This window comes from Peromyscus maniculatus, chromosome 18, assembly GCF_049852395.1.
Source record: "Peromyscus maniculatus bairdii isolate BWxNUB_F1_BW_parent chromosome 18, HU_Pman_BW_mat_3.1, whole genome shotgun sequence".
Lineage (NCBI taxonomy): Eukaryota > Metazoa > Chordata > Mammalia > Rodentia > Cricetidae > Peromyscus > Peromyscus maniculatus.
The window spans coordinates 49,168,049-49,456,406 of record NC_134869.1 but is presented as its reverse complement, the minus strand read 5'-3'; the positions used below and the strand labels follow the sequence as shown (position 1 = coordinate 49,456,406).

Below are 288,358 nucleotides of genomic sequence, written 5' to 3'. Positions count from 1 at the left end.
TTACCTTTGAGCTCTTGCCTAGTCCTGCTAGTGCAGATCTTCTTTTTTGTGTCCATAAACTATATTTAGATTTTTTTTTTTCACTTTCCCCTCACTGGTTTAGTTTTCCAGGATGGAAGAAATTTCATCCCAGGCTCTCATTAAAACTCCAGCTCGACCTGTCATTTGTTTCCAAGATGTCTGAAGAGGTGTCTGTCTCAGTTTCTACCCTCCCCCCCAAAACCAGCCCCTTGGAACATAAGTGGAGATTTCTAGAAGCTTCTACAGTGGGCCGTGTCTCACTCTGGAGCCTGGATATATGCTCCTGAGCTGTCAGGCAGAACCAGAGTAGGGAGGACGAGGGGTTAGGAAGGTGACGACGTGTCCAGTGAGGACAGCAGGACGATGACATCCTTCCCAAAGCGACCACAGTGGAGGCTGGGGAAGGGGCTCCCTCAGTAACGTGCTTTCTGGGCAAGCATGGGGACCTGAGTCCAGTGCCCAGAATTTGGATAACAAGCTGGGAGTGGCGGTGACTGTTTGTATTCCCAGCACCAGAGAAGGACTCCCGGGGCCCACTAGGCAGACAACCTATAGCCCAGAAAGTTCCGGATAATCTGAGAGCTTGACTTACAGTGAGGTAGTGGCTGGCGAGAATGGCCCGACGGGCGACAGTGCCTGCTGTCAGGCCGGAGGAACGGAGTTTGATCCCTGGAACCCATGTAAAGGCGGAAAGAGAAGACCAGCTCCAGAACATTGGACTTTGACTTCCACAGGCACGCTGCGGCGCGTGAACCCGTGTGATACACACACACACACACACACACACACACACACACACACATAAATAAAACATAATTTTAAAAATAAAAATCCTAACATGAAGCAAGATGGACAGTTCCTGAGGAGGGGCACACCCCATTTTGACATCTCTCTCTCTCTCTCTCTCTCTCTCTCTCTCTCTCTCTCTCTCTCTCTCTCTCTTTCTTCCCGGCATTGGCTCTTGGAAGCATCTTGCCTTTGGCACTAAAATGGCAGCTGCTTAAGCACCGCTCTAAGTTGTTTTAAAGAAAGAAGTGGCCGGCCGACTGTTGTTCTTCCACGATCCTCCTTGTTCAGCCGGTCCTGTGTGGAGGAGCCAGGGAATCCTGGCCGGAGAGACAGAGTTTTGTCTGGCTCTTCTAATAGCTTGCCCAGTTACCAGAGCCTCCCGGCACACGCCAAGAGCCACGCCACCAAAGACGCAGCCAGGAAAGGCCGTGAAGAGGGAAAGAGAGTGGTAGGCACTTGAAAGCAGTTCTGCTCCAGTAAACCGCTTCATGGCATTCAAGGAGGTGGAAAGGCAAACGACTCCAAACACAACCTTAAAAGTGCTCAGCAAGACACAAACAAGCTGCCCAGTGGGAGGGAGCCTTTGGGACTGTGTGCTGATGTACAGTGCGGTTATACAAGGAGCCCAGGCGGTGCTGGTGTGGGGTAAACGCTTGTCCTGCGGAATGCAGCTTGATGTAGATCTATTGTGCATGCCATGGGCTTGACAGACGCCAAGAGAGGCTTACTTTGATTTCAGAACGCCTTTCCCTTACACACACACACACACAGACACACGCACACGAGAGTGTGGAACTGTGGAGATGGGGAAGTGTCTGTGACAATTTTAACACATGTGAGATTGCCCCAAGAGGTGTATCATGTTTAGAAGGCTTCACGATTTCATTAATCCACCTTCCGAGTGGATTGCACTACACAGAACACGCTCTCGCACAAAGCCGGTCTCTAACAAACACAGAAGGGCAAACTCCTCACTGTTCAACATGCTCTGTGAGATGCTGGAGTTGCGCAGACAGGAGGTAACTGCTCAGGCGGTCAGCTGGCTTCTTACCCAGAGCTTAGGAAAACAAGCTCGACATGAATAACGTTCTAAGATGTGGCCCAGGGGGCAAACATGACAGTAACTGGGCAAGTGGTCTCCGCTCAGTTTCTCCTCATCAGATGTGCTAGGAAGAGAAGCCAGCTGCAAAGACGTAAAGTATTTGTCTACTGGTGTGGCTCAGTTGGTGAAATCCCTTCCTTGTAAGAACAGAGACCTGAGTCTGACCCCCAGAACTCAGGTTAGCCCTGCATGGTGATATGCATTTGTAATCTCTGCACTGCTGAGGCAGAGACAGGTGGATTCCCCAGGGTTTGCTGGTCACCCATAACACTCTGCCTTTAAAAAAAAAAAAAAAGGCAGTGCCTGAGGAAATGACCGCAAAAGATGGCCTCTGGCTTCCACATGCAAAAGAACACATGTGCGTGAATATCCACATACATATGTACCCACAAATATGGACGTGCATGTACACACACACACACACACACACACACACACACACACACACTAGAAAGTATCTACCAGTGAGTTTATGCAGCATTGGTGGGGGGGTAGTTCAGATAAGCTCCTGGAATGAGTTTCCAGAGTGACCATTAATTACTGTTACATACTTAACCTTAATGTTAAATAAGAATGGCATTCATTCGTTTAGACAATAGCACTTGTTACCCAGAAGCCCCTGCACTTTGGGGCTGAGTTCGGTGGTCAACCCTGCAGAGATTTGTTTTTTTTTTTTCATGGCATCTTTGATTTTTTTTTTATTCATTTTACATACCAGCCACAGATTCCCCTCTCATGCCTCCTCCTGCTCCTCCCCACCTCCCCCCATCCCACTCCTTATTCCCTCCTCCAATAGGGTAAGTTCTCCCATGGGGGGACAACTAGGCCTAGTACATTCAGTTGAGGCAGGACCAAGCCCCTCCCCACTTTATCAGGGGTGAGCAAGGTGTTTGACCATAGGTAATGGGATCCAGAAAGCCTGCTCACGTACCAGGGATGGACCCTGCGAGATTTTTCTCTCCCGGAACACGAGCTTCAAGTCAACCTCCCCAACCTAACTGACTGATACTCTGCCAACAGACTACGCATAGACCCAAACGCAAACTAGCAACGCCACAATCGAGGATGAAGATCGACTTCAGGAAGTCAGAGTGGCAAAGGGAGTTTTTCTGGTCCCACCTTATCACTTGGTAGACTCATGCTTAAAAAATAAACCCCCAAGTGGCTTTTGTCTGTTTGCTTCAGCTTTTGTTTCTTGCTTGTTTTGTGTGCACTGGCTGAGGTACCGGGGGAGGTCAGAGGACAATTTGTGGGGATTAGTCTTCTTTTATCAAGTGGGTCCCCAGGCACCTTTCCTCACTGTGACATCTCGCCAGACCCTAATACTTTTAAGTTTTTTTCAGAAATGAATCAGACAAGATTGGGTACATTCAGAGAGATTGGAGAATAAGTGGTGTGGGATCCTTAATTAGGGAGGGGGGGAATAAAGATGAACTGATACGGAAGGAGAATAAGATAACATGAGGATGTCTAAAACAGTCATAAAGACTCATACTATTACCTACCTAAAATACTTATAAAATATGCAAGTCTGTATATATATATATATATATATATATATATATATATATATATATATATAATTTAAGTGAAATTTTCCAACATGGGCTGACATTGTCTCCCTGCAAGAGCTAAAAAAAATCCCAACACCAGGCATGAGAAGCCCTCTATTGAGTTGTTGGTCAGGGTTATCCAAGCAACTCCCAAAACATTAGAGGCTGTTTATGCTGCCTCCTTGATTGCCTCCCAGAGGTGGAAGGTGGGACCCTTTTGTCTCTCATGCTCCTGCAGAGAAAAATCTCTGCAGGGTTGACCACCGAACTCAGCCCCAAAGCGCAGGGGCTCCTGGGTAACAGATGCTATTGTCTAAACAAATGAATGGCATTCTTATTTAACATTAAGGTTAAGTATGTAACAGTAACTAATGGTCACTCTGGAAACTCATTCCAGGTACTTGTCTGAAGTACTCCCCAATGCTGCATAAACTCACTGGTAGATATGTTATAATGTGTGTTTGTGTGTGTGTGTGTGTGTGTGTGTGTGTGTGTGTGTGTGCATGCACATCCATATTTGTGGGTACACATGTATGCGGATATACATGCACATGTGTTCTCTTGCACTGTGTACTTCAGACACAGGACCTGAAGGACCTGAGCTGGATCTGACCGGAACGCTTCCTGCCTGAGGTCTAGCTTTCATGGTACTAGAAGGTATACAAGCTTCCAAATGAGGGGACTAAACAGTAGTCCTACCTAGCTTCAATGCCTATGAACCACAATGACTAGCATGATAACTTGAGGAATGCAATAGAGGCACACACCTGGATGGTAACCAACAGCTCTCTAATTGGATGTAAGGCCTGCTCAACGAGGAAACCATACCTAGTACTGGAAACCCAGCCAGCTGAGGTCTAGTCAAGCCACAGATCTTAGAGCTATTTACTAAACCCAGCATAACCCCTAACTACATTCTAAATATTTTTTCTTATACCCATAGATAAGTCTAGTCCTCACCCCTTATCAAGGAACTTCTCTTTCCAACAGATACAGACCGTTACAGAAGCCAGAACTGATCAAAACGCAGAATTGTGGAATCTTGTCCCAAGGAATACATTTACAACACAACTCCTGCAGCTAAGGCTCCAGGATCATGGCAGAATAAAGAGTGGAAAGATGGTTAAGAACCAGAGGAACAGGAAGTTTGCTGTGAGACTGTCTCCTAGAATTGTCAAAGAAGCTACACCCATGAGTCTCACCAACACGGCTGCCTAAACAGGATATGAATAAGGATAACACCTATAGACACGCTAATGTGGAAGAGGCAAGCTCATGAAGCTTCAACCCTAGACAGAGAACTACAGGCAGCTGAGGAACGCCTAGAGCAGCAGAAATGCTTTTCCCCAGGGAAGAGAGTACCCATTGGTTATCTAATGCCAAACCCAATAGTCAGACCTGAAAACATATATACAAAACACAGTCAAACAGTATAGTACAAACTGTGCATATGTGTGTGTGTGTGTGTGGTGTATGTGTGTGTAAGTGTGTGTGTGTGGTGTGTGTGTAAGTGTGTGTGTGTGTGTGGTGTGTGTGTGTGTATGTGTGTGTGTGTGTGTGTGTGTGTGTGGTGTGTGTGTATGTGTGTGTGTGTGTGTGTATAAATGCCCAAATGTGTACATATGTAACAATGAAAGAAAAAGGGCTATGAATTTGAGGGAGGACAAGGGTGGTATGTGGAGGGTTTAGAGGGAGGAAAGGGAAAGGAGAAAATGATGTTATTATAATCTAAAAAAAATCAACAAAAAAATTAAATCAGTTGAATGTCTTCAATACCAGGGGTAAAAGGCATCATTGAATACACCTTGATCAAAATAGCTAAAGCTCTGATGGGAAAACATCTCTGAAATATCTTTACAGGGCTGAGGCATCATCTTAGTTAGGGTTTTTATTGCTGTGAAGAGACACCATGATCTTGGCAACTCTTATAAAGAAAATGTTTAATTGGGTTGGCTCAGTTACAGTTTCAGAGCTTCAGTCCATTATCATAGCAGAGAGCAGGGCGGCATGCAGGCAGACATGGTGCTGGAGAGGTAGCTGAGAGTCCTACATCTTGCAGGCAACAGGAAGTCAACTGACACACTGGGCTGCTTCCTGAGCACAGAAAACCTCAAAGCCCGCCCCTACAATGACACACTTCCTCTGACAAGGCCACACCCACTCCAACAAAGCCACACCTCCTAATAATGCCATTCCCTGTGAGATGATGGGGGTCAATTACATTTAAACTACCACAGGCATAGTTCAGTGTTTAACTAGTTTATGCAAGGCTCTAGGTTCAATCCTCAAGCCTAGGGAAAAAATAGAGACCATGATCCCCACTACAGCTTCCCATGCTCACTTCCTATAGCTCTCCTATTCTCTATCTCCTCCATCTATGCTGACCTTAACCATTGCTAGTGCCTGCACCTGGAACACACATTCCCACATGTTCAAATGACCAGCTTGGGTACCTCTTCAATCCTTTTCATAATCTCATCTCCTAAATGACTCCTACCCTGACCTGCAACTTGGGCTGGAGAGAAGGCTCAGAGGTTAAGAGCACTGGCTGCTCTTCCAGAGATCCTAAGTTCAATTCCCAGCACCCACATGGTGGCTCACACCATCTGTAATGGGATCTGGTGCATTCTTCTGTGTACATAATAAATAAATAAATCTTAAAAAAAAAAAAAACCTGCAACCTGCCCTCCAGCCCCATATTTCCTCTGCAATACCTTTCTCTGCACTAACATTTGTGATATTGTAATATTTTAGGTAGATGGATAGATACATAGATAGATGATAGATAGGTAGATAGATGATAGAAAGATAGATGGATGAATAGACAGATGATAGAAAAATAGATGGATAGATAGGTGATAGGTAGGTAGGTAGATAGATAGATAGATAGATAGATAGATAGATAGATAGATAGATAGATAATAGATAGATAGATAGATAGATAGATAGATAGATAGATAGATAGATAGATAGATAGATAGATAGATGATAGAAGGATAGATGGGCCGGGTGGTGGTGGCGCACGCCTTTAATCCCAGCACTTGAGAGGCAGAGGCAGGCGGATCTCTGTGAGTTTGAGGCCAGCCTGGGCTACCAAGTGAGTTCCAGGAAAGGCGCAAAGCTACACAGAGAAACCCTGTCTCGAAAAGCAAGAGAAAAAAAAAAAGAAAGAAAGATAGATAGATGGATAGATAGACAGGTAGGGACAGAAAGAGAGAGAGAGAGAGAGAGAGAGAGAGAGAGAGAGAGAGAGAGAGAGAGAGAGAGAGAGAGAGAGAGAGATAGAGATATTAGGTAGAAAGATGGATAGATGACAGCCTTGAGTCCGAAGTCGCAGATGGCCCCCTCTGGAGGCACCTATCTGCCACTAGGTTCACTGACTCTGGGAGAACTCTGACGCGCCAATCAAAGGCACTTGGTTCCTCAGCCTCACCCAGCCTCAAAGCGGTTCATGCTGAGCAGGTTTCCAAGGCGCAGAGACTGGTCCTCCTGCACGGCTCTCAGCACGATGTCTCCCAACACACATGGATGCTGCTGCCTAGATTAATCAATAGCTACTCCAGGGTGTGTAGACTCAGGAGCGGGGAAGAATCCTTCCGGGCCAGGGAACCCGGAGCCCCTAAAGTGAAGGCTGCCAGAGCAGGCCAGGTTCCACACCGCTCTAACCCGTAGGAAGAACAAGAGGTTTTAGCTGCAGCTGACCCACCCTGTCCACTTTTAGAAGCTGATCCAGTCACGGGTTTCTTGTTGTTCTTACCCTAGTACTTCCCCTTTTTTCTTTTTTATACATTTCCAGTAATAGTTCGATTTTACTGCACTTAAAAAAATGCATGTGTGTTCTTTCATTCTTATTCTGATACTTCACTTCCTATTTTTGTCTACATACTTATTCTTTTTTAAAAAAAATTATGTTAGTATTTTGCCTACACATTTGAATGTGCACTGCCTGTGTGGCTGGTACCCACAGAGGGCAGAAGAAGGTGTCAGGTCCCCTGGAACTGGAGTTACGGACTGTTGTGAGCCATTATGTGGGTACCAGGAACTGAACTGTGTGGTCCTCTATGGGAACAGCTAGCGATCTTAACCGCTGATCCATCTCTGCAGGCCCCCTACACTCATTACTCATAATGCATACTTCCCTCTTGATCCATTCCTCTCTCCTCATAAGAGTCTTCTCCGTTCTTCTATTTCCTTTCTTTGACTTACCCTTGCTTCATCTCTGTTTTCTTTCTTCCTCTAGTCTCTCATTGATGATTTCTAACTTGCTGTAAATAATGTTTAACAGCATCCCAAAAACTCTACGATATTTTTGTGGTTTTTCATTCTATGATCATTTGTGGCTTGTTAGTTAGATTTCATCATTTGCATCTTATTAAGCTTGGTAGTGTCAGGTTCAGAGGAAACTCCATTTCCCCAAAATCTGATGGTTAGACAAAAGCCAACATTCCTCAGGAACTCGTGAAGCTGGTTCCCATCTGCCAAAAGGAGCCATTTCCCTTATCACTGATAGAAGGAGCTAAGGCCTCTCTGTGGAGTCTGTTAGAATACCAAAGCACGTACTGGCACCCAGGATCCCACAGTATCACAAGTACCTATTACACATCTCAGAGTTCATGTTAACATCCTAGCCCTTCCCACCTTCTCCCCTACCTTAAGCTTCTCCAACTCATGGGCTTCCCTCCCTGCACCTGCTCCTTCTCCTTATAACCCTGCTATTTTGTCTATGTGCCTGCTCTTTGCCTTCCTCTCTCTCTCTCTGCTTTGCTCCTGCCCAGGTCCAGTCTGTACACCAAGTTCAGTCTACTACTTTCTCTCTCAGCTCTGGACTCTTCCAGATGTCTCTGGCTATTCTCTTTCTCTTATCTACAATAAAAACCCTTCCTGTTAACCACACCACGCAGAGGTCCTGTGATCAGTTTATACGGTTACAATTGCTACTAAAGTAGTTTCTTTTCTCTTCTCTGAACAGCACAAAGATTGAACACTTAAGAGTAAGTTCCACTCTAAGAAGACCCCAAATAAACCAGGAGAGACATAAATCAGCATATGAACAAACTGTAATACAGAAACATGAAAACACAAAGACCGCTATCGATCAGAACTCCTCAATGACCAAATCCAAAGACACTGAGATCTTTGAAATGCTGAATGAGAAAGTCTACTTCTCAAAATGACTAGTGACTTCGCAGAGACCAGGGAGGTGCTCATGGGGACCTTCCCCTTACTGATGAACTATGGCTGCTGGTATGGACTCTGGGGGTGGGGAAGCCATTGTTTCCAATTGCTTCCAGATACTGCTGGTGAACTCACCAAGCTCCAGCAGATAGTTCCAATCCTACCACCACATAGACAGCCCAGGAAAATTCACAGAGGCACAAATCAAACAAGAAGAAATGAATGAACGAGACTAATAGGGAGGGAGTTAAGAGAAGCGGGGGGGGGGGGGGGGAGAAGGGGGGTTAAGAGCAATCATAACACATTATACACACGAGTGAAATTATCAAAGAGCAAATTTAATTAATAAAAAAATGATTGATGATTTCAAAAAGGAAAGGGGTACATGAAAAAAATAAGGAAATTAATTCAAAATGCTACTGAGAAAGTCGGCAACATAGAAGAGGCAGTCTACAGCATCAATGACAAAGTCAGAGAAAACCAAAGTGAGATTGGGGGTAAAAAAGGACAAAAATGTTGGAAATAAAAAACTCCACTCAAACAAACATATAAACAAAAGTAATGGAAATCCTCACCAACAGACTAGACCAAACATAAGAAAGAGTATCAGGCATGGAAATCTGAAGAACTACTATATTCCGGCATTAGTAAAGAAAAAAGAAAAGCAATAACCACAGTTTCTAAGAACTCTGAGACGTGACCGTGAGAAAAAACAAAAACAAACAAACAAAAAATAGCAAGAAACCGTGGGTGTTGAAGGCTCTTATAATAAAAAAGAAAGGAAGCTGAGGGCATGGAGAAATCTATTCAATGAAATTAAAGGAGTAATCTTCTCTAATCTGGAAATTCTCTATCCAAGAATAGGAAGAAGCGGTTAGGACCCCACACATACATGACAAGAATCTCTTCATAGCACATTATAATGCTGAGGCCATGAAACAAAGAAACAATATTAAAAGATGTGAGCAAAAAACAACAACAAAAACCCTAACTCACATAGAAAGGCAACCCCATGATAACAACTTGGATTCTCAGCAGAAACCTTAAAAGACAAGGGAAGGTCTAACGATGTGTTTCCAGCTCTGAAAGTGAATAAATACCAACCAAGAAACTCCATCCAGAAACATTGGCTTCTTAAATGGATGGATAAGTCAAAGCATTCGAGACGAGCACAAATGCAATCCGTAATTATCAAGGCAGCATTGCAGGAGATACTTATGGGAATCTACCCACGGAGGAAGAGGGCAGAGTGGGGGACAGAGGCACAAGGATGAACTGAGAAGGAACTAATCACGGCCAACTCAATAAACCGGCAAGTCCCTAAAACAAAGTGGGGTCCAAAGAAATGTGAAAACACTATAGCTGATTGGGAACATGAGACAGCAAATGATGGGAAGTAGTCACCACCTCTCAAAAATGATCATAAATGTTGATGGTCTAGTTTCTCCAATCAAATAATACTAGCTGACCAGATTGAAAAATGAGATCCCACTATTTCTTGTCCACAATAAATGCACTCATTTGTACAGACACTAACAGACTGAAAACACCAAAATGCAAACGATACACCTAGCAATGTTAGGCAAAACTCAGCTGAATCAGGCTGAAGAGGGGTTGGAGAAAGGACTCATAAATAGCACTTGCTGCTCTTCCAGATGACCTGAGTTCAGTTCCTAGAATCCATATCAGGTTGCTCATAACTGCCTGTGACTCCAGCTCCAGGGAGTCTGACACCCTCTTCTGACCTTCTCCAGGGGCAATGCACTCACATGCACGTACCCACACACAGACACACATATGCACAAAATTAAAGAAATAAAAAGAAAAAAATTTAATTGGGAGAAAGAGATAAAGAAGGTAATTGTTCCCAAGGAGAACACTCCTTTAAGAATATGGAACAATTGTAAACATATATGCACCAAATGTTAATGCACCAATTTTCCTGAGATAAACACTGCTGGGCAGATTAGTCCAGACTGGGTAGTAATGGGTGATGTCAATACTTAATCTCACCAACAGATAGATCATTTAGACAAAGACAGAAAAAAAAATTGACAAAGAGACTTCTGAGTTAAAAACTGCACTCTAGGTCAACAGAACTTTATAGTATCCATAGACTTCTCCATTATAGAGCTATAGAGGACACATTCTTCTAAGCTCTGAACTTCTGCTAAGTAGATAATAAGCACATCGATTAAGTTTTAAAATATAAGAATAATGTCTTTTTTAAAAAAACCTGATTATAGTGGAATAAAACTAGAAGCCAGCAGCAGAGAGACAGCGTAAACTGAACACATCCATAGAGATGAAAGGATGCGCTCTTAAATGCTAAACATGTTACTGGAGAACTTGAAAATGTAAATCCCCAGAGTCAAATAGAAATGAAAGGACAACTTAGAACTTTGGGGAAACATCCAAGACACTTCTACAAAGGAGGCCATAGCCTTGAGTGTTGATATTAAAATATCAACGAGCACACAGATAAATGAAAACAACAGAATAAAAATAAATGAAAACAACAGAATAAAAATAAGGGAGAAAGAAAGGGAGGAAGACACCCACAACCCCAATTTATCTCTGTCCATAAATTCACACAAGGAGCACATACACTACATACACAGACATACATGCACACACACACACTCACACACACACACACACTCTACACATCTGTGTGCACACACAGACACGCTAGAAGTAAGGCTTTATCTAGTTAAAACATCAACAAAAGCAATAGTAACAAAAAACATGGACAACTGGAGAAAATGCTTATAGGTCACAGAGCTTAAATGTCCTTAATAACCACAAAAGACATTGTTTGATAAAATATAGATAACAAACTTTCATTTAAAATCAAATTATGAACAACTCAATTTTAATACATACAAAAGGGAATCAACTAATGGTTGTTGGTATTCTTCTCGGGTTATCAAAGTTGCAGACACTTAGAAAGGAAATAGCACAAATTGCTGTCATTGTATTGGTAAGATAGCATTCCCCTACACTGTTAGCTTTTAAATGGTCTTAAACTTCCCAGTTTTGTGGTGTTGTTTAAAAGGAGATATTTGTACTGCAAAGAATCTATACAAGAGAAATAGAAAATCTCAGAATATATTTACATATCATTGTGCTGGGTAGTTTTATGTCAACTTGACACAAGCTAAAGTCATCTGAGAAGAAGGAACATCAATTTAGGAAATGCCTCAGTAAAATCAGGCTGTAGGCAAGCCTGTAAGGCATTTTCTTAATTAGTGATTGATGGAGGAGGGCCTAGCCCATGGTGGGTGGGGCCATCCCTGGGCTGTGGTCCTGGGTTCTATAAGAAAGCAGGCTGAGCAAGCCATGGGAAGCAAGCCAGTAAGCAGCACTCCTCCATGGCCTCTGCAGCCGCTCCTGCCTCCAGGTTCCTGCCCTGCTTGAGTTCCTGTCCTGACTTCCTTCAAAGATGAACAGTGATATGGAAGTGTGAGCCAAATAAACCCTTTCTTCCCCAGTTTGCTTTTTGTCATAGTATCTCATCACAGCAATAGTAACCCTGACTAAGACAATCATTATATTCAATGTATCATAATCTATAGCTATAAAATAATTAAAAAAAACAACTCTTAAAAATTAGAGTAATTCGCTGGGCGGTGGTGGCGCACGCCTTTAATCCCAGCACTCGGGAGGCAGAGCCAGGCGGATCTCTGTGAGTTTGAGGCCAGCCTGGGCTACCAAGTGAGTCCCAGGAAAGGTGCAAAGCTACACAGAGAAACCCTGTCTCGAAAAACAAAAACAAAACAAAACAAAAAAAAATTAGAGTAATTAACTTCTATGTCTATACAATGGCATCTTATTTTGGATCAATAAAGTTTTGAAGATTATGTCTTATAAGAAAAAACTTGTAATCTCTAGAATTTCTATTAGAAACAAGCCAATGACACAGAAAAATTAAAAACTATTATAAAATATGTTAATGGGGAATTTCAACTTTAACTTCAGTTAATTTTTATCTTCTTAGTCCTCATTTCAACTGTCCAAATAAAGTTATGGATTCTTGTTATGAAAGGCAATCAAAGAGATATCAAATAAATGATGTAATGGTGAACCTTCAAGTCTTAGAATGAAAAGAACAAGTCAAACCAAAAATCAGGAGCTAGAAAGAAAGAATAAAGAACAAGGTAGAGAATGATGACATGAAGACTAAAATATAATAATACCAAGAATTAATGAAAAAAGTTGATTCTTCAAAAAATTAAAAAGCGGCAGGCCAACTAACCAAAAGAAAGGGAAGGATCAAAGTAATGAAATAAAATATTTTAAAAAAGATATTACAAGAGATACAAAAAAGTTCCAGGGGGTCGTGAGGAAACACACTGGAAACATAAATATGGAAAATATAGAAGAAATGGATAAATTCCTCAACACATATGACCTATCACAATTAAGTCGGGGGAATACAAACAGTTCCGGCAGATCAATAATGATCAATGAGACTGACCAGACTATTAAGGAGTCTGGTATGGAGGCTCCCTCCAGCAGCTGATGGGAGCAGATGCAGAGACCCACAGACAAACATTAGGTGGAGCTTGAGGAACCCTGAAGAAGAGGGGAAGGAAAGATTGTAGGAGCCAGAGGGGTCAAAGACATCACAAGAACTCAGCCCACAGATTCAACTAACCAGGCCCCATGGGGGTTCACCAGAGCTGAAGTGACATCACAGAGCCTGTATGGGGCTGAGCGAGATCTTCTGCATATTTTATGGCTGTGTGGCCTGAGGTTTTTGTGGGGCTCCTAACAGTGGGAGTGGGGGTGTCTCTGACTCTTTTGACTGTGCTCAGGACACTTCACCCCCCCCCCATTAGATTGCCTCACCCAGCCTTGGTATGAGAGTTTGTGCCAAGTCTTTTTGCAACTTGCTATACTGTTGATATCCCTGGAAGACCTGCTCTTTTCTCAAGGGAAACGGAGGAGCAGTGGATCTGGGGGAGGTGGGGGCGGACTGGGAAGCGTGAAGGGAGGGGAGGCTGCAGTCAGGATGCATCATATGAAGAGAAGAATAAATAAAAATAAAGAAGAATCTTATGGAGACCAGCAAGATGGCTCAGCAGGCAAAGGTGCTTGCTGCCAAGCCTGAGGACCTGAGTTCAAGCCCCAGAGTCTGCACAATGAACAGGGAAAGCCAACTTCTACAAACTGTCCTCTGATTTCCACATGCGTGTCTTGGCATGCATTTGCCCCATCTCCTTAAATGAATAGATAGATAGATAGATAGATAGATAGATAGATAGATAGATAGATAGATAGATAGATGAAGAAGATAGATAGATACATAGATGATATGTAGATGATAGATAGACCATGATCAAGCAGTTTCATTCCAGAAACAGGATATGGTTCAACACACACATATCAATAAAGGCAATGCAGCCCCGAAACAGACTTGGGGGGAGGGGCGTGGCTCTGTAAGTAAGAACACTGGCTGTGCAAACATTCAAAATCTCAGATCAAATTTCCAGGACTCATGTAAAAGGGTGGGTGTAGTAGGGTGTGCCTGTACCCCAGCACTTGGGGCTGGGGACTCAGGATCCCGGGGACTCAGTTAGAGCTGGTCACCAACCTAGTTCTAAGTGTGTCTCGAAGGAATTCAATGCAGACAGAGCAGGACCCCAAACAGCCTCCTTTGGTCTCTATGCATGCATCAGAACACATGTGTATGTATACCACACCAATGCAACATCCCTTCAAAACAGAAGTCTCCACAAAACTAGGAACAGAAGTAACATGTATCAATATAATCAAAGTTATACTTGACACACCTATTGCCAACATTATAGGAATGGGGAGAAGTTAAAACTTTTCCTTTCAAGTCAGGAATGAAACAAGGTTCCCATTGTCTACTCTGTTATCCAGCATAGGACTTGGAAGCCTTAGCTAGAGCAATAAGGCAAGAGGAAAAAAATAAAGGTGACAAAAATTGCAAAGAAAAATGTGAAATCATCCCTAATTGCAGATGATATGATTGTATACTTAAATTGAGGAATATTTTTCATAATAAACAGTGAGAAACACTGCCCTCCAAATAAAAGGTGTTTATTTTCTTATCACAGAAAGACAGAATAATGCACATGCCCATGGCAGAAGCCACGGGTCGCTCCATTATTCTCCCCAGTGTGGCTCAGTAGATAGAAAGCTGCCGTATAGAAAAGACTGTGAACTCGGACTTGATGTCATGATTTCTATCCACAGTGGCTCTAGAATAACCGTACAGTCTGGGCTCCTAGCTCACCCTCTTTGGAATCACTAGATTCTGGAGCCAGTTTCTGTTGAATGAGCAGTTGGCAATCCTGGAGTTTCTTCCCCTTCTGCCATCCCTGATACTGATTTTCTTTCGTGCTGAACTTGTCCTTGGATGGCTCGACTCCTACATCATGGTACCTCCCGCTCACAATCTCCGGAAACTTCAGAAAAGTCTAGAAGTTGTCCCTGCCAGAAAGTTTGTGTCTCTGGGATTCTGTTGCTCACAGAGTGACATGTTTTATCTTGGGGGTAGCTGGTGGGAAGTCCACGAGCCATAAAAATCTCCCATCTTCCAAATTCATTTACTTCACAGGCTCTCGGGGCTGTCACCGCAAGGAAAATACCAAGCGGGGTCTTCCATCCTTTTAATCCACCTTGAACTTGAAAGGAGTTTTAGTCACAAGCCAGAAGGTGGCTTCACACAGTTCCCAGACTGATGAGTCTTGCGTGGTGCTCCACACATGGCATTGATGAATCCTGAGTCTGGCATTTCCTGCAAGTCGCTTACAATTGATTACTGGATTTTACAGGCCGGACTTGGCTGCTCACCGAGGCAGCATCCACGGCTCTGGAGAGCTTTGCCACATGTCTGTCCAACTTCCCCTTTACTATTTATTTTTATGCCGTAGTCCAGACCCTTCCCTTTTGTATTTGATGGTTTTCCAGACTTTGTGTTCAGCCAAAGGAATTAACAGATAACCCAAGTCAACAACTTCAGTGGCTACAGCCCGACCTGAAGTCCTGCCATGACACTGGCGAACACAGCATTGTATGGCTTCTCCTTTCTAGATCCCATCCAACCAAATGTGAAATCCAGCGGCTGTTGACCGTCAGGAAGCTGTCTGGGCCAGGGCTTTCGACAGACAGCGTAACTGCTTCTTGGCAAAGTTTTGCTACCTAGAGAAAGGGGAGCCCTACACTCTCCTGCTAAAGTTACTGCAATAAAGGAAGTTTTATTAACCGCTTTGACACGAGGTTTGGCTTCGCCCCTCAATCAGTCCAATATGTGCAGGTCAGACAACATTTCCTTTCTTCTGCTTTACATAACTTGTTTAAGATTTGTAAATTTCCTGGACCAAAATGTTGCGGCCTGTCTAAACTACTTTTCTACCCTGCCGCTAAACTTCCATCTTCTCTCTCTTCAACGCGAGAGCCAGCAGAGCGAGGACGGGGGCTCGTCGGTGGTCCATGTCCCTCTCATGTCCTCAGGAGATGGCTTCAAACTGAAGGAATCGATCCATGAGTTACTGAGCTCTCACTGCCTCCTTTTGGCTTAGGATAGATTAAGCATCCGAAGCATTTAGGGCAGTGGTTCTCAGCCACGCTAGTGCTGCGCCCCTTTAACACCGTTTCTACTTCCTAACTGTGATTGTGCTGCTGTTACGAATTGTAACATAAATATCTGTGTTTTCTGACTATCTTAGGCAACCCTTGTGAAGGGGTCACGCGACCCACAGACTGAGGACCCCTGCCTTAGGCCCGGCAGCACACCTTCCTTCTGCGTGATACAGCCAGAGAAAATGGGAAAGGAGCACCCAGTTTTCCACATCTTTCCCAACCACAGTTCCAGAAGTGGGATTGCCACCGTGGAGCATGCAATTTCCATCTGAAGTAAAGAGAAGAGCCCTGGGAAGGAGTGGCGAGGAAGACAGAGAAGGGAAGAAAGAGATGAGAAAGAAAAAAATGGAAAAAAGGAAGAAATATTTTCTGAGTACTTACCATGAGTCATACATATAGTATGATGGATTGACATTTAGCATCTTGAGCGATTCCATCTGGACTTGGAAGTTGGACTTTCTAAGTCAGATCCTCTCTCTCTCTCTCTCTCTCTCTCTCTGTGTGTGTGTGTGTGTGTGTGTGTGTCCCTCCCTCTGTGTGTATATGTACACATTTGTGTGTGTGTGTGTGTGTGTGTGTGTGTGTGTGTGTGTGTGTATGTGTGTGTGTCTGCACATGTGTGGTGGCCAGGAGGACAACCTTAGCCAAGAGGCCATCCTCAGAAACATCATCCACTTCCTTCAAGACAGGGTCTAGGCCTGGAGTTCGCCGCTTGAGCTGAACTGTCCAGCCAATGAGCCCCAGGGATCCTCTGTCTCTGCCTCCCTGGTGCTGCATTAGAAGCCCAGAATTTTTACATGGTCCTGCAGACTGTAGGCAGAGTCTTAGGCTTGTCTATCGATAATGTTAGAGGAATGAGCTATGGCCCAAGATCTCTAAATCAAATCTTGACTCCGTCTCTTCCTAGCAGTGATGAATTGGACAAGCTAACAAATCACTTTCTGCCTCGGGTTCCTTACCTTACATGGTTTATGTGAGGAATAAATGAGGTAATTCTGGTGAAGAGCATAGAACAGTGCCTGATGTAATAACAGCATACTACCTACTTTTACTAATTATTACATTTAACCAACTAACACAGAATTGGGAAAGGAAGTTTTTCTAAATATGGCATGGACTAATGATTAACTTCCTCAATATTTATTGAATACCCTTTAAATGTGATACTTTTATTAATTCCTTGGGAATTTCACACACACATAGAATGTATTTTGATCACATTTGCTACCTACTCCTCCAAGGTGCATCCACCACCTCCCAACTTTGTATCTTCCAGATACATACATCCCACCAAGTCCACATCATACTGTCCATGCACTGATGGGCATGGAGCCATCCCCCTGGAGTGTGGTTGACGCACAAGGAGACACATCCTGAAAGAAATCTGACTCTCCCTCTTCCCAGAAGTCATCAACTGTCCATAGCTCCTCAGTTAGGGGTGGGGGTCCATGAACCCCTCTCTCCTCCATTCTGGAATGTCGATGGTCTTGACCTTGTGTAGGTCTGGTTGAGGCAAACACAGCTGATGTGAGACCCGAGTGCAGGCAGGCATCAGGTCATGTCTGGAAGACACTTTCATTCCAGTCCTCTCCAACCTCCGGCTCTTAATTTTCCATCTCCTCTTCATCAGTGGTCCTTGAGTCTTGGGGAGGAAGTAATATAGATGTCCCATATGTGACTGAACACTGCACAGACAATATTTTCTGCGAATGCAGACGCTTTATAAAGTACACATCCCATTTCGGTGCTCGATTATTCCAAAGGCATCAATCCTTTCCCACACGTTCAGTTTCAGGGACTCAGCAGAACTTTCCCAACCGCAGCCTACACCAGCCAGCTGGTGTAATCCCTAAACTGGAGCAATGTGGTAGGGGCATATATTCATTTGAATTGTTCTTTTCTTCACAATAGACCTAATGAACTTTAAATTCTACAGCAGAGGAGCTGGTAAGGTGGCTCCGTGGGGAAAAGGCACTTGCCACCAAATCTGATGACTTGAGTGCATTTCCTGGCAGAAGACGGGAACTGACTCCCAAAGGTTGTTCTCTCACCTCCATGGTGCCCTGGGGCATGGGTATGCCCACACACATACACACATAAGTGAGTAAATAAGTGTAATAAAGCCGCTGTGGCCTGAGCACTTCCCCCAGAGTATCTGATTTAATTTAATTGGAGTGTGGGCTAGACACCAGAATTTTTAAAGTTCCCACATGAGTCTTAAAGGGAGCCATGTTTCTGCGCATTGAAAAGAGCGAGCTGCAAATTCAATATGGCATGGTGCAAGGAAAGAGCTGCAAATTCATTATAGCATGGTGCGACCCTAGGGTGAGATGGAGTGTGCAAATTCAATATGGCGTGGAGTGACCCTAGGGTGAGATGGAGTGTGCAAATTCAATATGGCGTCGAGTGACCCTAGGGTGAGATGGAGTGTGCAAATTCAATATGGCGTCGAGTGACCCTAGGGTGAGATGGAGTGTGCAAAGTCAGCATTTCTTGGCCATTTATATTTCTTCCTGTGAGAACTGCCTATTCAGTTCCCAAACCCATTTATCAACTGGATGATTTGGGTGGGTTGGGTATTTAATTCTTGTCATCATTTGTGTGTTCTAGATACCAATCCTATCTGATGAGCAGTAGGCAAGGATTCCCTCCGTTCTGTGGCTGTCTCTTCAGCCTACTGACCATTTCCTTTGCTTTGCAGAAAGCTTTTTAACTGACAAATGTAATCCCATTGGTCAATTCTTGGGGTTAATTCCTGGACTACTGGAGTCCATTTCAGGTGAGAGGCCCTTGCCTTTGCCTGTATCATGGATGTTCTACCTATGTCTTCCTCTCGTATGTTCAAAGGCGAGAAAGAAGACCATGATAAAGAAAGAAATAAAAGATGTCACAGGGACAGGCCGAGCAATGATTCAAGTACATGTGGCATGAGAGCAGAGGGGTGAGCGTGCATGCAGAAGAGAGGGGGACAGCAAAGAGCGGGCAGGGTAGAGGGGGGCCAGTGGGGAGGGAAGTAAACAACAAAGCATGGTGACATAGGCCTATGAGAAATGAAGCCCATTGTTTTGTATGCTAATTAAAATAATAAAAAGTGGTGAGTCGAAACTTCTCAAGCAAAAACATAAACAAAGAAGCCCCATTTCAATCTAGCCCTGTCATGGCCTGTCCTCAGAGGACCCAACTAACAAACATAATCCGATTGTCATTTGGGAAAGATCGCTCTGTATGTGTGAGAATGGCCAGAGGCATGTCAGGGAGGATCTGGGAGGGCCAGACAAGCAGCCGCGCCAAGAAACCAGACAAGCGTTCGTGTGTCGTGTAGCAGGCAGTGGGAGCCCCTGGCCCGCATCAGGAACAACAGACAGCAGATTGTGTGGCCGATTCCACCTTGAGGTAGGGATCCTTATAGATCCTCCCAGAGTATCTCAGGATCAGAAAGTGCCCAAAGTGTATTTGGAGAGCTTCCCTCTCTGCAGCAAAACCAGGTCAGAGAAACGATCCGGACAGCTTCCTTCAGCTCGTTTGGAAACACTGTACACTTCAGATCGCATGCAAGATTGTAGCAGCCCGAGATTGTTTTCAAAGACAGAGATTATACAATGTTGCTGTTTGTATGGCTACAGTCACAGGGCTGCGAGCACAGTTTTCTCTGCTAACATCACATGCCAAGGGCTTTGATGCTTGCTTGCAGAAACGTGGCATGCACAGTGAGCTGAAAACGTCTTCTAAGTTTCCTGCTTAGACTGTCACCCCGTTCTTAAAAAGCAAACCCAGAATTGTAAGTAAAGGTTTGCTTAGAATCCATTTAACTTAAAAGTCACGACTCCTCTCAAATCCATTTAACTTAACTAAGGCACAGCCCTTCTCGTACGGTCAAACTTGGGAGTGAAATCTTCAGGTGTCAAAAAGTGGATTTTCAACTGGAGTTTGTTCCATCAGTAAGACTGCCGAAAAACGTATTCATTGAACTGTTGAAAACCCCAATTTCTGCTTAACTTCGGGTTTTCCAGGCAAGGATTTTCACTCTCTCTTTTTTTAGGAAAAAAAAAAACCCATCTACCATCATTTTTGATTCTTAAAGATAATAGCAACACTTGATTTAATTTTTGTTTTGTTTTATTTTTTGTTTTTTGTTTTTCGAGACAGGGTTTCTTTGTGTAGCTTTGCGCCTTTCCTGGAACTCACTTGGTAGTCCAAGCTCGCCTCGAACTCACAAAGAGCCTCCTGGCTCTGCCTCCCGAGTGCTGGGATTAAAGGTGTGCACCACCACTGCCCGGTTTGATTTAATTTTTTAATTTTTTTCCTTTTATTGAAATTTTTCCCCTCACATAATATCCTGATTATGATTTCCACTCCCTCTACTCTTCCCATCCAGATGCACCCCCTTTTTGTCTCTCATTAGAAAAAAAAAACAGACTTCTATGGGATAACAGTAAAATAAAATAAGGTAAGACAAAAACTAACACATCAGAATTGGATGAAACAATCAGAAGGAAAAGAGACCAAGAGAAGGCACAAGAGACTGAGACCCACTCATTCACACACTCGGAAATCCCATAAAACACTCAACTGGAAGCCCTAACAAACACACAAAGGACATATATGTGGTGATATTTTGTTTGTGCTCTAACAAATAAAGCTTGCCTGAAGATCAGAGGACAGAGCCAGTCACTAGTTAACCATAGAGGCCAGGCAGTGGGGGCGCACACCTTTAATCCCAGCACTCGGGAGCAGAGGCAGACGGATCTCTGTGAGTTCAAGGCCACCCTGGGCTACACAAGATTGATCGGTCTAAACGAGAAATAGAGCCAGGCTATGGTGGCACACTCCTTTGATCCCAGCTCTTGGGATCTCACGCCTTTAATCCCAGCACTTGGGAGGTTGAGGCAGGGAGTGATATGGCTGGGTGGAGAGAGGAATATAAGGTGGGAGGAGACTGAAGCTCAGAGCCCTTTCAGGCTGGGAATTCTTAAGAGGTAAGAAGTCTTTCTAGTGGCTGGGTGCTCTGCTTCTCTGATCTTTCAGCATTTATACCAATATCTGACTCCGGGTTTTTATTATTAAGACCAATTAAAATTCATTCAACACCTATAGGATAAAAAGAGAGAAGAAAAGAAATATATACATATATTAATTATATGTATAGCTACATATAATTAAAAAAAAATAAGATAATTTTTAAAAGGAGGAGCTATGATATGACATTATGAGACAAGGAACCTCCAAAGATGCCTCTGAGTTCATTTTCTGTTGCCCATCTACTGCTGGACATTTGGCCTCTCCTTAAGAGTAGTTTGTGCCGGGCGGTGGTGGCGCACGCCTTTAATCCCAGCACTCGGGAGGCAGAGACAGGCGGATCGCTGTGAGTTCGAGGCCAGCCTGGGCTACCAAGTGAGCTCCAGGAAAGGCGCAAAACTACGCAGAGAAACCCTGTCTCGAAAAACCAAAAAAAAAAAAAAAAAAAAAGAGTAGTTTGTTTGCCCAGTGAGACTCCCATGGAGAAAACTAATTTTTCATTTGCAAGGGGTTATCAATTGGAGAGAGCTTCTGAGTTAGACATAGGACATGTGTTCACTTCTTCTTCCACTTCTAGGACCCCCTCTGGTGCAGGCCCTGTGCATGCTGCCTCAGTCTCCAGGAGTTTCCGTGTGTCCATCCTGTTCATTGAGAGGATCTTGTTCTCCAGGTGCCCTCCAGCCCTGCTGGCTCTTTCTCTCCTCAGTCTCCTTTTCTTTCTTTCTTTCTTTCTTTCTTTCTTTCTTTCTTTCTTTCTTTCTTTCTTTCTTTCTTTCTCTCTCTCTCTCTCTCTCTCTCTCTCTCTCTCTCTCTCTCTCTCTTCTTCCTTCCTTTCTTTTTCTATTTTTTTTATTTTTCGAGACAGGGTTTCTCTGTGTAGCTTTCTGCCTTTCCTGGATCTCGCTCTGTAGACCAGGCTGGCCTTGAACTCACAAAGATCCGCCTGCCTCTGCCTCCCGAGTGCTGGGATTAAAGGCATGCGCCACCACTGCCCGGCTCTCAGTCTCCTTTTCTAAAGGGTCCCTGAGTCCTGAGGGGAGGGACTTAATGAAGACATCCCATTTAGGATTGAGTGGTTCCAAAGTCTCTCTCTCTGTCTCTGTCTCTGTCTCTGTCTTTGTCTCTCTCTCTCTCCATAACGTCTGGCTGTGAGTCTCTGTATTTGTTCCCATCTGCTGCGGGAGGAAGCTTCTCTGACGATGGCTGAGGGAGGCACTGATCTATGAGTATAGTGGATGTTATCAGGAGTCGTTTTACTGATACCTTTTTTATTTTATTTTATTTTACTCTACATCCCTGGCTGTGCAGTCTCAGTCCCAGGTTCTTAGTCACCCACTCAGCGCCTGTGATAGGTTCCATCTCACGGAGTGGGTCTTCAAAGAGAAGGGAACACAGGGGAAAATCTTCACCCCTGATGCCTCACGGGAATCTGACTAGTTTCTTGTTCTTCTCAGAGTGGACCTGAGAATGGAAAGTGAGTTTGCTCTTTCATTCTTTGGCATTTACAGGACAGTCTCTTACGTCACATTTCTACAGTTAAGCAAGAAGCAAATACAACGTGTGTATGGGCACCAGAGGCTTGGGAGTCATTCCTCATCTTGGGTTTTTGTTATTGTTTTTTTTTTTTTTTTTTTGGTTTTTCGAGACAGGGTTTCTCTGTGTAGCTTTGCGCCTTTCCTGGAGCTCACTTGGTAGCCCAGGCTGGCCTCGAACTTGTTATTGTTTTTTATGTTGCCTTTTTTGTTTGTTTGTTTGTTGTTTGTTTGTTTGTTTGTTTGTTTTTCGAGACAGGGTTTCTCTGTGTAGCTTTGTGCCTTTCCTGGAACTCACTTTGGATACCAGGCTGGCCTCGAACTCACAGAGATCCTCCTGCCTCTGCCTCCCCAAGTGCTGGGATTAAAGGCGTGTGCCACCATGACCCAGCTTATGTTGCTTTTTTATTCAGGGTCATGGGGTCTCTTTTTTTGTTTGTTTTTTTTGTTTTTTGTTTTTTTCCAGACAGGGTTTCTCTGTGTAGTTTTGGTGCCTGTCCTGGATCTTGCTCTGTAGACCAGGCCGGCCTTGAACTCACTGAGATCCACCTGGCTCTGCCTCCTGAGTGCTGGGATTAAAGGCAGGTACCACCTCCGCCCAGTTGGGGGTCTCTTACTAGCCTACAGCTCCAGAATTAGGCTAAGCCACTGAGCCCCAGGGATTCACCTTCCTCTGCCTCTCCAGCCCTGAGATTATAAACAGGTGCCCTTATAGCTCACCTGGCTTTAAAAAACAAACAAACAAAAAAACCCCAAGGATTCTGGAGATCAAACTTAGGATTTCATGCTTGTGTGGCATGGTAGTTAGTCTGGGTTGTCCACTTGACTGGATCTGGAATCAACTAAGCACCAAGCTTCTAGACGTAGCTGTGAAGAATTATCTCCATCTGGTTAACTGAAGGGAGATGACCCACCCTAGAAGATGGCATTACCTGATGGTGACATGTCAGCTCTACGGAGGTCTGAAGGAAAAGCCTTTGCATTTCGCCTGCTTGGCTTTGCATCTTGCTGGCAAGTTCATCTCTCCAGGAATCCCACAGGCCTTCAGTGCCAGGCTGGGACGGTTAAAGCAGCCGCCAGTCAAAGGCAGTTGTTATTGGTTGAACTACCCAGACCACACAGTGCAAGCCAGACTAATAAATCCCATTTGTAATATACACTTATTACATCCATCCTATGGATGCAGCAGGTACACACACACACACACACACACACACACACACACACACACACACACACGTGAAAATACACACCAAACACTCAAGGAATTAGAAAAAGCTTTTTGACAGTCCCCAGCCAGTGCTGGCTGATGCCAGCCCACACAGAAATTCTTGGCAGCTTACATAGACTTTTATATATAGCATTTTGAGTGACATATAACATTTTGCACACACTGTCACCTGTCAATTTCTTTTAGGTCCCAGCCCCAAGTTACACTTTGAACAATTAAGCATGTCCTATGGAGACACAAACTGCAAGGTTGGCTACTTTGGACAAATGGGAGATGTACAAAACAGAGATGCCACCTCAGTTACCTCTAAAACAGATGCAAGTGGCAAGGGTCACACGCACAAGATGCTGTCCTGTCTTTAAGTAGACCAGTGTGGCTCTTTTGGGGTAGCTGCTATCCAGAGTCATCCTGCCCACCTGGCAGAATTATGTCCCTCCCCCTAAGAGAGGCAGCACTTAGTGGTGACATTACCCGGTGCACCCCCTTTGAACATCCTATTGAGGCACGCTCTCTGACTTTGGAATAGGACCTAACTGGCCCAACCTTAGTGGATGAATCTTGACAGAAGCATATTGTCAGTGACCCTAAACTTCAACTGTGTTGATTGAAAGCACATATTTTTCTTCCCTACCAGTCTGGGAATGTATGACACCCATTCTTGAGTTCTATTAGAGGCAGGGAGTGTTCCTTTAGCTAAATTTTAGTTCGTGAACGTGATATTTCCTAAGCAAGTTTAATAGATCCTTTTTAATTTTTCCCTTTGTTTTATTTCATTGCAAATAGATTTTTTCATATAATATATCCTGATTATAGTTTCTCCCCCTCTACTCCTCTCAGTTCCTCCCCCCTCCCCTTCCATCCCCTCCCCTCCAGATCCACTCCCTCTCTCTCTCTCATTAGAAAAGAACAGGCTTCTAAGAGATAACAACCAAACATGACAAAATAAAATATAGTATGATGAAGCATAAACCATCCTATCAAAGTTGGACATGGCAACCTAACAGGAGGAAAAGAGCCACAAGAGCAGGCACAAGAGTCAGAGACCCACTCTTTCTCACAGTCAGGAGTCCCATAAAAATCCTAAGCTAACAGCTATAATACACACACACAGAGGACCTGGTGCAGACCCACATAGGTAGGTCTTGTGCTTACTGCTTCGATCTCTGTGAGTTCATAAGTGCCTTGCTTAACTGATTAAGAGGGCTTTGTTCTCCTGGTGTTCTTCCTTCCTTCTGGCTCTTACACTCTCTCCACCTCTTCCGCAGAGATGCCTGAGCTCCGAGCAGAGGGATTTGATGGAGCCCTCCAATTTAGACCCTCTTTCCCATGATGCCTAGCTGTGGGTCTCTGCACCTGCTCCCACCTGCTGCCAGAGGAAACCTCTCTGATGGTGACCAGATAAGGCACTGATCCATGAGTATAACAGACTAGCTGGCTCTAGGAGTAATCTTACTGGTTTTTGTTTTGATTTGATTTTTAGTTTTTGATTTTTGGTTTGGTTTGGTTTTTGACCAGTAGTGTTTGGTTTTACCCTATAGGTCTCTGGGCTATCCAGTCTTTGGTTCTTGGTTATCCAAGCAGTGTCAGGTGTGTGTGTGTGTGTGTGTGTGTGTGTGTGTGTGTGTGTGGCAGGGGGTTGGCCCTTCTCATGGAGTGGGCCTTAGATCAGACATTGGTTGGCTACTCCCACATGTTCTTGCCACCATTACCCTAGCATATTTTGCAGGCAGGAAGTAGATCCTTTGTAACATCCCTTAAGCATTCCCAGTTTCTCCGATATCACAGTTCCTGTGGAGAACCCTGACTCATATACATAGCAACCCTTGACTGAGTGGCTGATATCTCCCGGGGTCCAGCAAACACGGTTAAGCTCACATTCCCTATCTGACTAACAGATTTCAGTCCTGCCTTGGCAACCCAGACAGTGAGAGCCCCTCAGATCCTGAACACTAGAGCTGCAGACGCTGGACCAGACGGTGGGGTTGGGGTAGCGTGGGCTTCCATCTTCAGATGAGGGGGGGGGTTGTTATTTCTTTGAATTCTTTTAGACCACCCACAGGCATGAAGGGTGCAGAGCAAAGCAGGCAGGCTGGAGGTCCTCTTCAAAAGGTGCTTCCGGAGAGGTTTAAGAGACAATAAGAAAATAATTTGTTAGTTTGCAAGTCAGCTGACATGGCTTTTGATCAGTCAAACAAGACAGTTCTGCCCGCAGGGGATCCAACTTTTTTTTTTTTTGTTGTTCCAAAGAATAACACCAGTAGATAGAAATCAAAGGAGGTGTTCTTTCAATAAAGGAAATTCCAGGAAAGATGCTGGGGCGTAATTAAAATATAAGCCTTTGTTTCGGGGCCTTTTCTCTCTTTTGCAAGAGGAAGTGTAGCGGAGGAGGGCGTGTCCCGGCTGGTGAGCTCCAGGTCTCCAGCAAGTGAGGATCTGTCTACACTGTGGCACATCTCAGGGAAGGCTCGGAGGGCATCCTGCCTGGAGCCCCTCCTGACTTAACTCTCATCACAACATAATGAGTGTTATTACTTCCTCGTGTGGCCTGTGGGCTCTGTTAATTAAAGAATGGAAAGGTACAGAGTTCCAACCTTTTGCTTTTAATTAATCAAAAGATGTGTTTTCCATCTTCCTGTTGCCAGGCAGCAAAGTGTTTAGTGCGCCTTCCAAGACCCAGAGGAGTCTGGTGAAAACGTTCAGCTGTCGCTTTGAGGTTACGTAGCCGGCACAGCAGAGGTCCGGCTGTCCTCTTCCTTTGATATTTCCCATCGGTGGTAACGGCCAGACAGATGCCTACAATACGATAGTATTTGTAGGGGATAAAAAAAAAAAAATCCAAAGTTGCCCCATATCATCGTGCCAGCGTAAGTCTGCGTCTTAACGTTCCTTGGCTACTCACCCAAGGCATTCGATCCCAGGACTGGAGCAGCTTGTCATGCCAGAGTCTCTGTTCTTTGTCACATTCGACTGTCTTCCTGTTTGTCTGACTTAGGAAAATGTCTAACATTGGGTCACGTCTCCATGTCCAAATAGTCCCCGCGCTTTCAATGGAAATAGTCTGCGGGGGGGGGCAGGGATACAACAGCCTGTTGATAAGGCAGCTTCTCAGGGAGTCAGGAGGATGCTGACACTCCCTTCTGGAGGGAAGGTGGAAACAGCCTGGGTTGAGAATTGGCAAATGGTATGGAGCTGATGTGCCAGGCCTGGGCCATCCGTGTTGGCTGGAGCCTAGACCTCTGCCTCAAGGAGGTGCCTGGGGGCTCTGTCAGTTCTACCGGAGAGAGGACTGTCACCACTTAGTGACGTTACCCCCGTGGACTTGAGAGTGGACAAAATTCCCACCGGGAAAACTGACCACTCAGCGATTGAAAGAGATGCAGTGGTCCAAAGCCAACACGGTCCCCTCCCTTCATAAAAGCCCAAGTCTTTGCAGAATGATGTCTCTAAGATGACCTAGGAGGAGAGGTGGAGGACAGAGGGTCAGGGCTCTCCATCATCCCTTCTTCCAGCCTCCCATCAAAGTGGATAGAGAGGAGGAGCCAGCCATGTTCCTGTCCTCTGAATAAATACTCTGGCTCCCGTGGGAGCAGAGACTGAAGCATCTGGGTGTGTTTACAGAGAGCCTCTGGGAGGAACTAGATAGAAATAGGTACAGAGAGAAGTTCCTTAAATGGGCCCTGTTGGGAGCCTGTGGCCCTTGGGGCCCTTGGCTAGGACGATGGCTTAAAACATGAAATATAAAGGATATCACAGGAAATCTGTATCAGAGTATAGTTGGCAACGTATTAAAATAAAACAAATGTGTTCTGCTAGCCCATGGGATTCTTCATTAGTACATTGAGTAAGGAGACACTGATCAGGGAATGCTGGAAAGCAACACAGATATTTGGTATATTTGGTTCAAACTCGGTGTTGGTGTTTGGCTCACCAAAGCGGAAAGCTGTTTGCTTTCTGGAGAGCTACACCACTGAACACCCCACAGCTAGGCGGCCTTTGATCCCTGCAGTTGATCTGTGGGTTTGGTTGTTATTGGAACTTATTGTTATCCTGAGTTCCAGGTAATGAGAAGCCACGGCTGGAGCTTGAGATGTCTGGAACAACTGTAATTTGACATCAAAGTACACGTAGTTTCCTTTAGTGACGAAGCGGCTTATCCCACTCACATGTCGGCAGCAGGCGTCTGTGGTCTGTGGTCAATGGCCCCAAGTTTCACCTCCCCTGTGCTTCAGCTTTTGTTTTTGTTCATTTGTTTGTTTTCAGAATTTTATTCTTTTAGAACCGTTTTAGGTTCATAGCACTCTTGAGAGGTAAATATCACATATTCCCTGACACCCTCACACAGCCACATATATATACAGCCTTTCACTAGGAGGATACATTTGGTGCATCTGATGAGCCCACATCACATCAACACATCATTGTTCCCCATCTATTCCTCAGTCCATCATTTACATTCGGATTCATTCTTGGTGCTCTATAGCAGATGGATTTGGACCAATGCATGCATCCCTCATTATAGGATCCTACAGAGCCATTTCCTATCCTGAACGTCCTCTGTGCTATACCTCCCTCTTCTGTCTGCTGGCAACTACTAACCTTTTTCTTTTCTCTGGATTGTAACTGTTGCCCTTGCCATGATGGATTTTACTTTATGACTTTGCGGTTCCCCTCACAAAACACAAAATGTCCTCTCCCACCCCCAGAGTCCATAGTCCGCCATGTGACTTGCCCTGGACAGAAGAATATGGGCATTAGTGGCCATGGGACAGTACTGAACCCGGACCTTTTGACACCTCGAGGGCCTTCACACTCTTAGTATGCTTCCCTTTCCTTGAGGAAAATGTATCCATACTAGTCCACTGGTCTAAGGAAGAGGAGAAACACTTGGCAGAAAACTGCCCAGTGGATCCTCAAAACCATAGCAAAAGGCAAAGCCAGCCCACTGAGCTCATTGTGCAAGAGACAAGCCACCAATGTTGGATGGAGATCGGCCACAGCATTCCAGCTGGCCCACAGGAAGAAATGTGGCCGCCGTGTGCATTGAGACTTTTGTGGGTCTTTAAATGTAGCATCAGCTAACGGATGCACTGAATTTTGTAAGTTAAACGAATGTTCAATTTCAGTTAGATCCTGTGCAGTCTGGTTAGAAGTTCATAATTATCAGTGTTTTCCCATCCAAATTTATGATCCTCACTATAGCAGAGTCGGGACATTCACAGCTTGAACATTCAGGCTCTGGGCCAATTTATCTAAAATGTTTTCAATTTTATTCATTCCATGGACCCAAACATCCATAAACTAAATTATCCATACATAAATGCAAAATCTAGAGATACTCTGGTGTCATGGTAGTCATCTTTTCCTCTTGGTAGGTCACTCAGGCAATTCTTGTGTAGGCAGAAGTCAACATAAGGTCTCACCCTTATTTTGGCAAGCAAGAAAAAGGAACAGAGAGGATCCTATTTGCAGAAGCCAAAAAGATGGGTAGTGGGAGTTCTCAGTTTTCCCAAAATCCTGAGTAGCTGCTCAGATGTGTGACATCAAGTAAGTAACATGGAATAGGTAGGGCCTCAGACATGAGCAATATGATAAGTATAACTTCATTCATATTCTGCAAGCATTTCCTCTGATCATTATTCCCTTTACAATGCTTGTTGCCTGCCTGCCTTCCTGCCTGCCTGCCTTCCTTCCTTCCTTCCTCCCTTCCTTCCTTCCTTCTTCCCCTCCCTCCTTCTCTCCCTCCCTCCCTCTCCCCATCTCCCTCTCTTTTTCTTTCTTCCTGTCTGTCTGTCTGTCTGCCTGGTGGCTCCAAGATTGTTCACACATTTTGGCTCTTTTCTTTCCAAACTCCCCTAAGTTGTGGCACGATTTGTCCACCACCACCCAGCCACACACAACCCACACATGTATGTTGAACAGTGTGAAATCCTAAAACAGTAGCTGCGGGGGTGGGGTGGGGTGGCTTGTCTTTTTTCCTCTTTTCTCCTTTCTCTCGTGTCCTCCCGTGTTGGGGATTCAATCCAGGGCCTCTCTCACATGCTGGTCAAGCACTCCAAAAGCGAGCCCTCAGCCCTGCTGCCGAATTTCTGACGGAGATGAACCTAGGAGCAACAACTGGCTTGAAGGAGGCGCGTCTCCTGAAGGAGTGTGGACAAAGTGGATAGAGTTTTTGTCTTAGAATTCTGTCTTAGTAGGAGGAGCTAGGGGGACGGAGGGACCTATGGGGCACTGCAGTCATTCTTTGGCATCATCTCTTCCGCACGGGAAAGGATAAGATCCGACCATATGGGACCCCTAGAGAATGAAGAAATTAACGACAGAACAAATGAATACCTAGGAGAAGGGGCATCTGGGCACAAAATCAGGAACAAAAATGGAGAAACACCCAGCATACCACAGCCCATGAGTTAATCGAGAGAATAGAAGCATTTATCTGTGTACAACTACACATTAAACCTGCCCTTCATACTGTCTCCTCTTACATGTCTCTCAACCAAGTGCCTTCATTTCGGGATAGAAGGGATGATCCCAGCAGTTAATGAGCATGGAGATCTATGCAGAACCACCAAGCTGAAAGAAGCATTCACCCTTGTGTTTCAAGATGATAAACTGTAAAAAATCATCTCTAACTCCAGGATCTGGAACTTCTAAATGTTTCTGTGAGTCAGAATACCGCTAGGCGGCAGTGGCACACGCCTTTAATCCCAGCACTCGGGAGGCAGAGCCAGGTGGATCTCTATGGTTTTGAGGCCAGCCTGGTCTACAGAGTGAGATCCAGGACAGGCTCCAAAACTACACAGAGAAACAATGTCTTGAAAAATCAAGAGAGAGAGAGAATATCAATAGAAAAAACATATTAATAATCACCACATACTAAGTCGTTCATAGGATGGAGCAGCAGATTGTGTGCAGTTAGCCAAGCAAATTTAAAAAGTGCCTTTCAGGAAGGAGAGAACTGATTTCTAAAAGTATTCTCTCTCTCTCTCTTCTCTCTCTCTCTCTCTCTCTCTCTCTCTCTCTCTCTCTCTCTCTCTCACACACACACACACACACACACACACACACACCAAGTACCTTTTAAAAAATAAAATCTGGCCCTCCAGAACAAACACTTAAACCACAAGAAATGTATATGGTAAACACAAACAATTTCCAGGCATACAGCACTTTAAACCAAGTTTGAGGGCGGGGTACATACCTCATCAAGATCCCACTACAAGCGCCGGGCGGTGGTGGCGCACGCCTTTAATCCCAGCACTCGGGAGGCAGAGCCAGGTGGATCTCTGTGAGTTCGAGGCCAGCCTGGGCTACCAAGTGAGTTCCAGGAAAGGCGCAAAGCTACACAGAGAAACCCTGTCTCGAAAAACCAAAAAAAAAAAAAAAAAAAAAAAGATCCCACTACAAATACAATCAAATAAAATGACCCAGCGAAGTTAAAACACCTGCCTCAGACTTCCACTGCAGCCACTCAGATAAAACTTTGAGACAAGCAAAAAAAAAAAACACTTCAAATGCACCTGCACACTGTGTGTGTGTGTGTGTGTATGTGTGTGTGTGTGTTACTCTGAGGCAAACAATTGCTTCCAAACACTGGTGCTAAGTAGAGAGAACCAGATGGAGATCTCGGGGTTCAGGGAACCCTGCAGAAGAGAGGAAAGATTGTCGGAGCTAGAAAGGTCAAGAACACCAAGAGAATACGACCGTCAGAAACAACTAAGCAGGGCTCATTGAGACTCCAGTGGCAATCACAGAGCCCACATGGGTCTGCACCAGGTCCTCTGCATACATGTTATGGTTGTTAGCTTGTGTTTTTGTGAGACTCCTAACAGTGGGAGTGGGGGCGCTCTTTTGCCTGCTCTTGGGACCCCTTTCCTCCCACTGGGTTGCCTTGTCCAGGCTTGATATGAGGATGTGTGCCTAGTCTCACTGTACTTTCTCACGCCATGTTAGGTGGATACCCCTGGGAGGCCTGCTCTTTCCTGAAGGGAAACAAAGGGGGTGTGGATCTGGAGAGAAGGGGAAGTGGCAGGGAGGGTGGGAGGAGAAATGTGGCTTGGATGTATTGTGTGAGAGAATAATACGTTTTTTAAAAAGTAGAAGGGGCAGAGAAAAACATTCCCTTGGGAAATCACTCATATAAGCCAGTCAGTCATATAAAAATGAGCACAAATTCATCCCAACTGGGTGCTCTAAGAACCTCAAAGTAAAAATTTAGTTTATGGGGGACCAGGCTTTTAGTGCCTTCAGTTAGGAGATAGCAAGCATAAACTCACGTTGGAAGAACCTCAGAGATGTTCATCCTATAAAACCCAGGCAGCTTCCAGTAAGAACAAGACAAAACAAACAAACAAATAAATAACCCACAAGACTACGTAAGAAACCACAGACCACAGACCAAGACCTCAGTGACCCCAGATACCACAGTCACAAGAATCACAACATCAAATAAACATACTCAACAGTTTTTAGTAAATAGAACGCTCTGGAAAGTATGATTCTAAGAGAAGTAAACCAGAGCTTCTACCGACGGAAATCTCAGTAGTTGAAATTAATTCAATAAATGGATTCAGTGTCTACAATACACAACTACAGGAAAGGAGTAATGACTTGGGAACAAGAACTGAAGAAATTATCTAAAATTCAATCTGAAGATGAGAATTTAAAAAAAAAAAAAAAGGGCAATTAAGAGAACCTTCCAGCCTTAGGGGGAAGATTCTAGACCTGGCTGTTATTCAGATATGGGAACGAAAACAAATTCTCGGGCATGGGAGGTCTTGAAGGATGGTCACACTGTGACTCACCCTAGGACCGGCTTTTAAAGAGGTGTCACAGGGAAGAGCTGAGGCAGAGGTATTTAAAGACTCTGGTTGTGTACAGAAAGGTATTTCACTGAGGAGTTCAACCCTTTGATTCTGATTTCACTGAAAATTTTAAAGGGGATTTAAAATTGGAAAGGAAGCTGCCACCACACACACGGTGACGTGGTATTTTAACATCTCCCCAGCTCTCATCTCTTTATCCCCCTCCCACTGAGCCCTGCCGAATTAGTCCTCCCATCTTCTTGTCTTTGTTTTGAAGTGGACACACACCCAGGCTGACTCAGAACTCAGTATGTAGTCCAGGCTGACCCTCCTACCTCAGCCTCCTAAATGCTGGGTTTACAGGCATGTGGCCACACCCAGCTTCATAATTAAATTTCTGGATATTGTTGACTATATGTAGGGTTGAGGTAGGGGAAAGCAGGGAGACGATTTAAAGAGTTTTAGAGTGTATAGACTTCTCATCTTGTTGGGTGAAGATGGATAAAAAGGAAGAAGGATTAAAGAGTGAGAATTCAAAATGAATGTGGAAAAATAGCTGGTTGAAACAACAATGCAATGGGAAAACTGCAATAAATTCTGTGTAAGTAGACTAGCTCACCGGCTCAAAGGCAGAAACTGATGTGTGTGTGTCTCTCTGTGTGTGTATGTGTGTTAGTGTCTGTGTATATGTGTTTGTGTGTCTATGTGTGTGTATATGTCTATGTGTGTATATGTGTTAGTGTGTGTGTATGTGTCTCTGTGTGTGGGTCTTTGTGAGTCTATGTGCCTATGTGTGTGTCTGTGTGTGTGTGTGAGTAAATGTATGTATGTCTGTGTGTCTATGTGTGTGTGTGTGTCTGTCTGTCTGTCTGTGTGTACAGATATGTTACTGTGTATATATGTATTGTGTTATTGTGTGTGTATATGTGTGTGTGTGTGTGTGTGTGTGTGTGTGTGTGTTGTTTGGAAGAGATACATCTTTTCTTCATCCTAGAAGACAGTCTGCTCTCTCTGCCCCTCACCCTGCATGCAGGTGTGGAAAGGTTTCCTAATCTCTCAGCACAACACTTTCCTCTGACTCGTACAATGGTCCGAGGTGAGTATGCATGCTGTATCTCACAGCTGCCCCTCCTGGGCTCACAGAATCCACACGGCCCAGCCATCCTGCAGACACAGCCCGGCAGAGTGGCCTGACTTCACAGAGAGGAGGAATTCTTTCTCAGATGCTCCCAGTAGCCTTCCCAACAGCTTCCACTGGGGAGAAGTTTCCCTTGTTCGTGTCTGGACACTCCGTGGTACAGACGGACTCGAGATGGTGACCTGTCAGCAAGGTCCCTCTAACAGATAGATCTGTGAAGACACAGTGTTTGGTAACTAAATACTCACAGAGAAGGAGGACCGGGGGGGGGGGGGAAGAGAGGAGGGAGAGGGACCTCTGAACATTTAAAAAAAAAAAAAAAAACAGTAACGAAATGTCTGTGATGTGGACATGCAGCAATGCCGGCTACAAATGAGAAGGGCGCTGTTTCCCACAGTGCCTGTAGAGACAGTAATCCATGGTTCCTAGAAAGGGTCCAGCCTGCAGAACACATTTCCTGAAGCTTTCTTCCTCCCTTTTTCTGGGGCACATGAACTTTTCCTCTGATTTCAGTCTTTTGTCTGCTCGTTTATTAGTTTAAAGGAGTGAAAACAGTGTTAGCTAGCTGCTGAGAAAGTCTACCCAGAGCTGACAAACCACAGTGACCCCCTAAAAGCCACCAGCCCTATGTCTCAACTCCACATAGAGCGTTCCAGCCTGCAGAGTCGCTGAACAGGGCAGGAGGTCCACCCAGCAGTTACATTCTCCACATCCCTGCCCGTCATTTATCCTCAACAGTCAATGTGGTGCCTCATCAGAATTTACACTTAATTTTTTTTTTTAATTTTAGGTTCGTTATGTAGTTAAAGTGGTTGCAAAGAGATATTTTGGAATGACAGATGAGAGTCCTGTAATTCATACGCACACACATCATTTTCAGGAGAGACTAGCATGCTTAACCCCGAGCATACGGTGCACAGTGCGTCAAACAATAGTGATGTAAAGAATCTTCCTATTCCCCTTTGGGAGGTTGGTTTCCTTACAAGAATACTAGCAAATAGCACTTAAAGCTCACTGACGCTCACCAGAAGCCAAACACTCCGCTTTGCGCTGTCCATTGATTAAATTAGTCTAATTTAATTTAAGTGAATTTAATTGGAATGAAGACACTGAGATACCAAGATTAAGCAACTTGTTCACAGTCCCAAACATTGCAAACCCAAGCAGCCTCGCACCGAGGCCCATTCTCTCAAGCACGTAATAATGGGAGTTCTGCTGCAGGACGCTCCTGAACTGGGTGGTGGGGTCTCCAAATGCAGTGCTCAGTGCTGCATCCCACTTTGGCCCCACACACCTGGGAAATATTTACGATCCAGCATTTCTACTTACTCTCCACTCCTTCCTTCCCTACTGACTCCAGCTCGATGTGCCTTTAAAAAGCAAAACACACTCACGTGCACACACGTGCCACACACTGTCCCCCTTTGGGTCAACAGCTCTTGTTCACTGAGGGGACTTTCTCTCCTGACCAACCTTCTTAGCATGTGTTGGATGAAGTCTTTGAAGCGATTATGAAGTAACTCAGCTCCCAAGAGATGACAGAAATCCATATTCGTCCTCTCCTTTGATGACACCAGAAATGAGCATGACACTTACTTTCCTTCGAGTGTGTTGTGGGTTGATGTGGTCCCACCTCCGCCACCACTTCAGGGTCCCACATCACTTCTGTCATAGTCTCCCAAAGTGGCCGTGTCCCTCTTGTTCTTTCTGATCACACTACAACCTCGGAATTTGCCAGGCAAGTTGAAGAGCTGGATGTAAGCACTGTACTTCTTGAGGCGCAGAGAAGGAAGAGAGGATCTCAAGAGCCCCTTTGGAGACCCGACCCATCATTCTCAGGTACTGATAACAACACAGACATTAGAATAACCCCTACCATCACCCGAATTCTACCACCCATTCTTGGGTTACTGAATCTGAGCAGTTTCCAGACATGACAACAAATTTTTTTTTTTAAAAAAATGAAGCATTCCAATACAGTGTGTTAAAAATGGTCCTTTTCCTGTTTAAACCTACATGACTCCATAGATGGCTAATGGAGAGGTTTGGACAGGAAAGAAGTGTTGATCTCAGTACAGGTCACTAGAGCAGAAGATGTAGACAGTGCATGCATGGTGCAGAGCACAGAGGTACTACTCTTCACTTCCGGGATGAGACTGAGAAGTAGAAAGGACTTCTGGGCTTCTGGGGTAGAAAAAAACTGGAGTGAGACAATTTCCAGTGGGACAATATTGAACCACATGATGCTCGTCACTCTCATGGCTCACTGAACGCTCAGCTCAATAAATAAATACCTCTGATCATTGGCTCAATATGAGAAGGTCCATTAAGATGACCACAAAGGAATAGTGATGCCTGCTTCCAAAAGATACAAGGGTAGGACCAGAAGTGCTTTCCAGGAACAGGTCATTCATGGGTAACATGAACAAAAATAAAAATAATAATTTTCAACTCTTTGAAATTTTATTTTCCATTTCTCACTTTACAGGTATTCCCTCCTTTCTGTCTCCTCTACATCCTTATTCTCTTTTTATATTTTAAAACATTTGATTGACAAGTAAAGGTTATGGCCATATTTAAGGTGCACAGTGTGATGTGATGCACCGTATTCTGATTATTACAGTCAGAATGTGAGACTCATTAAGATCCACTGTCACCATTTGTGTGTGTGTGTGTGTGTGTGTGTGTGTGTGTGTGTGTGTGTGTGTGTTGTGATGAAACACTTAAAATCTGCTCTCAACAAATTTAAAATTGACGGTGTGGTATTATTGTCACATGTAAAGACAAACAATACTTACACATCCACTTACCATCCACACTCATGCGTGGACTCCATACTCAAATGTGGTTCTGTGTAGCAGGAATCTTAGAAGGTCTTATTAATAAAAACAAACCTGAGGCCAGTTATTGGGGTGAATGCTGGCAGATCAGAGAAGCAGAACAAGCCACAGTTACCTCACCTTGCCAATTCCTCAAATGATCCTGTTTCCTCAGACTGGATGCTTCTGAGTCCTCATCCAGATTAGGTCTCAGCTGAACTGTGCTGCTCAAAGCCAAATGCTTCTAGTTCCTAGTCTTCATGCCTTATATACCTTTCTGCTTTCTGCCATCACTTCTTGGGATTAAAGGCGTGTGTCACCATGCCTGGCTGTTTCCAATGTGGCCTTGAACTCACAGAGATCCAGGGGGATTTCTGCTCTGGAATGCAGATTAAAGGCATGTGTGTCACCATTTTCTGGCCTCTGTATCTAGTGGCTGTTCTGTTCTTTGACCCCAGATAAGTTTATTAGGGTGCACAATATTTTGGGGAACACAACACCACCACAGTTCTGGGGTCCTGAGGGCAAGAACTCTGTCTTTTAGACATTATTTCGATTGCTCTTTTTTTTTTTTCTTTTGCACCGGGGACAAGACCCAGAACCTCACACAGGCTAGGCACTATGTTATTGAGCTACATCCCTGATCCACAAATACTATCTTCTTCATTTTGGTGTGCCCAGTCCCCACACCCTGCTCAAAACAGAGTAACAGTCCATTTATGATTCTTCAAGTACACAGAAGGGGAAAAAAGAGAACAAAGCAAACATCATAAGGACTTGAATACAGCATTCAAGTCTGTGCAAAGGACAGCCGCAAACAGCTGGATGGGGTGGGGGTTGGAGGGCGGGACCATGTTCTTAAAGGTGCTGGCTGAGTCCTGAGGCACCTCAATTACAGCAATGTATTCTATAAACCAGGTAGTGGAATGCCAGCAGCACATTGGAAAACTGACCTTGACTGAGAAACCAGGTGTCTGGGGGTCTAATAAACTCAGCTTTCTGCAGCTGAGAGGAAAGAGTGGAGGAAGAAAGCCCACCGCGACAGGTCCCTCACCACGAGGCAGGTGGCAAAGACCTTAGATGTTGAGATAGTCTTCCTGTGACTCTTTTTCAGTCCCTGAACAGCGTCACCTCGGTCATAGCAACGCAAGGGGCTTTGGATGCTTCCTGTGTTTGATGTAAGCTGGAACTACATCAAATAGCCGTGATAAAGAATGTATCTACAGGGTTTCATCTAACCGGGACTCTTTGTATTTCCGAGGCAGGGCCGAATGAAAAGCAGGCTTCCTCCGCTGTCATTGCGGTTACTTACTCAGACGGTTCTCATTTGCTACATGAATTTTAATCTGAGTCTATCATATGAAACCACACTCAGGTTGGGGACACGTGGTCTGACCAGTGTTTTCTGTTCCAGAAAGGCCTGATTCCAAAGCACTGAAGAAAGGAGGAAATAAAACGTTGGTTGTCACTAAGAGAAACTCAGGCATGAGAGGCCCTGAAAGTTTTGCTCATACATTGACCAAGGCGAACAATGGGTTTTGAATGAAAACGTTAGAAAAGATTGAGTTCGAGATGGCGGGGACCGCGGAGTGTGATGTGGTAATGGCGGGGACCGAACCTGAACTGCTGGAGAACAAAGAAGCAAAGGGGAGCAGAATCCTTCAAGGAACAAGAGAATGTGTACAATGCTAAGAAGGACCACAAAAAAGCTTATAACTATTACACAAAATCCCTAGATATCTGCCCTAAAAATGCAAGCTATTATGGTAATCGGGCAGCCACATTGATGATGCTTGGAAGGTTCTGGGAAGCTCTCGGAGATGCACAGCAGTCAGTGAGACTGGATGACAGTTTTGTCAGGGACACCTCCGAGAGAAAGCAAATGCCACCTCTCACTTGGGAATGCAAGGGCAGCATGTCGCAGTTTCCAAAGAGCCCTAGAACTGGATCATAAAAGTGCCCAGGCACAATAGGAGTTCAAGAATGCCAATGCAGTCATGGAGTATGAGAAAATAGCAGAAGTGGATTTCGAAAAAACGAGATTTCCGAAAGGTTGTTTTCTGCATGGACCGTGCCCTAGAATTCGCCCCTGCCTGTCATCGCTTCAAAATCCTCAAAGCAGAATGTTTAGCAATGCTGGGTCGATACCCAGAAGCACAGTTTGTGGCCAGTGACAATTTACGCATGGATTCCACCAATGCCGATGCTCTGTATGTCCCTGGTCTTTGCCTTTATTATGAAGATTGTATTGAGAAGGCCATTCAGGTTTTTTGTGCAGGCTCTCGGGATGGCTCCTGACCACGAGAAGGCTTGTGTTGCTTGCAGAAATGCCAAAGCCCTGAAAGCCAAGAAAGAAGACGGGTATAACGCATTTAAGGAAGGAAATTACAAGCTAGCATATGAACTGTACACAGAAGCCTTGGGAATAGACCCCAACAACGTAAAAACAAATGCTAAACTCCAATGTAATCGGGGTGCAGTTAACTCCAAGCTTAGGAAACTAGGTGATGCCATAGACAACTGTACAAATGCAATGAAGCTCAATGGCGCCTACATAAAAGCCTATTTGAAAAGAGCTCCGAGTTACATCATCGACACAGAGCAGTATGAAGAAGCTGTACAGGACCAGGAAAAAGTGTATCAGACGGAGAAAACAAAAGAACACGAACAGCTCCTTAAGAACGCACAGCTGGAACTGAAGAAGAGCAAGAGGAAAGATCAAAACAAGATCCTGGGAGTTGACAAGAATGCCTCTGAGGACGAGATCAAGAAAGCTTACCGGAAACAGACCCTGATGCACCATCCTGATCGGCACAGTGGGGCCAGTGCCGAGGTTCAGAAGGAGGAAGAAAAGAAGTTCAAGGACGTAGGAGAGGCTTTTACCATCTCTGATGCCAAGAAAAAGACTCGTTACGACAGTGGGCAGGACCTGGATGAGGAGGGCATGAACATGGGCGATTTTGATGCAAACAGCATCTTCAAGGCATTCTTCGGTGGCCCTGGGGGCTTCAGCTTTGAAGCATCTGGCCCAGGGAATTTCTTCTTTCAGTTTGGCTAATGAAGGGCAACTACTCCAAACCCCGAAAATGCAGACTTGCTCAGTTTAACCATGAATGTGGACGGTTCACCTCCTCCATCATGTCCCTGTGTACTTGGAGCAGTTTCTTTTTCTCAGTTGGGTGCCCCGTGTCTGTATGAGTGGGGTGAAGGAAAGGGAGCCAGCGCTGAGGACTGGGGAGGGGAGGGAAGCCAGGGGTAGACAGGGAGGCAGCTTGTGAATTTTGGTTGTATTGTTTAACTTTATTTAAAAAAGAAAATTAAAAAAAGAAAAGAAAATATTGAGTTCAGAAGTTTTGAAAGTGCTGAGTATTTTGCAAACACCGATGAGTAAGATTTACATAGTCATTGTCTAAGGAACTCAGACTTTTTCTGGAAGGGTATAAAAATTCTGTTTCTTTTGCCTTCAGATAGAGGCTGAGAACCAAAGGAAAAGTGGGTAGGCACATAGCAATACTAAGAGCTTTGCTATTGTTTGTCAGTTTCTATGGAGTTGGTGTTATTTCTTAACTATTTGGGAAATTTTATTAGGTAAACTATCTGGGCGTAGATATTTTAAATTATAATTTAATTTCAAATTATAAATATAATGTCTGTACCACATACAGAACCATATAATGCCCTATCTACCAAAAACAAACTGTGGTTTTAGTGGAACTATTTCAATTTCATCTAAGTTGTTGGCCAGTATAACATTAACTGTGAGAGCTACTTGGTATTGCTTTAAACCGTAGGGTCTCTAATAATGCTTTGTTTTCACTCTTGCTATTGGTGATTTACATTTTATTTCTTTTTTTAAAAATCACAGTTTTAAATACATTTACTTTTTAACTTATTTAGACTATGATTTTGTTTTTGTTGTTGTTTGTTTTTTTCCCACTGAATCAATGTTTTGGTAACTTTATTTTTTTTAATTGTAGTCCTTTCCACTGTTCATTACATCTTGTCTTCTACTTTTTACCTAATTTACCTTCCCCTTCATAGCTCCTTAAGAATACTTGATTCATTATCATTTATCAAAAATATGTTTTTACTAGGCATGGGGAGGCATACCTTTAACCCCAGGACTCGAGAGACAGAGGCCAGTTTGCAGCCAGCCTGGCTTATAAAGTGATTTGCAGGCCAGCCAAGGTTGCATAAATGGACTTTGTCTCAAAAGCATTTTTTCCTCCTCTTCCTGTGACTCCTTTTTTGAAATGAATTGTTTAATTTCCAAATACTTGATAACTTTTCTAGATGTCCTTTTGATTGTTTTCTATCATGTCCCAAGAACACAGTCTGGACAAATTCTGTCTCTTTTAAATATTGCTTTTCCATGACTTAGTACCTGTTCTATCTTAACACTTAGTACATGGCAAACAGTCTAGGTATGCTTGAAAATAACAAGCACTCAAAACAACAATAAACACAATAGAAAGTATCATATAGTTGTTGTGCATAGTGCTATATAAAACCTATTAATATTATTGATAATAGTGCAATTCATATTTCCTATGCACTTTCTAACTTTTTGTCTGTTCATCTCTTACAAAGAGTATTTGATGCAGGAGGCTGGCTGGAAAGATGGCTCAGAGGTTAAGAGCATTGGCTGCTCTATTCACTTTCCAGCAACCACATGGTGGCTCACAACCATCTATAATGAGATCTGGTGCTCTCTTCTGCCACATAGGCATACATGCAGGCAAAACACTGTATATATCTTAAATACATGATTCAGGAGGCAGAGGCAGGTGGATCCCGGTGAGTTTGAGGCAAGCCTGGTCTATAGAGCAAGTCCCAGGTCTACTTAGAGAGACCCTGTGTCCAAAAAAAGCCAACAAAAAGAATATATTATAATCCAACCACAAATGTGAGCTTGTATATCTATCCATTTTGTTTACGTATTTTAAAGCAGAATACACATTTAGAATTATTGTCTCTTTTATGTTTCCCTTCCTTTCATTATGAGATGTCCTTGTTCACTTGACAATATTTCTTGCTCAGAACTTCCTGGTCCAAACAATCTGCTTTTAATTATAGATACACCACTTGTCTGTCTTCGAGTTCACTGATTTTTGCTTCTGTAACATTTGATCTAATGCTAAGCCAATAAGTTGACTTTCAATTCAAACACTTTATTTTTCAATTAAACATTTTCTATTTTGGTGGGGGTTTTGTTTTTCATTTGGTTTGTGTTTTTTGTTCTTGGTAGTAAGGGGCATTGCTTGGTTTTGTTTATTGTTTTTTATGTTTTGTTTCTATTTTCTTTTTTTCTCTAAAGTAATCTATCTTTAAAAAAAATCTATTGTGCTTTCTGGCACCATTTTTTTAAAAACTTCTCAATCATCATCTGGAAAGGAGGCATTTAAAGTAACAATGTTAAAAATGCCTGATGGAGCGGAGTCTCTACTCTGTATCACAAAGCAGGTACACGCTGTTCTCACAGTTCTGACACTCACAGAGGTCTGATACAACACTGCTCTCACAGGGCTGCCCTCCATCTCTAGTACTCAAGGGACAGCCTATAGTGCACTGAGACCTTTTTCTGCTCTCCCAGCAGGATGCTCAGGGCTGATATGACGCAACTCTGTAAAGAAACCTCCTCTCACATAGGATTTCCCTTCGGCAGTGGCCCATTTCTAAGTGTTCACTGTAGATGTAACCAACCGTCTTATTAAATAAGAAACACAGAACCAATGCAAAGAAGAAAGCCAAGAGGTCAGAGCTCAGAGCTAAAACCTTACCCTTCCTCCTGCAGTGGTCCTACCTCTCCGAACCAGAGCTAATTCCTGTGTGTCTGTCATTTTATAGTGTTTCTGTTCTGCCTTCTCATTGGTTGTAAACCCAACCACATGACCGCCTCATCACGGCCTGTCTGTATAGACCTCCAGGTTTTCTATGATTGGTATTGAGATTAAAGGCATGTGTATCCAATACTGGCTGTATCCCTGAACACACAGAGACTTACCTAGCTCTGCCTACCAAGTGCTGGGATTACAAGCGTACGCCACCACTGCCCTGCTTTCCTATGGCTTGCTAATAGCTCTGACCCCCGGGCAACTTTATTTATTAACATACAAATAACATTTGAATACAAATAAAATATCACCATAGTTCACTCTCTTCGTGAAAGCCATTTATCTTCTCGCTCACTCTGTCTGTTTTCCCAGCAAAAGCTAAAATCATGTATTTTATAGTTGCTTCGACATCCTGTCTGCTGGTTCCAACAGCAGTATAGTCTGTGGGTCTGTTTCCAGTGACTTCTTTTTCTTCAGATTCTAGATTCCATTTCTCCATCTCTTACTGGCTTCCTAACACTTCTCATATCTCAACACCAAAGAGCAGCGGCAGCTGAAGTCTGACATTTACGAGTTTAGTTGTTAGTTTTACCAGAGGGTACATGCAATCCTTTGCTCCCTCTAGCAATCACTGAAGTATGCTGATCATTCATATTTCTCTTAAAGTCCAGTGAGCTGGACCTGGGTTATAACATTAAATCATGTTTAGTTAGTCTGGTTCTCAACTGTCCAGTCATGGCCTTTGAATGATGCCAGTCGCTGAAGTTGGAGGAGGTTGGCTTCCATCTCCTTTGTCGTTGGTTTATCTTTGGATCTGTCTCCATGAAGGGTCCTGAACCACCGTCACAGGAAGGCAGAGGATGGAGCAGTTTCTCTCCGCTCACTGTTCTTTCCTCCACTGTTTCTTAGCTGAACTTACAGTGCAGGACAAGACTTGCTGAGCCTGGGCATTGGCCATACCATCTATGGCTTTTTCAGCTCTGTTCATCCTGATGATGCCCCTTGGCACAAAGTATGGCTCATTTACCCTGTAAATTTTTCTGTCATCCCTCCCCTTAGCTAGACCAGGAAGCTGCCCCAGGTGCAGAGGGACCCCTTGGTCCTGTTCCTTTATACAAAGTTATTTCTGTCCTACTAACAACAGCTAGTGTCCCAGCTGCTTTTATATTGCTGACACAAGCTAGAGTCATCAGAGAGGAAGGAGCCTCAGCTGAGGAAATGCCTCCATGTGATCTAGCTATAATGCATTGTTTTTAAATTAGTGATGGGGGGGCAGACGGGGGAGGGCCCAGCACATGGTGGGTGGGGCCATCCCTGGGCTGATGGTCCTGGGTTCTATAAGAAAGCAGGCTGAGCAAGCCATGGGAAGCAAGCCAGTAAGCAGCATCCCTCCATGGCCTCTGCATCAGCTCCTGCCTCCAGGTTCCTGCCCTGCTTGAGTTCCTGTCTTGACTTCATTTGGTGATGAACAGCAATGTAGAAGTGTAAGCTAAATAAACCCTTTCCTCCCCAACTTGCTTTTTGGTCATGGAGTTTTGTTTCAGCAATAGAAACCCTAGCTAAGACATCTAGGAAATAGAAACAACCTATTTGTTCAACCAACAAATGGATAATGGCAATGTGGTACATATACATCATGGGCTACTGTTTGGCTGTAAAGAAAAATGAAATCAGAAACTTTGCAGGTAGAGTGAGATAGCCTGCATCCACAAAGACAAACATCTCTTCCATCTCAGGCTCCTGGCTTCAGGCTATAGATGTGAGTACATAGCCTGGAGTAACTGCAGAAACCAGGAAAGTTAAAAGGGATGCCTGCCCCGGTGGGATGAGGGTAGGGGCACACTAGAGAGGGCACTAGCATGGTGCATATGATCTGATCTGGGAAATGGGAAAAATGGGTTGGCTCTGATGGGGGAAGGGAAGGGAAATAAATATATAAGACAAATGAAAAAGGTAAAAATCACAGTAAGGATGACAGAAAAAGCCATGAGGAATCATACTATTAATAATCTACCCTTTAAAAAACTAAAATACGGGGCTGGAGAGATGGCTCAGAGGTTAAGAGCACTGCTTGTTCTTCCAAAGGTCCTGAGTTCAATTCTCAGAAACCACATGGTGGCTCACAACCATCTGTAATGAGATCTGGTGCCCTCTTCTGGCCTGCATGGGTGTGTGCAGACAGAACACTGTATACATAATAAATAAATATTTTAAAAAAACTAAAATACATATAAATCTGTGTATAAATATACATATAGAGTTTAAATAAAATTTTCTCATCTGGGCTGACATGCTCCCCCTAAGAGTCAAAGGCCACATAACAAAACCCCAACATCAGACATGAGAAGCCCTGTTGGTCAGGGCTGTCCCAGAGACTCCCAAAACATTATAGACTTCTGCCCTTAGTTGTCCCCGCAGAGACAGAAGGTAAGTCACTGTTGCTGAAGACGTGCACTTTAAAAAAAAAAAAAACCAAGACTCACAAGCTGACCTAAAATTCTCCTCACTGAGGAGTAGTTTTCATGGTGCCATGTAAGCTGCCAAAGGAGAAATCAGCGTTCCTAGCCACACTATGACACCTACAAATTACCACAGTGACCAGCCTGGCACAAGACTCTAAGGATGCAGTAGTGGTGCACACACCTTGGCAGCAACCAACAATTTTCTAATTGGACTTAAAGTCTGTTCAACAAGAGGGAAATTACGTTTGGTAGCAGAAACCCAGCCAGCCGCCCAGGGCTTGTGAAGTCATGGACCTTGGAGAACATACAGCCCCCACCTCACTAAACCAGCATAAGCCCTGACTCTACTCCAAAGATTTGTCCTTTTATCCACAGATAAGTGGGTTCCTCGTCCCCTCATTAAGTAAGCTTTGTGGTTATATATTGTGTACCCTAATAAACTTGCCTAAAGATCAGAGAAGCAGAACAGCCAGCCACTAGTTCTCACCTCTACGAAATCCTCAGTCTAAAGAGAGTGAGTTCCTGTTTCCTCATGTCTTATATACCTTTCTCTACCCAGACATCACTTCCTGGGATTAAAGGTGTGTGTGCTTCCCAGTACTGGGTGGCAGTGTGCCACCACTGCCTGGCTCTGTTTCCAGTATAGAGATCCAGACAGATCTCTGCCTCCTGAGTGATAGGATTAAGGCCCTCTATGTCTAATCGAGTGGCTGGCTCTGTCCTCTGATCCTCAACTGAGTTTATTAGGGTACACAATATATCACCACAAAAATTCTCTTTGCAGCAGAAGGAAGCCATTGAGAAAACCCACAACCAATCAAAACGCAGAGTTGTGGAGCCCCATCCCAATGGCTACATCTACAAAACAACTCCCACACCTAAGGCTCAGGGAACATTGCAGAGGAAGAGATGGAAAGATTGTAAGAGCTGGAGGATTAGGGAACTGGCTCTGAGACTGTGCCTCCCAGTAATGTCGGGAGCTACATGCATAAAACCTCCCTAACATGACTGCCTAAGGATGAGCCGACCAAGAATGACAACTCTGGACGAGCTGAAGTGGAGGGGAAGAGCCCACGAGAGCTCGACCCTACACGAAGAACTGTAGGCAGCTATGCTGAGGACAGCACACTAATCGATTTCCATACCAAATGGTAAGCACTGAAAACATACATGCAAATAACATTACGTAGGTTGAGAAGGTGGTATTTATGTATGTAGGAATATACATGTATATACAAATATGTATGTAACAGTAATTATTTAAAAAGAGGCCATGGATTTGAAAAAGAACAAGGAGGAGCATATAGGAGTTTTGAGGGGCGGAAGGGGAATAAGATGCAATTATAATCTCAAAAACTGAAAGAAATATTTAAAATAAATAAATAAAAAAGAACTCTCCTCTCTGGACTCCTGTCAATCAAGCCTCCTTGTACAGACAATAGCTTTCCTTAGCCCCCACAGAAAATTTTCTTTTCAAACTTTTCTTGCTTTTTTCCCTTGGGAGAAACAGTCCTTTGTTCTCCTCAGATCTCCCCAAAGCAGGAACGCCCACAAAGACCGAGTTCCTCACTATTGTTTTAAACTGATTCCCAGCCATGAAAACAAATCACTAGCAACTCATATGTGGGCAAGACAGTAAGGAAATACAATATAGTCACAAAAGAAGGTTGAAGGACTAGGAAATTCATATTAAAACATGTTAAGGAGTTTTGATAGACAGCCCTTTAAGCTTGAACAAAAAGCTCTACGATAATTATTTTAAACTAATTATCCAGAGGATCCTCTTGACCTCCCAAATATTCATTTGTTCATGGGAGCAATCCCACCCATGCTTTCCATGAGCCTACTGAGTCATTATCTTTCCGTAATCTTCTAATTAATCCTATTCAAATAAGTTAACTGGCAGAGGGCACAACTATGCTTTTTATCTAGGAAAAAAAAATGATTTATAGAAATTTTAAACTGGTTTCTAAATTTTTTTTCCAGTTAAGATTCTGGTAACCCACCAACAGAATCCTCTAACATAGTATGAGAAATTTTAGGAATTTTAGCACAAATATCACATGTTTAAACCTTTAAAAATTGCATTTATTATTTACTTATTTTTGTGCCTGTGGGCAGAGTGGGGCATGTGTGGGCTACAGGCATGTGGAGGTCAGGAGCTAACTTGCAGGGCAAGGCTCTCTAATTCCATTGTGTGGGTCCTGGGGACCCAACTCAGGTTGTCAGGCGTAGTAGTAGGTTCCATCCTACTATTCCTGTTCATGTCTTTATTGCTAACTAACCTCTTCCAAAGGTGTATCGATCTGCTAAGGGCCAGCATCCTGCATACTAACAGGATTTACTCCTCTTCTTCCAGTTATGAAGGCTAGAAGTACAAGATCCAAGTTCTGTCCACTTGGTTTCAGATGAGGGCTCTCAATCATGTCCTGTAGACTGCCATCTTCTCCTCACGGGACCTTTCCTAAGCACGTGTCCATGGAGAAAGAGAACAAAATATAGACCATCTCTTTAGACTCTGGCCTGACCCTGTGAAACTCAATGGACCTTAGATCCTTGACTGAATTTCCCCACTGTCAAATTCATCCACGCTGGAGGTACGTGCTTCAGCATGAAAATTTGAGGGAGCACCAAAAGAATCCAGTCTTTAGCCAAAAGTATTCAAGCATAGCGCTCCGCTCTGTGGTCCTTGATGTTGTCTTTGATGCCATTCCCTTTTCCCATTTCCTGATAGCTTCTTTCTCTGTGTCTCTCTCACAGACCCACACACCCCCATCCACATGCATGGTTTTACAGAAAATATCTAGTATTAAGATAAAAAGTTTCAAAGCATGAGCTAACCACAGCCTAATATGTGAAATGTCAGCCTGTGGTCTGTGGTTTCTGCTTTCATCTCCGAAACATAGATTTATGCTGTTTTAGAGTAGCAGTGGTTCAATAACTATAAAACACAATTTCAACAGAAAGTTTTTGGTTTGGCCTTAAAATATAATATGTGTCAGCTATGTCCAGGGGAAGCTAAATTACTAACCATCTTCAACTTCATCACCCTACTCCTAAAAGATCCATGGAACACCTTCAGTATCAATGCAAACACATTTTTTATTTTGTCAAAAACCTCAGAAGTAGCAATATTTTAAAAGATGTCTTCAGTGGCACCAACTCCATCTTGCTCTGGCCCTTCTCATCTTCTCCAGTCAAGGGTTGGGCAAGAGAGTATAATGGCTACGAGTACTGAAGACGGATGAGGGGTTAGAATTCTTGTCACTTACTAGTGACATGATCTTCAGCAAGCTGCATGGGCTGGTCCATTTCTGTCAACTTAACACATACGAGAATCCTCTAGCAAGAGAGATCTTAACTGATGACTCCATTAGAGGGCTGGTAGGCAAGCAAGTCTACGGGACATTTTCTTGATTGATGCTTGATGTGGGAGGGCTTGGGCCCAGCCCACTGTGGGAATTGGTCCTGGGTTGTTTAGAAAGTGAGTTGATCTACAGCCAGTCAGTCAACAGCATCCTCTGTGATGTCTTTTTCAGTTGTCTCCAGGTTCCTGCCTTGAGTTCCTGCTCTGACTTCCCTTCATGATGGCCTCTAAGATAGATGCTGATAGAAACCCTCTTCTCCCCAAGTTGCTTTTGGTCATGGTTTTTAATCACAGCAATGAGAAGCAAAAGTAGGACACTGCATAAGCCTTTAGTGCCTCAGTTTCCTCATTCATGAGCCAAGAATGTATCGAGCAGTAATCTTCACCAACCACTCAGCTAAACACCCATGTGAAGGACATGTGAAGTCTCCCCCAGAGCCCAAAGCAGGTTTCCCAATACATATTTCAGAATATTATTTTATAGGCCTTAACTACAGGATTCCCAGTCCTGACTGAATAGTAGAATCCCCTGTAAATCTCTCTTTAAAAGAACAAAAAAACAACGTATGCCCAAGCTGAAATACAGCATTTATATGTCAATTGCACTTAAAGAAAGTAGTCTGATATATTGTTAAGAATCTAGCGAGAGAGCTCTGCTGGTAGAGCGATAGCTAGTGTACATGAAGACCTGGTTTGGATCCCAGCTCCCCAGAAAACAGCTTATTGGTTCGTGACAGAATCACAGCCCTCAGGAGACAGATACCCGATACAGTGAGTTTGAAGCCTGGGCTACAGGAGAGCCTGACAAAAAAAATAAATAAATTCTTTTTTTTAAAGATTTATTTATTTATTATGTACACAGAAGAGGGTGCCAGATCTCATTACAGATGGTTGTGAGCCACCATGTGGGTGCTGAGAATTGAACTCAGAACCTCTGGAAGAGCAGTCAGTGCTCTTAAACTCTGAGCCATCTCTCCAGCCCCATAAATAAATTCTTAAGAAGGTAAGATTCATGTCAAGTGTTCAAAAAAAATCCACAGAGTTCTGAGAAAACATTTGGAGGTAACGGGCTTTGCCGTCCTGGTTGCCTGGGTGTTCATATGGCCAAACTCATCAAGTTACATCCATTACCTGGGCTAGCTTTTGTATACTGACCACACCACACTAGTGAAATTTTAAAAGTATAAATGATGCCAAATAGCCCCCTACAATCCAGTGCACAGTTTTCAGAGTTGAAATCTAGGCCCAGGGTGTCTCTTTATCTCTCATCCCGAGAGTTCTTACATGCAGAATTGACAAGCAACTGATTAGATGAAGCTATGACACAAAAGAAGGATTATGTTTCTAAAGCTCTCGACAAATTCAGCCTGTGTCTTAGCCAGGGTGTCTATTGCTGCAATGAAACACCATGACCAAAAAGCAAGTTGGGGAGGAAAGGGTTTATCTGGCCTACACTTCAGCATTGTTCTTTATCACCAAAGGAAGTCAGGACAGGAAATCATAACAAGGCAGGATCCTGGAGGCAGGAGCTGATGCAGAAGCCATGAAAGGGTTCTGCTTACTGGCTTTCTCAGGCTGCTTTCTTACAGAACCCAGGACCACCAGCCTAGGGATGGTACCACCCACCCACAGGCTGGGTCCTCTCCCATTGATCACTAATTGAGAAAATGCCTTACAGCTGGATCTCATGGAGGCATTTCCTCGGCTGAGGCTCCTTCCTCTCTGATGACTTCAGCTTGTGTCAAGTTGACACACAAAACCAGCCAGGACAACATGTAACGGGAAAACAGAACTGAAGTCTAATGAGGAAAAAAAATCAAAGAAAGGTGAGGTGTAGTGGGAGATGAGAGCAGGGGTCCCAGGATAGGAGCAGGGGGGCTGGAGAGATGGCTCAGAGGTTAAGAGCACTGACTGTTCTTCCAGAGGTCCTGAGTTCAATTCCCAGCAACCACATGGTGGCTCACTACCATCTATAACAAGATCTGGTGCCCTCTTCTGGCCTGCAGTCATACATGCTGTATACACAATAAATAAATAAATAAATCTTTTAAGGATAGGAGCAGGGAAGGAGGCCCAGGTGGAGCAGGACTCATGTGAGCTGAGTTGTGTTCTATCGTAGAGTCCTAAGGCAGGTCGGGAAGCAATGACTACAACCCAGGCACTGTGGCCTGCACCAGGGTGGAGGCAAGGGGGTGGGGAGAATTGGTCAGATCACAGTGCTGTGAGAAACAACAGCACTGGATGGCACTGGAGAACACTGGATGGCACTGGATTACACTGGATGGCACTGGATTATACTGGATAGCATTTGATGACACTGGGTGGCACTGGAGGACACTGGGTGGCATTGGATGGCACTGGTCAGCACTGGATGGCATTGGATAGCACTGGATAACACTTGATGGCACTGGAGGACACTGGATGGCACTGGATGGCATTGGATGGCACTGGACAACACTGGGTGGCACTGAAGAACACTGGATGGCACTGGATAGCACTGGGCAGCACTGAACAACACTGAATGGCACTGGACTACACTGGATGGCACTGGATGATACTGGATGGCACTGAATTACACTGGATGGCACTGGATGGCATATTGGGGATAAGGTACAGAAGAGGAAGGCAGTAAAGATTTCAGAAAGTCTGGATGAGTAAATGGCAAACTATAGTGGCTTTTAATTGAGATGAGAAGTCTGTTAAATGTTAATTGGTGAATGTACTGTCCTCATAAAATGGGGTATAATCATCAGGCACATGCTTATTCACATGAAGTGTTGATGAGTAATTAAGCTTTTGTACTTTTGGGTAATAATAAGCATTTATTGAGTGTATGATGTGCTAGGCTGTGCGGTAGGTATTCTGAATCCAAACATGAAATAATTTGACCCAAAAGATTTACAAGAACAGAATGAAACCCAGGTGGACACTTGTAAGGTTTCAGAACAAAACTGCCTTTTGGGGAGACTGGCTTGGTGACAGAGAATCCTGCTCTCATTTTTAAAATAATTAAGTAACTATTCTCTTACAGGCTGTGTGGTCTTGGGGACATCAAACTTTCTGGATCACAGTATTGTAATTAATCTATCAAAGAAAATGGCTATTCTGTAATTATTAATTTCTTCTTACAACTTACAAAATTATGAACTGCCCAAGTATAAAATCCAGGCCTTGTTTGTCTATAAAGAAAGAGATGGAAATTAATCTTGGTTCCCCTGATGCTCTGTGTGCAGATGGCTTCGGAAACGCATAACGCTTCTGAGAACGGAGGCAACTTCCTGCTTTCACAACTTGGTCCCCTTGTGTGGATATGAGTTACTTTTCCTGTTGTTGTGACAAGCTCTGAACAAAGGAGCTCGAAAAAGAAAGGGTTTATTTTCACTCATAGCTGGAGCAGATACAGTCGTCCATCATGGTGAGGAAGGCTTGAGGTACCCAATCGCATGGCATCCATGGTCACAAAGCTTAGAGAGGTGAATGCTCAGCTCGCTCTCTCCTTTTTATCCAGTCAAGGACCCCACCCCGTGGGATAGCACCGCCATTTCTAAGGTGGGTTTTCCCATCTCAACTAACTCAATCTAGAAACTCTCCCACCTAGATGCACCCAGAGGTTTGACTCTTGGGTGATTCTTGGTCCTGTCAACTTGACAGTCAATAACAACCATCGCAGTCAGGCTCCTACTCAAGGGTCATGTATTAAGCTCCGCCTCAAGCAAAGGCTCCTGACATTTCTGGAATTAAAGACTATGCATCTCTGGCTTCATACATTTGCTGTCAGGTAAATATCTCTTGCCCGGTCCCTAGTCTATTAAGACTCAGCTATGAGTTGAAGATGTGGAGTTTATTATGTAAGGCAGCAAGCATGAACTCAGGGACCTCACAAAGGCCCAAAGGTAATCTAAACATAGGAGAGAGTCACCTGATTTCTCCTTTCTTGCCATGATATGTTAGATTTTAGTTGCTGGGACAACACAACAACAAACAACAAACAACAACAACAAAAAAAACCTGAGATAAATCAACTCAAGGAGGAAGGGTTTGTGTAGGCTTACGGTTTTAGAGTAGCAGTCCGTGGTCAATTCTCTCTGGCAGTTTTGAGTCAGTGTCAAGATGAAAGATCATGGCAGAGTGCATGTCATGAAACCAACCTTTTCACCTCATGATGGCTAAGAGGCAGAAAGGGGGCTGGGTTCCTGTACCCCCTTCAAGGGCTCTCCCCCAGTGAACTAACTTTCTTTTCAGGAGGTCTCACTTCCCATTAGCACTATGGGCTAGAGCCTAAGTCTTCAACATAGGGACACTGGAAGACACTTCTAAACCATGGCACTTGATCAAGATGGACAACTGTCAGGTCCCACCTGACCTGTCCAACAGTCCTGAATAGGGGAGCGAGGACTGAGAAAAAAACAGCTAGGAAAAATAGACATACAAGAAAAGACAGACACACAGGATAGGTTTGGGAGGGCTCTGAGTCAATACCGCAGCAGCCCCAAGTTTATTTCTCACAGCCTTTTTATACTCAAATCAAGGGGGTCAAAAGACCTCCCCCTCTCAAGACACCATGGTTCAAGGAACAAACAAGCATAAAAACCTCCTTAATTCTCAAGACATCTGGTAAGCACACCTTTGGCCAAACATCTTGTTATTTGGCCTTGGAGAGTAAGACATCTGGTAAGCACACCTTTGGCCAAATATCCTGTTATCCAGCCTTAAAGGGTAAAGACAAGCCTGAACTCTCTGACCTGAGTCGAGATGGAATCAAACCACAAACTGGAGTCACTGTAGGTTCCCACAGAAAACAAGGCCCTGACCTACGCCTTGGGGGGTCAGAGTAGGTCAAAGCCAACATGATGCTTGGGACTGTCCAGGATGTCCAGTAACATCTACAATAGCCAAATGCACATGTTCAGGGGAGAACCAAGGAATGTTGTCAAGTGAGAACCCACCTGTGTGTGTGTGGTGACTACGTGGGGAGAGTCACAGAACAGCTACATGATAATGAGCAGCACACATGGGCTGGGGTTGGGAATCTGACCACAAGCAAAGTATGAGAACCAGCTGCTCTGACTCCCGTAAGAAGGGAGGAGTCACAGAGCTGTGGTGGAAAACACACACACACACACACACACACACACACACACACACACACACACTCATATACACACACACAAACACACATACACACATACACACACATACATACATACACACACAAACACACATATACACACATACACACACATACACATACACACACACACAAACACACACACACACACATACACACACACACACATACACACATACACACATACACACACACACATACACATACACACACACACAAACACACACACACACACACACACACACACACCCTTTGGATTCCTTTGCTTTCAGCACAAGGCTTAAAGAGCAAAGAGAGGGTGCGGTGAAGAGCAGAGCACACAGACATAAGGTTTGTTTTGCGATAAGACCGGATGGAGCTGATCAGTCGCAGGCCCCGAGGAAACAGGCCACTTGAGTGCAGATGCCTTCTGCTTTGGCCTCATATGTACAGACTTCTACACTCATCTTTGCCAGCCACTGGCCTCTTCCTGGCCTGCTCCTCGGGGTCACTGGAGTTCTCGCAGAACTTGGGCTAGAGGCTCACTCTGCATGGCACAGCCCTCCCAAAACTTGTGACAGGAGATACTCTTAATTTCTTTTTGGACATTTAAAGAAAATGACATAGGGTCATTTGTATGTCTTCCCAAAATACATGGAGTTTTTTTTTTAATCACTTATAATCTGCCACCCAGGCATACTATTTTTAAACAACACTTTTGTGTATTTCCTTCAAGCCTTTAGTTTTAGACAAGTTAAGGCTTTATTTAATATGGAATTTACAATTCTGTTCTTCCCATTGAATGGTCCTTTATAAAGTTTCCCCAATATCATACATTTTCAGATTTTCCCTTGTAGCTGCTTTAGAAGTGTCTGTCTTTTACTCATTTTATGATTCCACAGTGACTTCCCAGGAGGTTTTGAGTGGCCTTGGGTTCTACACTGACTGAGACAAGATCTTGAATGGAACAGAACATGCCAAACCCAATAGCAGCAACCTTCATCCTGAGTGTCCAGGTGACCATGAGAGGGGGCAGATGGGGAAATGTAGGTAAATCATCTTGGAATCTTACCAAGTAGCCCCCCCCCCACAGCCTGCTAGTTCATCTTCGTCTATGGTTGGGGGATCCTGTCTAGATGGTTCTAACACTGAACCAGGTACAAACAACTGTAAGCAAATCGGAGACAACGGATCAAGAGTTAAGAGAGAAAAACAGTAACACAATCAGACCCTGAGTTCCTCCAACTCAGGCTGTAGAACAGCAACACTCAACCTTTCCAATGCTGGACACATTTAATACAATTCCTCATGTGGTGGTGACTCCCAGCCAGAAAATTATTTTTGTTGTTACTTCTTGACAGTAATTTTGCTACTGTTATGAATCATAATGAAAATGTCCAGTATTTCCGATAGTCTGAGGTGACACCTCAGTGAAAGAGTCACTCAACTCCCAAGGGGGTCGCGACCCACAGATTGAGAACCACTGTCATAGAGTCTAAGTTTCCAACACTGCCTCTGCTTCTAGTTTTGAGCCATTCTGACCCTCGAAAGAATCAGTCAAGACAGTGTCAGTATTAGGGGGACTTCAGAACGCACAGTACAAGCACCACAGTGCCGCTCTGTCCATGGTGGGATGGTTGCCCAGGGAGACTGGATACTTTCTCCCTAGACCGACCCCAAAGAGGGCTGGTTCATAGTAGAGACAGTTCATGAATCATTTGTATGGCTTTTGCTGTGTGAGTATTGTGTTGCTATTTTTGTCGCTCTCTATTAAAAGTTTGTGTGGCCGGGCGGTGGTGGCGCACGCCTTTAATCCCAGCACTCAGGAGGCAGAGCCAGGTGGATCTCTGTGAGTTCAAGGCCAGCCTGGGCTACCAAGTGAGTTCCAGGAAAGGCGCAAAGCTACACAGAGAAACCCTGTCTCGAAAAACCAAAAAAAAAAAAAAAGTTTGTGTGAGTTAAGGCTGTGTCTTAGTTGATATATGCAATGGTTGTCATGCTTTTAAAATGTCATAGGAATGGAGAGGAGCAGGGAACAGGGGGAGGAGGGGGAGTGCTCTATGATACCTGCAAAGCCTGAAATACTTCTTATCTGGGGGGCTTGGGGGGAGGCACATGTTCATGGACACACGAAGGACAGATGACGATGCTGGGTATCACTCCCCAGGATCTGTCACTGGCTTGAAACCAGCCAGGAAGTCCCAGGTACCCACCTGTCTCTGCCCTCCACAGCACCTGGATTGCAAGCCTACGCCAGCGTGCCCAGCTTTTACCGTGTGATAACACTGGGGTGAAAACTCTTGCTTGTTTGCCGCCTGAGCATTTCCACAGCCTTCCTTATCTGTCCTGTTTTCAAAAGATCTTTTCTGCCCCTCTACTTAGAGTGAGCCCCAAATCTTAGTGGGTTTGCACAATTCAGATTTGGGGGGTATTTCTTACCATGTGGCAATTCCGTGTAGGTAGCAGCCCTGGTCGACTCGAGGTTTTCCTCCACACAGTGACGCAGGGACGCAGGCTACTTTGCTCTTGAGGTCCCCCCCTCCCCTGGAGTGCCGAAGTGTCCTCTGCATCTATTGGAATCCCAGAGGGGATACCAGCCAGAGAAAGCACACATCTGCTTCTCAGAACTCCAGCCCGCAAGTGGGACATGTTGACTCACTTCCGTCACTAAGAGGCAGTCACATGGCCACACCCGGCGCAGAGGAGCCAAGAAATGTAGCCTCTGTCTCAGTGGCTTCTCTGTGATGAATTGCCTCTCAGTGCTGCAAGTCATCATGGGCCTCCTCCACAGAAAGGACAGAATATCTTTTTTGGTTGGTACACAGATCCCTTTGCTAAGGCTCATGCATATGTATATGTATATGTATATGTATATGTATGTATATATGGCCCATGCATATGTATATGAATATAAGGTTCATGCATACATATATGTGTGCACACATGGGGAGTATATATGGAGACGCTTATTTTTTAAGTGGCTGTGCTGTTAATTTCAATTTTTTTAAAAAAAAAAGGTTAATTTACAAAGAGTCAGTCTATAAGGAGTTTTTTCCCAGAAGAAAATTATTACTGTGGTGCTGGGAAGTGGGCTGTAACATCACCAGTAAGGGGAAGAAGTCAGAATCAGACAAAAATCTGTCGAAAACCATGGAGCCAGAAGATGCCTGCACCGTCTCTGTGGTCGCCCAAGCCTTCAAATCAAGTCACCTCTGTAGTCTGCCCAAATGAGAGTCTACCCGTCCTAAATTATGGGAGAAGATGAAAAGGGTCCCCCGTCAAACGCCTTGACATCACTGTCACATCACCGCAGCCCTGCACACTTCTCTTACACAAGCTGCAATTATGAGAAGCATTTGACTGGGGCTTAGGAGAAGCCACAGTGCCTCGCCCACTCCGTGTCTCCAAGACTACATAGGATGTGCTGGTGAAGAAGCAGAGGAGAGCTGAGACCCAGGCTCTCCTGAAGCGCTACAGATCTTAACACCATCATGCCTGTGCTGGGCACCCCTCTTCATTATTGAGCCGGGTGCAACGGAAGGGTCCCTCAACTACAGATGGACTGGGGTGGGGACTAGGAAACTGAAAATCCATTCAGTGTGCTACCAAGGAAGGGAATTAGCGTGGGGAGTTTTAAGTTGGATTTGTGAAAACACACTTATTTTATTCAGTGTGTGTATACATACCATGACATGTGTGTGGAGGTCAGAGAACTATTTGCAGGAATCTATTCTCTCTCTTTCTACCACGTGGGTCTTGAGGATCAAACTCAGGTCATCAGTTATGGTGGCAAATTCCTTTGACTGCCGAGCCATCTTGCCGGCCTAGCGCTGGGATTCCTTATAATGCAGAAAGTATATGTTAAATATGTTCAGGGTAATCACACACAGTGCCTTATCACATGCCCACAGGTGCGCAAATGTCAGCTGCATTTGATGACAAAGATATCAGGACGCAGAAACCCAAGTACTTACACTTACTGGAAATATTGTGTGGTGGCAAATTCGGTATTCTCTTGAGAGGTCTGAATTCGAAACACCAAGGAGATGGCAGTGTAAAAGACAGAGAAGGGAAACTGAGTCACAAAGAGATCAAAACTAATAATCGAGAGCCCTGGATCTCAGCGAAGCTTATGAGGAAGTTTTGTTCTATAACTGTTGATGGATCTGCTTCTGTGGTATATTAAGTCTTAAGGAGGCTAAGCAACATTCTACAGGGAAGACCAAACTACATTCGCGAGTACTGGTGTTTTACAAATGCAAAGTGATCTTCTACTTACCATTTTAACCTCATCGTGACATCCTCCTGCTCTTTGAATAATTGCTTAGATATCAAGTTTTCACACCTATCACTTCCCCGTTTCCATTCCCTATAGGTAACCCCTACTCTTAGACTCCTGGGGGGTCCATAATTTTTTATTTATGGATATTGATTCTCGTTTTGTTTTAATTTCCCCATGATAACACTATGGTGGTGTTTGTCCTGGATAATATGGCAACCTCTTGCCTTCACTGGACATCATCAGAAGGCACCATAATCTCAGGAGCAGCATCAGCACCATGCTGACCTTGAACAAAGTTGTAGTATCAATCAGTTGTGTTGGAGACCCTTCACCGTTCCTCTGTCCCCTTCTAATATTGTATTGCTTCTCAGAACATCACGCACCTTGTATTCCCATACCTTACCCAGACACGTCCTAGCCAAGTACCCTGTACACCCAGCCTCATCAAACTTGTCAGTGAGATAAGTCCGTTGACACTAGATTGAAAATAAATGTTCTTTTATGGTGAATTGTCTTTTCTAGAAGGTTTCCATGTTAGGGGGAGGGCCCTTGGGAGTCTGATGTTGACTGAGGGAAGAACAGTCCCTCTCCCTTGGGGATGTGGCTGATGGTAAGTTACCGTGTCCCAATGGATAACCTCACATCTATGTGCATATGGGCAGCACTAACTGGACTCAGGGAGTTATTAACAAGTTAAGCAAGAAGTGGAAGACATGACGTTGGGAAGGAGATGGGGTGGGGGTGCTAGGGTGAGTGGGAGGGAGGTAACAGTATATGGTATAATCAAAATTCATTTTAAAAATGTACAGCATCTCAAAGAATAAAAAAATGTTCAAGGCTTCCATTGTATAAAAAAATCACTAAGTCAAAAAGAATCCATCTGGATTAGTAGTATTTACAGCCAGCAGTTCATCAATGTGGTGGGTGGTTTCTGTCTGCCAAGCCCAGAACAATGGGACAGACACTTGTAACCGAAAAGGACAAATTCGGCTAGGAATAGATCCCGAGGCTTGCATCAGGAAGGCCTCATGTGACTGAAATGGTTGCTGTAGAGTAGAGGAAGGAACCGTCCAAAAATCGCGGCAGCGGGCTCCCCACAAGCTGAACCTTCTCGTGTCTTGTCACTGTTTGGGGTTTCTGTCTTGTGGGGGAAAAAATGTGTTATCCTTGCTGCCGCAGAACAGATGGGAGTCTCATTCAGGAATCAGTTTATGGAGCTAATTGAATAATTCTATCAGGCTCTATCATGTTTCCCTCAATATTTTTCCTCTGAGGACATTTGTCAGAAAACATTACAGTGCTGAGGTAGAAGGGGGTTAGGGACCGTAAAGTTCAGGGAAGTTCTTCATGCACTCCAGAACACTGTCTGTGCTCCTTTACTGGCCCGGACACACTTCTCTGGGGACTGAGGATCCTGTCGACAAGTCAGAAATGTCTTTGGTCTGGGACAGAGGAAAAGAAAAGCACACAGAGAAATAAGTAAGCAGAGGGGGAAGCTCGCTCAGAGAAGCCCTTTGAAGAAGATGAGGTTCATAAGATGGTTGGATTAGCCATGCCTTACTCCTCCAGAGGGGCCTTTTAATTGAGATGGAACTGGTTTATCAAGGGTTCGAAGGAAATGTATCCCCGAGAAGAAAAACAGATGTCCTGAGCTGGGAACAAGATGGAGATTCACTCCATTGTAGATGTAACCGTCTTATGAAATAAGAAACACAGAGCCAATGCAAAGATAAAAGCCAAAGAGGTCAGAGCAATAGCTAAGAGATATAATCCTTACCCTTCACTGCCGCTTCTGTCCTTCTCAGCAAGAGACCTACCAGGTGGTCTTGTTTCCTCAGACTGGAAGCCTCTGTGTCCTCATATCCGAATGGCTCTCAGCTGAACTGTGCTGCTCAAAACCTAAAAGCTTAACCAGCCAAATGCTTAACCAGCCAAATGCTTCTAGTTTCTGGTCCTCACGCCTTATATATCTTTCTGCTTTCTACCACCACTCCCTGGGATTAAAGGCTGGCTTTCTGGGATTAAAGGCATGTGTCACCATGCCTGGCCATTTCCAATGTGGCCTTGAACTCACAGAGATCCAGAGGGATTTCTATCTCTGGAGTGCTAGGATTAAAGGTGTGAGGGCCACCATTTTCTTGCCTTTGTATCTAGTGGCTGTTCTGTTCTCTGACCCCAGATAAGTTTATTAGGGTATACAATATTTTGGGGAACACAATACCACCACACTCCATGTGAGAAGGAGGCATGTGTGCTGATCTTTACAACCCTCTGCACATCCCTCCGGCCCCGCTTTCCATCCAGCTGCTGATGCTGACATTGATGCCTCCAGGGCCAAGGGCCAGCACGTTGGCATCGTGTTGTTTAGTGCGCCAAATAAAACCCCATCTGGCTCCAGTTCAGACGTTTTAGTGGGGACTCTGGTCCATCCTGGTCCTTCGTTCATGTGACAACTCTTTTTTTTTTATTTGTTTTTTTTTTTTTTTTTTAATTTTTGTTTTTTTGAGACAGGGTTTCTCTGTGTAGCTTTGCGCCTTTTCTGGAACTCGCTTTGGAGACCAGGCTGGCCTCGAACTCACAGAGATCCGCCTGCCTCTGCCTCCCAAGTGCTGGGATTAAAGGCTTACGACGCCGACGCCGACGCCGACGCCGCCCGGCCTCATGTGACAACTCTTAGGAAATGAACCAGTGGAGTGATTCCAAGAGGACACCAGCCTTGAAGCTGGGGGTGGGGTGGCGGTAGAGGAGTGGAGGGGTGGGGGGTGGGAGTGGAGGAATGGAGGGGGTGGGGTGGAGGGGGTAATGGAGGGTGGAAGGGTGGGGGATAGGAGGAAGATGGCAAATTTTTTTTTTTTTTTTTTTTAAAATATTTTTTTAAGGTTTATTTATTTATTATGCATACAGAAGAGGGTGCCAGATCTCATTAGATGGTTATGAGCCACCATGTGGGTGCTGGGAACTGAACTCAGGACCTCTGGAAGAACAGTCGGTGCTCCTAACCTCTGAGCCATCTCTCCAGCCCAAGGAAGATGGCAAATTTAAGAGCAGAGATCATGGGAGGTGGTTTCAGGTTTTCTGCAGAGGTCAGGGTGGCTTTGAGCTAAACTTGACAATACAGCCACAGTGAAGGCACACGGCTTTGTGAACTTTCATCCCCAAGTCTAGACGAAGCAATAAGTTAACTGGGTCATAGTCAATCATCTTCAGCCATGCTCTGAGTCTGTCATTTCTTACCTCTAATCCTGATAATTTTTTTAAGTCTTTGAAAATCAAATTATTTTCATAGTTCATTTGGTCACGGTGCAAGGCCACTTGTGCCTGTCACAGGGTCTGTCCATATTTGTATTGATCCGGTTGTAGAGATACAAATGAGCTTAATGAGAGGATACTAATACCCGACAAAGGCATTCCAAAATCTATAATGCCCCCTCCATTTTAGCTGTATAAAATCAGGCAGTACGAATTCTAAAAAAAATCTGACACAAAGTCTGCCAGAGCAGATCGTCTCCTACAGATAAACACCTCCGGATCTCTGGCCATTCAGCCTGGCCTACTGTGTAGTGAGCTCCAGGCCTGAGAGAGACCCTGGCTTAAAAAACAAAAGGTGGACGGCTTCTGAGGAACCACACACACACACACACACACACACACACACACACACACACACATACACACGTACACACACCCTGCTGTCTCTCAAACATAATAACTAAAATGAATCTCCTTTGTTTTCCATCACAACAATATTTTTGAGGCTGGCTTAGGAAAAAAATCATATGCATCTCTTTGAAAATGCAAATGCCCCTGGTGGGAGTGTGGGCACTGACGGAATCCAGGGGGACCAAAAAGGAAAGGTTCTATTATGTGAGGGCTCTGGGCATCCTGAGAGAAGAAAAGTATACTTTGGGATGGGTGACTGCAACTCCAGGCCTCCGACCGTCTTGCCTCCTATCCCGAACCTGGATCTACGTTGTCACTGGGGAACGGCTCCAGAACTTGGGCAACAAGTCTTAAAAACAGAGTCGTCACGGTGCTATTTCAGCCCTAAGGTTGGCCGAAAGTCATCCTTAGCTAAGCCTAGTGAGGTGGTCTTCACGCTGTCCGGAACCATGGCAGCATCACAGGAACCCCTGAGGGTCAGCGATCCCTGGAGAGAGGGAAAGGATTCGAGCCGGGAGAAACGGGGTGGAGGCACTAGCAGCAGCAGCCATGATGCAGAAGCTTTATGAAGGAAAAAATAAGGTAGAAGCCTTCTTCTTCCGGGCCATACCCCTGCACAGTGAGGTCATGGAGAAGTGGACTGGTGGAGTAAACTGGATCACAACCCCAGTCACAATGACAAAATCCAGTGAGGGGATAGATCCCATGCGTGACTGTGGCTAATACGACCTGAGGAAATAAGAGTTCCTTGGGAGAAAAGGATGTTAAAGCGCTTCGCCATTAATAAAAGAGCAGGAAACGCACTTTAAAAAGGAAAAATAAAAATACCAGTTCCTCCCACACCTCCGATACAAATCCCATCAAACCGCCTGGTGCTTCTGTAATTCCCAATGTCCAGTCATCTGGCTTCCAGCCCAAACTTGGTTCTAAGTGCATTACTACGAAGTTGGCACCAGCCCCGGCTCAATGGAGTCTACGTATCCAATACCAGCTCTGGGGAGAAATGTCAAGATGAAAACAGAGAGATCCTTCAAACTGGGACCACTTTCTTCGTGTCCTGGGATGTTGTTTCTCGAACTAATTGTTATTGATCTAAAGACAGCTCATTCTCCTCTCAGGATACTCAATTTCCATACCTTCAGGTGGAAGATGAAGTAAAGATAGGGCTTAGGAGTAAGTGTGTGTGTGCGCGCGCGCAAGCCTGCTTGTGTGCACTGTGTGTGGTATACTATGTACATCTGTGTGTGCAGACAGATATAAAGCCAAACAGTGGGTCACATAGGAGAGCATCAAGCCTAAAATTTAGTATTAGAGAAAGCATTGCCAACCCAATTTGTCTAAGAAATGTAGAAAGACTTTTGGAAGATTTCTAACTTCTTCCAAATTCGCAGTGATAAGACCAAGTCCAGAATCTTATTTCCTAACTTTTTCTTACTTTTCTGTGTTATGTGTATGGGTGTTTTGCCTGCATGTACGTCTGTGGGCCATGTCCCTGGCTGGTGCTTGCTGAAGCCAGAGAAGGGCATCAGATCCCTTGGAACTGGCGTTATAGACAGGTGTGAGCCACCACGTGGGTGCTGGGAATTGAACCCGGGTCCGCTGGAAGAACAACCAGTGCTCCTAACCACTGAGCCATCTCTCCAGCCCCATCATTTCCTAAGGTTTTTAAACATCACCTATCAGCCTGCCAGCAGAGCTGGGAAAGGCCACCGACATCGGTGTGTCGCCCTGTGAGAAGAACTGATAGGATGGAATGCCTGAGGACCGTAGGGTGAGAAGCATGAGGCACTGGGTGTCAGGCTGGGTGTGGGGTCGGATGCATATAAGAAAGAGGCCACCAAGAAGAATATCAAGTGATACCTTTGGTCCCCGACTTCTCTCTAAAATCCCAGGCCCATTTGTGGGAGTGCTTCTGGCCAAGACAAATAAATTAAAAGTCCAAGATCCTGGGGCAGAGTCTCTCATAGCCCAGAATGCAAAAGCTAACGTAACAAAAATTTTTATTACCCTCAAGAAAGATATACTATACACACACACACACACACACACACACACACACACACACACACACACACAGTTATAACATAAGCACCTCATTACTTTCAGCATGCATCAGCATCCAAACACCACGGACAATACCAATTAGGGTCGTCCTTGGAACGCTTTCAATTTTTCAACAACAGTCCTACAATTTGAACCATTTAAAATCAACTATCTGGACAGGTATGGTGGCACATGCCTGTAATCCCAGCACTTGGAAGGTAGAAAGGAGCAGAGAGGTCAGGAAGCCAAGGCTAGCCTCATCTCCACAGTGAGTTGGAAGCCAGCCAGAGCTATAGGAGACCCTGTCTCAAAAGGAAAATGATTACCAGCACCCGACCTCAACATGCTAATGCCACTAAGGTAGTTACAGCCCCAAGCCCAAGCAGAGAAAAGAGGTCAGGTCCAAAAGGAACTCGGGACAAATGTCTACCTGGTGCCCATTAGCCTATCGAAGTGACTGTTGGCCTCCAGGCTCACTCCGTACCTCTGGCTCCTCTCAGCTCTTCTCACTCCACCCCCTGCCCTAAACCTCTCCAGCTCATGGGCTTCCCTTCCCCCAGCTTCAAATTTCTATTTAGCCCTGACATTTCAGTCATGCGTCCTCTTGGCCTCCTCTGTCTTGGTCATCCCTTTTGTCTTCCTCCTTGGTCCTCCGCTCTTGCCCCTCCCCGCTTATGGCCCGGTTCAGTCTACCAGCAATGTTCAGTCTACTACTTTCTCTCCCTGCTCTGGACTCTTCCAGACACCTCAGGCTGTGCTTTCCCTCATATCTACAATAAAAACCTCCCCCTCAACCACACCTCGGAGCGGTCATGTCCTTACGTTACACATGTGTCTCCTCATGAAGGGACTTCATAGACGGGGCAAAGACTGATGGCCGAGGCTCCCTCTCATCAGAAAGTTCAGACTTTAGAGAAAAGCCATGCTCTAGCCTAGAGCTGGCTGTGTCCAGGCCCAATTCCTTTCTTCAAAGTAAGTGTGTCCATTCATTTCTTTGAGCCTCAGCCAGTTCTGCTTGGAATTATGAAGACCACTACCTGGAACTCGAGGGCATCCAGAGCCAGCAATGTCCAGGGAGATGGAGAGCAGAACTGCTCTGCAGAGATTGTGTCAGAGATACCTAGGGAAGACCAGGATCTGCTTCCACTACTTCACGCTGCTCCAAGACAGCCTGGGTTAGATAATTTCAGTGAGGCTTCCTTGGCCAGAATTCCAGAAAAATCCAGACAAAAGCAGGACTTGCCTCTAATCAGTCCACTGCCTTTAGGCCTAAGCCTGCCCCAAGACCCAGCTACGGCCAGGGCTGCTCATTCCTGTCCTGAGTCATGGGGGATGAAATCAGGACCGTGAGGGGTAAATGATACAATATAATTTCCCTCCTGGGAAAACATGAGCAATGTCGGGAAGTCAGCAGAGAACAGAATCTGAGCTGAACTTTTCAGACAAAAAAAAAAAAAAAATTATTCAGTATCACTCAGCGATTCGGTGGCCCTTATTTCTGGCCCCGAGATGGCAAAAACAAAACCCCCAAAACGAAATCACTCCCTCCACCCGTTTTTCCTTTAGACACATGCCAGGCTGTCTGGAGATAAGTGTGCCAAACTTGGCAGGTGCTCGACATCACCTGGCTTATTCATCAGCTCAGGTCTGCGGATCCTGACACAACTTCAGATGCTGTGGCCTCTCGTCACCAAGCCTCCTGAGGAAGGAGGCTGATGAAATTACGCTGCTCTCAAGGAGGATGCGTGGGGTAAGGGATGGGAGGCCTTTAACCCGCTGCCTTCCTCTGAGTGAGCTGTCCTGAGTCAATATTGATTAAGTCATGGGGCACAGAGTGATCTACAGAGGACAACAGAATGGCCTTATTTGTACCCACGGGCAGGTCTTCTGCAGTCTTAAGGACTGAATTTCTACCTCCATCCAACACACCCTAGAGCTATGGCCTCCCACTCACCACACACACACAAAGCCAAGACAAACCCAATCACCGTCACCCCCTCTCTTGGCAGCCAGGGCTCCAGGCAGCAAGAAAGGCTCCCAGAGGCCTTTTGCCAATTGTCCCCTGAAGAGAATATAAACATCTCCACGCTGCCATTCAGCGGACATCCTGTTTACATGGGGAATGAGGATCTTGCTTGCTTTTCCTCTTCTCTTTTTCAAGCCTGTAATTATGTTTACCCAAGTCCAGCGGGTAGGTGCCAGGAGGGCTAGGAGCTGATTTCCCTGGCTAACACTGCCGTGGCGGCAGCCCCACTGACCCTTGAGTCCAGGCAGAGAGCCAGGCCTGCACACACCAACACTCCCCACACAAAGAAACCATTCTCGCCGGGCTATTTTCTCTGCGGGCATGCTGGGATGCTCTGGGTAATTGTCTAGCAAATGTCCAAATATGTCGGCGCTATATACTTTCTGGTCAACTAGATGACAGAGGAAAAGGACAGAGAAAGGCGCTAGGGTCTATGGTAGGCCTCCCACATGCAATGCGGTGTACTGGAGCCATTTTACACATAGGCCATTTGAGTCAATGCCAGCACCACCCAGAGAGGTATGTGTCATTGCCTGATTTCCTTGGGCAAGGGAGCTAGGCATAGGAGCATTCTGCTGGTGTCTGGAAGATCCAGAATCTAAGCTTGATCCATCAAGCTTTATTGTCTGTGTCCTTTTAGCTTGGGGAGTAGGTATGGGAAAGGGTGAACTTTAGAATCCTTACATTTCTTTATAGAAGCACAATTAAGTTGCTCTGAATCAACGAATCATGAGTGTTTTCATCCACTTCTCACCTACTCTAATGGATTTTCAAACAACACACTTAGCATAAACAGTTCTGCTTCTTAGGTGCCAAATCTGCCTATGGTTATCAAAGTTGGAGGTGAGAACCTGGGCTAGGTCAGTTCCAGCTGCGCATCCCCAGTAAGCCAATTAAAAGAGCTAAGTTAAAAGAGGAAAGCAGAAATGGGAGATTTATTCAATGAGGTCACGTTGGGAAGAGGGATCCAGAGAACCCCCACACAAAGTCCCCATTCAGGGGTCCTGAAGTGATGTCCAAAATTAAATAGAGGGTCAGGTGTAGTGGGTAGCTGTTCCAGCTTTGACCTAGAAGTAATACCCTCATTGAGGCTTTGGTAACTGTCATGCCTACAAGGTGGGGCCGAGACAGGAGCCCTTAAGATCCGGATGTGCCGGCTTTCTTGGTTCCTGGATCCTTGATGCTGGAGGTAGATTGAACAGAGTTTTCCAGAGAGCACCACTGGTCTGTGCTACACCTTTCCCAGACCCTGTAAACTATCCCTCTACTTCTAAGTTACCCCACAAAATAAACCTCCCTTTAAACTAGATGGAGTTGCCTTAATACTACAACCAATAGTCAGAAACATGCACATCTAAGCAGTTCTGGTCAAAGTGTGGTCTTACCCACCCACCACTGACCCATCTTCTGGGCTTCAGTCCCATCCCATAAGGTGGTCTGACAAGTTGTTAGAGCTATGTGGAATCTCAAGTGGTCCCTCTGCTTGGTACCTCTTTCTTCTCCAGCATGAGGTACATAGGGAAATGCCCATTTCTTTGTTGCTCAAGCTATTGAAGCAATGAACCCCCAAAGTGTGTCTTTCAAATACCTTTATTTCTGCCCAGCCAGTTACATACTGACAATGCCTGAAAAGTCTAGACAAAATACTCTTTTAAAAAATTATGAGGAAATTAGAATAGACAGCAGATAAGTTGTTCAGAAAGATGAAATTTGGAATCTGGAAAAGTGTTAGCATGGAGACAAGTTCTCCTTGGCTCGGTTGGAAGGTTGAACCAACTTGGTTGGTTTACGGTGCTTTTTGTTGTTGTTGTTGGAATAATTTGGTGATTGGTTGATTTGGTTTAGTTTATTGGTTGGTTAATTGGTTTGGTAGGTGGTTGGTTGGCTGGATTGGTTTAGTTGGTTGAGCTGGTGTAGTTGGTTAGTTGGTTGTTTGAAGTGGCTTAGATTGGTTGGTTGGTCTAGTTGATTTGGTTGGTTGCTTGCATTGGTTGGCTGGATTGGCTTAATTGGTTGATTGATTGGTTGGTTGGTCCCATTGGTTGGTTTGATCTGGGTGATTGGTTAATTTTAGTTGGTTGGTTGGTTAGTTGGTTTGGTTAAATTCTTGATTAGACCAGTTTGGTAGGTTGGCTCATTGGATTGGTTGGATTGGGTTGATAATGAATTGGTTTGTTTGGTTGTATGTTTGTGCTGATTTGGTTGCTAACTTCTTCTCAAGGTCATCCAGGCAGCTTTGAAAATTGTCTCCAATGATTCCTCCACTAGTATTTATTCCCCATGTAAGCCACCCTCACCAGCTCTTGAGTCTGGGCTGAATTTAGTGTCTAGATTCTAACAGATGGAATAGACAGGGTGATGGATGTCATTTCCAAGACTGGGTTATAAAAATATTATATTCCCTCTGTGTCTTTGTTAGGGCTTCCATTGCTGTGATAAAACACAATGACCAAAAGCCACCTGGGGAGGAAAGGGTTTATTTCACTTACAACTCTCAGGTCATGCCCCCTCCCCCATTACTGAAGGAAGTCAGGGAAGGAACTCAAGACAGGACCCTGGAGGCAGGAACTGAAGCAGAAGCCGCGGGTGAAGCCTGCATGCTGGCTTGCTCCTCATGGTTTGCTCAGATTATTTTCTTACACGGCTCATGACCACCTGCCCAGGGATAGCACCGATCACTGTGGGCTGGGCCCTTCCACATCCATCAGTAATCAAGAAAATTCCCTACAGGCTTGCCTATGGAGGGATTTTCTCAATTGAAAATTCCCTCCTCTCAGATGACTCCTGATTATGTCATTTATTTAAAAAAAAAAAAAAAGGAAGAATGAAAACAAAACAAAAACTAACTCTCTCTCTCTCTGTCTCTCTCTCTCTCTGTCTCTCTCTCTCTGTCTCTCTCTCTCTGTCGGTGTGGGTCTCCCTCCATTCTCCCCCCCCCCCACTCTGGAGAAAACAGGCTGCTGTTATATTGTGAAGAGTCCTATGCAGAAGCTCACAGGTCATAGCCCGTGAGGGTGTCTCCTAACAGAACTGTGGGTGAGCCTGGAGCAGCCCCCCCCTCTGGCTGAGCAGTGAGATGATCCCCACCCTGGGTAACACCTTGATTACGGGTTTGTAAAAGGTGACAAATCGGGGACATTGGGCTAAACCACTGCACACACGTAGATTCCTCATCCACAGGGTCAATGAAACAAAGTTTTCTATTTTAAGCTATTAGAGTTATGGCAAATTTATTCCCTGGCAATAAATAACTGATATAGAGTAGGGACAGACCCTAAAAGAGAAGCTATGTGAGAATACCAAGATAGACTATTACTGTCTCTAATTTCTGTAGACCCCAGGGGGGGGGCTGACTTTAACCTTCAAAAAAAATCTACAAAATTTAAAAAAAAAAAAAAAAAAAAAAAAAAAGTTAAACTTGTTTAAAGATATTGCCTCTTAGCCGGGCGTTGGTGGCGCACGCCTTTAATCCCAGCACTTGGGAGGCAGAGTCAGGCGGATCTCTGTGAGTTCGAGGCCAGCCTGGGCTACCAAGTGAGCTCCAGGAAAGGCGCAAAGCTACACAGAGAAACCCTGTCTCGAAAAACCAAAAAAAAAAAAAAAAAAAAAAAAAAAAAAAAAAAAAAAAAAAAAAAAGATATTGCCTAACAGGGCATTCACAATTTGATTGTAAGTTGTCAGAATCTGGTCTTCCGGAAAAGGTGGGGCTTGAAGAGAATAACCTAAGAGGAGGCTGACACACAGCAGAATAGTCAGCTACGGCCACTATCCTCAAGGGAGAGTAACCCCAACCATCAATAATACTATAATTATAATGTGTCCAGCAGTGTGTGGGAAGAACTTGGGCTGGATGACAGGTTGTGCCTACACCCAGGGATGTGTTACCCATAATGCATCATTGGGACTCTGAGAGTCAGTCCACAGGAAATACACTTCCCCCTTCGGCTGTTAATAGGAAGACCCCACCTCCACCCCTTGTAATCTGCTAGGGCTGGAGACTGTCAAGGCTAATCAATTGTGGACTTTATGGGGGAGGGGGAAAAAAAAAGAACCCAAGAAAGGACTCTGTGGGCCAGCATGAGAAGTCCTTAAGAAAGACTGTCGTTTGCTGGGCATAGCAAGAGAATACTTATTGGAAAAAAAAAAAAAAAGCAAACCTAGGCCTCATCAAAATGTATTCCTTTCTGTGGTTAGGAACTGTGGCGAGCTGAATAATGGGCCCCCAAATCCACCCACATCCGCCTTCCCGGAATTTGCAGTGTTCCCCTGTACAGCAAAAGGGACTTTGCAAATAGGATCAAGAGAAGAAGGTAAGCTCTGGACTGTCTGGAGGAGCCTGGTGTCACCGCAAGGTTACGAAGGGGGACCAGAAGTTGCAGTCCCTGGAGGAGTCGAGGTAAGGGAGGCAGACACTGGAGTGATGCACTTTGAGGATAGAAAAGCAAAGTCCCAAGACAAGGTAAGGAGCAGTTGCCAGCAGCCGAAAAAGGGGCAAGGGGACAGATTGTCCTCTTGGAATCTCCAGGAAGAACCAGCCCTGAGGAAATGTTAACATTCACCCTGTAAAACCCACCCATCACGTCAGTGCTGACCTCCAGAAGACTAACAGGATTGATTAGCGTTCTTTCCGCCGCTAATGTGGCAAGAACTGGAAGCTAATTCGGTTAGTTGTTGCGGCAGCCCCTGGAAGCTAATTCAGAAACCATCAGGAAGTTGTCAGCGGAGAGCACGGAGGCCACGCAGAAATGGCAGGAAACAAGGGCAAACCGAGGAAGGTCTCTGTCCTAGGGAACCCACACTCGAATCCTGTCCAAAGCTGGGGCCGAAGACTGCGAACCACAGCTCTCCTTTCCCTGGGGTTCTCTTCCAACCTCAGGAGCATTTCTCAAGAGCATTTCCTGACGAAAGCATGAGAAGGGAATGAAATGCAACTCAGGGTGTCTGTACCAATGATGCCAGCACCTCCTCGGGGCCAATGCTTGTCGCAGAAATATTGCTCGGGAAGGTTTCCATTCAAAGAGAACCTCATCTTCCCCCACAGCACCACTCGCTGTGACTGACAGATGGTGTCTACGCAAATACGTAAATGTACGTAGAAAGCCGGCCTTTGCCTGCACGTTGCTTTGTAGCACAAGCAAACAAATAAGAATATTCTGTGGCAAACTCAACCACGCAAATACCCCAGACTTACATAGATTTAAAAAAAACCCTTCAACTAAAAAGTTAAGCAAGAGTTAAAAGTATACATTTTAGCTAACATTAACTATATAATATATAATTGCAGTTTATTATTAATGTTTGCTAATATACATTATGTAATATGAATAGTTCAACCAATTACAAAATTGTGATAATAAAACAATGATCAGGAAAAAAGTTAAACTTCGTAGACAGATAATTCTTTAAAAGTGCAACCTCAGCTGGTAAAGATGGAGACTCCATTATCCTCCCAGAACTCAAAGGGGGTAGGAAGTTGAACCAGGAAGGTCCATTTCTTTCAGATCTCAACTGCATGTGTCAGTCATATACCTCAGGCACGGCAGATGGGTCTGTGTGAGACTCGCATTTGTCTTGCTACGTTCAATGTGTGCCTGTGCTCATCTGGACCACTTCTGTAACCTGCCTTCGCCACAGTCACCCACACTAACATGTGCCAATCTATTCGCTTAGACAGATTTTGCTCTGGAGGGCAAAAGCCCCAAACTAAGATGCCAGTGTGGGTGACAAGGAACGCAGAGGGAAATGGAGAGAAAAACACAATGACACGGTTGTATGAAGACGTGATAATGAAGCCCATTATCTTGTGTGCTCTTGTGGTGCAAATGGATCATGAGTTTGAACGATACTGGGGTACTATTTTTGGAAGCCGCTGCACCTTTAGGAGGTGGGGCCCCCTCAAAGGCAGTGGGTGTCTGGGATGGGTTACAGCCCTAATGCCTCTGCTTCCCGGCAATTGACAGGTTTAAAAGCTGCCCACACTCCCACAAGCCCCCCTCTGCTCTACCTCCCCTACCATGATGGCCTATGGTCTCTTGAACCAAAAAACAAAACAAGTTGCTTCTTTCAGGGATGTTTCACAACAATAAAAAAGTTAATAATACATATGCTATAATAATAATAATAACTGTGGTGGTTTGAATAGATATGGCCCTTGTAGACTGGTGTGTCTGAATGCTTGGCCCATAGGGAGTGGTACTATTAGGAGGTGTGGCCTTGTTGTGGGGAGTATGTCCCTGTGGGGGCAGGCTTTGAGGTCTCCTATGATCAAGCTACGCCAAGTGTGGCACACAGCCTCTTCCTGCTGCCTGCGGATCGGGATGTAGAACTCTCAGCTCCTTGTCCAGCACTGTATCTGTCTGCACACTGCCAGGTCCTGCCATGATGATAATGGACTGAACCTGTGAACTGTAAGCCAGTCCCAGTGAAATGTTTTCCTTTATAAGAGTTGCTGTGGTCATAACATCTCTTCACAGCAATAGAAACTCTAAGATGATGATGATGAAGATGATGATGATGATGATGATGATGATAATAATAAATAGTAGTCAAAATAGTGACACTTCCTTTAAAGGCCCTACAGGAGATTCTGTCCCTCACCTCTTTCACCTTCTGGTGGCTCCAGGTCTCCCTCACACAGGTGCTATATCACTCCTACCTCTGCCTGTAGTTCATGTGGCCATCCTCTCTGTCATGGGCCTCTTACAAGAAAACTCCTAGGCCACCCAGAATGATATTACCTGTGGTCTTTACTTAATTACACCTGCAAAGATCTTTTAAAAAAAGATGCACTCACTGTTATGGAATATTGCTTTAACTATGTAAAGGTGTGTTACATTTGTCTATGCTACATGTGTTTAACTATGTAAGGATGTGTTACATTTGTTGGTGTTGTATTTGTTTAATTATGTAACGACGTATTGCATTTGTTTCACCTTGCCTGCCTAAGGTATCTGATTGGTCTGATAAAAAGATGAACAGCCAATAGCTAGGCAGGAGAGGGATAGGCAGGGCTGGTGGGCAGAGGGAATAAGTAGGAGGAGAAAAATAGGCTTGAGAGAGAAGGAGGAGGAGAGAACGCAGGAGAAAGAAAGGGACACACCCAGGGTCAGAAGCCACACAGCCACCAGACAGACAGACAGACATGAGAAGCAGGAAAGCAAGACGTACAGAAAGAAAGAAAGCTAAAAAGCCCAAGGCAAAATGTAGATAAAAAGAAATAAGTTATGTTAGAAGAGCTAGCAAGAAACAAGCCTAAGCTAAGGCTGAGCATGCAAAACTAATAACAAGTCTCCATGTCATGATTTGGGAACTGGTTGTTGCCCCCCGCCCCAAAAAAAAGAAAGCCTATGACAATTTACAAACTTTGGGTTTTAGACATATCTGTTGGGAAGCCACCCATTTAAGCTATTATCTTTAAAAGCTAAAATTTGGTAGCACTGACGAGGTGGCTCATTTGATGAAGAGCCTTCTGTGTGAGCTTGAGGATTTGAATTCAAGCCCCTTGATCCCACAGCTGGGTACACTGTGTGTCTGTAAACAATGCACTGGAGTGGGGGAGTGAGAAAGAAACAGGACGCATGCAGCTTATTAGTGAGCCAGCCTCGCATAATTCGTGAGATGCGGGTTCACTGAGAGACCCTTCAATACAAACAAGGTAAAGATCTGCAAAACCAAAAACGGCTCGGTGGGTAAAGGTGCTGGCCACCTAGCCTGACAACCTGAGTTCAGTCCCCACGACCCACATTGCAGGGGAGCACCAATGCCCACAATTTGTCCTCTGACTTCCACATGTGCAGTTGAAAATAAATAGATAGATAAATAAATAATATTTAGTTTGGAGGTGGAGAACCATGGAGAAAGGCATACAGCATTGACTTCTGGCCTCCACACGCACATCCATGTACACACAACTCTATGTGCATACACCACATTCATACCTCTTTGTTCTAGCTTGCAAGAGATATGCCTTGACGCCCCCTTCCTCTTTTCCGTTATTGAGGCAGGACTTCACTTTGCTAGTCTGTTGGAATCACCTTACTTTCTGAGACCAGATCTTCATTTTGCAACGTATCTGTAAAAGGGCATGGTAGCCCCGCCCTCTCTTTACCTGCCCGTCAGGGACAGGTTCCCCTTAGGAGCAGAACTTTATTAGAATGTAGGTGCCAGCGCCTAAGTCACAGCCACACCAGTGGCCCCTGCTTATGGAGCAGCCCCACTGTTCTGAGGGCACGGATGACAGGAGCCATAGGGTCCCGGCATCCTAAGCTTGATGTCATTCATCAGCAGTGACTGCAGCAAAGATGCATAGGATCCCAGCTTGATGTCATTCATCAGCAGTGACTGCAGCAAAGATGCATAGGATCCCAGCTTGATGTCATTCATCAGCAGTGACTGCAGTAAAGACGCACAGGACCCAGACATCTGTCCTAGCAGCTCCCTACGTCTGGGTGGACCACTTTCACTTCTGCTGCTCCAAACATCTTTACAATCATCTCCCTGTATCAAGTCTCTTAAGGCTGAATGACCAAAAATGGTTTCTGTTCTCCAAGGTGGACACTGACTAGTACACATCTCATGTTGCTACGGTTCTCCTGGAATGCTGTTTGCCCTCCAATAGCATTTTAAGCATATTTTTATATAACCATTCTTCAGCTCTGTACACAAAAAGACGATCCTCTTTTTGCCCCTTGTGTTTCAGTGGTAATTGATCTGGGTATAAAACCCCAGGAGCCTTGTCCTTGCGCTGTGGGCGTCTGACTGCCCTGAATCCTAGCACTGGCTGTCGTTTCTGAGTAGTGTGATAATTAGTTAGCCTTGTTCCACTCATCATCATTTGTCCTCTCAGGAATCATTTTTCTTTTGAGGTTTTAATTTTTTTTTTTTTTTTGAGCTGAGAACCGAACCCAGGGCCTTGTGCTTGCTAGGCAAGCGCTCTACCACTGATCTAAATCCCAACCTGAGGTTTTAAATTTGCCTGTATGGTTTCTATTTGTTTATTTCTTATCTCCACTGAAATGGCATTCTAGAAACCCTTGGAGTCTAATTATCTATATTTCTTGATTGTTTGCCACAAAAATCTTGAATCTTCTTCACTATCAATTCTTTCTTATTCTGAGAATCCCATCATATCAAGGTTCTATTTATATATCCCATATCTCAACTTTTTTTTTTTACCTAGTTCTTCCCCTTATCAACCCTCAGTTATGTCTAAGGACTTGAGACATCCAGCTTACTGACTAGTTCATCCAAGATCTACAACCTGCTGTTCAAACTTTCCATTGAATTCTTCAATTCACAATTTGACTCATTACCTAATATCTCTACTGGATTTTTTTTTAATGAGTATTATTTCTTTTTGCTATTTCTGATTTTTCCCACTTTTCCTTCTAGGAAGATATTTTTTAAGTTTATTTTTTATTCTTCTGCTTGCCCCCACTCAGTCCACAGGGCAAGTAGTAACCAGCTTCCCACTTATTCACCTTTCAGTTTATCCCCATATTTGGGGATATATTTAACTTTCATCACCTTCCTGCTAGGACCTGTTCAATGGGTGTCCACATCATTAAATAAAGACTCTCAAATGCAACACTTTCTTAGGTCTTCCCATTTCTCTCAATGCTTTCCTCTATGTGGAATCCTCTAACTTCCTTTACTGTTCTTTAGTTTACTATCTGTAGTCCCAGGTAGTCCTCATAATGTAACAATTTGTTCTTAGTGGAAGCAAGTGTGTGTGTGTGTGTGTGTGTGTGTGTGTGTGTGAATGTGTACATACCTGCTAATTAACTGTACAAAGCCTATAAGCTAATGATGACCTACCTAAGCATGATTGCTCTTAGCTAAGAAAAAATAAAAAGCCTATTTCACGTACAAAAAGGGGACATGATTCACTATCAGTAGGGCATGTGTTCACCGGTGTCAAAGAATGGTCTGCAAAGCCGAGGGAGCCAGCCCAGCCCTATGACCTCACAGCTGATCAAGACTTCAGATTTCCGATATGTCTTACTAGTGTGAAGCTGCGTGGAGGAAGTGAAACCTTGTGATGTCGATCTCCTCCGACAAGCGAGAGCCATCCTGTGTGAAAAGGGGCATGGGAAGAGGACATAACCTACCTAAGCATTCAAATCTACTGGCTTAGGTTGTGGAGCTCAGGACCCATGTAACAGTTGGCAATTATGATCTGAGTTGGTTAATCACAAAAACGGAGGAGTTCAGTTCAAAGTAGAATGGGGGTCTACGGGCTTCAAGATAAACTCAATCCGTACAATCAGAGCGCATGTTGACTTCGAGGAGAAGTCACCAAAAGGCAACCGGACACATGGCTTTCGATGCTTTCAACCATTTGGCTCTGGAACCTGGGTCCCCTTGTCAGCTTGGCCAGACACTTGGGGAAGGGGCGAGCTGCCAAGCAGGACTCTGACTCCAGAAACGTCTGTTTCTGTCTGCATGACAAACAGTGCTTTTGTGTCCTGAGGAGGAAATGCCAGCCTAACAAGGGGGGGACCACGAACCCACAACATTTTAATTTCTACTGTGGGGAGAAGCTAACCCTCCCATTCATGCTGTGGTATGACAGATTTTCATGACGACTTTCAAGTTGGCCATGGTACTTACGGTAATTTCATTACAGACCACATCTTCGTCTTTTAATTTCTTTCCTATTTATAATTATACAACGGTAATTAAAAAGTATTACAACTACATGCTATCCTAGCTGAAACTTCAGCCTGCCAGGCTTATAATATTCAAGACTTTGCTCTGTCTTTATTTCTTTTCTCCATTTTTGGAGGCAGAAGGGAGGAGGGCCGGGAGGCTGTGGGGACTCTGGTCATTACAACCTCGAATCCTTTCATCAACTTCTCTTTGTTCCTTAAAAAAAAAAAAAAAAAAAATAGGATTTTTCCAAATAGTCCCCCCACCAAATGAACTGTTTTGATGTAAGAGTTTCCACTTCAGTTTCTCACCACATCTGAAGCGGAGTCAGTTCAGACTCACTGAGAGCATGCAAGAACTTCAAGTGTTGTTGCAACTTGGATGAAATTCCATCTTCCGGAGCCGATGCCAGCAGCCTGGGCCTCCATTGCTCCAGAGATCTCGGGGCTGACACCACAGCCAAGGCACCTCTTAGCTTTCTCTCTCGGCACACGGAAGGTACTTGGGTGTCAAGACTTGCCTACTTTTCAGTGAACTGTTGCTCAGAATGACGTGGAACCTAAGACACAGGCAGCGCAGACTGAGCCTCGGCCGCAGAGAGGGTTGTGAGCCGACAATTGACCCCATTTTTTAATATCGCCACAGAAGGTTGAACAATGGAGCCAAGGAGAGCTGTTGCCCCGCAGGAGTTCGCTCACGAGCCGGAAGAAGGATGTGCATGCGTCCGTGTCCTGCCCTCTCCCACCTTCTGTCCACTAAAGAATGGGCGGTGGTGGCGCACGCCTTTAATCCCAGCACTCGGGAGGCAGAGCCAGTCCAAACGCTGTGAGTTCGAGGCCAGCCTGGGCTACCAAATGAGTTCCAGGAAAGGCGCAAAGCTACACAGAGAAACTTTGTCTCGAAAAACCAGAAAAGAACGGATGTTCTTGCTCTCCAAGTCCGAACACACCTGATGTTAATCATCTACTCGCGGGCCAAACACACTGAAGCAGGCCGACAGAATCACAGTGAGCGGAAGAGGCCTGGGGGGAGGCGGACGCTATTTTTATAATCGCCGCTCTACCACGCTCTCGATTTTCCAAACTCTCCCTTGTCTCCTCAAGATGCTTTTTTATGACCTTTTCCTATTGGTGACCTTTACCAGCACCAACCCAGCCCACTTTGGAATCTCAAAAGGCAAGGGCTCAAATCTTGATCCCAGATCTCTTATAAGGGTACTCAGCCGCCCTCCACGCTTGCCCTCTGTGAAATCTCAGGAAAGCACTTTCTCAGTGACAGGGAATAAAGACTGGTATTGGATTCTGAGAAATTACTCACAAAATAACAAAAATCCTTTGCTTTCTGTTCCTAGACCAGTGCTCTGCAACCTCAGCTCTACTTTGGAATAACCTGATGAAAAAAAAAAAAAAAAATGAGTTCTATCCTCCCCAGATTCCAGTGCTGAAGCCCTAAGTCCCAAATTGATTTCTTAGGAGACGGGGCTTTGGAGAGGTAATTCAAGTCAGAAACCCAGGGCCCTAACCCAACAGGCCTTGTGTCTTTGTAAGAGATTCCAGAGATCTCTCCCTGAAGACATGGAAAAGCCCTCGAGAGGCAGCCATCTGCAAGACAGAGGGAACCTCATGAGGAACCAGATCTGCCGGTACTTTGGTTTTAGAATTCCTAGCTAGAGGTAGGAGAAAAATAATTTCTACTATTTAAACAACCTGGTGGTTTGTTTATTTTTTTTAATAGTAGCCTGTCCAAACTAATATGCCTGCAGGGCTCCAGAAAACTCAATGCCCAAGCCACACCCCTTACCAGTTATCAGAATCTCTATGTGAAGGAACCGGTGTACCCCAAGATGCTCCCCTCTGGACCCCGGATGAGGCACAGACCATACCCAAACACCATTTTCCAGACACAAAGAGATCCTTTATTAAGCAAGGAAAAGAGACAAGACGGCTGAATCTGAATCGGGCAGAAACAGCAGCAAATGGTTTCACAGCTGTTGATTTTAAGAGAGGGAAAGGGGGCAGGTCTGTGTTAGAATGAGCGAGGACTTGTTGGTAAGTTCTGATTGGGTGTTTCAATTAGGTTAGTCAAAACAATGAATTCTGATTACTGGACCTTGATGTTTTGACAGTTGGATCTTGATGACCAGCCTCAAGCAATGAGTCGGTGGCCAAATAAGGGAATAGACCTTGGTGGCTAGCTTTGAATTTTCATCAGCTTCTCAACAACGAGTCACGTGATTCCCAAGTGGCTACAGCAATGAGTCACGTGATCCTCCACTGGATACGGCAATGTGATCCAAAGCCACGACTGTCACTTTCATTCCAGCCCACGGGAAGTAGAAAACTAGGAAATAATCCCAGGTCCCACTTCCTCGAGCCTTCCTCATGGGATAGGACCAACACTCCAATGGAAGAAGCTCTAAATGGATGTGACAAAGGCTAGTGTCACCCCCCCAACCCCCCACCATGACACTTCATCTTGGGCAACACGCTACATTGAACAAGCATTTGCTATGTGCCAGATACTGGAACAAACCAGCCAAGATTCCTTCCCAGAGGCACATGGTCTGATTTCTCCAGGAACAGACATTGTTGGTCTCCCTGAAAATCACCAGACTGAGTTCTTTCCTCCTTCATCCTCCCCTCACTCCCAAAACTGCTGTGGGACAATCTTTGTACACTGTAAATATGTATTGTTCTCACTGTTAATAAAAAAAATTGGATGATGGCTAGGCAGGATTTTCAGGACAGAGAGAATGCTGGGAAGTAGGGCGGAGTCAGAGGACCTGAGAGTCATGGAGAGGAAAGAGGGGGTGCAAGATGAAAGAGAGGTAACACCACATGGCAGAATGTAGATTAATAGAAATGGGTTAAAGTTGTAAGAACTAGTTAGTAATAAGCCTGAGCTATCGGCCGAGAATTTATAATTAATATTAAGTCCCTGTGAGTTTATTGTGGACCCAGGGGGTGTGTCCCAATGAAAAACTCTACCGACACAAACCCATCTGCATCTAGAATGGAAACATACCTACCAACCAAAGACGTTATTAGAAAACAACAAAACAACCCACTCAGCCCTCCCCCTCCTCCACCCCCCTTGGTACACAGCCCATCCACACAAGGGCATCATATGTAGCAAGTGGATTGCTGCTGTGGACTGAGCGACTCTCCACCTCCAAAGTCCTGTGCTGAGAGCGTCCACCCTGAGGTGATACTTTTAGGGAGTGAGTCCTTTGAGCATTCCGTGTGAGGGAACAGCGCCATGGGTGCCCTATGTGAACCAGAGGGTGGGCTTCCCCCACCTTCTAATATTAACCAGAAGGTAGGCCCTTACCACCTAATGGGCATGGAAGTTTATTATTCTTAGCTAATGACAAGTAAAAAGATGCTAATGTTTGCCAGCATTGATCTTAGACGTCTCAGCCTGGGGAACTGTGGGAAATAAATTACTATTGCCTACAAGCCTCCCAGTTTACAGTTTCCTGGCGTGGCTGGCTGCACGGTTTTAGACACCAGCAAATGAGAATCAGAGAGAAGCCAGGCAGATTTGGAAAAGCGGTTTGATAAGCCGTCACTGCGCCAGGGAGCAGAATTACCCCAGGGGGCCCGGCCTTTAACCTGGGTGCCTGAATACACAGGCTACACCTGCAGAACCTGCTCTACCAAGGCAGGGTCCAGCCCCTCTGGCACTGGAAGTTAACATTCTCGGAGCTCTTTGGTAACAGTGTGATCAGCCACACCGGGTAAAGGGTGAGAACCCTGAATTTGCTTTCTGCTGACTACATAGGAGCCGAGGTGCTGTGTGAAACCGGAGAGTCCCTGATGTATATCCCACCTGCTGTTGGCCGGGCCTCTGGAAGCCCTTGCCTCCTCTGAATGATTCCAGCTGGGAGGCCCTTTGTGCTGGCTTTTATGAGCTGTGAGGACGGATACAAAAGGTGGAGTTCAGCCTTTCAGAGAAGGTAGAAGTCTTGCCCCTGCAACTCGGCACATGCTTCTTTCTCTTTCCCTTCTGGAATTAATAGGGATAGGAGCTGCTTAAATGCTGAATGAAATGTTCTTAGACAACCCTGGCCCATGCGCAGATGCTCAGAGGACTGCCAGGACTTCACTCTCTGGGGGAGGAGGGGAGACTGGTATTTATGTTTTCCTGTCTCTTGTCTGAACCCATAAGCGATTGTCAGAAAAAATCCTCATGTTTTTCCCATCAATTCCAGGATTTAAATGTGGACTGTAGACAGAGATTTTACCCTCTTTAACCCCCACCCTGCTCCTTACCTCGCCAGGTGCCCATGGCAGGTTGGCACCATAAATCCCAATATAAAATTCCCTCCTGCTTAACTTATTCATAAATGTGGGCACATAGTCATGCTGTACAATTCTTGACTGGAACATGAATTCCCTGTTGTCCAGTGTGGTGTTTCAAGGGGGGGCCTAATGCGTCCGCCTGTTTATTTTCTAATCTATGAACCCGGAGCAGGTGAAATAAAGAGGCAAGTTCCCTGTGATCTAAAGGTAGGTTCAAAAGAATGGACAGAACCTTCTGGAATGCTTTACAGCTACCAATCTCATACACAAGGCCCAGGAGAATTTAAGTTGGATTTTTCATTTTCCCATTTCAACCTTAACTCGTCTTTAGGGGGGGATTCATTGTTTTCAGACACTGGTTAGTAAATAAATAAATAAATAAAAATCATTCATTTCTTCTAAGTCCAGAGTCCAGAGCCTCCATCTCCTCGCCCTCCCCAGCCCGTATCCTTGTCCCTTCAACATAGGTATTGGCTGAGTTCTTAGTTTGTTTTTTCTTTCTTTTACTTTAGACTTCAATTAACTCAGCACATAACAGCCCTGAAGAAGGTGATGAGCAAGGCATGACTATTTCTGTGGGAGTGTAAACACGGCCTCCAGGACAGTTTGACAATATGTATAATCCTCACAGGAGTGAACCTATCTGGCCCACATTAGGAAATACTTGTGCTAACAAAGGAAGATGTGGGGGTCTCAAAGAAAATGGCCCCCCAAAGGGAGTGGCACTATTAGGAGGTGTGGCCTTGTTGGAGTAGGTGTGGTCTTGTTGGAGGAAGTGTGTCACTGTGGGGTGGGCTTTGAGGTCTTGTATATGCTCAAGCCATGCCCAGTGTCTCGGACCACTTCCTGTGGCCTGTGCAAGATATAGAACTTTCCACTACCTCCCCAGCACCATGTCTGCCTGCATGCCACCATGTCCCCCCACGATGACAATGGACTGAACCTCTGAAAATGTAAGCCACCCAATTAAATATTTTCCCTTTATAAGGGTTGCCATGCTCATGGTGTCTCTTCACAGCAACAGAAACTCTAAGACAGAAGGTATGTAAAAAGGACATTCATCATAACATAATATAAGAAACTTTGTCTAACATAAGAAACTTTAAAACAAGCCAGGCAATGGTGGCACATGCCTTTAATCCCAGTACTCGAGAGGCAGAGCCAGGCGGATCTCTGTGAGTTCGAGGCCAGCATGGAGTGAGGAACAGAGTGAGTTCCAGGAAAGGTGCAAAGCTACACAGAGAAACCCTGTCTCAAAAAAACAAAAAAAGAAAAAAGAAAGAAAGAAACTTTAAAAGAACCTATGTATCCAGAAAATAGGATCCTCGTTAAATAAATTCTGGCATGTCCACGATGAGAAACATTATTTAGACATAAAAATGAATATGTATATCATAGGTTTTGACAAGAATGAATGCTTGCCATACATTCATAACATGAAAACAGCAATCTACTACATAAATTGCATAGCTAACCTTCTGAAATGATATGTATGCATAGGATCTGTGACATTTCTCCTCTGAAATTCATCCAGCAGACCACACATGCTGGAGTTCAATAGCACACATTAGGCAATTTTCATGCTGAAATACCATTATGTTCTCCCCTCCAATTAGAGCCACATAAAATCAACAAGAATTTCCCATGAAAGCTTGAGCTTTTAAAAACTTCTCCTCATGTTGGGTTCATTATAGCATGCTATTTTGGGGTAAACATGACATACATCGCTCTTCCAGTCTGAAATATTTCTCATTGAAAAAAACAAAACAAAACAGGTCTTGTTTATGGAGGCTTTTAGGAACCCGGGCATAAATAAGGACACACACATCAAGGACAGCTATTTCCACAGAGTGTCAGAAAGTATTTCATTGTAGTGGCTTCTCTTGAATGGGAGCCAAAGCCAGAATTGGAATTGGGTAAAAAGAAAATGTCTCAGAAGATTCTTTGAAACAGATTTAGCATGCATTTCTGTGAAAGAACTCAATACACATTTCCATCCTAATTAAAAGCATAATTGGCAACACGTATCTCTCTGCTATGAATATTTTGGTAAAAGGAGTGCAAAGATTAGCCATGACATCCATCTTTTTAAAACCTAATTATTCACCTACGGCAAAACCTTAGGCGAATCTTCAGGCTACACCCAAAGAAATCTTCAATACTAACTTTCGACATCAGATTCTCCATTTTGGTGGTTCACTATAAACGAGGCTACAAGTGGAACCTGAAGCCAGAATGTCTACTGTTACCACTGCTGTGGCTTCAACTCTGAGGTTCCACAAGATGACCACTCCCTTGTGATTCTCAGTGTGTCTGGAACGAAACCCAGACATCGGGAGGTGTGGAAAGCCTCCTGGCATCTCTACTGTGTGACCAGAGTTTAGAGTTCTGTATCTTTTTTTTTTTTTTTTTTTTTTTTTTTGGTTTTTCGAGACAGGGTTTCTCTGTGTAGCTTTGCGCCTTTCCTGGGACTCACTTGGTAGTCCAGGCTGGCCTCGAACTCACAGAGATCCACCTGGCTCTGCCTCCCAAGTGCTGGGATTAAAGGCGTGCGCCACCACCGCCCGGCGAGTTCTGTATCTTTATCAAAAATAGTCAAAATATGGGGGAGGAATATTCTAGAAACTGAATGAAGGACTCAACTCATTACAGAATAAGGTTTTGGTTGGTTGGTTGGTTGGCTGGTTGGTTGGTTGTTGGTCAGTTCTGAGAGCTGAAGACCAAACCCCAAGACCTTGTGCATGCTAAACACACTCTCTAGCAGAGCTATAGCCACTCCAGAATCGTTAAAGACTAAATGGGATTCAAATTTTCAGTTCATCCAACCCTTACTCTGCAGTTGAAGACACCGAGACGAGCACCTCCCTTTATTATTTCTTACTTGGGTGAGAAAAAGAATACAACCAACCTTTCTTAGGCAGCGGTCATCGCTGCCTCACGTGTTTATTCAATTTCAACCATTTTTCCCCAGCTGGAAATACAGTTCTACAGTCACCATCTCCCTCCTCCGTGACTGAGCGATGTGTGACTCCTGCATCAGGTCAGGATAAAAGTCATCATCTCCTCCTTCATTGAGCACCCACCTTCCACCAAAGCGCTTCAAGATAGGTACTACACTAGATCCGTTTTAGACAGGCAAACTTAATTTCCAAGGGAGCGCATGTTTTGCCCAAGGTCAGGCAGCTGGTGGGCAACAGGCGTGTTAACTCAGATCTCACCTTCCCAACATCAGAAGAGAATGGTGAAGGCTTCTACTTTGAGTAAACACCACTCTAGCACCCGACGTTTACTAATTTAGAGATGAAATCTCAAAGGAGTCCATTCAAACTCCTTCCGCATTAGATACTGTCGTACTTTACTTTCTAGGGCTGTTATACAACACTAACCCAAACCAATTTGATTTACATTTCCTCATCAATACCCATCACTGAGGGAAGTCAGGGCAAGAACTCAAACAGGAACCCAGAGGCAAGAACGGACGCAGAAACCATAGAGGAGTGAGTGCTGCCTACTTACTGGCTTGCTCTTCACTTGCTAAATTGGACTTTCTTAGACACTCCGGGACCATGTGCCCAGGAGTCACACCACCTACAATAAATAGGCTGGGCACTCTCATATCAATTATTAATCCAGAAAACTCCCTACAGACTTGCTTGCAGGCAATTTGGTAGGGGCAGTCCCTCAGTGGAGTTCCCTCTTCCCAGATGACTCTAGCTTGTGTCAAGCTGACAAAATAAAAATAAATAAAAACGACCAATGCAGACATTGCCAAGATTGTGGGAAGGCGGGGCCAGCAATTCTGAGGGAAGGGGGGTACGAGGAGAGTCCTTGATACTACAGGTAAAATCTTTGTTGCAGAAGCACTTCAAGCAATCACATGATCTTCACCTACAGGGCAAAGCTCAGCTGACATGTCAGTTTCTATGGGAACAGGCACATCCATCATCCCTAAGTACAGCCTAGGGCTGCTTTTTCTTTCAGTGAGTTTCTGGTTTCGTTCTGCTGATTTGCACACGCTCCTAAGTCTAAATGGAGTTTCCTTCCTCTCTCTTCTCCACATGGCTGCTTCCAGATCCTGTCTACCAGGGCCTCCCTCATTTCTGAAGACTTACATCATCTCTTTTGTGCATCCATAGCATTCAACGGCACTGCTCTGTAAACATCTTGGGTTGAGGTAAATGTCCCCTCTTCCGCTTGCCACCAAAGTGAAGTTCCTTGAAGTGTGCCAGGCCTGCCTACCCCAGAGCTAAGCCCTTCCCTAGCACACAGCAGGTCCTCTATGGCTATGGAATGAATACACATATAGATGATAACAGGTACTCAATCTACAGAGATGGATAGAAGAAAGCATGTGCATGCTTCATAGAAATGAGAAAACATAGCCAAGTGCTGGTGGCGCACGCCTTTAATCCCACCACTCAGGAGGCAGAGGCAGGTGGATCCCTGTAAATTCAAGGATAGTCTGGTCCACAGAGTGAGTTCCAGGACAGCTAGTGGTATAGAGAGAAACCCTGTCTTGAAAACATCATTTTGAAATTGGCATGAGAACTTCCATTAAAGTTGTAAATATTTTATCCTGAAAAAAAATAATTGTAATGACTACTGAATGTAGAGTCCTTTGAGACAATCCACTTCCTCCTCTTCACCTCCCACCCTGAGCAGATCCTACATGCTAGAGCTAGAGTTGCAGAGATGGAAATCAAATATCTACATCAAAGAGGGATGCATTGTGTGTCTGAAGTTTCGTGGGCAATTCAGAAAAAAAGGGGTGAGATGAGAGCAAGCAGTCAGAAAGATGTCTAAAATACATTTGCATATTGCCATTGGAACTCCAAAAGTGTTTTTAAGATTAAACCTGCAAAGTCTTCTTGTTTGGTTTGTGGGGATTTTTCAGCTTTACTGAAGCATGTCTTAACTTGGGTTTCTATTCCATGGAGGGGGCTGCTCACTGACTTGCTCCCCATGGCTTGCTCAGTCTGCTTTCTTAAAGAACCCAGGACCACCAGCCCAGGGATGGCTCCACCCACCATGGTGTGAGCCCTCCCCCATCAATCACAAGAAAATGTTGTACAGGCTTGCCTACAGCCTCATCTTATGGAGGCGTCTCCTCAGCTGAGGCTCCCTCCTCTCAGAACTGTGTCAAGTCGACATCAAATTATCGAGCACAATTCACCCCTTGTCAATATGACACGCAACACATTTTAAGACATAAGCTTTCCTTCTTCCGGTTCACCCCCAAGATCTCAGATTAATAAATATCACAAATATAAAACATTACAGTTGGGCAGTGGTGGTGCACGCCTTTAACCCCAGCACTTGGGAGACAGAGGCAGGTGGATCTCTGTGGGTTTGAGGCCAACCTGGTCTACAGTGAGTTCCAAGACAGCCAGGGATACACAGAAAAACTCTGTCTTGAAAAACTAAAAAATAAGGATAAAAATAAAACATACTATAAACTTAGAAGTTCCACAGTCTCTACCAATTCAAACACTTTTAAAGTCCAGTGTCTGCAAAAATCCAAAGTCTCTTAGAATCCAAAATCTCTTTTAAAATCTCCAAGTCACTCAACCGTGAGCTCCTATAAAATCAAAAATAAGTTAGTTTCTTACTTCAAGAGAGAAGAACCAGGACACAGTCACAACAACAACAACAACCAAGGCAAAACCAAACCCCAACAGTGTAAATAACTCAATGTCCAATATCTGAGATTCACTCACGATTTTCGGGGCTCCTCCACAGGCTTGGGTCCCTTCTCCAGCTCTGCCCACACACAGCTTGTCTTCTAGGCTCCAGCTGGCTCCACTCGGCGGCAGCTGTTCTTGGTGGTCATCCCATGGTCCTGGCATCTCCAAAATGCTGGGGTCTTCTGCTGAAACTGGGCTGCACTTTCACTACTCACCTCTCTAGGGCACTCTTCATGATGCCAAGCCTCAACTTTCCTCCATGACCCCTTCAGTTCTGGGGGGGGGGTCCCACTGCCCCTGAGGCTGCATCTTCACCAATGACCTCTCCTGGCCTCTCACAGTGCCAAGCCTCAGCTGTTCTCCATGACCCCTTCATACCTTCAAAACCAGTACCACCTGGGTGACTCTCACACATGACCAAGTCCAGCTACCAACACGAGGTACAAGCTTGGCTGCCTCTGGAACGCAGCTTCTCTGTGCTCTCAGGAAGCGCTTCCCAGCAGCTTTCACCTCAATGATGCTGCTGGTCTCTTCTTAATCACAGCCGGTTCTTCAGCCCCCAGCTGATCAGCATCCATTGTCCCAGCAAAACAAAGGTTTTATTTTAGTGGTTCTGGTCTCTTGTTAATCACAGCCAATTCTTCAGCTCCAGCTGACCAGACACCACAGATTCTTCACAGAAATAGCCTGGTAGAGTCCTGGCTTCCCTCTGAAACTTGACAAGCCAGGCCTCCATGGTCTCCATTCCTTCCAACACTCTTATCTTCTAAGCTACTGCAGGACAAACCACTGAGCTCTCCACACTCAATGGCTTTTCCAGTCCAAAGTTCCACAGTCCTTCCAAAATCCTCTTCAAAGAACATGGTCAGGTCTTTCATGGCAATGCCCCATCATCCTGGTATCAATTATCAATTTGTCTTAGTTTGGTTTACTATTGCTCTGATGAAACACCATGACCAAAAGCAAGCTGGGGAGGAAAGCATTTCTTTGGCTTACACTTCCACGTCCATAGTCCATCACTGAAGGAAGTCAAGACAGGAACTCAAACAGGGCAGGATCCTGGAGGCAGGAGCTGCTACTGAGACCATGGAGGGGCGCTGCTTATTGGCTTGCTTTCCCCTGGCTTGCTCAGCCTGCTTTCTGTAGAACCCAGGACCACCAGCCCAGGGATGGCACCATCCCCAATGGCTGGGCCCTCCCCCCTCAATCACTAATTAAGAAAATGCCTTACAGGATTGCCTACAGCCCAGTCTTATGGAGGCATCTTCTCAAATGAGATTTCTTCCTCTCAGATAACTCTAGCCTGTGTCAAGTTGACATAAAAATTAGCCAGCCCAGGAGATAACTAAGAAATGAAAATTGTACACATTCAAGGTGGACAGAGTGGTATTTTAGATATTACCTACACATTATGTTATGATTCCCGCAGTCAAAGTAACATATCCACTACCTCATTTAATCACATTTCTGTGTGAGAACCCTTAGGAATGACTCCAGAAACAAATGTCAAGTCTGTGGGCGGTGGTGGTACACGCCTTTAATCCCAGCGCTTGGGAGGCAGAGCCAGGCGGATCTCTGAGAGTTTGAGGACAGCCTGGTCTACAGAGCAAGATCCAGGACAGGCACCAAAACTACACAGAGAAACCCTGTCTCGAAAAACCAAAAAAGCAAAAACAACAACAAATGTCCAGTCTGTGATACAGCACTACTAACTAGAGTCACTGACTACACAGCAAATCCCCCGAAACTATTCATCTTACAGTGACACTGTGCCCTTTAACCCCATCTTCCCATTTCATCCACACCTGGCAATCACTCATCTCCTGTCTGAGTTCGTATGATAAACTCAGGAATTCTTAGTGGACATAGTTTTAATACTTCATAAGTATATATTAAAAAAAAAAAAAGAGCTGCGTTTCATGCTGGAGTTGGAGAGTGAGGTGGAAACAGACCAGTAAGAGCAACAGAAGGACAACACACTGTGGTTCTTCTTTCGTCCTGCAAAAGCAGTTATTGTTGGAAGTTCTGGGTCCTGCCTAGACCAAGGTCAAGGAATCAGCGGATTCAGTGCCTGTTGAAGACGATGCCTGCCTCACTGTGTCCTGTGTTCTACCACGTGGTTAAGGAAAGGGCGGGGGAAGGGTCTCCCAAGGTCTCTGCTGTGAGAGCACTGATCCCATGGGTGAAGTCTCCACCCTGATGACCCAGTCACCTCCTCATACCCCTCACAATAGCAATCAGGTTTCAATATGTGAATTTAAAGGAATGGAGCAGGAAAAAACACTGTCCACCCCATCTCCAAATGAAAACCCTTCCCGAAATAATCTTCTAAAACAATGCCAATGCTCTCCTGGCCTCCTGTCCCTTGTTCTTGTTACAAACATGTGCATAGGTTATATTGCTATAACCTGCTGAGTCCATTCAGTGTTATATGTGCATGACTTCAGAGCGGGCTGCTTAGCGTTGGATAACCCATTGGGGGGCTCCCCAAGGGGGGAAGACTGTTTCCCCCCACTCTCAGCATTCCCTAGTTGCCCAGGTCTCAGGCAGGGGGCCCCGTGAATTTTCCCCTTCCTCATAGCAAGTCTGTTTGTTCAGGTCCTGTTTAGACAGCCACATCGTTGAGTTAGGATGGTTTGGCTTCAGCTGTCAGCTCGGCACAGGCTAGCATCACATGAGAAGGAAACTCAACCGAAAGATTTCCCGGGTCGGACTGGGCTGTAAGCACGTCCCTGGGGTAGCATCTTGATGGGTAATTGAGGCAGGAGAGCTCAGCCCACTGTGGGTGGCGCCATCCCCTCGGCAGGTGGTCCCATAAGAAAATTAGCTAAGCATGAGCCAGTGAGAGAGCCACCAAGAAGCATTCTTCCATGGTTTCTACTTCAAGTTTTTCAAGTTTCCCCTTGAGTTCCTAGCCTGATGTCCCCTTGATGACGGACTATGACCTGGAAAGGTAAGACAAATAAATCCTTTTCTCCCGTTGCATTTGGCCTGAGCATTTTATCAGCAACAGAAAGGAAACTAGGCCAGAGCTTTTTTCTTTCTACAAGTTAAACACAGCTAAAAAGTCACCATTTCCAATGTATCAGTGTACTTCCGTGTCAAAAGACAGCTCAGGACACAGAACACCGGCTTTCTGCCTACACCTTTGGAACATTAACGATGGCCACAGCTACGACATGAAACAAGTAACCCAGGTCATGCTGCTATTAATGCCTACCAGTTGAGATTGAGTAGAAGGACAGAGCAGCTCAGATATGTCAGGACTGTGTTGTGTGACAGCACTTTCCTGGGAAGGCTCTACACACATCCACTCACCCCAGACAGGGAGCCCACCACAGCGCACCAAAGTACGGATACCACCAAAGTCCAACTTGGTGAACCAATGAGTGTTACTGGGGTTACTTACAGGAATATGGGTAAGGGGTCACTTACAGGAGGAGAAATGACTCGAAGACAAGTGTATCACCAAAGCCCACCCCAGCTCACGAAAGCTGGGAAACCTGGAGCATAGTGCATAGCCTGCATGTAGCTCAGTTGGTTGGAGAGTGTCCCTTCCAAGAGACCAGTCTGGGCCCCTTCCAGGCACCTAGTCCAGTCTCAGTCTTCTTTATAGCTTATGCCTTCCTGTCTGAGAGAGACTCAGTATTCATTGCTTACTCCACAGGGAGGGGCCTAGTGAAACTGTTGAGTTTCAGGGACTTCCTGAAGCTGTTTTGAGTTGTTTACCTTCCTGTTGAAGGAGCTTCCCCGCAGGTTGGAATGTTTCCATCTGGAGGAAACTGCTACCCAACAGATGGACACAGACTAGTTCGGTTGAAATCTCTTAGACTTATAAAAATGAATCGATAGGCTCCAAAAGTAGATGGTTGCGGGGATGAATTATGTCGGGAAATGTCTGTCCAGAGAAGACAAGATCTGGGTATGAGAAGGATGTGAGGAGAGAGAGAAACTCCTCATACTTCTGAAATGCTGAGCCATAGAGGCAAAATGAAATGCTTCCCACATGGCCCTGGAGGGCAGAGCCATGATGAATGAGGACAAAGTTCAAGGAAGCAAAACTGGATTCAAGTGAGGAAACCGTGTGGCCCAGGGTCACGGTTTTCCATGGTGACAATCTTTCCCTGGAGGCAGCATTTTGAAAATCAATAGTAGATCTGGGGACTTCTTACAGAATCACAACCATCGTGTTCACACGTTAAAATGTACATTTTTATTATAGGTTCCTCTCCTGCTGCTTCTCCCTCTGTGTTATTAAGGCACACGATTTGCTATTTTTAAATCATGTGTTATATGAACCATAGATTACATTTTGCAACGGAAAAGGAGTTGTCACCTAATGTGATTACAATGGAGCATTGGTCTTGCTTGCAAGGAGAGCCATGTGCCCAACAGAAAGGTGACAAGCCGAAGAACCTTCAACTGCCCTGCCAGCACGGGTGTTGGGTTGGTCCAGTCTCCCACAGAATCCTGTAGCAGTTTCTGGCATGTAGATGCTGGGGGAATCAGACAGCTTCATCATTGATTTACAAAAACTGCCCCCTACGCAAGGAAACGCGGGCCTCTTTTGGAAAGGATGTGGGTATCGGGGACCCACATGCCACCCTCCAATCTCATTTCACCCACTTGCACCACCTGCTGGGACTTTAAGGAGTCCCTGAGTGTGGCTCCTACTCTCACGGCAGGCTGGCATCCCTCCCTGGCAGAAACCATGATGTGGGTGATGCTGTGGCTGGTCCATAGTACGGGGAAGACTGAGTCATCCACTAAGAAACAGCTTTCAGCTTTTGAGGTTTGTGGCTGAAGAATCTCATAGAGCCTAGGCACATTCTCCCCCACTCCTGCGGGGGTGGGGGGTGGGGGGGTACCGGATCACATTCTCACAAAATGTTGCCTCTTGTTTTCATAGCTTAAGACTCCCCAGATCTTATCATTCGACTCAAAATTAAGATTCCAATTCTAATACTCCATTGTGCCTAGTTGGTTTAAAAAAAAACATACTTCTCACCTGAAATAATGTTTTAAACATTCATTTATTTACTACTTTTCTGTGTATTTGTGTGCAGACCTGAGTTTATGTGTACCACGTGCATTCAGGAGCCTGAGGAGGCCAGAAGAGGGCATCAGTTCCCCCCTGAAACTGGAGTTACAGACAGTTGTGAATTGCCATATGAGTTCTGGGAACTGAACCCATGTCCCCTGAAAGAGCTACAAGCATTCTGAACTACTAAGAACCAGAACTGTACGCACCCCCCCCACACACATAATTTTTATAGACTCTCAGTAAGGAATAATGGCATTCAATGTCTATACTTGTGGACAGTTAGGCAGCTTCTGAAGTCTGACTAAATCAAGCAACTAAGTAACATCTAAAATCTGCTGTTCTTGGCAACTGCTTGCTTCCCAGAGGTCTCCCACACGACCACAACCAATAAATAAAATCCATTGTGAGACCAGACGCCCTCCCTCTTAAATGGTTCCCCAGGCTTACAGTTAAATAATGAAGACAGAGTTATCAACTATGTTAGACAGCAGACTTGAAGTGAAATACGGCAGTGTTTATTTTCAGGAGAACAAATGCCTTGGAACTCACACTCAATATTGTCAATATTTCATTTTTATGGTTCTCTCTCACCCCAGGCCTTCCTGCACTGCAGAATTCTCAGACATCTCCAGGACTCAGGCATAAAAGTATCTTAGGGCTGATGACATGGTTCAGAGGTAAAAGAGCATGCCACCAAGCCTGATAACCCGAGTTCAGTTCCTGGGACCTACATGGTAGAAGGAGAGAACTGACTTCTGGAAATTTCCTATAAACCTCATACATGCACTATGGCGTGCATGCTTGAGCACACACACGCAGAGAGAGAGAGAGAGAGAGAGAGAGAGAGAGAGAGAGAGAGAGGCAAAATAAATGTTTTTAAATGTGCCTTAAACTATTTATTCTTTTATATTTTAAAAATCTATTTTCTTCTAGGCAAGAGTAGAGTGTTTAAAATGTAGCATAAAAAATTACCAACAAGCCTTTAATTCGGCACATATTCTCCCTATGATTTAAGCCCATCAAACCACAGCAGTCCCTAGATAAAATTAGAATCAGACATAACAAAAACAAGATCTATGAAGGACTACTGGGAACAATCTTCAGAGACTACAAAAATTATTTAATAATAATAGAGGAGCTGTGCTTAAAAACCAGGCCGTGGTTATACACAGAGCAACATATTAGTGTGAATGCAGAGGAGAGATGGATATCATTTGGTGGATATTGTCCAAAAAACAAGACAAGTGTTCTCACAGAGCACCTTTCATGGAGCAATTTTATGACTTCAGAAAGCACTGGAGAAACAAAGTTTCCCCCAGTCCAATAAAGCTCTGCTGCACCATTTCAAATAACTGCCGAGAAGCCGGACATTCTGGGACAGAATCTTGGATCCAACTACCATGTTGTTCTATCACCAGTTAGAAGTGGAAAACCCAGTTATGTTCCTGAATAGCCTGCCTGTTTGTGAATGAGTACAGGACTTGGAAATAGTAGGTGCAAACTTTCCTGTCCACTCTCACTGAGATGTGGGCCACTTTCTCCACTTGGCACTCAAATTCAGGCGTATGATTCTGGCCTACGCCCGTGGGAAGGCACAAAATGACGGCTTTTACTTCAAGCCTGCACAACGGTGAACTTCTATAGAGTGAGAAGAGCTCTGAGAAATGGGTCTCGGGGCAACTCTGTGTTGTGGTTACCATTGTTGACTGAAATTATATAAGCTCTGTGTTGTTCAAATGCTGACTCTCTTTTCACCTGTAAATATACCACCAAGTGTAGCAACGTACATGTGGCATCATGCCCAATGTCCCAGATACTGCTAGCTAGAATACATGCCAAAAGAATACAGTGAAATGAAATCCTTGGCCTTAAGAAAACTAAATGAGGGAGCTGTGGGGGAGTGAGTAGTGGCCAAGTCCACCCAATTACAGTGAACTGTCCATAGGTCAAGTTTTGAAGGCATTAATGAAGATAACATTTTATTTCCCTTTTGGCAATAAAAAAAAATGGAAGCTCCTTCTCATCTTGTGGGTTTCTTTTGAACAGAAGTATGAACCTAAAATCAACATCAGGTCCTATTTGAGACTACAGTGTTATGGGCTGAGACCTAGGTCAGAAATGCAGCCTCATGTCCACAGCACAACTGCCCAGGAGAATTAGAAGGTACTGCTCACTAGAAACCCCATACCTTCTTGTGGGCTCCGTGCCTTGGATGGGACATGTCAGCTGGTGCCACTGACAGAGTATATCTAAGATGGAGTGGAGGAAGAATCCTTGGTGTCCAGCACCATGCCGTCCTTCCTGAATACCATAGACATTTCAAATTTTCCAGAAAGAAAGGTAAAGAGTACACCCCCAGGAAGTGAGATTTAAGGGGCAATCTATACAGCTTCCGTTACCCTACTCCCAGAACCCAACCCCCCCCCTCCAAGTTGTTGCCCTAATCAGGTCCATTCGGGTAGTGTTCATCCTCTCCTCAGTCCTGGGAACTCAGGTGGCTTCTGGGAACACCGGATGGAACAGGTCCACTTCCTCAGGTCGGGTCTAGCCAGGCCTTCAAAGTAGGGTAGTCACAGGATGTAGGTCATAATTTCTCTCTCTGATGAGGCAGTTTTCATATATCCCAGAGACACTGAGATATCCCAAGCATATTTTCTAATTCTAACACCCAACAAATCGATGCTCCATCTCACACCTATGGTTCGTGTCCTACTTGGTTCTATTGTGTTAAGGAGTTGCCAGCCTTTCAGTAAGATCTCACCACTATCAGCAGTGAGCAACCACCGGACCCAAATCCAGGAACGAGAGTGTCCAGAAAAATCTAGTCTGTGCCTTCCCCCCTCGTTAGCCCTGGGTGTATTGAAATTGTGTTTCCATAATACAGGACGCTGCCTAGGATTTTTCATTTAGATATTATGCAAATAAAAAAAAGTGACACTGAGGGCCAGCATAACTTCTCGGGAAGAACAAGAAAAGGATACAGAATCCCCGTGGAACCAGGACGACTCCAGGGAGCGTAACCTCTGGGTCAGGGCGGCCTAGGAGCTGAAAGAGATCATAATAAGACCGCGTTTCATCTTCAAAGCCCTCTGTAAACCCTAAATCATTCATCCCACCACACTGCTCTAATCACGCGATTTGGCAGAAGCAAGAGACCTTTCATCTTTGAATCACAAAGCACTCTATAAATGCCAATTAATCCTGCCGCTGCCCTGGGAGGTGACGGGCATCAGCTCACCTGCTCTGTACATGGAGCAGCTTCGTGATCGGGTCCAGTCCCACCCAGCAAACACTTGGTCTGGGGGCTCTCGTCCCTCAGCTGGGACACTTGAGACAAAAAGTCAGAACTGTCATTTAAGGCACTTCGATGGTGGCTGGCACATCAGGTGATGATCTGTAAGTGGGTGAATGCATGGGGTAGCTGCATTTCCAGCGGCCCGAAGAACACATCTGAGTTCTGCTAACATCCTCAGCTCGGGTTCAAGTTTATCCTTCAGACTGGCTTTGGCTCCTGGGTTTCATTCACCATCCTCCAATGAAAGAGCTCCCTGTGTTGTGGGACGGGACACGAGAACCAGTGCGGGCACCATAACAGTCACCACGGCAGGTGCAAAACAACACCCACCAGAACCCCCGGGCACTAGGAATTGCTTAATATCCTGGCAATTTAGAGCACAGAACCCTCATTTGCATCCCCCCCACCTATAATAGACAGCAAAATTCCTAAGGCTAGACAGGCCTGATCGCTTGTCTTCGGAGATGATAAAGGTGGTGGATAGCGCTCCGAGGTGTCCAGGAACAAGATGGGAGCATCTATGCATGGACCACAGAGGCCATCTGTGCCCCAGAATTGCCCTAGGCATGATATCAAAAATATCCATGAAAACCTTGCCTCCTTTGTTGCCTTAACTGTTCCTTCATTGTGTATCTCCTGAGTACCTTACTGTGCTCCAGGTGGATGCTACCAGCCCTCGGCAGCCCCGTCAGGAGCCGGAGCAACAGTGACCCATCCCTCTACTCTTCAAAACAAATAAACAAACAAAAACACATTGTCTTCCATATTGTGAAGTGATTATGGGCCTAGTATTCCCTCTAAAAGCGGGGAAGTGAAAACAACCAATAGAGCAGTTACCTGGTGGTGTGGGGGCTTCAGTTTGTTGTAGGTATCTGTTGTCATTGTTTTGAGTTCTAGGCTGGCCTGGAACTCACCACGCAGACCAGGCTGTCCTTGAATCTCAAGGGCTCCGGCCACAATCACCCTAGTGCCGGAATTACAAACGCACCCCAGCCCATCCACTCGGAGCGATAGTTTTAAAACGAACTACCCAGAATCAGTTGTGTTTTCACCTTTGAAAAGCCTTTTTAGGATTATGGGACAATTGATCGCAGAGTAGACGGTCCTCAGACACTGTTCGCCCCCTACAGCTCTGCTCCCAATCCCTCCTGAACGTGTCTGCTCCTGCAAGATGTCAGGAAGACACTAAGAGCATCACCGGGCTTCTCGGCCCCTGTAGAAGAACTCAGTCACAGAAACTCTAGTTGTATTTCTCCGGCCCAGACCTCAGAGCCATCTGTGTCCACCTACAAAGCTCTAGTCGCCAGGCAGTGGTGGCGCATGCCTTTAAAGCCAGAACTCAGGAGGCAGAGGCAGGCGGATCTCTGTGAGTTCGAGGCCAGCCTGGTCTACAGAGTGAGTTCTAGGACAGCCAGGGCTGTTACACAGAGAAACCCTGTCTCAAAAAAACAAAGATAGATAGATAGATAGATAGATAGATAGATAGATAGATAGATAGATAGATAGATAAAAAGCTCTAGTCATATTTTCTGGGCCAAACTGGCATTATTATTGAAGCAAGCTCTAACAGCCCTCTTGGGCTCGCTTCCTCTCTATGAAACTAATTTAATGAGGTGACAGAAGTGATGGAGAATTGCCCTTCCAAGGGAGCTCCCTGGCAAAGGTTCCAGGGATGCCTAGAGGTTTGCATTGCTGGTGGACTTCACCATGAAAACGTTATCATTTTTCTCAAACCACACCTCTCTCTCTCTCTCTCTCTCTCTCTCTCTCTCTCTCTCTCTCTCTCTCTCTCTCTCTCTCATGGGTATTGTGTCTGCATGTGTTTCTGTACATCGTTATCTACCTGGTACCCACAGAGGTCCACAGAAGGCAGTGGAATCCCTGGAACTGAAGTTAGAGAGTTGTGAACCACCATGTGGATGCTGGGAATCGAACCAGGGTCCTCTGGAAAAGCAGCAAGGGTTCTCAACCCCTGAGCCATCTTACCAGCCCCTAAAGATGAATTCTTTAATAAAGTTCTCTTTCTTCTCACTGCTTCTCCAGGTCATTATTATCTCCTTTGTGAAAGTATCTAAGTGGCTGAGACTCCACTAAATCCATCGCAGGTTGTATCACGGGCTGATTTTTGTTGCCATGACCAGAAGCTTAAAGCTGGGTCACATTATAAAGAAAAATTATTAACCTGCAGTTTCAGAGACTGAAAGCCCAAAATTGATTAACATCACTCGTTCAGCCTCAACCTCAGGACACCGTGCCCTAGATGGGATACATAAAAGGAATCATGGCAAAGTGTACAAGTGAGAAATCACTTCACAAAACCGGAAGCCAAAGATCTTGGCTTCTCTCACAAGAACTCTCACAAGAAACCCTACAAGCATTTCCTGACTCTGTTCCAAGGGTTCACCCCCAATCACCCAGACAAACACTCTCACATCCCAAGATGAAAACCAAGCCTCCAACACATGACTCCATTGGGGACAAGCCACTTCCACACCACAGCATCTTGTAAACGTCAGTAGCCGATGTGGGCAGAGAATGCTTACACCCTTCTACTTCCACGTTATCAGGGAAGGACCAAGGCAGAGTGAGCCTAGAAGGGCTGAGCTAATCTTCAACTCAAAGACTTGTTCTCTATGAGGGATGATTCACAGACCACTTTCTGCTGACCTTCCCTTTCCAAGGTCACAGTGATGGGCTCTGAGACCTTTAAAAACGTTAGAAATCACCCACACACCTCAAAATCTATTCATAAATCATCTGAAACTGCCAGAAGTACCCTTCCTTAGACCCTCCAATTCCATCTCCTGAGGAATCTGCCAATGGGGAAATTGAGGACCTGAACAATGAAGGGTCAGCCCTGAATAACATCATGAGCATGAGCTGGAAACTGAGTGTCCTGGCTCTTCCGATGTTTGTTATATACACCTGGGATGGGTGATGTTCCCTTTGCCCTCACCGCTGTCTCTACTTTCCCATGAGAACACTCGAATTCAATTAGGTTAGTCCATTAGTCTCCCTCCAAAACCTGCAGCGGCCCTCTGGCCCTGTTTCAGTCAGCCAAGACTTTGCCTTCTCTATATTCTCTCCAGCGGGAGAAGATGCTGCTAGGTCCCCGAAGAAGGGCAGGACCAGAGCTGGGCAAACACATCTGGTGTGGTTTCTGCTGTGGGGTTTTGGGTTGAGATATTACTAAGTCCATGGAGTCAAAACTACTCACTCAATAGCCCGGCGCAGCAGGAACTTCATGACCAGCTCTCTCAAATCTCCGAAGCCTGAGACCCAGGCTCAGCATCTTGCCGAGAGGTTCAGGAGTGGGATGAGGGCTGGGGATGGAGGGGGATGGGGGAAATATCCCTTTCTATGAGAACCTCATCCCAACACCCCTTATATAATCCCAAGTCAGTGCTCAGCCGCTGTTGATTCTGCAGGTATTTTATAAACGCTGTCCTCCTTACATCTTTGCTCCTTGGTGACATCATGACCAGAGTGACATCATCACGAGGCTAGCCATGTTAAACCAAGAGCACCATCACCACACCCAACTCTGCCTCAGTTTCTGCTTTGGCTAGGGTCTCTGGTGCGGTGTTAAAGCCTGCTGTGTTTTCTCAGAGCAGGGATGCTGGTGTCTAGTGTGGACGAGCCCATTTCTGTAGGTACACAAGTCAGGAAATTTTCTTCAGATCTCCTCCCCCAGCTGGGACGATCCTAGCTCCAAGATCTCAGGTGAGATGGCCTTTGAGGCCAACTTTGCCTGGTTTACAGCATCACTAGCTGAAGTTACATTTTTTTAACTTTATCCTTTCAGGTTTTTATCCTAGGTGCATGCCTTCCTACTCTCCCAATCCCTACCTGCTAGGCTGTTGACTGCATCTCACTCGTCTTTCTAATCGAGAAGCACACAGCTCAGTTCCAGGCAAAGTTGAAAGGAAGTCACTTTCTGGGACCGCGGTGTCCACACGGCTGTGAACACACAAGTGAGTTGTTTACGAAAGGTAGTCAGCCATAGGTGATCCCAACAGAGATTACCTTTAAGGGGCATTTGGTGTTGTTTGTTTGTCTTATTCCGTGCTGGGGATCAAACCCGGACCTCGCTTGTGCCAGATAAGCATGTCACCACTGAGTAACCTCCCCTCGTCCTAGGTGTTTGAAGAACAGTGAAGAATTCGGTATATTTGCTATCTTGTAGTGAGTGATATGATTGATAAAGTGTTGACACTGAAACTTCTCACTGAGTTTCCCCCTGGGACTCCACTGCTGTGGATGCCCCAAACATACGATGTCTCTTTCTCACAGGTGGGTCTAGGAGGCCCCAGGGGACTTTGAGACTGGAGTCCTTCATGCACATTCAAGCACCCACATACTCCCAGAAGAAAAGGAATGGGTTTTGTGTAGTTAACATTTGCGTTTATAGTTAACATTTATACAAGGCTAGTTAAGGCGCCGGACGTTTTATTTATTAACCCTCCAGCCATCTTACAAGCTGCGTACTGTTATTACCTGTGCTTTCACTGGGGGGAAAACCAAAACTGAGAGAAGTTGAATAATTTGGCAGGCTCACACAGCAAGCGGAGACTCTCTTGTCAATGACGAAAGCCCCGCCCATCCTAACGCAAGCACTTCAAAGGCTGTCTGTCACATGCATCTCATCCAGCACGAAATGTCAGCCTGGTCAGCCCTGGTTCTCCCCGCCTTCCTAGCATCACCTCTGGTTCTCCCCAGCACTGACTGTGGGCACCATACATTCCTCACAGTGCCAACTCAGCATGGAGCCAATGGGACTCCTAGTTAAACGTGTAGTATGAAGAAGGGGAAGGCCCGGAGTGTGGGGCAAGGATACGTGCGCATGCTTGCTTCAGCTGACCTTACTGACCTAGCCTCTACTCTATGGGTGATCAAATATTGTTTGGAATGAATTCAAACAAATTTACTTCCTATTCATATCAAAATCAGGACCACAGCCCCACACAGGGGCTCTCCATCCCTCCTGGGACCTGCTACCCTGATGAAATTTTGAGGAAATGAAGCTCCTGCATTCCATTATGGAGATAAGCTTTGGAGTGAAATGATGCTTTCTCACTGAGAGAGGGGTGTCTCTGACTTGGAGCAGATGGACTCCGTGCCTAACTGTTTCTTCCCTCTAATCTCTTTCATTTGTTCAACAGGCCCTGGAGGACACTGGGAATACCTCCATTGTCTACCAGAACAATGGCAGTGACATGCTGTACACATCACTGGGACAGAGTGTGGGGGACAGGATTGAGAAAGCACATGTTCCTACACGATTACAACCTCTCACGTGAAGAGGCATTAAATCCAGGAAATGAAAAAAGAGATGAGCCATATTACTTTACCTTTGGAACCCTGGACAGTCTGTTTATACGGTCACCAGGAGGCAAGAATGCAGAAGGGCTTTGGCATGACCTAACCTGTGAGTCTCTTTTCTTGTTTTCCAGTCTGGAATCTTCTCCCTGGTGGTGGTGTTGAGGGGGTGGGGGGCAGTGGTTCTGTCTGATGCTAAATATTTCCAGTCAGGGGACTCCTAACCTTTCTTCAGATGCTCTTGAGTAAATTCTCAGTCCGGCTCCACCCTGTCACTTTACGGCCACTGCTTGTTTCTGCTGGTTTACACCTTTCAAATATTTGCCGTCTGCTCTCATGTTCCCTGAAGTCATTTCTGGGTCCCGGCTCTGGGGTTTTTTTGGGTTTTTTTTTTTTTTTTTGGTTACTTTAATCTCTCCTCATAAATCAGTCCCTCCGTTCTCTTCATGATTTTTATGGCTTTTCTCTGAACTCTCTCCAGTTTGTCTACATATTTCTAGGACGAAGTATCTAAACAGAATTTGCCGAACCGAAAGCCATATTTGGAAGGCCCTCATCAATTCATCTCCTGCCCTGAATACTTTAGAGGGGCCTTTGGTGTGGCTTATAAATACCACCGACTTGTTTACCGCGTTAGTGCACAATAAACGTTCCTGGAGCAACCTGCTCGTGTCAGAAGGACGCGTACTGCAAGGCTATCTTACAAAGAGGCTGATTTGGGTTTTTGTTTTTTGCATGGTCTTTCGGTACACGGTAATTAAATCAGTTTGCAGAGCCCCACTGTGCATCTCAGTTCATTTTTATTGGATGGCATCAAAGGAACATTTCAAGGCATGTGTACTACTTTGGTTTCTGTGGCTGTAAATAAAACACTGACCCAAACCAACCTGCGGAGGGACACGTTTATTTGACTTACAGGTCCATCACTGAGGGAGGTCAGGGCAGGCACCAAAGCAGAGGAATACTGCTCACCAAAGCATCAGGCTGATCCACCCGGCTTGCTTGGTACCTTTTTTCTACAGCCCAGGACCACCTACCCAGGGATGAAGTAGTCTCCCTACATCAGTTAGCAATTAAGAAAAACGCCCCCAAAGGCATGGCTACAGCCCAGTCTGATGGAGACGGTGCCTCAGTTGAGATCCCCTCTTCCCAGGTATATCTGTGTCAAGTTGACGAGAACTACGCCAGTCTCAGAGGCCACCACACACACACACACACAGATGAAGGCTGTTTCTAAGTTGGCCAATGAGGTGCAACATACAGCCCTGGTGAAAGTTTGTGCCTACGGCTGGATACCACCAGTCCACAAAATGTATTCGGCAGGTTATAGTGAGTACTCACAAGTACTCACCAACCCCAGACTACCAAGACAGATTAAAAAGGAAATCCATATTACACTGGTATTACCTGTGCAAATTTGCACAACCTTTCGAAAAGGGAATTTGACAATTTGCATCCAAAAATGTTTACAAAGTACATTCTCCTTAACCAATATGGTTATTTCTTTTATATATACATGTATGTTATTTTATTTTAATTTTTTTCATTTTACATACTAACCACAGTTCCCCCTCCCTCCCTGCCTTCCACTCCCTCCCCGCCCCCAACTCCTCACCCACTCCTCAGAGAGGGGAGTCAACAAGGTCTGGCACATCAAGTTGAGGCAGGGTCAATGGAGTTATTTCTAGATATTATATGAAGGAAATAACTGAAAAAGGTATAAATGAGTGTGTGCAAGGGTGTTTATCCAGGTATTATTCATGATTGGAAAAAATACTTCCTTACTTTAAGGAGGGATTATAAATGGAACTGGAGGAAAGGGGCACAGGTTGTATATACAAAGGTATTCTATGCAGCATTATTTGTAGCAGTGGAGACAGACAGAAATAAAATCCACCACAGAGTGACCGGCTAAGGGACAATGGTTTGGCTCCGTGATTGTTCACACACAAACATGGCTGTGGTTTGTGGAGCAGCTGAGAAAGGATTTAGAATCACAGACTGAGCTTTTTTATTTAGAAAAATCTCTGCCTCCGTGTTCAGATGTACATAAAAAAAGATCTGGAGGTAAATACAGTGAACATGCATGGGACTTGTCTCTAGTTGGCCGATAGAGGTGGGTTTCCACTCTCGACTTCCTCATCAGCTCCCTGCCCAATAAACACGTTTCCTTGCAGAAATCAAAACAATAAAAACATCATTTTCTTTTACTCCAATTTAAATTATAAACAAATCAGAATTTACGGGGCTTCTGCCATGTACTAGAGCACAAAAATAAGGATTGCTTTCCTTGCCTGAGCGCATCGCTGCCTGCATTCAGCCATCCTCAGGCGTCAGTAGTTCTGTGGCCATGACCATGGAAGAGCCACGGGTGCCATGGGAGGACTGTGTGAGTTTAGGAAAGAGATGATACCTCCTTCAGACCTGGGAGGATGGCCTGAAAAAGAAGAGAGGAGGAAATACCGGGCCACCACAATGCCTGTTGCATATTCAATTCTTTGCAATTCGTACTTTAAAAATACCTCCTTCCTACATATCTCCACCATCCCTCTAGTGCAGACATTGCTACAATATTCAACTCTATTGCATGTGGTTCTTAATACTTGTTCTTATTATCAAGGGTGCAGTCAGTCAATGTATACGACTAGCATTGGGTTGGCTTTTCTAACAGCATGACTAACACGATGAAAACTAGAAGGCTGAACGAAATAGTTCAATGAAAATTAGAGGCAGGTGTAGCAGTGCGTCCCTACACTCTCCTCACTCAGGGACTGAGGCAGAAATAACACGAGTTTGAAGACAGCCCGGGCTACATTGTGATACTCAGGAAGGTGAGGGGAGAAAAGGGAGGGGAAGAAGGGGAGAGGGGAGGGGAGGAAAGAGAAGGGAGTTGGTCCATCAGACTCCCAGCAAGAAATTGTCCCACTTAGACAATAAACACGTGCCCACAGAATTTCAGCCATGCACTGGAACAGCCCCATAAAATCTGCGGCGCTGGACCGCACTCACACCCCTCCCATGCGTCCCGCCCCGCCTTCACCATCACGCCCTGATGAGCTGCTGCCTGTTCCCTGAGTGATGACAAGTCCTCTTTAGTGCCATTGTGAAACACTGCATCACATCTGATGTCCCCGCCACCCTCCCAGACTCTTGGCTCTAAGAACAGCCCGTGGAATTCCAGATGCCAGTAAGCACATGTCATCAGACACAGGAAGAACTCTTTGTGGAGAGGTGGGACTTCCTTCTCCCCGGGTGATCTGGGTAGGCGGGGAGATGTTGACTGGCGGACATTCACTCGTGTCACGTGGGGCTCTGGTTCTTCGAGCAGATTACCGAAAACCCTGCGGACAATCTTGGGTTGCCTTCTAGCTTACCAAAGCAGACCCTTAAATTCCACAGCCTCCGTGAAGGGTAAAAGGAGAAAAATCACAAGAACTCATTTTCTGCACTTTCCTGAGAACACAGACTCGGGATGTGATATGTGGGTTAAGACGCTAATGCCCACTTTTCCCCATACAACAAGTGGAACCAGAAAAAAAAAATAACCGTGATATACTAGAAGAGAATCTCCTTGAATAAAAAGAGGGCCAGTAGCCATAGGTAGAAATAGTTTTAAAAGTATCAAGTGATTCTGGCCTGGAGAGATGGCTTATTGGCTAAGAACATTGTCTGTTCTTCCAGAGGACCAGAGTTCAGTTCCCAGCATCTAAAGGGCAAATCACAACTGTCTCTAATTCCAGTTCCAGGGAATCCAAGGCACTCACGGACATGCAGAATGGGTTTGCTAAAAATAAACATTGAAAGTTTTTAAGTAGCAAGAAAACATGAGTGTACTTATTGCCTCAGAGCTGTACACTTATCATGATCAAAATGGTAGGTTTCATGGTAGACACGAGGTGTTGATATAAACGGTAGCACCAGGAAGCTGTACAAAAAGTTGGATCCTGATTATTTAGTATAGTCATGTAAAATATTTTTTGGCATTAAAAAAAACCACATTGGGAACTATTATGCAATATAGCAGACCTTATTTCTAAATGTTAAAATATCCCGAGTGTGTTTATAACTTGGTGTGTGTGTGTGTGTGTGTGTGTGTGTGTGTGTGTGTGTGTGTGTGTGTGTCGGTGTGGGGGTGGGGGGTTCAGGTATGTGCACCCAAGTGTGCACATGTATGCCAGAGGTCAATGTCATATATCCTACATTGAAACAATGTCTCTTGCCCATCTCACTGATTGGTTAGACTGTCTGACCAGCAAGCTCCAGGAGTCGTCCTGTCTCTACCCACCACAGTGCTGAGGTTACACACACCACCACACCTACCCTTTCACTTGGTTTCTGAGGATATTAACTCAGGTCCTCATGTTTATGTGATAAGCACTTTCTCCACAGAACCATTTCCCCAGTCCTGCATTTTCTGGTACTTTTCAAATTTTGAATGAGTATATATTTATTTTATAATCAGAAGAAAATAGAGCTGCAAAATAAACAACAGTCTTCAATCTGTCCCTTTTCCACTAGGACAGTATTGGCCACAGTTCACCACAGAGAAAGGAGGTAGGAGAATCAGGCTCGTGAAATTATAGAGTCCATGTTCCACCATCTGCAAGCTCTATATCCAAGAAAGCCTGTAGCATAATTCAGTTCAAAGTTCAAGTCTGAGGGCCTGAGACTGATGTTCTTATGTCCAAAAGCATTCTCACAGGATACACTCAAAAGTCACATTCTGCCATCGATCTGGATATTCCTTAGCTTAGTCAATGGGGACAACTAAAATGACCATTTCGTAACCCTTACCAGGATCGGCTTGGATTGTTGCCATAATCTCCTGACTAGTAGAGAAGACCTTCTCCTCCCCAGTGCCTCCAGAGACAGAGCTCTTCTGAAGGAGAAGACAGTTGAGATGTGTGACATGGTACCCTTCAATATGTGCAGAGATCCCCGCTCCATTTCTCATCTCTCCCCCGACTCTTGGCTTGTCCTTCATCTCCTGGTCATCCCTCAGCATCACTGAATGGAAGAGCCAATGAACAAAGTAGCCAGAAGTTTTCTCCGGCCCTGCCCGGCCCCTGCAGCCCTGGGGCCGCTTATAAAATAATCACTCAGAGGCTTATATTAATTATCAACTGTATGGCCTATGACAGGCTTCTTGCCAGCTAGCTCTTACAGTGTAACTCCACCCATAAATATTAATCTATGTATCACCACGTATTCTATGGCTTTACCTGCATCCCATTACATGTTGTCCCTAGCTAGGATGGGAGTCTGGAATCTCCTCTATTCTGCCTTTCTCTTCCCTGTCTCTCTCCTTGGGTTTCCCACCTGCCTCTAAGCTGCCTTGCCATAGGCCAAAGCAGCTTATTTATTAACCAAGGGGAACAACGTATATCCACAGCATACAGAAAGACATCCCCCAGCAGAACAATGCCGATTTAAATTTGAGAGGTGGGATGGAATGAAGGCCATAGGGAGAAGGACCTTGGAAGGTGTCTCTAGCGGGGAGACCGAAGTAGGGCTCTAATGGAAACTGAAGAAGCCGCATTATTCTTTGGGGAGTAGCTTGACATGCAGGGGATAGAGAGTAAGACACTTGTAATAAAGTGGCGTTTGCCTACTACGCCAATGGGATCTACTTTAACTGTTCATTTACTTGGAGTAAGGTAGACTAGGGTTAATGACAATTCTAGGAGGTTCTGCTGCCATCAAGCTGCCCCTGGTTCTCCCCCGAGTCTGTCATCACTCATTTCAGACACTGCTTCTTGACATTCTCCCTCGACTCCAAGTGTCAATCATTTGCCCCTCTTCTAGACTCCCGTGACATTTGAAGTGCACCAAATCTAACAACAAGGCACACTCCGTCCTGCCCCTTTCCTTCCCTGCCCTGGCACTGGGCTACAACTTCTTCAGAACAAGAGATGTCTTTTTCCCCAGTGTCCTGAGTACCAAGCCCTGGGACTGGCAAATGACAAGGACTTAGTAATTATTTCTAAACCATCATCAAACAAGTGAACAAATAAGAATTAAGATGGTCAGTAAAATCATCCCAAGATCATGAGAGATTACAAAACGTCAATGATTGTGTTACTCTATACATCCAGCAACCCTGGCGAATAAGCCAGAGGGGTCTTTTTATATAGTAGTCACAGTGAGATAGCTTATAACTCGGATATCAGATGAATTAATAAACTAATGAATTAATCTACAATAACATCCAAGATAAAATGTGAAGCACACCAAAGCAGGAACCATGTGGTTATTTAATTAATAAAGAGTCGAAGGCACATACCAGGCAGCAATATCCTCACAAGCCCCAAATCTAAGAATGATCAGGTTGGTACCCTCTAGTCCCTGTTAAATGATAACTGTTCCAGAACAGGTTCTGGAAGCATCTCCTGTGGACCCTAAAACAGCCCCCTCCCTTTCTCCTACTCGAATCCAAGAACAGAAACAAGTCATCCACTTGTTTCTGTGCTTTTCGCTACTTGCAAACAAATTTAATCCTAATTCATGCAGATTCCTGAAGGAGACGAGTTTTGAAAACTAAGCAGCGGTCGTCCAGAAGCAGAGAAGCAGAGAGGGTGTCCCAGAAGAATAAATGACAGGAATCGGAAACCCAAGGACAAAGTCCGAGAACAATGGACACAAGCTGTCCAGCAGAGGTGACGGGAACAAACGGGTTGGGTGAGGCTAGACGATATCTAGAAATATCTCAGGAAATTAAACTAAGCATAGCGCCGCTGCCGCCGTGTGTCACACAGCGGAGCCTTTGTTCCGCCGATGAGGAAGGGAGGGGAGAAACGGTTTTTTTAAACAGGGAGACGATGTGTTTGAGTTAGCCTTGAGAAAGCTCTCTCTGGAATAAAGGGCTGGAAGGAAAGCGAGCTGGAGTCGGGTGAGCGCTGCTGCACTAGGTTAGACCAGCTCTCAGCCTTCCCAACGCTGTGACCCTTTCATACAGTTCCTCATGTGGCAGTGATCCCCCAACCATAAAATTATTTTCATTGCTATGAATCATAATGTAAATATCTGTGCTTACTGATGTCTTAGGTGAGCCCTGTGGAAGGGCCATTCAACCACTCCAAGGGGTTGCAACCCACAGGGCGAGAGCCACTGATTTAGACAGGCATTACCCTGAAACACCCATAGCCTCCAATTCATCACAGAAGTCTATCCCTACATATTTAAAGGGACAGAGAAAGCCAGCAGATTGGTTGTGAAGATCATATAGCCAGCTCCAGTCCTTTATATGAAATAACATTTTTTTTTTTTCAAAACACCAATCTTCTCTGTTTGGTCTAGTGTGGCCCAAGTCATCAGACCTGCTCCTGGCCTATGAAGCCAAGTTCCAAGATAAGAGATCCCAAACCTTTGCCTTTTTTTTCTGTCCTGTGCGCTGAAGTATTTCAGCCTGGATCTGGAGCCCTTCTTGGGGTCCGGCAGCTCTCACAGCCCCTCGCAATTCTCAGATACTCACCCCTGGGCAGACAGACCCTGCCCCATGTCTTTGCTCCTCGTGGCAGCAAAACCTTTCCAAACTCTCTATCTCCACACTGCCCCTGGTCCCTTTCCTTCTAATCCATCTTCAGTCCATCCACCACCATGCACACCAAAGCAGTGTTTTGTTGAAATCACCTTTGGCATGAATATTGATGAATACAATGAATGACTCTCAATTCTCCGCTTATCAAATACCCAGCAACACCTCACACAGCTCCTTGGCCAACCTCCTTGCCTTCCACAATCCACACCTCGGGTTCCCCTCCCTCACACGATGACTCTGATGTCCTTTGCCAATTCCTCCTCACTCGTGTAACCTGTTAAAAGCTTCAGCGTCCTGAGATCACTGTTCCACCTTCCCCTTTCTATCTATGGAAGGTTTTCTCAACATTGACACTGTCAATATTTCGAGCTAGACAACCCCTTCCTTATAGCCAGCTGTCCCGTGCACGGTACAACACACAGTGACCTCCGTCCACCAGAGCTCAGTAGCAACCATGCCCTGCTGACTTAACCTTAAAGGCGTCCAGACGTTGGCAAATAGCCCAGAGGCATGCACCGCTAGCTGGGGATGAATGTCCAACATCTATAGAGAAGTCTCCTTTGGCTGCTTTAGATTTCTGTGCTCTCTTCCAGTCTCCTGGTTCTAAAGAGTATCTATAGGCCAATGGCCTCGCATTTGCATGTCCAGAGCAGATCTCTTTCTTTAACTAAGTCCAATATTCGATGTCCCATTCAAATGGTCCACTCAACAGTCCATAGGCATCCGAGCCCACATCTCAGTAGCTGTGGCTCCACCCTTCTAGTTGCTCAGATGTTTCTTTGTTATCTCTGACTCTTCTCGTTAGCACATTCGGCATCCTGCCAAGAAATCCCGCTCATTCTCCTTTCAAATGACATCGAGAAGGTGACCACTTCTCACCGTCTCCACCACTCCCACCCCTGCCTAAGCCACCACACACCCACGCCTTCGTCACTTCAGCAGCCTCCTACCTAGTCTCTCTGGTTATGTCCCGATATAATATCCCCTTGTATCCATTCTCCATGAAGCAGCCAGAGCAAGCCTTCCGAAGTACGTCCGATGATTCCGCTTCTTGGTGAAAATCCTTCCATGTCTGTCTAGGCAGGTTTTGTTTGCTGGCTGGCTTGCTTTTGTCCCTGTGCCTGGATGCTTGCTGTAAGGAAGGGATGTTTGGTCTTATGGCTTTAGAGGTTCCAGCCAAGGTCAGCCTAGTCCTATTGCTCTGAGCAGGCAGGAGATTAGAAGAATGCATGGTACAGTGAGACACAGTGTCCCTGTGGAAGGGCGGGGTGGAGCAGAGCTACTTAGCTAATGGTGGTCGGAAGAAGAAGAAGGAGAGAGAAGGAGAGGGGTAGGGAGGAAGAGAGAAAGAGGCTAGGGACAGGATATGGCCCCCAAAGACGTGACTCTAAAGATCTGCCTCCTGCAACCATGTCCCGCCTACAAAAGTTCCCATCACTATACAGCATGCCATTGAAATACAATTATATCAGTGGACGAAGCCACTGATGAAGTCAGGGGAACCAACCACATACCTAACGTCCTCTGTCTAAACACTGCTGCATCGGGGACCAAGCCTTCAACGAGTAAGCCTTTGGGGGGACCCTTCAGACCCAAACAGTAACAGGATCTTTGCACTGTCCTCAAAGAAAACTCAGCATCGGCGAAGAGCTTTCCCTGTGTGGTCTGCCCTCTGTTTACTCTCTGTCTTTATCAACAGCTACTCTTAGTTATCCACTGAGATAAGAAAGCTGAAGGGAGCAGGCTGGGAAGGCGGGCGCAGAGTGCATGCAGAGACGCTCTTACACATCCAGGGCGGATGTTGTATAGGCAGCTGGCCTTTACTCTGGAGCTGGGAAGGAGGTGTGGCCTGGAGGCCACCCATTTGGAGTTGCTGGCATACAAACCGTATTTAAAACGTGAGCCTAGAACAGGTCCCCAGTGCAGCAGACACTGACAAGTGGACCACGGATTGAGCTCCAGGGCACCCCGCTATGAAATAGGTAGGAAGAAAAGGAGAAGACATTGAAGGAGACTCAAAGCAGGAGCCAATGAGCTAAGAAAGCGCCGGGCCCTGCCAGCTGAGTGAAAATGTCTCTGGGAAATGCATAATTGATCATTTGCATATGCAAATGAGCACACTAGGCAAATACACCTTCCATGGCTGTGCTTACCTTCCTGTTTTTACCACATGCAGTCTCAAAGTGCTGAGTCTTTTCTCCTTATGAGGCATATTTTATTGTTTATGAAACAGAGTCACAGTTTCATTAGCTAAATCAGGGGGCCCTGGGAGGATGTGACCGGACCACCTGATGTGGAAGTACTCAATAATATGTATGACTAGTGTCTGATATATTCAAATTGGAATATTGTGGTGATATTTTATCTATGTCCCCCAATAAAGTTTACCTGAGGATCAGAAGAAAAAGCCAGCCATTATAGTAAACATGGAAGTCAGGCAGTGGTGGCACATGCCTTTAATCCTGTCACTCGGGAGGCAAAGATCTGTCTGGATCTCTGTGAGTTCAAGACCACACTGGGAACAGAGCCAGGTGTGGTAGCACACACCTCAAATTCCAGCACTAGTTAACCATAAAAGTCTGGAAGTCTGTACAGGCAGACAGGAAGTGATAGAGCTGGGCAGGAAGAGGAAGTGATGGAGCTGGGCAGAGAGGAAGTGAGAGGGCAGAACAGAAAAGTAGACAGGAAGTAGGTCTCTTTGGAAGCTGCGGAGTTGGTGAGGTGAGGTTGGCTGTGGCATGTCCTATTCCTCTGATCTCTCAGGTTTTAACCCCAATATCTGGCTCCGGGTTTTTATTAATAAGACCGTTTAGCATTTCGACTCCAGAATATTATTTAGTTACTAATCTTGTCATCAACCAAAATGAGTAGCTAAGGACCAAAACTAAGGGGAGTGGGGGGTGGCTTTTCCTTACTGTAAACATCATCAGAGCAAAACCACAAAATCACATGTTGGCTAGTATTTAATCTACTATATTCCTTGTATTTATTTCTTTTTATTTTACCCTCCATCCCCCCCTCCTACACCAGCGGTCTCCCTTTGGAGTCCTTCTGCTTCCTCCAGGGTTAATCTTGGTAATAATTATTCATTCCGTTTCCAGGGGGTTCGCAACCCTTAGAACCAGCTGGCTTGGCTAAGGTAGCTATTCTTTGAGTAACAAACTCATGTTGACATGGCCAGCGTGATCTTGATGGTTCCTCTAGCAAGTGATGGACAAACCTGAAGTGGGACTCAGGTCACCTTTGTAAGAAAAATGTGCTTTGTGTTCACAAATAAGTGAACATCTACTTACAAACATTTACACACACACACCCGCCCCGGCCAAAAAAAAAGACTCAGGCTACCCAGCCTATGACCACCGCTTTAAACCGGAAACTCCTAGAGACTATTACCGAAGAGACCTCCAAGGCCATATTCCCTCCAGACAATAACTGAGCTTGCGGAACTAAAGGTCAGGCCTGGTGGTTCATACTGAAGTCCTAGCTTTCAAGACGTTGAAGCAGGATTGCCACCATTTTGAGGCCAGCCATAGATACAGACAGACAGACAGACAGAGAATGAATATAAGAATTGAGAGAAAAAGGAAGGAAGAGGGGAGGAAAAGAGACACCGCGATGTCATGTGCATACGACGTGTGTACCTTCGGGCTACCCATTCCTCCCATAGTCATCCGCACCACATTTTACTAGAAATATTGAACTCGTTCACCGTCTGAAATCTGTAAAGCGCCGCGGACGGACGGACGGAATCCCAAACCTGAGCTGAGCTCCTTCGCTCACGTTTCTTGATATTGAATTGGAATCTGTTGAAAGCATCTAATCGGATTCCGTCTAAAGTTCCTATGGAACAACCACGCACAGGCGGCCATGCTTTAGTAATTAGGTGAGGTCAGAGCAGGCAAAGGTCTCAAGTCTGCGAATGCCACAACCCTGGAAGATGTAAAACGTGCAAAAGGTAGACCGATTGCTGTACATGTGTGACTGTTAAGTACTCACTAGCCACCGTGTGAATAATGGCCTGGTTTTGTGGTGAAATCTGCTGTTTAAAAAAAAAAAAAGCATACGCTAGGACAAACTTACACACCACAGATGGGGGGGAAGGGTAGAGGAGGGGAGCAGACCAGGAAACTTAAATCTACCTTGAATTCAAATGCATTAGCAAACATCGTTGGTGTTTGTAACACGCCCACACAGTCTTGTTAGGCAGGATCTTCTAGACTGAGTGCCCCCATTGTGCCTACAGTTGGCATGGATTAGACTTCTCCCGGAATGTCACATTTCTTCCTAGGAAATACATGGTAAGATCATATTGAGAGTCCCGGCTGTCTCCCCGGAACGCCCCTAGATGGTTTAGCCCAGGGCCTTGGACCTGTACGTGTTCAATAAATAGGTCGTGAGTTGCTCTGAACTGGAAATCATGATGAAGGACGATAGAAGGAAGGAAGACAGATTGGACCTGCACACAGGACTGCGCTCTCTAACAAAACCTGCCCCACGGGAAACATCGTATCAGTAGAGATATTAGTGCAGAGGGCATGCACAGCACACTCACCCACCAGTGAGGTTGCCAAAGAATTGCTTTCACTAAGTGGGAGGTGGAACGAGTGGCCTCCCAGAGGTTGTTCTAGCTCTGAGGTCCCTGGAACATCGAGACCTGTAGAGGACATCGGTCTCTGTTGCTCGGCTCATCTGCATCTGGTGATGGGAGTTTTAAAGGAAAGCGTTATTATTATTTTTTTTTTTCCGAGACAAGGTTTCTCTGTGTAGCTTTGCACCTTTCCTGGAACTCGCTTTGGAGACCAGGCTGGCCTCGAACTCACAGAGATCCACCTGGCTCTGTCTCCCAAGTGCTGGGATTAAAGGCGTGCGCCACCACCACCTGGCGCGTTATTTTTTTTTTTTTACCACTCTTCAAGACAGGGGGTAGTCTTTGGCTGGGAACTTGGTGCCTGGCTGCTTCCCACCCAGTAACCAAGTCCACATATGTTTGCAAATGAACAAGATGGGCACGTGGGCACAGGAGAAACAAAGGAACCAGCCCTGTGACCTGCAGGGCAGAGGGAAGCCTCCACCACAGCGCCAGCGCGGAGCCATCTGGCAATGTTCGCGTGAAGCAACAGCGGCATCTAGTGGTCAGGTCCACCAATCGCACACCCGCTCCGTGCCAGCGATGGAGAACCTGAAAACCCCACATCCGCCTCGCCTTTTCTGTAGATTTCCTGTTGATTGGAAAGATGCGTGAAGCAGATCGTCGTCGTCGTTAACACGACCCATCTAGAAGTTGCTGGATACTTCAGCCTAGAACTGAGGTTCGCCCTACCTTTATTCACCAACATGTGATACACAACCAGATTTCCCTTTGCAGATTGCAGATCCACTAGGTAGCTGCGAGTGTGTACGGCGTATGAAAACTACTACACAACACCTTGGAAGCCCAGCTGGTATCAAAACCACTACATCACATCTATGAGGCCAAGCTGTTTACTACATTTGGGTGAAACTTTAAAATACGAAAGTGGAATGGAAGAAAACTAATGGGAAAAAAAAAACACACCCGCCTCTAACCCTGGGATATGGGGGATGATGGGATCAAGACAAGGGGCTGCTGGGACTGCTGGGGTTTGCAGGCCGGCCAGCCAGCCTGGCTGGATTGAGTGAGAGACACTGCCTCAAGGAAATAAGGTGTGGAGTGATAGGAATCTGGCTTCCCCTCACAGTCTCTATTGTACCTATTCGTATCCCCACATCTGTAAGTGCCGATACCAGACAGAGGCAGGCCGATGCAGATGTATGGGATTCTGTACGCGGCTCTCCCCTTTTCCTGGAAAACTCTCCTCTCAAACATGAGAGGCTCCGTTAACACTATAGCTGTCCTGGACATGAGCTAGGGACTCTTCCCCCCACTTCCTGTGGCTTCTCTCACAAGGGTGTAGTATTTCCACGCACACGGGGAGGCGAGGGGCATCCACAGGATTCTTGACGGAACATCATCCTTACCTTCAGTGAGAAACAGACAGTGGTCTCTACAGAACAGCTTCTGGGTTAATCCTTGGCAAGAAAGAGAAGGAATGAGGGAGGGTTTGGCCCCCGACCCCCATCAACCCAGAGGAGCTCTGATACTGCTTGGATGGTTTAGTTTGAACACAGGGTTCTGTTGTAAATCTGAAATCCACCAGAAAAACACCCCAAACACATAGGGGCTTAGCATGGTGTAAACATGGGATTTAGGTTATTAAAACGGGTCACTTGACAAATGATACGGTCAGCCTGGGTAACCATTTGGGGAAATATGTTAAGATGATGCTTTACTTCACATCTTACATAAAAAATGAACCTCAGATTCAAAGATACAAACATAAAAAGAAAGCCATAAAAATAGCGAAGGAGGGGCTGGAGAGATGGCTCAGTGGTTAAGAGCACTGGCTGCTCCTCCAGAGGACCTGGGTTCAATTCCCAGCATCCACATGGCAGCTCACACCTGTCTGTAACTCCAGTTCCAGCGGCTGTGACACCCTCACACAGACATACACGCAGGCAACACAATCAATACACATTTTTTAAAGGTGTATTTTAAAAATAGCAAAAGGAAAGAGAATTTTTTTACTAAGTAAAAGTAGAGAATGTTCCCCAAATTTCACAAGAAAGACCTAGAAACACATGGAGGAAATTGACAGATGTGAACATGAAGAAGTGTTTTAATTCCAGATACATATTAGTAAGTTAGTGTTTTAAAATGTTGTGATCGTTAGTCTTGGCTGCTTATGTGACTGTATTGAGGGATGCCTAGAAATTGGCAAGTTTTCTGGCTGAGCCTGGGAGAGGGTTTGCAGAGACACTTGTATGTGAGTTATTGCACTAGGAAAAGGCTCCCTTGAATACAGCTGGTACCATCCAGCAGGCTCGGAGGGGAAGGGAGAGATTCGCACCTAGGCCATCTCTGCACTTCTTCAGCAGGTGGATTTTACCTGGTACTGTTGTCTAAGGACATCAGACTCCAGACTCTTCAGCCTCTGAACAGAGATTTCTAACAGCAACTTCACAAGAAGCTTCCAGACTTTCCGCTCTAGTCTGGGGCTACAGCATCAGACCCTTTAATTCTAAAGCAGGGGTGTGGTCCAGGATAGCTGTGGATTCATCAAAAATCACAATCTTGCTTGCAATAGTATTAGCTTTCCTTGGGACTTTTTTTTTTTTTTGTAACTTGATTGCAAGGTACGTTAGTGTGAATTTTTAGGTGAACAGTGTCATATCACAATATCACTCAAAATACATGCATGCACACTCTTGTACCTGTGCACATGTGCACACACAGACTCTGTGTTACGATGGTTGCATCTTCCAATGTGTTATGTTCTGAGCACTGGACAGTGGACTCGGCACCATCAGATGTCACAGTGCTCACAGTGACTTAGGGAGTGAAACACAGACATTATCAATAATACTTTAACTTATCACTGCAAATGTCAGTGTGTGTACAGTTACTCAGAAGTCCGGCTTTAATTACATTTATTGTTTATGTGTTTACTTACTTAGGGTGGGGTCACATGCCACAGCACACATGTGAGAGTTAGAAGACAACTTGCCAGAGTCAGTGACAGATCCTGGTAAATCTAACTCAGGTCACGGGCTTGGCAACAGATGCCCTAACTCACTGAGCCATCTCAGCAGCCCATAAGACAGTGAAGTATTCCTACTTGATGATTAAGGATACTGTCACACATCAGCTCCACCTCCTGCACAGCATCCAGAGCTGAGAGCTGGTAAAGCCAAAGTCTGATACGTTCCTGTCCATAAAGTAAACACGGTCCCTTATCTATTTTTAAATTCTGGAATGGCTTCTTAAAACATCTCAAAAGAGAGTGAGCCCCTAACCCTCTATAACTCCAGTTCCAAATGATCAGACACCTTTTGTTTTTGTTTTTGTTTTTCGAGACAGGGTTTCTCTGTATAGCTTTGCGCCTTTCCTGGAACTTGCTTTGGAGACCAGGCTGGCCTCGAACTCACAGAGATTTGCTTGCCTCTGCCTCCCAGTGCTGGGATTAAAGGTGTGCACCACCACCGCCCAGCCAGACACCTTCTTCTAGTCTCCTGGGAGAACAAGGTAAATGATAGCACACAGACATATATGCCGGTAAAACACTCATATACTGTTTTAATTTAATAAAAGTAATTTGGTTGGTAAAGCTGCCAATTTGAAATCTTACACTTTGTAGCTGGATGACAGCATGGATGTGCCAATATGGCTCAGCTTGCTGTTTTTATTTGGAGTGCTGATGCAAATGTAATGTCACTACCTGAGCAGTGGTGGTACACGCCTTTAATCCCAGCAGAGGCAGGCGGATCTCTGTGAGTTCGAGGCCAGCCTGGTCTACAGAGTGAGTTCCAGGACAGGGCTACACAGTGAAACCCTGTCTCAAAAAACATTTTAAAAAAATGTAATGTCACCGAAGAAATAGCTTTGGTACAGTTAAAAGACACAACTAAATCAAGAGACCTAAGGCAGTAAAGATACATTAGGGATTTGTTCATTGTCAACATAGCTGGTACAGTGACTGGTGATGCCCCAGAACTTCAAAAACCAGTAAAAGGCAATTCAAGGACCATGCAAAACTCAGGCTTAACATCATCATTACATGAAACATAAAGAATTGTATGCCTGAAAGCATTAAAAGCAAACAGTATTGTGTGACTAGTCAAGACTGCATCTCATGAGAGCCTGGCAACTAAATCGTCACCCATTCTAACAATTCCTTAACATGGTTGATGGTAACTATGGTGACGTCATTTGCTTTTCTGAGGAAAATTGACTAAGTCAGGACCAAATGTCAAAAAGGTTTTATTATTTGTGATCATGTTGTCGAGTTGTTTATGGGTGGCATCAGGAGCAAAATTCGGCCAGAACTTGATGAAAACTGGCTTACCTACTTTTCATTTTTAGTGGATCTAACCACTCATTTCAATGAGCTGAACATCTATCTGTCTTTGCGGTGAAAGTGAACTTATTGATATAACCCCTCAACTCACACTAATGTTCCAACTGAAACTAAAATTACAGCAACTCCGAACTAGTGAGATCTTAGGCAACCCAACACACAGGCTAAACACCTTCCTGTGGACGGCGAAACCTGGATAGTCTTGCTGTGTATTGGATAAAGGAATCTGAAAACAGACTTCAGGATTTCCAGGAAAATAACATTCTGGTATATTTGGGACTCCATCTTCAGTTGACATAAACATATCAGCCAGATTTCAAATGGAAAAGAAAGCCTGCCATCTGACACTTAGTTAAATACTTGATGATGTCCCTCACTAGACTTTCCCCGCTTCCCAGAGACAATGATCCCTGGATTCATGATCACCCCTTCCTCATGCCATCACTTTTTGAAGCACCTATATATTCTGGAGGTTTTTGTTGATTTTGTTATTGGTGGTAGTAGTATTTTATGTAGGAACAGCAGCATGCCACGTTGCATTCGGTACCTTTAAGCATCCCCCCTTATTTCCAGTTCTGATGCATAGACATCTGTAGAGTTCGTCACCTACATCCTGGGTAACTCAGCTTCCCTCACACCTTGGCACCTTTCGGTCCGGGTAAGATCTCATTCACATCAGTGATTCAGGCACAAGGCTTCCACGTCCTCCTGTTCCTTTGGTGTGGACAAGGTTTACTTTCACTCTTCAGGAGGTCTTCCTCGTGTGTTTCCAAGCAAGCTTGCTTCCCATGAATGCTCCCATCACTCTGCTCAGCACCCCAGGGCCGGAGAGGCCCAGCCCCACTCAGCTCTCTTGCTACCCTGCAGACACCATCAGAGGCACATGACACTTTCTGGGGAAGCCTCCTGGCCACCAAGGAAGGTAAAATGCATGTCCCTCAAATTCCACTCCCACAAATATGCTGCTGAGGCTCCTAAATTTTGTTGAATTTGGAGAAAAATAAAAACAACAAACAAACTGCTCTTGGTTGCTTTCAGTCCGTCTACTCTCCTCACCCATGAAAGCAGCTGGTATGGCCACAAGACACGGGCTGGGGGTGGGGGTGGGGACGGGGGGGGGGCGGGAGCAGGGTGCAGAGGGTCAGGCTCAGCCTTAGCATCATCTCCCACAAGAGGGGATGAGAGAAGAAAAAAGGCCAACAGCGGCTCAAGGGGCCCAAAGACAGCATGCTCCTCCTGAAGCTCCCCCCGTCCTCACTGCCCCACATTTTCTGTTACAAGGATAGAGGACACAAGAGCTCAGAAGAGGTTTCTGTCACCACAAACATCGTGGATTCTCCCCCACACCCCACGCACCTTTCTAATCCGTAACTGCCGTGATGTCTCTGCCACCAGGAAGTGCTTTCCCACACTAGTGACAGAGAATGTGACCCAACTCGCCAGCCCCAAGAAGGGGAACGGTAACTGATGTCACGAAAGGTATTGGCACGAAATGGCGCACGTCTGATGCAGAGCTTAGCTGACTGGGAAAGAGCCTGCCCTGTTCCTCAGCTCCACTCTTCTCCAACACGCCTGCCTTCTCGGGGGCGCAAGACAGCTGTGGGCAGCACTTTTTAGGCCCTTTCCCTCCCAAGTTCAAATCCAGTAGGACCAAGGGAGTCTGTTTCCCTGGAAGTTCATAAGAAGAGCCCAGGAGTGGCGGGGTGCTATCTGAGAAGAGGTGGAAACGTTCAAAGCGGCCTAGTAGGAGGTCTCCAGGTCATTGAGGTGTGCCCTTGAAGGGGCTGTAGGCGTCTATCTTTTTTCTTTTGATTCCTGGACATGAGGTTAAGTGATTTTGCTCTCACCATTACCACCATCTTGCCACAAAGGCCAATCAACCATCAACAGAAGGCTTTGGAAGCATGAGCCAAGACAAAGCTTCTCTTCTCTGACTGTTTCAGGTATTTGTCACAATTTAACACAAGACTAACTAACGCGCCTGCTTGTCGGGCAGGTAGCAAACGACACTCCCAGGCCACAGTGTGGGACAGTCCAGAGTCTGCGATGTACCAGGCAGGTGTCAATGGTCAGGAACCTAACTGCCCTGCTTCATCACCTGGGAGAGTGAGTGATCCCAGGCTTCCCAGCGTTCCTCGAGGGACCCAGGAGCTTGCACACACGGGATGACGCCAGAACAATGCCCGACCCACAGAAGCCAGACAAATGGTCAATGGGACTGTTCCGAGGGTGCTAGGTCAAGAATGACAAAGGGGACCGATAATGAGCAAACAGTCTAGAGAATCAATTATCCGTGGTCTGGACCATGCTAACGCTTTTGCTTTCTCATCCTCCAGAAAATCAGAGTAATAGGAAGATGGGCCTGTTAACTGTTTTAATTTTCCAAAGATCACCCTGGCGGCGATATGATAGGACATGGGTAGAATATGCAACACTGCCTCCCCCCCCCTACACACATACATACACACATACACACCTGTTCACCTACAAACTAAGAAGAAGGAGCTTCCTCACTAGACACCACACCTGCCAGCACCTTGACCTTGGACCTCCTCCTCTAACTTCAAAACCATGAGAGGAGAACGTCTGTTGCTGAGGCCCCTCAGTTTGTGGTCTCTGGTTGTGGCGGTGGGGTCAAGACCCTCGGTATCCTGAGCAAGGCAGTTAGGTTCCTGACCATTGACGGACACCTGCCTGGTACATCGCAGACTCTGGACTGTCCGACACTGTGGCCTGGGAGTGTCGTTTGCTACCTGCGTCTGCCAGCCCCCGTCCATTCCCCAGCACAGTGAGCACAGGCCACCTTTACCGGGGAGCCGCCATCCAGGAACACCTCCCATCCACAGCTGTAAAGCAACGGCTCCGTGACTACAGACTTTGCCGACCAGAATCAGCCCTGGTGACCTGAGTTCAATCCCTGGAAACAGTGTGAAGCATGCACGCGCACACGCGCGCTCACAGTTACTGAAAGATCTATGCCCAAACATGAATGAAACCTTGTATTTTCCTAAAGTCTCCAAAACACGCCACTTTTCTAATTAGGAAAAAATGGTGTCTCTGGAATGCTGCCAAAGAAAGCGGTTTGGAAATTACAGAAGAGTTTATGCGGAGAGGTGGTAACAGCTGGACTCTGGATGCTAGTTCTCAGTTCACGCGGACTTCTTGAAAGACCAAGGGGTAAATTCGTATTAGTGTTCTCTTTTGACTAACCAGAGTAAAATGGTTAGGTCTAAAAGTCAATTTACATGTCCACCATATACACGTATTCTCTCTCGCTCCCTGCTGCCCTCCGTCTGCCCACTTCTCAGGAGCCTGCTCTTCTGTTCCATTCTGGGCAAGTGACAGCGAACCCTGTGACCCAGTGATGAGAATGGGGGGAAACGGAGCCGATTCCCTGATTCCTGTGACCGGGTGGGATGTAGGAGAGAAAGCAGTGAGGGATGACCGGGAGAAAGGAACGCCACGGCCCTGTGTCCCCGCGCACTGGGGTAGAAAACCACACGACTACAATGACGGCTACAACAGTGAGAAACTTTATGCATATATCTCTGTCATCGGTAACAGTTCATCAGAACGAGACGAGAGAGAGCAAAGGAGAACATCGTTCCAAACAGTTACAGCCATGGGTCGACATTACAAACTAGGTGTAGATCTAGTTAGTGGCTTTGAGAGAGGACTGAGGTGCAGTGTTGACTCCCCCCCAAAAAAAGTGCTCAGAGAATACAGGCAGACGTGGAGACAAACTCCTACGGTTAAGTTCTCCCGGTGTGTTTGCATACGGTGCCCGAATCGCGGGGAAGACGGCCGGTGCGCAAAGGCCTTGGTGCATGCTGTGTGGGAGAGGCCGTGACGGCGGCGGCGGAGCTCTTGTCCTAAGAGGCAAGGCTGAGAAGTCGGCCGGTTCACATTGTGATTACTTGTGGTATACGGTGCATGCACGGTCTTGGTACAGAGAGCTTTAACGGGAATCTGCTGGGTTTTCTAAATTGACGTGGTCATTTTTTGCTGCAAAGAAGACCATTTTCCATTCAACTGTTCAATGGATAACTCACCCCATACCCTGTGCCGTCTCTTTCGCCTCTTTCTCCAGACATAAGGGAGAGCGGATACTGATAGAATGGCTGGTAGGCAGTCCCACCTGATTACCCACCTCCCCCCACCCTCCCCCACCCCCGCTCCACACACCCAGACCCTCAGGGAGCCAGGGAGCTTGGTAGAGAGTGAACACTTTACTATTCAAGTCACACACGGCAGACAGACAGACAGACAGACGGGGGAGGGCGGGAAGGGGGAGTTGGGGTTGCTTATTTGGGATCATCAAGAGAAAAGTTGAAGAGACAGTTTGTTATCTGAAGTTTAGTGGATAAAAGGAATCCTTTTCTTGTGCTTAGCTTTGGAAACAGTGGGTCCCATCACCTGGGGGTGCTATGCAAAGAAAGCCCGATGCCCCCCCAACACACACATCCTTCCCCAGGCCTAGGAAGAACATGGCTGCCTGTTGAGAAGGCCCTGCTAACTTCAGATAGAACTTCAAGGCCCAAACTGTGACAACTTATCAGCGATTCATTGCATTTTCAGGTTCCTTTGGAGCAAAAATACCATGTAGGGGATGCAATGTGTCATTCCTGTAGAGGTTTTTCCTTCGGAAAAAAAAGCCCACACAATTCCACGATCTTATTTAAAAAAAAAAAAATGAGTAATTCTCATTGTAAAAAGCCCCCTCTGAAACCAGTTCTGGCTTCAGAATTAGCAAACCGACTTGCTGAAATGAACGCTGACAGCTTCAACGGTATTATTCCTGCAAGAACTGCCAAAGTCTTCCCGAGACGGAGGGAAAGGTGTCAGTCACTCTTTTCCACTAATGACGGTGGAGACTGAGTGGGCAGGCAGCTCTCCGTCCAGCCACAGGAGCGGTGCATGAAGCGTTTTGAAAAGGAACTCCGTTTTCGTGAGGAGAAGGTTTCGCAGCTCCTTCTGTAAACACCGTTCCAGGAGTCTATAGAAAGCGCCTTAGAGTCAGGAGGCTGTGTAGTGAATGGCTTCCCCGTCTTGGCTCAGACAAGCTCTGTGGCCAGGGGACGTGGACAAAGAACAGTGAGCCAGCTTATCGTACTAGAAGACACCCGGTGAGGTCCTAGGAGACTCTGGGTTATTTACCAAAGTAAATAGTCACCAAAGTGCCACTCTCCCTGTGTGTGGCACAGAGTTCCCGACTGCATAGTGGAGACAAGAGGTACTACCTCTGACCTGCTGGGACCCGGACAGGAGTGAAATGAGAGAGAGGAACTTGAGAGAAAAGAGCTGAGACCTTCTCCAGAGAAAGGCAGTGTTCAAGTAGCAAAGCACTCCAACCCCAAAAGCCCCAAATTCAAGTAACAAGAGTCCCGGGTGCTGCGTTCCGGCTACTGGCAAGGCGCTGTGCGTCTGCAGTGGAGAGAGCTGGTAGGTGTAGGAACCACGTCCGTCTGGAGGACGCACACAGAGCTCACCGAGTCCTTGAGAGAAGAAAACGAGCCTCAGGAAGGGCTGGAATCAGCAGGCAGTTCAGGTGCATAGCCCACGGGGTGTGTCTCTGCGTGTGCTCTTGGAACTGGTTATTGATTTCAACTGACTGAACGGTTTTCTTTTCACAGGTACAAGTAGAAAGGTCAAGAAAGGCTATCTTGATTTTTCGGCTATGCTTCGGCATAAGAATAAAAAACAGTTTGAAGACAGGTGGTAAAGGAGACACACACACACACACACACACACACACACTCATCATACACACACAAATTCCCTGCCCTCTCCAACAGAGCAGAAAGAGGAACTTCGGGACGTTGTTTTTTTTTTTTTTTTTTTGCAACTAAGAAACTTACTTTCTACCGTTTCGGTTCTAGCAAGCTGGTATGTTCGTTCATGCTTTGAGTATTTGTGATGTCCAGAGGACAGGAAGGCCAGGGGAATATGATATTGTTTCAGGGATTCCAAAAAGGCCCCGAGAAGGCCAGAGGAGGGCTTAACAGTCTACAAGTTGTCTTATCTAAAGAGCTCACAAGGAAAATTGGGGGAACTCCACACTTGAGAAGCACACGATTTATTCAGTCACGAGAATCCACTTCACCGGCTACCCGGTGGGTAGGCAAGGTCCCCACCCTGGTTCCCACCGTGAAACTTCCGATTCCCAATGGGATGGGCTGTTGGTGCTGGGCTCCAAACCTCTCCATTCATTTTTCACTGGACAAACCAAACAGGAAGGGCAGGCAGGCGAACACCACCGTGCCACGTGAGTCCAGACACTGAGCCGCCGCCGCCGCCGCCGCAGGGAGGCATCACCGCTTCTTGGTGCTGCTGCTGCTGCTGCTCCCAATGCCCGACTTGCTGAAGCTCCGGCTTATCTGAGGGAAGTGCATGGTGGGGGTTCTTTCCGTAGGGCCATACAACCCCAAATTCCGGGCCGTGGCTGACTTTCGGAGCGGCTTCACACTAGGGAAGGGACTGAAGATGGTAGTTTTGGAGCTGCCGCCCGGGGGAGGTTTGCTGGTCGCCTGGTTTTCTCCAGGGCCACAGGCGGACTCCGGGGCGTGCCGCTGGCAGGGGAGGTGCGCCTTGGGCTCCGTTTCTGCGGGGGCATCCCTCTGGTTCAGTTCCAAGGCTTCTAGTTTCACCTGCACCGCGGCCACATCCACAACGTCAGCGTCCCCAAATACTGGCTCCGGAGACTGCCCTTCGATCGTCCTCGGGGTGCCGCCGCCGCCGCCGCCGCCGCCGTCACAGCCGCCGCCCTCGCCATGAGCTGCAGCCGCTGCAGCCGCCGCCCCCGCCGCACAAGGGGAAGGGAATTCCTCAGCCGCCCCCAGGCTGCCCGCCCTACAGCCTTCACCCTGCTCTTCTATCAGCCCTACGGTGTCCCCACAGCCCGGATGGCTCTTGGCCCTCGGCATGCTCTTCTTGTGGACTCTGATGTGCGTCCGCCACGGAGAGTTGAGTTTTGTCTTGAGGTCTTCGTAGGGGACGGGCGACATTTTGCCTCCTGCGTGGCCGGGGAGGTGGATGACTGCATTCTTGGCTGCTCTGTGTGTCGCCTTCATCTTTTTCCCTAGCAGGAGGTGATTTATCACCGGAGAATTGTTTACCTGAGATGGAAGGATGCTGGTGACTGGTCCTTTGTCTGAAAGAAAAGGTGGGAAAGACCGTGAGAAACACGCGCCCCCGCGCAAAGACGCGTCTACCTTCATGGCAATCTCACAGAGCTCTCCCCAGAATCTTCTTTCTCCCCATGGACTTCCCAGGTGCTGGCAGAGGCATGTGACTGAGGACAGTGGAAACTGAATCAAACCCTAGCCTGTGATGCCCAATTCCTCCTCTTCAGAGAAGAGAGCACTGGAGGCTGGAGATATGTTACGGTTTGGATGGGGTATAGTCTCCCCAAAACTCCTGTATGAAGGGCTTGGTCCGCAGCTGGTAGATTCCATCACTGTCCCTCAAAGAATGTTCAGTTGCATCAACTACTTGGTGGTGGTTGAAACTGTAGAAGTGGGTTACCAGGGGCATGCCGTTGAAGGGTGTTTCCTAACTTTCTAATTTTTCTCCTAATTTTCCCAAGAAAACAGGGGCTCTCAGGTCTGAAAGACCTTGACTTCCTATCCTCCTTACCCTAGGAACCTGGTACCTCAGGCCCTCCCTGCCCTGGGAATCTGGTACCTCATATGGTGATATTTTATTTGTGCTGAAATGTGATTTTATTTGTATGTTAATAAAGTTGCCTGGAGATCAGAGCTAAGAGCAAGCCATTTGGCTGAAGTTGGGTGGTGGTGGTGGTGGCACATGTCCTTAATCCGATCACATGGCAGGCAGAATCTCTGTGTGTTCAAGGACACAGCCAAGGGGTGACCAGAGCCTTTAATCTGAGTACGAACCATAGAGACCTGGAGGTCTGTATAGACAGGCAGTGACAAGGAAGTCATGTGGTTGGGTTTAGAACCAATGAGAAGACAGAACAGAAAGGCAATAAAAAGACAAGACACAGGAAGGTCCCTCTCTCAAGGGAAGGACGGCAGCGAGTTAAGTTAAGCAGTGTTAAGAGAAGGTGGTCTTAGCTCTTGGCTGCTGCTCTGATCTCTGGGCTTTTAACTCTGTATTTGGCTCTGTGTTTCTTACTTAATAAGACCATTTATAATTACATCTACAACCTCAAGGACTATCCATATTACCACCTTCCATTCTCAGAAGCTGAGGTCTTTCGCTGTGAGTTAAGATCGCCTGCGTGGCTCCTCCCATCTTCTGCCATCCCCTCCAAAACCTCCACGTCCAGCCCCCCCCCCACCCACCCACCCAGGAGCTGAAGCACCACCAGCCAGCGAACTTGCTGAAACACATCCTGAACTTCAGCCAATCTAAACGACTTTACGGGGCCCCTAAAATTGGGGAGCCGATGCTCTGTAACTTTGCCTCTGGGCAGCAAGCTCTCCCCGGACTTAAGGAGACCCACTGGTGTGGTATTGTAGTCCCCCAAATATTGTGCATGCTAATAAACTTATGTGGGGTCAGAGACAGAGCAGCCACAATATTAAACATAAAGGATAGGCAGTGGTAGCACACGCCTTTAATCCTAGCATTCCAGAGGCAGAAATCCATCTGTTCAAGGATACAGCCAGGCATGGTGACTCATCACGCCTTTAATCCCAGAAAGCAAGCCTTTAATCCCAGGAAGTGGTGATAGAAAGCAGAAAGGTATATAAGGTGTGAGGACCAGAAACTAGAAGCGTTTGGCCTGGTTAAGCATTTTGGCTGGTTAAGCTTTCAGGCTTCTAGCAGCACAGTTCAGCTGAGACTCATTCTGGATGAGGACTCAGAGTTCTCCAATCTGAGGACACAGGACCAGCTGAGAAGTTGGCCAGGTGAGATAGCTGTGGCTTGTTCTGCTTCTCTGATCTACCAGCATTGACCCCAATAACTGGCCTCGGATTTGATTTTATTAATAAGAACTTTAAAGATTCACGCTACACACTGGAATCGCGGTCTATAGCGGGGACCAGGGAACTTTCTAGTCTGTAAATCTTTTAACCACTGTGGCATAAAAGCAGCCTTGAACAGTGTGTCAATAAATGGGTTCACCATGCCCTCAAAGACAATGCCCTATCTCTCACCCTGGCCTGACCACCCACAACTGCTGTAAACCCGGGACACGTGTTAACTCTTCCTTAAAGATTTAAGGTCAAAGCAAAGAAATGTTTGGGTCAATGTTGCTGTTGTGAGTTCTTTCCTGGTTGCTTGCTTGCTTGCTTTTTTTTTTTCTTCAGTAGAAGTAGAGCCAATTTGTTGATAAGGGAGAAAGGCTCTCTAGAAGACAGAAGCTGGTGAACAGAGAAAGGAAGTGAGTGGGAGCCTCCTGAAGCCTGGGTTCGGAACTGGCCTCCCTGCCTCCCTTTATCACTCCTGAGTGTGGACTGTGCATGCGTGTGTTTATGCACATTTACAGGTCTGTGGGCACATTCCAGTCTCAGAAAGCAGCGTCCTCCGGAACCTGCCACTGCTCTGTTCTGGACTGCGGCTGCAATCTGCTGGCTGGCAGAGTCAGAGCCCCACGAGAAGACTGTGAGAGCTCATGGCCTGAAGTTGTGGAGATGAAGCCTGGGCTGCATCTTGAGTCCACACGACGCTGGCGATCTCAACTATGAGACCTCTGCCATAGGGAGCTGCATATAGGGAGCAGAGCAACCAGCGCGCGATGTGTATGAGAAGTTGCAGAGGAAACCAGCCATCTAAGCCTTTGATGTCCCAGTCATCAGAGACAGAGCTGCGGGATTTGGTGTTTCCTGTGCTGGTTTTTAGTTTTGTTTTGGTCCAATCTTTTCGCACCATGTCCCCCCATCCTCTCCTTTAGAATGACAATGTATGCTCATGTTTGCTTTCTTGATGATTCAAAGTGGAGTTAGAGTCTTCAAGATTTCCCTATTTCTCCTGAGGGTGAATTCAGTTTTTGTCCAAAGTGATCAGTCACATGCTCAGAAGCCACGTGCCAAATTTATGTCTTTGTGAACTCTGGATAGGGCAACATGTTCATTAGGAACAGGAGACCCACTCCCCAATCAGCATATATGATTAAACAGCAAGGCCGATTGTTTGATATGATTTGGGAGATTATAAAAGACAAAAAGAAGCTTGACAATCCTTGGAAAAGAGCATTTCAACCGATGGCATGACAGACTGATCTCCCTCTGCTCACCGCCGAGACCCTGGGAGCCGGCGTATTGGTGAGACGCAAGTTTTCATTTTCCCCTCTCCTATCTTCCACGATCAGAACATCTGCTGAATTTCTACCTGGTTTAATTTGCAAGTGAGCAGATGACCAAACTCCATTTTCAAATGTTTAAGTTTCCTATGGCTTATCTGTTTTCCTGTGCACAGAGTCACGTGGGCAGAGGCAGAGGCGGACGACTGCACACACATGCAGGTCAGAGGACAGCTTCTGGAGTCTTTCTCTGTCGTGCCCAGGGACTGAACTCAGGCCATCCGTGACGTGTGCAAAAGCACCTCAAACCTGTGTGTCACCCCACTGGCCCACGAGTTTGAACTTCTAAGATTTCTCAAGTCCGGGGGCTGGAAAGATGGCTCGGAGGTTAAGAGCACTGCTTGTTCTTCCAAAGGTCCTGAGTTCAATTCCCAGCAACCACATGGTGGCTCACAACCATCTGTAGTGAGATCTGGTGCCCTCTTCTGGCCTGCAGGCAGAACACTGTATACATAATAAATAAATAAATCTTTAAAAAAAAAAAAAAAAGATTTCTCAAGTCCAAGGATTGCACAGCTCAGCACCATTTTCATCATTTGTACATCCCTCTTGACAAGCACACATAGTAAAGGGGATATAATACCATCCACAGCCTGCTCCTTGGGGCCTAAAAAGAACCCAAGGTCCTTTTCTTCTTTACACCCTGATAAAAATAAAGTTGAGAACGTGAGGTTCTAATAATGCTACTCTCTGGGACCAGCTGGCTTATGGGTAGGGGACATGATGGCTCATCTTCATCACCAACTGGACTTGGGGTCACCTGGGAGACACACTTCCAGGCATGTCTGTGAAGGTGTCCAGGGAGGTTCCCTGAGGAGAAGACCCACCCTGAAGTGACCTTGGGCTGGGGTCTTGGACTGAATAAAAGGGGAGGGGGGAGAAGAAAGTCAACCGAGTGTCAGCACACATGTCTCTCTGCTCTGCGCCTCTGGGTGCAATGTGACGGCTGCTCTCACGCCTGCTGCCCCAGCTACGGCCACCCTCGTCACCTGGCTTTCTACTCCACGACGGACAGTGAGCCATCACAAAAAGTCATCCCTTGCTTTACTCTTGCCGGGTTACCTGCCACAGCTATGAGAACTCTGGGGCCATCCTAGGGTCACACTGCCCACGCCGATGAAGGCATCCCATTACCTGCCCGTATGTACACCTGATGGACCTGCTGCTGCTGCTTCTTCTTAATTCGCGAGTACTGCCGCTTCAGGGCGTTGATGTCCGTGGTCATCCGCTCCATCATCATACTGTTGAACGCCGCGTGGTATTCGCTCCGACAGGAGTTGATGGCTCCCGGGCTCAGCTCCGCAATGTTGTTGGACCTCAGGCTCTGTTCCTCACTCACTTCTGCACCACAGGGAAGGAACACAGGGTCAGCGGAGCGGAACCGAGCCCATGGGAGCAGATCACCCCACATCCGGTATAGTGCCTTAGCCTCCGAGAAATCCTAAGCCAGGAAACCACCCTCTAGAATTCACCCAGTGCTTGCTTTGATTTGCTCCAGCCCCTCCCTAACGAGCCTGCGGGTCTGAAACGGGCTCTGAGGAGCATTGATTTTGTGGCCGCTTTCTCCATGATGTAGACATAAGATCAGCTAACTCCAGGTAAAAAAATCGATACCACTTTCTAAAAATCCCTCAGAAAAATACAGTATCAAGATGTCCTATGATAATCACTGTATGGACGTCCTCACGTCTGCATAAGAATGTAAAAGGGATTAACCATTCATAGGCTTTACTATGACATTTTTAAAAACATCTTTTATAAATGTATGAGACGTCGGAGCACTGTGCCAGAAGCAAATCCTTTTGCACCTTTAACAAGCACGTTCTGATCGTCTGCCATGGATGTTATGTTTAATAGAGTTTCTGACCTTGTGACATCTACAACTAGAACTTTCCCTTCATTAAAATCAAGATTGCACCCCAAAAAAAGAGACCATTTGCTCTGGTGAGCATGCGCACTCACAGGCTCCCTCGGTGACCAGAGAGAAAACCAGACTTCTCTAAAGCAATATATAAAAGTGAGTCTGGCAACCAATGGAAGACAGACAGATATTTCAGCTGTGCTAATAACTGCTGAGACTGTCTCCAGCGAAAATCTGGGCATCTTGTGAATTTACTTCATTTGTAATAGAAAAGAAAATTAAAATAATGGATAAGCTGAACAAAACCAATAGAAAGCACGATTTATGAGAAACTGATGGCCACTCTGGTCTGTAAATGCACAGAAAGAAAAACTGACCATAGGCTAAGACCAGAGATTCAAAACCTTTAGCCCTGGGGGATGGCTTAATGGTTAGGAGTGCTTGCTGAGTGATTATAAGACCAGAGTTCAGATCTCAGAACACATGTATGTAGCTCAGACACACAAACATCTGTAACTCCAGCTCTGAGAGATCTGACAACCCTCTGGCCTCTGCATGTACATAGGCATCCACACATATATGTATGTATACAGGTACTCAGACACAAACATATGTACACAGGTACTCAAGCAGATACATACACACACATGAATAAAATAAAACTTTAAAAACAAAAAAGACCAATAAAAAGTTATATATCAAAGTAATGATAAATTTAAAAAAAAAAAACTTTACCATTAATAATTGACTCCATGTCTAAAAACCAAAAACCTGAAATTCAGACGAGAAAGGGTGCAGAAGGCATTATAGAAATCAAGAGGAACCTTGCTGGGCTCAGATTTCCCAATGGTTGTTTTAAAAGATGACAGAAGAGTTCGAGGCCAGCCTGGGCTACCAAGTGAGCTCCAGGAAAGGCGCAAAGCTACACAGAGAAACCCTGTCTCGAAAAAAAAAAAAAAAAAAAGATGACAGAAGAGTACACATCGTGGACATACCCACAAAGCAGCGCGAACCTACCCTTCTTCCCCCCAGTGAAACTTGTTTTACATTTTATAAACTTTATTATTTAAAAAAAAAACTTGCAAATAAACAAAAAACATCATATGCCAAAATTAGCCGGACCCGAAGTCTATACAACTCAACGAATTTCTATACGTGAGCCCCAGTCTTCAAGTAGGTGAGGAGTCCAAATGAAGCTGGGCGTGCATCTCAGCTGGCACAGTGCTTGCCTGGTGTGCACAGAGCGCCAGGGTCAGCCCTCGGCACCATATAAACTCAGCATGGAGGTACATGCCTGTAATCTCAGCACCTGGAACGGGGAGGTATGTCCAGCATATAGGAGGCTGTGGTGGTCTAAATGAGAATGTTGATACCATAGGCTCATTATGTTTGAATAATTAGTCCCCTGTAGTGTGAATCTAATGAGGCTTATCAATAAAAATCCGGAGTCAAATATCAGGGTGAAAGCTGAAAGATCAGAGAAGCAGAGCTGTAGCAGAGTATATTGTAAGGTGTGTTAATTCTGTTTATGTTGCATTTGTTTAGCTCTGTGAAGCTGTGTGACTGTGCCTGTCTAAAACACCCGATGGTCTAATAAAGATCAGAATGGCCAATAGCAAGGCAGGAGAAAGGGTAGGTGGGGCTGGCAGGCAGAGAGAATATAAATAGAAGGAGAAATCTGGGAGAGAAAAAAACATCTAGCAGCCAGAGGAGGACTCCAGGGGCCAGCCACTCAGCTACACAGCAAGTGATAGAGTTAAAAGTAAGATTTACAGAAGTAAGAGAAAGGGAAAAGCCCAGAGACAAAAGGTGGATGGGATAAGTTAAGAAAAGCTGGCTAGAAACTAAGTCAACCTAAGACCGGGCATTCATAATTAAGAATTAGCCTCCGTGTGTGAATTTATTAGGGAGCTGGGTGGCAGGCCCCCCAGAATAGTAAAATACTAACAACACAGAACAGCAGCCACTCGAGACTTCTTACCTCTGTGAATCCTCATCCTAAATGGGGCCTGAGATCCTGTCTCTACCCACCTTATATTCCTGTCTCTGCCTCCCTGGTGCTGGGATTAAAGGCGTGCACCACCACTGCCCACCTCTGTTTCACTTTTAGACTGGTTCAGTTTTGTATAGCCCAGGGTGGCCTTGAACTTCTCATCTTCCTGCTTCCTCTTCCCAAGTGCTGGAATTAAAGGTGTGCGCCTGGCCTCTAAGGTTAACTAGTGGCTAGCTCCACCCTCTGATCTCCAGGCAAGCTTTGTCAGAACACAAACAAAATATCGTACAGCAGTCCCCAGCTGGTGGAACTGTTTCAGAAGGATTAGGAGGTGTGGCCTTGTTGGAGAGGGTGTGTCACCAGTGACAGGCTTTGAGGTTTCAGGACTCACCATTCTCCACGTGCCTTCTCTGCCTTGTGGTTGTCTCATGACATGAGCTCTTAGCTACTCCTCCCACCCCAAGCCTGCCTGCCTGATGCCATGCTCCCTGCCGTGATGGTCATGGACTCAACGCTTTTGGTCATGGACTCAACGCTCTGAAACTGTAAACCCCAAATAAACTCTTTCTTCTATGTGTTGCCTTGGTCATGGTGTCTTATCACAGAAATAGAAAAGTAACAAAGACAAAGACTGTCTCAAACAATCTCAAAAGGAGTCCAGGCTGGGTAAAATAGTCAAACTACCACAACCAAAAGGCAATATGAGCAGCCACCATTATCAGCTTCTGAATAAATGGATGGATGGATGAGTGGATGAGTGAATGAATGAATGAATGAATGAATGAATGAATGAATGAATGAATGAATGAATGAATGACAAGACAGCCCAATAGTCTCAAGAGTAAAGTTGGCAGGTGGCAAAGATAATGCAGAGGGACTTGTGTGTCATTGCTGTCCTCTTTGGATAAGAGAATCGGCCTCTTAATTAGAAGAGGTAGACTACATTTTCTAAGACAGAACTGCCACCCCAGACGGAAAATGACCCGTGGGGAAAGCTATGGGCTGCTTCCAAAGGCTCATCAGACTGCCCTGCCCGGCCCACAGGAAGTCATTTCTGTGAGGAAAATAAAGCGTGGCCGTTGATTCAGAGCACCACATTTAAGAGAGACAATACCAAATCATAGCCCGTGTAGGGTGGATTCATAGGAAGGTACGGACGGAGTGCTATCTTATGAGAAACGGCCTCTTTAAGAGGGCTGGCACCTCAGCTCTGTGGTAGAGCCCTTACTTCCCTAGCATGTGGGAGGTCTTAGGTTCAGTTCCCAGCACTAAAGACAGAGGAGGTGGGAGAGAAAGGAAGGAAAGAGGTAGGCAGGCAGGCAGGTAGGCACTCCAAACATGGGCCTTTAAGAGACGTGAGAGGTTTAGGAGACGTGAGAGGTTTGGGAGACGTGAGAGCCGTCCTCAAGGGCTGGGGAGATGTCAGGTAGCAAAGGAGGCAAACTCTCTCTGCAGCTTCTGAAGGAAGAACTAACTGTTCAGAGCGGTAGGAAGCCAAAGCTAAGGGGAGAAGCTAGTCATGGCTTGTGAAATGATGAGTTTCTTGTCATCGAGAAACTAAAATACTCAGTCCTAATGTAGAAGAGAGCCAGTCTGCAGGGAACCGAATTCAACCCCAGGAGGATGCACCAAGAATACGCTGTACACCAGGCAAAGCTGAACCCGGACAAGCGGAAGCAAGAGTTGCCCTAAAGGAAATGAAAGGGGTCCTGTGTGGGCAACATGAGATACAGACAGGCCCTGCCAAAAGATAAACCCACGGAGAAAATATATTTATAAAGACCATGAATGGCGGCAGTCAGTCAGAACCCCTAGGGATCTCCATGCATAGTCATAACGCCCTTTTTGAGTGAACCAACACTCTACCATGATACGAAGGAAGGGCCCCGCTTTACCTTTAATCTGCTTCTGGTACTTTTGCAGTTCAGGTGCCAGGAGCCCACTGAAAGGTCCAAGGCATCCCACGGCACTAGCAATGGCATCTTCATCATCCGGGTCATTCTCTTCATCACTACCTCTGGCCTTCCCATGTCGCCTTGGAAACATGAAGGAAGTAAAGGAAATAGAGAAAATATCAATTTTTTTTAAGGAATAGGATTTAAAAGCCGTGTGTGTGTGTGTGTGTGTGTGTGTGTGTGTGTGTGTGTGTGATTTATAAGTTTCCCCTTTGTCCCTGCCAATTTTTTCCTGGGTCTTGCCCCATCTAATTGCTATTGGTCAACTCTGTTACCAGTTCCTTTTATAATCTCTAATTATCTATGTATAGATAAATAGGCATAACTGTAGAGTTTATATAAATCTGAGAATATACATATATCCCTCTGTACCTTGATTTTAATCACATAAAATAATTTAATATTCATATGGAGCTTCCTTGACCTTTTTCACAGCTGTATATATATCCATGCCATGTTAATAAGCCAGGCTGCTAAGGATGCCCACCTGAGTGGTTCCCAGTATTACACTATTATAAAAATTATAACGTGTTTCGCATATGCAAAAATAAATCTGTGGGGGAAAATTCACAGATAGAATTGCTGAAGAAAAGGATACACACATCAGTATTTGGGACAAATACTACCACATTGTCACAAAGCCTGAATAACCACTAATAAATACTGTGTAAAAGTGTCTGTCTTCATCAGTGATCTTTTCCAGTGGTGGATATCGAATGCTATAATACCAACCTTCCAGGCAAGATATGCCCAAGCATGGCATGACTGATATAGGTGTAATCAACTGCTTTCTCATTGGATATGAAACCTGCTCCGCAGGCGGGAATTTGTGCCTGGTCCTGTGCACCTGGTCAAAGCGTAAGGCTAGGGAGGTCACGGGCCCTGCGGGGTAGGGGGTGGCGGGAGCTGACCGCTGCTGTTTTGTTAAATGTTCACATGGTCAAACTGCTTTCTAAATATTCATATGTATGCCCACAGATAGGTGCTGCTCTCAACCACGGTCAGGGAAGTTTCTCCTTGCTGTGGGCAGCAATCAATGCAGAGGCTTCGTAACTGTTCTAAGTGCTGGGGGCCGGTGACTGCTGAGTGCTCAGACCTAAATGGGACCTTAGAGTCAGCTCCTCTCCGAGACCATTGGGGAAGATGGGGAGGAGAGAATATCAGAGGTGGGGGATGGGGAGGGGTGTTGTGAAATGCTGTCCTCTGGACAGGACATGGCCGCTGCATCCCCAAACTCACAGCAGGCGTGGCTGCCTGCAGGAGACCTGCACGAGGTCAAGCCAGGCACAATTCCTACAGAGGTGGGAAGTCCTCATGAAGTCCCCACCCCACTCATGAGCTCATGAAGTCCCCACCCCTTGCTGAGGAGCGAGTGGCAGTTAATGGCCGCGGAGGAACGAAGAGTCATTTTTCGTTGGACATGCGACCACTACTGATAAGTTGCCATTGTTCAGAGGCTTGGCCCCACCCCCGCGTGCACAGGGGCAACACTAATTCAACTCGAGGGTGGGGAGTGGGGGGGGGGTCCCTGAAAAAGAGAGGTCATTAAATTGGGAGAAGACTTTTGGGGGGCCCAAGGGGAGTTGGTGGGGGGAGGGGGAAGTGGGTGGCTATGGTTAAAATACACCACATACACGCATGAAATTCTCACGGAGTAAATAAAAACGCGTTTTTTTGAAAAGCTATCAGGGGTAAATATCTAACCTGATTCCAACACTGCACGTGTATTATACATGTATTGAACACGAAATGGAACTCCATTTTTAAAAACAAGTTTTCACCGGGCGGTGGTGGCGCACGCCTTTAATCCCAGCACTCGGGAGGCAGAGGCAGGCGGATCTCTGTGAGTTCGAGGCCAGCCTGGGCTACCAAGTGAGTCCCAGGAAAGGCGCAAAGCTACACAGAGAAACCCTGTCTCGAAAAACCAAAAAAAAAAAAAAAAAAAAGTTTTCACAGCCTTCCCAACAGAGGGTATTATCAAGCGAGCGACTGAATTTGCCCTGTTCTGACAGGTGAGGACAGGCCAACGGATACACTAGAATCCCTTGTTTTAAGCTGGATTTCTCTTAGAGCTGGTGACGTTGCCCTACTGGCTCATCTCCATCCTTTGACCAGTATGGTGACCATCTTTTATTAATTTTTTTTTAAATCCATGTATTAGAGATACTCGTCTCTATTTTGTAGAACTTAGAAATGTTTTTCCAAAAATGATTTTCAGTCTGGTTATGGAGAGCCTGTTCGATTTTGGTCTAGGTCATGTAGGAAATTATTTTAATGTACTTAAATCTAATTTTTTCCCTCCATTTCTGAAATGGTTAGTCAAGTAGTACGTTTCCCTCCGTTCCAAAGAAGGAGGGGAATTCTTCCACTTTTTCTTCTGCTAAGTATTTTTCTTTCTATCTCTCCTTTTGGCCACTTAACATTTTCATCCACATGGAATTAATTCATCCAGATATGTGGTGTAAGGGGGTGAGGAGGCTTTCCTGACTATGTGTCACTGGGTCGTGCCCATTGGTTTTCTCTGCCAAGTCTTCATATTCTAGATTGTGTGTGTGTGTGTGTGTGTGTGTGTGTGTGTGTGTGTGTGTGTGTGTGTGTGTGTGTGTGTGTGAGAGAGAGAGAGAGAGAGAGAGAGAGAGAGAGAGAGAGAGAGAGAGAGAGAGAGTGTGTGTGTGTGTCTTTCTGGCTTTTTATAAAGAGTATTCTAAATCAGGCCATGCGTCGATTGGTATACCAGTTTCACACTGTTTAAATTACTGAGACTGTAAGTATTTCACAGCTTTAAATAAGCTGTAGGTTTGTTACATTTCCCTTCAGTTCATGTCCCAACTTGTTTGGAAAGCACTTTGAAGGGCTCTCTTGAATCTAAGTCTATAAACCTTTGGGAGAGAGTCATTCAGATTTTAAGTACCAAGTTAGTTTGCATATATATTTGAGGGTTTAATAAATACCAACTTACAATAACAAATCAAGATATTAAGTCTTCCATCATGTAAACAAGGGAAAAAAAAAAACCCACTTACCCGGGAACTGAAGCGGGTTTGATTGTGGCTGGGAATGGTGTAATGTTGTAAGTATACTTTTCCCTCAGCTCTGCCAACTGTGGGAAAGGGAACGGAGCCATCGAGTAAACAGTCTGAAAAACAAAAGGGAAACTTGCCAGGTCTTTCTGAAACGGTGACCTAACAACCATCGTCAGTCCTGTGTTAAAGGCATGAATGTCCCAACGGGGTCGAGGCCAGACAGACAGATTGCTCCTCGTGGGACACCTGGGAGAGACTTCTATTTTGGAGAAAGACAGAATTGTAAAGCAGAGATGGGATGTAGCTCCGGCAACAGAGTGCTTGCCTAGTCTGTCTGAGGCCCTGAGTTCGGTCCCCAGCACCACATACACATAGCACGGTGGTACGGGCCTGTGATCCCAACACCAGGGAGGGAGAGACAAGAAGATCGGGTCATCCTTAGCTCAGTAGTACATTTGAGACCAGACTAGGCTATATGAGAGCCTATCTGAACAAAATAAAACGAAGCCAGAATATTGCAGATTGGGTATTATCAGCTCTAAGCCTTTATGCAAAGTGCTCCGAAATCTGAGACATTCAGAGCACCAACATCATGTCTAAAAAAAAAAGTCCACATCTGACCTCTGTGGGTCACAGACAAAAACAGGGATATACTCAACATATGGTCTAATACTACCTTCAGATGCAAGTATGAAGATCGTATGACATACACATAAATTTTATGTTTAGGCCTGTGCTCCATACCCAAGATTCCTCACTGCAAACATGCAAACATCCCCCAAATCTGAGTTATTTCTAGCCCAAGCACTTCAGATAAAGAACAATCAACTGGTACTGATAAACACCAGTGGCTGTCTTTACAAGGCAGCCAGCTGCACACAGCCAAGAACGCCGAATGAGGAGCACAGGTGGAGAAATCCGGACATCTAGCATCTGAGAATGCATTAGCTCCTGTGACATCTGTACCAAAGAACCCACATATGCCCTAAGGCCTGGCTTGTTTCAAGTGTTAACGTCCGAGGGCATTCAGATCAGCTTTCTGAATAAAATTAAGTTTTGAGGATGACCTTGTGATTGACAGCAAGCTTTCCCCAAAGATACCACCTTTTCAAAAGCCCATGAGTGAGCTCTAAGTGAAAATCGCTAGCTGTTATTTTTAAAGGGAAAAGAAAAGACAGCGGCAAGTTAACAAGCACAGGCCATAAAAAAAAATCAAAAGAAGGGAGCCGGGTGTGGTCACTCACACTTCAATCCCAGCACTCAAGAGGTAGAGGCAGAGGGATCTCTGTGAGTTTGAGGTCATCCAGTCTACACAGCAAGTTCAAGACAGCCAGGGCTACACAAAGAAACCCTGTCTCAAAAAAGCGGGGATGGGCAGACCAGATTCTTACACCAGCATTTCAAACCCGCGTATCTTCCCATCAGCACGGAGAAAAGGATTCTGTTGGCTCTCTTCCTCTGAAGTTTTCATGGCTCCACACGCACTCAATCAACCCCTCGGTTTCCACTCACCAGCAAATGCACGTTCATAACACTCGCATTTCTTCACAGAAGCCCATCAGATGTCCTGATGAGGAGCTAGGAAGACGACTCAGCAGTTAGAGCACCTGCTGCTCCTTCGAGGACTGAGTCTCAGTTCCCAGCACCCACGTGGCAGCGCACAACAGCCTATGACTCCAGTTCCGGGGGGCGGGGGGGGGGGGATCCAACACCATCTTTTGTCCTTCGTGGACCCCAGGCATGCACACCGTGAACATACATTCAAATAGGTGAAACACTCATCAATATAAAATAAAAATAAATCTTTTTAAACTGTACATGCTGGTGATCCTTGGCTAGGAAAATGTTTTTAAGTGGTGAGGTTTTTTTTGGTTTTTGTTGTTGTTGTTGTTTTTGGTTTTTTTTCATTTTAGCAAGGCTTTTCCTCTGGGGCTGAGATGCCGCACAGGTGGGAATGAGGTGTGATTGGTGCTGCACTTTGTAATCCGGTGATGTCACTGTGAGAATTCGCTGCAATTTGGATACACCTATCCTTCTGACTGTCCCCAAACTTCATGCCATCCACCGATATACTTTATATACCAAATCAAGATCCCAAACAAGTGGTAGCTAAAATCTCTTCTCTTTGTGCAAAGCTGTACAGCCTACAGAGAACACCAACATTGTTTTTAAGCCGTGGGCTCACATACACTACATGCTTGATTATCCGCAAGACTGAGACGCCGCGGTATAAATTTAGCAAGACTACACAACTCTTCCCACACCCTCAGAAGAAACAGAAGGCTCCTCATGGCTCCCATTAGCATGAAGTGTGAGATGACATCAGTCCTCAGCCTCTGGGCTTCCTTGCCCCCTCTGAAAAATGCAGGGTGTTGAAACTCAGGATGACAATTCCCTCCAGCAGGGGGCAGGTAGTTAAAAGTCAGGGAGAAGCACACGGGTATGCATGTGAGTGTGGATGCTTAGATTCTTAACTTGGGTCGTGGTTTTTGTTTTGATAACAAAATTTTATTTTTATTATTATTATTATTAAGAAATTTTCTATTCATTTTACATGCCAACCACAGATTCCCCCCCTCCTCCCTCTACCCTCCACCCAACCTTCCTCCCCCAGCCCACCCACCCCCATTCCCACCTCCTCCAAATCAAGGTCTCCCGTGGGGAGTCAGCAGAGCCTGGTACATTCTGGCAGGTCTAAGCCCCTCCCCCCTACACCAAGGCTGTGCAAGGTGTCCCACCTTAGGGCACCCAGCTCCAAAAAGCCGACTCGTGCACCGGGGATGGGTCCCGATTCAAGACAGGGCTTCTCTGTGTGGCCTTGGCTGTCCTGGAACTTGCACTGGGTCGTGTTTGTGTGGAGTTGGTGACACTATGCTTGGTGTCACTCTGTGTGTCTACGTGCTCCATATAATTGCACTAATAGTGAACTCTCACGTTTGATCTCACAAAGACAGCCGACAGCTGGCTCACTTCCAGTGCAGAATTCCTAGGACTCTCTCCGTGCAGCCTTTTGAAGGTATGCAGGCTTGTGCAAGCCTATTCTTGGCACCCTAACGGTGGACCCAAGAAGTCCCTCCTCTTAGATGCCAGTCAGGAAGAATGGAGTCAACGATGTCTGACCACCACATGCACCAAACATCACCCCAAAACTGAGCCGAGAATCACCTGACCCTGACATTCATGAACATTTTTGCCTTAACAACCGAGAAACTTGATTTAAGCAGTTAAGAAATTCACATCAGCCAGGCAGTGGTGGTGCACGCCTTTAATCCCAGCCATGGGGAGGCAAAACCAGGCAGATCTCTATGAGATCGAGGCCAGCCTGGTCTACAGAGCGAGATCCAGGACAGGCACCAAAACTACACAGAGAAACCCTGTCTCAAAAAACCAAAAAAAAAAAAGAAAGAAAGAAAGAAAGAAAAGAAAAAAAGAGAGAAAGAAAGAAATTCACATCGTTTATATTTTGTTTTTTAAAAAATTAACCCCCACAAAGAAATGTGATTACCTTCCCTAGGAATTTCAAAATTGCTAAGAATTCATCCAGATGTCTCACTCATAATGAAAACTGGGGCACCAGCTGAAGAGTTGCTCATGTTTTACTGTAGCCAGTTACATAACGGAGAATTGGAGTCCCCTAATCCAGGCTTGGGAAGGACGTTTATAAGGGAGGAATGAGCAGTGCCCGCTTGGTCCCATCCCCCATCACACACACACACACACACACACACACACACACACACACCTGTCTCATCCCATCCCCCATCACACACACACACACACACACACACACACACACACACACACACCGGTCTCATCCCATCCCCCATCACACACACACACACACACACACACACACACACACACACCGGTCTCATCCCATCCCCCATCACACACACACACACACACACACACACACACACACACCTGTCTCATCCCATCCCCCATCACACACACACACACACACACACACACACACACACACACACACACACACCGGTCTCATCCCATCCCCCATCACACACACACACACACACACACACACCGGTCTCATCCCATCCCCCATCACACACACACACACACACACACCGGTCTCATCCCATCCTGCCAGAGTCACATGGCTGGGCTCCAACCAAATGTCATCAGAGGCCCTCAGGTGAAAACACCTGACCTAAAAGAGAAGGCGCTCTGCCGGGCTCACGGTTCCCTCACTCCCTCCTTCTCTTCTGTTTGTTCGGGGTTAGTGCCCCGAAGGAGTCACCGGTGACCCCGGAACAAGCTCAGCCACCACAATCCTCCTTCACACAGACACACTTATGTACAGGTGAAGGTCTCACATGCCTGAAGGCACATTTGTCCCACAAGCGTGAGCGCCCCTGCTACATCAATCACCCACAGCACTTGAGACGTGGAAAGCTCTAGGCAATCAACTCCTAGATTGGAGATTCACAAGAGATTCCAAGTAAGACTTCTTACTAAGTCTCTTGGAGTCCAGGTGCAGTACAGTAATAGAATCTTAGCGTCCAAAAGGAATTTAAACATAATTCAGCTCAACGCCCCTCTCCATCCCACAGGAAGCCCTTCTGGAGCGTCACCAACAGATGGCCTCAAAGGCATTGCCTCAACACTTGCAGTTATGGGCATGCACCGCTGTGTAGGGCGGATGGATTCCATTTTTGACAGAGCTAATTCATCAAACATTGTCCTTCTATTGAACAAGCATCAACATCCTTGACATTTCCAATCCATCGCTCATGGGGAAAATGTGAACAGTGTGGGTCCAGGGGCAGATCCGGCTTCATGCGTGGGACGGCTGCCTCCGATTATAGTCTGTCGTTCCCAAACAAGGAGAGGGTTTCCAAACACCTACAACCCTTCTAAAAATTCCCCCTACATCGTCCTCAAGGAATTCACCAGAGATACTGTCCAAAATCTACTGTGATCCAGACACAGGACATCATTAGTGTTCCTCAATCTCCCTGTCTAATACTATCAATTAAAGAAAATCAGAAGGGCCAGTAAGAGGGCTCTGGTGGTACCACTAAGCCTGATGACCTGAGTTCAATTCCCAGGACTCACGCAGCAGAAGGAGAGAACTTGCTCTGGGAAGTTCTCCTCTGACCTCCACATGTGTGCTATAGCATGGATATACCAGCAAGCAAACACACACACACACACACACACACACACACACACACACACACACACACACACAATAATTTTTTTTTAAATATACAGGTGACTGATGTAAAATTTGTGGAAGGTGATGTGATCTATGCAGGAAGCCGAGTGTGTTCGTTTGTGTGTGGTATTTAGAAGGGACTCGGGAAGGCCCACATGAGAGAATCCCTGCATTCTCTTGGGCTCAAAAATAAAAACCTTGCATTCAGTTCACATATTTCACATGGAGCCGTTTCAAGTTTGCTGACAAATTTATGGTCCGCGATAGCTGGACCAGGCACTGATTTTTTTATTTTATTTTTTTGTTTAAGGGTGACTGAGGAAAAGAAAGCGGCTTGAAATGGCATTTCCTTCATGCCAAGGAAAACCGACAAGTTTACTCTCTGAAATACTAGCAAGCTTTTAAATAGACGTTTCTATTTAGGCCCCATTGAAAAGGATATGTCCTTTTCCATTATTGGCGCGTTTTATGGGAAACATGAAAACACAACGTGTAAGATTAGGCTTTGCTCCTCTTCCCACAGATGCCGGAAGAAACGATGCTGCTGCTGTGAGTCTCGCAGACCATCCAGAGCCGACAAACGGAGCTCCCTCTGAGTTCTCAGAAGACGGAGTTAAAGGGCCGCCCTCTCTCGTCATAACTAATTAGCAACTCAGGCTCCAGCACAGCTGTCCATCCTTCAGGGAACATTTCAACTCTCAGGGAACTGCCATGTGGCTTATTCTTATGAGGCTTTCGTTTTTTCAGAAAGACATCTTTAGAATACGGTGTTGCGGCTGTCAGGAAAAGCATTCATTGGGCCAGGAGTCAGGGACGTGGGTCTCGGTCCTGCGTCAACTACTAAACAACCAAGAAACTGGCAAGCTGCTCCCATTCCAACCCCTGTTTCCTCTCCAGGAAGCAGCAGAGTTAGAGAAGTTGTGACCATCAAGTTCCTTTCAAAGTCAGTGTTTTTATAACCCCCACCTGCATTAGAAGGGCCTACTGACCAACATGTGCGTTGGATACCTTCCTCAGATGTTTCTTATGCATGGTCGCTTTGAAAACTATTGCCTCCCGATTCAACATTCTACAATTCTGCGTCTCCTCTGAACAACCGGCTACATGTTTAGCACTCCCCGGGGCGCTATGGAGAGTGTAACACGAAGCCCCTCTCATTAAAAGATGGCCGCCTTCCCTAGACGGTTCACACGCTCCACAAAATAGCAAAGAATACCAAATAACCTGCCATTCGTGATCAATCAACTTCTTGAACATCTTCCGTACCAAAGATGTACCAGAGGAGGCGGCTTCATCGGGGAGGGCTGAGGTAATAGAGATGGAAGAGACACGGGTAGACTAAAGAATTGTCCTGAACAGGACTTCAGCAGGAACACAGCCTACAGAGGCGTGGGCGAGGGCAGAGCCGTAGCTTAGAGTGAGCGATCCAGATGGGAAGCAGTGTAGAGGACCACCGATAAGGTACGGGGGAGCCAAAGCCCACCTTCCTCCCTCATAAATGCTACTTTCTTGCAAGTCGGAAACTTGTGGGTTGCCCATGCCCCCCCCCCATTCTTCTCCTTCATCCCTAGACCACGCCCACAGCGACATCTAGTCAAGGTCACTTTGCATGGACTGTCTCTGTCCCATCCTGCTCCTCACCCTTCACCATTTCCCTCAGAGCCCTGCCCGGCGTCAGATCAACCTTTTCATATCCACGCTTCACAGATCTTTCTATACAGTTGACAGGAAACACAACTCAGGCCATGTTTCTTCTGCACTTACGGATCTTTCAGATCTACAGCTCCTGGTGTTTGTCCTTAGCAAAGGGTCCAAAGAGACCCTACAAATGCAGGAAGTACAAACACTGACCGAAAGACGGAGCCAGGCTCCCTGGCCACTCCCATCATCCAGTTCCCGAAGATCAAACCCTTGCGGTGCCCCTCACCGACCACGCATCCTCTCAGCACCATCCTTTATTCCCGCCGCCCCTCGGCACTGTGAAGAGTTACAGTGATGTGTCTGGTTTTCGAGTTGACAAGGGGTGGACTTGGTAAGCCTTGTTGTCCGTGTGACTAGATTTAGGACCACCCAGGAGACACACCTCCAGACGTGTCAGCGAGGATGTTTCCAGAGAGCGTTTAGCGGAGGAAGGAAGGTCCATCCTGAATAGGAACACCACCGTGCGTGGGCTGGTATTCTAACCCGAATAAAAAGAGAAAGGCAGCACCCCCTCCTCTCTCTCTGCTCCCTGGTCCTCCCAGATGTGAGAAATTCCAGCTGTGTCTTCCTGACCACAGGAACTCTGCCCTGCCATGATGTACTGGACCCGTCTAAATGAAATAAAACTTTGTCTTAGTGTCTTTGTGTCGTCTTTGTCAAACATGCTGGCTGAACGGCAGATACAGGAAAATCAACCCACAGAGCCACCAACGGCCTATCGTCTCTGCCCTGGGGGCTTCAGCACACACCGTCCTGGTCTGTGTCTCTGTCGCTGTGACAGACATCATAGCCAAACCCAACCCAGAAAGGGCTGATTTCACCACACAAGGTCACACAGCCCGTGGTGGAGGGAAGTCAGGGCAGGCCCTCGAGCAGAAACCTCGAGGCAAGCACTGAGGCAGAGACCACGGAGGAACCCTGCTCACTGATCTGCTCAGCTTACACTTTTATACAACCTAGAGCCACCCACTCGCGAGTGGCACCACCCACAGTGGGCGGGGCCCTCCCACATCAATCCTTTATCAAGAAAATGCCCCCACGGACTTGCCTACAGGCCGATATGATGGAGGCGTTTTCTCAGTTGAGGTCCCCTCTTCCCAGATGATGCCAGCTTGTGTCAAGTTGATACACACACACACACACACACACACACACACACACACAGATGTGCTGTGACATGTATGTGCAACCCCAGCATACAGGCACAGGGCTAGATAACTCCTATTAATCTTTAAAGATAAAACCAGACATTAATTCCCTCACGGCAGCATCTTCTCACTTCATCTCCCTCCCCCCACTCCCTCAGGCCCTGGGAATTAATTCTCCTCCTCCTCAGTCCTATACATGCCTCTCAGTGTACAACGTCAGCTTCCTCGTCCCACATGTGTCTCCAATGTCTAAGCCCAGGACCTAAATTTTGGGGATAGTCAGTATCAGAGAAGTTCCGATTCATAGGACAATATAACGACCAACCGACCAGAGGAGGAAGAGGATGATCACTCTGGCAGCAAAATGCTGGCTGTATCGGAGCTGAGAGACTACAGGAGGGCCATCCGCAATCACTTTTGTTTAACTCAGCAGATGCTGACTGAACAGGAAAAGGCGGAAAACCAACCGTGGATTCTCAATAAACGCTTGCTTCGAGGATTAATAAGATTTCTGGGCATCTCTCATTTCTCAAGAACAAAAAGCTAAGCACGGGCCCTGTCCTCAAGGAACAGGCCACACTGCAGAGGAGATCGGGTGCAGTCTTAGACACGGTAGAATGAGGTCAAGCTCTCGAGGGAGGCGTAAACGAAAGCATGAAATGGGCACTTCCAGTTTAGATGACGAGAGAGACCTCAGGAAGGGCAGAGGCTTCCTGAAGAAAGACAGTGAGGTCAGGAGAAGCTAGACTGTACAGGGACTCTCTCTGTCTCTCTGTGTGTCTCTGTGTGTCTCTCTCTGTTTCTATCTTCTCTCTCTGTCTCTCTCTGTCTCTGTCTCTGTCTCTGTGTGTGTCTCTGTCTCTCTGACTGTTTCTCTGTCTCTCTGTGTGTGTCTCTGTCTCTCTCTCTGTCTCATCTCTCTCTCTCTCTCTCTCTCTCTCTCTCTCTCTCTCTCTCTCTCTCTCTCTCTCTCTCTCTCTCTTTCTCTCCAGGCATTGGTTCTGAACAATCTGACCCATCATGGGGAGGAGAGGCTACAGAAGGGATGAACAGGCACTCTGCCTGAAAGGGAGAGTGTCGTTGAGAGCCAGGGATGATGTGTCTGTGCTGCTCAGGAGGCAGTGAGGAGCCCCTGGTGTTTCGTGGGAAGGAAGGGCTTGTCTCTCTCCAAATCCTGCTTTGAGCACATGGCTCTACCAGTTTTATAGGACTTAAAGGATTTCATGCATGGAAAATGCCAGCCACGGGACTGGGCTACAGAACAATGCTCTGTAAAAGATGCCTCCCTCTCAGAGAGGAGAGCACAGACCGGGATATATGAGACAGGCTAGAGTCAGAGCCCAGCCATCGGGGTCAGGCGGAAGAAAGAAGGGTAAGATTCAATGGCGCACGGAAATTCAAATACGGATGCCCAGGGAAGTTATCTCAGACTGTCAGCATTCCCAATCAATCGGATGGTTTCAGCTAGGAGCAAGAGCTCCTGAGAAGGGGCCGTGGTGCCAGGAAGTGATAGAGGAATAATGCTCAGGTCTCAAGCCCTAAGTCAGTGTCCGAGTCTTAATTATATGGTCTGTTGGCTGAATTCCAGCACCAAAAATAACCAGAGGCAGGGACTCCAACGTGAAGGTGACCCCAAGAGAAAGGAGAGAGAGGAAAAGGAAGTATAATCCAAGGACAGCTCGGGGATATAATCCAGAGTTGATCAGGGACAAGAGGGGGAGACAGAAAGTTTAGAGGGACCCCAAGTACCTGAGGCAAATGAGGGCAAAGTGATGTCCCAGAACCTAATGGAAAAAAAACCAAACCCCTCATGTCTCTCGCACTGAAACTTACAATTAATACATGATACTACCAGTTCATAAACCAAGACGCAGACTGATCTCCATTTCACCCATAGTAACTCCCTTCACCTCGTAAATACATCATCCGTAAGTCTCCCTTTAACGGGTCTCGGAAGTCGGGCCAGCAGGATGGTGCAGCAGGTCAGGGGCTTGTCACGCAAGTCTGACACACTTGGAACTCTCGGCGGGTGGACAGAAACAGCCCTTGAGGGCTAGCCTCCGACCTCCACAAGCATGCCATAGTATGCACATGCCTGAGCTCACGCACATCGTACGCACATCAGACAACAGCTTCCTTTAATCTCAGAATCAGATTCTCACTGAGCACCTGATGATTTCGGTTGTTTTTTTTTTCCCCAAGTTGTTTTTCACCTCGTACCCAGGCACGTCTCGGGAACAAAGCCATCCGTCCCTTCCTTCCTCTTGTGACAGAGATTCTTATCAAATTATAAATGGGTTCGTGGCCAATGGAAAAACTAAGTGGGAGGACTGGACGATACATTCCCCGAAGGTTGGGGGTCAGAACAGCATCACCTGTCATTCCCTTGGTCTTAGGGTTCCCATGCCCACGCTGCCCACGCTGCCCACATTGCCCACGCTGTTCACACTGTTCACACTGCCCACGCTGCCCACGCTGCCCACATTGCCCACGCTGTTCACACTGTTCACACTGCCCACGCTGCCCACACTGTTCACGCTGTTCACACTGTTCACACTGCCCACGCTGCCCACACTGCCCACGCTGTTCACACTGTTCACACTGCCCACGCTGCCCACGCTGTTCACACTGCCCACGCTGCCCACACTGTTCACACTGCCCACACTTTTCACACTGTTCACACTGCCCATGCTGCCCACACTGCCCATGCTGCCCACACTATTCACACTGTTCACACTGCCCACGTTGTTCACACTGCCCATGCTGTTCACACTGCCCATGCTGCTCACGCTGCCCACACTGTTCACACTATTCATACTGTTCACACTGCCCAGGCTACCCACACTATTCACACTGTTCACACTGCCCACACTGTTCACACTGCCCACACTGTTCACACTGCCCATGCTGCACACAGTTCACACTGCACATACTGCCCACACTGTTCACACTGCCCACGCTGCCCACACTGCACACACTGCTCACACTGTTCACACTGCCCACGCTGCTCATGCTGCCCACACTGTTCACACTGCCCATGCTGCCCACACTGCCCACACTGCTCACACTGTTCACACTGTTCACACTGCACACACTGTTCACGCTGCTCACACTGTTCACATTGCCTATGCTGCTCACACTGTCCACACTGCCCACACTGTTCACGCTGCCCACGCTGTTCACGCTGCCCATGCTGTTCACACTGCACACGCTGCCCACACTGTTCACACTGCTCACACTGCACACACTGTTCACACTGCCCACTCTGCCCACACTGCCCACGCTGCTCACACTGTTCACGCTGCCCACGCTGTTCACACTGCCCACGCTGCCCGCACTGCACACTGTTCACACTGTCTACACTGCCCGCACTGCACACACTGTTCACACTGCCCGCACTGTTCATCTGCCTACGCTGCCCATGCTGCCCACGCTGCTCATGCTGCCCACACTGCCCACACTGTCCACACTGCCCATACTGTCCACACTGCCCATACTGTCCACACTGCCCACACTGTCCACACTGCCCATACTGTCCACGCTGCCCACGCTGCTCATGCTGCCCACACTGCCCACACTGTCCACACTGCCCATACTGTCCACTCTGTTCATATTGCCCACACTGCCCACACTGTCCACACTGCTCACACTGTCCACACTGCCCACACTGTCCACACTGTTCACACTGCATACACTGCCCACACTGTTCACACTGCCCACGCTGCCCACGCTGTCCACACTGTCCACACTGTTCACACTGCATACACTACCCGCACTGTTCACACTGCCCACGCTGCTCACACTGCCCACATTGCCCATACTACTCATGCTGCCCACACTGTTCACACTGCACACACTGCCCACACTGCCCACACTGTTCATGCTGCCCATGCTGCTCACACTGCCCACACTGCCCATACTGCTCACGCTGCCCACACTGCCCACACTGTTCACGCTGCCCATGCTGCCCACACTGTTCACACTGCCCACACTGTTCACACTGCCCACTGTTCACACTGCCCACACTGCCCACACTGTTCACACTGCCCACACTGCCCACACTGTTCACACTGCCCACTGTTCACACTGCCCACACTGCCCACACTGTTCACACTGCCCACTGTTCACACTGCCCACACTGCCCACACTGTTCACACTACCCACACTACTTACACTGCCCACGCTGCCCATGCTGCCTATGCTGTTCACACTGCCCACACTGCCCACGCTGCCCGCTCACCTGCATGAGTTCATGGCTCTGCAGGAGGTCGTTCTCCAACATCTCCTGGGTGAGACGCCCCATGGTGCTGTAGAACTCATCTGCTGTTTCACAGCACTCTATCTGCCTAGATGGGAAAAAAAGGACTCCGTCAGGGCGTTCCTGCTGCACAGCAGATCCAAGCCCACGTGCTGACTCTCCTCTCTCGAGCTGGTCCGCAGAAGTATGACGTCTTGCCCCGCTCTTACAGTGGAGCCTGCTGTGGAGGGAAGAGTAAAACCACCAAGGGGAAGGTGGTCACGCAGGCCGGTCACACCAACCACGAGGAAGGCTGACTCAGGAAAGGCACTGAAGCCCAAGAGTTCAAGACCAGCCTGGGAAACACAGCAAGACCTAATTAAAAAAATAAAAATAAAAAAGACAAAACAAAACAAAACACCCAAAGCAATTTTGAGGTACTCATTACAGAATGAATCCCCATCTTCCTTGCGCAGCTCCCTGAGCCTCACAGCCCCACAGGGTGGCTTTATTCGTCCCGCGTGATACATTCGATGCATCAGAATACACACCAGTGACCAGGAGTCGGAACCACAAAATTGGGAACTGAAAAGCAATTACCCCCTGTGGAAAACTAGTCAGTCCTACTCGGCAGAGATACGGTGAATGGGCTGAGTCCAAACCACAGTCGAGTTACAGAGAACAGGAATTTCACATGGGTCTACAGATCGTTTTCATAGGCGCCTGGGAATTCTCCTCAGGGAGGTGGCTGTCACCTCGGAAACTAGGAGACTGGTGAGATTTTAATCTGTCTTCTCAAGAGGAGGAGAAGGATAACGTCAGACAGGGGGCTCTGGCTGGCTCTGGTTTCTCTGTTGCAAAGGTTCTTGCACGGTAGGATGACTCTATTTGCCCGCTAACCATAAGGCATGTTCTGACAGGCACTAATGTTGGGCAATTTTCACAGCCGTTAAAGACAAATGTAATGAGAAAATCACAGGCTCAAATCCCCTCGGTACCACCGAGGTGAAAATAAGGAAGTGAAATAAAGTGAGGAAGGACTATTATGAAACAGCAGAGCAAGTGGACGTGATGAAAAATGGTTATGCTCACCCTGGGGATAAAAAAAAAAAGGTAGGGGGAGGGGCAGGCGGGGAGGGGTATGCTTGGGATGAGTTTTGAAAAGAATGCTCTGTGGCTGCCAGGGAGGAAGAAGCATTGCAAAGACTCCATGCAGAAGACAGCAAGACTGTCTGAGGGACCTCTTTGCTGGTCCCCAAGACCAAACGATGTCGCTGGGAGGGAAATCATTGCCGAGCCAGAGGGAGCTGGTGAGCGGCCAAGGCAGATTGCAGAGTGGCCCTATCTATCTCCTAAGCCTCTTCAGGACACAAGTGACCCGGGATTTGTGTGTGTGTGTGTGTGTGTGTGTGTGTGTGTGTGTGTGTGTGTGTTCAAGACAGGGTTTCTCTCCGTAGTTTTGGTGCCTGTCTTGGATCTCGCTCTGTAGCCCAGGCTGGCCTGGAACTCACAGAGATCCGCCTGCCTCTGCCTCCCGAGTGCTGGGATTAAAGGCACTTTCCACCACCGCCCGGTGACCCAGGGCTTTTTAACAGGGGGTGATGGAAGAGCCATGCCCTTGGCAAGGTTGGCCTAGGGGTGGCTTAGTATGTTTGGGTACAACTACCAGGGCTGAGGAGGACATTTGCCAAGTGTGAGGAGATGAGTGTGCCAATGTGGGAAGTCACAAGAGAAAGACAAAGAGACGCCGTAACCGTGAGGTGGTAGAGAGGGCAAAACGGTTCTGCTGAGAGGAAGGAAGGAATCCCGAGCTGCAGAAACAAGGTCAGCAGAGGGGGTCCCCTCAGACAACACTGTAAGGCACACGTGTTCACAGACCCGGGGCTACCTACACACCGGGGATGTTTTCCAGTGCCACATCTGTGAGCAAGCAAGCTTCACCAGCTCTGGAGACCCAACTCCACTTCTCATTAGCTGGGCGACTGTGAGCGAGTTAATTAACCTTCTCGGGATGATTTTCTCACTTGAAAAGGCAGGGAGGAATAATCTCCCCTGCTCCGCGCAGGGTTATTGAGGGAACCAAATGAGATAATATACTCAAGCTGCCTCCTCTAACGACAGGCGCTGTCAGCCCTGGATGGATGCTGGTGGCCTCTTCCCCGAGCTCCTCACAAGTCGCAAGCTGAAAAAGATGCATCATTATCTCGAGCAAAAAACCCTGACGCGTTTACAGCTCATCCACAGGAGCCATTTCTGAGCATGGGGGGATTTGCATAATGAAAAGCACCAATTCTAGAGCCAGGGTGCCTTGGTTCAAAACGGTGTCTCCCACTTACTAAATGGGTGATTTCGGGCAATTCGTTAAAACTCTGCGCCTCGGTTCTCGTGCCCGTAAAACGAAGGTGGGCTACAGCCAAGACTCAGCAATGAAGAGGGCTTGCTGAGCTCGGTCCCCAGCACCCACATTAAGGAGCTCGCAACTGCCGTAATTCCAGCTCAAAGGGGATCCGGCGCCCTCTTCTGACCTCCCTGAGCATCTGCTCGTGTGCACTTGCATGCAACATACCCACATGCATCCACGCACACCTACTATACACACAAAAATACACACACATGCACACAGACACCTACGGACACGCATACACACACACACACACATGACACATTCATGCACACACGCACATAAAATAAATCTTAAAAGGGAGATGGTAAAATAACAAACCGGGTGGGGTGACGGAGGCGCATGAATGAGCTAACACACCACTTCGAGCACCCGGTGAGTGCCAGCTCTTCCTAGCAACAAATCCTGCCACCACCCAGGAAGAAATTCTGATGTGACAGAAAGTGAGTCAAGGAGGAAGTATGTGGGAGCCCGTTCTCGGGTTCATTGTGACTTTACCCAGCATGTCCGAATAGAGGATGATCAGGACCACAGGCCTGAGTGCAGGTGTCTGAGATGGTCTGCACTTGGCTGTGCTGGGGGAGGAGGTCTTTTGCTCCACCCCTTGGCGTCTCTATAAAAACCCTGGGCCAGAGACAGTCGGGGGCCGTTGGAATAGGTTCCAGGCCCTCTCGAGGCTATCCTTTATTTTCTATCTGTTTATCTCCGCAAGATTCTCTGCTATAAATGCTTCTATCTAATATTTCCTGCTGATCGCACTCAAGGAAACTCTGGGGAGCTGTGGAGTTGGTGGGTAAACGCCCCACAGAAGTAGGATCACCCCCTTCGTTCCCGCCTCATCACTGAGGACCAGCAGCGAGTGACCAGCACTGACCCATCATACAGTCCAGCATTCTCCTCCTCAATGCTCTAGACGACTGGACCAGCATACTCAGAAAGCTAACGGTGCAGAGTAAGCCGGAAATACGAAAGTACATACGGGGGAAGTGAAAAGATAGGTAAATGGCACAGCAGACCTCATACAGGTGGATTTGTTGTCGGCATGCCTGGAAATCATCATACAATAAAATAAAGACAAAAGAAGGCAGCTCTGTGGTGTTTACAAATACATATATTAATGATTTTTTTTAAATCCCCGAATTGATAGTTCCTGGATCTCTCCTTGTAAAAAACTCTTTCCAGAAACAAGTTATAAATTAAAAAAGGCTAGCTAAAAACTTTACAAAACGGAGCGGGCAGGATGGCTCAGTGGTTAACGGCGCTCTCTGCCAAGCCTGCCAATGTGAGCTCCACCCTCGGAATCCAAATGGTACAAGAAGAGAACCGACTCCTGTCATTGTCTTCTAACTCACACACACACACACACACACACACACACACACACACACACACACACACACACACGCCATAGTGCCCTGCACCCCTGCACGTAAAGGCACATGAATAAGTGTCACTTTAAAAAATATTTAAAGCAAAATACTGCCAGTGGTTTATTAGTTTTCCGACATGTCGCCGTGGATGCCTACTCGAGTCCTTCACTGGAAATATCTCCACTTCTCAAGTTGACTATAAATAAGCAGAAACATGCCATCTTTCTCTCTACGGGAAAGGGGAGTAAGTGAAATCTGGTTGGTATCTTGTTCTGGCAGGACCAGATTTGAGCATCTAAGTAACTCCTCATGAATGGAAGGGAAGCAGCTTAGATTGTACTACTAGTGAGCGTAGACACACCTTCTACTGACTATACAGACACAGGCACACCTTCTCCTACAACTGTGCAGGCATAAATATACTTGACTGGACAAAGCATAAACACACCTTTGTAGTGGGCAGCCATTCCAGCTTTGACCTGGAAGTACCACCCCCATTGAGGCTTCCGGTAACTGTCACACCTATGAGGCGGAGCCAAGAGAGGAGCCCTTAAGACCCAAGATCCGGATGCGCTGGCTCTCTTGGTTCCTAGATCCTGGACGCTGGAGGTAGACTGAGCAGAGTTCTCCAGAGAACACCGCCGGACTGCGCCACGCCTTTCCCGGACCCTGTAAACTATTCCTTCACTTGTAAGTTACCCCACAACATAAACCTGCCTTTTAACTACGTGGAGTGGCCTTAATATATCCACCAATACACCTTCTCCTGCTGAGCAGACAAGCACAGGTACACTCTGTGCAGGGAATCTCATTTGATTTTATCACAGCTCCCAAGGCAGAACAAAGTAAACAAAAGAGATTCATAAACAATCCAAGAGCCGGGTGTAGTGACGCACACCTATAATCCCAGCACTTGGGAGGCAGAGATGGGGGGCCAGGGGTTGAAGGTCATTCTCCCCTTCATGGTGAGGTGAGGCCAGCCTCTGCTAGATAAAACTCTGTCTCAAAAAAGAAAAAGAAATAACCCCAATTGTGATGTGGGCCAACCAGTCTGCCTATTTCTTTCCAGATACTGCAGTGTCTTCTCTACCTATGGCCCTTTCCTCTTCCACAGGAGTGTCCAGAAAGCCTCTGAGGAAGAGGGCAGATACTCAGGAGAGGACCTGGAGGAACCTACCCGGCCCTGAATAGATCCCCTTTCTCCCGGAGAAACCTACGGGCAGCTGAGGTTCCTGGAGGCTAACACAATCACAACAGCTCACAGCTTTCTCTCTCGCACACATACGTGCTCTACACCCAAGCGCCCAAAGAGAGCCGACCCCAGAGCACAGCCAACACTTACTCTCCCAGCTTCGCCCAGATGGCCAGCGACACCCTCAGGATGATCTCTGAACCTTCAAAGAAGACGGAGTCCCAGATCTTCAAAACCGTGTGGTTAGGGAGGCACGTGGCAAAGAGGGTGAGGAACCACTGCATCGTGAAGACATTGGTGAGCGGGGGCTCGTATCCGCCTGAAACGAAACAACACCCAAGTCCTTCAGGGCTGAGACCTGAAGGGCGCACGGTGCCCACCCAAAGAGTGCTGTGTCCCGGCTGCTTTCTTCACACACCTTAATGGCTCTTTCTTCCTTCTCCCCTCCCGTGTTTCTAGAAGAAACATTTTTAACAACAACAACAAAAAAAAAAAAAAAAAAAACCTCCAAGACTTGAAAGTCGTAAATTCATACTTCAGAAATCTTTACCTGAACTAAATCTGGGTCTACAGATTGACGGCTGCTTAAAATTAAGCAGGAAGTTTTTCTCACCAAAAGCATTGTAAAAACAACCGACTGTATCTCCTCAAAAACAAAGGCTGGGGCCGGGGGCAGAACACAGAGCTCACCTGGCACCTCAGAGACCCGGTTCAAACCCCAGCCACACCACCCAAACAAAAAAATAAAACAAAAAGTGCCGGCAGACTTTCAAAATCGGATAGTCCCACGTTAATTCAAATGCAGCTATTATAACTAAAATCACTTATAATAAATCACTTATCTCTTAAGTTATATAATTCCCAGATCACACTTGAATGAAAGGAAAATAAGCTGGACAAGTTCCAAAATATTTAGACGTTAAACAACTTTAAACTTGAAAATATTTTGAACTAAGTGATACACAATTTTAAAGACAGCTCTAAGGCCCAGCCCATTTGGAAATTTCTGAATTCACTAAAAGCTCACCGCCCCTTCCCAGTTTGAGTGACTATAAATGTCTGTTGGATTTTCAGATGGTGCTTCCAATGGCGGTCAATAGTACAGCTATCTAAGGATAAGTAAAAACAAAACAACAACAAAACCATTTTCTTCTCTCCTGGAAACAAATATTTACACAGAGACTAGAATCTGAGGTTATTCCTGGTGATCAGGAGGAAAAGAACTTGAGGGAAAACATGTACTTCACTAGCCTGTGTCTGCCACTACCGTGAAAACAGAGCTATGGTGTGCCACCAAACCACGCAAGAAGATCATCAGAGACACCCAGCTATCTCAAAACCCTCCAGAGCATTTGAACAACTAGATCTTCAAAACCCGTTAATACAGCCAGGCAGGTTGGTACAAATCTGTAATTTCAGCACCAAGAGGCTGAGGCAGGGGGATTTCTGTTAAGTCTGAGGGTACAGCATGGGATACACAGTGAGACACTGTCTCAAAAACAACAAGACCTTTTAATGTGCCCCCCGTTATTTTATTTCACTTCACCTCACTTTTGGGGGGGGGTTGGGATCAAGCCTAGGGCCTCGACACATGCTGGATAAGCACTGAGCTGCAACCCTAGGCTTGCATTCCCAGCTTTACATGTGCAGACCAGGCCAGGCTGCAAGAACAGGCTACCTACCGCAGCAGCTGCCATCACAGACAGAAGCCCGGCAAAGGCGGACATCCGACTACTCTTCCCGGTGTCCAGAGAGGACACAGTCGTGGAAGTTGCACCAAGTAGGCACATTAGAGCTAAGAGGAGCTGATGACCTACCCATGACCCCCAGAGTCACTCTTCCATGACCTTATGGCTCCTGCCAAGGTCATGGTCTGGGCCAAACTGTGCTGCACCTGCAGCTCAGTTTTAAGGAAGTCCTGCTGATGCCAGTTTAGTCGAACTGACTAGGAAGACGTGTGCGCCCTGTAGGGTTGGACAGATTCTATTGGTCAACGGACCCTATTAGCTGCTGATCCGGAACCGGCGCAGGGTGAGGCTCTCAACCAGCCACCTGCCCGTGCCTACCCCAAGATTCAGCACGTGGCCCTACATATTTTCAGTCCTGTGTCTATTCTGTGGGGATAAAAGGGTTTGATTACACTGCTGTCTTTAGACAAAAATACCTGGTAACCCTGTGCCTCCTCCACCCAGAACGTAAACTCATGCACAGAGCGGCACCGGACTAGCCGAATACTTCCGGAAACGTAACAACCGCGAGCCGCCGTTTACCTCCGCTTTCTTTGTTTGCCGTTCTCTGCAGAGCGTCGAGGTGCTGGGACAGCTCAGGCAGCTTCATTCTCAAGAGGTCTCTGAAGACGGCCATATCCACAGACAGTGCCCGGAGGTTATTGACAAAGTAGCTCTCAGGGAGCACCTTATCGATCAGGTAGATCATAATCTAAAAAAAAAGAAAGAAAACAAGACTGCTGCAGAGACCCACCAGGCTCTCAACAACATGCCCAAAGAAAAAAGCACATCCAAAAAAATAGGCAAAGGCAGCTAGCCGAAGCGCACATGCGTCAGAAACCAATTCAGGACTCACCTACACACACACACACACACCCCGCAAGGAGCGGGCGGCATAATTATCTAAGTAACCCAAAGTCAGCTGTGCTGTGAAGTTTCTAGAAGGGCTGCCAGACCTGAGCTCACCCCATATGGAGCTGTGATTACACAACCCTCAGCCTCGTGGAGAAATGGGAACGCACAAGCTCCCTGCATTCGGCAGGGCCCTCTATCCTTGGCTCCTGGATGCTGTCCGTCGGTTTTACAACCTGGATAGGAAAAACCCAAGAGCTGGCCTCTCGTTAAAAAACACCCACACTGGGGCAGGCCTTGCAAGGCACTCATGGCCACCTGGGCTATCCCAGCGACTGCCCCCGGCTGTGGAGAGCATAACCAGGTTTTGTCTGCACACTGGGTGCCTTTCTAAATTGGTTCCTCTCGGAGCCCTGCCCCACGTGAGCTCCTCAAATTACCATTTGGTTCTGACCATTGTGCCTCTGTTGCCTCTTCTAAAACGTCGCGTGACCCAGCCAAGCACACATCACTTCTGTGCATCGCCTTTCCCAGTCGGCTAGAATGCTGTGTGATGTCCCGCTCCCCGAGAGTCCAGGTCACTCCCCAGGACACCAGAAAAAAACCAAAACCAAACCCACAGCTGGCTCTGCATGCTAGTGGGGAAATTCAGTGTCTCACGGGATCCCACCAAACCCCATTTTCAAAAAGGAAGTTACCTTTTAGCCCTGCCAAGGGCCCATTTTTTTTTCCCCTCCACTTATGGTTTGCAATTTTTCAGGTCTTAGCTCTGTAGGTAAAAGGGCAGACTCCCGAGAAATCCCTTTGCAGACTCCCATACAGGATGGGCAGGCCCAAGGAGCCATAGCTTTGTTACATTAGGACAGGATTTACCAGATAAACAGATCACCAGAGAGGCAGAAGCAGGGGGGCGGGGCGTGTCCACCCAGTCCCTGGGGAGGGAGGGCCAGCCTGGGGGAAGGGAAGGAGTCAGAGGCCGGAAGAGCAGATTCCCAGGAGAGCAGAGGGCTCCGATGGGTCATCAAAAGATGGGGTGGTAAAATGGAGAAAAACTCAAAGGTCATCATCTGCACACCGTGACACTTCTCACCTAAGCTATATGGCACTGAGAAAATACATTTATTTATTTATGGTGCTGGAGACCTAACCCATACACGAGGCAATACGAAAACTCCCAAGAGCTGGCCTGTCATAAAATGCCCGCGGTAAGGCAGGCCTGGAGATGCCCTCACTGCCATCTGGGCGCCCCGAGGCCCATAGACTCGGCCTCTCATATTCCAGGCGATCGATCAGCTTCGCCACTGAACTGCATCCCAGCCCTAACACACTGATCTCTTAAAAAAAAAAAAAAAAAAAAAATTCTTTGATTGAGCTAGTAATTCCTTTCTGTGGAAGGTGCATGTTTACATGTAAAGGGCCAAGGATGATGCTGGATGCCTCCTTCAGTCACCTGCACATCAGATACTGAGGCAGAGTAACTCCAACACGCAGGAGTGACGGGCAGGCCACCACGTCCATCCGACTTGTATGTGAGTTCTGGGGATCTGAACGGCTTCATTCACCGGGTTACTTAGTTCTTTACCCGCTGAACCATCTCTCTAGCCCCAATTACGCTGGTAATTCTATAACACAATAAAATCCTCAGTCTAAGGTCATCTCAAATTCCGACATGAAGTCATAGGAGACCGCCCCCCCCCCTTGATCCACCCGCGGCTGGATTCCAAAACCCAAACCTTACGTCATAAATGAAGATGAGGAAGAAGAAATAGGAAGGAGCACTTCTGATGGTTAACGAACACTTCTAAATAAGGCAGCTAGAGAGGAAAAGTTGTGGTAAGTGCCGGGGAAGAGGAAAAGCCGCTGTGCTGTGGAATATTAGAACTGGGCAAAGGCGTGTCACATTTGTTTAGCTGTGGACTGTTTGTTACTCCAACTGTGTAAAGGTGTGCTACTTTTGTTTGTGCTGCATTTGTTCAACTGTGTAAGGATGTGTGTTCAATGGTGTAAAGATGTGTGGCGTCTGTTTCGCCTTGCCTGCCTAAGGCACCTGATTGGTGTAATAAAGAGCTGAACGGCCAATAGCTAGGCAGGGGAGGGATGGGCGGGGCTGGCGGGCAGAGAGAATAAAAGGAGATCTCTAGGCTCAAGAAAGAAGAGGAAGAATGAGAGAAAAGGAGAGAAAGGGGAGGAGAGGAGGAGAGGGGAGGGGAGAGAGGAGAGAGAGGAGGGAGACACAGGGGCCAGAAGCCAGGCAGCCACCAGCCACCAGCCAGAAAAGCCGTGAAGGTAAGATATACAGAAGAAAAGTAAAAAGCCCCAAGACAAAAGGTAGATAGAGAGAAACAGGTTAACTTAAAAGAGCTAGCCAGAAATGCACCTAAGCTAGGCTGAGCATTCAAAACTAACAATAAGTCTCTATGTCATTATTTGGGAGCTGGTTGGTGGCCCAAAACAAAAAGTCTGGTACATGGCTGGCTTATTTCTATAGATTCCCAGAGTCATTTTAGCTTGCAGAGGCTAAAACAGCTGCTGGAGAAAAAGAGACCTGCAATAATTTCCTGGACCTCAGGAAGGTCCCCTCATGAATCTAGCCTTCCTCTGCCTGTGAGGCGGCTACCAAGGTCCACACATCCTCATGGGTCACCATGTGTGGCATCTCACGGCATCCTCCAAAACTCATTTTCTGTCTTATTTTTTTAGTATTGGTTTTATGTAGCTGAGGCTGCCCTTAAACTCCCGAGCCTCTGGCTGGAGAGATGGTTCAGTGGTTAAGAGCACTAGCTGCTCTTCCAGAGGACCAGGGTTCAATTCCCAGCACCCACATGGCAGCTCACAACTGTCTACAGTTCCAGAGGAACCAACACCCTCACAGAGACATACAGGTACACAAAACATACACAAAGCACATAAAATAAGGATAAAATCATTTTTAAAAAAAAAAATAAAAAACTCCTGGTCCTCGTGCCTCCATTTCCCAAGTGCTTGGATTACAGGGTGTGCACCACTACCCCTAAGCCCCAATTCAGCTTTTTTATGTGTTTTCAAATTTCCCAGGCATTGTTGAGCCCTTTGGAGATCGGACACACTTTCCCTAAACCTCTCCATCCTGCCTCCACTCTGAATCATTTATTCCAACTTTTCAAGAGAACTCTTCCTACTTCAGACATGCAAATTACATCTGAGAAAAAATACTAAAGCTGTGGACTGAATATATAAAATAGTCTTGACTGGGCTGGCCTCGAACTCACAGACATCCTCCTGCCTCTGCCTCCCGAGTGCTGGCATTAAGGCATACACCATCATGCCCAGCTAAAATTGCTTCTTAATTTAGAGCATCCCAAAGTCCCACAATGGACCATCCCTGCCTTCCCATCTCCCCATCACCACCCTCAGGTGAACATAGCTTCGAAGCTATTGCCTTCAATACGTAAACAGAAAAGGTGAGAGGGTGAATGTACCTCGGGCCGGGTTTATAATTAAGTCTACCGTGATGTGTATAAAACCAGGAGGAGCATTTGTTTATCTTTCCACGTCACTGAGATAGTCCCCACAGTCAAGCAGATGGAGGCTTGAATACAAAGATCAAATCTCCTTTGTTGCAAACGCTGCTGCCGTCAACATCAGTTTGGAGGTTCAGCTATGAACTGGAAACTCACACCGCCTTAAGCCAATGAGGCAACGGTGCCCTCCACATCTGCGGGCCTTCATTTTTCACATACGCTCTGTGGTGGTGTGGATTCAAATGGCCCCCAGAGGCTCATACATTTGAACGTTTTGTTCCCAGCTGGTGGACTGCTTAGGAAGAATTGGGAGATGTGGTCTTGTTGGAGGAGGTGTGAGGTTTCCAAAGCTCTGGCCATGCCCCCCTCCCTCCCTCCCTCCCTCCCGCCTGCCAATGAGGATGCAAACTCTCAGCTACTGCTCCAGCACCACACTGGTCTACCTGCCGCCATGTTCCCCACCATGGTGGTCATGGACTGACCGGTGGAAACTGGCCCCAAGCCAGCCCCAATGAAATGCTTTTTCTAAGAGCTGCCTTGGCCATGGAGTCTCTTCACAGCCACAGACCGGGGACAGAGACAGGTTCCATCTGTGGTGACTCACCCACTCCTATTCAGACCTCTAACCTTACACCACTAGTGTGTTCAGAACTGCTTTCGACTAAAACACACCTTAGACGTCGAAGTCAAAGACACGATGTGTTGCCACATGCGTTGTTCTCCATGCAGACACCTCCCACAGACACACACTTCCTCACCTCCTCTGCGCCTTGCCCCAAATACAAGAGTAAAACAACCAAGTAAGACAGCACAACATAAATGTGTGCTAGGCAAGCAACTTCCAATATGATCCCCAGGGGTCCCTGTCTTCTGCTAGCGTGTGGGTGAGTGTGTGTGTGTGTGTGTGTCTGTCTGTCTGTCTGTCTTTCTGTCTGTCTGTCTCTCTGCCACTCCCCTCTCTGTCAACACGGTCTCAAGTGGCCTGGGCTGGCCTTAAAGTTATTATGTAGCTGAGTATGGTCTTGAACTCCCCGGGATGCCCCTGCCTCCACCTCCCCCGCGTACTAGAACTACAGAAGTACACTACCACGCCTGGTCAATGCGGTGCTGGGAACTGAATTCTGTGAAGGTTACGCGAGAATTCTACCACCTGAGCGACATCCCTGGCCTGATCATCACTTCTATAAGCCCTTTCCCTGAGGTATAAACCGACTCACTCTGAGGATGTCTGTCACCAGTTTGGGGTAGGGGAACTCACAGGGCAAGGAACTGGAAGGCCTCCAGCCAGCCGCCATCAAATACCTTGAGACCCCCTCCATTCAACAGCCTGTGCGGAATTAGTTCAACCTTGGCCTCAACCACACACACCCACTCAGCAAACACTCCTGCCGTTCGAGCCTTCAAATGCGATCAAAACGGCCACTCTCCTGAGTGCCAGAGTGACGGGCCCCTGGGCTGGCGAAGGGCACATCGCCTGGCATGGCTTTAACTTGGGGGAACTCTATCACCGGTAATTACAGAGGGCTGAGAAGGGGCGAGGCATCACAGGAAGGAGTGATAGTCCCAACTTGGGCGCCCTGTTGCCTTTGTCTGAACCCGACACTCACCTTCAGGGCATCCCCCTCATTGCCATCCACCACCTCCAGAATCAGAGCAGCCAGGATGTTGAAGCCTTGGCAGTACCCAACATTCTTGTTCCACCGGGCGTACGCCAACAGCACCCGTTTGAGTACCACCCTGTCCTGCTCGGCCTCCTGGCCGCAGTAGGAGCTACAGCCTGTGCGATGTAGATCCTAGGAAGGGAAAGGGAGAATAGTGTGAAAATGATCTCCTGCTGTGGTCGGGATCCACACTCTTGAAGGGGCTACTGGGACTCACTCTCTCTGTGTCTCTGTCTCTGTCTGTGTCTCTGTCTCTCTGTGTCTCTATCTGTCTTTCTCTGTCTCTGTCTGTCTCTCTGTCTCTGTCTCTCTGTCTCTGTCTCTGTCTCTCTCTCTGGTTTACCACGAAGTGAGCAGTATTGCTCCTCTCTACACACTTCCCACCGTGATGCCTGCCCACCATAGACCCAAACCAACGGGTCAAAAAAAAAAAAATCTCTCAAACAGTGAGCCAAAATAAATGTTTTCTCCGTAGGCGTTGACTGTCTCAGGTATTTCATCACAGCTCGGTCACAGTGATTGAGAGATGACGAGAAAAAGTCCTAATATTCTTCCTCAGGGAGGGGGGAAATGCCTTAAGTTCTTTCCTCATCTCGCCTTTTCCTCTATCGACATGGATATTGATTATTTTAATTTACACTGGAGCCAGGACACTCTTCCGAATTGTGTTTTCCTGCTGCTTTCAACCATGCCGCCTGAGAAAGAGTCACAAGGACGCGTTTTAGTCAGGCAAATGTTCTCAGAGTGCTTCCAGAAGCAACACAAAGAATTACTCAATTAACAGAACTCCATTTCCATTCTGTGTAAACGGAGAGTCTTTTTAAAGGTGTCCATTAGTGGTGTCTATCTATAGCGTCATTTCGGCGCATAATGCGGGGTGCTGATGATTCTTTGAACAAAATAGGGGATGAGATTTAGCTGCTAAAACTCCAATACTAAAGACGAAAATTAAAACAGCAAAATCGTTATATTACACAGACATCATCCTGTGCAGATCACGCTATACATTTCTACAATATGAACAACACCCGCTGCGCTTTAATATGTAATGGGGCTAATATCTTTAATTTAATTACCAAGATGACACCATGGTTCTCAGGAGAGAAGATCATCTTACTGATGTAGCATTTGCTTCAATGAAAAAAAAACAAGAGATCTTTTTTAATAACATGACTATAAAGTGTGCATTGCCTAAGCCGGTCATGGTGGTGCCCTCCTCTAATCCCAGCATTCAGGAGGCAGAGGCAGGTGGATTTCTCTGAGTCCAAGGCTAGCCTGGTCTACATAGTGAGTTCCAAGCCAGCCAGGGCTACATAATGAGACTCCTGTCTCATAACACACACACACACACACACACACACACATACACACACACACACACACACACACACACACACACACACACACACACACACACACCAGGGCCTGAGATGTCTCAGTGGTCAAGAGCACTGGCTGTTCTTCCAGAGGACATGGGTCCAATTCTGAGCATCCAGACGGCAGCTCATAACTGTCTGTATCTCCAGTTTCCAAGGATCCTAACCCTCGTCTGACTTCCATAGGTACCAGGAATGACAGTGATACACACACACACACACACACACACACACACACACACACACACGCACACACAGCACGCAGACACAGAAAATAAGGTAATGTTTTCTGAAGGTGCACTGCCTTCACTCATGACTTAAACAGAAAGGGACTATTCCAAATAGGAAATTGTGTCCTATGCTGAAATTCCAAATAAAGCATTAAAACGTGGATAACGCAAAGGGCTTGGGTATGCCACGTGCAACGCCAAGATTTTTTTTTTTAAATGTTCATTTGAAACTAACCACGTTAGACAGAAAGTAGCTCATTTTAGTTCGCACTTCCTCTTTTTTAAAAAAAAAATGGTTTTAAGTGTGCCAACACATTAGCCATCCGGTGGTGGCCAAAATGTAGATGAGACAGGGCTTCCTTTTCAAATCCCAGCTTAGCATCCCACTGCGGAACACTCGCAAAATCAAAGCCCACGTGCCCGAGCCTTATGGACAAGGATTATTCTGGTCCCAAAGGAAGTCAGCATTGTTGGCTCTCAGTATGAGATCCACAGCCACAGCTGCCCCCACAGCAGACCTGAACTGAACGCTAAGCCACCTGGTTTAACGTGGCTCCATCAGCCAACCTAACGATCTATAAGTTAACATTGAGACTAGGGGGAGCCAAATGTTTCCAATACGAAATAAACTCACCTCTAAATTTCTCAGTCCAGTGACTCTAATGTAAAAGGACAATCGGTATCCCTGACCCATACTAAAGAAAAAATAGAAAAGGAACTTCAATATCCTGCTGTGTAACAAAATTAGATCAAAATTGGATATGAATGGAAGCTCAAGTCACATTTCCCTCTTACTGGCAACACTGAAATTTATGAAGGCAAGGCACAGTCAAGTTCTCCGTACGAGAGCTACTGATGGATGGGATGAGGAGGCGGATCGTGTGTTCTGGGGGCAGAGGTCATTTGATCCTCCGCGGGGGAACCGTTGGGCCCTTCGAGTCCTTTCTGCAACACCGGAAGGAACGGGAAGCCGAGCTCAGGGGTTTACCTTGACTATCTGGATCCCCATTGAGTCGTCGTCCGGATTGCTCCTCTCGTTGAAGGTGAAGCGCATGGTTTTGGCCCAGTCGATGGCTATGCTGTGTAAATAGTGGTCTGCCAAGGTCAGCCAGACCTAAGGGGATGCAGGAGGAAGACGTCAGCAGACGTCTGACCGCCATTAGAAAACCAGGACAGCATCCAGGGAGGGCCAGGACGAGCTCTGTCTACAAGTGCTGGACTAAAGTGAGCCCTGTGGGGTCTTTCCTGCAGTAAATATTTGTTGCGTTCCTACTGCACGCTAAGTAACAATCTAATCGTTAGGAAAGAAAATAACCGGAAGTTTGTTTGTTTTTTTCCCTTTTATTTCAGTTCATTGAGTAGGCTGTATGATTCCATGACCTCATTTTGCTTCATTCTAATTCGTTCTCTGCTTCAGGAACAGCTACTTGGTCACACACGGACAGTTTTTTTTCCCTCCACAGAGGCCTCTGCCTTAAACGCCCTCCCACACACACGCCCTCCATACACACAATTCTGACAGATGGGTTCCCAGAATGAATAATTTTTTTTTCAGGATTCACTAGATATTTTTACTCTTTTACCTGACACACGATAATCTAATTCTGAAAAATGAATTTCATAAATCCACATTAATATTCACTTTGAGAAACGCTTGGTGTTCAAATTCTAATGTTAAGATTACATTTATAAATTAATAACCTTAGAGCACATTTCAGATTTCAGCATTTGAACATAACTTGGCAAGAGCAGCATTGATTAATATCTCCAACCAGACTTTTATGCATCAGAATCCTGCTCAAATGCCCAGTGGATAGCTCTGCATTAGACACATATCAGACATGTGAGACCAGTATCTCACCCCCCACCACCCCAATTACACACACACATACACAACTGTTCCTCCCATCCACACCAACGGCAGCTCTACCTTTCCAGCCACTCGGGCCAAAATCTTGAGGTCCTCTTTGACATCCCATGTACGTCCGATATTCAATCCACTGGGCATTCATCTCAGCTTAGGCTTCTAATACACCCAGAATCTAACCCTCCTCAGCATCTCCGACAGCCCTGATCCTTTTCCTGCCTGAGTTATTATAGTCTACAGGTCTCCTGGTTTGTACCCTCACATCTCATATGCTCAAGGCAGCAGACAGAGTCGCCCATCTGACCAGCCTGCTTGGAACTTCCTGGTGCTCTCGCTCTCGCTCGCTCTCGCTCTCTCTCTCTCTCTCTCTCTCTCTCTCTCTCTCTCTCTCTCTCTCACACACACACACACACACACACACACACACACACACACACACACACACACACACACACACACACACACTGAGTAAAGAACCCTAATGTCTCTACCGCCTAGGAGTGTGTTCGTGACCTAGCCACTCACAGCGCCTCTAGACCCACCCCCTTCTGGTGCTCCCCCCCCTCCCCCCCCCCCCCCCCCCCCCCGCCTTTATGAACCTCCCACTACAGCCTCTCACTTCTCTAAGAAGATGCCCCAGGTGCTCCCCACCTGAGTGTCCTCCCCCAGGGCAGCTGCAGGTGGCTGATCACTTCCTCCTTCAGGGCCCTACTCACATGTCAGCTTCTGTATAAAATCCCACCTCCTCATCCCTCGTCTCCCACCCACACTCTGCCCCTTCTTTCTTTCTCTGCTTTACGTCTATCTACAGCACGTATCGCTGTGTGACACGCTGTATTGGATTCACTGTAAGTTCCACAAGGACAGACTATTCCATCTGCACTGTTTCCACTGACTGCATCCCTCACACGCAGAGCATTACCCGGCACAAGTAATACACATCCAGCGCATGATTAATGAAGAACACACTTTTTGATGTCCCAGACATTTTCATGCACAGAGTGATGGTCCTTCTGTATTTTAGCCCTGTGAACCCACTTACCTTTCTCCTCCATTCCTTTGGGATCCCTGTGGACAGTCTGGCCACGGCCTTGAGAGCATCATACCACTAGGACCAGAGAGAAATATTAGAAAAGTAACAATACGGACTTTTCAGGCTTCCTCCACCTTGACATCTGTGCCGGCTATTTTTATGTCCACTTGACACAAACGAGAGTCACTGGACAGGAGGGAGCCTCCCTTGAGAAAACACCTCGGGAAGATCTGGCCATAGGCAGGTTTGTAGGGCATCTTCTTAATCAGTTATTGATGGGCCCAGCCTATGGTGGGTGGGGCCACCCCTGGGCTGGTGGTCCTGGGTTCTATAAGAAAGCAGGCTGAGCAAGCCATGGGGAGCAAGCCAGTAAGCAGCACCCCTCCATGGCCTCTGAGTCATCTCCTGCCTCCAGGTTCCTGTCCTGTCTGAGTTCCTGTCCTGACTTCCTTTGATGGTGAACTGTGGTGTGGAAGTGTAAACTGAATTAACCCCTTCCTCTCCAATTTGCTTTGCTCATGGTGTTTCGTCACAGCAATAGAAACCGTGGACTAAGACAACGTCCATAGTAATGTGAGAAAATGAACACAGCACCCTAGGACATGGGGCTTCTCTCCACCAGAAGTTGTCTTTCTGGGGATTGTTAAGGATCCTGACCCTTAACTATCCTAACTAAACACGCCTGTTGCCCCTGTGGCCCCAACAGTTGGGACAGTCTGAAACAAAAGGCCACACACACCATGAGTTAAAGATCTGTCTGTGAGCTTTTCTATTAATTCACATTTTGTGGTTTCCGAAGTGAACCTGTAACCATGTCCACATGAATTTATTCACTCTAGGTATCACTTTACAAAAAAATGTGAAGTTTTTCATTGCAAGTATAAACCCAGGTCCCTTATGCTTTCAAAGTTATTTTATCACAAACTGGAGGAAACTGACATCTCTTGTGTATCCAAATATATGTGAATATTTTCATTTTAAGGATATATGACAATGTGTCCTGCTGGTATTCCCAAATTAAAAAAAAAAAATGCCTTAAAAGCCAAAAGCAAAGTTACCTGCTGAAAACCATTTTGGCCTAAAGATGGCTCAAGTGTGAACTTCAATTTTGTATCAACTCCTAGAAGAAAATTAAGTAGTTGTTATTTATGGAAATTGTAACAAAATTATACCATATATCAATTCAACACTTGGTCCTACTGAATTGTGTTTTAAAAAATTAAGTGTTTTTTTTACTGAATTTTAGCCAATTTCATTAAAATTAAAATACATTGATTTTAATTTTGTAAAAATGACCTAAGACAATAAAATGGACTTTAAAACATTGGATAGTAGCCTCCACAGATGCCTAGAGTAATGTAAAAATAAAGCCAGTAACTGGCATCACAGGCTAGAGCCACAGACCTCCATTATCTTTGGGTCCTAAACTCAAACTCCTTAGCCTGTCTGGACCTCAATCCCCTTATCGCTGAAGGGAGGATAGCACCTTCCACTCAGAGGACCGTCGCCATGACTGACTGTCAATCTCCTCACCTGGGTCATTAGCAGTTATAAAACACAGAGGGGCGATTCTCCACTTACAGAGGGTGTTTTTCTGCCACACTTACATATACTAAGACAGTTAAAGAAACTTCAAGGGCTGGAGTCAAGGCTTGGCAGTACATCAACTGTCTAGTGTGTGTGAGACCTTGGGTTCCATTTCCAACACAAGGCGGGGGGGGGGGGGGGGGGGGGGGGGGGACACTTCACTGGAGCATCAAAAACTGTAATATACCATCACGGCATGTGATTGTGGCAAGGAGGCAGAGCTAGTGCCTGGTGTGTGCAGGGTGCTGAGGTAGAGTCCTAACAGTACAAATTAGACTCCATCTGTGTACATCTTTCTGTTTGCTTTGATTTGGTTATGCCGGGGATGGAACCTAGAGCCCAGTATGGGCTCTTTCACTGGGCTACACCCTCCCACACCTCTTTCTGCTTCCGGAATGATTTATTATAGCAACTCCATTTGATAACTTCCAAATATTTTAATTGTCTTAATATTCATTGATGATAAAATATATATTATATATAATATAATATTTATATAAAAATATATTAAACTCTAGAGCATAAACTAAAGATAGGACTGAATTCTAATCCTAGGTAATCTACCACTTTAATTTTCTTTAATCCAAATCCCAAAGCTATGGAACAGAAGTGAGAAAGTACATTAAAAAAATACATTTGTATTACTTATATTTAGCCTATATTCACAATTCTGTAATAGAATTGTGTGTTGTTATTGCAGAGAAATCCCATAACAATTCTTATTTGTGTTTAAATTCTACAAAAAAAAATATAATCAAATCCAAACATACTCTATATTCTTTTTCTATGACTTCAAAAATCATTTGATAACACGGTTTGGTTTTTTGAAGACAGGGTTTCATTACTTCGCCCCTAGTGGCCTGGAACTCACTGTGCAGACCTGTCTTGTCTTCACCTCCTGTGTCTTCTAAGCACTGGGATTATAGGCAGGCACCAGCATCACGTCCAGATTTAAGTTCTCTGTGCGTGCGTGTACTCAGACGAGTGTGTCTACCTATGTGTGCAAGTAAGCACGCACATGGGGCGTCTTCCTCAACTGCTTTCCACTTTATATTTTGGCTCAGAGTCTGTCACTGTGGAGCTCACCCATGCTGCTAGGCTAATCAATAAACTCCATCCCCAACCCCCAATGCTGGCGCTACGGGCTTACACTGGGCAGTTTTTGCATAGTTTCTCAGGGTGCAAATGCAGGTCTTCATGTTTCCATAGATATCGCTTTACCATTAAGCTATCTCCCCAGCCTCTTCAGCCAATTTTTAAAAAAGATGTATTGCTTACAAGTTCAAGGACCAAGAAATGTCAAACATCCTCGATAAATACTCAGAAAAATCAAATGATGATGTTGTTGCCACTCAGAAGTAGACCGTAGAGTACTCATATTAAAAACCTCTCAACTTCCACCACTTAGAGGTTGGCATGGGTTGGAACACTTAGATGTTGGCATGGATAGGAACCATCTTCAGGGCTTTAAAAAATAATAATAAAGTGGCCTTTTAAAATGTATACATATGGAATCAAGGAGCAAGAAAGACATGTCTGGTTGGCCCAAGGCCATGATGGTAGCAGATATGGTGGTGACGTTGCTCTTCTCACTGAAGACAATGATACGGAGCCCTGTACAAGTAAGTGCTCTGAATACATGTATTGAGACCTAGACTTCCTGTCAAAAATTCAGGGCATCCGATGATGCTGATGATACCTCGACATTTCAAAGCTTTAAAATCAAACCCGTGTTATACCTGGATGGATGATTTTCTTCTCCAAGAGAATATTAATTACCCACTGATTCCCATCTCTGAGAGATGGTTTTTACCAAGAATGCCTCCAGTTCCAACCAATGAAATGGACTTTGTAGCGAGGATGCTGTCCAGGCCTGGGGTGCTGAATGCAAGCGCTTATAATTATGATTCCTCCTGCCTTATTACAAAAAGACCAGGAAATTCGGCCCCATGGTGACTTTGCCACTGCCCTAAAACCACTGGATCCCCAGTGTGCCTGGCCAAACATGCTACTTTGACTTTCGGGGGCCACTTGCTGGGAGGATACCAATTGCTTTCCCGTGCTGAAACCCCACTGGGGCTAGTCAGTCAAAACCACAACTATTTCCTCCCGATCAAAAGTGAGTCAGGTTTTAAGTGGAACTGATCACTCGCCGCCCGCATGCAAAGGCTTAAATCGGGTCATTTTCACGCTCTTTTCTTCTAAGCGAAACGAGAAGGAGAGGAGGTTTGTGTTTCATCTGATAATCACAGCTGTTCCGGATTCAGAAATACAAAACACGGTTCAACGTGGGAAGGAGATTTGAAGAAGAAGAAGAAAAAAAAAAAGGTAAAAGAAGACCGGTGAATAAATACTACACTCTGCAATTAGACACTTCGGTTGGGGAGAAAAACAAAGAAACCACGAGGTTCGGGAAGGCAGCGAGACATTCCACCCTTCGGGACCCAGTGCCTGGGCAGCATCTGCAGCGGCTGGGTGGCAGCAGGTCCCAGAAGGGGTGGGGAGGTGGGAAAGGAGGGTACTGTGGAGACCACAAACTGCCTGGAGGCAGCCGGGGCCACTCCAGGGAAAGAAGAGCGCCGAGCGGGCACCCTTGCCAGCACCCTCAGCGCCCGGGCGCGGGTGCCAGGGCCAGGCTCTTAAAACCCTGAGCAACGATACCAGGTGACCGAGCTGGCGCGGAGATAAGCGCAGCCTGGAGAAGCCGGGATGTGTAAATACAAGGGGATGGTAGGAAGGGCCTGTTCTCACAAGGCCAGGAGGGCTCCTGGACCTTACCTACGGAAACGAGCCCATGCCCTCTCCTACCCCGACACAAACACACCACAGGACTCTCGAGAAAACATGCACTCGACCGTCCTTTGCTCCCGACCTGCGGGGGTCAAGGCCAACCCACACACCTCTTTGGAAGTCTGGCTCCCAGGGAGCCAGAAACACAATAGGTGACGCAGCCTGGGCTGGAGGGGGCAGCCTCCCTCACTTCCCCACCATGCACACGCACGGAGGCCGAGCACATAGGCCGCCGCGGGGTGGCTTCTGCAGGGCGGCGGGTGGCCGGTGCCCTGGCGGCGGCTGAACGCACCCAAGCCGGGGTCCGCTCCCATCCCTCCCAACCTGCACCCCGGCGCCCGCCCTCAGCCCGCGCCTCACCCGGCTCCAAGGTGCAGAGCAACCGGGGCGCGGTCCGTGAGATGCAGCTGCGCTTCTTGAGCACATTGCTCAGGATGGTGCCCACGCCGCCGCCACCGCCGCTGCCCTGGCGCTTCAGGCATCGCCCGCCGCGACGCAGGGAGCCGGTCAGCTTGTCCTGCCGCATCCGAGGGCGCCGGCGTCGGCCTCCCGGGTCCTCGCTGCTGCGCCGCCGCCGGAACGACTCCGCACGCAGGGCTCAGAGTCTCCAAGACGGCGAGGCTCCTTGGCGAGCGGCGAGCGAGCGCGCAGCAGCAGCAGCCGCGGGAGTTCCGGAGACCGGAGGATCAGAGGGACACGGCGGGAGCAGCGGAGCTCGGGGAGACCGGCTGGCATCTGCAGTGCGGAGCCCAAACGGCTGAGACCGGAGCGGGCTGGGAGGGGAGAGGGAGGGCGGGAGCGAGCGCGCGGGCGCGCAGAGACGGAGGCGGCGCCTCGGCACCCAATCCCGGCAGCAGCCGGAGCAGGCAGGGCGGCCTGAGTCCCGGAGCCCAGAGCCAGCTCGGAGGACAGAAACCAGAAACAAGGCAGGGGTGTCGCACCTCTCCGGAGCCAGGAAGGGCTGGAGGGGCCGCGCAGGTGCAGACACCTCCAAGTGCCCACCTAGTCTGAGCAGCCAGGGGAAGTGGGGGATGTGGAGGGGGAGGGAACGCAAGGCTGTCCTCGGAGGAGCAGACCCTGGGGCGGAGAAGCTGGCAGATGGTGACCTCAAGCTTCAGCCCAAATTATGTTCATGACTTTCCTAGCCACTTAGAAGGGCAAAGAACCATGTTTAATAACAACAACAATATAGTTCCTCTTGGGAAAAGGGAACCCTAAGAAAATGTTCCCACTGAAGCAGCAGTTTTTAAAAGAAGTGTTTCCGGGGGCGGGGCGAGGCCAGGTTCTTACTAAGAAAACATCTGCCAGACTTGAAAAGCTCCGAAGAAACTTGGAAGGGTGTAGTTTTGAGTCAAGGCTTTGGGAGGTGGGTTGGTGAGAAGGAATAAGTACAGCAGGATTGGCATCTTGGCCGTCACCAGGATGGTGACATTGAAGGTGGGGGGTTCACCCTGATGGATGAAGGATGATGGCCACATCCTGACAAGTTCCATCCGGCCTGAGACTACCGATGTGGGCAGTCCACCATGAGCTGCCGTTGGAGGTAGCAATCCTGGGGAAGCAGAAAACCCAGGATGCCAGCGGTGCCAACCTGAACGTGGCACTGCTAGGTATGCAGCTGCCCTCACCCAGCCCTATACTGCTTTCCATCAGGGTCTCACGAAGTTGCCCTGACTGGCCTTGAACTTGTGATCCTCCTGATTCAGCCTCTTGAGCAGCTGGTATTACAGTACTATACCCCCAGACCTGGCTTGACTGATTTTTTTCCCTCTGCCTATAATACATGCAAATATAAAATCATACAATAGCCAGGTATGGGGGTATAAAGGACCCCCCCAATCTGTCTTTATGACCTCTTCAAAGTGCTTGTTGTTGTTGTTGTTGTTGTTGTTGCATTCTTTGGTTCTCGGCTTCAAAATCTTCCAACGCTCTAGATAACAGCAAGTTTGCCTTCATCAACACTAGCAGTCCAGACTGACTTCTTCAGGTCTCCGTTGACATGCCCGCTCTACCACCTCTTTCCTTAGGACCACAGAATGCCCTCCCGGACAACCTCAGCAAAGTTTTCTGGGAGTACTGGTCAACCAGCTAGCCTTCATATGCACCCTGCCAGCAGAAGGATATTTCTATCAACTCTATTCTCTCCTTTCCTTTGCCGATGAGACAAGCTGGAAATCACCTCATCTTTTCTTCCTATGGAAATTTCAAAGGCTTTCGGCAGCTCCTGCAAGTTACTGATCTGGTTCAACGGCTGCTTTGCCAATGCCGTGCGGTTTTTCATTTCCATGTGGAACCAAGTCAACACTTGCCTACTTAAGACGCAGTGTTTGTCTTAAGATCTGAACTCTAGAGATCTAGTACATTTTCCATCTTAATGTTTTCCTCAGGAACAAGACAATGGTCCACAACTATTTCCACCATGATTTCTTCATAGCAAGTTCCAGGCCATCCAGGGCTACATAGTGAGACCCTATCTAAAAATAAAAGACCGAGAGAAGACCGTTCCTTAGCAACCCTTTGAGATATAACTTGAGAGTTACCAAAATAGAATGTATGGCTAGTGCTAAGACACTTAATTGCAACGCTCCCTTGGGAAGCCCATTCCACACTTGAGTATGTCTCATTCTTTTCCTAGGCATCCCCCACCCTTAACCCACATAATTAAAATCTATGTGAAGCTTATCATTTACAAACTTTTACTCTCCTTTGAAAAGCCCACATACCATACTCTTGGGTAGGTCGTGCATTATTTAGTCCTGAACATCTCTCCTCTGCCTAATCTTCCTGTTTAAAATCTATATTAAAATCTCTTTCAATAAACTGCTACTCTGCTTCAAGAAACTAAAGACTGTTTCATCATCTATCTGCTCCTTCAGTACTTCTGAACGAGCACTAACCACCATTGCTACTACAAAGGAAAAGCCCTTCTTAAAGTACAATGGGATACTTCCCTTTCAAAAGCAGGGGGATGGGAAAGCATAGAGTTTTTTTTTTTAATTTGGTCATGTTCTGGGTGGGGGAGTAAATTTTTAAAACTATGAGAGAGGAGATCAGTGAAGGACCCTGTCTCAAAAAACAAGATGATGAGGTCTGATGAAGAACAGCTCCAGAAACTGTCTTCTGGCCTCCACATACACCTACACATACATGTACACTTACACACATGTACATACTCACATACATGCCCACAATACAGTAGATGCAAGAATGGAACACTGAGATTTCTCCAGATTTGCTTAAACAGGCTTGACTTTGAAATAATGCTTATTAAATGCTAATAAACTTAAGTTCTTAAATGAAACTATAGAAACGAATTAACATAAGTGAACCTAACTGAATAGGCCATTTACAGCGCAAAAACATAAGAAAAATTATTGTACTTAAAGCAGGGATATATACTGCAAGGAAAAATAGAACTGAAAAATCTTAATTTACTCAGTAGTTAACAATATTGGTGTTTTAACTCATGCTATAGGAGAAGGCAAATAATTACTGTCAAAGGGAGCCAATATTATATATAATTACATAATCAAAGAAATTGATTTTCCTTAAAATACTATATAACTTTTTTTTGAGACAGGATTCCCCAATGTAGCCCAGGCTAGCCTCAAACTTGCCATCCTCCTGCTTCAGCCTCCTGAGTGCTGGGTGGGGTTAGAGGTATGTGATACCACACTCAACTTACATGTACTTAAATTGGAAATGCTAGTATGAACTAACCTCTGTCCTCAAATATCGGCTTGCCTGCTGAATCTCAACCGAAGGGCAAATCCCTAAGCAGAACTAAACATCGCAGCACCCAGGGTATGGTGACTAGAACCCATTCTCCACTGAAAGAAGCAGAGGCTTCCGGGAAAAATGACAGAACCAGAAAAAAAAAGCCCATGCGACCCTGCAGCGTCTTCATGTGACCCTGTAGCATCTTCATGCACTCGGGGTGAAAGGGGTCACTTCACAAAGGCAAAAAAGCCACTTCATCAGGCTCCTCGGCTGACGAACATGAAACCACCCCAGGATCAAAAGCTATCTCTGCATTGACTGAAGAAACACTAGACATCTTTTACATGCTTTAATCATGCTATTCTGACTGTCGGGTCCGGGGTCTCGCAATAATGGGGGACAGACCACCAAAGTCTATTAAACCAGAAGCCAACTTTATTCCAGAAAAACAACAAAATTAAAAATTAAAATAATAATAATAATAATAAAACACCGCAGGGTACAAACGCTTATCAGCTAGCTGAGACCACAGCCAATGTTGAAATTCTGGAGCTGTGGTAATGGAGGTAGACACTGGCCCCCTTGTATAGTGTAGGCATGGGGTGTATGCTAGGAGTCATGTAGGACCATCAGGTATGAGGTGCATGCTGGGAGTCATTAGAAACAACTATTAAAAGTTAACTTGGGTCCAGGCAGTTGTTGGCTATAAGGGGCAAGGGGGTTAAAAGTTGACCCCCGGCTGTTGACGGAGGAGCTGGCTGTACAGTAGAAAGCCATTGTTAAAAGTTAACCATTAGAGCCGATGACTGTCTGTTTCCATCTCTAAAGCTTATAATTTTATATTTCTATATTCCTGGACCCTTCATGACCAAGCCAGGAAAAGGAGTCATCCCCCGTGACTCCGGCACACTTCTCTTGTCCATGCAACGGGGGCTTTGTGAAACACCCCCGGATTTGAGGGGACGGTCTGAAATGGTGTAACTCTAAGAATGAAGTTTAGAAAACTCTGTTAACATGAGGTTAGCTGCTAATGCAAACCAGGCGGCCGTGTGCTGGATGAGCCGTGTGTTTTCACTGTCTGATCGAGGACTCTCGGCAAGTGTCATTTTATAAAATGAAATCAGGGTGCCCTCCAGATTGGCCTCAGATTTCCCGGCCATCTTCAACAAGCCCTTCACATGCGCTTATATGGCACGTATTCATTATCCTTCAGTTTTCCTTAGCCATCCGCCTCTCTCGGTGATGCTAAGGATTATAGGAAGGGCTGATGTTTTGTGCGTAGCTGGCCAGTGTCTTAGAGGGTTAATGTGCTCCCGAGGCTGGAGACGGTGAACCTGGCAGGAGCAGAAAACTCCAGGACAAGTGTGCAGTGAGTGCGTTCTTGCCTTCCAGAACTCTCTGCAGCTCAAGCCTTCGCCGGCTTTGTGTTTTCCTTTAACAAAGGATGCTATTCACACCGTACCTCCCTGGGCCAGTGGGAGAGGCAGCCTCACGGGCCAAGGGGAGGAGCCTGTCATGTGGGAAGGACACCCAGAACCCGAGGCTGTATGACACATGCCACTCAGAGCACCCCGCACCCTTTAGCTCAGATGTCACGCTCATCAGGCAAACCTCTGATTAGCATTTGGCTCCAGAAAGGGCTGCTGCCTGGAAGGGAATGTACAGGACATGGCACGCGGTGGCTGCCACCCCCGAGTTCAGCTTAGCAAGCCGCAGGCCAAGATTCTGGGCTGGCAGAGATGAACCTTGACCTGGATGGGGTATGGGGCAGGTGAGGGCTGACAAAAGACTTCTCTCTGAAATTCTTCACAATACTTTTCTTCCTCATGGTGGAGGAGTTTACTTCCCAAATGAACATTCCATTTCATTTCTTACAGATTACAAGGGAAAAGGGGATGGGGGGGGGAAGCAGGGGGGAGGGCTTCTTTGAAATCTTTCAGTTCTAAACTTGCATAAAAATTAATATCATTTGTGTGTGTGTGTGTTTACTACTATAGCAATAAAAAGCAAGGGAATAAAACAATATTATTTTGTTTACATTGGGGAAGAAAGCCATGACTGCCAACTTTTGTAGCAAGCAGATAATTAAGTTAGTGCTAAAACATAATACTCTAAAAGTAGCCACGGCACAAGCCTGGTATTATATTTATTATGTGACTCACAGCTTCTTATTTCATGTCTGGGATATTGTTTTCCAAAAGCAAAAGACGTCATTTGAAGGCAACTGGGAGAAAACAAGCCAGCGTGGCCTTGGCCCGAGGCTATCAGCAGCAGGGCCAACCCATCATTGGTCTCTACCTCATCAAATGACGTTTCCCACCAGCAATGTCAGTGAACCGCCATGCAAATAAGGCACACCTTACAACTAACTGGAAAAGTTATGATTTCGGCTGACCATGGGGGAACGCACACTAGAAACTGTATGCTGGCTGAGTCGGACTTGATACAGGAGGTGAGGCAGAAGGATCCCAAGTTTGAGGCCAGCATGGGCTACGTAGCAGGTTCTGGGCTATCTCAGGCTATAAAGTGAAACCTTGTCCCAAAATGCTCCTTCACACCACATGAGAAAGTGTTCTTTGTATTGTTAAGGAAAGGGAACATTTTGCAGAAATGTCCTGAACATCTCGGAGCTAGAAACTCTGAGACTGACCAGGGAATTAAGGACCATTGCTCACAGGGCACTCGGTGAATCTCTCAAGCCTACCTGAAAACAAATTTTGTCGTGAATGGGCGAGACAGGCAAGAAGTCTGAAGGAAAGGCAAGCCCAACACCAGGAATAAAAGCCATGTCCCAAGGGGCTCCCAAAAAGGAATTAGGGCTGAGACATTTCTGATTTCCTATTGCTATTTCTGCTTAACAGCAAAAATCTCAAAATAAAAAGGGCCTACGTGTTCATCCTCGGGGACATAACCAGACTGGTGCGGGCAATTACCAAAGAGAAAGGGCCCAGGAAACCTGCTGCTAGGAGAGAACAAAACCACGGGGAACCAGGCTGCTCTGGGACCCTGGGCCTGGATCATCCCCAGGGCTGCCGCTTTACCCACGGCTGGCTGCATGGGTTCCCTGGCAGCGGCTTACGAACAGCCAAGTCTCTTCGGGGCACGAGGATCTCACAGGTCATCATATCTTCCCTGGCAGCGGCTTACAAACAGCCAAGTCTCTTCGGGGCACGAGGATCTCACAGGTCATCATATCTTCCCTGGCAGCGGCTTACAAACAGCCAAGTCTCTGCGGGGCACGGGGATCTCACAGGTTAACATATCTTCCCTGGCTTACGAACAGTCAAGTCTCTACCAGGCATGGGGATATCACAGGTCATCGTATCTGAGGCATCTCATCTTGGGCAGCCAATGAGTACACATATATTGCACTCAAGCTTGCTGAGAGCAAAGGGGAACTGAACTGCCAGCATAAAAAAAATCCTGCTTCTTCCTTTCCTCTTCTCCTTTCAATTATTGATAATCTGCAAACTCCTGAATGATAAAAAGCAATGTTTCCACAAGTCTCCTAATGTCTGCTATAGCCTGGATCTTGAGTGCCCAGGCTTGGTCATCGGCACTAGTGAGGGGCAGTCAGCCTTTAGGAGCTAGGGTCTTTCTGAATGGCCATCCCTTAGGTCATTGGGACATGCCCTTGAAAAGGAAGGGAGATGTGGGACTCTGATCCTTTCTCTTCTCCTCTGCCTTGTAGCTTGGGATGAGGTGAGGAGATCTGCTCCACCGGCACTCCCGACTCACCACAAGTTCAAAGCACAGCGCCAACTGGACCCTGGACTGGAGCCTCCGAGACGGTGAGCAGAAGAAACCTTTCTCTTTACGTATTAACTTTCTCAAGTGTTTTGTTACTGTGGTGGAGAGCTGGCGAACAGAATACCGGTCGCCACTTCCCTGGAGAGCTAACAGTCTCCTCAAGCCTACTGAAAAGTCGTCTTCATAAGTAGTTCCTTCAACTCATCACCCAGGACTGAGCCCTCCTACGGCGAACTCACAGTGACTAACATCAGAACCATGCTCTTCCATCAAAGAGGCACGGGGGCAGAATGACAGGGAGGAACTGAGGGGAAAGAAAAAAACTACAATTTCCTGACACATCACATGACGCACACGGAACATTTTACTTTCCTTTCATGTGATTTTTCTCGTCTTAGTCACAAAAACAGTTTCTCTAGTTAAACACAGGCGTCCTTTAAGACAATGGGGTGTGGCTTTTGTGTTCAGTTAAATGCAGAGAAAAGGCACCATCACGGGCAGAACAAAGGAGCTTTGAGGATCCAAGAACAAATCCCTCAGCCCCATTCTACCACCTCTCCCTACGGCTATTTATGCTTCTCAGAAACATTCTCTTCAATAAAAAATAAAAATAAAAATAAAAAACACTCCCAAGCATAAATCCTACCTAAACTTCCTCAAAAATTCTGGAAGAAGTATTTTAAAAAAAAAAAAAAAAAAAAAAAAAATTCCGCCAGGCGGTGGTGGCGCACGCCTTTAATCCCAGCACTCGGGAGGCAGAGCCAGGCGGATCTCTGTGAGTTCGAGGCCAGCCTGGACTACCAAGTGAGTCCCAGGAAAGGCGCAAAGCTACACAGAGAAACCCTGTCTCGAAAAACCAAAAAAAAAAAAAAAATTCCTTTTATTTATAAATCAGATGTTTGAAATTAAAAATAGATCGACTATTATCATTTAATTCATAGTGCAGAGTTCACGTTTCTTCGTATACCAGAAGGTACACTTGACCCCTCTGCAAACCACGGAATGACTATCCTGGCAAGAGCTGCCGGCTGGTGCAAGAGTGACCATGAATGACCAGATTTGAAGCCCGCTCCACAAGACCATGGCGGGTACCATCAATGAGGCCCAAAACACATGGCTGGCTAGGTCACAGGCCATAGGAGAGCACCTACCACCATTCTGCTAGATGGTCACCGTAATAAACCGCCCTCTACGTTTTTGTCTTTATACCCATAAATCAGTGCGTCTCTCGACCCTCACCAGGGAAGCTTCTGTACACAGTACACGGCCATTAATGCAGACAAGACCTGCAACTTGTCAATGTGCAGAGAATATGAGACTGGAGTGCTCAGCTCTAAATGGGACATCTGACACTCTCTCTCTCTCTCTCTCTCTCTCTCTCTCTCTCTCTCTCTCTCTCTCTCACACACACACACACACACACACACACACACACACACACACACGGCTCAACAATCATCCTAGATGAAGGGTACATCTGTAGCAAACTAGTACTTTCTGGAGGGCTGTTGCACCCAGGAATTCTCAGTGGCTGTAGCTGCATGCACGAGATCAAGCCGGCCAAATATCCCAGCACCCGTGGGGGTGGAGGGAGGCTCATGAAGTCCCACCCCTACCTGAGGAACTACTGACCATTGGTGGCTTCAGGGGAGGGGAGTCAGTCTTCTTCAGGGATGGGACCTCCAACAGGCTATCTATGTGCTCTGTGTTCCAGTAGATGATCCTATACCCATGCAGATAACAGGCTGGATTGTGTGGACTCAGCAGGGGGGGGTGTGTGTACAGAGAGAGAGACAGAGACAGAGACAGAGACAGAGACAGAGACAGAGACAGAGACAGAGACTGGATAAAGCTGGGAAAGAAAGGTGGTGGGCGTACAGGGGAAGAATTGGAAGAATGGGAATAGGGAATGGGTTTAATTGATCAAAACACATTATATGAAATTCCCAAACATTTCATCTCCGCAGTCAGGAGGCAAAGACGGGCAGATCTCTTGAGTTTGAGTTCAGCCTGGCCTACACAGCAAAGTGGCAGGACAGCCAGAGCTACCTAGAGAAACCCTATCTTTGAACACTAACAACTAATTTCCAAAATGAAATATGAAGGGCATGTTAATGTGCGTGACCTGAGGGAGAATGTGGGTGGAACATGTTTGTGTCGGGAGTCCAAGGCGGTACAAGTGACATTGTGCCAAGCTGATAATCTAGTCTCCCATGTAGGGCAACCCCTGGCACACACACACACACACACACACACACACACACAGATATAAAAGAAGCCTGGGGTGGCATAAGCCACAGGTGTATCCTAGCAAACGGCCACATTTATGTTCCTGAGTGCCAAGGTCCACACGAGCTTTGGCAATAGAGAGGAACTCCTGAGGAAGCAGACCGCACAAGAGATGCGCTTTCTGCATTTTTTTTTCCTCTCTCGGCTAGCAGCAAGGCAGGCTGACATAGTCTACTTGTGAACTTAATATAGCACCAGCGGCACCTTTAATTACCACGTCTTTGGTCCCTGCTTGCAACAGAGCATCACTTGGCAGGACGTCAATCTGGCGTAACGCCAACAGCAGTCATATACACACCAGCTCCTGGGGAGGAAGCACGTTAGGTCTTCTGAAAAAGAAAAGACTGCCTCTGATCATTTTAAGCCTTTCTGACACCTGATGCTTAGTGACCATTTCAGTGCCCCGTATCCAAAATGGCTGTGACCACAAATTTGGTCAAATTTGTGTTTCAAACTTGGGATTTTTGGTTCAGACTTATTCGAAGATAACATAGTGAGAAATCACAGGGCCAGGGCCTGCCCTTGGCTCCCACTTTACGCGTATGGCTGGAAATGGAACATCATGCAGTGTTTTTAAACCATCTTGAGGCTGGTCTAGTGATCCACACCTACAATCCTGGCATTGAGGGTCTGAGAGAGGAGAATTGAGAATTTGAGTTAGGTTACCTAGTAAGACCCTGTCTCAAAAAACAAAAGGTTTGTACATAAAGTTTATGGTACAGAGTTTTCTACTTGTATTTTTTTTTATATTTAATTCATAATATCAGGGCATCACGTTGATTTTTTTCTATGTTAATTCTACTTGTATTATTATCATATTGGCACTTGAATTTTTTTAATTTCGGACTTCTGGATTAGCGATGATAAATCTGTGTGCTTTGAGAAAATGTGAAATAGCTTTCTAACGTAGAAACTAAAACATAGTCATTCTCTTCATGCCTTTTTACTGTGTAGCTCTGGCTGTCCTGGAGCTCACTCTGTAGACCAGGCTGGCCTCAAACTCAGAGAGATCCACCTGCCTCTGCCTCCCGAGTGTTGGTTAAAGACATATGTCATTATGCCCAACTTCTAGTGTCTTTTTAGCTATCCCTAGAGCACACAAAGCGTATCAGAGAGGGGTCCTGCCTAAACACACACACACACACACACACACACACACACACACACACACACACGCATTGTGTAGTTCATCTGTGTGCTTGTATTATTCATATGGAGGCTTTGATCCCCTCAATAAATCATAAGCTTCTTTGAACGCAGAGACTAATTTTATTCACTGTTTCTTCTCTCTCCGCCCATGCCCACAGCTATCACGGGGCTCTACACATTTGCTACCCGGTACACGCGCGTTAAAAATACATGAAACCAGAAAGCCATCGTGTCCAGAAGAGAGAACCCTGCCTTCCCACTCACTAGACACTGACTTTTTTAATTCAATTACAAGAGGAATAAGCAGATGTGTTTATGAACAGTTATTTTGACTAACATTTGTGCAATGGGAAAAAAAAAAAAAAAAGATCCCTGGGCTATTCTTAGTCTCCGGACAAAGTGTGTGGTACTCAACTCTCACACGCTCACCCTGCTCACCCTGTGCGTGTAGGGCGTCAGCATGGGATAGTAGCTAAAACTCACAGTCTACAACCAGCCACTGGGGCTAGAAACCTGGCTCCATTACTCAGTAGCAGCAGTAATTTGGGTAACATCTTGGTCCCTTTACCTAGAACGTGAGACAAGTGCCAACTCCTTAGATGGTGTTCTGGGAGCAAGCACTACAGACAGAACATCAACCACATGGCGGCCCCACAGTGCGCTCTCAATAGAAATATCACTTGTTCTCTCAGGGGTAGGAGTGCATAAAGGCACAGGTTACTTTTGAAGACTTGTTTTTTGTTTGGTTGGTTGTTTTATGTTGTTGTTGTTGTTGTGTTTTTTTGTTTTGAGACAGAGTCTTACCTTGCAGCTCTGGCTGTCCTGGATCTCACTCTATAGACCAGGCTGGCCTCGGACTCACAGGAATCCGCCTGCCTCTGCTTCCCGAGTGCTGGGATTAAAGGTGTGCGCCACCACCACCACACTGGCGTGTTTATCTTATTTAGTAACACTGTCACAGATTACTTCCACCAGGTCACTTGAGTGCCTATACTTTTTAATTTCCTTACGACCCAATCTTGTCTGAAATGTCAGGAAAGTAATTTTTTTAAAAAAGCATTAATTTCTACTGACAAATTGGTCACATCGTTCATCTTGATCTTTTTTCAACATTTCTCAAACACAGCCTAACATTTACTAGGAAGTCTGCTGGTCTCTGGATTTCTTTTTTCATTCTTTACAGTATAAATAAGCTTTTTTTAGTGTCTTCCATATGCCTGCATGTGCTAAATACAGCTCCTCAAATTGGGAGTTGCAAATATATCCTTAAAAAGGTAAATAGTTTGTTCAAAAAAGAGGGAACTTGGGGTCTAGAGGGATGGTTCAGCACTGGCCGCTCTTCCAGAAGACCCAGGTTCAATTCCCAGCACCCGCATTGTGGCTGACAACTGTCTGTAACTCTAGATCCAATGGGATCCAGTGCCCTCTTCTGGCATCCATGGGCACTACATACATGCAGGCAATACACCTATACACATAAAATGAAAATAAATAAATCTAAAAAAAAAAAAAAGCATTTTTCTAAGTTTCTCAGCTTTCCAGGATTATATTCCTCCTAATAGAGTCACACACACGCAGGAGCAAGGATGGGAAGGTCAGAAGGAGATAACTATATTAACAGCCAGCGGTCAACTCCTGACTTCGGATCAAACACCAACGTGCAAGCTTTAATTGTCTATTTAACTCAACAACACAGACATCCCAATAAAAAATTGCCTATATCAGTAGGGTATCTTCTACTGGGAACACAGAAAAATGACTAAAAGGTAACATAGTCAACGGATATAAGTAGCTGATTCTGAGTATTGTGATCATTGCAAATCATTGGTTTTTTTTCCTTTAACTCATTTTTTTTTCACTCTAGGAGAAGAATGTTGGGTGGCTCTGAGACCCCTCCCCTCGCCATGGGTATAATTGGTAATCAAGGGCTGGGGTGGCGGCTCCTCAGTGGTGTAACAGCCCACACGTTGTCCAGGAATCTTCAGGGATGCAGCTTTCAGGGCCATCACCCATACTAGCGTGGGTTCTCTGGCAATGCAGTGCCTTTGTGTTCTATAAAGAATCCCTCGTCTAAGCTTAAGTAACCCCAATAACTCTTTGGTTCAGCAAGCTGAACTTAGGTGGACTCATCCTTGGTTTTGGGGGTACCCCGTCTGTGACGAACAGACATTGTTCACATCTTCCCTTAAAACTCATAGTCTAAAACCACGGAGAGAAATAAGAAAAATACAAACAAAGAGATTAAATAATGTCACACAACTAGTTAGTTGGGATAAGAACCTGGTTTAACTCTAATGCCACACTCTAACAACTATGATAATAAAATGAACCAGATAACTTTACCTGAACAAGATCAAAGCATTCTGGGAGTTCTAAAACAGACTTGCTCTCAGCCACCTGATTGTTCCCAACTGAATGTGATAGCCATCATTTCTGCATATTCTTCTTATATTATTTACTAACTGATACAGTTACAACTGTTACATTATTTACTAACTAATACTAATACAACTAACCAAGAAGCAACTTCAACAGTCAGTCTAGCTGTGCCGGTTAGTCGAAAACTCCAGAATAGCAAAGGAAATGAGCAAGCTCACGGGTGAGGGCAACAGAGCTGGTTGACGCGCATGTGGCACCATGACAGGGCCCCACAGGGGTCAGTAGGAACATGAGAGGTGGGCTTTGGTGACATCCAGAACATTCCTCTCTGCCACAACCCACCCTGTGAGTTATCCAGGAGAAATCCGGTCGGTCAACCTTCAAGTTTCCCAAGACACTTCCGAAACGATTTCTTTCTCAAATTAACTGGTCCCTTGTGAAAAAGGAAACAGGATGCCGGGTAGTTACCTGAGGCAGCAGTAAACTAAGGACCCTCTCCACAGAGAGAAGACGTCCAATGAGACAGACCCAAGGTATCATCAGTTTGCAATCATCTCTGTGCTAATGTTGTGTTCTGTCTTCAGGAAGAAGCAGCTGTTGCAATCACTGTGTGCAGAACTGAGAAAACTTCTGAAATGATTCAACCCAAATGGCCCTGGCTTTTTAAGTGCTTAAAAATTCTCACATCACACGACACTCACTAGAGGAAGAAAAACCTATGAACCGCTCATCACGTCAAAGCTTTGATAGAGTCAACACACGCTGTCTGTCCAATGTTTGCATTACAGTATCTGGTGTCCAGCTTGACTGAAAATGAACTTTAAAGAGAAGTGTTTGGAAAGTGTGGCGGTTAGCTTCAATTGTCAAATTGACACAACCCAGGTGAGTCTCAATGAGGGACTACCCACGTTGGGGTGACCTATGAGGAGTTGTCGTCATTAAGTTAACGGGTGTGGACTGCCCCCGCCCACTGTGAGTGGCACCATTCCCTAGGCAGAGGCAGCGTACCAGAGTGGAGAAACAGAGCTGGGCGCCAGCAAGCCGCTGAGCACGCACACATTTCCTTTCTTTCTATTCCTGACTATGGATGTGATGAGACCGTTTTTAAACTTCCTGCCGCCTTGACCTCCCTGTGATGACGGTGTGTAACCTGGAATTGCACACTAAAATAACCCTTTCTCCCCAAGTTGAATTGTGTTGGGGTGTGTTACCATGGCAGCAGAAATGAGACTAGAAGAGTCTGCCTTCACCACCCTGTTTGAACTCATCCGGGTACACTGCAACCACACAGACAGGGGTTACAGACAGCCAAGTCTACAGCTGACTCCTCATGGGAGAAAAACTAGGTTAGACCGTGTTTGTAGGCTTGCCTCCAAGGATAGGAAGCCACTGACTTGCAATGTGTCGGGTTCAATTTCTTTTGGGGAGGTGGGGGCCCTGCAGCCCTAGGAATTTAACCCAGGAACTTGAGTGTGCTAGAAGAGCATTCTACCACTGAACCACAGCTCAAGCCCTGTTTCTGAATTCCTAAAAATAAGGATGGCTGAGCTATTGGACAGATGGTGAAGACCTAAGGGAGAAGGTTATTAGAGAATTCCTCTTCAAAGAACAATGGAGAGCAGCGTTGTCTAAGACTCAATCCAATAACCATTCTTGTTTTCTTCCATGCTACAATTTCCCTTCTTTATCTTCAATAAAGTGTCCTTCCTTCCAGCTTCATGTTGGGGACACCAGAGATGAGGAGGAGGGGCAGGCGTGGAGTGAAGTGAGAGATGTGGGGACAGAAAAACCCCTGGGGAAAGCAGGATGGCTCAACTCAGAACACTACAATAGTAACAACAACAACAACAACAAATCCCACAAACACACCCACACCCACACACACACACTAGCACTGCCTGGAAGTGAGGGGTTGGACTGCTATGGGTCGACTCTAGTTCAGAAGGACAATATTCATTCTCTAAGGCCTTGAGGACATGGGAGCAGAGGGAGAGTGGTAGGTACTCAAAGGAGGGAAGAACCTCATGTTGAATGTGGGAAAGCTTGGGTCATTTGATCCCTCTAAAATCAACTATCCACGGGACATTGATACACACTCCAGATACAGTTTCCAGGATAGCACAGGTTCAAACTGAAGCACAAGGGTTGGTTACTAAATTTAAGAATCTTAAGAAATCCTGGCCCCGACCACCTGCAGGGAGGGCGTGGCTATGGACTGGACACTGACACTGAGTACACTGAACGCCCGCCCACACAGTGGTGCTCCATTTCACTGGCCCTCACAAGGGTGTGGTTGGTGATGAGCACAACGTGGACAACTTCGACTCATCCGGTCATTTCTCTTCTACAGAAATAAATTGCAGCTAGATTTTCTAAGACAGGTCTAGCTATATTGCTCAGGCTGGCTTTGAACTTGTGCCCAATCCTTCTGCCTGAGGCTCACAAGTGGTGAGATTACAGGTCTGTGTCACTATGTATTTGTGTGTGTGCGTGTGTGTGTGTGTGTGTGTGTGTGTGTGTGTGTGTTGTGTGTGTGTGTGTGTGTGTGTGTGTGTGTGTGTGTGTGTGTGTGCTCAGGAATATAACAGACTGAAACAGCCATTTCCAGAGGAACTCTGTTTTCTGATGCAGGATTAACCCACCCAGAGACAACAATGGAGGCAGAAAGAATTTTTGCAATGAGATGCCCAGAAGAGTCACCAGTCACGGCTTTATGAACATGTAAATGATGCAAGCAGAGTGAACTAAAATAAACAAAAAAAAACAAATACAGGCTCCCGAGAGAGAGCTGGGCACAACGGAACCCACCTACAGATGCAGCTACTCCACAGGCTGGAGCAGGAGGCTCAGCTGAGCCCGAGTTCTGGGCCAGAATGGACTACACAACAAACCCTAGTCTCATAAAACAGCGCAGGCCCCCATGGGCACAACGTAATCACGGCACTCGGGCTACAGAGGCAGGGGGACATTACGTTCAGGGCCAGTCTAGGCTACATAGAGAGCCCTTATCTACACACACACACACACACACACACACACACACGCACGCACGCACAGTCTAAGACTCCTAATTGTCCAGTCTCAAAGCCCAAATGCTGTTCACAGATTTAGCTTCTCCCTTAAAAGGAATGATGGTTGTTACACCTTCCAAGAGCAGAAGCCGCAAGTCTTCTTTGTAGGGGTTTGCGCAGACTTGTAGCTACATGCAAGTCTCTGCGTTTCTGTAGGGGAGCTGCCCTGCTGTGGCTCCTGCTGTGGGCACTGAACAAGAAACAGCTCCCTGGTGATCCGCTGAGAATCACCACCCAACCCTTGAAGACCCCAAACTTTTCCCACTTATGGAAGCTTCAAGTTAAGTCCTTTGGGCCCGTTATGGGAGAATCCGGGGACAGAAAAAGCTGAGATTGCCACCAACGTGCCGAGAAGGACCTCCTTCACCTTGTCAAGTCTCATGGGGGGGGGGGGGGGCGAAGAAATCATGCTGCACCACTTTCCTGCTGCTGTTTAAAGTTTACACAACTGGGTCTAGGATCTTAGTGATCCAGTAAGTGGGAAAACTGCTGGGAACTAGAGAGAAACAGAGGGAACGGGGGATGGGATGAATCCCAAGTCACTGACCAAGGGGCGGAACTGGCTCGCCCTCTACTGGCCAAGGGAAGGAACTGGCTCGCCCTCTACTGGCCAAGGGAAGGAACTGGCTCGCCCTCTACCGACCAAGGGAAGGAACTGGCTCGCCCTCTACTGGCCAAGGGAAGGAACTGGCTCGCCCTCTACCGACCAAGGGAAGGAACTGGCTCGCCCTCTACCGACCAAGGGAAGGAACTGGCTCGCCCTCTACTGGCCAAGGGAAGGAACTGGCTCGCCCTCTACTGGCCAAGGGAAGGAACTGGCGCCCTCTACTGGCGACAGCAGGTAGTGTCGGCAAAATGGGAGGTGACCTTCCCTATCCCCTTGACCTGAAAGACCCAGAGAGGCCCACAGTGAAACCACGTTGCACATCTACAGCAACTCCCACCCGTGACCAGAACACTTTACTGCTACATCCTGAATGAGCCCTCTTCTGCCAATGTGTTGAAAAGGCAACACTGGACAGAGGAAATGGGGTGGGGTGGGGGAGCCTATGGAGATAGCTGACGTGGTGTAAAGTACTTGAAGCACAATCATAAGACCCAAGCTGGGGTCCCCAAGACCTGAGCTGGGTCCCCAGAACAAAGCCAAACATGTCGGTGTATACATGGAATCCCAGCACTAGAGAGATGTTTGCTGGCCAGATAGCCTATCCAATTCAGTGAGTTCTAGGTCATCAAGAGACCCTGTCTCACACACCTTTAATCCCAGCACTCAGGAGGCAGAGGCAGGTGAATCTCCGAGTTCAAGGCCAGCCTGGGCTACAGAGTGAGTTCCAGGACAGCCAGGGCTACACAGAGAAACCCTGTCTTGAAAAACAGAGAGAGAGAGAGAGAGAGAGAGAGAGAGAGAGAGAGAGAGAGAGAGTAATTAAATTAATTAATTAAAGACAAGCTGCATAACTCCTAAGAAATGGCATACATGCACCCAAATACATGCAAGCATACACAGAAGAAATTTAAGTCAGGTAGGTATGGAATACATCAGAAACTCTTCTTTTCCAATACACAACATCAAAATAGATCTCTATATATAGTCCATTATGAATAGCTAGCTACTTGCTCGTACCATTACCAGGGGGGAAAAAATGACATTATTCTTCAGCAGCAAATCCTTTGTTGAAAGTAAAATGTCAGTAGCAAAAATGCAAAGAACTCAGATTTTAAAACAAAAAACTGCCCGGCGGTGGTGGCACACGCCTTTAATCCCAGCACTCGGGAGGCAGAGCCAGGCGGATCTCTGTGAGTTCAAGGCCAGCCTGGGCTACCAAGTGAGTTCCAGGAAAGGCGCAAAGCTGCACAGAGAAACCCTGACTCGGAAAACCAAAGGAAAAAAAAACAAAAAACAAAATACAACACTACCTCCTACCACTGGGGAGAGAGACTGGGTCAGGCTCGCACTCGGCATAAAGCCACCACGGTGTAAGAAAGATGCTCTGCAAACCGTACATCCCCAACTGACCTGTTCTTGCTATTCTGCTGCCTCAGAAAACGATTCTTTCTTTGCTTCTCCCCACCCACATGTAAAGATTGACATTGTCATAAATGTTTATTAGATTATATCAATACCTCCAATGGCTTTAAATCCACCTAAGAAAGCATTTGATACACACTGATGTCCGATATGCAACAGTAAGTTGTTCCTGAAGAGAGGCTCAGTAGTCATGAGCACATACCGCTCTTTCAGAGGCCCTGAGCTCGGTTCTCAGCACCCAAGAAAGGCGGTTCGCAACGGACTCAAACCCCAGCTCTAGAGCGTTCCATACCTCTGGCCTCCACAGGCACTGGCACTGTTGTTCATGCCCACACAGACCTACACACATTTAGAAGTAAAGGAGGGATGGCTCAGAGGTTAAGAGCACTGGCTGCTCTTCCAGAGGTCCTGAGTTCAATTCCCAGCAACCACATAGTGGCTCACAACCATCCGTAATGAGATCTGGTGCCCTCTTCTGGCCTGCAAGGACACATGCAAGTAGAACACTGCATACATAAATAATAAATAAATAAATAAATAAATAAATAAATAAATAAATAAATCTTTTTAAAAAAAGAAGTAAAAAATATAAATCTTTAAAACGCACAAGATGAATTCCAAGTAGCTCCCATGAGCTTGAAAATTCTAGGGCATCAAAGTCCACAAAACTCAAGCACGAGTATAAACTACCAAGTCTGCATCTCAGCAGAAGCCTCATGCTGTTCCTTCACAGCCCATCCCTTCCCCTCCCCCACTTGCCAAAGCGCCAGTGCCAGGCATAGTGCCGTCCCTAAGCCCCGGGCCTGCCCTGATGCGTGTTACTTTCACGACATTGCACGCACACATGCACACCCAAGGTAACTCTGGTCCCGCCTCCTGACCATCCTACCTGTCCGTCCGTGTGATACACATTCAGAGTCCCGCTACTGGCACACTCTTCATGTAACAAATGCTAAGGGGGAAAGGGGACAGATGCAGCCTCCTCCCCCGCTATGTGTAAGAAGAGAGAACACACATGTATACAGGAGCAGACATAAAGCATTGCTGGCACTCTACAGAAGTAAGCATAGCAACACTGGGGTCCAGGAGAAGGTACAGGGGTCCCAGCCAACCAGGAAAGGAATCCAGGAAGGCAGGAAGAGCCTAATGCTCAGTCCAGTGCATCAGCAAAACACCCTGAAAGGACGGCAACACTCTGTGATGGAGTGCAACGCGTTCTCTTCGTGCACCCGGAATGCATTTGCAAAAAAGCCAAAGTCCACCGAGCACAGCTGACACACGTCTTTAATGCCAGCGCTAGAAAGGCAGAGGCAGGCGGATCTCTGTGAGTTCGAGGCCAGCCTGGTCCACATGCATAGTGAGTTCCGAGACAGTCAGGGGTATGTAGAGAGACTCTGTCTCTCTGTCTGTCTGTCTGTCTGTCTGTCTGTCTGTCTGTCTCTCTCTCTCTCTCTCTCTCTCTCTCTCTCTCACACACACACACACACACACACACACACACTCAAAAGTCCATGCCCTTTCAGTCCTTGCTCTATTTGACCTCTCTCTCTCTCCCTCCCTCCCCCTCTCTGTCTCTCTGAATGTGTGTGTGTGTGTGTGTGTGTGTGTGTGTGTGTGTGTGTGTGTGTGTGTGTACATGGCCATGTGTTCTTAAGAACTGTTCCATAGATGTTAAAATGCATCTCTTCCGACTCGACTTCTGGTTCCCAGTGGCAGCCTCGGGTGCCTCACACACCTTACCCAAACCCTGGGTCCCTCTGACTTCATCATCCTGTAACCCCCATCTCTAGACCTATAAAGTCACCCCCCCCTTAGCATCTTGTCTTTCCTCATTCCCAGGACTCTCTTCCTCGGATTCCTAGATGTCTGTCACACTGGCCTCCTCTCTGAGCTCACTCATCCTCTCCAGCCTGTCCTCACTCCTGCCAAAATGGCCTCTGAAACACAGAAATCCACGCTGTCACCACCAAACAACCTCAAGCCCAACTGCAACTGCCAAGTCCCCCTCTCTATCCAGTGATAAGACGACCAGGGGCATCGAGATCACCCGGTGCTCACACAATGCTCGGACTCTTTCCTCTGCCTGGAGTATGTGGCTCCCATTGCCCCACACGGGCCAATAACACTTCTGTTATTCTCTTCTAATCCGACTTCTTTGGAGGAGAGTGGAATCATGCTGCAGTCTGGGCTTGCCTGGAACTCACTCTGTAGCCCAGGCTGGCCTAAACTCACTATAATCCTCCTGCCTCAGCCTCCCACATGGTGAGATTATAGAGTGAACACCGTCCTCAGTTTCCAATTCTATTCCTTTCTAATACCCTCTCATGCTTCATGAGTTTTGAGGATTTGACCTTTGCCCCCACTGCCCTTTGTTCACACAGAGTCTGCTTTCACATATAACATGAATCCAAAAATACGTTTATAACCATTCTCAAATAAAGCACATAAGGAGGACTGATCTTGCATATTGTTGGAAAAGGTTATGTGATCCTTTCCAGAAAGCTATAAAAAAAATTATGAAATCCCTAATCAGGATCATTCAACGTCTGTTCCTCAAATAACTGAACCTCATTGATTATTTTTAAAGTTTAGAAGCCCCAGAAACATTCAGAATTGCCTCAAAACTCAAGTGTACAAGCGCTGGCGGGAAAGGCTGTCTCTGTGTCTCTGTGTAGCTGAATGAATAGCCGGGTGAACGCAGCCAGGCCGTGGGCCGAACGCTGTGCATGTTCACTGGCTTAATTTTCAGAACGACCCCACGAAGGATCACCATCACCCTCAGCTACCGGCGAAGAAAACTGAACACAGAGGGACTGCAGAACGCTCCCGAGATCACACAGCTGGACAGAGGCAAAACAGGGACTCACACCCAGGTGAGATGGCTCCAGAGTCCACGTTCTCAACTCACGTCCTTCCTCGTGGCCATCAGGACCCTCTCCCTCGCCTCACTCAACTTTCTCCACGCCTGCTCTTGGGGAATCTACCTGACGCCAGCCTCTGGCCTGGCGGGCACTGGGGCATGCCTGCCCTGTGGCCTGAAGAGTGTTCCTAGGGGAGAAGATCAAGAAGAGGAACTGTGCAGAGATGATGTGGACTCACTCCATCATGCCATCCACTGCTCCAGAGGACTCTGACAATTCAGCAAATCCCTCACGTTTGAGCACTAGGAAGGTGTGCAGACTACGTCCCTCTCTAAAGATGATCAATACCCCTGGATTGCCTGAAAGTCCCCTGTTTAGGTAGCCCCCTCTCCTAAGCATTGTCCCGAAGTTCCATAAAAGTGCACAGTTTTACCTTGAAACATTGGGAGTCTTACTGGCGCGTCAGCCCATATGAGAAGAACAGACTCCAAAGACTTTAGATTACACTCATAGACTCTATGAAAATGGAAGTTGTCTAAAATTAATTCTAACATACCAGGACTGTGGTAGGGACAGTAATTATAATTTTTTATTTGCTTCTCTGAATCTTTATTTTCCGAGACACTCACTAAGGATTCCGTGATGTCAACTTGAGTGGACTCACCTCGGAGAGTATACCTTTGGGCATGTCTTTAAGGACATTTCCAGAGAGCCTTAACTGAGGGAAGATTCACCATGGATGTGAGAGCACCATCACAGAGGCCTGGCTCCCATACTGAATAAGAAATAGACAGTCAGCTGAGTGCATCACCTCCTTTCTCTGGTTCCTGTTTGTCTGAACCGCCCACTACCACGCCTTCCCTGCCAGGATGGACTGTATCCCTTCCAACCACAAGCCAAAATAAACCTCTCTCCCCTTAAGTTGCCTGTTCTCGGGGATTTGGTCAGAGCAGTGGGAGAAACAATGAATACAAGTACTGTGTCTTTCTGTTTGCCCTCAGTGTCCAGCACAGGACTTCCTCGAATATATATATATATCACATTATCACATTTCACATTTCAAAATACTTTCAGTTTGACTCCGAAACATTCCTGAGATCCACAGAGTCAACCTTGCAAATTAAGAGAATCGTAGGAAAGTGGAATAGTAGTCTAACATCCGAGGACAATTTAAGTGTTAGTTTTAATTAAAGATAAAATCAATTTGAATGATTCAATAGAGATAGAAAACTGAGAAAAGCAAGCAGGGTAAAAAAAAAAAATTAAAAAAAGAGTGGTGATTCCCTGAATAGGAAGAGATGATGGATACAATATGCACAAGGATGTGACTGGTTTATCCTAAGTCACAGGAGGAGAGCCTGCCCATTCGAGGCAGGAGTGTGAGGACATTCTACCTCGCTTGTTTCTTTCCAGATAGGTCCCGCTACATAGCTCAGGCCAGGCTTGAATGTACTATCTCCCTGCTCCGGCCTCCCAGGCGCTGGGTTACGGGTGTACCCCCACGACACCTGTCTTACAGAACTCTTTTGGTTGCTTATATTTTCTCTATTAAAACACGAAGTAAGAACACAGAACGGGATGTAAACACGGAGCAGGGGTAGGGGTGTGGGCTAGAGAAATAAAAGAGGACCTGCCAGCAACACCAACTCCGTCAGTTACATCAGCTGTCGCACCTCTAAGGAGGGCTCAGGGGGTCTGTCTCTCCAGTCACCGTCAGCAGGAGGTGCGCACACAACATGCTAGAGACGTGAGGAAACATACAGGTTGGGGCTTGGCCAGGGGACACCAGGACAACTGATCCGTGTGTGCAACTTAAGTGTGATGGTGCTAACAAGCAATGGATCATTATCGATCACTGCCAGGTCAGGTACACTGCACAAGGTCACAAAACCAGGACTCAGCTGAGGATTTATAGTGAGACACTATCTCCAAACGAGGGGGGGATTAAAAGAGAATAAGCCCTGATCCTTCTCTTTGGGGGCCTGTCAATGTGGGGGATAGTTTGCTGGTTTCCAAACTTTTCTGTCTATAAGAAAAGCTTGGGGAGCGTAAAAATCAATGTGGCAACTCATGTCAATTAAATCTGAATGCTGGGAAGTGGGAACTAAGCATTGGTATCTTTTTTTTTTTTTAATTCCCAAATGACTTCAATCAAAACATCAAAAACTTGGAACACTGCAATAATCTCCTCTGCAGAGAATGGAATTTGAAGATCTATATTAAAATCCCTCCAGGTAAGCATTCAGCGTGCGTTACATTGATATTCTGCTGTAGACTCAATGCCCAACACAAGAAAAATGCAGCGCACTGTTGTACAAAACCACCACCTACCCTTTGGGGAAGAGTATTCAAATCCGTGCTAAATTTATACTCAGGGTAAAAGGCACTTGGGATTGTGGGGTTATTAATCTTGGACATGTTGCTTACTGCCCTACCCCCAGTGTCTGTAATCAGGTCTGGCAAATCGCAAATGCATGTGAATATCTGTTGAGGGAATGAGTGACATTTTAATACATATGGTCTAGAAAAGCCATTTGAATGGCAATGTTCCTTTTGACACAAAAGGAACTGAACTATTCCACTCGTGGTAGTCTATCATAACCAAATGCAAAAATAATAACAATATATACAGAAGATGATTTTAAAAAGGACTCCCTTGGTCTATCATAAACTCTGTTCCAGATCATATCAGTTTTAGTTTTATAGTCTGTCTTACCCCCCTGGGATCAGGCAGCACACATAATATAAACTTCAATGCCTTTCTTATCACAGCTGAGGAGTGCTCCCCCTGCTGGAAGGGCTTGATAATGACGGCATCAACGGAGGAGTCGGGATTCTGACCCCAACCGGCTGAGAGCTGCGACCTTCTGACCTTCAGGCCCCACTATGTTCAACCAGAGCTTGTGGGTGAAGAGAAATCACATTGAATTCTCCTTTACCTCTAAATTATCACAACCAAGACCTAGAAACATTTTCCCTAAAACCCTGGTCCTTTTTAAATGAGGTCATAGGAAGATGTATCAACTGTCTCAAAGCCACGGGGATCCCTCAGAAATTAGAAGCTCACAGGGTCTTATAGCATGTTCAAACATTTATGTGAGCTTTCAGTTACCTGGGAATAAACTTTGAAAAGTGGAAGCATAATTCTTAGCTATAACATGCTCAAATGTTGTCTTTTATTTTTTCTCTTGGTGAAGGGAAATTGCTATTAAAATATACAAGTTTAAACATGTATATATCCAGACAGGGTGGCCCACACCTTTAATCCCAGCATTCACGAAGCAGAGGCAGGCAGATCTCTCTGAGTTCCTGCAGCCTGGTCTATGAGGCAAAATCCAGGACAGCCAGAGCTACATAATGAGACCCTGTCTCAGACAAATCAAAAAACAAGTGTGTCATAGTTTTTCCCAAGCACCTTTTTCTCCTAATCTTCAGGCTTTAAAAAATCTATATTAAAATCTCTTGCAATAATCTCCAGTTCTGCTTCATTAAAAAAATTATTTCTTTCATCTAGTCAAGGAAGACCACAGGCTAATCAGATGCTAGAAACATACTTCAAACTGTTCATTATTAACAAGTTGGAGGTAAAATCCACCTTCAAATTTCAAATGTAAGGAAAATCTCCTTTAGCCTGAATGTTATTTTCCTTTCATACATCAACCAAACAAGCTTACACACACACACACACACACACACACACACACACACACACACACACGAGTGCACAGTACATCTGGGTTACAATGGCAGATGGGGAAAGAATGCATCCAATTCTAGTCTCCAGGGAAAGAAAATCACACTAAAAATACAGTAAAGGGGATTTCTAAACTCATAACCCACAAGGAATACGGGAAAGGAGCAGACAACGGTGGCAGGATTCGAAGCCGTAAAAGCACACTGGCAAATATAAATGGGCACCACCATGCCAGAAGGTCAAATCTTAAACTGACAGAGGAAGACTAAAAGGCCACCTAGGTCACACCACGGTCCACACGACTCTAGACTGGCAGCCAGGAAGCACAGAGCGGAGAATGGGGCTGTGGGGTGATATCAATCCCCTGAAGATCTGGTTCCCTACTTCCCGCCCTCTCTCCTCAGGCTGGGCAGTGTCTGCTCCCACACAGGCTGGAGACAAGGACTCCGATACTCTGAGATACCCATTTTCTATTTTCTCCACAGATCTTGAGTCATAACTTCCACAGCCCTCATGATCTACTAAGTGACCAGAACGATGTGGTTGACGTGCCCTGGGTTTCTGGGGCCGCTTCAGGGCCGTCAAGGGGTAAGAAAGTTTGTTATAATGTTGAAGCATTTTAAGCCATGTAAACCTCAGTCTCATCCATGGTTCCTGCTCCCCGACCCTTTAACCTGCTCCTCTGTCTCCTCGGGGCCAGAACTAAAAAGATGAACTGATCTTGTCCTGCCTTTCTATCTCGGAGCACTAAGCACACCCCAGAGGAAGGTGTGCTACACAGACTGGGTCCCTGCTCACCCAGAATATTAGCACTAAACCACACCGCTTCCCCCAATCAGGTTTCTACACGGTTTCCCATGCTTAATTATCTGTATGCAATGAGATCTCCAGAAAAATTTAAAACAGTCCAGAAAGCTTCAAGATAGATGGGCGCGTGTGCTTCCTGGAATATGGCTAGCCCAGAGAGAGCATGGGGGCCCTGGATCTCTCCCCCTGTCTTAAGTCAGGCATCGCTTGACTTGATGAGGGACATCTCATCAGCCAGGCATCGGTGGCCTTGATGAGGTGGGCTGTTGCCCTGAGTTCTGTGAGCTGCTGCTCTAAGTAACGTAAGCAGTGGACTGTAGGAAAACTGGGTCTAACCATTGCATCATAAGCATAAGTGAGACAACCCGGGAGATATTCTGAAGTGGGGGTACCTTGGTCCACATACATAGTGTCAGAATCCAGGTGAATCAAAAGGCATGCAGCTGCTGTCCACTGCAGAACTAGTTGCTTGCTTGCTGATGGGGTAAAAATCCCTGAATGGACTCTAGCCAGCCTGAGCATCCCAAACATGGCTCTGGCAGGCTTTGCCCTTCTCCCCTATTCCCTCTGCCTTGCTAAATAAAAACTGTTAGATTACATTTATCTGAAGGTCCATTCCTTATTTGGCCACTTCCTCCTCCTGAGGCTGACGACCAAGGTCCAGCTATCAAAGTATTGAAGTCCAGCAATCAGAAGCCCCCTTTGGCTCACCTAATTAACATTCCCAATTAAAAAAATAAACACCTCATCCTAACACAGAGTTTCCCCTTTTACCTTTATAAACCGCCATTTTCCTACAGGCCACGTCTGCCTCCTCTCTATCCAGAGGCAGTCCTTTGTCCTCTGGGACAAATACCCCTGCCCCCTCTCTCTTGCTCCCTTCCCCTTCCCCCTCATCCTCTATCTCCTGTCTTCATCTCATTTCCTGCCTATAGTAGTTGGAATGCCATTGGCCCCCATCATCTCATAGGGAGTGGCACTATTAAGAGGTATGGCTTGCTTGGAGTGGGTGTGGCCTAGTTGGAGGAAGTGTGTCACTGTGGGGGCAGGCTTTAAGATTTCCTATGCTAAGGATACTGCTCTGTGTCTCAGTTGACTTCCTGTTGCCTGCAAGATACGGGGTTCTCAGCTCCAGCACCATGTCTGCCTGCATGCTCCCATGATAATGGACTGAACCTCTGGACTGAAAGTGAGCCCCTCGATTAAATGTCCTCTTTACAAGAGTTGCCATGGTCATGGTGTCTCTTCACAGCAATATAAAAACCCTAAGACAGAGGACCTCACCTAAAGCAAAGCACTCAATGAGCAAATGCATCCAGAAGGCCAGATGCACAATATCCAACCGCCAAACCTTCAACGCTCAATTGGATGGTCAGAAGACTCTGCCCTGGGGAACCTCTCCAGCCCCAAGGGAAGGGCTTGACGGTGCTGGTGTTGGAGTTCCAGCAGATCACCTCCAGAGATGCTCAGTCAGTTAACCCTTCCAGTGAGCCCACGGTTAATATGAACAGACAGGCAAGGATTCCCAGACCCCCGAGAGAGGACTCTGTTACAGCCTCTTTGAAAGTGTCTTCCCCACTGTATCACTGGTGTCCTGATTGGGTTTGTTGGTTTGGGTTTTTATCCATTTGACATAGGCTGGAGTAATCCGGGGGGAGGATCCGCAGTTAAGAAAATGCCTCTATCAGATGGCTGGTAGGTGAGTCTGTAAGGGCATCAATGTCTTGATGAATGATCAATGTGGGAAGATAGAGTGTGGTGATATTTTAATTGTGCTGAAATGTGATTTTATTTGTATGTTAATCAATAAAGTTTGCCTGGAGATCAGAGGTCATTAGCGAGCCAGGAACAGAAGTCAGATGTTGGTAGTCCATGCCCTTAATCCGATCACATGGCAGGCAGAGTCACTGTGTGGTCAAGGACACAGCCAAGCTTGGTGACACGAACCTTTAATCCCAGTACCAACCATAGAGACCTGGAGATCTGTATAGACAGGCAGTGACGAGGAAGTCATGTGGCTGGGCTTAGAGTCAATGAGAAGGCAGAACAGAAAGGCAATAAAAAGACAAGTCAGACAGGAAGAAAGTCTCTCTCTCAGGGGAAGGACGGCAGCGAGTGGTAAGATAAGGGAGTCTTGGCTATTCACTAGTGCTCTGATCTCTTGGGCTTTTAACTCTGTATCTGGCTCTGTGTTTCTTATTTAATAAGACTGTTTAGAAATTTGTCTACAATAGAGTTCCCTGTGAGTGATGCCCACCCCTGGGCAGGTGATCCTGAGTTAAATAAGAAAGCAGGCTGAGTCGGTCATGGTGGCGCAGGCCTTTAATCCCAGCACTTGAGAGGCAGAGTCAGGGGAATCTCTGTGAGTTCGAGGACCCTCTGGTCTACAGAGTGAGATCCAGGACAGCCAGGGCTGCATGAGACCTCATCTGGAACAAACAACAACAACAAAATCAGGCTGAGGAAGACATGGGGGAGCAAGCCAGTGAGCAGTGCCCCTCCTTGGCCTCTGCCTCAGCTCCTGCCTTGACTTCCTGTCCCAAATTCCTTCGTGGCGGTCTATGAGCTGTAACAGGAAATAAACCCTCTCCTCCCCAAGCTGCTTTTGGCCAGGGTGTTTGTCACAGCAACAGAGTAGGACACGTAGTCTCCACACTGCTGTTTCCCAACCACCGTTTCGGTCTCTAGGTAATAGATAATCCATTTAGAACGGTAAGAAAACGGATTGCACCGGGCTAGTGAGATGAGTGGAAACTTGCCACACAAGCCTGATGACCGGAGCTTGATCCCCCCAAGACCAACGTGAAGGTGGACGGAGAAAAGAGACTCCTGAACAGTGTCCTGCCGGGCGGTGGTGGCGCACACCTTTAATCCCAGCACTTGGGAGGCAGAGGCAGGCGGATCTCTGTGAGTTCGAGGCCAGCCTGGGCTACCAAGTGAGTTCCAGGAAAAGCGCAAAGCTACACAGAGAAACCCTGTCTCGAAAAACCAAAAAAAAAAAAAAAAAAAAAAAACTGTCCTGACTTCCACACACCTGCTGCAGGACACTTAAGGACAGAATGCCCGGCTCTAATTCATTGCTGAACTACTTCATCCTGCAAGGAGCTACCGAACCTCTGGCTCTTCCGTCCTCACCCCCAGAAGTGTGCACTCACCTACTGCCAAGAGCTAACTAAGCGAGGCTACTAGGTGCTAGCAATGGAAAAGAAGGGCTGGGTGGCGGTAGTGCACACCTTTAATCCCAGCACTCGGGAGGCAGAGACAGGCAGATCTCTGAGTTCAAGGCCAGCCTGGTCTACAGAGTGAGTTCCAGGAAAGGCTCCAAAGCTACACAAGAAACCCTGTCTCAGCCGGGTGGCAGCGGCGCACACCTTTAATCCCAGCACTCGGGAGGCAGAGCCAGGCGGATCTCTGTGAGTTCGAGGCCAGCCTGGGCTACCAAGTGAGCTCCAGGAAAGGCACAAAGCTACGCAGAGAAACCCTGTCTCAAAAAACAAAAAAAAAACAAAAAAAAAAAAAAAAAGAAAGAAACCCTGTCTCAAAAAACAAACAAACAGACATGAGCAGGCCCTTCCCGGCCCAGCTGATCATCGGTAACTGCTCTACACCATTAGCCTGATACACACTGCAGGACGCATTTCCAACTGTCTTCTGACTCCCACAAAGGGATGCCATGTGACTTCTCCCAGGAACCCCACAATAGACCTGGCCCCAGACCCCTTGAGGTTCATCTTCCGAAAGCTTTTGTCTCAGACAAAGGTTTTACCCCTCCCTCCACAACCAGGCTTGATTTTGCTACTCGGGATTTCAGAACCACGCATTGCCTGAGAATATATACAGAGAGCACAAGTCTAAAGAAAGGAAAAGTCATGCTTTCATAGGAGAGAGATTTTACCCAGGGAAGAATATCCAGGAGCCAGGAGTCAGCGTGTGTGTGTGTGTGTGTGTGTGTTGTGTGTGTGTGTGTGAGAGTGAGAGAGAGAGAGAGAGAGAGAGAGAGAGAGAGAGAGAGAGAGAGAGAGAGAGAGAAGTGAGTAAAGAGTGAGTGAGAGAAGAGGGAGAGTGGGAGAGTGGGAGGGAGGAAGGAGGGGAGGAGGGAGGGGAGGAGGGAGGGGAGGAGGGAGGGGAGGAGGGGAGGAGGGAGGGGAGAGGGAGAAGAGGAGGGAGGGAAGGAGGAGGGAGTGTTGCTCACCCGAAATGTCTCCTGTGAAAGGAGAGACAGAAAGAAGGTAAGAGCTGGAAGATGGGATGGAGTGAGTGCTGTAAAAGCTGTCTTCCAGACATGACGCAGCCATGGCTCTCATGACCGCAGTGACCTACACAAGGTTGGGTCCTTCAACATCTTGTCATGGCTGGGGGAGGAAGAAAGAGCACATGGCCCCAGCCCTCACTAAGGGGCTATTAGCATGCGATGGTGAGGGAGGAGGAACCATTTTCTTCAGTGCCCTGGCCACGGGTAAGCTGCCCGTGCTGCAGTAAACAACCCCATGGCCAGGCTCACACAAGCCACCCTAACGCACGTGCGTCACACAAAACGTTCACTTTTCACCATGAGGTTGAAAGGATGATTAGTTGTGATAAGAAAGGTTCAGGGCTGGAGGAAGGAGACAGGAGAGGGTACCAGGGGTGAGTATGGTGTGCGGATTATTACAGTATTCAAAAAGCTAATAAGTTAAAAGAAGTTCCAGGTCATTTTCAGCTACATAATGAGTTTGAGTTCAAAGCCACCTTGGCTTACATCAGACTTCATCCCTGCCACCGCCACCCCCACCCTGCAAAAAAAAAAAAAAAAAAAAAATTGAGACGTTTAAGATATCAGCCATAGAGCATTAAACCACATGAAAGGCCCTAGTGAGCATGACTGTGAAAGCTGATAAGTAGAACTTAGCACTGTTACTCACTTGATGACATTTGTAAGAGCAAAAAGACAGATGATTGATAGATAGATAGATAGATAGATAGATAGATAGATAGATAGATAGATAGATAGGGAGACATCTGTAAGTCGTGAATGTGACAAAGAACTCTATCAAATCTGTAAGAATATGTCAGACTGTTCATGAAGGGAAATGGGCACCTCACACAAAAGAGTGTCAGGACAGCCAATAATATCATTCACAGGTGCTGAATTATGTCAGTAATCAACAGAATTAAACTCACACAGCCACTACGCCAACAAAATTAACAGACTGTCTGTATCATGGTCGCTGCAGATCCGCCTGATCCTTCATTCTCCTCCTACAGCGTTTCTCACATTCTCACATACAAAGAGTCTATTTCTCGATTCCGAGTGAGCAGGGGACCCAAGGGACCAAGGACAGTGGACTGTGGACTGTCCGGAGCTCTGGAAGAATAGATCTGTTCATTCACGCAGGGCTGCTGGCTGGGGGACAAATTGGCAAACAGGGACCGTCATTTGCAAAGATTCCGTCCAGGTACCTGGACTGAGTTAGCTGTCTGTATCTGTTGCATACCCTTGGACTTTTAATTATGTCTGCCAATCTGCTTGGGCATTTAAATCCTTTTTAGTCATGCTTCTGTAAGCCATGACCGAAAGAAAACTGTTCACTATTACAATGCTGTGACAAAACAAAACAGTCTGAAAAGCAGTGTCTAGAGCCCACCGGCTCCGAGGATAAAGGCTCCTGCCTCCTAACCTATTCATCTGAGTTCAATCCCCTGGTCCCATACAGTAGAACGAGAGAACCAGCTCCCAAAGACTGGCCTCTGACCTTCACATATAGATACATATACGTGTGCACAGAATACATACACACACACACACCTGCACACATGTACACACAACTGCACACACTGACACCTGCACACAAACACACACACACACACAAAGGACACTCACCTATTGGACAAGGCACCTGTACCTTGCAGACATTTCTAAGAAACAGTAAGACTCGGGATGCTCCAGTAGACTTGTTCCTAAGACAAGGCTGCCTGCCAGCTTTCTGAGAAGCCTGTGTGTACTGCTAAGGCTTTGATACGGCCACATCCTTTCATATTTTGCTCATGTTTTCTCTGATCACACCTTTAAAGTTACAGCCATGTTTTATGACTTGATTTGGAATAGCCTTTCACCAACAGCTCAACCAACCTAGCGTTTACCAAGATTAGAAAGTCACGTGACGCCGAGAAATGGCTTCTGCTTTCAGAAAGAGGGGATTAAGCAACGCGGGCAAATATCTCAACAGCCCGTGCTTAGATAAATACGAGGGAAATGTCTTCCGCTCTCAGACAAACACTGACCCTGCACCCCTGTTTCGGCTTGTTTGGTTTGCTTATTTGGAGTTTGGAGGAGGTTTCGTGTTGGGTTTTCTTTGGAGATGCGTCTCACTATGTGTAACAGTCTGGCCTCAAACGCCTGATCCTCCTGACCCAACATTCCTCTCATTGTCTTACAGCCGTTCAGTGGGTTTCCCCACACGCCAAGCTATGTCTGTCCGACCCAATCGTTCAGCCGAGATAAGCGTTTCCTTCCTGTGCAGACTGTACTAACTAAAGCAGCGCGGGCCACAAACCAGGGATTATTCCGTTTCCTGCGCATTACAAAACTCGGAGATGCTGCAACAATATTGCAGAGCCAGAAGGGGGAAATCAGAGCGCTCGTGATCGTCAGTGGGAAACGTGGACTTTTGAGGCTGCTGTCTTCCAGCTCCTTCTCACTCACTCAGTTAAGGCGGCTTTTGGCAAATGGTTAAACTTGCTGAATCTCCGTGTTCTAACATGATGTGCCCAAGGGAGTTGCCAGAAGAGAGGAAGGCAATAGTTGGGCATAAGGCATGCGCTCGATAAATGATCACAGCTGCGCTGATATTTTTAATTAGTATTAAAATGGTTATTAAAAATATTCTTAGGTGATACAGAAGGAAAACACCTTCTTCTTTAAGACAAATTGATCCTGACCCTCTTTCCTGTTTGTTTCGTTTGTACGTTTTTGTTTTTGTTTGAGCTAGAATCTGGCAGTGCAGCCCAGGCTGATCTCACAATCTTGATCCTCCTGCTTCAACCTCCTGAGAGCTAAGAATACAGACGGACTACCACAAACCCGGCAGACAGTGCTTTTTTTCATTCCTACCTCCCTCCGTTGTAAAATGAAGAGACACTTGTCTGTGGTGGTTTGGATGAGAATGGCCCTCAAGGTCTCGTATATTTAAATGTTTGGTCCCCAGTTGGGGAACTGGTTAAAAAGGATTAGGAGGTGTGGCCTTGTTGGAGGAGGTGTGTCTCTGGGAGTGTGCTGTGAGATTTCAAAAGCCCATGCCAGGCCCTGTCTGTCTGTCCCTGTCTCTGTCTCTGTCTCTGTCTGTCTCTGTCTCTCTCTCTCTCCCCTACTTGTGGACCAGAAGTAAGCTCTCAGCTACTGCTTCATCACCATGCCTGCCTGCTGCCAATGGGCCCCACCGTGATGGTCACAGGCCAATCCCCTGAAACTGTAAGCAAGCCCCCAATCAAATGCTTTCTTTTATAAGATGCTTTGGTCATGGTATCTCTTCACAGCTATAGGAGTCACTGCCATAGACTTTTATAAGAAACCATGAAGTGTACGCAGTTGTTTTCACCTGGGTTCTGGGGGGTCCCAACTCACCAACTCCTCACACGAGCTTCTCCTACCCACCAAGACATCTCCCCAGCCCCAACTTCCACATTTAATAAAAACAAGTCAACACATGGTATCTGAATGGGCCGTTGCCAGCTACTACTGAAGAGAGAGCGGTTTGTTCAGCACTGGCAGAGTGGGATCTCGGTTCTGAAGAGCTCCAAGTGTGTTTGCTGTGAGCTGACTTTGCAGAGAGAGTGTGAGGTGCCGGAAGCAGGCAATGGGTGTGAAGTCTGCAGCTCTAAAGCATTTGTACTACCCAGGAAGGCACCCAGCTAGTTGGGAAAGGCTCCAGACAGCCCCACGGTCTCTCGAATAAAAAAGAAAAAAGAAAAAAAAACTGGCTAGAATTGAAGAGACATACATTTAAACTACGTAGGGAGGATACAGCCACAGACTCACGAGTCGAGTTGGGTGCTGGTGGGCACATCTGTCTAAAAGGCACAAATGTCAGTCCTTCTATCAATCAAATACATCTAAAGTCCACCATTAGTCAGTCTCCAGTGACTAATACAAATAGTCCACCAAGCTCCGCCTCCTCTCCTCTGCCCCACCAACCTCGTCCCTCATGTCCTCCCTACACATCGGAGCTCCACGCTTCTACCAGCTTGTGCTTTTCACTTCTTATAGAAAAGCTAAGAATTAAGTAGACAGACACAAAGCTAAAAGAAAAAAATCAAAACCAATCTTTCATATCATATGGGGGAAATCATGTTTACTGAACACATTGGAATCGGTCAGGAGCCATGAAAAGCTATTATGTACAATGCATGCCAACGCTATGTGGACACACAAGCATGCAGATCCATGCACACACACCCTCCTGTCACCCTTCCCTAGCTCTTCAGATAACTGCAGGACTAGAGGAAAGTCTGTCTCCTCAACCACATTCCTCTCGGTGTGGACCATTACGCCACCACCGTGATCACCGAACAGCATTCTGCTTTATATCCATCAGATGAAACCTCTCCGTCAAAACTGTGAATAAGGTGAGGTTAACAAATAGCAATATATTGAAGAGGCAGAAAACACACCATCAAATGGGATTTTGAGGCTGCTAATGCTATTATTGAAAAACTAAGCCCTGGAATGGCTTTCAAGAAAACAGGCACATCTTAATTTTGGAATTAAGACAAAAAAAAAAAAAAAAAAAAAAACTTTGATCTGTTTACATATAAAATATGACCAAAGAAAAAGCGACTCTGACATGCACCCAAGACACTGCCCCAGGCATTTTATGGGAACTTGCACCTGTGTTTGCCATACCTGCTCCCCTCTCCGCCACGCTGCGTGTAAACGAAGAAGACAAAACAAGAACAGGGACATGTTAGCAGAATACCACAGAATGCCACAAGATTCATTCAGAAGTTTCAACCCCTAACAATGGCGGTGGGCCCGTCCCTGCACACTTTTCTAATTCAGCTAACAAGCTAGGCAGCTCTTAGTTAAAAGTGGGCAATGCAAGACGCAGGTTTCATTTGTCCAAATGCTTTGCCCTTCTTGGATTTCAGAGCAGGTGGTGCGTGGCTCTGATGGGTCAGGCCAATCGTTGACTCTCCTCATTAGAGCACAGAGATTATGGGGGAACAAGGACGTGACTTTTAAGTCACTCGGGCTAGCATAAACAGCAACCATCGTCAGAGTGAAGGGTGACCTCAAATCGTGAATAATAAAACCAGGATTTAACATTAGGCATGAAGCATTCATTTTAAGTTTTTAAAGAACAGGGAGCTGTATTGTTTGGTTGGTTCCTGAACTTTTTAAAATACTGCAAGCAGCGTCGTCTGCTGCCGCTTGCTTCACTGACCAGCGCAAGCGGCAGAGCACGGACTGACACCCCAGACCCCAGGACTTACTTCTCTTCTGTGACACAGCCTGCAGGCAGGCTGTCACAATGTCGCAGTTCTTCTGAACCTTATGCAGGAGTCGGTCTTTCTGCTTCAGCTGCCGGAGTAACTTCGCCGACTGGATGCCAATCCTGTACTTCAGCTCTCGAAGGATTGTCTTCAGCTCACTGGAGTCTATCAAGAGAGAAAAAGAATCAACCCTTTGAGAGAGGGCTCTACCCCAAGCCCCCGTGTGCTACCCGTCAGAAGGTACGTATCTAGAAAATGCATTTAAATCCACTCACTCCAGTCTTTCATCCGGGATGACACGGACGTGTTCCGCTAAGACATTCCAGTCCCGTGAGCCACGACCATTCATCTCCCACTCTACTCATAAGACAAACTCTCTAAGGTAAATGTTATCCTTGATGCCGCATGTTAACATGTAAGCAAAGACGCCTGCTTTTACTGTAACTAGCTCCAGGTGCCCACTTACCTTCCCATGCTTGAAAATCTAGCAGCTATCCAGCCTGGTGGTGCAGGCCTAAAATACCACCTACTCAAGAGGCTGAGGCAGGAGGATCCCAAGTTCAAAGCCAGCCAAGTGCACCTAAGTGCCAAGTACACCTAAGTAAGATCCGGTCTCAAGAACGGTAAGTGCTGTGGAGACCGTTAAGTACTTACCATGCAAACTCACCAACCCCAGCACCCACATAAAAATGCAGTCATGGTGGCACACTGGCCTCTGACCGCTACATGGACACACGGACACACACGTATGGACACACATGTACACAAAAATAAGTAAATAAAAAGTAAAAGAGGGCTCAGTGGCAGGGGCTTTGCCTATCATGGGTAAGGTCCTGGTTGTTCCAATCCCAAGACCACAAGAATAGAAAACAGCTAAAAACAGCTCTATCAGTGGTCAGTTAAAAGCAAATCACGTCAGCACGTTTTGTAATGTAGAGGAATGTGGTTGTGCTGGTTTTGTTTTAAATGGGTGGCCTTCTGATGGCCCACTCGGTAAATTTCATTTTAGACCTTCCCTCAGTAATGATCCATACATGGCAGAAAATGTATTTCCTCTAAAAGGATCGAATGATTCCAGATTCTGAGGCTGGAGAGACGACTCAGCAGTTGAGATCACTGACTCCCCAAAGGACTAGGTTCAGCTCCTAGCGCACTGGGCGCTGACAACCACCTGCACCTCCAGTTCCAGGGGATCTGACACCTTCTTCTGACATCGGCAGGCGTGGCACACACATGGTGCACAGACATGTAGGCAAAACTCCCAAACGCATAAAATAACTTTTAAGAAATTCAAAGAACTAAGAACCGTAGTAGTAGTTAATGATAATAATGCTTCTGCATTCCTAAAACTAATGCTCACAATAGTATGAGATAATATGAAAACCCCACTTCGTTTTTGATGTTACAACTTGTATTTCTCTGTATTATGTACTGCTTATGGAAACATGTTCGGATCCCCATGTAGAAATGTGTGTCAACTCCCTGTTTCCCACTAAGTAACGGAGGAAACTGGTCAGCTGGAAAATTGACCAATTTCCTCTCTAAGGAATTTTATCCTTATATGATAAATGGGTTTATAATAATGAAAATTATCTCTAACATTCCCTGAGCACTTAACACACATTAACTTAGGTAAATAGCTTGCCCAAAGGCCGTAAAGCTAGCTAGAAATGGTGGCAGCCTGTCAACTAGGGAATCTGACTCCAAAGTTCAAACCCTTCACCACACACAGTCCAGTTTCCTATCGAAGCCATTTTGGTACTGCCCCTGAAACCACAGACAGACAGACAGACACACACACACACACACTATCTGGATGGGTGCTATGTTGATCCAACAACCAAGTGTTCAACAGTGAGAGAAGGAGACTAATGCCCCGGGTTATCTGCATTATGTGGAACTCAAGTGAACACGGCACTTAGACTTACGTTAGAATGGCTAGCTTTGGCTGGGTGGCGGTGGCGTACAGGCTTTTAATCCCAGCACTTGGGAGGTAGAGCCAGGCGGATCTCTGTGAGTTGGAGGTCACCCTGGTCTACAGAGCAAGATCCAGGGCAGGCATAAAAACTACACAGAGAAACCCTGTCTCAAAAAACAAAACAAAAAACAAAATTGGCTAGCTTTGAGACTAAAAACAATCAACCCAGTGAGCACTATTTCCGCAAACAAGGGCATCGATCACCTGATTGTCTAATCACAGTGTTCTAATGATGTTTATCAACAGACACAATATGTCCCTATGTGGCGCCTTGTTCACCCAACACAGTCAACTACAAGGAAAGAAAGGATTCACGGGCAACTGGGTGAGCAAGGAGATGTGAAACTGGAGAAATGGACCCCTGCAGGTCCTGGGAGTAATTGGTAGAGCGGTTGGCCACGTCACACATGGGACGTGCACTTGCAAACTGTAAACTTTGGCTTGCCAGTTTCCCTCTATGAAAAGGAAGCTAGCAGTTCCCAAAGCTTCCTGGTGGTGAACCGTGAAAAGAGCCAGCCCTCTATAACGAGGAAATCAATTCATAATTTCCAAAACTGATTCTGCTGGTGTTTGAACTATTGCCCTATAGCAAGAGTTTGGGCATAAACACATGTTCTTAGCACAGTTGGATAATTATATATATATAAAAAATGGTCCAACTCCAGCCAAAGTACCGAAGCCAGCTGGGGGGAGGTGGGAGGACGTCACTAGGAAGTCGGGAAAGGAAGCTGGGAACTGTTTACATAGGTAGAAGAAAGCAGACAGATTTATTGCTTTTCTGGGTTGTTTTTTTTTTTCCCCCTTCCTAGAACCAGCTAGACTGGATACAGCAAGTCCAGGAGCACTGTATAATTCTCTTTATCCCTCCCATGGTCATTTAGCACAAGACAATACTTGCAAGAAATGTGATGGTGAATTGCCTTCTGTTCCCCACCCCTTACTAAATTATGTAAATTGAGGTTTCCCTAGATCTATGCAAAAAAAGACAGCTGTAACTAATCCTGATTCCTGAAATACAAGCGGTCATCCTTGAGAAATAATAATAATAATCCTCTCGACCAGAATGTGAGCCTCAGAGTCTGATAACAAAAGAAATATCAAATTAGCCTCTCCTCCGAGGAAACCAAGGCCATTTCTCAGCTCGACTCTCCGGGTCGGTGGAAGGTTGCTGCCGTTAAATGCACCGTGAAGGCTAAGCGCTCACTCAGGATCCCCCCTCAAATCCCTTTTCAGAGACCCAGATTAAACCAAAGCTGCTGGGAACTCACGCTCCGCTGCGGAGCTGCATTATCGAATTATTCTGCCTCCCTAGCTAAACCCTATCCAAGTGGCCTGGCTAGGGAAAGGGGGTGGTTGGGGGGGGTGGGGGTGGAAAGCCCTAGAAGTCTCTCTTCTCCGGGCGTTCTCTAGATAACTTCTGGTACACAAGGAAGAAACTCCAAGCTAGTCCTAACAGCTGTTGGGGTGAAGTTAGAGTCTAGGTGGCCTCTAGCCTTGGACACCTGAGGGGCGTGGGGGAGATGGGGAGACCATGCTCTCTGAGCCACACCTGCAGAGTAGGAGGGGCTGAGCATTAGGAAATAGACCTAGTCAAAGTGTGACCGTAGGTCCCGGGAGTCAGAGGAAGGGAGAGAGTCCACACTCTCCGGGTGTGCGACAGGGCAGCGACGTCCAGGTGGCGCAGATGGGGAGACAGGTGGGCAACCGGTGCCGGTGGGCAGGTGGCACAAATGCCCAAGTGGACAGGCGGCGCAGGAGGGCAGGTGGGCTGGGGGCGCGCACGGCGCAAAGTGGACCGGTAACGCAGGAAGGCTGGGGGGCGGGAGGGCGCAGGCGGGCAAGTGGCACCGCCGGGCAGGAGCTCACCTTTCCGCCGCAGGTACTGCATCTGCAGCCGCAGGCTCGGCCGCTGCCGCAGCTCCTGCAGCACCCGGGAGTCGCCCACGCCGCGGCCGCCCAGGAAGGCGTCGGAACCCGAGGTCTCGGTGGAGCTATCCAGGCTGTCGCTGCGCGGGGGGCGGCCCCGGCACGCACGGTCCCCGCCGGCTGCGGCCGCCACCTCCTCCTCCTCTGTGCAGCTGTAGAGCTCGGTGAGCAGCCCGCTCACCAGGGACGCCGTGCGGCTCGTGCGGCCGGGGGGCTGCGGCTCCTCGTCGCCCTCGCCCGCCGGGTGCCCCGCCACCACCGCCGCCACCTCCTCCTCCTCCTCGGCTCGCAGCGGGTCCCGCGTCCCACCCGCGGGAAGGACCTCCATGGCTCGCACCGCCACGACGCCCCGCCAGTTCCGGGAGGGCGCGGCCACGCGGGCTGCAGAGTGCCCGGCAAGGGTCCAAACGCCAACCAATGGGCGGAGGCCGGGGTTCCGGCTTCACCGCCACCGGCGCCGCGCCCAGGTCCTCCCGCCGTCCCACCTGACCCCCGAGCGTCCCGGGAGGCTGCACGGGAAAACCTTCCTAAAACTCTGCCCATCTGGCGTGCACGAGGGTTTTAATGACGCTGGGAATCCTTTCCCTCCATTAGAAGACCTGGATTAAGAGCAACTGAATTCCATGACACGCTGTGAGGGTTTAATAAACCTTCCTGAGTTGACCGAGCTAATAAAACTCGCTAGAGCTGGTTTTAATGGTTAGATCGAGTTGATGAGAGATTTATCTTTTTTCTTAGATGATAGATAGATAGATAGATAGATAGATAGATAGATAGATAGATAGATAGATGATAGATAGATAGATAGATAGATAGATGATAGATAAATGATAAACAGATAAATAAAATTATTATGGAGTGTGTGCACTCTCATCCCAAAACAGTAGAGGTCAGAGGACAACTTTGTGTATTCAGTTCCCTCCTTCCAACTCTAAGCAGGCTCCAGGGATCAAACTCAGGGTTGTCAGACTTGTTGGACAAGTGCCTTTGCCTGGTGAGCCCTCTGGACAGCCCCAGAGATTTATCTTCACACTAGGACTTCAGAAGGATTTTGATACCATCACCGTAGATATCTTTGTGAAATGTAGTCCTATGGACCGTCACTTTAACCCTGTGATGTCCTCGCTTTTCAGTGAGGGCCCTGGAGCAGTGAGGCTGGATGACTTGCCACAAAGCTACCTTGAACTTTTATTAGAGTCTGCCTCTCATTAGGCGTAAATACTCCTCCGTCTAATGCTGTAATTGCACCTCTAAGGAGCCCACAGAGCTTCTGGAGAACAGTGGCAGGCTTCCTGTGTGTTCACGCTTCTTACACTTTGGGAATGAATACAAACATGCTGCCCTTGACCACATCACTCTCCAGGTCGTTACCATCTTGCCTTTGTGTGGGATGGCAGGCCCCAGCATGCTGAATAATAAAGGCTCTTGCTGGGCTGGAGGGATGGCTCAGAGGTCAAGAGCACTGACTGCTCTTCCTGAGTTCAATTCCCAGCAACCACACGGTGGCTCACAACCATCTGTAATGAGATCTGGTGCCCTCTTCTGACCTGCATGTGTATATGCAGACAGAACACTGTATACATAATATGTCTTGTGGGACTTCTCCAGACCCTAACATAAGCCAGAGGGGTCGAACTAGCAAGAAGCATTCCTCTGTGGTCTCTGCCTCCGTCTCTGCCTCCAGGTTCCTGCTTTGAGCTCTTGCCCTGGATTTTCTTGATGATAGAACATACTGTGTAAGATGAAATAAACCCTTTCCTCTCCAGGTTTCTTTCCATCAGTGTTGTATCACAGCATTATAAGAGCTAACTAGCACAGTCCTCATTGACAACTGCCTAAACGAGACTCTCAACATTTTGATAATTTTTTTTAACAAGTGCAGATACACACCTGAGAAATGATGAAAGCTACGACTGTATTTGGAATTGATGCTTTCTAATATCAGGCAGTGAGCATTTTACTGTTGTCCTTCAAGAACTCCTCCTTGGCCAAGTCAGAAGAGAAACACAAAACATTGCCAACCAGTTTGTCCTCATGGGAACTCAATTTTGCCCTTTAATTTGGCTGTTTAAAAATTAATCATGTGCTCAGAACGCCATACAGTCTGCATTTTCAATTCAGTTACTATGCACGAGGAAGATTCTTATTTCTCAATCTAAAGAGATGGGATGGAGGGTGACAAGGGTGTTTTAATGCTTTTGAAAGCCATCAAATCTTTTTTTTTTTTTTTTTTTTATGGTTTTTCAAGACAGGGTTTCTCTGTGTAGCTTTGCGCCTTTCCTGGAACTCACTTGGTAGCCCAGGCTGGCCTCGAACTCACAGAGATCCGCCTGCCTCTGCCTCCCGAGTGCTGGGATTAAAGGCGTGCGCCACCACCGCCCGGCTGAAAGCCATCAAATCTTACACAGACTTCAAGACATACAAGACAGGTCTCTTCTTTGCATAACGGGAATTTCAGTCAGGGCCTCACACATTCTATGACTAGAGGAAATCATAGTGGAGTACAGAGAACTGCCAAGAAAGGACTCACAACCTCCCCTCTGCACACTCCAGAACCCCAAGAACCCTGAGGTGACAGGCCAACGGCTCCCACCCAGGCCTCCCACACACAGCAGTACATGGGGCCTTCTGAAGTCAGAGAGATCTGAGAACATCATCTTTCACCTCAACACAGCTATCCCAGCAATTCCCTCTATAAATCTGGACTGCTCTCTGTCTTGGCCAGAGAAGTTTCTCTCTGCGGCAGGCAGCATCATGTAGGGACTCATAAATGGTCAAAGTGCTGAAAATAAGTGACCGCAAGCCCTCAGTCCTAAATGGGACATCTATGTCACACCACACATGCACAAACACACAGTCACACCCTACCAAGGCTCAGGAAATATCACAGAAGAGGGAAGAAAAGAATGCAAAAGCCAGAGAATTTGGAGATGAGGAGGAGTGTGGTAGAATATTAATTTAAGATGTGTTACATTTGTTTATGCTGTGGAACATTTGTTTAATGATGCAAAGATGTGTTGCATTCTTTTATGTTGCATTTGTTTAACTCTGTGAAGCTGTGTTACTGTGCCTGTCTAAAACACCTGATGGTCTAATGAAGAGATGAACAGCCAATAGTAAGGCAGGAGAAAGGATAGGTGGGGATGGCAGGTAGAGAAAATAAATAGAAATTTGGAAGGATAGAACAAGGAGAGAAGGATGCCAGGGACCAGCCACGCAGTCACACAGCCAGCCACAGAGTAAGCATGAAAGTAAGATATCCAGAAGAAAGAAAAGGAAAAAGCCCAGAGGAAAAAGGTAGCCGGAATAATTTAAAGTTAAGAAAAGCTGGCAAGAAACAAGCCAAGCTAAGGCCAGGCGTTTGTAATTAAGAATAAGCCTCCATGTGTGATTTATTTGGGAGCTGGGTGGTGGGCCCCCCAAAGCCAAAAACAACAAACAATAGAGGATCACTGTGAAATACTGCCTTTTAAACACAGCAATTGCACTCATGAACCCACAGCGGCAGTAGTTCCCAGCAATTAGCACTAACTATACTTAGTGGGGAGAGACAGCTTCGGAGAGGGAGAGGGGAGGGTGGACATGGAAGAACTGGTGAGTTGGGGGGGGACGGAGAAAAGAGATGTTGGGGGAAGCAGATAAATCAAGATACACTATAAATATGAAATTGTCAATGAATAAATAAAAACACTCTAAAAATTTATACATCTGTTTAGTGGATTTTGTTTTGTTTTGTTTTTGAGACAGGATCTTGCTATGTAAAACCAGGCTGGCCTCGAATTCACAGAGATCAGCCCTGCCTCTGCTTCCTGAGGGCTAAGGTGAAAGGTGAGTTCTTTTTTTTTCTGCCATGTACAACACGATTTCGGGTGTTCTTTGCCTACTCTCAGAATCGTGAGAGGGAGATCTGGTCACATGGCTGTGTCCCTGAGGCTGGTGGGTTTCATTCGTTTCTACTAAGGGCAATGTCGTCTTGTCCTCTGTCCCGCTAAGTGACTTTATATCCTCCCCAGTTTTGCTATTGCACACAGTGTTGCTGTGGATGCTTTTTATTTTTGCCTCCTTGTGGACGTGTGCAAGAGTTTCTGACGGGAGGGTGAGTTCATAACTGGCTGGGTTGATGAGCCTACGTGCAGCCAGGTTCCCCCTCGAGGGAAGCCACATCTCAGGTCGCAGGGAACCTGGCTCATTCCCTTCTCTGCATGTCCCGGATAGCTCCCCAGAGTGGCTCTGCTCCTTCACACTCCACAGCAGCGCATGAAGACACCCATTTTCCTACCACGCAAATTGGACTTCACATGTTTATCAACATGGAGAATCCAAAACGGCCCTCTTTTCCTTTTAACGTGTGTCTCCTTAAAGGCCTACAAGGATAAACATGTTTACATAGGTTGATAGCAGTTTGTCTTCTTCCTTGTGTTGTTTGGATGATGTAGAACGGTCTGGGAGGCACAGGCCTGACCTGCTCAGGATGATGCCCCATGGGAAAAGGCCACTGATTACAAACTGAAGCAACTTTAAGTGCTATTTACATAATTAAGTGTGAATGCGGCCCAGCGAATAAGGTGCACGTTGGTGTTCACTTGAAAAGCTAAAAACTCCTGAAGTACTGAGACAGGGGAACCTGACTTTGACAAATGTATCCTGCCTTTTATGTTTTCCGGTTTTCACTCAAATGCCAACAACATGAATACACTTTCTGGGCTGGAGAGATGGCTCAGACAGCGGTTAAGAGCACTGGCTATTCTATAGGTCCCGAGTTCAATTCCCAGCAACCACATGGTGTCTCACAACCATCTGTAATGAGATCTGGCGCCCTCTTCTGGCCTGCAGGCATACATGTAGACAGAATTCTGTATACATGGTAAATAAATCTTAAAAAGAATACACTTTTCATTAAATAATAATGTCTGTATGGAGTCTACCAGGCTCCTCTGTGGTGTTATTTTATTTGTGCTGAAATGTGACATTTTATTTGTATGTTAATAAAGTTTGCCTGGAAATCAGAGGTCAAATAGTCAGCCATAAACAGAAGTCAGGCAGTGGTAGCACATGCCCTTAATCAGACCACATGGCAGGCAGAGTCTCTGTGTGTTCAAGGACACAGCCAAGCGTGGTAACACAGGCCTTTAATCCCAGTACCAACCATAGAGACCTGGAGGTCTGCATAGACAGGCAGTGATGAGAAGGTGATGTGGCTGGGTTAAGAGCCAATGAGAAGGCAGAACAGGAAGGCAATAAAGGCACAGGTTAGACAGGAAGAGGCTCTCTTGGGAAGCTACGGTGACGTGGTAAGCTAAGGTTAGTTGGCAGCTATTGCTCTGATGTCTACGGCTTGCACCTCTGTATTTGGCTCTGTGGTTTCTTATTTAATAAGACTGTTTAGAAATTCGTCTACACTCTCTCCTCCAAAGAAACAAAGCTTTAAACAATGAGGACATCATTGTGACCATGTTTTCAAGTATTAAGTCCTTGTACAGGAAAAGGACGTCATATAAAAATCACACATCACTGGTGAGCTGGGTGCTCCCTTCCACGGATCTAAGGCTGAGGAGGGCCGTGCTGAGGAAGCCCCAATCTCCTGATTCTGCTCTCTGCTCCATGGGGCTCTTTAGTCCAGAAATAGCAGAGGCAAAAGCTAGGAGACAGGATGCTCTCTTGGCCCCTTTGTGGACAGACTCTAAATTTGCATGATGAGAAAGATCCACACCACATGCACAGAATTCAACAAAAGTCTGTTTCTACAGCTTGACTTAGAAACTATCAAAATGTATCTAATAGATAAAGATTAAAATCGATACACAGTATCCTATGTGCCTATTTATGCACACAAACCCATATGTCTACATATGTGATGAGAAGATAATAAAAGCAGCTGTGGACAGAGGTATGAGTATATGTAGGCTGCTTTTTTATGTGTTAGTCACAATTTTATTTTTTTTATTTGTTTTTTTATTGGTTTTTCGAGACAGGGTTTCTCTGTGTAGTTTTGGTGCCTGTCCTGGAACTCATTCTGTAGACCAGGCTGGCCTCGAACTCACAGAAATCCGCCTGGCTCTGCCTCCCGAGTGCTGGGATTAAAGGCGTGTGCCACCGCCGTCTGGTCAGTTAGCTTTGTTTTTAGTATGCATGCGCACTCAGCCAACGGGATGTCAAAAACAACTTTGGGAGTTAGTTTTCTCTTTCTGCCGTTGGATTCCAGGTTAAGCTCAGGAATTACCCATCAAGCTTGGTAGTAAACTCCTTTATCTGCCGAGCAATCAAGCTAGGTAATACTTCTAACTCTGTGTTTGGACTAGTCTTCACAGGGACAGAGTGACCTTAATGTAGCCGAGGCTGAGAGTCTCATGCCCCTGCCTTATGAGTACAAGCCTGAACCATCACACCAGCTTTATATTTTTAATAAAATCCTTCGATTTAATTCTCTGATTGTCTAAGGATTAGAAACAGGGTTTCTTTTGTTACCAGAATGTCAAAGAAATGATGTACCTTTTCCAGTACATCCAGTCCATGGTGATATTTATTCTCTTACTGACTGATCTTTGGTAAGTCACCATCAGCCAGGTTTTGCCACTGTCAAATTCTATTGTTTTCCTCCATAATTACTAAGCATGTAATGAGGAGCTACTTTGAAATTAAACAAATCTCCTGGTTCTTATCAGTATCTTCTACCGACTGGAGAAGTACTGGGGAGCACTCCAGGGACGGATGATTATATTTATTTGGTCTCCTGTAATTGCCCATGTCAGAAAATACGGCTCACCCCTTAAAAGTAAATGTCACAGTCAAGGTGAGCTCAGTTATCATACTGAGACAACCAACAACCCCCTCGGATCTCAGCGGCTCAGGGTGTGACCTGAGGTTCCTGGTGACCCAGCGTTCACACCTGAGGGACTCGGGGACTGAGATGAATTCGGCCCTGGCTAACCTCTGCCCGGAAGAGCCTCCTATGGCTTGTACTACACCTTCTTCAACAACATGAACCACATAGGTGGGTCACCTAAAGGAGTCGAGGAAGACAGTCCTAGCCTGTGTTGGCCAGAGAGGAGCGGGGAATGAATATGTCAATAGCTCCGGGGACTCCAATCCCATCTCCGGGACTTCAGATCTCGGCCCAACAAAGTACACTTAAATAGGACCGTTTCTTCCCTATATTTTTCTCTCTCTCTCGTGAAGATGAGGGTAACCTCTGCACCTCTTGAGTTCCAATTTGGTCCTGAGGTCGCTTTGGCCACCGGAACCTGGGCAGACGGCGGGAAGGGTGCCGCTCTGTAGACAAGAATGCTGTAAGACCCTGACCGTGGACAGTGGTGGGCGGAGCCTCGGCCCACAACCGAACGGACGGAACGAACGTTGACTCTTCGTCTGTCCAATCGCATCACGCCCGAAAAAGAACCAACCCCGGGTGAGTGAGACCCGGAGCTGCGACGACCCCCGGGGAAGGCGTCAGTCTGGGGCTCGCCCTCTTGACTACCCTGCCAAGGCCTGGTGTCCTCGGTGGACCGGCTGGTCCATTGAGTGCAATTTTCAAGGATTCCGGGTTGTGCTCCCCACCGCTACGCCCAGAGGCCCTCCGCGGGGAAGAGCCTGGACTCTTCGGAGTTCTCCCACGGTGGGAACTGGTGAACCGCCACCGTAAAGACGGCCTTGGAGGGATTGAGTCACCGAGTGAAAAGTACCCTTTGATACCGTCGCCTCCATGTGACTTCACATTCCGACTGGCCCCCCACACACACTAAAGGCGACCTCCTCTGATAAAGAGGGAATCTGAGCTCTTCACCCGGTGCTTTCTGACCTTGGACCAACATGTCCAGGGTGGACACGACATCTCCGAGTGGACGAAGTGATCCTTCAGCCATCCAGAGGGCAACCACCCGAGAGCACCCACCGAGACTCCGGAGGACCTGCACTTGGACTTGGAAATCAGAAGGCTGCACCACAGCAGACAGCAGACACCTGAGCAAAGGCAATGCACGTCGTCCCTGTGGGTGGCAACCTCGCCGGCAGCGTGAAACGATGAGCCCCGAACACCCCCGGAAAGGGCAAAGGAGGAAACGCCAGGAAGAGTGGGGAACCCTTGTACAGACTCAAGAGCCAGCCGAGCCTAGGAGGAGGGTGAAACAGGAACAGGGTGAAATTGAGCTTGAGTGTGAAGAATCCGGCAAGGGTCAGATACGGAAACCCCAGGAAGAGGATCGATCACAGCTAAAGCCCCGAGAGATCGACAAAGGCTCTCAGGAAGAGGCCCTGACTGAGGTGAAGTCTGAGGATGGTGGGAAGGGTTGCAAACATTCCTGCTGCAACACAGAGGAAGGTGTTCAGGAACATGACAAGGAAAAGTACCGAAGGCTATTGGAAAAGTACCGGGCTGTTGCTCAACCCGGTGATCATGTGAGCTCAGACCCTCACAGTGCTCACACGAGCCCTGTGGACACCTCGAAGAAGATCAAAGGCCGTGTGGAGGGACAGATTCACAGATCTGAACCAGCTCACTCTGAGCCAGAGCAATCTGCCTGTGCTGTCACGAGAGAAGGTCAGTCACCAGCGAAGAGTGAGAAGAGGTCTTCAGAGGAGAAAATTTCCAATGCAGAGGAGATTGTTGCAACAAACCTCAACAATGACAGCAGAGGACACCACCCCCTGCCCGACTTTCTGGGAGGAGCCCAGGTCCAAATCGGCCCAGACAGTGTCAGCAACCACATTCTCAACAACAAAATACCTAAGGCCAAGGAAAAGGCTCTTGCAGATCAAGAGAAGGGCAGAGGACTGGACCATGGCCCCGATGTCACAGCAGACATGGAAAAGGAAATTAGGAGTGCATTAGGTCCAGGGCCAGAAGATGAGATCTTGAGTTGTGCCTTCAAACTTCGAATTACGCGAGGAGACATCCAGACACTGAAGGAGACCCAGTGGCTCAACGATGAAGTCATCAATTTTTACATGAATCTTCTCATGGAGAGAAACCAAAATCAGGGGTACCCATCAGTTCACGCATTCAATACCTTCTTTTACACCAAATTCAAGTGTGGAGGCTACAGGTCAGTCAAAAGATGGACCCAGGCAGTAAACCTCTTTGCAAAGGAACTTATTCTGGTGCCGATTCACCTGGATGTGCACTGGAGCCTGGTGGTAGTAGACCTAAGAATAAAGCATATTATCTATCTGGATTCGATGGGACAGAAAAGACCAGATGTCCTCAAGATGATTTTTCAGTACCTGCAGGACGAGAGCAAAGCCCGAAGGAATATTGATCTGCACCCTTTGGAGTGGAGGCAATACAGCATGCCAGCAGAGGAGATTCCTCAGCAGCGGAATGGGAGCGATTGTGGAATGTTTACCTGTAAATACGCAGATTATATTTCCAGAGGCCAGGCCCTCACCTTCTCTCAGCAGCACATGCCTCTGTTCAGGAAGAAGATGGTGTGGGAAATCCTGCACAAGCGCTTACTGTAGGGGCCCCTGCTGGCTGCTCAGACAGCTCTGCAGTCTCTCAGGATCCATGGTCTATGGAGCTACAGCCAATGGCCTCTGCAGAAGTGCTAGAGAAAGGTGTCCTGGTCATTCATTTCAAGTCATTCTCTTTTCTGGGATTAAGGAGATCTGCCTTCTTCATGGAAGGTGACTGAAATAACTATAACGTTGAATGTTCATCTTTTATCCCAAGTCTCCCTGAATATAAACCTCAGCCTTGTAAGGGCTGGACTGCATTGGTTATTTAAAAATTCTCTTCAATTTAAAGCTATTCTTATTGTTATATATATATATTCAGCTGAAATTTTTTTACTCCTTAAAATTAATATTCCCCCTATTCCCACTGTGGAAATAAGCATTTTGTATTAGTGTTATTTGTATTAGATACTGCCAATTATACAGTAATTATTTTGCATATAATAGTTTTTATTTAACTTTTCTGCTTATTGTTAATCTTATAGCTGTGTTTTTACAATTTTTTATTTAATATAAAATTTAAAGTTAAAGTTCAGAACAAACATACATTGCAAGATCTGGTGCCTAGTGTTGTTTTTTTGTTTTGTTTTGTTTTTTGACATAGGGCTTCTCTATGTATCCCTGGCTGTCCTGGAACTCTGTGTAGACCCAGCTGGCCTTGGACTTGAAGAGATCTGCCTATCTGTGCCTCCAGAGTGTTGGAATTAAAGTTGTGTGCCACCATGCCCAGCTCTTAGTATTGCTTTCATGGTGTAATAAGAGATTGTCTGAGAACCTGGAAAGCAGATGCCAGGGTATGGTCTGCCAGTGTAAGTCACTCATACATATCCCTGCATGTCTATAGTCAAGTTTTCTCCAGTCCCGCCAGGAACCTCGGTCCCACAGCCACTTATAAAATAATCACTCAGAGGCTTACTATTATTTACAAACTGTATGATCTATGGCAGCCCTCTTGCTAGCTAGCTCTTATATCTTTTTTTTTTTTTTTTTTTTTTTTTTTTTTTTTTTTTGGTTTTTCGAGACAGGGTATCTCTGTGTAGCTTTGCACCTTTCCTGGAACTCACTTGGTAGCCCAGGCTGGCCTCGAACTCACGGAGAAACGCCTGGCTCTGTCTCCCGAGTGCTGGGATTAAAGGTGTGTGCCACCACCGCCCGGCAAGCTCTTATATCTTAAGTTAAACCCATTTCTACTAATCCATTTTTTGCCACATGGCCGTGGCATTACCAGTCTGCTGGCATGTTGCTCCTTGGGTATCAGGCTGGTGTCCCGCCTTTCTCTTTCCTGTCTCTCTCCCTGGATTTCCCACCTGCTCTAAGCTACCTTGCCGTAAGCCAAAGCAGCTTATTTATTAACCAACAGGAGCAACATACATTCACAGAGTACAGAAAGACATTCCCCCAGCACATGCCAGTGATTGTTCTTTTGTTCTGAGCCTCCATGGTGAAAATAAAAAAACCTCAGTGAGGACCTGCTCTTCTACCCTGCACTGTGGAAGAGAAAGGTACTTGGAGCTTTGAGCAGAGCCCGGCTGAGCCCTGCAGAGTTGTGGCCATGTACACAGCCTGGGGGTAATGGGATAGGGATATTTGTCATTTGGAACCACTGTCCATGATTACAAATGGGATCAGGTCTACCGAAAGCAAAACAAAACTAAACAAACAAAAAAGGGAGATTGAAACTGAAAAAAGGAAATGATTCCTTTATGTTTTTTCCCCAGGACTAGAGAGAAAATGCTTCAGTTCTCTCCTTTTCTATACATGTAGCAGTTTTACCATGTATAGAAAAAACGAGAAGGTTGGGAAATAGCTCAGCTGGCAGAGCATTTGCTATTCAAATATGAGGGACAGAGTGTATCCAGAACCCTGTTAGGATAAACAACAGTGGAGTAGCTTGTGATTGTAATCTCAAGAATGGAGAGGTGGAGACAGGGGGATTCCTGGTCAGCTTGATCTAATCCCCAAGTTCAAGGTTAGTGAGAGACCCCCATCTCAAAAATAAGAAAGAAAAAGGGTACCATGACGAGGACAGACATCTTAGGTTGATCTCTGGACCTACATGAATGGACATACATACGCTACACACACGTGCACCCACACCCACACACACACACAGGTACATACACGCACCATCTAAAAGAAAGCTCATACTATACAAAGGAGACAAAAAGCCCATTCTATGAGACACGGAAGCCCTGATCCTTTTGTGATCATGTGACCTCTCTACCAGCCTCCTTCTCTTGGAAGTATGTCTTTTCCTAATAAATATATAGATTTAGATATTTTCCTGTCCTGGGCTTTTCTGAAGCTGTCTCTCATCAATTTCCTGTTTGGGAAGAGGAAAAACTTGGAACCCCTTCAGAGTGTCCTTTGAACCCCAATATCATCCAATATCAGCCATGTCCCGGTTATCTTCAAGAGCTAACTCTGTGTTTTTCTTGATAACGCACTATAAACTGTGAATTCCAGGAGTGATTAACTCCTAGACTCTGAAGTCAGCTGACCATAGCTGGGTCTTTGCTACAGTAAGTCCTAAACAGGAATGTGTTCAATGAGTACTTTAGTGAGACTTCACCAGTTTGTCACACCGGCTATGGGAAACACTCTGCATTTGTTTACACATTTTGCCGAAGAAGTCCTTTTAGCAATAATTTGGGACACAACAGGAACCTGGCGGGTATACTAATGGCTCCTTCTATTGGAAACCTATGGGACAGAAGTGGCTGGAGGTGGCAGGTTCTTTAAGTTTAGACTTGAAGAGAATAGACAACCATTTCTGAGGTTGTCTCAAATACAACTCTACAAAATTGTCCTCTGCTCATCACACATATATCATGGTACCTGTACACACACACACACACACACACACACACACGCACACGCACACGCACACATGCACCATAGTAATAATAAATTATCTTTTTTAAAGAACAAGTACTTCTGGGAACTTATTTAGTTGATAGAGTTCTTGGTCAATGCATAAAACCCTGGTCTCTATTCCCCAACACCACATAACCCAGTGTGGTGGTATTATCTGGAAATCCAAGCAAATAGAGGCAGGAGGATTCAAAGTTCAAAGCCAGCCTCACTCAGCTACACAGCAAATTAAGGCACATCCTGGGTGACATGAAGGCCTGACTCAAACAAAAGAAGGGTAGGCCAATACCCACAGGATTGCCATGGTAACATCCCCAAACATTGACAATGTGATATTTCTGGATTCCTCATTCTGTCTGATTCACCTACCTGTTTATGCAAGTACCACAAGTGAGTTCATTCTTTTCATTGTAAGCATTAGTGGTTGAACTTTGTTATATATTAAGGTTGTTTTATTTCTAGTCTAAATTAATACATAGATTTTAGTGGTTGAACTTTGTTATATATTAAGGTTGTTTTGATTATTTTTAGTCTAAATTAATACATGATTTAGGATTTGTTTTCTGCTAAAAGACCATTTTAGATTTTTATAAAGAATACTTCAAATCCTTAAATCAATCCAAAATAATAGAGCCAGATGACCATGGACTGAAGATGTTGAAGCCATGAAATAAACAACAGCTCTCTTTGAATTGTTCTCCCAAGTGTACAGGTCATAGCTACAAAAAGTACACAATTCCTTGGGTGTAATCAGACATTTTCCATGTCCCAACCACTGGTCCCAAATAATCAGCTCAGAGGATGAATATGAATTATAAATGCTTGGCCAATAGCTCAGGCTTGTTATGAACTAGCTCTTACATTTTAAGTTAATCCATATTTCTATTTAGCTTTGCCACATGGTAGTACCTTTATTAGCATGGCACATTCATCTCCTACTCCCCTCTGCGTCTGGCTGGTGACTCCTGACTGCCCTTCCCATCATCCTTAGTTTGGTCACCTCGCCCATACTTTCTGACTGGCTAATGGCCAATCCGCACTTTATTAAACCAATTCAAGTGACAAATCTATACAGTGTACAAGAGTATTATCCCACAACACTTGGGCTTTTTTTTTTTCCTGTGTTGTTTTAAAAGCAAACTTAGAGGAACTACATGGACAACAGGGAGGAAACATGTAAAGACCCATGTGCTTGCATGCAGGGCATCTCACGAGGTCAGAGTCACAGGATGGCAGCCACTGTGCAGTGAATGCACTATAGTCAGGACTGGAACGGCAGCTGCGGGTCAGGCTAGTGCCCAGTGTGCATGATGCCTTGGGTTTGATCTTCAGCATTGCAAGAACACTAACCTCTCCCCACAAAAAAAAAAAAAAAAAGCCTACAAATGTCACTGGTTTCAAAAAAAAATCTAAGCCAGGCATGGTAACAATGCTTTTAGTCCCAACACCCAAAGCAGACAGGTGGATCTCTGAATTTCAAGGCCAGCCTGACCTATAGAGCAGTTTTCTGGATAGTCAGGGCTATACAGTGAGACCCTCTCTCATAACAAAATAAATCTAAATAGGACCAGCAAGATGGCTCAGCAGGTAAAAGACCTTGCAAGAAAAGGAAAAAAAATGCTTGGGCTATCTCCCAAAACAAACCAGTGAGCGTGTGTGCTTACTTAGAAGTTGTGGCGGGAAACTGGAGAGATGGCTCAGTGGTTCAGAGCACTGGCTGCTCTTCCAGAGGACCTCAGTTCCAGTCCCAGCATCCACATGGCAGCTCACAACTGTAACCCCGATCCCAGGGGAGCTAATGCCTCCTTCTGGCCTCCTCAGGCACCAGGCACGCAGGTGGTGCACAGACATACAGGCAAACAAAACACCCAGACACGTAACAAAAATAAATCTTTGGAAAAAAAAAAAGTTGTGGAAGAAGAGAATCTTGGAGACGCTGAAACAAATTCATCCAAATAGTCTGTAGACATCCTCGCATTCGCCGGTAATTCCTGAGCACAGTCCAGGGAGCAAACACAGAAGAGAGGGATTACAGACTAGTGCTGTGGTTCTCAACCTGTGGGGCTCGACCCCTTTAGGGGTCCTGTTGTTTTTTTAACAAAAATCTCAGTCGTTTGATTTTACCAGTAAAGACTCGGGAGCCAGATGCTGGGGTGAAAGCCTGCTAGCTCAGAGTGAGGCGGAGAAAGCACCCAGCTGACCTTCCTCCTCAGCTGTCACCCCTGAAGCCTCTCTCTCCTACACCTGGTGGTACACCAGCTCCTCAAACTGAATGACCCTCCCTTCTACTTCCTGAGCATCTCTCTATCCATCCTCCTGACACCCTCTTACTCTCTATGGTTTTTTCCTTAATAATCCTACGTTCACTTCCTGTCAACTGGTCGCTTGCTCTGCCTCTTGACCTATGGTTGACTATTTAATCCTGTTCACAATACTCAAGGGGAAGCTCTTGGATTAAAGGTGTGTGCTATGGCTGAGCCACACCCACAACCAGAAACAGGGTTTTCCAATAAATAATGCAATCTCAGAGTTCACAGTGTGGTCAGCTATCCTGCAACGGGGTTGCATATCAGATACACTGCATATCAGATATTTACGTTATGATTCATAACAGTAGCAAAATTACAGTCATGAAGTAGCAATGAAAATAATTTTATGGTTGGGGGTCAGCACAACATGAGGAACTGTATTAAAGGGTCGCAGCGTTAGAAAGGGTGAGAACCACTGCTTTAGCGTGAGGGGCAAGCAAAAGTTCAAATCCATTCCGCATCGTGTTTATTCAAATAATTTACACAAAATGAAATCTATCATTCCTCAACCAAACTCTTAATTTTTTTTTTTTTGAAATTCATCACGGAGAGTTCCAGCTGGGTGGGACATTCTTCTAGAGGGTGACGCTGGTCAACAGCAGCATCTCAGAACCACCGTGGTGGGCGAGTCCACTTAGCTGACAGTGGATCTCAGGAAAGGCAGAGGAGGAACAGGAAAAAAAGTAACTCCTGTAATAGCCTGAAAGGACCAAGCAGACGCCATAACAGGCTGGTCAGTCTTCTCTCAGAGATCAGGTCTCAATTTCAGTCCCCTGAGACTTGAGCAAGCAGTCTCTGGGAGGGCCGTGAACAAAAGACATAGTCCTTGCGGTAGCTCCCTTTCTGCATGTACTCTGACTGCTCAAGGTTCAGTCAATTGTTGACTGTCTGGGACCCCTCACCAACTTAGAACTATGTGCATGAGTCAAGGACAGAGCCTGGGCTGCTGAGTCAGCCCCTATAGTCAAGTACATGCCAGGCCAGCCAGCCTCCACAGCAGCTCAAGGACAGAGCCTGGGACTTGTCCAGGCCTGCCTAAAAATAGTAAGTGTAACCCCCAACTAACCGTAGCCAATTAAAAGTTACCAGCATGATTGCTGCTCACATAAACCAATCCCGAGTCTGTTCCTATGTAGTCTGTAGACCCCAAGCCCCCCTTGCTTTAAAAACCCTGCCCTATTGCTACTCAGGGTCTCTCCTGCTCTGCTGCTGCATCAGACAGACAGAGAGCCCCAGTTAACTCGTAATAGTAGAAAGACTCTTTGCTTTTGCATCAGATTCGGTCTCTTGGTGGTCTTTGGGGGACTCTGAGTACAATAGGTCAAGAGCTTGGCACCTTGAATATAATCAGAGAAAAAAAAAACAATACAAAGTGTACCCCCAAATAACAACAACAGCAATAACATGCCCATGGAAGGACAACCTACTTGAAAGGAAAAACAGACAACCTAAACACCTGAGAGACCCAGCACCAAAGTGTTGGACTATCTCAGTTTCTCGGAGCTATTTCTTACCTGCACCTCCACCCTATCTGCCCCCTATGCTATATTAAAATTTTTTTCCATTAACAATTTTTGTATCTATTCCTGGGATACTTTTCATAATAACCAGGACTAATGCTAAAGCACATGGAGATGGACTACACACACTTTGAGCATTTTGCATGAATTAATAACCTCCTGATAATAAAAGCTGTTAGCCCCCAACTGCCAGCTGCATGCGTTAAAGAATTTTGTCCACAGTCCCATGGCTCCCAGTGGCCAAACACCCGTTAGAGAGTCCCACCGTCCGGAATCCAGAGCCTATACATTAAACCATAGCACTCCATGGTTTGTGTTGTTTTGAGCTTTGGTTTGTACTTCTGAGCATCAGACCCAGGACCTTCCACCTGCTAAGAAAACACTCCAGCACTAAGCTACATCTCCAGCCCTAACAATAAGTTTAAACCATTGAATATTAAACATCTGAACAGTTTGTGCTGGGCCTTTCAGTTGTTTCAAATTTCTTGCCATTAAAAATAATGCTTTCTGGCCGGGCGGTGGGGGTTCATGCCTTTAATCCCAGCACTTGGGAGGCAGAGCCAGGCGGATCTCTGTGAGTTCAAGGCCAGCCTGGTCTCCAAAGCGAGTTCCAGGAAAGGCACAAAGCTACACAGAGAAATCCTGTCTCAAAAAAAAAAAAAAAAAAAAATGCTTTCCATATGCCTTTAACCCCAGCACTTGGGAGGCAGGGGCAGGCAGATCTCTGTAAGTTTGAGGCCAGCCTGGGCTACAGAGTGAGTTCCAAGAAAGGCACAAAGCTATACAGAGAAACCCTGTCTCGAAAACCAATAATAATAATGCTTTCAAGCCAGGTATAGTGGTATGCACCATTAATCCCAGCATTCCAGCAGCAGAAGCAGGTGGATCTCTGAGTTTGAGGCCAGCCTAGTCTACAGAGAAAGTTCTGGGACAGCCAGGGCTGCATTGAGAAACTGTCTCAAACAAACAAGAAGTTTAGTATAGTAGAAAAGATGATTTGCCACAAACAACTGTAATTAGATGGCTACAAGTTGAGGGTAAGGCTCACTAGTACATAGTCACCAGGAAGCCTGCAGACAGCTAAAGAAATGGTTGTGTTCAACAGACCAAATGCAATGTCCCTTGGGGTCAGATATCCTCAGGTCCACCTGTCCCCACACCCACTGAGTTTCCCCATTGGTTTTCAATCCATTACATCACCTGCTTCAAAACTCCAAGTCAAGCTCTAATTCTTAAATAAGAGTATCTCATCTAAGGACAGAGGCTAGAATGATAAAGAAATGGGTGTAGACATAGAGTAGCTGCTGTTCAGTCTTTACAAAGAAGGGAAGCCTTCCACTTACAAAGCATGGACGAACCCTGAGGATATTACTGCAGGGAAGTCCGTCAGTCACAGAAGACCCACAACATGACCCCACTCACGGAAGTATGGATAGTACTAAAGCAGTCGGACATGTATCTGTGCAGTATATAAACTCTAAGTGTGGGTATGCCATAACATTTCCAAGGAGACCAAGAAAGGGTGGTATGAGAGACAGAGGCTGGAATGCAGGCAAAAGGACATGGCTTGTCAAAGAGGAGATGACGCTAATTGCTTCTCTAATTTCAGCTGTCACAGTGCATAAATATTCATAAAAGGCGATTGATATTGGAAGTGTAAACTGTAACTGAAGCTCTGTCTCCAGAATGGCCATTCTAATAGTACAGAAGGTCACTGAGATGCACAGAGTTGGGGATTAAGCCATGTGACATCTTTATTTGTGAGATCATTACCATCAAGTGATTTCTTAGATTAAAAAATAAAATAGTCAAACTTCAAGCAGCAGCCAACAGGAAGGTGGTTACCAGGGGCTGGGAGGAGGGGGGAGCGAGTCAGTGTTCAGTGAGGGTGAGTTCCAGTTATACGAGATGAACAAGCCTGGAGACAGCACATTGTGCCTACGGTGAACAATGGGCACTGGACGCTTACAGTTTGATAAGAGGACAGATGTCCTGCCAAATGTCCTCACCACATGCTAGAGTGATGAGAACTCTCAGAGAGGATGAAGTTTATCATCTTGATAATGGTGTCAGTGTTGCAAATACGTGCATATGTCCAAACGCATCAAGTCATTCACATTAAATACTCCCAGGGTTTTCTGTATATCTATTTTTACCTATTTCTCTATTTCTGTATATCTATATGTACCTCAATAAAGCTCTAATATATACACACATATTTATATGCATATATATGTGCCCAAATGAAAATGATGTGGTCCATTAAGGAAAAAAATATGTAAGTCAAACTTGCCAAGTGATAGATGAAAATGAAGATCCTCAGAAGCCTGGGACAGATCAGATAGGTCAGTGATATATTGCTAACATTACTTAGGATCATCTAAGCAGGGACAGTGGCAAGACAACAGGTAGGTTAAGCAAAACCAAAGATGTATGAAAACCCCTGGTGGAGAGGGCTAGAGAGATGCCTCAGTGGTTAAGAGCACTGGTTGTTCTTCCAGAGGACCCAGGTTCAATTCCCAGCACACACATAACATCTTACAACTGTCTGTAACTCCAGTCCCAGGGGATCTGACACCCTCACACACAGACAGACAGACATGCAGGCAAAACACCAATGCACAAAAAATAAAAATACATAAGTAAAAACCTTCGGAAACCCACTACTTTATAACTTAATAACAAAACATTCTTAAACATGGCTTGAACACAGGTACCCTGCATGGGTGAACAATCCTCTCTCAGAAGACAAGGGTTCTTAAGTTAAAATCACAGTGCCAGGTATTAGGTTCTCACTGTGGGTTATTGGTCAGGGAGGCCCCAGAAGCTCCCAAAGCAACACGGGCTACTGACATTGCTCTTGTTTGCCTGACATAACTAGATGGTAAGATCCTGTTGCCAAAGGCACGCATTCTACATAGACAGAGAAATCAAAACGGAACGGACCTGAGAACTTCCCTTCTATTGGCTAGGTGTCACGGTGCTACAAGGTGCTATGCAGACCGCCAGGGAAGAGAAGTCATCAATGGACTCACCCAGGAGTGAACCCTGACTACTACAGCACCAACCCACCAGGCAAAATGTGCCCAGTAGTTGAGTAGAGGCATGAAGGTTATCGGGACCACCAACTACTTTCTGATTGGATGTGAGGCCTGCTTCATAGGAGAGAATTCATGCCTGGGTGGGGAGGACCTACCACTACGGTTTTGTTAAAGGGGATGTTGTCAATTTGCCTTCTAGATATTTAAGTCTCCAGTTATAGATTAGTGCTGACCTTCGCCTGAGACCCCGCTCTCTGCAGCGGGCAGTAGTTAATACAGAGTCAGGACTGATCAGGGTTCTGAGAATAAGTGACTGTCGGTTTTAAGCCACAAATAGGCTGGCTCTATCCATCACACACACCCCTCCACTGCTCCGGGGAATGTCATGGAAGAGGGGGCTGATGGAATGTGAGAGCCAGGGCGTGGGGGGGGGGTGTGCTGTGAAATTGCTGTCTTCCAGATAGGACTTGCGCTCATAAATTCACTGTAGTTATGGTTCCCTGAACAAGACCTGCCCAAGCTCAAGCCAATAAAATGAGTCAGGCAGGACTAATCGAGTTACAAAAATAAAAAATAATAAAGGAAGGAGTGGACATGAAGGCTGTGAGCGGCATGGGGACATGCTGGGGTTTGGGGGAGACTGAGATGGGTAGAGTTGGAGTGGAAATGATCAAGATACTTTGTACATATGAATGAAATTATCAAGGAATACATAAAAGATATTCGAACACACACATGCTGGTTAAGTAGCAAGAGTCAGCTTGAGGGGTATTAATATTGGGTGGCATTCAAGCAAGAAAATAGGTTACGGGAACTTTGGCTCCTATTTTTTTATTAGACTTCAACGTGACAAAAAATAACGTTTCATGTCAGGACGGTCCATGAATGAAGCTGTGTGAGGGGATTTCTGAGAGCGTGGGAGACAACTCCAAGTGAACAAGACAAGCTCTGATAAACTCTGTTCCTCCATCCATAGGCTGTTCTTGGAATGTGTTTGCATGCCCCTCCCGGGTGTAGTGAATAAGAGTGGACTCACTTCAGATTATTTGTTACAACTGGTGAGTGTGGTTTGTTCATATGCCTCTGTGGAAAAACAGGTTTTGCCACATGCAGCCTGTCCTTGTGGTTGGACATTTTACTCATGTGACTCTTCTTAGCTCTCAGAGGACAAATGCTCTGATGCTCTGAATAAAGTTGGTTCTTGCATGAGACTCTAGTCTGCCTCATTTTTAGGCTCCGTTCTCCCAGGTCCCACTGCCTCTAGAGTGGTAAACAGTTTCCTTTGCAATAACAGAAAAACTGCCATTGCTCCTCAGCCAGAAATGAAACCTCTGATCTCTCATCTGTATTTAAAAATAAAAATCTTTTAAACCAAGGTCTCAGGATGCAGCTCATGTTGACCTTGAACTTACGATTCTCCTGCCTCACGCTCCCAAGAGCGGGGATGATAGGTGTATGTCATGTTGCCGTCTTAAAGCAACGTTTTTAAAGGAAAAGTGTCATGCCTGTGGTGACAGCATGTGGGTAGAGCTGCCTAGCCAACACAAGCTCAATAATATATTTTATTATAAAAATTAGATATAATTTGTCATTTGATGCCTCATCTATAGTGAATGCTTTCTGCTGGGCAGAAACATGATGCCATGACTGTCAATGCCTGGAGTCTCCTCATGCGTCCATTCATGTGTCCTTATTGTCCCAGACCTCTCATTTCCAGTTTTCCAATCTTTCAACACTCACCACCAGTCAACCGTCCAGGATTGCCAAGAAGTGTGTGTGTGTGTGTGTGTGTGTGTGTGTGTGTGTGTGTGTGTGTGTGTGTGTCCTAATCATCCTCTCTATGAAGACATGCTAGGTAAAGCCACAAGGAACCTGAAAACGGGCTCCCACAGGTCCCCCTTTCTTAATATAAAAATAACTCGTAATTAATGGCTTACAGCAATCTCCATAGCTGTTACACCTCCCAGTATGGGAGTAGAGGATGATATAGATGGCATTTCTCTTTTGAATTAGGTCCAGGGTGACTACAGCAGTCTTAGCTGCCTCAAGCCCTGTCTAAACCAAAAACTTAATACAATTGCAAACTTAAAGAATCCCTTAGCTTCATCATTACCATAAACAGGTTAACATAAATATTGCTCTACATAGTCACAATTCTCCCAGTTTTACATCTCAAAGCAAACTCTTAACAGAACCATTTGAATTAACTTGCTAACAGAACATAGGAAAAACTTCTGATGTTTTTACGTCAAATATTTCCTTAACTTCACAAACCCAGGGTGCATTATATCAATAGGTTAACATAATTTCTGCAACATACATTCATCCTTAATTCACTCATAATTCCTTCTTTTCTTTATAAACTTCTTTAAACAAAACCTCGAACCTAGTTAGAAAAACCCAAATTTACACAATTCCTACAAACCCACATTTAAAAACAATATTCTCAATCTAACCATTAACACACTTTTTAAATTTTTTTAACAAAACATCTAAAAGCGGTTTCTTAATAAAACTCTTTATACTTTAAAGTAATCTCTGAGTATACCCATTTGCATTTCTAACAAAACATTAATCCATTAAAGGAAAATATTTTTTAAATTAAATAGACTAAGGAATATTAACTCTCCCTTTTCTTTATAATTTTTTAAGCAAAGTCTCAAGCCTAGTCAGAAAACCCAAACTTTTCCATCTGAACAGTTTTATTTGTAACACAAAACCAGTTCCATAAGTAATTCCATTTTTACATAAACAATTCCATTTTTAACACAGAAAAATTCATGAATCACCAGCATATATGCATGCACAAAACTGCATCTTGAGTCCAGGTAGAAACAATAAATGTCTTCATTTAAACAGTTCTATTTTTAACACAATTCCAGAAAACAGTTCCCAGGTCATTACTATAAGCAAGTTCAAAGTTGTCCCATTGCAACAAAAATCACTATTGCTCATTTCATTTCTTAAGTCCCAAAATTCAAATAAATTCTGGTGTCAGCCTACCAAATATTAAGAAATCCATAACCAAAATCTTTTAGTTTTATCTCATTTTTTTAAGTTCGAAAAGTTCCAAAAAAGTAAATTCTGGTATCAGACTTTCACTTCCAAATATGAAGAGACATTTTACAACCAAAACTTTGTGCAGTTAACAATTTTAGTTCAAACAAGCATCTCTGCAACTTTCATTCTCAAGCTGGAGACCTTTTTAGCTACAGTAATATTTTAAACCGCACCATTTTTGCTGTTAGCTCAGGTTTTTCTGTGTTGCATCGATTTCCCACGGATCTCAGCTGCGGATGCCTTGCTGTGCTGGTTCTGGTGTCCGCCATTCCTAGCTTCTTAGTGGCTTCTGGAGCTTTTGAAACCATTCAGACTGCCTGCTTTGCAGTCTACTAGGACACTAACTTCTGCGTCTCAGGTTTTTTTCACCATATACATTAAACATAGACTCACACTTAACATTTATACTTTACAAACTCACATAACATCTTGCAAAGCATTTAGACTCACATTCATTTACACTTTATAAACTCACACATAACATTAACGTCTACTTATTTATAAGGAAACTATAAGACTACTTTAGCAAATATTCTTATTTACTTCTTATATTCATTCTATTTTCTCAAACTTACATTTACAACTAGCATCTTTACTTTTTTTTGTTGTTGTTGTTTTGTTTTGTTTTGTTTTGTTTTGTTTTTCGAGACAGGGTTTCTCTGTGTAGATTTTGTGCCTTTCCTGGAATTCACTCTGTAGCCCAGGCTGGCCTCAAACTCACAGAGATCCTCCTGCCTCTGCCTCCCAAGTGCTGGGATTAAAGGCATGCGCCACCACCGCCCGGCGCATCTTTACTTCTTGTAAGCTTATTCTTTTATAGTTCTATCACATTTATATTACTTATACTTATTTACTTATAGATCTATTTTACACACATATTCACAAGAACTATTGAGCAAACTGTACAGGACTACCAATTAGCATATATCTGACTTAGCAAACACCTAAAGATTTCTTAACACTTAGAGAGTTAACATTTTCTAACGAGACAGGATTTTCTACTTCTTACTCTTAATTATTACCACTCTCTCTAATAGAAAGATTCTCTTAACTAGACAGGAAGTATGCAAATCATTTCTAAAGTTCAGAGCTTATAGACAGCTTTGATATTCTAAAAGTTATATTCTAAAAGTTCTTGACAGATTGAAACAAGAGTAACTCTTTAATGGCTCTCTCTTAACTCTGGGACTTAGTGACTTCTGTTTGCTAGACAGTACTTTATGCACTTCACATCTTTTATAACAACTCTAGTAAAGAGCTATGTCAGTTTACAGCAAACCCAAAAAGAATGAAGAAAAACCCTGTAAGAAATACTCTGTTTCTGAATTGCTTAGCTAGTCATTCCATAACAGTCAACTTCCCAACAGAAGCTAGTTGTCTAAATTGAAATGAGGTTCCAGACCTGCAGCTTTCAGCAGGTCTGAAAACATTGCTGAAACATATTCACAGTTGTCTCAAGCACCTCAGCAGCCTGGAAAACTCTTTATCCTCCTACAATCCCCAGACTGCAGGATGGAACCTCAATATCGAGAAAATTGATTTAGCTGCTTTTCATACTCAAACTCTGATACAACTTCCCCCCTTCTTAATTTTTTTAAAGCTGTATTTTGCTATGAGTTCTTTAACCATGGTGATGTTTCTGATAGATTTTTACTAGCCCAATATTCTCACCAAAACTGCTACTATTCAAAAGGAGTCAAGAACATAGGTGTTCTTTCACGGAAAATATCCTTCATTAGCTTACTCTGAAGAAAAAAAAAAGCATTTTCAGGATTTAGTGTTTCACTTTCATTAGCTTTAACTCCTGATATTAGCAGCTGTGATATTTAGCACTGATTTCTTATACGAACTTTCAGGTGAAGCAACTCCATTTTTTAAGACAGCTAGATTTTCTGAAGTTTGTTTCCCATCTATAAAGCAGTCATTTCTTTTTTAATGCCCGTTTCCTTGTCTCCTTATTAGATTTGCAAATTAATCACTCACTGCAGGCTGTTTGTTCAAGGCAAAGAACTTTTTAAATTTCACATAAGTTTCTTCATATCTAAGACAATGTTCAGTGTGTATAAACTGCTTTCCCTTGTTTTAAGGATTTTAAAGTGGCTTGTTTGCTCTTATAGGTAGCTTTTTGTCTGATCTGAGTTCTCAAGAGGTAAGATTAAGCTTTCTAGCATTGCTTTGAAAAGAAACGTCATTCTGAGCTGAAAAGTTTTTGGACGGTAGCGCCATCTTTAGATTAAAAACTACATTTCCCAGAATGCATTTCTCTTATATCAGTCCTTTGTTGCAAGCTAGCTTTCAGACTTCATTTCCCATAGTTCTTTTCGGGTCTAAAAGTCAACTTCGGGCTCTCCCTTACCGGCTCAATTATGAAGTTTTTGCCCGGGAGGTTTGAACCAAGTTTTTTTTTGCTTTTGCAACGGGAGATTTGAACAAGCGTTTTACGTTTTCAGTTAAGGGACATTGGGAGATTTCTGTTTTCTCCTCAGCTGGCTTCAACAGGCGTCTCTGTCTCTGCTTTATCCGACGTCAGCCTGGGATCAGAACTGCACCTGCCTCGTTGGTGAGCATTGAGGCAGGCAATTTCTGATAGCAACTTCTCTTGGGGCTTGTGTTTTTCCTTAGCTAGTCAGTGAAAAACAAAAGCATTTACAGCAGAACTTTTCCATAGCTCCTTCAGAGAGATTTCTCCCACTGATCTTTATCTCAGTTTTGCTTGTTCCTTCCCTGCAGATGCAGAGTGTTTCAGATATCTCAGGCTGTGCCTCTGCTTCTCTGCCTTTGGAGGTAGGAGCTCCCCCCACCCCCAAAAAAATCTGCCTCAAATTCTAGCAGCTTTCCTTAGATCTTGCATTTTCTGGGGAGGAATATGTCCCTTTCTCAGCTTCTTCAGAGAATCTTTCTCCCTGACAGTTCCCAATTTTGGTCTCCGTTTATTCCTTCTGCCCCAGAAACAGTTTCTGACACTCAAGTGGCGGCTTTTCTGCTACTGAAGGTAGGGGCTTTTTGTCCGTTTCTGGTTTGGGGGGGGGGGGTCTGTGAGGTTTGTGTTCATACATCAAGCTTAGCAAGGGAGGTTTTTGCCATCTCTAAGCTCTCATCAGGCCTTCACTTGGCCCAATTCCCCAGTGGATTGTTTTTGTTTGTCTTTGTTCTCAGAACTTATCGCCTGAGGCAGTCAACTTCTTAGGGCTACACTCGCTCATCTCATTGGGAGTCAGTTGAAACAAAGCTTTTCTCATAAAGATGCTTTCTCTAATAGAAAAGAACTTTACTCCCAGATAGTTCCCCATTCTGCCCTGGCTAGGCTTTCCCCCCCAGACAGCATTCTGACTCCGCAGAACTACAGGTACAGTTTGGCTTTACTGCTTTCCCCAGAAAGGTCTTTCTCTGCTAGGAAAGCTTTTCTCAGATTTCTTTTTGCAGCTGTGGACACTGCATAATCCCACCTAACCACCCAGGACTTTCAGGAAAGCGGACAACTGTGCCGTTCCCACCGGCTTTAGCTTTGTTCATTAGCAAACGTTCCCCTGGGTCCTGCACCTTCCTGCCTCAGCTCTGTGCTCCAGGAAGACCACAACTGCAGGAACCCTAGTATCCCCAGAATGCACTCCAACTCAGAGACCTGGCCAGTTGCTTCTCCCTTGTTGGTTAGAAGCTAGCATACAATGCTAACAGTTTGCATTGCTTCAGGGGATCTTTGCGTTAGGTCGATCAGGGGCACCTTTTCATTCTGAAACCGCTCACTCAGAAACAAAACCTCAGCTCAGCTGTAACTGAAAAGCTTGGCTTTTTTGCTTTTCCTAGGTCAACAGTTTCCTGCCCTTTTGGGCTCTCTGTGGCTCTTCACCCACACTCTCCCAAGTGTTTTTTTCCCCCCTAGGGCACTCTGACCGGCTGCCTTTTACTAGCTTGAAGAGACAGAACTTAGAGGTTTTTAGAAACTCCATCCCTGCCTCCTGCATTACAGGGAGGATTTTTCTAGCTTGAAAGACAGACAGAACTTAGAGAGGTTTGGCTGCTTTAAGGGGTTTGCTGTTTTCCCTTAGAGCTAATCACAGGTAATTCCCATACTAATATCTTCAGGTGATTCTAATTTGTCCTTCCGAGAGAAAGTTAAAGGCTTCAGTTTAAGTTAAGAAAGCTTTTAGTTTGAGATTAAGGCTTTTTAGCGATTTTTCCCCCAAAATTTTCCAACAAACACTTTTAAAGATCCCCCCCTCCCCCCACAGAGAGACCAACTTTTCCCAAACTTCTGAACTTTAAACTTTTTGGCTTCTTACACCCGAATTTTCGCCTCAAGGAGAAAACACTTTCTCCTGCAGCTTGGACTTAGCATTTCAGCTGTCCCCAGGTCAAAAGCTTCCATAGGAAACTTTCATCCGCATAAGCTCAGAGAAGAGCTTTTTTACTACGTGTAAAGCTCAAAGATTCCCCCCCCCCCAGTTTTCGTTCATAGCCCCCAAAGTTAGAAAATTGAAGAGTTTTTCTAGTTGCCTTACTTATTTTTTCTACACCACCTTACACTTCTAAGTTTTTCCTACCCTATACCTTATACTTATTTTTCGCAGATAGAAATTAAGAGAAATTTTTTGAGATTTTTGCGCTGCAGCATCAGACATCCTTCCAGTCTTTTTTCCTTTTCTCTAGAGGATAAAACCTGCTGCCTCTTACTAATATTCATATTTCATATTCCATTACCACTGGACATGTCCCTTTCTTTCCACTGGCAGGACCTAACTTGCACTTTAGCCAAAAACTCTGGAAAAAAAAAAAAAACTATTATTTTCCTTTGTCTTTAGTCCCTGTTCATTTGTTTTTAGTTCCCACCCCTTTTTTTTCTTCTTTTTCTTTTGTCCCTGTTCATGGCGCCATTCTGTAGGGCATTTACCCACCACAGCTCCCCAGAGTTTTCTTGAGTGTGAGCAGCAGGAAATATTAGGTAGAAGGATTTAGATTGTGGAGATAAACAGAAAATAAAGGACAGCCTCGAGAGGGCCTGGAACCTATTCCAACAGGCCCCGACTGTCTCTGCCCCAGGGTATTTACAGAGACGCCAAGGGGTGGAGCAAAAGACCTCCTCCCCCAGCACAGCCAAGTGCAGACCATCTCAGACACCTGCACTCAGGCCCGTGGTCCTGATCATCCTCTATGCGGACATGCTGGGTAAAGCCACGAGGAACCCCAGAACGGGCTCCCACAGGCACCAAAACTACACAGAGAAACACTGTCTCGAAAAACCATAAAATAAAATTTAAAAAAGGCCCACAAAATGCTCTTCTCAGCTACAGTAACAGTTACATCCTTGAGAAGACAGATCCTTCTCAAAGTTCAAAAATTATTTACAAAATTAGCATTTTCCAGGAGCAACTGACATCACTTTCAATTGCATCAACAACTGAAGATGAATTTGCTGAAAGATGTGGTGACCTTATCAAAAAAAAACGAACTTGCAGAAAAATCGTATAGTCAATCAAATACCATATTAATAAAAATTTATATATAATGCCAAAAATGTCTTTTGTATCTCTTCCAATGAATTATTAATCAAATACCTCTGTAATATCTATTGTTTTTAAAGACTTATTTGTAAAAAAAAAGTATATTAGTATGGGTATGTGCACATAAGTGAAGGTGCCCATGGAGGCCAGAAGTATTAGATTCCCCTGGAGCTGGAGTTACAGGTAGTTGGGAGCCACCCCATGTGGGTGCTGGGAACCAAACTTAGGTCCTCTGTAAAAGAGTAGGAGCTCTTAAATGCTGAGCCATGTCTCAATTCCTGTTGCATTTTGTGGGCAATAAGATATTTGTAAAAGAACAAGCTTCACAGGGTTTATTTTTCCTTTTGCAATAGGATTTCAGGTCAGCTTTCCACTTGCATCCCTGCCTCCACACCTCCTGAGCTCTGGGATTACATGCTTTATGTCTTAGGACATTTAGCGATGTTTTTTTTTTTTTCCTGCTTTTTGCAAAATGGGCCCTAGTGTTGCTTCACATTGGCCTCCAGATTATGTAGGCATCCTTGCCTGGTACCATGCACTTTCCTTCTCTCGACCTCCCTCAGAGCTGACAGTCTTCGTGGCGCTCAATACATGGCTACAGCTATATTTCTAGGTGTATAATATTTTGAGGCTATGACTTAAAGAATGCTACCAGACAGCATGAGTCTCTAGTGTCAGAAACACAAGGTGCAGCCATTTTTTTTCCCATCTGAAGATATAGCCTGGCACTTTGGGACTCTGAGGTTTGGTGATGGGCTAATCTCTATATCTCATAGAGGACCTGAGTTCCCAGCACCCACATAGGGTGTCTCCAGCTCCCTAAGATCCAATGCCTCTTTGCTTCCATGGCCGCTTATGATGTATCCATGTCCCACACCCTGGAGCATATGACATCATCAAGGTTTCCAGCATGCTAGCCACTTCTTGTTTAGCGTGTGTGATCATCCTCATTAAATGTTATTGGCAGATCAATGTTCAGTAAGGTGCACCAAAGTCTACATCTGGTTAGATCACATTGTGACACACAGTAGCACACTGTTACATGTGGGATCATTTATATTACCTTGAAACCAAGCTGTAAATATATTTTGCTATGAATTTCTCACAAACAGGGACTACTTCAAATCTGTTTTTTTCTGATGGGGTTAGAAAAGAATTTATATTTCCTCCAGCAGAGATGCTATTTTGCTAACCGTTGGCTGAGATCCTGAGAGACCATAATCATCTTCATGGTCCTTTCTGCCGGGGCTAGACTGCCTGCCGCCTCCAGTGGAGCTGTGCTGGGGGACGCCACGGCTTGTCTGTTTCTCGGTTTCATTAATCTTCCCAAAGAGGGGCTGGAGAGATGGTTCAGAGGTTAAGAGCACTGGCTGTTCTTCCAGAGGACCCGAGTTCAATTCCCAGCAACTACGTGGTGGCTCACAACCATCTATAGTGGGATCTGTGGCCTTCTTCTGGCATACATGCAGATAGAGCACTCATATACATAAAAAATTAATTATTTAAAAAAAAACTGCCAACTTTAAAAAAGAGAAGAAAGAGGGGCTGGAGAGATGGCTCAGCAGTTGAGAGCACTGACTGCTCTTCCAGAGGACCCTGGTTCAATTCCCAGCAACCACGTGGCAGCTTACAACTGTCTGTAACTCCAGGTTTTTGTTTTTGTTTTTTTGTTTTTTCGAGACAGGATTTTTCTGTGTAGCTTTGGAGCCTGTCCTGGAACTCACTCTGTAGCCCAGGCTGGCCTCAAACTCACAGAGATCCGCCTGCCTCTGCCTCCCGAGTGCTGGGATTAAAGGCGTGCGCCACCACCGCCCGGCCCATACTTTATGTTTTTGAACCTGCATCACTGAAAGCATAGGTGGATAATCCAACTGAACCTCACGGAGACTGAGCTGCACGGAGGTTGACGTGAAAAATTAAAAAATAAATAAATAAAATTTAAATAAATAAATAAATAAATAAATAAATAAATAAATAAATAAATAAATAAATAAATAAAAATTTCCCCGGTGGTCGCATCTGAGCAGCACTGGCCGCAGAGAGTGCTTTTCATCACGGCTGACCCTGTGGTGGCTGGAAACTCTGGCAGGAGTTATCAAGTCTGCATGCTCAAAGGCATGCTGCTAAAGCAGGGGCTAGGCATCGCAGGGGCCAGGGGGACTCACTCGGGAGTCACCTGCTGCTTTTCCTGGAGTCCTTTGTGACCGGTAAGCATGTTTCTTCTGCTGCCTCTGCCCTTTCTCCTTCAACATTCTTTACTGTGATGCGTCTATTCATGGATCCTTAACTGGTTAATTCATTTGCCAGGCTGGCTTCAGACTATCGTGGTAGCCGAAAATGACCGTAAACTTCGGGCCCTCCTCCTCCTCACCTCCTAAGTGCTGGTGCTGCAGGGGGATTGCCTGTGTGTGACCCCAGTTTACACAGTCCTGGGCTTGAACATGGAGCTGAGGATGTGCTGGGACATTGATTTCCTTTTCTTCCTTCTGTACCGCCTGCCGATGACACCACCGTGCTGAGCAGCAGGGTGAGGGTGACCACTCTTGTCACAGCCTGGAAGCTAACCTTTAGCCTGTTACAGTGAAGCAGGCGGTTAGGTAGAAGTTTTTCTTAGACTCCCCCCCCCCTTAGCCCAGGTTAGCCTCGAATGTGTGATTGATCCTCTTCCCCCCAGCTTCCCAGGAGCTAGAATTACAGGTATTTGCCATCAAGCCTGAGGGGGAAATGTCTCTGATTATTCTGCATGGGGTTGAGCTTCTAGAATCTTATTTTCTCCAAATTTAGACATTTTGAACTTTCCTAACTCCCATTTTATGAGTGATCGACTACATCGTTGTGTCTCTCTTTTTAAAAAAAAAAAAAAAAAGATTTATTTATTATGTATACAGTATTCTGTCTGCATGTATGCCTGCACTCCAAAAGATCTCATTACAGATGGTTGTGAGCCACCATGTGGATGCTGGGAATTGAACTCAGGACCTCTGGAGGAGCAGCCAGTGCTCTTAACCTCTGAGCCATCTCTCCAGCCCCCCTCCTCCAGCTGTGTCTCATAGATCACAGAGATCCAGTACATTCTAATTTTCATCTCTGCTTTATTCTGGACATTTTCTATTGCTATGTTTTCAAGTCAGTTTATGTTCACTTCCCTCCCACTATTTAATCCGTTAATTCAGACCGTGAATTACTTTGAGTATCATGCTAGTAATTTACATTAAAAAAAAAAAAAATCGGCCGGGCGGCAGTGGTGGTGGCGGTGGCGGCGGCGGCGGCGGCGGCGGCGGCGGCGGCGGCGGCGGCGGCGGCGGCGGCGGCGGCGGCGGCGGCGGCGGCGGCGGCGGTGGCGGCACACGCCTTTAATCCCAGCACTCGGAGGCAGAGCCAGGCAGATCTCTGTGAGTTCGAGGCCAGCCTGGGCTACCAAGTGAGCTCCAGGAAAGGCGCAAAGCTACACAGAGAAACCCCGTCTCTAAAAACAAAACAAAAAAATCCCCTTGTTTTCATTAGGTTCATATTTTCCTGTAAAAAAACAAAAACAAAAAAACTTGAACAGTTATATTAGGTGCTCAGGGCCCTGGTCTATTGCTTTTTTCATACCGGCCACTTGTTTCCAAGGTAACCATTTCCTCCTGGTTGTGAGTCAAGCGCCAGGCCTTCTGCTTTGAGATCTCTGTATTAAGTTTTACTGAATGTAAGACATCATAAATTTCCTATGATTACCTAGTTTTTGTAGTCTTAAGATTTTGGGGGTTCTGGAAGGTAAGTGAGGTCTTTTGATTTCCCCAGGAACTGGGCAAGCATAGTAGCATACACGCAGGCAAACACTCATACACATAAATCATATATATATATGTAAGTCCAATACATAACCAAATGACAGAGTACTTTCTGTCCTGCATAAAACAAATACTCATTTGGTATACTGTGCACTCATCTCACAGGAAGCCCTAACAGCAATTTAACTTTTCAGCCAACTGAAAGTATTTATCTGAGGCCTTATTCAACAAAGCAAGAGATTTGTTGCGATTGACCGTGTACATTCTAAAGGCTTCCAGGAAGGCTTGCAGAAACTCACCAAAGAGGCCTGGCCAGAATGACTCAGCAAGCAAAAAAAAAAAAAAACCACCTCCAGCCAAGCCTAAGGACCTGAGTTCGATCCCCTGGCCTCACTCAATAGAAGGAAAGCCCTAACTCCAGCAAGTTGTTCTCTGACCTACCTACACACACACACACCGCGGAATATATAGATGAGCGCACAAAACGCACAAAAATAAATGCCTGTTAAAATGTAATTAACTTCTAAGACATCCACCAAGAACTATTGCGCGTCAAGTTGTTAAGACATCCCTACACCGAAACTACACCAAGTCGCATTAACAACAGCTGAGCCCAGTGAGAACCTTCATCACGAAAGGCGGAGCTGTCCATTGACCCCAGGAAGGAGCCCGGACTTTGGCCACCAGCTGATCTGTGCACACAGCAGCACATGCCTTCCTTCTCTCCGGGGGTGGGGGGGGGAGGTGGGGTGGGGAGGGAGGTGGGGCGGGCGAGCCCACAGCTCCCCCCACCCCGATTCCATCCCCCCCAGTCCTCTGTCGTCCTTCCCCCCTGCACCAGGAACAGCCCCGATCAGGGGCGCTCGGCGGGGCAGCAGCGTAGCTCGGTCCAGCCGCCCAGCACCGGGGCGGTGCAGACCCCGCCCCCGGGCGCCCGTCACGTGACGGCGCGCCCCGCCCCCTGCCCCCGGCTCACGTGATCTCGCCGAGGGAGAGAGGGAGAGAAAGCTTGACCCGGCGGGCGGGCCGGCCTTGCTCGCCCTCGGTTACCTGTCGGGAGTTCTCGGTCCCCCCGCGGAGCGCCGCGGCCATGCGGCTGGGGTGCGCAGCCTGGCCCGGGCCGGGCGGCTCGCCCGCGCTGCTGCTGCTGCTGCTGCCGCCGATGCTGCTGCTGCTGCTGCTGGGCTCCTGCCCGGGGCTCGTCGGGGCGGCTCGCAGGCCCAACGTGCTGCTGCTGCTCACCGACGACCAAGACGCGGAGCTCGGCGGCATGGTAACGCCTCTCCACGCCCTCCCCCCAACTCCCGGACCCCCCTTTTTGCTAGCCGCTTGGGCCGTGGGTGGGTGGGTGGGTGTGAGTGCGTGGTCACTCCGGGGGGGTCCCCTCGGTGAGCATGGACGGGCCCCCAAGGACTCGGGTTCCTCTCCTGGGCTCACCCCCGCCGAGGCACGCCCCGTGCGCACGGTGTCTGTCCAGTCTGGACCTTCCTGCTGCAGCGTCCACCCGGGGCAAACCTGTGGAGGAGGCCGGGGAGGGAGGGATTAGGGGGATCCGAGGCCACGTCACCCCCCTTCACGAAGGAGGGAGCCGGGACGTCGGCATCTGTGCTTCTGGGATGGCTCTAAGTGAGGAGGGGAGCCGTATGTAGGGGTCTGTATGTAGGCAGTGGGGCTGTGGAGAGGGTGTGCTTTGCTTAAGAAATATCAAGGAAAAAAAAAATCAGCTTAATTGAACACCTGGCCGGGGCACCCCTGTCAGGGCTCCGCTTTCTAATGGGTGTTGTCACAAGACTTCACTTCCTTCCCAGAGTCAACTTCTGCTCTTCTGAGGTTCTGGAATTTTTTTTTTTTTTTTTTTTTTGGTTTTTTGAGACAGGGTTTCTCTGTGTAGCTTTGCGCCTTTCCTGGGACTCACTTGGTAGCCCAGGCTGGCCTCGAACTCACAGAGATCCGCCTGCCTCTGCCTCCCGAGTGCTGGGATTAAAGGCGTGCGCCACCACCGCCCGGCGAGGTTCTGGAATTTAACCTTTGGGAGCGTCCACACCAACACACACACACACACACACACACACACACACACACACCCACACACACCCGCCGGAGTCACATCTTCACTTTCGAGGTTCTGGAATCTAACCTTTGGGAACATCCACACCAACACACACACACACACACACACACACACACACGGCCTGTCCAGCAAGGGCTTGCCCAAGGCACTGAAGCAGGAGGCCGATTAAGACTGAAACCTCCACTGGTCTTCCGTCCTGGGTCAGCACTGCTCTCATTTTAGAAAAAGAAAAAGTGTTTCCCTCGCCTTTCAGTTCTCATTTTCTCCCAGCTGACAGCTGGAGCTGTGAAACCTCTCCAAGCAGCCGGGTCCTGCCTTTTCCTGTGTGGTAATACCCTACCTAGCTCAGTGCCCTTCAAGTTGCTGGTCCCAGCCGGTCAGCGAGTTGTGAAATCCGTTTAGGGAGTGACTGCCAGCATTTTTGGCTTTCCGTGTGTCCTGCGGGATATTGGTAGCAGAGCCATGTGTGTCTGGGCTGTGGAGGAGTGTATGTGTGCGTTGTGATCAGTGGACGGTGTTTCAGGTGGTTTCGCGTCCCGTCCCACAGCCTCTCTTTTCCTCCACATAGGTCCCGTGCCTTGTTGCTTTTACATGCTAAGCCAGTGTGCTCCCTCTGAGCTAACCCCCACTCCCTGTAGCAAAAGCCGAGACTTAATTTCCCTCTTAGGTTTAGGATTTGCTATCACTCCAGCTCCCAGAGCGTTCTTCTCTTTATTTCCTTTTTCTTTGTTTATTTGTTTCTTTTCTTTTCTTTCTTTTTTTGAGACAGGGTCTCACTGTGTAGCCCTGGCTAGCCTTGAACTCACAGAGATCCGTCTTCTGTCTCCCAAGTGCTGGGATTTCAAAGTTTAAAAAAAAAAAGCTGCCTCGACCAGTGAGTAAATTACTCAACAGGTCATGCCTTAATACCACAGTTGAAAAGCAAATCCATTAGTTAGGTGTTCTCGGGTCAGCGACTTTCACTTGGCACAGCTCTTGGCTGTGTATGGTCCAGGTATTGTTTGCCTCTATAACTTTTTTCTTTCTTTCTCTTGGCTTCTTTATACCGGCAGGTCCTGTGTTTGGGAGGGGTGGGGAGTGTATGTACACATGCCACAGTGGCCTGAACGTGGTGGGGGTTATAGGAAAACGTCTCTCGTTCTCCGGGTGGGTCCTGGAAACGCAACTCAAGTCCTCAGGCTTGGCAGCAAATTTTTTTGTACTCCTAGCCCCAGGTTCGTTCTTAAAAATAAGTATTTATACTGGCCTGAGAAACCACAACAGATGGAGGGAACAAGTTAAGCTTAAAGCTTATAGTGGTTAGACTGTCAACAGCTCGAATTCGGCTCCCTGAATCCCGCAAGCGCCAGGCCACCAGCACCCACGCTAAATAGGTACATGGTGTTTGTTTTCAAGCTGCGGACCCTTGCAGAATTGCGACACCCATTGTCAGACAGGATGACAGGGTGGGAGCCGAGGCGGTAATGATGCTCGAGACCCTCCTTGGTGCCAGGCAGAGTGTGAGGTGTCCTATGGCTGTGTTTCTAACGTCACCGAAGCTCTGGAGACAACAGTCTTATTTGCTTTGCTAGAACACTGTGGTAACCCTGCCTTGCCTCATGTCGCCTGGAATGCCCACACCCACATAGGTACTTTGTACTGTGATCCGAGTCTGCAGTGGCGTTCTGGAGTGTTGTCAGTGGGGGGGGGGGGTGTCACCCGTATTCCTTACTTTATGTATAAAGCTTTATGTAAAGTGTCTTTACCACAGGGAGGAATTGTGTTTCAGATTGCGGTAATAGTTGGCACAGTAAACAGTTGGGACCCCACACATGCACACCTGGCCTCACAACCAGCACACCCACGCGGGCTCAGATCAAAGGTCCATATCACAAGGTTTTCATTTATTGTGAATTTTTTCCCCCTTTTTTCAAGGCAGTCCATGTCCTAGGTAAGGATGCTATTGCTGTGCCACTCGGGGAGGGAAGGGTTTATTTGGCTTACCTATGCATGGTCGCAGTCCGTCAAGGGAAGCCAAGGCAAGAACTCAAGCAGGGCAGGAACCTGGAGGAGAACGTTGATGCAGAGGCCATGGAGGGTGCTGCTTACTGGCTTGCTCCCTCTGGCTTGCTCAGGCTGCTTTCTTATAGAACCCAGGACCACCAGCCCAGGGGTGGTACCATCCCACCATGGGCTGGACCCCCCCACCTCCCTACCCTACCCCCCTCACCCTCACCCCCGTCAATCACTAATGAAGAAAATGTCCCACAGGCTTGCCTACGGCCTGCTCTTATAGAGGCGTTTTCTTAATTGAAGTTCCCGCCTCTCAGATGACTTTAGCTTGTGTCAAGTTGACATGTAACTATCCAGCACAGTCCAGGATGACTCGTTAGCGATGTAGCTGAAGATGTGCTTGATCTCCTGATCCTCCTGCTTTTACCTCCCAAGAGCTGGGATTACAGGCACACACCATGCTTTTTAAAAAATGTATATGGGGGCTTTGCCCATGTGTGTGCATGTACAGCCGTGTGTGAGTGCCTGGTACCTGCAGAGGCCAGAAGAGGGTGTCAGATGTGCTGGGACAGGAGTTAGAGATGGTTGTGAGCTAGGTGCTGGAAATCGAACCTGGGTCCTTTGGAAGAGCGGCCAGTGCTCTTTTCTACTGAGCCATCTCTCCAGCCCCTGTCAGTTGTCATTAATCCCATCTTCTCTCTAGTCATATCATCGTTCACGTTTAACATCTCACACTATTTGTCCCACATATCATCGGTGGGACTCAGCTTTTATTAGTTTCCCCAGGGTCTGGTGTTCACAAAGGCACAGGGTGTCTTTTACATCATTTACTGTAGGGAAAGGGAGCGCTTGGTCAGGAGCCACGCGGAAATGTCGGGAAAGGGTAAATAGGACGTGTGTTGCCTAAAGCAGGATGGCTTCCATGGTTCAAAGGAAAGCCAGCCATCGAATTATCAGAGTCATCGGAACGTTCGTTAGGCACGCTGATAGGCAGGATCAGGAAAGTCCAGGACGCCTTTGGTGCTGGCGAAAGGGAATTTGTTTAGGACGATGAGGAAAATTACACACGGGCTCCTGAGAGTCAGAGTGCCTGTTTCTTAATCCCATCTCGTGGTTCCCACCTGACCAGCCTCTCTGTCCCTTTGGATTAACACGGACTCGTATTTTCAGCAGAGTGCGACCTCTCGCATGGGACTTGTGCAGCCACAGCAAAGATGATTAATGTAAACTTCTGATTGGAAATTCCTGAGAAGCCCTGTGCGTCACCTTGCCCCGCCACTCCTCTGTCTATCTCCTGAGGTGTTTCCACACTGGCTCCTTCTTGTCTCCATTGGGCTGTTTGCCTGGCGCAGCCTGCAGGCTCCTCCTGGGTCCGTGAGTGACCTTAGCCAGGGCTGTAGGGCCCTCAGCAAGGTTCCCGCCTTTAAGGGCCTTCCTGGTTGCTTGTCTGACATCCGTCCATTAGGACCCGCTCCATTCTCTTCGTGGCACCTGCCACTGCCCGAGGTTGTTCGGGTCCTATCGCAGTATGGTCGGGGCAAGACCTTGCTTTCTCCCGGCCTTTGCCTAGATCGGACTAGATTCCCTCTCAGTTCCAGGTCTTCCTCTAGGTCAGCGGCTCTCAACCTCCCTAACGCTGCCACCCTTTACTACAGTTCCTCCTGGTGTGGGGAGCCCCAACCATAAAGTTACTTTTGTTGCTACTTCATAGCTGTAATATTGCTACTGCTATGAATTGTAATGTCAATATATGAAATGCAGGGTATCTGATATGCGACCCCCAGAGGGGTCACGACCCACAGGTTGAGATCTACTTCTGGCATTGTCAAAGCTGACTTGAATGAGTTGAAATTGTGCTTTGGAGACTCCATGCAGCTTGGGCTTATAAATCAGGGGGAAAGGTTACGTATTGTTGAAAGTGAGTCTTTTGTTAGCCTGGGTTTGTATTTGGAGGCTCAGTCTTTACAGAATTACTGTGCCAGCTGTACTAAGATTGTGTTTAGTCTGTTCTTGGGGTTCACGGGTATTCGGAATCACATGGACCTTCTCAAGAGCCTCCTCACCTGTGGTAGTTTTTGCTGTCTAGGAAGTGAACAAGATCAGTGTACCTTTATTGATAGTTAAATAACTGCCTTCATACCTCTATCCTCTGGGATGAATTTAACTTTTCCCTGTACTTATTAAAAATTGGAGGTTTTGAACAAAAGATGAAAAACAAGAATATAAACAGTAACGGGACTGGATATGTAGCTCAGTGGGAGTGCTTGCCTGGGTGCACAAGGCCCTGGGTTCAATCCCTAGCCCCGAAGTAATAGTGTTCTTGATTGACAGGGTCATGAGCTGCCATGTAGTTCAGGTGTGACTGTGGGGGGCTAGTCAGTAGAATCCTCACTGGGTCGGGTTCCGACATTGAGTGTGTAAGATTGGAAGCAGTCCGTGAGCCTTGAGACCTTGTCTGGTTTCCAGCATTTTAACATTTCATCTGAGTGTTGGCGTACTTCCCCATTACCGATCGCAAGCTTCCTTTTGGGTCATTTCGGACCTCGGGGTTATTGGCAATAATACGAGAGCACTGTGATTTTATTACCTGCAGTCAGTGCGGATGAAACAGTGTTAGGGGCTGTGAACTTTGGCTTCCTGCTTGCACAGGGTTCACCTGACTGTGACCAGACCTGTTTGGTTCATCTGCAGAATCATTGTTCTATTTGCCTTTTGTCAGAGCTGGCCATTTGGAAATAAATGTTTAAGATAAAACAAAAGGGCTGGGGAGATGGCTGAACGGTTGAGAGCACTTGTTGCTCTTGCAGAGGGCCGGGATTTGGTTCCCAGCACCCACATAGTTACTGAGAACTGTCTCTGTGTCCATATCCAGAGGATCCAGTACCCTCCTCTGGCCTCTGCAGGCCCTGCATTGAGTGCACGTGGTGCCCAGACAGCCGCAAGCAGGCAGAACATCCACACACATTGAATAAATCTAAGGTGTAACGAAACGCAAGTGTTGGTTTGTATATTTTATTTTATCAAACGTTGTTTAACAAGGAATTGTTTACTTTGTAGACGCCGCTGAAGAAAACCAAGGCCCTCATCGGAGAGAAGGGGATGACATTCTCTAGTGCCGTAAGTTTAGAAGCCAATGTGATGTTGTAAGATTTCATAACACATTCTGGGAAGAAATACTCATGCTGGGATTCTAGTGTGTACATGTGTGGAAGGAGTTTTGCCTTTGTTTTTCAGTGATGTGTCTAGTCTGAAGAGTTTCATTAATTCTTTTCGTTGAAATGACAAATTAATGCTGGTTTGTTTTGGGAGAAGTGGGTTGTTTGTTGTTTATTTTGAGATAGGGTCTCACTATGCAGCTCTAGCTGTCCTGGAACTCACCAGGTATAAACCAAGCTGATATTGAACTCACAGAGATCCGCCTGCCCCTGCCTCCCAAATGCTGAGATTAAAGGCGTGCGCTAATACACCGAAATAACTGCTGTTTCTAGTCTGTTTACAAAACTAGGGAGTTTTATTGAGATCCTTGCTGTTTGAGGGTTGAAACTAGATGTATAAACCAAAAATATTTATGCTGTATAAATGGTTACAGAGTAAAAGTTCCATGAGCTCTATTAGCTCATGTAATGGTACTGAAAACGCATACGACATGTATGGAGTCAGAGACCCAAATTAAATCTAAGTGTTCATATTCAAGAACCTTACAGAAAACTCTGTAAGAGATGGGATGGTGGCTTCGTACCAAGAAATCCACTGGACAGTAGCACAGTGCTGTGCTTGGGTCTAAGCACAGACTCTGCAGCCAGATTGCCCTACTTTTGAATATTTACTTTTTTACTTATTTGCCAGATTACCCTACTTTTGAATATTTACTTTTTTACTTATTTGCCAGATTACCCTACTTTTGAATATTTATTTTTTTACTTATTTGCCTGTCTTTTGGTTTTTGGTTTCCCCATTTAAATGAAGTCAGTACCGTCCACCTCACGGTTATCGTGGCTGTATGAATGGGCGTGTGTCGGTGCAGGCTCCCGTAAGTTCTACGTGATTTGGGTGTGTGTCCACAGAAGGAGAGATTGGAGGGGAAAGGCAGATGTCCGTCACTGCAGGTGTGTGACAGCACTCTCACTTAAAATGAGTGTTTCCCACAGGTAGCATGTATTATGCTGACGATGAAGGCTTTGATAAGACAAGGCTTTGATAGCGGTCACTTAAGGCTCTGCATTGTCATTAATATGTCTTCATAAGTGGATAAAACTATGGGAAAATGACAGTTATTTCCACTCTTTTGATTCTTTTGATTTTTTTTTTTTTAACCTGGAAAACTCAGTTCATGTAACACTTTAAAAATGAACCCAGGGTGGTGGTGTATGACTTGAATCCCAGCACTCAGGAGGCAGAGACTGGCAGATCTCTATGAGTTTGAATTCCAGGCCAGCCCAGGTTACAAAGTGAGATTTTTTTTTTTCCCCCAGTGGGAAAAAAATTGAACAAAAAAGTCCCTTCCCTGATAATAGCTGCATAAAATTCACTCCAGGAATAACAGGTAGTGGCCAGAAATGGTTAAGATTCATACAGACAGCCCAGACCCAGTGGTACAAACCTTTAATCCCAGCACTCAGGAAGCAGGGGTAGGCAGATCAAGCAGGTATGTTTGAGGCCAGCCTGGTCTACGTAGTTCCAGGACAGCCAGAACTACATAGTCAGACCCTGTCTTTAAAAAAACAAAAAACAACAACAAAAATAAAAAACTGTACAAATAAAGTTATAATACATTTTGGAAAAAAATGTATGATATGTTGCTAGGTACATCATTTTCTATGTGAAGACATTATTATAAAATATATTATATTTTATATATAATTTTTTTCAAAGTCCAAATAAATGACTTTAATTATTATCTAGAATGATGATTAGGTAAGGACAGTCCAGACAGTGTTTTTGTTGGGGGTGGGGGGTCGATACCAGGGCTTTAGGTGTGCTGTACACATACCTGCTCAACCACTGAGTTCCGCACCCAGGCCCAAGGTTAGTTGGTTTCTGTCCGTACCAGAGATCAGACCCATAAAGGCGATGTTTTTAAAGAAAAGACCTAACCCTGTACTAAAATGAAGTAGGGAAATTCAGTAACAATGCCATACTGACCATAAAAGGTCAAAATAAATAAATCAATAAAAGGGAAGTGTTCTAGTTTCTCTTCTGCTGCTGTGGTAGAATACGCTGACCAAAAGCAGCTTCGGGCTAGAAAGGTCTTACGTGACATTTGCTTCTGGTCACAGTTCATAACTGAGGCAAGTGAAGGAACTCTGGCAGGAGCTTAAAACAGGAACCATCGAGGAAGACCGCGTGCTGGCCTTGCTGGCTCCTTTGCAAGCCCATGCTAAACTAGCTCTCGTTCGTTTTGTTTTTCAGGGTTTCTCCGTGTAGCTCTGGTTGTCCTCGAACTCACTCTGTAGCCCAGGCTGGTCCTGAACTCAGAGATCCGCCCTCCTCTGCCTCCTGAGTGCTGGGATTAAAGGCGTGCGCCACGGTGACCAGCTTTTCTAGCTTTTCTCATACAACCCGGTACCAACTGCCCAGGGAATGGTGTCACCCACAGTGGGTTGGAGCCTCCTGGATCCATTAACAATCAAAACAGTCTCTGATCTGGACATCTCGGTTGAAGCTGCCTTCTGGGTGACCCTCGGCTGGGGTCAGAGTGGCAGCTAAAGCTAGCAAAGACAGGAAAGAAGGACGGTCAGTGTAGACATGACAGAAGGCTGGGCCAGAGAGAGGGTCCGCACTTAAAGCTGCTCGCTGCACTGAAACGGAGATCCATCAGCCATGTAGCAAGCCGGTGCGTCCCCTCCCCCCCAAATGACGGACACTCATGAGCACACATACACAGGCGTACACATACATAACTAAAATCTTGGGGCTGGAGAGCTGGCTCAGCGGTTAGGAGCACTGACTGCTCTTCCAGAGGACCTGGGTTCAATTCCCAGCACCCACATGGCAGCTCACAACTGTCTGTAACTCTAGTTCCAGAGGATCCAACGCCCTCACACAGACATACATGCAAGCAAAACTCCAATGCATATAAAATAAAAATAAATAACTAAAATCTTTTTAAGGCAAAAACTTGAAAAAAATTACAAACACATCTGATTTTTTTTTTAAAAAAAAGGGCAAAGAAGTGGGTGTTCATGTGGAGACAGCCCCCCTCCTGAGTGTTTTCAGATGCCAGTCGGAATGGAGAGGTAGCTCAGCCGGAGAGCACAGGTTAGCATGTGCTGGGTCCGGATTTTTATGTCCTGGCACCGAAGACGAGAAATAGGTTAAATCCAACTTGAAAGGCAGAAAAACAACAGCAAAATCACATGGAGTACTTAGAGGGGTCAGTAGTGCTGCCATGGATTTCAGAGGATCGGTTTTTATGTTTCATATAAGAGTAATAGGTTTAATGATGGCGTGTGTGTGTGTGTGTGTGTGTGTGTGTGTGTGTGTGTGTGTGTGTGTGTTTTTATACTTTTGTGTTCCTTCCCCGACTTCTGCTTCCCTCTTGTCCCCTCCCCTCCCCCAGCAGTCCTTCTTCCTGCTTTCATGTAACCTGTAGCCCATGTACCACCCCCACCTTGACCCCCACCTTGACCCCCCCCTCACGGTCCCCTTGTCTCAGGTCCCAGCTCGTCCACTGTTGTTCCTCTTTACTCTACTCCGCTGTTTGTGACGGGTGAATGACTTTCAAGCTGCCCTGGGGTGTGCCGTGTGTGAAGGAGGGGCTCTGCTCCGGGAGAGCCTGGAATGGCAGTGAAGGCGTGGGGTGCCGTCCTTTTTGCTCTCGGTGACTGACGGAAGGCGCCTCTCTCCCCCCCGTCCCCCGCAGTACGTGCCCAGCGCTCTCTGCTGCCCCAGCAGAGCCAGCATCCTGACGGGGAAGTACCCGCACAATCACCACGTGGTGAACAACACTCTGGAGGGCAACTGTAGCAGCAGATCCTGGCAGAAGATCCAAGAGCCGGCCACCTTCCCCGCGATCCTGAGGTCGGCGTGCGGCTATCAGACCTTCTTCGCTGGGAAGTATCTAAATGAGGTGTGTGGGATGAGCTTTGCCTCTCCTGGGACGGCATTTCAAAAGTGACTTGATCGGTTTCCTGATGATTATTTTTCTCGCTGGTATCGAGTCATGCCATTAAAGGGTTTTGGCTCGATGCAGCTTTTTGCTGATCTGCCCCTTAACTGGACAAACATGTGCTTGGGTTCTGTAGTTAGTTTCCTTCTACATGGCTCTCAGCATTTCTTTACAAATTGTCCTGAGCGATGTCCCATCTGCGCACACACACACACACACACACACACACACACACACACACACACACACACACACCCCGCTCCGCTGCATTCACCCCGGGGTCCTGGTCATATGGCTGTCACGGTCAGTAGCTTTGTGTCCATTTCCTCTTTTTCAGCATCAAGTGGGGAACTTTTGCTCCCAGACTCCACTCAGGTTTCCTAATCATTTCTGAATTCGCACAAGTCAATGTACACCTCCTTTTTTGACCTTCGGGCTGAGGACAGAGTAAAAGTGAGACTTGGCCAGGCGGTGGTGGCGCACGCCTTTAATCCCGGCACTCTGGAGGCAGAGGCAGGCGGATCTCTGTGAGTTCCAGGCCAGCCTGGTCTATAGAGAGAGATCCAGGACAGGCACCAAAACTGCAGAGAAACCCTGTCTTGGGGAGGGGAAAAAGAGAGAGAGAGAGAGACAGACAGACAGACAGACAGACAGACAGACAGACAGACAGACTAGACTAGACTAGACTAGACTGGGGAAACTGATAGAAGGCCAGCACCCTGTGGGCATGAGACTATGGAAACATGGCCGGGTAGTTGATGAGCTGGCCTCGTGGGCCCGGACAGGGTGTTCCCTCACTGTGGCCAGCCACGTCAAGGTTCATAGTCCCAAGTCTACCCCCTTGTCCTCAGTTTTCTTTGATCTGTGCTTAAAAGGAAATGACGTATTGGAAGTGTTCGGGTTCTCTCTGGTGATGGCTAAACTGGGTGAAGAGTCGATGTGCATTTTCTCACATCCTTCTCCTGTGGTGGCCAGAGGTCTTTCTATCTGGTCTGGATTTTCAGTGCCCCTTCCTCCCCATTGTTAAGGGGATCTGTCCCCTGTGGGCTTGAAGGAAGACGAGTCAGTTTGGAAGAATCCTGAGAATTAGAAAGCTGCTCTGTTGTGGGGTTGGGGCGGTTTGATGGTCGTGAGGAACCTTAGGGGCCTTGCACATCGACGGGCATTTGACGGGTGTGTAATGACGGGAACCTTTCAGGACAGAGACTGTTTTCAGGGACTGCATCCTCTAAGTGGGCAGTTCTAAACTCTATTTAGATAGGGAGAGTGTCCTTATAAGTGTAAGTAGTCACTTACAATCATTTTACCAGGTAAATTGGGCTTCAGAAATAGATTTCATCAGGTCAGCTGAAGTGATCGTCCATCATCTGATTCTCTTGGCTATTATCAGCCAAATGTCATTAGACTGTTCAATCGAGGCTCAGCACTCAGCCCATGAACAGGTCCCGGGTAGCAGCCAGATGGTGAATGTCGGGTTTTGTGGGCCACACATGTCATGTGTCACGGAACTGTTGCCCAGAGCTGTCATGGCAGGGATGCAGCTGTGGACTCTCATGAGTGTGTGTGCCGGGCCGTGTTCAGATACAACATCTGCACTGCATTCTGAAGCTTGTGTAGCTCACAGTTCACAAGGCAGTTTCCTTTCGACCGACTGTGCGTCTCCGTGACCGACTGGCACACCCAACAGCTGGCGGGCCAGGTTTAGCAGTGACTGCCCTTACTGACCCTGCTGAAGAAATGGCGTGTGTGTGTGTGTGTGTGTGTGTGTGTGTGTGTGTTTGGGGAAATCGTTCTCCTGTTACGTTTCAGGCCCCGGTCACAAGGTGTTCTCCGGCGCCTGTTTCTTCTTTCTGGGCTGGCCATGTCTAAGGTTCTAACCCCCTGCTCGGCTGTCTTTGCAGTACGGAGCCCCCGACGCAGGTGGACTGGAGCACGTCCCTCTGGGCTGGAGTTACTGGTATGCCTTGGTAAGTGACTATTAGGGGCAGTGACAACTAGTCACAGCCCGAGACGCAGAATATGTACACTCCGGCTCAGCCCTGATGCCGACCGAAGTCTCGCTTTATGGAAATTATTTGTCTCCCTGATGAAGGTCTGTTGACTGTGAGTCACTTCATTCCAAGGGTCTTTCCAACCATCAGTGGCCTGAGCCGTGTAATTTGCTGGTCTTCCTGGCCCACAGCTGGCTTTCCAAACAGCACAGATTAGTGGAACTCTGGAGTGTGGGCTAATGTCCTCACACCCAGTTAGTTCCCTGTTGACCCCGGCAGTGACCCTCTCCTGCTTACCGCTCTTTAGACATCACGGGGTAGCAGCAGGAGCTCACCCTCTGGGTTTGTGTGGCGGTGGCCTCGTCACAGATCTCACTTCCTCTTCCCTGCAGGAGAAGAACTCTAAGTACTATAACTACACCCTCTCTATCAACGGGAGGGCTCGGAAGCACGGGGAGAACTACAGCGTGGACTACCTGACGGATGTTCTGGTGAGTGCCGGGGCCCAGCAGCAGGCCACCGAGCGCCTCCAGACGGCGTCTGAGCCTAATTTGTATCAGCAAACAGAAATGCATAATAATATTTCCAGCTGATCAAAAACCTCCAGAGGGTGTTTTTCCTCCTGACATAAGCCAGCCTCGCGTCTCGTGTTCTCATAATCCAGCAGTAAACGCCCCCCTCTGTGACGGTGGGGGCTGTCTCGGAGAGACCCCCCTCAGAGGGTCCTTCGAGGCCTCTGTGGGCGAGGCTGTGTGCAGGTAAATCACTGGGGTCAGGTGGAGCCCTCCTGTCCTGGCGTGTTTGTAGTGGAAACCGTCACAGAGTACTTCTTTGCCGAACATTCTAGCACAGAGTCCAGCGGTTGTCCCTGATAGGTGAGCCAAGCCCAGCTCCTCGGAGGGCACCCTGTTCGTGGCCAGAAATCCCACAGGTGCCGTGGGTGTGGTGATGCCCACGTACTCTTTAGTTACTCCGTCGTCGTCGGGTGCTGAGGGATTAGACAAGAAAGGGGAAGGGTGACCTGGGTAACCTGAGCGGAGACCTGAAGGGGGGCAGAGTGGTGAGTGCAGACCGGGGGGGGGGGGGGGGTGAGCCTGGAAACAAACCACAGGACGCTGTAGGGCTTGTGGTGGGGAGGGAGAGAACTCGACAGACACCCTCCGGAGTTAGCGCTGAGGAGGAGAAGAGAGGCCATGAGTGGGCTGGAATGAAAAGATCCGAGAGTGTGGTGGGATCAAGTCTGCCCTTCACCATGCGGGTCCGGGGTGGGGGGAGGGGACACGCTCACAGGCTTGGCAGCAGGGAGCCCTTCTGTCTGCTGAACCATCTCGCTGGCCCTCTAACATCTTCTAAGACGTCCAGTACGGATAGGCCAAGCTTCGTTACATAAGGCAGTGCTAAAATGGACAGTTTGCTATCTCCGCTGTTTGGCAGCCTCCGGGTCTGGTGACGTTAAGGTCCCGGTTGCTTTTCTTGGTAGGACTTCTCAAGGTTGTAAGCATTGTCCGAACCAAACGAGTTCTTCCAGCCATGTGGTGCACATGACCGTGACGTGAAATCCGTCAGAGATTAGTAGCCACTCTGCCCCTGCGTGCTCTCTCTGTCTCCCGAGAGAAACTCCCCCATTGGCTATGCCATTGCTAGGCGGGGGGTAGGGGATGACAACTCTGTGTGTGTGTGTGTGTCAGGCCAACCTCTCCCTGGACTTCCTGGACTACAAGTCCAACTCGGAGCCCTTCTTCATGATGATATCCACTCCAGCGCCTCACTCACCATGGACAGCCGCACCTCAGTACCAGAAGGCTTTCCAGAACGTCTTCGCACCAAGAAGCAAGAACTTCAACATCCACGGCACGGTAGGTTCCTCTGGTCGTGAGGCAGGCCACACGCGCTGTGTCCAGCCGGCAGGGAGCCGGGAGCCTTGGAGGGGTTTCCTGAGGGCTCCGGAAGGGACTATGGCGCTCGTCTCTGGGACAGTGTTTGCACGGATGCACGTATAAAGTTCCTACCACACATCCAGTGAGCAGCTAGAAGAAAGACATCCCCAGGAGTGTAAAGACACTGCCACTCCCGACTGACCGTAGGCACGCCTCCTGCCTCCTCTGTGCTGGTAGTAGTAGCTAAGACGTGTCTCTAGGGACGTCTGCACGTGCAGCAGCCTGGATGGTTCTCCCTGGCCCGAGGCATGAGAAAAAAGGTGCACGGGGCAGTGGGGGGGGGGGGGATGGAAACGTGAGACAGCGGGCTGCGTGATTGAACCACAACCCGAGCTGTTACTCATGGCAGGATGGTGCCTGTCTCTCAAGTTTTCCCTAATACCTTACTTCCTTCTCCATTCTCCTACCCAAGGTACTGAATGCCCCAGACTCCTGGGACAAATCCCGTCAAGCCATCCCTGAAACTTCAAGTCCAAATATGAAGGGTCTTTCTCCCTCACACAGAAGTCCCCTTTTTAGCAACAGAAACAGTTCCCACACACCATTCTCTCCTTCCGGTCGCTGTCTCCCAAACGTGTTCCTCAGTTTGTATTTTGAGACACAGTCTCTGTAGACCAGGCTGGCCTCGAACCCAGTGACCTCATGCTTCTGCCTCCTGAGTGCTGGGATTAAAGGTGTGTGCCGCCATGCTGTCTCCTCAAAAAGTATTCTTAAGCATCCCTTGGCTGAGGGTGTAAGCAGGTCCCCACCGCCTGAGTCTCACCTGGAAGCCACAGTGCCTATAATGGTACAGAATGGGTCCAGAAGTCAGGCCCAGGAGCACCAGTTTCTGTCTGTGAAATGAGCGAGATGCTTACCCTCCTGTTCTTCTCCCTAAAGGGGAGGTCCCGAGCGAGCCTTTGATTCCTGTAATGATTAAAATATGGAGAAGCATCTGGGCCACACTCCCCACCACACCAGGGGCATGCACTTGTTAAATTAGGTTGAAAAGCTGAATTAAACTAGTGGACTAATCTCAATTATGTGTTCCAAAAAGAATTACTAGAGCCGGGCGCACACCTTTAATCCCAGCACTCTGGAGGCAGAGCCAGGAGGATCCCTGTGAGTTCAAGGCCAGCCTGGTCTACAGAGCAAGATCTAGGACAGGCACCAAAGCTACACAGAGAAACCGTGTCTCGGGAGAAAAAAAAAAGTTACTGGGAACAGCAGTAATACTGAAAACCTTAGCTAAGCCACTGCCACAGGACTTTTCAGTCACGTGTGATCTAATGTGAACCTCCAGCAGGAGAGCTTAAGATCGAATTTCTAAAACCTGTTAACCAAAGCACAGTTTGAGGAGTGTAGTTTGGAAAGGAATTGCTTAGAGCCTTGTGAATACAGGAAGAATTGATGGGATATGGGGATGTTTTTGTTATTTAAAATGTGCCTTTTATGTAAGCAAAAAGGCCCCATCCAGAATTAAACTTGAAGGAGGCTTTGTTATTTTTTTAAGATTTCATTTTTATATTTTTAAATGTTTATGTATGTGTCTGTGTCTCGGGTGTGGGCTTATGCTCTGTGTGCAGTACCCAAGGAGGCCAGAAGAGGGCTCAAATCCCCTAGAACTGGAGTTACAGGCGGTTGTGAGCTGCCCTATAGAGGCTGCTGGGAACCACGCTTGCATGCTCTGCTAGTCAGTATGTGCATGCATACTATTGCAGTGTGTGCATGCTAGTGCAGTGTGCACAGAAGTTGAAGTTTGAAACCCATGTGGCAGGATCTTTCCCGGGGATGTCAGTCTCTCGGGTTGACAGATTCCGTGGAAAGCCAGGGCGTACAGGCAGAACCTGGAGAGGTAAGTTAGTACTGGCCCGTTTGTAGCCACAGCTGACGTAGGATCAGAGTTACCACCTGAACCTCACTTTCACTAGTGGCTTCGCTGCGGCGCTCACTGGAGTCTCTGATCACCACTGCTAACAAAAGAGTGCCGGGGAGTTTACCAGTGGGAGGAGGCTGGTACAGAGTCCATCTGTCCATCTGCAGAGCTGATGTTTGTGGGAGCATGGGAAGAAGAGGCAGTCTGACGCGGCTTCGACAGCTTCCAGAGCCACGGTTCACAACCCTCCTAACACTGTGGCTTTAACACAGCTCCTCGTGCTGTGCTGACCCCCAGCCATAACATTATTTTCATCGCTAATTCATAACTGTCATTTTGTTGCTGTTACGAATCGTAATGTAATACCTGATATGTGACCCCCCTGGGGGTCGTGACCCACAGGTTGAGAACCACTGTTCTAGATAGTTGGCTGGAGTGGACATGATCCTTTGTCTTCTCTGCTATGAGACGGTGGTGACTCAGTGCTAACACTGGTGTCTTCTGACTTGCAGAACAAGCACTGGCTCATTAGGCAGGCCAAGACTCCAATGACGAACTCTTCAATCCAGTTCCTAGATGACGCCTTCAGAAGGAGGTAAACGCCGCTGCTCCGTTCTCGGCGTGGATGGCTTGAGGATGGGGGTTCCACTCTGTCGTCCTTGAGCAAGCATGGAGGCAGGCAGGTGGGAGGCGCTGTGGGGGCTGCCACTCCACAGGCGGGCAGGTGGGCAGGCAGGCAGTCCTTGTTCAAGTGCGTGAGGAAGTCTGTGGACCCCAAGACGGATTAAAACATCCGTTTTTAAGACTTGGTAAAGAAATGACAAACTATTTGCTTGAAAGTTTTTCCCCAAGCTTAAAGAAAAGGTTACATAGAAATCAGCTCAAATATTGAGCCAAGTGATTACCTTTGGTGTTTGGAATTTGCAAGACGTGCTAGGTCAATTTTTAAAAATTCACTACTCTCAGGGATTTAGCTCAGCAGTAGAGCAAGGCCCTGGGTTCGATCCTCAGCTCCAAAAAAAAAAAAATCACTACTCTCTCTTAAAGTATATTAAATTTGGATTAGAAGTCAGTAAACATTTTTATGTAGGACCAGATAATAATAGCAAATGTTGTAAACTTGCAGGCCATGTATCCCAGCAAAAAGGCAGCTTTAGGCAATATGAAAATATTGCTGTGTCAATAAAACTTTATAAAAACAGGCAATAGTCAAGCTTTGGCTTCTTGCCTATAGGCTGATGCCTAGTGTTTGGACCAGTAAACAGTAGTGTAGCACAGACTTATTTGAACCAATCTGTAGTGTTGTATAGTGAATTATTAACAACTGTCCTTTCTAATTAACTCCATTCTTATATGGTAAGAAATGAAGTGAGCTCATTATTAAAAGCCTGATTTATGTCTTTGGAAACGGATTTGAAATGAAGTAATTGTTGTGTTCTGGAATGTTCTAATCCATGTTTGCAATGACGGAGTCTGGGGGACAGAGTTGGGCGTTTGGTTTTGCTTCTGTGGGATGAGGGTTCCTGTGCAGCCATCCCCCCTGAAGTCCCGTCTCCACCCCGTGTTGGTACCCAGGTGGCAGACTCTGCTCTCGGTTGACGACCTTGTGGAGAAGCTGGTAAAGAGATTAGACGTCACTGGTGAGCTGGACAACACGTACATCTTCTATACCTCAGACAACGGCTACCATACAGGTGAGCGGCACATCCCCTGTGTCACCCATGTGAGAGGAGTCTAGCCCTTCACAGCGGGGCGCTTGCCAGGCCGAGGCCTCCTCGATGAGAAGGCACTTCCACCTCAGGAAGAAGGCGGTTTTCCTGATCCTCTGTCTCTGACGCTGAGTGAGCTGGTCTCCGACAGGAGCAGAGAATGCATTTGCCGTGTGGAGACCAGCCATGGGAAAGCGCGAGGATGAGCTCGCTGGGGGATAAGTGGAACTTAGGGAATGTGGTGTCGTAGATGGGAAACAGAAAGTTACCCTGTAAGCACAGCTTTATTACTAAATCGTGTAATTTGGGGAGCATTTCTGGCTTTTGAAAACTGCAGTATGAGTGAGCTCTGTACCCTTGACCTGCACCCTTCTAACTTGGACCCCTATAGCTAAAGACAAGTGTTTTCTCCTGTGTATGTGTATATATATATATACACATATATATATAAATATATATATATTTCCTCTTGAGTTAACATGAGGCTCGCTTTCCTTTGTGCAGATTGACTCAGCATTTAATATGCTATTGTGGGCATTCTTTAGCAGGCAGAGTAGAAGCTAGAGTGGCTGGGTGTGATGGTGTATACCTACTTACCTTACGGAGAAGGCTGAGGCAGGAGGATTGCCGGAGCCCAGGAGCTGGAGCCAGTGTGGTCAGCACAGATCCTGCCTCTTTGTGGTGGGGCACTAATTAGAAACACCTCCCTGTCTTCCTGCTCAAATTTCAGCGGCAGATGGCCAGTCCGTGCGGTCTTCCCGCCTTCCTCCTGGTTTTCCCTGTCTGTAGGTGTGGGGGGCGGGGGGCAGGGTACTGGCAGTGCTGACATCAGACTGAGCCCTTGCACACGCTAGTGGGCTGAGCGCCATCCCCAGCCCTTGGGTTTTTTGATCACTTCATCTCCCAAGTTTGCCTTAACCTCATGGTCGCCCTGCCTTGGCCTCGAGTGTTGGGATTATGGTGTACCTTGGCACCGGCTGTTTTCCTAAAGGGTTTGAAGCAACTCCCAGGCACAAATGGTTCCATGCGAATCTAATTTATCAAGCAGATAAGTCTACATGTGACCTTGAATTTTGAGTTCCTCCAAGCCTCAGTCACTACTGACTCTCTGAGAAAACACTGGTCCTGTAGAGCTTCTTATTCTGGATTTGGCTAATGACTGTCTGGTGAGGCCTTGCTTGTTCATCTCCACTCGGTATCTCCTGCAGATGGGTACTGAGAGCTGGAGCCCTGACCCAGGTCAGTGTCTGCAGACCAGAAGCGGGGGGGCCCAGCGATGCTGTGGTTTACCTCTCATCCAGTGTGTGAGCCACCGTGTCTGGCTGTCCCACTCCGGGGACGCCAGTGTGGACTGATGGCCAGGGGGTCTAAGCTGGTCCCTTCCTCTGAACCTGTCATTGAGATTCCCTCTGAAAGTTGTCGCTGAAACGTTTCCTCAAACTGAACTTTGCCAGATGTTGACATCTGACGTCCTGGTTCTGTCCTCATGGTGTGTCTGTAGGAATTCCTCAGGAGGGCCTTTCCTCCTCCTTGGCCTTGTCCCACAGTGCATCAGGGGAACGGAGTATGTTTCTCTCTATGTGGCGGTGTTTGGAGCGACATCATTCACCTGGGATCAGGTCACATGTGCATTAGTGTTTACACATGTGTCTCTCATTCACCTGGGATCAGGTTATATGTGCATTAGTGTTTACACATGTGTCTCTCATTCACCTGGGATCAGGTCACATGTGCATTAGTGTTTACACATGTGTCTCTCATTCACCTGGGATCAGGTCACATGTGCATTAGTGTTTACACATGTGTCTCTCATTCCTTCCAAGACATTATTTGGCTTAGTTTGTCCTGTTTAGAACAGATCCTTCTTAGTTACCTATCTGGAGAAGGTAAACTCATTATTTCTTCTGTCTTGTGGTGAAAAGAAACCCAGGCGAGTTTCAGTTTCTATAATAAAGCTAGAGTTAAGGGGCTGGAGGACCCGAGTTCACTTCCCAGCTCCGGGAGATCCATCATCTCCTCCTAACCTCCAAGGACGTGCACACATGTGGCATACGTTCACACGGATACACGCGTAAACACACACACACACACAAAACACATAAATAAAAAAGAAATCTTGGGGGCTGGAGAGATGGCTCAGAGGTTAAGAGCACTGACTGCTCTTCCAGGGGTCCTGAGTTCAATTCCCAGCAGCCACATGGTGGCTCACAACCATCTGTAATGAGATCTGGTGCCCTCTTCTGGCCTGTGGGGATACGTACAGACAGAACAATGTATACATAATAAATAAATAAATCTTTAAAAAAAAAAAAAAGAAAGAAATCTTAAAGCATCTTTTTCATTTTCAGCGGCTGAAATGGTGTGTGTGCCGCACACCGGTCCTGGCTCTGCTGACTCTGTGCGTTTTGTTTCAGGGCAGTTCTCTTTGCCAATAGACAAAAGACAGCTGTACGAGTTTGACATCAAAGTGCCACTGTTGGTCCGAGGGCCTGGCATCCGACCGAACCAGACAAGCAAGGTAGGTGCCGGCCTGCGGCTGACCCTGTGGACGGGCAGCGCTTGCCCTGAGAAAGTGGTACTTCCTTCCCGAGAGGAGGGCTGGTCGGTGGTGTACGCTCTTCTGCCTCCGTGAACCTTGGAGAGAGTGGCCTTTCTCTCCCCCAGCTGTCTACTGCCAGGAGTGTGTGTGTCACACCAGCATGCATGTGTCACACCAGCACGCACAGCCTTGAGTCACTTCACGATTGACTTCCGGCACTAGTGAGTCTCGGGAATCACCATCTCAAATTGTGTGGGTTTTTTCTTTCCAGTTTTCGTGTGTCTGTTTGTGTGTGTGTGTGTGTGTGTGTGTACATGCACATGTATATGCAAACATCTGGAGGCCCAGAGTTGATATCAGTAATCATCCTTGATAGTCTTCTACCGTATTCATTGAGGCAGGATGTCAGTCAGACTCAGACCCCACTGATAAAACTAGCTTTGCTACCCAGCATGCTCTGGAAATCCTGTCTCCACCTTCCAAGGTTGGAATTAAGATCAGGCTGCGTGCCCACCTTGGCTTCTGGAGATGTGAATTCTGGGTCCTCACACTTGCATGCCAAGCACCAAGTGCTGACTGTCAGCCCAGTCCTAACCCCTGAAATTATGAAGGAAGACCATGGCGTGCGCTTGGACAACCTCCAGGAGGGTTTTGATTGCCCTGTGGCATGAACAGACACTGCTCTTCATTCCCCTTTCAGCTTAGGCGGTGGAGACCCGGTGTAGGGCCCACGTGTCATACAACAGAACTTCTCAGGCTGTGCATGTGAGAATCCCCGGGTGTCTTGTTAAAATGCAGGTTCTAGCCACGCACAACTCCCCCTGCCCCCAGGTGGTATCTGCTGCTGACTGACCTCATTTGAGTATAGTATGAGGCTGTGGAATATTTGATTTTCCCTGGGGGTTGTGAACAAGTGTGCATTCACCCCCAACAGGGCATGACAGCAAACCTGGGAGAAGCTGATGAATCAGTGCATTTACTGGGGTTCCTTAGGGATGGCTCAGGAGCCTCATCGCGGGAATGTCCATCCCAGAATGGGTGTTGAGTTATGAGAGACACTTGGCTGGGGTCCTCTCCAGCTGGCAGACAGCTCCAGCGAGGAGAGTCTCCTCCAGTCCACCAACTGTTGCTGCTTGTTTATATAAACCTTAAGGGGAGGGGCTTGTGCATCATGTCATTTCCTGAACTTCCGGAATCTTACTTCCCACTCTCATGAGTCCACACACAGGAGAGCACAGTCCAGGGCTTTCCTCTTCCTCACTGAAGCTGTTCCACTCTGCCCCTCCTAGCCTGTCCTGGATCTCACTTTGTAGCCCAGGCTGGCCTCCAACTCACAGAGATCCGCCTGGCTCTGCCTCCCAAGTGCTGGGATTAAAGGCGTGTGCCACTGCCGCCCGGCTCGAGGCTGCTGCTTCTGATGGAAGTGCCCACCTCCCCAGCCTGCTTGTCCTTACAGACTCTGGAGTGGGGTTCCCCTTGGAAGTGTCTTTGCGCTCTCCCCCTACCTGGCATCCATACCTCTCTAAACCTTCATCTGCTCTCAGCTGGCTTCATATCCTGTTGAGTTTACTTCTTGTTACTCCGTGGTACCCTAAAAAGAGGAAAGATGTAGGCCTGTAATTCCCCAGCCTCCGTGTGCACTGGTGAAGTAAGGTGGACTTTGTAAGTAGAGTCAGGACTCAGAAGCTGTGTCTGTTCTCACAGTAGGGGTGTCGGCACACTTGCTGGGCTGACAGGTGGAGTAGTAGAGGTGTGAAATGCCTGGGGACCGAGGCTGCTCTGGCAGAGAGTGCCAGTTCTGTTCCCAGCACTGACAGGAAGGCGTACACGCTCCGGAACTCAGTGCTGGGGATCTGGTGACACCAGGGGTGGCCCCAGCACACACATGTACACATATATATGTGCAGGCATGTATGTATGGCGCTCAGACACAGGAGATCTAAAGTCTTTTTTAAAAAGAATGTCAGGGAACATTCCTGTGTGTTGGCAATCACCATCTGGAGGCGGAGGCTCTGACCTGTGGCCTGAGCTACCTGTCGCTGCTCAGAGGGGGATTGATGGCATCTGGGGATGCCAAAGGTTGGCTGGTTTTCTCCTCTGGCTGCACATTAGTCTAGGTCCAGATTTTGAGTAGCCGTTCTTCAAAGGGGTTTTAGAACAGGGACAGTTTCAGAGCTGGTCTGGCCCAGGGAGAGATGATGTGACTGAAAGTCAGGAGGCCAACCCTTAGCTCTCAGACTCTGACAGCAGAGAAAGCCTTGCTCTTCCTGGTCCTCAGATCGGGATGGTGCTGCATCTCCGTGTGTGTGTGTGTGTGTGTGTGTGTGTGTGTGTGTGTGTGTGTGTGTGTGTGTGTGTGTGTGTGTTCCGTGTGTGTGTGTGTGTGTGTGTGTGTGTGTGTGTGTGTGTGTGTACCCACAAAGACCAGAACAGGGTGTCAGATCCCCTAGAACAGTGGTTCTCAACCTGGGGTCACATAGCAGATATCCTGCATATCAGATTTTTTATTACAATTCATAACAGTGGCAAAGTTACAGGGTCCAGTGTGGGAGCGCGTATTCAGGTTCCTCGTGGCTTTACCCAGCAGGTCCGCATAGAGGATGATTAGGACCACGGGCCTGAGTGCAGGTGTCTGAGATGGTCTGCACTTGGCTGTGCTGGGGGAGGAGGTCTTTTGCTCCACCCCTTGGAGTCTTTATACAAACCCTGGGGCAGAAACAGTCGGGGCCCTTTGGAAAAGGTTCCAGGCCCTCTCGAGGCTATCCTTTATTTTCTGTTTATCTCCACAATGTAAATCCTTCTATCTAATATTTCCTGCTGCTCGCACTTAAGAAAATTCTGGGGCGCTGTGGGGTTGGTGGGTAAACGCCCCGCAGTCTAGCGTTAGGAAGCTTGAGAACCACTGACCTAGAGTGGGGCAGGTGTGAGGCACCTGGTGTGGGTGCTGGGAACTGAACTCAGGTTCACCGGGAGAGCGGCAAGTGCTCTCAGGCACGGAGCCAGCTCTGCAGCTGTACTCGGTACAGCCCTCCTCTGTACGCAGCGTAACTGGTGGACACCCTGGGCTGCTTCCTGGGCAGAGGAGCTAAGGGCAGAGCCACGGCAGCCACTCTCCTGCGGTGGTGCTTTAGTGTCTGCGACGCTGATTGTGTTCTGAGAGCACGCCGCCTTGTTTTCAGGAATGTTGCGGGGGTTGTGTTTCTTCCACAGCTGATGTTCGGCTTCTGTGAGACCAAGGGTAGACTCAGCTCTCTCTAGAATTTTCTGCTCCTCGTGATCTGTGTCCGTGAAAGTCTCTAGGCTCCTCAGACAGTGTGGGCACATTTTGAAACCATCTGCTTCATAGGCAAAAATCCTGTCCCACTTAGAGAAGACACAGTAGTTCTGTGTCTGTGGGGAGAAAGTACCCTGGGGACACATGTATGTTTGTGGGACTTAAGCCAGACCTTAGTGGTTCATGCTGGAATTGACAGGCCTTGCCACTGAACAAAGTCCATTAGAAAGCGTAACCATCATGCAGCTCTGGAATTGGAAGTGAGTTTTGGTGAACCTGGCCGTCACGTTTTCATCCTGGGTTTCTGTTGCTTTAATATTTAGAATTTATCCTGTGGGACGGCTCCTGCTCTCGCCCCTGGACTCTGGGGGCTCGTCTTGCCCCTCCTGTGCCGATCTCCTCATAGTTCTATCCAGACTTGCCAACTGTCAGCCAGGCTGCTCGGTTCACCCGGGGTCTGGGAAAACGGAAACTGACCCGTATGTGTGGGCCTTGCTGCTCTCTGGAGACGGCTCCGGGGAGCTTTTTCAGTGACATATGGGCTGCTGCTCCCTGGATTGTCTCGTGGAATAGGAACCCCTGACAGCTGCCGAGACGCGCTAATGGGTCCAGGGCCAGGTTGTGCGTCACCGGTTCTCCCAGCTACCAGGAAATCTGAGCCCTGATGAACAGTGCCGTGAAGATGCTCTTGCTTTTCATACGAGCCCTTCTGGTTTGGTTTTAAATTTAAAATGACAGTTAATTGATTTCTTTTTTTTTTTTAATCTCCCTCTTTGGCTGCCTAAGAGAAGTTTTCTCCATAGTTTCAAAGACTTACTATAGTGTGTGTGTGTGTGTGTGTGCACACTGGAGTGTGTGTGTGTGTGTGCGTGTGTGCGTGCATGTGCGCGCACGCGCGCGCACTGGAGTGTGTGCACAAGCCAGAGGACAGCCTTCCAAGTGCTGGGATTAAGGACATGTGCCACCGAGCCTGGCTTCTCGGCTTGTTTTTTTGAGACAAGGTCTCTCTGACCGAAGCTCACCCTGTAGGCTGAGCTGCACATAAGCATGGGGACCCGGGTTTGTTCTCAGAATCCACATGGAAAAGCCTGTAATCCCAGCACAGAGGAGGCAGGAGGCTGGAGCCCGGAGGCGCTCTAAGGCTTGCCGCCTTGGCAACCCAGTCAGTCAGTAAGCCCCAGGCAAGGAGAAACTGTTTTAGAGGAGCCACACCTGAGGTTCTTGCTTACACACACACACACACACACACACACACACACACACACACACACACACGCGTGCGCGCGCGCGAAATAAAATTTTAAATTTTTGACATTAAACTGACCCAGCCCGCACTGTGTTTAGATGGAACCATGCCGGTTTAGGTCCTTAGAGGAATTGTATACAGAAGGAATTCAGTCTTCTAAACCAAGAAAATAAGGCAAGGTGAACATGTAAGACACTGTTTCTGGTTTCTAGAATGCTTGTTTTAATTTTCTCATATATATGTATTTATTTATTGTGTGCATATGTGTATTGTGTGCATGCATGTGTCATGGTACACAATTCAGGGGACAGCTTGGGGAAGGGGGTTGATTCTCTCCTTCCACCGTGTGGGACCCAGGATTGAATTTAGGGCATCGAGCTTGGTGACCTCTGCCCTCTGGGCCGTCAATCACATGGGCCCTAGAATGTTTCAATTAAAACAGGTGTTTTGTGCTCTTTAAAGTAATTTGTTGATCAATTAAGTAAGTTTTCTGCAGCCTTCATGGTCTATTGAAAGTGGTACACACCTGTGGTCCCAGCGTTGAGGTGGCCGAAGATGGAGAATCACAAGTTTAAGACTAGCCTGGGCTACCCGGCATACCCTGTCTAAAGTAAATTGAGGATGGGGCGGTAGTATTGTCATTTTGAAAACTATAAAATGAGCTCATCTTCCTTGGTGTTGGCAAACATCAAACTTTGAGACTTTAATAAAATGTTTGTGGCTGGGGAACAGCCTAGTCTACGTAAGTGAGTTCCAGAACAGCCAGGGCTACTAGGAAAACCGTGTCTAAAAAAAAGAAAAAAGGAGAGTGTGAGTGGGCTGGCGCGATGGCTCGGCAGTTAAGAACAACGGTTGCTCTTGCAGAGGACCCGGGTTCAGTTCCCAGCACCCACACCCCACACCGGTGGCTCATAACCATCTGTAACTCCAGTTCCAGGGGGTCTGACACCCTCTTCTGGCCTGTGTGGATGTATTTATATCCATGCAGGCAAAACACTCATATACATAAAATAAGAATATATAAATCTTTAAGAATGTTAGGAATGCATGTGAGGTCAAATCTAGTGAAGGAAGGTGAACGTCAAGTTGGAAAATAATTGGTTTGCAGCAGTGGTCAGCAGTGCTCCCACGGTTCATGACGGAGAAATCGCAGACGTTTTTTCAGATGGTCTGATAGTGACCGTGTGGTCAGATGCGTGAGTGCATGCGTAACATCCGCATGCATTTGTGGACACGCCTGACAAGCCTGTGTCTTCAGCTGCAGCTGAGTGTCTGGAGCCGGGAGGAGAGAGCGGGTTATGGGAAAGCGATGGTGCTGTTGGTTTCTGGTGGGTGGTTCAGGGTCTCCGAGCTGGCAGAGGAAGACGAGATTGGTTGTGCTCCAGACTCTTTTCATCACTCGTACAGATGCTGGTCTCCAATATTGACCTGGGCCCCACGATCCTGGACCTCGCTGGCTATGACCTGAATAAGACACAGATGGATGGGGTGTCCTTACTGCCCATTCTGGTGAGTATAAAGCCCACAAAGAACCAGGGCCAGAACTCTGAAATAAACCCCAGGTAGACAAAGAAAAGTTAAAGTTACCAAGTCTGGTAGGCAAAGGGAGGGGATTTGTCTCTTGCCTTGTGGTAGACAGGAGTTTCCTAAAGGAGAGGACTGACTGGACCACTTGTCACCTCCAGCCTTCTGTATTCTCTTTCCCCTCACCTCCCAGAACAAACCTAAGGTGACCGACGGGTTGAAAAGAACATTTGCAACTTCCATACAAGAGGACAGTTGAAGGCATGGGAGGTCTTAGAGAGAGAGGTTGACATCCCAGTAGAAATAAGCCAGAGAGTAGTGAGTGACCACCTGTGGAGGACGGGGGAACGGCCCAGGTCAGTGTGGAAGGGTCACTCAGCGTCGTCAAAGAGATGCTGAAGTGAAGGAGGCCTGTGTCGCCTGCAGGGTGGCAGGGACTGAAGATGAACGCCCAGTGTTGCACAAGTCTGAGTGTGGAAACGTGCTTGCACACTGTTCATGAGGTGCGGGCAAATACTGACCTGAGTGCAGTTAGAAAGATTGCACTATCAGCAGGCTGCGGCCGCGGCTCATAGCAGAGCGTTCACATAGTGTACAAAGGCCTTGGGTTCTTTCTGAAAGGGGGGTGGGCAGAGGAGGAGGAAGGAGAAAGAGGAGGAGAGATCAGTATTGCCCACACTGATGCCGCTTCTCCTCGTGGTCCCCGTGCTAGTTAGCTGTGTTACCTTAAGTCTCGCTTTGAGCTTTAAGCGCGCGCGTGTGCGCGCGCACGCACACACACACACACACACACACACACACACACACACACACACACACACACACACGATTCTTCAGTGGATCTGTCTGGGCTTTTTTAAAATTCAGTGTTTGCAAGATGGATCCATACTGTTCTCGGCTACCTGATGCTCCATCACCTGACTCCATCACACCCAGTTGTGGGTCTCCTCCCGGCTAGTGTCTGTGCTGCTCTGGCTCTCTCGTGGTCGCACCGCCACCCTCACACTCCCAGACACACTGTCCCTCCCTCCTCTCCCGGCTGCTTTCACTCAGCGTGTCTCTGGAATCCTCCACATTGCAGCCTGTATCCGTCCTTCGTTCCTTCCAGCGTGCTGAGTACCATTCTTCCTCGCCTCCAAGGAGACCTGGCACTCTGTGTGTTCACCACACCGGTGTGCGGGCCGTTGTTGCTTTGGGGCAATCTTGACTAACCCCGTTACGAACATTTACGTGAGTCTCTGTAGACACACGTTTTCAGTTCTCTGTGTGCTCAGTGTCCATGTGGTGACTATAAGTCTGCCTTTTCAAAGACCACCGGACTGTTGACCCTGTTGTGTATTTCCATCAGCCTTGTGCAAGGGTTTGAATTTTCCTACACCTTCAACACTTGATCATTTTTGTTGTGTTATCATAGCAGGTGTGGAGGCGTCTCCCCGAGGTCCTCCTCAGCGGTTCTGGAGTCACGATAGGCTCCTTGCCGTGTGCGTACTGGTGAACACATCATTGTTGACGTGTCGTCTGTTCAGAGCCTCCACTCACTTTCAGTTGCACTGTGGGTGAGAGACTCTGCTGTCTTCTCCCCTGTGAAGCATCTGTGTCTGCCCATGCCGCTCTACCTGCGGCTCCTCTTTCCTCTGCCACACGGTAGGAAAAAGCGTGAGCATACATCCATGGGTGTAGACGTGAGTGCTGAGGTCAGTCTTCAGGGGCTGGTCCCCACCTTTTCCTTGTTTGAGAAGGTCTTGGTGCTGCTGGGGAAGCCAGGCTGGCTGGCCCACGAGCTCCCATCTTCCCATGGAGAAGTGCTGGGCTGTAGATGCTTGTGCTTCTCTGCAGGCTCTGGGGGTCTGAACTCAGGCTGTCAGGCGTGTGTGGTGCGTCCTCTCCCCACCGAGACGCCTCCCCAGCCCTCTTCGTGTTTTTATTCCTGTATTTATGAAAACGCTTCAACATTCCAAGTTCGAGATCTCTTCCTTGATTTTCTTCCATGAGTTTCACAGTTCTGTCTCTTGTGTATCGGGGAAGATTTTCCTGTGGTTTCGGCCAGGAATCGTATTTTTTCTCTGTAGATACTCAGGTGTCCCTCTGACCCACTGGCCCTTGCTTGCTGTACGTCTTTGCCTCCAGAGTGGTAACCAAGTCTATCTCTGTGGGTCTCCCTCTCTCCACATTCTGTGTTCCATAGAAACCTGAGAATTGGCTTTGGGCTGGGAATGTCTGGGATCTGTGGATCCATTAGGGAAACTGGTATCTTTTAACTTCACGTGAGTCAGGGCCAGGCTAAAAGGCGCTGGGTTGTACAGAAGGGACCTCGCTCGGCACGTTTCTGAAAGCGCCACCTCACACTTCGTGCCCTGTTAGCTCTCTTTTTGAGGTTGTTATTAAGAAACACATATTAGGCCAGTTAGATGGTCACATGTGGTTTTTTAAGTGAACTAAAGTACGATGCAGAGTCATTAGTTCCTTGATTGCATTGGCTTCGTCCTGTGGGCAGACCAGCAGCTCACACACCACAGCCTCAGGACCAGATCTAAGCCAGCCCTGGCTTTGAGAGTGAAGGCCGAATGGAGTAGAGTCCCACTCACCCTGAGATGAGTAGATGTCACAGATCACGTAGGTGTAGAACATAAATATATACACATAGGCCTTTTTCAGGAAAAAAAATGGCCTTTTTTCATTGCCATGGATGCTGGGTGGACATGGCAGCCCGCCCCTGACTCCAGCACCAAGAGACTGACAGGTCCCGAGACCTTGCACCATCCAACTTGCCTACTCGTCTGTCTCCAGCTTTGCCCCCTCGATGGCATGCAGCGGCTTCCCTCAGTCGCTTAAGTGACTTCACGTCCACGCCTCCAGTAGAGATATCAGGGGTCACAGAGTCACCGCAGTAGGAGTTTGAATGGAGAGGAATCCAGATGACGGTCTTTGGGGACGCATCAGGGACTTTCTCTTGCCTCCTGGCTAGTGTGTAATCCTTCATCCGCCTCTGCATTTCATCACATGTAAACTTCTTTCCCAGATGTTGGCTGCCGCCTCTTCATGTTTCCTGGGAATCTCTGCACACTGACAGGGACGTCTGGGGAGTTTCTCTGCTCTTTTCTGAAGGTCTGCACAAAGGTGGCATAAGCCAACATCCTTTCTTCTTGTTCCTGGTCTGCGCAGCCTAGGGCATGACTCCCCAGCTGAATACTAGCTGCCTCGAGCCCCCCAGGAATGTCTAATGGGATGTTAATTCATACCCTGAGTCTCAACTTGGTCCCCGTTATAATCACTTGGGGAAACGAGATACTATAGTGCTGGGTCCCCCTCCCCTGAGAGATGCTGATTTAATTGGCATGGGCAATTTTTCAGGTTCCTTCAAGTCTCCGCAGGTACTCTTCCTCCTCTGGACACTTGATCCCCGAGTGCGGGACTCTGAGGTCTACCCACGCATGACTTACAGCTCTCCCCAACTCTAGCAGTGTGAGCAAGGACGAGGTGGCTCTTCTGGGGTCTCCAGTGACTCGGAATCTGAAGCCTGGACCGGCAGTTTTGTTCAAGTTTTAGTGTGTAGCCATGAGTTAACAATCCCCACTGCTGACTCTCCTTTCAGAGTCTTTGGCATTCACGGCCTGTGTAAGCTAACACCCATCCCCCACTAGGTCTCCCAGCTCGGGTGTTCTTGAGAGGCATGGTTCTCAGACTGACACTGGGCATGCCCGCGGGCTCTCCACCCGGATTGAAAGCTGGGGGTTTGCATTTACGATCGATGCTGATGATAGAACCACACCAACCAACGATGGGATCTAGAGATGAACAGGAAAAGGCCCAAGGCAGGCCAGATCAGAAGGACCCTTGTGTCCTGCTCACAGTTTCCTAGATATAAATGTCCTCTCTGCTGCTTACCTAGAGTGTGTGAGACCCAGCCTCGGTCACTAGCACCAGGAACAATATTCCGCGGACTTGAGATGGTGTCAAGCAAGCTGCCATCCAGCTGTTGAGGAAGACATTAGGTTGGCCAGGTCAAAGGGACCCTAACGTCAGCCTTCGGCCTTCTGTTCATCTCTAGATCCTGTCCATGGCTGACCTCTGAAGCGCAGCCTTGCTCTGTCCCTTCCTCAGAACCATCTCCTGCCTGTTACTCTTCCGAGATGGCTCTTTCTGTTGCCCAGTGATCAGGGCTCAGTTATCCCTCGTGCCTCAGCCTCCCGAGTAGCTGGTGCTGGAGACTTGTCCCCTGGGCCCAGCCTGCCCGCTGCTTGGGGCCTCCGGGCATTCAGGCCCTGGCTGTCTACCCTCCCCTGTTCCTGCTTCCTCCTCTTGGAAGCTGGGGTTCGTGACCCACCTGGGTCCATGTTCTCTGCGATCCCGATTCATCCGCTTTCGACCTCAAACTTGCTCCTGTTCTTGGACTTCCTTTTCCCAGCGTTCACCTGCGTGGCTCAAGTGTTTGCGGTTCCAATGCCGCCGCCTCTCTCGGCACAGCCAACGTGCAGCATAGTAAACGTGGCGTGTGGGTTGTGCTTTCAGGGTGTACACCCTGCACCGCCCATGTGTCTCTCTCAGCTAGGCACTGTTGGCACTGACCTTGACCAGAGATCCATGCACCACCGTCCATTCTTGTCCTTCCTGCCGGCACGCTTCACATATGGCCCTGTGAAGGGATATAAGACATTCTAAGCATCTGGCCGTCACTCTGAAGACTGAAGCCCAGCAATGACAGCAGTGTCTCTCACACGCACGCGCAGAGTGAGCTGCCCCCTCGGGCAGCAGAGTGAGCACTGATCCTCACCTTCCATCCGCGCCTCACAGAACCCACCTCTGCTCTTTTTCTAGAAAGGGGCCAGTAACGTGACCTGGAGGTCAGACGTCCTGGTGGAATATCAAGGAGAAGGCCGGAACGTCACTGACCCGACCTGTCCTTCCCTGAGTCCCGGAGTGTCTGTGAGTAACAGCTTTCTCCCCTGAGGCAGGTGCCGGATAGCTGCTCCTGGCTCCCGAGTGGTGCTGCCGGCTTCAGGCTCGCCCCGCGTGCACACACACACACACACACACACAGACATACACACACACACAGAGACATACACACACATACACACACAGACATATACACACACACACACACACACACAGACATACACACACACACAGAGACACACACGCACATACACAAACACACACACACAAACACACACACACACACACCTTACCCTCTCTCTGCCTGGTACCAAGCAGGTCACGCAGATGGTGACAGCCACATTGACCTGGCTCTGGGACATGGAGCACCGGTTCTCCAGACACTGAAGTGTCCTGAGTAAAGGGCCCAGCCCAGTGTGGGGGCACAGACTTTCATCCTGGGTCTGGAAGGCAGAGAAAATGGATCTCTGAGTTCCAGGCCAGCAGGGACTACATAGGGAGCCCCTGGGGTGGTTCTGTTTTGTTGGTTTTCTAAAATGCGTGTGTATAGACAGAATACAACCAACTGTGGGCTAGCAGAGCCTGTGGAAAACTGGGAGTGTGGTCCTTCCTGGTGCTGAGCTCTTGGGGCCCTCTCTGTATTTTCCTTCTTACCCCAGGATGGCAGCTCCAGACTGCCTTTCAGAGAGTCTCACTTGACACCTGCCCCCCCTCCCCGGTGACTGGCTTCAGCCAGCCTTTTGTTACTATGGCAGAGCCGTCCGTCCTCATTTAACTTGTACAATCTTCCCCCAGCAATGTTTCCCCGACTGCGTGTGTGAGGACGCTTACAACAATACCTATGCCTGTGTGCGGACGCTCTCGGCCCTCTGGAACCTCCAGTACTGCGAGTTCGATGACCAGGAGGTAAGGGGGCTCGGGCCTCGTCACCCCCACCTCCACCGCGTCTGTTGCTGGTGTTCGGCTGCTTGGCCTTGGTGGCGCAAGGTCGATTCTAGAGCACTACCCGGGTGTGTGTGTGTGTGTGTCTGTGTGTCTGTGTGTGTGTCTGTGTGTCTGTGTGTGTGGTGTGTGTCTGTCTGTCTGTCTGTCTTCGCTACACTTCCCTGACGTCTCGCACACTTCACGGGAGACTCTTCGCTCTCTGACTGACATTTCTCCCCGGAGTCTTCTCTGCTCACCACCTCCACATCCCACTCACTTTAAACGCGCAGTTGACTTGCAGAATGGCACGTGCCTGCTGCTCTGTGGGCTTCCCGGGTTGTAAACTGAGGCCCCTCGGCACCCCGACAGGCTGGCCAGCCTCTGACTTGCCCAGAAGCTCCCTTTGCTCACACAACACAAGCCGCTGCTGTCTGCTACGAGAGCAGAGAGACGGGCGGGAAGGGCCGTCCTGGGGAGAGGGGGGGCCCCGGTCATAATTGGTAATTGTGGGGGACACCAGGGCCTTGAAGCCACATGCGGGTGCTCAGCGTGCGCTCACCGGCCCTGCCCGGCCCTCGTCTGAAGTAAGCGCTCTCCTGTGTTCTTCCCAAGTGGACTCTTCCCCTGCTTACAGCTCAGCAGCGCATGGAGGAGGAAGCGAGCTTCGCTGCCGCCGAGCTGCCCTTGCCCGCGTGCGTCTGTCTGTCCGTCCGTCCGTCCGTCTGTCTGTGTGATAACACTGCTGAGTGGTGCTCTGAGGGCAGCGATTTGAAGCCGTCAGGGGCAGCACTTGACTCCCACGTCCTGGCTCCCGTTGGCCTCTGTTTGGAAAACAGTGGGCGGATGAGAGGAAGGACTGAGGCCAGGCAGGAACTACCCCGAGCCACTCTCTAAGAGAGGAAGAGGTTCCCGCCCGAGTCAGAGCCGACCTCTCCCCTCCGCTGAACCCCGCTGAACCTCGCTGAACCCCGGATCCGAGGCACAGACGGCTTCTCCCCACTGACGAGCTGCAGTGCCGTTTGGTACTGAGGCCGGGCCATCGAGGGCTCGCTCCCGGTCACCCTCTAGAGGGCCATAAGTTACTCCTGAAGACAGTAGTGGACGGTGGCCCCAGCTCAGCATGGGGCTCTATGTGCAGTGCAGGTGAACCCCGACACAGACAGTGTGTGAAGCCTTAGACAAACCACGTGATGAATGGGCCTTGGTTTCTCGTCTGTGTCTTCCCTTTCCATTCAGAAATAATTGCCTTAGGAGTATCTTCTCAGCATAACCTCTGCTCTTTTCCTTTCCTCCGTCTTCCTCTGCCTCTAGGTGTTCGTAGAAGTCTATAATATAACTGCAGATCCAGACCAGATCACCAACATTGCTAAAAGTATAGACCCCGAGCTTTTGGGAAAGATGAATTACCGCCTGATGATGCTCCAGTCCTGTTCGGGCCCAACCTGCCGCACACCAGGAGTCTTTGACCCCGGGTAAGTGTCCGTCTTCAGTGACTCTGCTGCCGTCTCTAGAGGTCACGCTCTTCTGGAAGAGAGGGAGGCCATGGTCTGCTGCCTGCCTGGAGCTGTGTGTTCTGGAGAGGGAGGCCATGGCTGCCTCCTGGAGCCATGTGTTCTGGAGGGGGAGGCCTTGGCTGCCTCCTGGAGCCGTGTGTTCTGGAGAGGGAGGCCTTGGCTGCCTCCTGGAGCCGTGTGTTCTGGAGGGGGAGGCCTTGGCTGCTGCCTCCTGGAGCCGTGTGTTCTGGAGGGGGAGGCCTTGGCTGCTACCTCCTGGAGCCGTGTGTTCTGGAGGGGGAGGCCTTGGCTGCCTCCTGGAGCCGTGTGTTCTGGAGGGGGAGGCCTTGGCTGCTGCCTCCTGGAGCCGTGTGTTCTGGAGAGGGAGGCCTTGGTCTGCTGCCTCCTGGAGCCGTGTGTTCTGGAGAGGGAGGCCTTGGTCTGCTGCCTCCTGGAGCCGTGTGTTCTGGAGAGGGAGGCCTTGGCTGCCTCCTGGAGCCGTGTGTTCTGGAGGGGGAGGCCTTGGCTGCCTCCTGGAGCCGTGTGTTCTGGAGGGGGAGGCCTTGGCTGCCTCCTGGAGCCGTGTGTTCTGGAGAGGGAGGCCTTGGCTGCCTCCTGGAGCCGTGTGTTCTGGAGGGGGAGGCCATGGCTGCCGCCTGGAGCCCTGTGTTCTGGAGGGGGAGGCCTTGGCTGCCTCCTGGAGCTGTGTGTTCTGGAGGGGGAGGCCTTGGCTGCTGCCTCCTGGAGCCCTGTGTTCTGGAGGGGGAGGCCTTGGCTGCCTCCTGGAGCCGTGTGTTCTGGAGAGGGAGGCCTTGGCTGCCTCCTGGAGCCCTGTGTTCTGGAGGGGGAGGCCTTGGCTGCTGCCTCCTGGAGCCCTGTGTTCTGGAGAAGGAGGCCTTGGCTGCCTCCTGGAGCCGTGTGTTCTGGAGGGGGAGGCCTTGGCTGCCTCCTGGAGCCCTGTGTTCTGGAGAGGGAGGCCTTGGCTGCCTGCCTGGAGCCGTGTGTTCTGGAGAGGGAGGCCTTGGCTGCCTCCTGGAGCCGTGTGTTCTGGAGGGGGAGGCCTTGGCTGCTGCCTCCTGGAGCCGTGTGTTCTGGAGGGGGAGGCCATGGCTGCCTCCTGGAGCCGTGTGTTCTGGAGAGGGAGGCCTTGGCTGCTGCCTCCTGGAGCCCTGTGTTCTGGAGAGGGAGGCCTTGGCTGCTGCCTCCTGGAGCCCTGTGTTCTGGAGAGGGAGGCCTTGGCTGCTGCCTCCTGGAGCCCTGTGTTCTGGAGAGGGAGGCCTTGGCTGCTGCCTCCTGGAGCCGTGTGTTCTGGAGGGGGAGGCCTTGGCTGCCACCTGGAGCTGTGTGTTCTGGAGAGGGAGGCCTTGGCTGCCGCCTGGAGCCGTGTGTTCTGGAGGGGGAGGCCATGGCTGCCTCCTGGAGCCGTGTGTTCTGGAGGGGGAGGCCTTGGCTGCCTCCTGGAGCCGTGTGTTCTGGAGGGGGGGGCCTTGGCTGCCTCCTGGAGCTGTGTGTTCTGGAGGGGGGGGCCTTGGCTGCCTCCTGGAGCTGTGTGTTCTGGAGGGGGGGGGCCTTGGCTGCCTCCTGGAGCCGTGTGTTCTGGAGGGGGAGGCCATGGCTGCCGCCTGGAGCCGTGTGTTCTGCTGCTCTTCACGGGAATGCCGTGTTCTCGCTGTGTCAGTGTGCCGTGCTGGGAAAGGAAACCGCCTGGCACTTGGCTCTCTGCCAGTGGCTGCTGAGTCCGCAAGCGCAGCCCTGCTCTCCTGTCTCCTTGGTCACCCTGGTCAGCTCTGGCCAGGTGCTGCCCTGGTCCTAACGCTTCCAAGAGCATACCGCTTCATTCCTAGGAATCCAGAGTATAAGCATGGACGAAAACAGGTGGGACTCAGACGGTAAACAGAAAGAACCCCACTGCAGTGCTGAGTGTGAATGGCACTTCCCACCTGCGAGGCCACGTGTGCCCCGCACTCTGAACTGCTTACACAGTACGGGGCCTGCAGGACACTGGCTGCACTGCCCGTGCATTCATGCCGCACCAGCAAGAAGCATGCCGCTATTTTATGCTTGGAAATTAGGAAGATGAAATCAGCATGTCACTGGGAAAAGATGATTTCAGCTCTCAAAGCGATGTGGGGGTGAGGAAGGTGAGGTGTCCAGTTGACTCACGGTCAGGTATAGCTTAGCCTTCTTCACAGTGGATTGATCTGTTCTCCAATTTAGAGATGAAGGAAATATGAATCAGTAGAGGAAAAGGTACACACAGCCAGAAACACAGACTCCAGACTGCCATACTCACAGTAGGACGCTCACCTACATTCTCACAGGACCCCTTGGCTCAAGTCCCAGCTTGAAGTTTTTTGTTTTGTTTTCAGAGAGGTCTCTCTGACTGTCTTAGAAGTTGGGATGTCGACCAGGCTGCTTCTGCCTTCCCGGGTGCTGCTGGGATTAAAGGCACACCACCATCCCTTGCTCCCTTGCTAAAAAAAAAAAAAGAAAGAAAGAAAGAAAGGAAATAGCTGGGCAACTGTATGGGCAGACAGTGTTCGTCATTTTATCCAGCTTAAGCAAGTGTGAGTGTGGTGAGGCTGGGCAGCACCCAACCTCTCTGAAACAGGTCAGTCTCCAAAGCTGCCTTTGCTCTCGTGTTCCAGCCATCCCAATGACTTAATACTTTGAACCATACAGTCTCGGGCTGGCTCTGGGAACTGAAAGCCAGAGTCTGACTAAACCCTCAAAAGGAGATGGGAGTTATCTGCAGGATTAGGACGTGTGGCCGACCACCCCGGTGACTCTGCTCCCGGAACACAGACCTCCCACAGCGTCTGGCCAGCCAGAGCAGGGTGGCTGCGGGTGCTGGCTTTTTCCGGGCATCTGGATCAGTGGTCTGCTTCCCAGAGATCCCTCAGCCCAACACGCACATTTCACGTCAGGAAGTTTTTTGCCCAGGGGTCACCTCTGAAGCACGGATTCGTCATGGTCCTGTTTCCCCAGCACTGGTTAACCCAAAACAGCCTTTATAATTCACCCCGATGCTTATTTAATGCGGAAGTCGCTGGCTTTGTGTGCTCTTGTTGACCTGCGCTGTGTAAACACCGGCCGAGTTTGTTTCTAACTTATCATCCAGGTTATGCTTTTCTACCAAACATTTGGTCTTAGAGTCCTCTGCAGTAGGTCACCAGACTAGATCCTGTAGGGACAGCCGTTGGCACCCAGCCACACACGTTCCTGTCACTGTCGTGGCCAGATGGTCCAGTTGTGCCTCTTCCTGTCCTCTGGCTCTCTACAAAGTGTTGCTGCAGCAGCTGACCCACACGCAGGAGCAAGTGTGAAGTCCATGCAGTGTGCTTCCTTCCGGTCAGCACGTGGAAAGCCAGTCTGTAGTCTTTATATAGTACTAGCTGTCCCCACTGAGGGTTCACTTGGAGGGGTCCCTACATTTTACGTAAAGGCCTTTCTGTTGGATGACCAGAGGCATTTGGAGTTGTCTAAATTCGTAAGCCGGGTTCAGGCGCCCATCTGAGGTCCGTGGACCTGAGGACTGTCCCTTAACCCACCTGCCTTTAATCCCAGCACTGGGGCCCGAGGCAGCAGATCTGTGAGTTTGAGGGCAGCCTGATCTGTGTAGATATTTCCAGGCCAGCCAGGGCTATGTAGTAATGTTTTTTTTTAAAGAACCTCCTGCATTTTACCATTAACATGTTCTCAGCTCCCAGCCTGTGTGGAAATATTCTCACCTTCAGAAACCACGGTTATCTTCTTGTCTCCTCCAACCAGCCCCCTCTGGTGTGTCAGCCCCTCCTGCCCACTGGAGAGTAGGCCGTGAGGTCTCCGTGGCTAGCTCGAGTTCACGTGACATCCTTCTCCTCCTTCCCTCAGGTACAGGTTTGACCTGCGTCTCATGTTCAGCAGTCACAGCAGCGTCAGGACAAGAAGGTTCTCGAAGCACCCTCTGTAGCGCGGTGCCCAGCCTCTGCAGTTGGATCCTGCACACCCCTTTCTCATGAAATGGTTGTGGTAGGAGCCCATGCCTGGAAGAGCTCTGGCCTGGCTGTTTGGGGTCCTGTTGGAAAAAACCACCCGGTCAGCTGACTTCCAGTACTGTGAATCCACCCCTGTGTCAGAAGTGGCTGACCCTGTCTCTTCCTCAGATGACAACCAACACTCCTGAGGTCTTGGTCCTCTCCATGTCCCTTCATCTCGGGTGGGCGCAGCGTGTGATGATCTCCCACATGGTCAAGTCTAAATCCGTAAAACTGTTCAGGTCAATGGCAATACTTTGGGGCAGAAAGAAAAGGCCTTTTGGTCCGGAGCTCGCCCCCAAATCCAAAGTCCTGTCTGTCTAGCATTTCAGACTGAGCCTCTCACTGTCAAAAACACATGCAGCCCCGAAAAGAACTGTTTGTGGAGATGTGGAGAACAGATGTTTCTCACTTCCATCACGGTGCGCTAAACATGCAGCTTGTCACCCAAGCTCTGTCCTATTCTGCTGGAACCCTGGGCTGTGCTGATGCAGCAGTCTGGGGGGGTCAAGGCGAATCCCCGGGAGCTCTGGAAGCCATCGGCTCTTCAGTGGCTCCAGCCACCGCCGTGAGTGCTCAGAGGCACTGGGGAGAGGCCTGCCGAGGGGAGGGCCAGAGCAGACAGGGCTCCTGGGGGAGCAGGCAGGTGGACGGGGGGCTGCCCAGAAGTGCCTGTCGGGAGGGATGGCGAGTGTCGAAGTCAGTGACCGGCTGCAGTTAGTGACCGGCTGGTGTGAAGGACCAGCAGCTTCATCCCCATCCCCCTCCCCCTCACGAAAGCTCTTGAGTTTCCAGTCGGTATCCCCGGCCCAGGGTTCCTTGCCGCCCAGAACGACATCGTTGTCCTGCTCCATCACCAAAAGACCGAGTCCACTCTGACATTTCCCGGAAGGACCGCGTGCTGCCAGGACAGCAGAGGGGGAGGGAGAGCTGGGGTTAACCTGTTCGGCTTAGGCAGTGAGTGACCCAAGCTCTACACGGCCTCTGTCCAGCTTTAAACACTGCAACACACAGCTAGAAGTCACTTGGGGATGCCAGAGGCCATGTTGGGGTAATAGCCATGGAGTTGATTCCTTTACCTCGTGACCCCAGCAACTGCGGTGATACTGAGAATCTGGCAATGGAGGGAAAACCTTTTTAAGTTTCAGAATTGAATATGGGTACTGGCTCCATTCACTCCCCCGGGATTCCAAACACCATCCGTCTCTATTAGTGAGAGTTGGTCTAAGCTGTCCCCAGATAAAAAGTAACCAGCTTTTTTTTACCAGTCCGTGGGCCGTCACGTCCTATTCTTCAGTTTTGTGGCTGGCTCCTGGAAGTAAGCAAAGCCAGAATGACCGGTCAGCTGCCAGGAGGGTTTCTACCTCGCTGTCCTTAGAGTCAGGGGACACAGTCGGGTGGTGGGACAGTTCTGGGGCCGTTCCTGCCAACCCCCGAGTGGACCTCAGTTTATCCTGACAGAGTGCAGCGTGCACGGCTTCCCACCTACAAGGGGCGCACGGCAAGAGCCCTGGAATCTGTACTCATGTGAATTTTGACGTCTCCTTTGAAGGCCGGGGCCGTGTCCGCCGGTGCTTTTCAAAATAGAGAACCGTAAAAGCAAAATGGAATGCAGGGACCTTGCCTTCTAAGATTTCCTGTTTCAGAACTGCCCCTCAGACACCGTTTCAAAGTAGGGTACACGTTTGGAGTGTCTTTGGGCTTAACAAAAGGTACCGTCGCAACACCTTTGGAATTGTCAGTGCTAGGGGTTTCGTACGAAATAGTAGGGGTAGCTGTGGAAGTTACACCTTAACCTATGAGAAACATCCAGAAGTATCTGCAGACAACATTTTCTCTTTTTTCATGAAAGACAGTGGGCCAGACTCCTCCAGAGAAAGCGCAGGGGGTACCCCAGCCGAACAGCACTGGGGTCGCTGGTACAATACCGTTCTTCAGTTCACCAGCTCCTTCTGCTCAGTGGACTGAATTCCCTTCTCAGTATCACCTGTTCGCGACGTCCCTCCGCCCCGGCTCTGTCATCTCATTCACGTAGAAAGTGCCCTTCAAAGGCCCCTGTTCACTGCTGCACTTTTCGATGATTAAAACTTATTTCTGTTCTAGTGGCAACGTGTCCTTTGTTTGAGTCATCACGTAGCAGTCCTCACACGGCGTGAGGAGGTGGCTGCTTCCCGGGGTTTCGTGGGGCTGGGGACCAGACTCGGGGCTGACAAGTATCAGGTCGGATAACCATTCCGCTGCTGTGTGAAGATCATCGCTGACCGACCTAGCAGTGAAAATGGACCGTTGCTGGGCTGGAGAGATGGTTCGGAGGTTAAGAGCACTGGCTGCTCTTCCAGAGGTCCTGAGTTCAATTCCCAGCAACCACATGGTGGCTCACAACCATCTGTAATGAGATGTGGTGCCCTCTTCTGGCCTGCAGGCATACATGCAGGCAGAACCCTGCATACATAATAAATATTTAAAAAGGAAAAAATGGATCATTTCCTCATCTACCTGGAATGTAGCCCTCACATACCAGTCCCTACTAATCATCCGGGGCCTGGATAGCTCAGTGGCAGAGGAACCCAGGTTGAGTTCCCAGCACCCACGGGGTAGCCAACAGCCATCTGTACCTCCAGCCCAGGGGGCCAAATGATTCTCAACTCCACAGCCTTTGGCATGCACACAAATACATGTAAAATAGTTCTTAGAAGAAAAACCATCCTGATAAATCATGTTCGGCTTCTTGGCCAGCTTTTAAGTAAATAGACAAACTCACCTTTGAAGATGCATTGTGATAGCCCAGGTGTTGGATCCATTTCCCTAAAAGAAAAATCACATCTTGCAGGAGTCAACAGACTTTCTTACAGGGGTAAATACCGAACGTTCTAGGCCTACAGGAGACACAGTCTGTGCCTCAACTACCCTGCTGTTGAAGCATTAAAAATAACCCGAAAGGGGCCCCCTGGTGGTGGGATCAGAATCCACTCTTGGTGCATGGGCGGGCTTTTTGGAGCCCACTACCTATGATGGGACACCTCATGCAGCCTTGAGGCAGGGGGAAGGGCTTGGACTTGCCTCTACTGGATTGCCTTCTTGTGGAGGGGGAGGCTGGCAGGGGCGGGAGGAGGGAAGAGGGGGATCTTTGGTGTGTAAAAAGAATGAAAAACAATTTTTCTTAAAAAAAATAGCTCAAGAGCTGGGCCCACAGCTCAGTGGTCAGATGCTTACCTCATACGCACAAAGCCCTGGGATCGCCCCCATTGGCAAGTGAACTGGGTGGGGCAGGGCACCGTCAGCTACAGAGTGAGACTCAATCCTGGTAAATAACTGTGGGAGGCCCTGTTCCAACTTAGAAAAACAAACTGGCCACAAATCGCCAGCCCCAGACACAGTGGGTTACTTCCTAGACCAAGGAGATGTTAGATGTTGAAACCCTGACAGGTTGCTGTCTGGGAAAGATCATTTCGGGGCTGGAGAGATGGCTGAGGACCTATGCTGCTCTTTCAGAGGACCCAGGTTTGGTTCCCCGCCACCCACATCGTGTGGCTCACAACCACCTGTAACTCAAGCCTCAGGAGATCCAACACCTTCTGGCTTCCGTCGGTACTACACACGTGCACAAACCCACACATATGCACTTCATTAAAAATGAAAATCTTGGGGGCTGGAGAGATGGCTCAGAGGTTAAGAGCACCAACTGCTCTTCCAGAGGTCCTGAGTTCAATTCCCAACACCCACATGGTGGTTCACAACCATCTGTAATGAGATCTAGTGCCCTCTTCTGTATACATAATAAATAAATAAATCTTTGAAAAAAAAATGAAAATCTTTAAAAAGTAATCATGAGTGTACCACAATGTCAAGATCATCCCTATGAATCACAAGCCTGTCAGCCACCCCCCTTCACCCCCGCTCCCACCCATGTAGGGGTCAGGCAAAGTCCCACACCGAGGGGACAGACACACTTGGGTTTTGTTGCAGGTGAGGAGCACTAAGCTGAGCAGCCTACTGTTTTATAGCAAGCCTGCTCTTCGCCCCAGAGGAAGACATTACCTCATCCATCCACGTTGATCACTTGCCAACGGCCCCGAGTCGTGGCCTGCATAAACAGTGTTCGGGGGATTGCAATTGGGATACCATAGTTGACACAGGCCCAACAACCCTCAGCTGGGTGATAGCAGGTGGTCACTTAGCTGGATGCCATCCCTGCCCTGACCACAGCAGAGTCTAGAAGCCAGGGCAGCCGTCCACAAGCGCTGTGATGTGGTCCGGAGAGAGCTGCTCTTTAGCCCTGTGTTTAAGGTGAGGGGTGTGTAAAGGTAAGTAATGAACGATGTGCTTTCATGTATTCTGTACTGTGTGCGTGCACATGTGTGTCAGGGTGTGTGTGTGCCCGTCAGAGGACAACGTCCGACAGTTCTTTCCTTCCACCATTTGGTTCTTAGGGACTGAACTAGAGACCTCAGGCGACACTGGAAGCATCTTTACCTGTTGGACCATATACCTGGCCCAACACTGGCCTCTTGACAGAGAAGATACCAAAGCCTTAAAGCGTTGATGAGGGAAAGGTATTATCAGCGGCAATGATTAGATCAGGCTCTTGAGTGATACCTAGTCCTAAATAAGAACTGAAGGTTCAATGTGATTACAAACTACCCAAAAAAAAAAAAAAAAAAAAAAAAGACATGCAAATCTCACCCTAGGAAACAGGCGACTTAACTATCTCACCAGCATGCCAACAGGCTCTCCTGGGGGAGGACCTAAGATCTCACCTGGTCCCACTGACATGGGACCTGTCCCTTGGAGCCAGATTCCCTGCAGAGGCCTTTGTGCCCCTTCCTTTCTCCCTGCAGTGGGTCTCAAGGGCTGTCCCTATGCATGCAATGAAGTCGGATCCATAAACCACAGAATTCTTAGGACCCAAGTTTGAAAACCCTGTACTGAACTCTCCTGGAGGTTTTGGGAACCGCTGTAATTAGACTAGGTTAAGAAGTGGGACCAGGTGTGGCAGTACACAGCTCCAATCCCAATACTCGGGATGACTTGGCCAAGACATAGCAAGACCCTTTGCAACAACCACCAAGGTTCTGGAGAGATGGCCTTTAATCCCAGCACTCGGGAGGCAAGGGCAGGCTGACCTCTGTGAGTGTGAGGCCAGCCTGGTCTACAAATCGAGGCCTAGGACAGCCAGGGCCACCCAGAGAAACCCTGTCTCGAAAAACCAAACTCATGGGCCAGGAGTGGGAATGTCCACCTTTAATCCCAGCATGGTCTGTCCGTCCCTGTCTCAAAACAACAATAAGATTCACTGGACAGATTTCCCCCTTCCGCTTCATTTATCAAAGCTCACAAGGCTAATTAGTGAAATATAGATTTAAAAAATCAGAGTTTCAAAGATGAAAGTTGAGGATGCTGGCGCCACACCTGTGACCCCAACACCTGTGAGACTGAGATGATTGCTGTAGGTTCTAGGTTAGGCTGGGCTGCATAGTGCGTTCTGGGCCATAGCAAAACTCTGTCTCCAAAAATAATAATAATAATAATAATAATAATGGAGCTTTAAGTTTATCTTTTTCTTTCTCTTTTTTTTTTTCCTTTTTTGTCCAGGGGTGGAGGTAGGGGTTAGGGCAGCATTGAATAGTTCTGACTTGTCACAAGCTAGAGCCATTTGGGGAAAAGGAACCTCAACTGAGAAGACTCTCCCACTAGAATGAACTGTGGGCAAGCCTGTGGTACATTCTTGGTTGATAATAGATGGGTGAGAGCCCAGGTCACTACAGATGGTACCACCCCTGTACAGGTAGTCCTGGGTGTATAAAAATGCCAGTGGTGTCGACCCTAGGCGGGTGGTCCTGAAAGGTTAAGAAAGCAGGCTGAGCAAGCCACGAGGAGAAAGCCAGTGAGCAGCACCCCATGGCCTCTGCACCAGCTCCTGCCCACAGGTTCCTGCCACCCCGACTTCCCAGGAGGATGGACTACGAGCTGTAAGGTGAAAGAACCCTTTCCTCCCCAAGCTGCTTTTGGGCCTGGTGTTCATCACAGCAACAGAGACCCTAACAAAGACAGGGGTGTTGCTAGAACTGAACCCTAAAACATCCTACGCCTGCTCTACCACTGAGCTCCAGCCCCTGCCCCAAATCCATTGTTCTGTTGAACTCCACTCTTTCTGTGGTCTGTAGGGTGTGGACCCACCTTTGCGCTAAAGCTTATTTAATTACAGGTGTCTGGGACAGAGCAGAGCTGGCCAGTGGGAAAGATTCAACGCGTCTCCAAAGGGGACAGAAGTACGTCGTCCAGGTGCAGTGAGCCACACCTCTAATCCCAGCATTAGGACTTAACCAGTGTGTGGTCCTTCCTCCTCCATTCTTATCTCCCAGGAGGCAGGAGGATTGCAAGTTCAAAACCAAACAGCTAGAGCATTCTGCAGCAGCCTGAGATACATTACAAGACCTTGTCTCGGGAAACCAAGGGCTGCCAATGTTGCCCGGTGGTAACGCTGCCCACTGGGCACCAAACCCTAGGTTTAATCACCAGCACCACCTCCACCAAGTTTATGTCTATGACATACCCAAGGATATAAATGAACACCAGCCAGCCCCCACCTATTGTTAGTAAAAAGAGTCCATGTGTCTCTCTGGGACGGATGCTAAATGTACTCAGCACATGTTGGAAAGTATTTTAATGGGCTTCCCTGGCTGGCAGCTCATCAGTCAACCCAAATCTCCAGTGTGTTTCTGTACAGCTTCGACTGTCAGGCACCTGTTAGCACTCCCCCTCCCCCACCCCCACCCCCACCCCCACCCCGTCCTCCTCTGAGCACTGGGAAAGCAGCTCAGACACATGTTGATTCTATCCTGCTTATGCTCCGAAGACGTCAGCGGCTTTGTGTCCTTGCCTCCCACCTCCCCAGCAGCAGCATCTCCCACGCCATGTCTTCAGTCAGTGTGACACTAGGGATCTGGAATGAGTGACAATGGCCAATGAGAGTCACCTCTCAAGGCAGCCGGCCAGTCGCCGCCTTCTGGACTGTCCCAAGATGCTTCCACAAAGAAAGAAGCCCACAGTGCCACGGTGAGTCCTCTGCACAAAATGAGAAGGGAGAAGCTCCAGGCCCACGATGCTGGTCCCTTTGTCCTCCCACCCTGCCCGGAAAGCCCTGCCCAGAGCTCAGCCCCGGACACACGCTACAGCAGGACAGACAGCAAGCTGGGTGTGCCTGGAGAGCCGGGAGTCTCCAAGGTGCCCACGTGGCTGTGATCACACGTGTCTAGGAAGTCCTCCCCACCACACTTGGTGTCCCCAGCTAGGAGAGGTGCAAAGGGAGCTGAAGATAATGTCACCGACTGAGGGAATCTGTTTTTGTGGTGGGTGGTTATTCCTGAGAGCTATCGAGACGGGACCTCGCTGTGTGGCCCAGGCTAGCCTTGAAGCCACACAGCTTCTGCCTCTGCTTCAGGAATGCTAGGATGACAGATGTAAGCCTCCATGCCCTGCTTAGGGAGGGGGTGGGAGTTTACGGGCATGGAAACACTGGCAAGAAACAAAGGTCAGAGCCTCCAGCTGTGGCCTGTGGTCTGGATCATTCTTCATCATCCTGATATGATGCTGTGGAACAATCTTTGTACACTGTGAATATGCGTTACTCTCATTGGTTAATGAAGAGCTCACTGACCTATAGCTGGAGAGGAGAGATTAGGTGGGAGAGCCAGACCAGGAGAATTCTGGGAAGAAGGGCAGAGTCAGAAGAGCCGCCAGCCAGACGTAGATGAGCAGGACATGTCCAACATGAGGTAACAAGCCATGAGACACATAGCAACACATAGATTGATAGAAATGAGTTAAATTAAGTTGTAAGAGCTAGTTAGTAATAAGCCTGAGCTATTGGCTGAGCATTTGTAATTAATATAAGCCTCAGTGTGTTTATTTGGGAGCTGCTGGTGGAACAGAAACTTCTGCTAACAAACAGCGCCTAATGTGGAACAACAAAGATCTACATAAAACCAGAGAAAGCGTCAAAAAAAGGTTCTAAACACACACAAAAAAGGAGCCAAACGTGGCTTCCTAGTCTCATGTCTCTCATGCCAGCCGTGGTACAGAGATACATCTCCTGGCAGCTGCTGGCACACCGTGAACTAAGCTGCCTGCCGGGTTCCCGGAGTCTCTCACATGGGCTGCAGTACAGAGAGGCGTCTCCCAGCCACTGCCTGCGGGCTTAAGCAGCCAGCTCGAGCTTTGCCAACAATGCTGCATGGCAGGTTCGGGGGTTCGCTCATGCCAACCAAAAAGGTTACAGATGCTCAGTAAAAACAGACCCAGACAGGAAAAGGCTCTAAACAGGTTATAGTGTGTTTAAAAATATACATAGGCTTGGGAGAGAAAAGGGAAGGTACAGACAGTCTATATATGTATAGACTGTCTACATATCTCTCTCTCTCTCTCTCTCTCTCTATATATATATATATATATATACACACACACACACACACACACACAAGTATAGACTGTGCATTATACACAAGTCAGCCAAAGATGATTTTTTGTTATATATATACATATACATATATACAGAGAGAGAGAGAGAGAGAGAGAGAGAGAGAGAGAGTTTTAAAATAATAAAGTCCTTAAAAGGGGAGTAAAGTAATATAAAAGAAATAAGCCACAAAATACACAGACAGTCTGGATCCTATATGTTGTCTTTAAATTTTTTGGCTGCTAAGAGACACTGGATTATGAAAATTGATAGATCAGGGACGACCCCCTGAAAATCCTGGCTCCAGACATAAGAAAATGAACCCAGAAGAACTGCAAGACACATGAGTACATTTTACCTGCTCAAACATAAAACTAAAAATCATCTTTGGCTGATTTATGTACAATGTAAAATCTATACTTGTATTAATGCAGATATGTATGTTACCTTTAAAAGTTTATGTATTTTTCAGAGCAAAGGTATCAGACACCAATAAAAACATATGGTCCAAGTGACTCAGCATCCACAACAGTTCAAGGCTACTGACTGAGATGATCCAGCCTCACAATATACTCCAGCCAAGACTTAACAATTATCCTCATTTTCTCAAGTTTCCCCTCAAGATTACCAGTGCTTCAAACAACAGGAAGTACTCTAAAGAATGACACCCACATTGCCAAAAGATGGATTATGGATATTTATTATCATTGAAGGGGGTTTGGCTACAAGTTATTATTGGTAATAGTAAAAAAAAAAAAGAAAGAAAGAAAGAAAGAGAAAAAGGCTAAACAAAAGTGAAATTCAATGATCTTCTAAATAAAAAAAAGAAGGATATGATACAGAAACGATAGGATAAAGGGGTAGATCATTGAATCTACTTTTAAAGTAAAAAAAAAAAACTACTTGTCTTAACTATTTTACATTGGTATGGATGTTGGTTTACTGATACAAATTTAAAATTACTTTTGCTATACTATGTATGTTTCTACTCTTGTTTGGCATATTATGCTTATGCAACTCATTTAAAATGTAATGTATAATTAAGAAATACAGATTAATACTCATCTCTAATAGTCAAACTTATAGTGATGTTAGGTATGTTTTCAAGTTCATAAGCATATATTTAGATAAATAGAAGGTCTTCAAACACTTCAAAGACCTACAGAATACGGCATTTATTATGGTTAATAACCTAAGGTTTTTCATGACAGTGAGACATGTCTGCTCCTGACAGCACCAATTTACTTCAGAGGCATCGAAGAAACTCCATATAGGGTTTGCTTTCTTTATGTCAAGTTAGCCATGCAGGCAAAGAACACTACCCTTGTCTCAATTATTGACTGTATACTGTCCAAACTGAATGAGCAGGATGCAAAAGAGACTGGAAG

General features: G+C 47.0%; 2 protein-coding genes, 1 long non-coding RNA gene and 2 pseudogenes across 8 annotated transcripts; 4 read left to right on the top strand and 1 right to left on the bottom strand.

Moving 5' to 3' along the window:
• Positions 1-38,366: 38,366 nt before the first annotated feature.
• Positions 38,367-40,065, top strand: LOC102914393 (dnaJ homolog subfamily C member 7 pseudogene; annotated as a pseudogene).
• A 79,793-nt stretch (positions 40,066-119,858) lies between these two features.
• Positions 119,859-209,013, bottom strand: Tbc1d30 (TBC1 domain family member 30). Of its 4 annotated transcripts, XM_076554176.1 has the most exons (14): positions 208,359-209,013; positions 204,515-204,679; positions 165,979-166,040; positions 164,930-164,995; positions 163,009-163,134; positions 160,361-160,546; positions 154,945-155,113; positions 152,825-152,993; positions 147,715-147,820; positions 135,447-135,559; positions 132,364-132,503; positions 127,749-127,955; positions 127,198-127,257; positions 119,859-123,491 (listed from the first exon to the last, which is right to left on the bottom strand). In XM_076554176.1, exons 1-14 carry the CDS (start codon positions 208,744-208,746, stop codon positions 122,653-122,655), a joined length of 2,796 nt encoding a protein of 931 aa, XP_076410291.1. In that variant the 5' UTR covers positions 208,747-209,013; the 3' UTR covers positions 119,859-122,652. The 4 variants fall into 4 exon arrangements, with proteins under 4 accessions (XP_076410291.1, XP_042119047.1, XP_076410292.1 ...); XM_042263113.2 differs by lacking the exon at positions 127,198-127,257 and having other exon boundaries at positions 208,359-209,011; XM_076554177.1 differs by lacking the exons at positions 204,515-204,679; positions 208,359-209,013 and adding an exon at positions 169,658-170,075.
• LOC121823647 (uncharacterized) lies at positions 186,203-193,689 on the top strand. Of its 2 annotated transcripts, XR_013045610.1 has the most exons (3): positions 186,203-186,496; positions 192,742-192,779; positions 193,318-193,689. It is a non-coding gene; the product is annotated as an uncharacterized LOC121823647 (long non-coding RNA). The 2 variants fall into 2 exon arrangements; XR_013045609.1 differs by lacking the exon at positions 186,203-186,496 and having other exon boundaries at positions 190,137-192,779.
• Positions 209,014-215,683: 6,670 nt separating the features above from the next.
• On the top strand, positions 215,684-218,771 carry LOC102926463 (sentrin-specific protease 2 pseudogene; annotated as a pseudogene). The gene has a single exon (XR_013045611.1). The product of XR_013045611.1 is annotated as a sentrin-specific protease 2 pseudogene (transcript).
• A 22,073-nt stretch (positions 218,772-240,844) lies between these two features.
• Gns (glucosamine (N-acetyl)-6-sulfatase) lies at positions 240,845-280,620 on the top strand. Its single transcript, XM_076554175.1, has 14 exons — positions 240,845-241,213; positions 247,061-247,120; positions 250,866-251,072; positions 253,013-253,078; positions 253,495-253,593; positions 254,791-254,958; positions 257,407-257,489; positions 258,470-258,588; positions 261,018-261,121; positions 267,070-267,171; positions 272,002-272,109; positions 272,878-272,988; positions 274,318-274,478; positions 278,373-280,620. The coding sequence occupies exons 1-14, from the start codon at positions 241,031-241,033 to the stop codon at positions 278,449-278,451; spliced, it is 1,650 nt and encodes a 549-aa protein (XP_076410290.1). The 5' UTR covers positions 240,845-241,030; the 3' UTR covers positions 278,452-280,620.
• The last annotated feature ends 7,738 nt before the right edge of the window (positions 280,621-288,358 follow it).

Coding starts and splice junctions, on each gene's coding strand:
- Tbc1d30 (XM_076554176.1), bottom strand. CDS start 208,746: ATGGAGGTCCTTCCCGCGGGTGGGACGCGGGACCCGCTGCGAGCCGAG. Junction 152,994..154,944: donor GGCAAACAAAGAAAGCGGAG/GTAAACGGCGGC, acceptor GTTTCGTTTCAG/GCGGATACGAGCCCCCGCTC. Junction 147,821..152,824: donor ATCTGGGCGAAGCTGGGAGA/GTAAGTGTTGGC, acceptor TTTCCCATCTAG/GCAGATAGAGTGCTGTGAAA.
- Gns (XM_076554175.1), top strand. CDS start 241,031: ATGCGGCTGGGGTGCGCAGCCTGGCCCGGGCCGGGCGGCTCGCCCGCG. Junction 241,214..247,060: donor ACGCGGAGCTCGGCGGCATG/GTAACGCCTCTC, acceptor TTTACTTTGTAG/ACGCCGCTGAAGAAAACCAA. Junction 267,172..272,001: donor TGTCCTTACTGCCCATTCTG/GTGAGTATAAAG, acceptor CTCTTTTTCTAG/AAAGGGGCCAGTAACGTGAC.